Source organism: Heterodontus francisci, chromosome 22 (genome assembly GCF_036365525.1).
Source record: "Heterodontus francisci isolate sHetFra1 chromosome 22, sHetFra1.hap1, whole genome shotgun sequence".
NCBI lineage: Eukaryota > Metazoa > Chordata > Chondrichthyes > Heterodontiformes > Heterodontidae > Heterodontus > Heterodontus francisci.
Window position 1 is genome coordinate 18,372,650 of NC_090392.1, and position 288,358 is coordinate 18,661,007.

The window sequence follows — 288,358 nt, forward strand, 5'->3', positions numbered from 1 at the left end:
AGTAACAAAGACATACACTGACACCAAGTAACAAAGACATACACTTACACCAAGTAACAAAGACAGACAATTACACCAATTAACAAAGACATACACTTACACCAAGTATTTTGACATACACTGACACCAATTAACAAAGACATACACTGATACCAAGTCACAAAGACATACACTGATACCCAGTAACACAGGCACACACTTACACCAAGTAACACAGACATACACTGTCACCAAGTAACAAAGACATGCACTGATACCAAGTAACACAGACACACACTTACACCAAGTAACAAAGACAGACACTGATACCCAGTAACACAGACACACACTAACACCAAGTAACAAAGACATACACTGACACCCAGTAACAAAGACATACACTGACACCCATTAACACAGACACACACTTACACCAAGTAACATAAACATACACTGACACCCAGTAACACAGACACGCAATTACACCAAGTAACAAAGACACAGAATTACACCAAGAAACACAGACACACACTGACACCCAGTAACACAGACACACACTTACACCCAGTAACAAAGACACTCACTGACACCAAGTAACAAAGACACAGACTTGCACCAAGAAACACAGACACACACTGATACCCAGTAACACAGGCAAACACGGTCACCAAGTAACAAAGACACAGACTTACACCAAGTAACACAGAGATACACTGACACCAAGTCACAAAGAAACACACTGACACCCAGGAACAAAGACATACACTGACACCAAGTCACAAAGACATACACTGATACCCAGTAGCACAGACACACACTGATACCCAGGAACACAGACACACACTTACACCAAGTAACACAGACATACACTGACACCAAGTAACAAAGACAGACACTGATACCCAGTAACACAGACACACACTTACACCAAGTAACAAAGACAGACACTGATACCCAGTAACACAGACACACACTTACACCAAGTAACAAAGACATAAACTGACACCCAGGAACAAAGACATACACTGACACCCAGTAACACAGACACACACGGACACCAAGTAACAAAGACACACAATTACACCAAGTAACACAGACACACACTGACACCCAGTAACACAGACACACACTTACACCAAGCAACACAGACATACACTGACACCAAGTCACAAAGACATACACTGATACCCAGTAACACAGACACACACTGACACCCAGCAACGAAGACATACACTGATACCAAGTCACAAAGACATACACTGATACCCAGTAACACAGACACACGCTGACACCCAGTAACAAAGACATACTCTGATACCAAGTCACAAAGACATACACTGATACCCAGTAACACAGACACACAATGACACCAAGTAACAAAGACATACACTGACACCAAGTAACAAAGACATACACTTACACCAAGTAAGAAAGACACACACTTACACCAAGTAACACAGACATACACTGACACCAAGTAACAAAGACATCCACTGACACCAAGTAACAAAGACATACACTTACACCAAGAAAAAAAGACAGACAATTCCACCAAGTAACAAAGACATACACTTACACCAAGTATTTTGACATACACTGACACCAAGTAACAAAGACATACACTGATACCAAGTCACAAAACATACACTGATACCCAGTAACACAGGCACACACTTACACCAAGTAACACAGACATACACTGTCACCAAGTAACAAAGACATGCACTGATACCCAGTAACACAGACACACACTTACACCAAGTAACAAAGACGGACACTGATACCCAGTAACACAGACACGCACTTACACCAAGGAACAAAGACATACACTGACACCCAGTAACAAAGACACGCACTGACACCCAGCAACAATGACACACACGGACACCAAGTAACAAAGACACACACTTACACCAAGTAAGACAGACACACACTGACACACAGTAACAAAGACATACACTTACACCAAGGATTTTGACATACACTGACACCAAGTAACAAAGACATACACTGATACCCAGTAACACAGACACAAACTGACACCCAGTAACAAAGACATACATTGACACCAAGTAACACAGACACACACTGACACCCAGTAACAAAGACATACACTTACGCCAAGTAACAAAGACAGACAATTACACCAAGTAACAAATACATACACTGGCACCAAGTATTTTGACATACACTGACACCAAGTAACAAAGACATACACTGATACCCAGTAACACAGACACACACTGACACCCAGTAACAAAGACATACACTGACACCAAGTAACACAGACACACATTGACACCCAGTAACAAAGACATCGACTGACACCAAGTAACAAATACATACACTTACACCAAGTATTCTGACATACACTGACACCAAGTAACAAAGACATCCAATGATACCCAGTAACACAGACACACACTTTCACCAAGTAACAAAGACATACACTGACACCAAGTCACAAAGACACACACTGACACCCAGGAACACAGACACACACTTACACCAAGTAACAAAGACAGACACTGATACCCAGTAACACAGACACACACTTTCACCAAGTAACAAAGACATACACTGACACCAAGTCACAAAGACACACACTGACACCAAGTAACAAAGACACACACTTACACCAAGTAACACAGACACACAATGACACCCAGTAACACAGACACACACCAACACCAAATAACACAGACATACACTGACGCCCAATAACACAGACATACAATGACACCAAGTAACAAAGTCATACACTGACACCAAGTAACAAAGACATACACTTACACCAAGTAACAAAGACACACACTTACACCAAGTAACACAGACATACACTTACACCAAGAAACAAAGACATACACTGACACCCAGGAACAAAGACATACACTGACACCCAGTAACACAGACACACACGGACAACAAATAACAAAGACACACACTTGCACCAAGTAACACAGACACACACTGACACCCAGTAACAAAGACATACACTGGCACCATGTAACACAGACACACACTTACACCAAGTAACACAAACACGCACTTATACCACGGAACAAAGACATACACTGTCACCAAGTAACAAAGACACACACTTACACCAAGTAACACAGACATAGAATGACACCAAGTAACAAAGACATACACTGATACATAGTAACACAGACACACACTTACACCAAATAACAAAGACATACACTGACACCAAGTCACAAAGACACACACTGACACCCAGTAACAAAGACATGCACTGACACCAAGTCACAAAGACATACACTGATACCCAGGAACACAGACACACACTTACACCAAGTAACAAAGACAGACACTGATACCCAGTAACACAGACACTCACTTACACCAAGTAACAAAGACATACACTGACACATACTAACAAAGACATACACTGACACCCAGTAACACAGACAGACACGGACACAAAGTAACAAAGACACACACTTACACCAAGTAACACAGACACACACTGACACCAAGTAACAAAGACAAACACTGATACCCAGTAACACAGGCACACACTTACACCAAGTAACACAAACATACACTGACACCAAGTAACAAAGTCATACACTGACACCAAGTAACAAAGACATACACTTACACCAAGTAACAAAGACACACACTTACACCAAGTAACACAGACATACACTGACACCAAGTCACAAAGACATGCACTGACACCCAGGAACAAAGACATACACTTGCACCAAGTATTTTGACATACACTGACACCAAGTAACAAAGACTTACACTGATACCCAGTAACACAGACACACACTTTCACCAAGTAACAAAGACAGACAATTCCACCAAGTAACAAAGACATACACTGACACCAAGTCACAAAGACACACACTGACACCCAGGAACACAGACACACACTTACACCAAGTAACAAAGACAGACACTGATACCCAGTAACACAGACACACACTTTCACCAAGTAACAAAGACATACACTGACACCAAGTCACAAAGACACACACAGACACCAAGTAACAAATACACACACTTACACCAAGTAACACAGACACACACTGACACCCAGTAACACAGACACACACCAACACCAAATAACACAGACATACACTGACACCAATAACAAAGTCATACACTGACACCAAGTAACAAAGACATACACTTACACCAAGTAACAAAGACACACACTTACACCAAGTAACACAGACATACACTGACACCAAGTAACAAAGACATACACTGACACCCAGGAACAAAGACATACACTGATACCCAGTAACACAGGCACACACTTACAGCAAGTAACACAGACATACACTGACACCAAGTAACAAAGTCATACACTGACACCAAGTAACAAAGACATACACTTACACGAAGTAACAAAGACACACACTTACACCAAGTAACACAGACATACACTGACACCAAGTAACAAAGACATGCACTGACACCCAGGAACAAAGACATACACTGACACCCAGTAACACAGACACACACGGACACCAAGTAACAAAGACACACACTTACACCAAGTAACACAGACACACACTGACACCCAGTAACAAAGACATACACTGGCACCAAGTAACACAGACACACACTTACACCAAGTAACATAAAAAAACGCACTTATACCACGTAGCAAAGACATACACTGTCACCAATAACAAAGACACACACTTACACCAAGTAACACAGACACAGAATGACACCAAGTAACAAAGACATACACTTACACCAAGTAGCACAGACATCCACTGACACCAAGTAGCAAAGACATACACTGACACCAAGTAACAAAGACATTCACTTACACCAAGTATTTTGACATACACTTACAACAAGTAACAAAGACATACATTGACACCCAGTAACAAAGACATATAACGACACCAAGTCACAAACACATACACTGACACCAAGTAACAAAGACATACATTGACAACAAGTAACAAAGACATCCACTGATACCCAGTAACACAGACACACAATTACACCAAGTATCAAAGACATACACTGACACCAAGTAACAAAGACATACACTGACACCCAGTAACACAGACACACACGGACACCAAGTAACAAAGACATACACTGACACCCAGTAACAAAGACATACACTTACAACAAGTAACACAGACAAACACTGACACCAAGTAACAAAGACATACACTGACACCAAGCAACAAAGACACACACTTACGCCAAGTAACAAAGACAGACAATTACTCCAAGTAACAAAGACATACACTGACACCCAGTAACAAAGACATACAATGACACCAAGTCACAAACACATACACTTACACCAAGTAACAAAGACATACACTTACACCAAGTAACAAAGATACACACTGACCCCCAGTAACACAGACACACACTGACCCCCAGTAACACAGACATACACTGATACCCAGTAACACAGACACACACTTCCACCAGGTAACAAAGACATAGACTGACACCAAGTAACAAAGACAGACACTGATACCCAATAACACAGACACACACTTACACCAAGTAACAAAGAAATACACTGTCACCCAGTTAGAGACACACACTGAACCCCAGTAACTCAGACACAAACTGACCCCCAGTAACACAGACATACACTGATACCCAGTAACACAGACACACAATTACACCAAGTATCAAAGAAATACACTGACACCAAGTAACAAACACATACACCGATACCCAGTAACACAGACGCACACTTACACAAAGTAACAAGGACAGACACTGATACCCAGTAACACAGACAAACACTTACACCAAGTAACAAAGACATACACTTACACCAAGTAACACAGACATACAGTGACACCCAGTAAAAAGACATCCATTGACACCAAGTCACAAACACATACAATGACACCAAGTAACAAAGCCATCCACTTACACCAAGTAACAAAGACATACACTGACACCCAGTAACAAAGACATACACTGACACCCAGAAACACAGAGACACCCGGACACCAAGTAACAAACACACACACTTACACCAAGTAACACAGACACACAATTACACCACGTATTTTCACATACACTTGCACCAAGTAACAAATACATACACTGACACCCAGTAACAAAGACATACACTGACACGAAGTAACAAAGGCATACACTTACGCCAAGTAACAAAGACAGACAATTACACCAAGTAACAAATACATACACTGGCACCAAGTATTTTGACATACACTGACACCAAGTAACAAAGACATACACTGATACCCAGTAACACAGACACACACTGACACCCAGTAACAAAGACATACAGTGACACCAAGTAACACAGACACACACTGACACCCAGTAACAAAGACATACACTTACGCCAAGTAGCAAAGACAGACAATTACACCAAGTAACAAATACATACACTGGCACCAAGTATTTTGACATACACTGACACCAAGTAACAAAGACATACACTGATACCCAGTAACACAGACACACACTGACACCCAGTAACAAAGACATACACTGACACCAAGTAACACAGACACACATTGACACCCAGTAACAAAGACATAGACTGACACCAAGTAACAAAGACATACACTTACACCAAGTATTCTGACATACACTGACACCAAGTAACAAAGACATCCAATGATACCCAGTAACACAGACACACACTTTCACCAAGTAACAAAGACATACACTGACACCAAGTCACAAAGACACACACTGACACCCAGGAACACAGACACACAAAAACACCAAGTAACAAAGACAGGCACTGATACCCAGTAACACAGACACACACTTTCACCCAGTAACAAAGACATGCACTGACACCAAGTCACAAAGACACACACTGACACCAAGTAACAAAGACACACACTTACACCAAGTAACACAGACACACACTGACACCCAGTAACACAGACACACACCAACACCAAATAACACAGACATACACTGACGCCCAATAACACAGACATACAATGACACCAAGTAACAAAGTCATACACTGACACCAAGTAACAAAGACATACACTTACACCAAGTAACAAAGACACACACTTACACCAAGTAATACAGACAAACACTTACACCAAGAAACAAAGACATACACTGACACCCAGGAACAAAGACATACACTGACACCCAGTAACACAGACACACACGGACAACAAATAACAAAGACACACACTTGCACCAAGTAACACGGACACACACTGACACCCAGTAACAAAGACATACACTGGCACCATGTAACACAGACACACACTTACACCAAGTAACACAAACAAGCACTTATACCACGGAACAAAGACATACACTGTCACCAAGTAACAAAGACACACACTTACACCAAGTAACACAGACAGAGAATGACACCAAGTAACAAAGACATACACTGATACACAGTAACACAGACACACACTTACACCAAATAACAAAGACATACACTGACACCAAGTCACAAAGACACACACTGACATCCAGTAACAAAGACATGCACTGACACCAAGTCACAAAGACATACACTGATACCCAGGAACACAGACACACACTTACACCAAGTAACAAAGACAGACACTGATACCCATTAACACAGACACACACTTACACCAAGTAACAAAGACATACACTGACACATACTAACAAAGACATACACTGACACCCAGTAACACAGACAGACACGGACACAAAGTAACAAAGACACACACTTACACCAAGTAACACAGACACACACTGACACCAAGTAACAAAGACAAACACTGATACCCAGTAACACAGGCACACACTTACACCAAGTAACACAAACATACACTGACACCAAGCAACAAAGTCATACACTGACACCAAGTAACAAAGACATACACTTACACCAAGTAACAAAGACACACACTTACACCAAGTAACACAGACATACACTGACACCAAGTCACAAAGACATGCACTGACACCCAGGAACAAAGACGTACACTGACACCCAGTAACACAGACACACACGGACACCCAGTAACAAATACATACACTGGCACCAAGTAACACAGACACACACTTACACCAAGTAACACAAACACGCACTTATACCACGTAACAAAGACATACACTGTCACCAATAACAAAGACACACACTTACACCAAGTAACACAGACACAGAATGACACCAAGTAACAAAGACATACACTTACACCAAGTAGCACAGACATCCACTGACACCAAGTAACAAAGACATACACTGACACCAAGTAACAAAGACATACACTTACACCAAATATTTTGACATACACTTACACCAAGTAACAAAGACAGACATTGACACCCAGTAACAAAGACATATAACGACACCAAGTCACAAACACATACACTGACACCAAGCAACAAAGACATACACTGACAACAAGTAACAAAGACATCCACTGATACCCAGTAACACAGACACACAATTACACCAAGAAACAAAGACATACACTGACACCCAGGAACAAAGACATACACTGACACCCAGTAACACAGACACACACGGACAACAAATAACAAAGACACACACTTGCACCAAGTAACACAGACACACACTGACACCCAGTAACAAAGACATACACTGGCACCATGTAACACAGACACACACTTACACCAAGTAACACAAACACGCACTTATACCACGGAACAAAGACATACACTGTCACCAAGTAACAAAGACACACACTTGCACCAAGTAACACAGACATAGAATGACACCAAGTAACAAAGACATACACTGATACATAGTAACACAGACACACACTTACACCAAATAACAAAGACATACACTGACACCAAGTCACAAAGACACACACTGACACCCAGTAACAAAGACATGCACTGACACCAAGTCACAAAGACATACACTGATACCCAGGAACACAGACACACACTTACACCAAGTAACAAAGACAGACACTGATACCCAGTAACACAGACACACACTTACACCAAGTAACAAAGACATACACTGACACATACTAACAAAGACATACACTGACACCCATTAACACAGACAGACACGGACACAAAGTAACAAAGACACACACTTATACCAAGTAACACAGACACACACTGACACCAAGTAACAAAGACACACACTTACACCAAGTAACACAGACATAGAATGACACCAAGTAACACAAACATACACTGACACCAAGTAACAAAGTCATACACTGACACCAAGTAACAAAGACATACACTTACACCAAGTAACAAAGACACACACTTACACCAAGTAACACAGACATACACTGACACCAAGTCACAAAGACATGCACTGACACCCAGGAACAAAGACATACACTTGCACCAAGTATTTTGACATACACTGACACCAAGTAACAAAGACTTACACTGATACCCAGTAACACAGACACACACTTTCACCAAGTAACAAAGACAGACAATTCCACCAAGTAACAAAGACATACACTGACACCAAGTCACAAAGACACACACTGACACCCAGGAACACAGACACACACTTACACCAAGTAACAAAGACAGACACTGATACCCAGTAACACAGACACACACTTTCACCAAGTAACAAAGACATACACTGACACCAAGTCACAAAGACACACACTGACACCAAGTAACAAATACACACACTTACACCAAGTAACAAAGACACACACTGACACCCAGTAACACAGACACACACCAACACCAAATAACACAGACATACACTGACACCAATAACAAAGTCATACACTGACACCAAGTAACAAAGACATACACTTACACCAAGTAACAAAGACTCACACTTACACCAAGTAACACAGACATACACTGACACCAAGTAACAAAGACATACACTGACACCCAGGAACAAAGACATACACTGATACCCAGTAACACAGGCACACACCTACAGCAAGTAACACAGACATACACTGACACCAAGTAACAAAGTCATACACTGACACCAAGTAACAAAGACATACACTTACACGAAGTAACAAAGACACACACTTACACCAAGTAACACAGACATACACTGACACCAAGTAACAAAGACATGCACTGACACCCAGGAACAAAGACATACACTGACACCCAGTAACACAGACACACACGGACACCAAGTAACAAAGACACACACTTACACCAAGTAACACAGACACACACTGACACCCAGTAACAAAGACATACACTGGCACCAAGTAACACAGACACACACTTACACCAAGTAACATAAAAAACGCACTTATACCACGTAGCAAAGACATACACTGTCACCAATAACAAAGACACACACTTACACCAAGTAACACAGACACAGAATGACACCAAGTAACAAAGACATACACTTACACCAAGTAGCACAGACATCCACTGACACCAAGTAGCAAAGACATACACTGACACCAAGTAACAAAGACATTCACTTACACCAAGTATTTTGACATACACTTACAACAAGTAACAAAGACATACATTGACACCCAGTAACAAAGACATATAACGACACCAAGTCACAAACACATACACTGACACCAAGTAACAAAGACATACACTGACAACAAGTAACAAAGACATCCACTGATACCCAGTAACACAGACACACAATTACACCAAGTATCAAAGACATACACTGACACCAAGTAACAAAGACATACACTGACACCCAGTAACAAAGACATACACTGACACCCAGTAACACAGACACACACGGAAACCAAGTAACAAAGACATACACTGACACCCAGTAACAAAGACATACACTTACAACAAGTAACACAGACAAACACTGACACCAAGTAACAAAGACATACACTGACACCAAGCAACAAAGACACACACTTACGCCAAGTAACAAAGACAGACAATTACTCCAAGTAACAAAGACATACACTGACACCAAGTATTTTGACATACACTTACACCAAGTAACAAAGACACAAACTGACACCCAGTAACAAAGACATACAATGACACCAAGTCACAAACACATACACTTACACCAAGTAACAAAGACATACACTTACACCAAGTAACAAAGATACACACTGACCCCCAGTAACACAGACACACACTGACCCCCAGTAACACAGACATACACTGATACCCAGTAACACAGACACACACTTCCACCAGGTAACAAAGACATACACTGACACCAAGTAACAAAGACAGACACTGATACCCAATAACACAGACACACACTTACACCAAGTAACAAAGAAATACACTGACACCCAGTTAGAGACACACACTGAACCCCAGTAACACAGAGACAAACTGACCCCCAGTAACACAGACATACACTGATACCCAGTAACACAGACACACAATTACACCAAGTATCAAAGAAATACACTGACACCAAGTAACAAACACATACACCGATACCCAGTAACACAGACGCACACTTACACAAAGTAACAAGGACAGACACTGATACCCAGTAACACAGACAAACACTTACACCAAGTAACAAAGACATACACTTACACCAAGTAACACAGACATACAGTGACACCCAGTAAAAAGACATCCATTGACACCAAGTCACAAACACATACAATGACACCAAGTAACAAAGCCATCCACTTACACCAAGTAACAAAGACATACACTGACACCCAGTAACAAAGACATACACTGACACCCAGAAACACAGAGACACCCGGACACCAAGTAACAAACACACACACTTACACCAAGTAACACAGACACACAATTACACCACGTATTTTCACATACACTTGCACCAAGTAACAAATACATACACTGACACCCAGTAACAAAGACATACACTGACACGAAGTAACAAAGGCATACACTTACGCCAAGTAACAAAGACAGACAATTACACCAAGTAACAAATACATACACTGGCACCAAGTATTTTGACATACACTGACACCAAGTAACAAAGACATACACTGATACCCAGTAACACAGACACACACTGACACCCAGTAACAAAGACATACACTGACACCAAGTAACACAGACACACACTGACACCCAGTAACAAAGACATACACTTACGCCAAGTAGCAAAGACAGACAATTACACCAAGTAACAAATACATACACTGGCACCAAGTATTTTGACATACACTGACACCAAGTAACAAAGACATACACTGATACCCAGTAACACAGACACACACTTTCACCCAGTAACAAAGACATGCACTGACACCAAGTCACAAAGACACACACTGACACCAAGTAACAAAGACACACACTTACACCAAGTAACACAGACACACACTGACACCCAGTAACACAGACACACAGCAACACCAAATAACACAGACATACACTGACGCCCAATAACACAGACATACAATGACACCAAGTAACAAAGTCATACACTGACACCAAGTAACAAAGACATACACTTACACCAAGTAACAAAGACACACACTTACACCAAGTAACACAGACAAACACTTACACCAAGAAACAAAGACTTACACTGACACCCAGGAACAAAGACATACACTGACACCCAGTAACACAGACACACACGGACAACAAATAACAAAGACACACACTTGCACCAAGTAACACAGACACACACTGACACCCAGTAACAAAGACATACACTGGCACCATGTAACACAGACACACACTTACACCAAGTAACACAAACAAGCACTTATACCACGGAACAAAGACATACACTGTCACCAAGTAACAAAGACACACACTTACACCAAGTAACACAGACAGAGAATGACACCAAGTAACAAAGACATACACTGATACACAGTAACACAGACACACACTTACACCAAATAACAAAGACATACACTGACACCAAGTCACAAAGACACACACTGACACCCAGTAACAAAGACATGCACTGACACCAAGTCACAAAGACATACACTGATACCCAGGAACACAGACACACACTTACACCAAGTAACAAAGACAGACGCTGATACCCATTAACACAGACACACACTTACACCAAGTAACAAAGACATACACTGACACATACTAACAAAGACATACACTGACACCCAGTAACACAGACAGACACGGACACAAAGTAACAAAGACACACACTTACACCAAGTAACACAGACACACACTGACACCAAGTAACAAAGACAAACACTGATACCCAGTAACACAGGCACACACTTACACCAAGTAACACAAACATACACTGACACCAAGCAACAAAGTCATACACTGACACCAAGTAACAAAGACATACACTTACACCAAGTAACAAAGACACACACTTACACCAAGTAACACAGACATACACTGACACCAAGTCACAAAGACATGCACTGACACCCAGGAACAAAGACGTACACTGACACCCAGTAACACAGACACACACGGACACCCAGTAACAAATACATACACTGGCACCAAGTAACACATACACACACTTACACCAAGTAACACAAACACGCACTTATACCACGTAACAAAGACATACACTGTCACCAATAACAAAGACACACACTTACACCAAGTAACACAGACACAGAATGACACCAAGTAACAAAGACATACACTTACACCAAGTAGCACAGACATCCACTGACACCAAGTAACAAAGACATACACTGACACCAAGTAACAAAGACATACACTTACACCAAATATTTTGACATACACTTACACCAAGTAACAAAGACAGACATTGGCACCCAGTAACAAAGACATATAACGACACCAAGTCACAAACACATACACTGACACCAAGCAACAAAGACATGCACTGACAACAAGTAACAAAGACATCCACTGATACCCAGTAACACAGACACACAATTACACCAAGTATCAAAGACATACACTGACAGCAAGTAACAAAGACATACACTGACACCCAGTAACAAAGACATACACTGACACCCAGTAACACAGACACACACGGACACCAAGTAACAAAGACATACACTGACACCCAGTAACAAAGACATACACTTACAACAAGTAACACAGACAAACACTGACACCAAGTAACAAAGACATACACTGACACCAAGTAACAAAGACGCACACTTACGCCAAGTAACAAAGACAGACAATTACTCCAAGTAACAAAGACATACACTGACACCAAGTATTTTGACATGCACTTACACCAAGTAACAAAGACACACACTGACACCCAGTAACAAAGACAGACAATGACACCAAGTCACAAACACATACACTTACACCAAGTAACAAAGACATACACTTACACCAAGTAACAAAGACACACACTGACCCCCAGTAACACAGACACACACTGATACCCAGTAACACAGACACACACTTACACCAAGTAACAAAGACATACACTGACACCAACTAACAAAGACAGACACTGATACCCAATAACACAGACACACACTTACACCAAGTAACAAAGAAATACACTGACACCCAGTTAGAGACACACACTGACCCCCAGTAACACAGACACAAACTGACCCCCAGTAACACAGACATACACTAATACCCAGTAACACAGACACACAATTACACCAAGTAACTAAGACAGACACTGATACCCAGTAACACAGACACACACTTACACCAAGTAACAAAGACATACACTGACACATACTAACAAAGACATACACTGACACCCAGTAACACAGACAGACACGGACACAAAGTAACAAAGACACACACTTACACCAAGTAACACAGACACACACTGACACCAAGTAACAAAGACATACACTGATACCCAGTAACACAGGCACACACTTACACCAATTAGAATTAGAGAATTAGAATTAGAATTAGAATATTACAGCGCAGTACAGGCCCTTCGGCCCTCGATGTTGCGCCGATCATCTGACCTACACTATTCCATTTACATCCATATGTCTATCCAATGACCACTTAAATGCCCTTAAAGTTGGCGAGTCTACTACTGTTGCAGGCAGGGCGTTCCACGCCCCTACTACTCTCTGCGTAAAGAAACTACCTCTGACATCTGTCCTATATCTTTCACCCCTCAACTTAAAGCTATGTCCCCTCGTGTTTGCCATCCTCATCCGAGGAAAAAGACTCTCACTATCCACCCTATCTAACCCTCTGATTATCTTGTATGTCTCTATTAAGTCACCTCTCCTCCTCCTTCTCTCTAACGAAAACAACCCCAAGTCCCTCAGCCTTTCCTCGTAAGACCTTCCTTCCATACCAGGCAACATCCTAGTAAATCTCCTCTGCACCCTTTCCAAAGCTTCGACATCCTTCCTATAATGCGGTGACCAGAACTGCACGCAATACTCCAGGTGCGGCCTCACCAGAGTTTTGTACAGCTGCATCATGACCCCGTGGCTCTGAAACTCGATCCCCCTACTAATAAAGGCTAACACACCATATGCCTTCTTAACAGCCCTATTAACCTGGGTAGCAACTTTCAGGGATTTATGTACCTGGATACCAAGATCTCTCTGCTCATCTACACTACCAAGAATCTTCCCATTAGCCCAGTACTCTGTATTGCTGTTACTCCTTCCAAAGTGAATCACGTCACACTTCTCCGCATTAAACTCCATTTGCCATCTCTCAGCCCAGCTCTGCAGCCTATCTATGCCCTCTGTACCCTACACCACCCTTCGACACTATCCACAACTCCACCGACCTTCGTGCCATCCGCAAATTTACTAACCCACCCTTCTACACCCTCATCCAGGTCGTTTATAAAAATGACAAACAGCAGTGGCCCCAAAACAGAACCTTGCGGTACACCACTAGTAACTAAACTCCAGGATGAGCATTTGCCATCAACCACCGCCCTCTGTCTTCTTTCAGCTAGCCAATTTCTGATCCAAAGCTCTAAATCACCTTCAACCCCATACTTGCGTATTTTCTGCAATAGCCTACCGTGGGGAACCTTATCAAACGCCTTACTGAAATCCATATACACCACATCCACGGCTTTACCCTCATCCACCTGTTTGGTCACCTTCTCGAAAAACTCAATAAGGTTTGTGAGGCACGACCTACCTTTCACAAAACCGTGCTGACTATCGCAAATGAACTTATTCTTTTCAAGATGATTATAAATCCTGTCTCTTATAACCTTTTCCAACATTTTACCCACAACCGAAGTAAGGCTCACAGGTCTATAATTACCAGGGCTGTCTCTACTCCCCTTCTTGAACAAGGGGACAACATTTGCTATCCTCCAGTCCTCCGGCACTACTCCTGTCGACAATGACGACTTAAAGATCAACAACAACGGCTCTGCAATCTCCTCCCTGGCTTCCCAGAGAATCCTAGGATAAATCCCATCTGGCCCAGGGGACTTATCTATTTTCACTCTTTCCAAAATTGCTAACACCTCCTCCTTGTGAATCTCAATCCCATCTAGCCTAGTAGGCTGTATCTCAGTAATCTCCTCGGCAACATTTTCTTTCTCTACTGTAAATACTGATGAAAAATATTAATTTAACGCTTCCCCTATCTCCTCTGATTCCGCACACAACTTCCCACTACTATCCTTGATTGGCCCTGTTCTAACTCTTATCATTCGTTTATTCCTGATATACCTATAGAAAGCCTTAGGGTTTTCTTTGATCCTATCCGCCAATGACTTCTCGTGTCCTCTCCTTGCTCTTCTTAGCCCTCCCTTTAGATCCTTCCTGGCTAGCTTGTAACTCTCAAGCGCCCTAACTGAGCCTTCACGTCTCATCCTAACATAAGCCGCCCTCTTCCTCTTGACAAGCGCTTCAACTTCTTGAGTAAACCACGGCTCCCTTGCTCGACAACTTCCTCCCTGCCTGACAGGTACATACTTATCAAGGACACGCATTAGCTGCTCCTTGAATAAGCTCCACATTTCGTTTGTGCCCATCCCCTGCAGTTTCCTTCCCCATCCTACACATCCTAAATCTTGCCTAATCGCGTCATAATTTCCTTTCCCCCAGCTATAATTCTTGCCCTGCGGTATATACCTGTCCCTGCCCATCGCTAAGGTAAACCTAACCGAATTGTGATCACTATCGCCAAAGTGCTCACCTACATCTAAATCAAACACCTGGCCGGGTTCATTACCCAGTACCAAATCCAATGTGGCATCGCCCCTGGTTGGCCTGTCCACATACTGTGTCAGAAAACCCTCCTGCACACACTGGACAAAAACAGACCCATCTAAAGTACTCGAACTATAGTATTTCCAGTCAATATTTGGAAAGTTAAAGTCCCCCATAACCACTACCCTGTTCCTCTCGCTCCTGTCGAGAATCATCTTCGCTATCCTTTCCTCTACATCTCTGGAACTATTCGGAGGTCTATAGAAAACTCCCAACAGGGTGACCTCTCCTCTCCTGTTTCTAACCTCGGCCCAGACTACCTCAGTAGACGAGTCCTCAAACGTCCTTTCTGCCGCTGTAATACTTTCCTTGAGTAACAATGCCACACCCCCCCCCCCCCCCCCTCTTTTACCCTCTTCTCTGTTCTTTCTGAAACATCTAAATCCCGGAACCTGCAACATCCATTCCTGCCCCTGCTCTACCCATGTCTCCGAAATGGCCACAACATCAGGATCCCAGGTACCAACCCATGCTGCAAGCTCACCCACCTTATTCCGGATGCTCCTGGCGTTGAAGTAGACACACTTTAAACCAAGTTCTTGCTTGCCAGTGCCCTCTTGTGTCCCTGTAACCTTATCCCCTACCTCACTACTCTCAACAGCCTGTACACTGGCACTGCAATTTAGGTTCCCATTCCCCTGCTGATTTAGTTTAAACCCCCCCGAAGAGCACTAACAAATCTCCCCCCCAGGATATTGGTACCCCTCTGGTTCAGGTGAAGACCATCCTGTTTGTAGAGGTCCCACCTACCCCAGAAAGAGCCCCAATTAGCCAGGAAACCAAAACCCTCCCTCCTACACCATCCCTGCAGCCACGTGTTCAATTCCTCTCTCTCCCTATTCCTCTCTTCGCTAGCACGTGGCACAGGCAACAACCCAGAGATAACAACTCTGGTTGTTCTCGCTCTAAGCTTCCACCCTAGCTCCCTGAATTTCTGCCTTAAATCCCCATCTCTCTTCCTACCTATGTCGTTGGTGCCTATGTGGACCACGACTTGGGGGTGCTCCCCCTCCCCCTTAAGGATCCCAAAAACACGATCGGAGACATCACGTACCCTGGCACCTGGGAGGCAACACACCAACCGTGAGTCTCTCTCGTTCCCACAGAACCTCCTATCTGTTCCCCTAGTAACACAAACATACACTGACACCAAGTAACAAAGTCATACACTGACACCAAGTAACAAAGACATACACTTACACCAAGTAACAAAGACACACACTTACACCAAGTAACACAGACATACACTGACACCAAGTAACAAAGACATGCACTGACACCCAGGAACAAAGACATACACTGACACCCAGTAACACAGACACACACGGACACCCAGTAACAAAGACATACACTGGCACCAAGTAACACAGACACACACTTACACCAAGTAACACAAACACGCACTTATACCACGGAACAAAGACATACACTGTCACCAATAACAAAGACACACACTTACACCAAGTAACACAGACACAGAATGACACCAAGTAACAAAGACATACACTTACACCAAGTAGCACAGACATCCACTGACACCAATTAACAAAGACATACACTGACACCAAGTAACAAAGACATACACTTACTCCAAGTATTTTGACATACACTTACACCAAGTAACAAAGACAGACATTGACACCCAGTAACAAAGACATATAACGACACCAAGTCACAAACACATACACTGACACCAAGCAACAAAGACATACACTGACAACAAGTAACAAAGACATCCACTGATACCCAGTAACACAGACACACAATTACACCAAGTAACAAAGACATACACTGACACCCAGTAACAAAGACATACACTGACACCCAGTAACACAGACACACACGGACACCAAGTAACAAAGACATACACTGACACCCAGTAACAAAGACATACACTTACAACAAGTAACACAGACAAACACTGACACCAAGTAACAAAGACATACACTGACACCAAGTAACAAAGCCACACACTTACGCCAAGTAACAAAGACAGACAATTACTCCAAGTAACAAAGACATACACTGACACCAAGTATTTTGACATACACTTACACCAAGTAACAAAGACACACACTGACCCCCAGTAACACAGGCACACACTGACCCCCAGTAACACAGACACACACTGATACCCAGTAACACAGACACACACTTACACCAGATAACAAAGACATACACTGACACCAAGTAACAAAGACAGACACTGATACCCAATAACACAGACACACACTTACACCAAGTAACAAAGAAATACACTCACACCCAGTTAGAGACACACACTGACCCCCAGTAACACAGACACAAACTGACCCCCAGTAACACAGACATACACTGATACCCAGTAACACAGACACACAATTACACCAAGTATCAAAGACATACACTGACACCAAGTAACAAAGACATACACCGATACCCAGTAACAAGACGCACACTTGCACCAAGTAACAAGGACAGACACTGATACCCAGTAACACAGACAAACACTTACACCAAGTAACAAAGACATACACTTACACCAAGTAACACAGACACACAGTGACACCCAGTAAAAAGACATCCATTGACACCAAGTCACAAACACATACAATGACACCCAGTAACAAAGCCATACACTTACACCAAGTAACAAAGACATACACTGACACCCAGTAACAAAGACATACACTGACACCCAGTAACACAGAGACAGCCGGACACCAAGTAACAAACACACACACTTACACCAAGTAACACAGACACACAATTGCACCAGGTATTTTGACATACACTTGCACCAAGTAACAAAGACTTACACTGACACCCAGTAACAAAGACATACACTGACACGAAGTAACAAAGACATACACTTACGCCAAGTAACAAGACAGACAATAACACCAAGTAACAAAGACATACACTTACGCCAAGGATTTTGACATACACTGACACCAAGTAACACAGACACACACTGACACCCAGTAACACAGACACACACTTACACCCAGTAACAAAGACACTCACTGACACCAAGTAACAAAGACACAGACTTGCACCAAGAAACACAGACACACACTGATACCCAGTAACACAGGCAAACACGGTCACCAAGTAACAAAGACACAGACTTACACCAAGTAACACAGAGATACACTGACACCAAGTCACAAAGAAACACACTGACACCCAGGAACAAAGACATACACTGACACCAAGTCACAAAGACATACACTGATACCCAGGAACACAGACACACACTGACACCAAGTAACAAAGACATACACAGACACCAAGTCACAAAGACACACACTGACACCCAGTAACAAAGACATACACTGATACCAAGTCACAAAGACATACACTGATACCCAGTAGCACAGACACACACTGATACCCAGTAACACAGACACACACTTACACCAAGTAACACAGACATACACTGACACCAAGTAACAAAGACAGACACTGATACCCAGTAACACAGACACACACTTACACCAAGTAACAAAGACAGACACTGATACCCAGTAACACAGACACACACTTACACCAAGTAACAAAGACATAAACTGACACCCAGGAACAAAGACATACACTGACACCCAGTAACACAGACACACACGGACACCAAGTAACAAAGACACACAATTACACCAAGTAACACAGACACACACTGACACCCAGTAACACAGACACACACTTACACCAAGCAACACAGACATACACTGACACCAAGTAACAAAGACATACACTGATACCCAGTAACACAGACACACACTGACACCCAGCAACGAAGACATACACTGATACCAAGTCACAAAGACATACACTGATACCCAGTAACACAGACACACGCTGACACCCAGTAACAAAGACATACTCTGATACCAAGTCACAAAAACATACACTGATACCCAGTAACACAGACACACAATGACACCAAGTAACAAAGACTTACACTGACACCAAGTAACAAAGACATACACTTACACCAAGTAAGAAAGACACACACTTACACCAAGTAACACAGACATACACTGACACCAAGTAACAAAGACATCCACTGACACCAAGTAACAAAGACATACACTTACACCAAGAAAAAAAGACAGACAATTCCACCAAGTAACAAAGACATACACTTACACCAAGTATTTTGACATACACTGACACCAAGTAACAAAGACATACACTGATACCAAGTCACAAAACATACACTGATACCCAGTAACACAGGCACACACTTACACCAAGTAACACAGACATACACTGTCACCAAGTAACAAAGACATGCACTGATACCCAGTAACACAGACACACAATTACACCAAGTAACAAAGACGGACACTGATACCCAGTAACACAGACACGCACTTACACCAAGGAACAAAGACATACACTGACACCCAGTAACAAAGACACGCACTGACACCCAGCAACAATGACACACACGGACACCAAGTAACAAAGACACACACTTACACCAAGTAAGACAGACACACACTGACACACAGTAACAAAGACATACACTTACACCAAGGATTTTGACATACACTGACACCAAGTAACAAAGACATACAATGATACCCAGTAACACAGACACAAACTGACACCCAGTAACAAAGACATATATTGACACCAAGTAACACAGACACACACTGACACCCAGTAACAAAGACATACACTTACGCCAAGTAACAAAGACAGACAATTACACCAAGTAACAAATACATACACTGGCACCAAGTATTTTGACATACACTGACACCAAGTAACAAAGACATACACTGATACCCAGTAACACAGAGACACACTGACACCCAGTAACAAAGACATACACTGACACCAAGTAACACAGACACACATTGACACCCAGTAACAAAGACATAGACTGACACCAAGTAACAAATACATACACTTACACCAAGTATTCTGACATACACTGACACCAAGTAACAAAGACATCCAATGATACCCAGTAACACAGACACACACTTTCACCAAGTAACAAAGACATACACTGACACCAAGTCACAAAGACACACACTGACACCCAGGAACACAGACACACACTTACACCAAGTAACAAAGAAAGACACTGATACCCAGTAACACAGACACAAACTTTCACCAAGTAACAAAGACATACACTGACACCAAGTCACAAAGACACACACTGACACCAAGTAACAAAGACACACACTTACACCAAGTAACACAGACACACAATGACACCCAGTAACACAGACGCACACCAACACCAAATAACACAGACATACACTGACGCCCAATAACACAGACATACAATGACACCAAGTAACAAAGTCATACACAGACACCAAGTAACAAAGACATACACTTACACCTAGTAACAAAGACACACACTTACACCAAGTAACAAAGACACACACTTACACCAAGTAACACAGACATACACCTACACCAAGAAACAAAGACATACACTGACACCCAGTAACACAGACACACACGGACAACAAATAACAAAGACACACACTTGCACCAAGTAACACAGACACACACTGACACCCATTAACAAAGACATACACTGGCACCATGTAACACAGACACACACTTACACCAAGTAACACAAACACGCACTTATACCACGGAACAAAGACATACACTGTCACCAAGTAACAAAGACACACACTTACACCAAGTAACACAGACATAGAATGACACCAAGTAACAAAGACATACACTGATACATAGTAACACAGACACACACTTACACCAAATAACAAAGACATACACTGACACCAAGTCACAAAGACACACACTGACACCCAGTAACAAAGACATGCACTGACACCAAGTCACAAAGACATACACTGATACCCAGTAACACAGACACACACTTACACCAAGTAACAAAGACATACACTGACACATACTAACAAAGACATACACTGACACCCAGTAACACAGACAGACACGGACACAAAGTAACAAAGACACACACTTACACCAAGTAACACAGACACACACTGACACCAAGTAACAAAGACAAACACTGATACCCAGTAACACAGGCACACACTTACACCAAGTAACACAAACATACACTGACACCAAGTAACAAAGTCATACACTGACACCAAGTAACAAAGACATACACTTACACCAAGTAACAAAGACACACACTTACACCAAGTAACACAGACATACACTGACACCAAGTCACAAAGACATGCACTGACACCCAGGAACAAAGACATACACTTGCACCAAGTATTTTGACATACACTGACACCAAGTAACAAAGACATACACTGATACCCAGTAACACAGACACACACTTTCACCAAGTAACAAAGACAGACATTTCCACCAAGTAACAAAGACACACACTGACACCAAGTCACAAAGACACACACTGACACCCAGGAACACAGACACACACTTACACCAAGTAACAAAGACAGACACTGATACCCAGTAACACAGACACACACTTTCACCAAGTAACAAAGACATACACTGACACCAAGTCACAAAGACACACACTGACACCAAGTAACAAATACACACACTTACACCAAGTAACACAGACACACACTGACACCCAGTAACACAGACACACACCAACACCAAATAACACAGACATACACTGACACCAATAACAAAGTCATACACTGACACCAAGTAACAAAGACATACACTTACACCAAGTAACAAAGACACACACTTGCACCAAGTAACACAGACATACACTGACACCAAGTAACAAAGACATACTCTGACACCCAGGAACAAAGACATACACTGATACCCAGTAACACAGGCACACACTTACAGCAAGTAACACAGACATACACTGACACCAAGTAACAAAGTCATACACTGACACCAAGTAACAAAGACATACACTTACACGAAGTAACAAAGACACACACTTACACCAAGTAACACAGACATACACTGACACCAAGTAACAAAGACATGCACTGACACCCAGGAACAAAGACATACACTGACACCCAGTAACACAGACACACACGGACACCAAGTAACAAAGACACACACTTACACCAAGTAACACAGACACACACTGACACCCAGTAACAAAGACATACACTGGCACCAAGTAACACAGACACACACTTACACCAAGTAACATAAAAAAAACGCACTTATACCACGTAGCAAAGACATACACTGTCACCAATAACAAAGACACACACTTACACCAAGTAACACAGACACAGAATGACACCAAGTAACAAAGACATACACTTACACCAAGTAGCACAGACATCCACTGACACCAAGTAACAAAGACATACACTGACACCAAGTAACAAAGACATTCACTTCCACCAAGTATTTTGACATACACTTACAACAAGTAACAAAGACAGACATTGACACCCAGTAACAAAGACATATAACGACACCAAGTCACAAACACATACACTGACACCAAGTAACAAAGACATACACTGACAACAAGTAACAAAGACATCCACTGATACCCAGTAACACAGACACACAATTACACCAAGTATCAAAGACATACACTGACACCCAGTAACAAAGACATACACTGACACCCAGTAACACAGACACACACGGACACCAAGTAACAAAGACATACACTGGCACCCAGTAACAAAGACATACACTTACAACAAGTAACACAGACAAACACTGACACCAAGTAACAAAGACATACACTGACACCAAGCAACAAAGACACACACTTACGCCAAGTAACAAAGACAGACAATTACTCCAAGTAACAAAGACATACACTGACACCAAGTATTTTGACATACACTTACACCAAGTAACAAAGACACACACTGACACCCAGTAACAAAGACATACAATGACACCAAGTCACAAACACATACACTTACACCAAGTAACAAAGACATACACTTACACCAAGTAACAAAGATACACACTGACCCCCAGTAACACAGACACACACTGACCCCCAGTAACACAGACATACACTGATACCCAGTAACACAGACACACACTTCCACCAGGTAACAAAGACATACACTGACACCAAGTAACAAAGACAGACACTGATACCCAGTAACAAAGACATACAATGACACCAAGTCACAAACACATACACTTACACCAAGTAACAAAGACATACACTTACACCAAGTAACAAAGATACACACTGACCCCCAGTAACACAGACACACACTGACCCCCAGTAACACAGACATACACTGATACCCAGTAACACAGACACACACTTCCACCAGGTAACAAAGACATACACTGACACCAAGTAACAAAGACAGACACTGATACCCAATAACACAGACACACACTTACACCAAGTAACAAAGAAATACACTGACACCCAGTTAGAGACACACACTGAACCCCAGTAACACAGACACAAACTGACCCCCAGTAACACAGACATACACTGATACCCAGTAACACAGACACACAATTACACCAAGTATCAAAGAAATACACTGACACCAAGTAACAAACACATACACCGATACCCATTAACACAGACGCACACTTACACAAAGTAACAAGGACAGACACTGATACCCAGTAACACAGACAAACACTTACACCAAGTAACAAAGACATACACTTACACCAAGTAACACAGACATACAGTGACACCCAGTAAAAAGACATCCATTGACACCAAGTCACAAACACATACAATGACACCAAGTAACAAAGCCATCCACTTACACCAAGTAACAAAGACATACACTGACACCCAGTAACAAAGACATACACTGACAGCCAGAAACACAGAGACACCCGGACACCAAGTAACAAACACACACACTTACACCAAGTAACACAGACACACAATTACACCAAGTATTTTCACATACACTTGCACCAAGTAACAAATACATACACTGACACCCAGTAACAAAGACATACACTGACACGAAGTAACAAAGGCATACACTTACGCCAAGTAACAAAGACAGACAATTACACCAAGTAACAAATACATACACTGGCACCAAGTATTTTGACATACACTGACACCAAGTAACAAAGACATACACTGATACCCAGTAACACAGACACACACTGACACCCAGTAACAAAGACATACACTGACACCAAGTAACACAGACACACACTGACACCCAGTAACAAAGACATACACTTACGCCAAGTAGCAAAGACAGACAATTACACCAAGTAACAAATACATACACTGGCACCAAGTATTTTGACATACACTGACACCAAGTAACAAAGACATACACTGATACCCAGTAACACAGACACACACTGACACCCAGTAACAAAGACATACACTGACACCAAGTAACACAGACACACATTGACACCCAGTAACAAAGACATAGACTGACACCAAGTAACAAAGACATACACTTACACCAAGTATTCTGACATACACTGACACCAAGTAACAAAGACATCCAATGATACCCAGTAACACAGACACACACTTTCACCAAGTAACAAAGACATACACTGACACCAAGTCACAAAGACACACACTGACACCCAGGAACACAGACACACAAAAACACCAAGTAACAAAGACAGGCACTGATACCCAGTAACACAGACACACACTTTCACCCAGTAACAAAGACATGCACTGACACCAAGTCACAAAGACACACACTGACACCAAGTAACAAAGACACACACTTACACCAAGTAACACAGACACACACTGACACCCAGTAACACAGACACACACCAACACCAAATAACACAGACATACACTGACGCCCAATAACACAGACATACAATGACACCAAGTAACAAAGTCATACACTGACACCAAGTAACAAAGACATACACTTACACCAAGTAACAAAGACACACACTTACACCAAGTAACACAGACAAACACTTACACCAAGAAGCAAAGACATACACTGACACCCAGGAACAAAGACATACACTGACACCCAGTAACACAGACACACACGGACAACAAATAACAAAGACACACACTTGCACCAAGTAACACAGACACACACTGACACCCAGTAACAAAGACATACACTGGCACCATGTAACACAGACACACACTTACACCAAGTAACACAAACAAGCACTTATACCACGGAACAAAGACATACACTGTCACCAAGTAACAAAGACACACACTTACACCAAGGAACACAGACATAGAATGACACCAAGTAACAAAGACATACACTGATACACAGTAACACAGACACACACTTACACCAAATAACAAAGACATACACTGACACCAAGTCACAAAGACACACACTGACACCAAGTAACAAAGACATGCACTGACACCAAGTCACAAAGACATACACTGATACCCAGGAACACAGACACACACTTACACCAAGTAACAAAGACAGACACTGATACCCATTAACACAGACACACACTTACACCAAGTAACAAAGACATACACTGACACATACTAACAAAGACATACACTGACACCCAGTAACACAGACAGACACGGACACAAAGTAACAAAGACACACACTTACACCAAGTAACACAGACACACACTGACACCAAGTAACAAAGACAAACACTGATACCCAGTAACACAGGCACACACTTACACCAAGTAACACAAACATACACTGACACCAAGCAACAAAGTCATACACTGACACCAAGTAACAAAGACATACACTTACACCAAGTAACAAAGACACACACTTACACCAAGTAACACAGACATACACTGACACCAAGTCACAAAGACATGCACTGACACCCAGGAACAAAGACGTACACTGACACCCAGTAACACAGACACACACGGACACCCAGTAACAAATACATACACTGGCACCAAGTAACACAGACACACACTTACACCAAGTAACACAAACACGCACTTATACCACGTAACAAAGACATACACTGTCACCAATAACAAAGACACACACTTACACCAAGTAACACAGACACAGAATGACACCAAGTAACAAAGACATACACTTACACCAAGTAGCACAGACATCCACTGACACCAAGTAACAAAGACATACAATTACTCCAAGTAGCAAAGACATACACTTACACCAAGTATTTTGACATACACTTGCACCAAGTAACAAAGACAGACATTGACACCCAGTAACAAAGACATATAACGACACCAAGTCACAAACACATACACTGACACCAAGCAACAAAGACATACACTGACAACAAGTAACAAAGACATCCACTGATACCCAGTAACACAGACACACAATTACACCAAGTATCAAAGACATACACTGACAGCAAGTAACAAAGACATACACTGACACCCAGTAACAAAGACATACACTGACACCCAGTAACACAGACACACACGGACACCAAGTAACAAAGACATACACTGACACCCAGTAACAAAGACATACACTTACAACAAGTAACACAGACAAACACTGACACCAAGTAACAAAGACATACACTGACACCAAGTAACAAAGACACACACTTACGCCAAGTAACAAAGACAGACAATTACTCCAAGTAACAAAGACATACACTGACACCAAGTATTTTGACATGCACTTACACCAAGTAACAAAGACACACACTGACACCCTGTAACAAAGACAGACAATGACACCAAGTCACAAACACATACACTTACACCAAGTAACAAAGACATACACTTACACCAAGTAACAAAGACACACACTGACCCCCAGTAACACAGACACACACTGATACCCAGTAACACAGACACACACTTACACCAAGTAACAAAGACATACACTGACACCAAGTAACAAAGACAGACACTGATACCCAATAACACAGACACACACTTACACCAAGTAACAAAGAAATACACTGACACCCAGTTAGAGACACACACTGACCCCCAGTAACACAGACACAAACTGACCCCCAGTAACACAGACATACACTAATACCCAGTAACACAGACACACAATTACACCAAGTAACTAAGACAGACACTGATACCCAGTAACACAGACACACACTTACACCAAGTAACAAAGACATACACTGACACATACTAACAAAGACATACACTGACACCCAGTAACACAGACAGACACGGACACAAAGTAACAAAGACACACACTTACACCAAGTAACACAGACACACACTGACACCAAGTAACAAAGACATACACTGATACCCAGTAACACAGGCACACACTTACACCAATTAGAATTAGAGAATTAGAATTAGAATTAGAATATTACAGCGCAGTACAGGCCCTTCGGCCCTCTATGTTGCGCCGACCATCTGACCTACACTATTCCATTTACATCCATATGTCTATCCAATGACCACTTAAATGCCCTTAAAGTTGGCGAGTCTACTACTGTTGCAGGCAGGGCGTTCCACGCCCCTACTACTCTCTGCGTAAAGAAACTACCTCTGACATCTGTCCTATATCTTTCACCCCTCAACTTAAAGCTATGTCCCCTCGTGTTTGCCATCCTCATCCGAGGAAAAAGACTCTCACTATCCACCCTATCTAACCCTCTGATTATCTTGTATGTCTCTATTAAGTCACCTCTCCTCCTCCTTCTCTCTAACGAAAACAACCCCAAGTCCCTCAGCCTTTCCTCGTAAGACCTTCCTTCCATACCAGGCAACATCCTAGTAAATCTCCTCTGCACCCTTTCCAAAGCTTCGACATCCTTCCTATAATGCGGTGACCAGAACTGCACGCAATACTCCAGGTGCGGCCTCACCAGAGTTTTGTACAGCTGCATCATGACCCCGTGGCTCTGAAACTCGATCCCCCTACTAATAAAGGCTAACACACCATATGCCTTCTTAACAGCCCTATTAACCTGGGTAGCAACTTTCAGGGATTTATGTACCTGGATACCAAGATCTCTCTGCTCATCTACACTACCAAGAATCTTCCCATTAGCCCAGTACTCTGCATTGCTGTTACTCCTTCCAAAGTGAATCACGTCACACTTCTCCGCATTAAACTCCATTTGCCATCTCTCAGCCCAGCTCTGCAGCCTATCTATGTCCCTCTGTACCCTACACCACCCTTCGACACTATCCACAACTCCACCGACCTTCGTGCCATCCGCAAATTTACTAACCCACCCTTCTACACCCTCATCCAGGTCGTTTATAAAAATGACAAACAGCAGTGGCCCCAAAACAGAACCTTGCGGTACACCACTAGTAACTAAACTCCAGGATGAGCATTTGCCATCAACCACCACCCTCTGTCTTCTTTCAGCTAGCCAATTTCTGATCCAAAGCTCTAAATCACCTTCAACCCCATACTTGCGTATTTTCTGCAATAGCCTACCGTGGGGAACCTTATCAAACGCCTTACTGAAATCCATATACACCACATCCACGACTTTACCCTCATCCACCTGTTTGGTCACCTTCTCGAAAAACTCAATAAGGTTTGTGAGGCACGACCTACCTTTCACAAAACCGTGCTGACTATCGCAAATGAACTTATTCTTTTCAAGATGATTATAAATCCTGTCTCTTATAACCTTTTCCAACATTTTACCCACAACCGAAGTAAGGCTCACAGGTCTATAATTACCAGGGCTGTCTCTACTCCCCTTCTTGAACAAGGGGACAACATTTGCTATCCTCCAGTCCTCCGGCACTACTCCTGTCGACAATGACGACTTAAAGATCAACAACAACGGCTCTGCAATCTCCTCCCTGGCTTCCCAGAGAATCCTAGGATAAATCCCATCTGGCCAGGGGACTTATCTATTTTCACTCTTTCCAAAATTGCTAACACCTCCTCCTTGTGAATCTCAATCCCATCTAGCCTAGTAGGCTGTATCTCAGTAATCTCCTCGGCAACATTTTCTTTCTCTACTGTAAATACTGATGAAAAATATTCATTTAACGCTTCCCCTATCTCCTCTGATTCCGCACACAACTTCCCACTACTATCCTTGATTGGCCCTGTTCTAACTCTTATCATTCGTTTATTCCTGATATACCTATAGAAAGCCTTAGGGTTTTCTTTGATCCTATCCGCCAATGACTTCTCGTGTCCTCTCCTTGCTCTTCTTAGCCCTCCCTTTAGATCCTTCCTGGCTAGCTTGTAACTCACAAGCGCCCTAACTGAGCCTTCACGTCTCATCCTAACATAAGCCGCCCTCTTCCTCTTGACAAGCGCTTCAACTTCTTGAGTAAACCACGGCTCCCTTGCTCGACAACTTCCTCCCTGCCTGACAGGTACATACTTATCAAGGACACGCATTAGCTGCTCCTTGAATAAGCTCCACATTTCGTTTGTGCCCATCCCCTGCAGTTTCCTTCCCCATCCTACACATCCTAAATCTTGCCTAATCGCGTCATAATTTCCTTTCCCCCAGCTATAATTCTTGCCCTCTGGTATATACCTGTCCCTGCCCATCGCTAAGGTAAACCTAACCGAATTGTGATCACTATCGCCAAAGTGCTCACCTACATCTAAATCAAACACCTGGCCGGGTTCATTACCCAGTACCAAATCCAATGTGGCATCGCCCCTGGTTGGCCTGTCCACATACTGTGTCAGAAAACCCTCCTGCACACACTGGACAAAAACAGACCCATCTAAAGTACTCGAACTATAGTATTTCCAGTCAATATTTGGAAAGTTAAAGTCCCCCATAACCACTACCCTGTTACTCTCGCTCCTGTCGAGAATCATCTTCGCTATCCTTTCCTCTACATCTCTGGAACTATTCGGAGGTCTATAGAAAACTCCCAACAGGGTGACCTCTCCTCTCCTGTTTCTAACCTCGGCCCAGACTACCTCAGTAGACGAGTCCTCAAACGTCCTTTCTGCCGCTGTAATACTTTCCTTGATTAACAATGCCACACCCCCCCTCTTTTACCCTCTTCTCTGTTCTTTCTGAAACATCTAAATCCCGGAACCTGCAACATCCATTCCTGCCCCTGCTCTACCCATGTCTCCGAAATGGCCACAACATCAGGATCCCAGGTACCAACCCATGCTGCAAGCTCACCCACCTTATTCCGGATGCTCCTGGCGTTGAAGTAGACACACTTTAAACCAAGTTCTTGCTTGCCAGTGCCCTCTTGTGTCCCTGTAACCTTATCCCCTACCTCACTACTCTCAACAGCCTGTACACTGGCACTGCAATTTAGGTTCCCATTCCCCTGCTGATTTAGTTTAAACCCCCCCGAAGAGCACTAACAAATCTCCCCCCCAGGATATTGGTACCCCTCTGGTTCAGGTGAAGACCATCCTGTTTGTAGAGGTCCCACCTACCCCAGAAAGAGCCCCAATTATCCAGGAAACCAAAACCCTCCCTCCTACACCATCCCTGCAGCCACGTGTTCAATTCCTCTCTCTCCCTATTCCTCTCTTCGCTAGCACGTGGCACAGGCAACAACCCAGAGATAACAACTCTGGTTGTTCTCGCTCTAAGCTTCCACCCTAGCTCCCTGAATTTCTGCCTTAAATCCCCATCTCTCTTCCTACCTATGTCGTTGGTGCCTATGTGGACCACGACTTGGGGGTGCTCCCCCTCCCCCTTAAGGATCCCAAAAACACGATCGGAGACATCACGTACCCTGGCACCTGGGAGGCAACACACCAACCGTGAGTCTCTCTCGTTCCCACAGAACCTCCTATCTGTTCCCCTAGTAACACAAACATACACTGACACCAAGTAACAAAGTCATACACTGACACCAAGTAACAAAGACATACACTTACACCAAGTAACAAAGACACACACTTACACCAAGTAACACAGACATACACTGACACCAAGTAACAAAGACATGCACTGACACCCAGGAACAAAGACATACACTGACACCCAGTAACACAGACACACACGGACACCCAGTAACAAAGACATACACTGGCACCAAGTAACACAGACACACACTTACACCAAGTAACACAAACACGCACTTATACCACGGAACAAAGACATACACTGTCACCAATAACAAAGACACACACTTACACCAAGTAACACAGACACAGAATGACACCAAGTAACAAAGACATACAATTACACCAAGTAGCACAGACATCCACTGACACCAATTAACAAAGACAGACACTGACACCAAGTAACAAAGACAGACATTGACACCCAGTAACAAAGACATATAACGACACCAAGTCACAAACACATACACTGACACCAAGCAACAAAGACATACACTGACAACAAGTAACAAAGACATCCACTGATACCCAGTAACACAGACACACAATTACACCAAGTAACAAAGACATACACTGACACCCAGTAACAAAGAAATACACTGACACCCAGTAACACAGACACACACGGACACCAAGTAACAAAGACATACACTGACACCCAGTAACAAAGACATACACTTACAACAAGTAACACAGACAAACACTGACACCAAGTAACAAAGACATACACTGACACCAAGTAACAAAGACACACACTTACGCCAAGTAACAAAGACAGACAATTACTCCAAGTAACAAAGACATACACTGACACCAAGTATTTTGACATACACTTACACCAAGTAACAAAGACACACACTGACACCCAGTAACAAAGACATACAATGACACCAAGTAACAAAGACAGACAATTACTCCAAGTAACAAAGACATACAGTGACACCAAGTATTTTGACATACACTTACACCAAGTAACAAAGATACACACTGACCCCCAGTAACACAGACACACACTGACCCCCAGTAACACAGACACACACTGATACCCAGTAACACAGACACACACTTACACCAGGTAACAAAGACATACACTGACACCAAGTAACAAAGACAGACACTGATACCCAATAACACAGACACACACTTACACCAAGTAACAAAGAAATACACTCACACCCAGTTAGAGACACACACTGACCCCCAGTAACACAGACACAAACTGACCCCCAGTAACACAGACATACACTGATACCCAGTAACACAGACACACAATTACACCAAGTATCAAAGACATACACTGACACCAAGTAACAAAGACATACACCGATACCCAGTAACACTGATGCACACTTGCACCAAGTAACAAGGACAGAAACTGATACCCAGTAACACAGACAAACACTTACACCAAGTAACAAAGACATACACTTACACCAAGTAACACAGACACACAGTGACACCCAGTAAAAAGACATCCATTGACACCAAGTCACAAACACATACAATGACACCAAGTAACAAAGCCATACACTTACACCAAGTAACAAAGACATACACTGACACCCAGTAACAAAGACATACACTGACACCCAGTAACACAGAGACACCCGGACACCAAGTAACAAACACACACACTTACACCAAGTAACACAGACACACAATTGCACCAAGTATTTTGACATACACTTGCACCAAGTAACAAAGACTTACACTGACACCCAGTAACAAAGACATACACTGACACGAAGTAACAAAGACATACACTTACGCCAAGTAACAAGACAGACAATTACACGAAGTAACAAAGACATACACTTACGCCAAGGATTTTGACATACACTTACACCAAGTAACAAAGACATACACTGACACCCAGGAACAAAGACATACAATGACACCAAGTCACAAACACATACACTGACACCAGGTAACAAAGACATACACTTACACCAAGTAGCAAAGACACACACTGAACCCCAGTAACACAGACACACACTGACCCCCAGTAACACAGACATGCACTGATACCCAGTAACACAGACACACACTTACACCAAGTAACAAAGACATACACTGACACCAAGTAACAAAGACAGACACTGATACCCAGTAACACAGACATACACTTACACCAAGTAGCAAAGACACACACTGACCCCCAGTAACACAGTCACACACTGACACCCAGTAACACAGACATACACTGATACCCAGTAACACAGACACACAATTACGCCAAGTATCAAAGACATACACTGAAACCAAGTATCAAAGACATACACTGATACCCAATAGCACAGACGCACAGTTACACCAAGTAACAAAGGCAGACACTGATACCCAGTAACACAGACACACACTTACACCAAGTAACAAAGACATACACTTACACCAAGTAACACAGACATACACTTACACCAAGTATTTTGACATACACTTACACCAAGTAACAAAGACATACAATGACACCCAGTAACAAAGACATCCACTGACACCAAGTCACAAACACATACAATGACACCAAGTAACAAAGAAATACACTGACACCATGTAACAAAGTCATACACTGACACCCGGTAACAAAGACATACACTTACACCAAGTCACAAACACATACACTGACACCAAGTAACAAAGACATATACTTACACCAAGTAACAAAGACACACACTGACCCCCAGTAACACAGACACACACTGACCCCCAGTAACAGACAGACACTGATACCCAGTAACACAGACACACACTTACAGCAAGTAACAAAGACATACACTGACACCAAGTAACAAAGACAGACACTGATACCCAATACCACATACTCACACTAACACCAAGTACCAAAGGCATACACTGACTTCCAGTTAGAAACACACACTGACCGCCAGTAACAGAGACACACACTGACCCCCAGTAACACAGACATACACTGATACCCAGTAACACAGACACACAATTACACCAAGTATCAAAGACATACACTGACACCAAGTAACAAAGACATACACTGATACCCAGTAACACAGACGCACACTTACACCAAGTAACAAAGACATACACTGACTCGAAGTAACAAAGACAGACACTGATACCCAATAACACAGACAAACACTTACACCAAGTAACAAAGACATACACTGACACCCAGTCAGAAACACACACTGACCCCCAGTAACACAGACACACACTGACCCCCAGTAACACAGACATGCACTGATACCCAGGAACACAGACAGAAACTGACACCAAGTAACAAAGACATACACTGACACCCAGTATCACAAACGCACTCTTACACCAAGTAACAAGGACAGAAACTGATACCCAGTAACACAGACACACACTGGCACCCAGTAACAAAGACACACACTGGCACCAAGTAACACAAACACGCACTTATACCACGTAACAATGACAGACACTGTCACCAATAAAAAAGACTCACACTTACACCAAGTAACCCAGACACAGAATGACACCAAGTAACAAAGACATACACTGACACCAAGTAACAAAGAATTGCACTTACACCAAGTAACAAAGACAGACAATTACACCAAGTAACAAAGACATACACTTACACCAAGTATTTTGACATACACTTACACCAATTAACAAACACATACACTGAAACCAAGTAACAAAGACATACACTGACAACAAGTAACTAAGACATCCACTGATACCCAGTAACACAGACACACACTGACACCCAGTAACAAAGACATAGACTGACACCAAGTCACAAAGACATACACTGATACCAAGTCACAAAGACATACTCTGATACCCAGTAACACAGAAACACACTGACACCAAGTAACAAAGACATAAACTTACACCAAGTATTTTGACATACACTGACACCAAGTAACAAAGACATACACTGATACCCAGTAACACAGACACACACTTTCACCAAGTAACAAAGACATACACTGACACCAAGTCACAAAGACACACACTGACACCCAGGAACACAGACACACTATTACACCAAGTAACAAAGACAGACACTGATACCCAGTAACACAGACACACACTTACACCAAGTAACAAAGTCATACACTGACACACACCAACACAGACATACACGGAGACCAAGTAACAATGACACACACTTACACCAAGTAACACAGACACACACTGACACACAGTAACACAGACACACACCAACACCAAATAACACAGACATACACTGACGCCCAGTAACACAGACATACACTGACACCAAGTAACAAAGTCATACCTTGACACCAAGTAACACAGACATACACTGACACCAAGTAACAAAGACATACACTGACACCCAGGAACAAAGACATACACTGACACCCAGGAACAAAGACATACACTGACACCATGTAACACAGACACACACTTACACCAAGTAACACAAACACGCACTTATACCACGTAACAAAGACATACACTGTCACCAAGTAACAAAGACACACACTCACACCAAGTAACACAGACATAGAATGACACCAAGTAACAAAGACATACACTTACAGCAAGCAGCACAGACATAAACTGACACCAAGTAACAAAGACATACACTGACACCAAGTAACAAAGACATTTCCTTACACCAAGAAACAAAGACAGACAATTACACCAAGTAACAAAGACATACACTTACACCAAGTATTTTGACATACACTTACACCAAGTAACAAAGACACACATTGTCACCCAGTAACAAAGACATATAATGACACCAAGTCACAAACACATACACTGACACCAAGTAACAAAGACATACACTGATACCCAGGAACACAGACTCACACTGACACCCAGTTAAAAACACACACTAACCCCCAGTAACACAGACAAACACTGACCCCCAGTAACACAGACACACAATTACACCAAGTATCAAAGACATACACTGACGCCAAGTAACACAGACGCACACTTACACCAAGTAATAAAGATCTTCACTTACACCAAGTAACACAGAAATACACTTACACCAAGTAACAAAGACATACAGTGACACCCAGTAACAAAGACATCCACTGACACAAAGTCACAAACACATAGAATGACACCAAGTAACAAAGACATACACTTACAGCAAGTAACAAAGAAATACAATGACACCCAGGGACACAGACACACACTTACACCAAGTAACACAGACATACACTGACACCAAGTAACAAAGACATACACTGATACCCAGTAACACAGACACACACTTACACCAAGTTTCAAAGACAGACACTGATACCCAGTAACACAGACACACACTTACACCAAGTAACAAAGACATACACTGACACCCAGTAACACCGACACACACGGACACAAAGTAACAAAGATACACACTTCCACCAAGTAACACAGACACACACTGACACCCAGTAACACAGACACACACTTACACCAAATAACACAGACATACAATGACACCAAGTAACAAAGACATACACTGATACCCAGTAACACAGGCACACACTTACACCAAGTATCACAGACATACACTGACACCAAGTAACAAAGACATACACTGACACCTAGCAACAAAGACATACACTTACATCAAGTAACAAAGACATACACTTACACCAAGTAACACAGACATACACTGACACCAATTAACAAAGACATACACTGACACCCAGTAACAAAGACATACACTGACACCAAGTAACACAGACACACACGGACACCAAGTAACAAAAACACACACTTACACCAAGTAACAAAGACACACACTGACACCCAGTAACAAAGACATACACTGACACCAAGTAACACAGACAGACACGGACACCAAGTAACAAAGACATACACTGACACCAAGTAACAAAGACACACACTTACACCAAGTAACACAGACATAGACTGACACCAAGGAACAAAGACATACACTTACAGCAAGTAGCACTGACATGCACTGACACCAAGTAACAAAGACATACACTGACACCAAGTAACAAAGACATACACTTACACCAAGTAACAAAGACAGACAATTACACCAAGTAACAAAGACATACACTTACACCAGGAATTTTGACATACACTTACACCAAGTAACAAAGACATACATTGACACCCAGAAACAAAGACATATAATGACACCAAGTCACAAACACATACACTGACACCAAGTAACAAAGACATACACTTACACCAAGTAACAAAGACATACACTGATACCCAGTTAAAAACACACACTGACCCCCAGTAACACAGACACATACTGACCCCCAGGAACACAGACATACACTGATACCCAGTAACACAGACACACAATTACACCAAGTATCAAAGACATACACTGACACCAAGTAACAAAGACATACACTGATACCCAGTAACACAGACACACACTGACCCCCAGTAACACAGACACACACTGACCCCCAGTAACACAGACATACACTGATACCCAGTAACACAGAAATTCACTTACACCAAGTATTTTGACAATCACGGACAACAAGTAACAAAGACATACAGTGACACCCAGTAACAAAGACATCCACTGACACCAAGTCACAAACACATACAATGACACCAAGTAACAAAGACATAAACTTACACCAAGTAACAAAGACATGCACTGACACCCAGGAAAACAGACATACACTGACACGAAGTAACAAAGACACACACTTGCACCAAGTAACAAAGACATACACTGACACCAAGTAACAAAGACATACACTTACACCAAGTATTTTGACATACACTGACACCAAGTAACAAAGACATACACTGATACCCAGTAACACAGACACATACTTACACCAAGTAACAAAGACATAAACTTACACCAAGTAACAAAGACATACACTGACACCCAGTAACACAGACACACACCAACACCAAATAACACAGTCATACACTGACGCCCAGTAACACAGACATACACTGACACCAAGTAACAAAGTCATACTTTGACACCAAGTAACAAAGACATACACTTACAGCAAGTAACAAAGACACACGCTTACACCAAGTAACATAGACATACACTGACATTAAGTAACAAAGACATACACTGACACCCAGGAACAAAGACATACACTGACACCCAGTAACACAGACACACACGGACAACAAATAACAAAGACACACGCTTGCATCTAGTAACACAGACATACACTGACGTCAAGTAACAAAGACATACACTGACACCCAGGAACAAAGACATACACTGGCACCATGTAACACAGACACACTCTTACACCAAGTAAGACAAACACGCACTTATACCACGTAACAAAGACATACACTTTCACCAAGTAACAAAGACACACACTTGCACCAAGTAACACAGACATAGAATGACACCAAGTAACAAAGACATACACTTGCACCAAGTAGCAAAGACATACACTGACACCAAGTAACAAAGACATACACTGACACCAAGTAACAAAGACATACACTTGCACCAAGTATGTTGACATACACTTACACCAAGTAACAAAGACACACATTGACACCCAGTAACAAAGACATATCATGACACCAAGTCACAAACACATACACTGACACCAAGTAACAAAGACATACACTGACACCAAGTAACAAAGACACACACTGATACCCAGGAACACAGACACACACTGACACCCAGTTAAAAACACACACTGACCCCCAGTAACACAGACAAACACTGACCCCCAGTAACACAGACATACACTGATACCCAGTAACAAAGACACACAATTACACCAAGTATCAAAGACATACACTGACGCCAAGTAACACAGACATACACTGATACCCAGTAACACAGACGCACACTTACACCAAGTAACAAAGACAGACACTGATACCCAGTAACACAGACACACACTTACACCAAGTAATAAAGATATACACTTACACCAAGTAACACAGAAATACACTTACACCAAGTAAAAAAGACATACAGTGACACCCAGTAACAAAGACATCCACTGACACCAAGTCACAAACACATAGAATGACACCAAGTAACAAAGACATACACTTACAGCAAGTAACAAAGAAATACAATGACACCCAGGAACACAGACACACACTTACACCAAGTAACACAGACATACACTGACACCAAGTAACAGAGACATACACTGATACCCAGTAACACAGACAAACACTTACACAAAGTAACAAAGACAGACACTGATACCCAGTAACACAGACACACACTTACACCAAGTAACAAAGACATACACTGACACCCAGTAACAAAGACATAAACTGACACCCAGTAACACCGACACACACGGACACCAAGTAACAAAGATACACACTTCCACCAAGTAACACAGACACACACTGACACCCAGTAACACAGACACACACTTACACCAAATAACACAGACATACAATGACACCAAGTAACAAATACATACACTGATACCCAGTAACACAGGCACACACTTACACCAAGTATCACAGACATACATTGACACCAAGTAACAAAGACATACACTGACACCCAGTAACAAAGACATACACTGGCACCAAGTAACACAGACACACACCTACACCAAGTAATACAAACACGCACTTATACCAAGTAACAAAGACATACACTGACACCAAGTAACAAAGACACACACTTACACCAAGTAACACAGACATAGACTGACACCAAGAAACAAAGACATACACTTACACCAAGTAGCACTGACATGCACTGACACCAAGTAACAAAGACATACACTGACACCAAGTAACAAAGACATATACTTACACCAAGTAACAAAGACAGACAATTACAGCAAGTAACAAAGACATACACTTACACCAAGTATTTTGACATACACTTACACCAAGTAACAAAGACATACATTGACACCCTGAAACAAAGACATATAATGACACCAAGTCAAAAACACATACACTTACACCAAGTAACAAAGACATACACTTACACCAAGTAACAAAGACATACACTGATACCCAGTAACACAGACACACACTGACACCCAGATAAAAAGACACACTGACCCCCAGTAACACAGACACACACTGACCCCCAGTAACACAGAGATACACTGATATCCAGTAACACAGACACACACTGACCCCCAGTAACACAGACACACACTGACACCAAGTAACACAGACATACACTGATACCCGGTAACACAGACATACACTGACACGAAGTAACAAAGACACACACTTACACCAAGTAACAAAGACATACACTGACACCCAGTAACAAAGACATCCACTGACACCAAGTCACAAACACATACAATGACACCAAGTAACAAAGACATAAACTTACACCAAGTAACAAAGACATACACTGACACCCAGGAACACAGACATACACTGACACGAAGTAACAAAGACACACACTTACACCAAGTAACAAAGACATACACTGACACCAAGTAACAAAGACATACACTTACACCAAGTATTTTGACATACACTGACACCAAGTAACAAAGACATACACTGATACCCAGTAACACAGACACATACTTACACCAAGTAACAAAGACATAAACTTACACCAAGTAACAAAGACATACACTGACACCCAGTAACACAGACACACACCAACACCAAATAACACAGACATACACTGACGCCCAGTAACACAGACATACACTGACACCAAGTAACAAAGTCATACTTTGACACCAAGTAACAAAGACATACACTTACAGCAAGTAACACAGACATACACTGACACCAAGTAACAAAGACATACACTGACACCCAGGAACAAAGACATACACTGACACCCAGTAACACAGACACACACGGACAACAAATAACAAAGACACACGCTTACACCAAGTAACACAGACATACATTGACACCCAGAAACAAAGACATATAATGACACCAAGTCACAAACACATACACTGACACCAAGTAACAAAGACATACACTTACACCAAGTAACAAAGACATACTCTGATACCCAGTAACACAGGCACACACTGACACCCAGTTAAAAACCCACACTGATCCCCAGTAACACAGACACACACTGACTCCCAGTAACACAGACATACACTGATACACAGTAACACAGACACACAATTACACCAAGTATCAAAGACATACACTGACACCAAGTAACAAAGACATACACTGATACCCAGTAACACAGACACAAACTGACCCCCAGTAACACAGACACTCACTGATACCCAGTAACACAGACACTCACTGATACCCAGTAACACAGAAATTCACTTACACCAAGTAACAAAGACATACAGTGACACCCAGTAACAAAGACATCCACTGACACCAAGTCACAAACACATACAATGACACCAAGTAACAAAGACATAAACTTACACCAAGTAACAAAGACATACACTGACACCCAGGAACACAGACATACACTGACACGAAGTAACAAAGACACACACTTACACCAAGTAACAAAGACATACACTGACACAAAGTAACAAAGACATACACTTACACCAAGTATTTTGACATACACTGACATCAAGTAACAAAGACATACACTGATACCCAGTAACACAGACACATACTTACACCAAGTAACAAAGACATACACGGACACCAAGTCACAAAGACACACACTGACACCCAGTAACACAGACACACACTTTCACCAAGTAACACAGACATACACTGACACCATGTAACAAAGACATACACTGATACCCAGTAACACAGACACACACTTTCACCAAGTAACACAGACATACACTTGCACCAAGTAACAAAGACAGACACTGATACCGAGTAACACAGACACACACTTACACCAAGTAACACAGACATACACTTACACCAAGTATTTTGACATACACTTACACCAAGTAACAAAGACATACAGTGACACCCAGTAACAAAGACATCCACTGACACCAAGTCACAAACACATACAATGACACCAAGTAACAAAGACATACACTTACACCAAGTAACAAAGACATACTCTGACACCCAGGAACACCGGCGCACACTGATACCAATTAACAAAGACAAACACTTACACCAAGTAACAAAGACATACCCTGACAGGAAGTAACAAAGACACACACTTACACCAAGTAACAAAGACATACACTGACACCAAGTCACAAATACATGCACAGACCCCCAGTAACACAGTCACACACTGACACCCAGTAACACAGACATACACTGATACCCAGTAACACAGACACACAATTACGCCAAGTATCAAAGACATACACTGAAACCAAGTATCAAAGACATACACTGATACCCAGTAACACAGACGCACACTTACACCAAGTAACAAAGGCAGACACTGATACCCAGTAACACAGACACACACTTACACCAAGTAACAAAGACATACACTTACACCAAGAAACACAGACATACACTTACACCAAGTATTTTGACATACACTTACACCACGTAACAAAGACATACAGTGACACCAAGTCACAAACACATACAATGACACCAAATAACAAAGACATACACTTACACCAAGTAACAAAGACATAGTCTGACACCCAGGAACACCGGCACACACTGCCGCATGAGCGGCACAGTGGCGCAGTGGTTAGCACCGCAGCCTCACAGCTCCAGGGACCCGGGTTCGATTGGAGTTTGCAAGTTCTCCCTGTGTCTGCGTGGGTTTTCTCCGGGTGCTCCGGTTTCCTCCCACAAGCCAAAAGACTTGCAGGTTGGTAGGTAAATTGGCCATTATAAATTGTCACTAGTATAGGTAGGTGGTAGGGAAATATAGGGACAGGTGGGGATGTTTGGTAGGAATATGGGATTAGTGTGGGATTAGTATAAATGGGTGGTTGATGTTCGGCACAGACTCGGTGGGTCGAAGGGCCTGTTTCAGTGCTGTATCTCTAATCATAATCATAATCAAAATCATAATCATAAACCAATTAACAAAGACACACACTTACACCAAGTAACAAAGACATACCCTGACACGAAGTAACAAAGACATACACTTACACCAAGTAACAAAGACATACACTTTCACCAAGTATTTTGACATACACTGACACCAAGTAACAAACACATACACTGATACCCAGTAACACAGACACACACTTACACCAGGTAACACAAACACACACTTACACCCAGTTAGAAACATACACTGACCCCGAGTAACACAGACACACACTGACCCCCAGTAACACAGACATGCACAGATACCCAGTAACACAGAAACACAATTAAACCAAGTATCAAAGACATACACTGACACCAAGTAACAAAGACATGCGCTGACAGCCAGTAACAAAGACATACACTGACACCCAGTAACACAGACACACACGGACACCAAGTAACAAAGACATACACTGACACCCAGTAACACAGACATACACTTCCAACAAGTAACACAGACAAACACTGACACCAAGTAACAAAGACATACACTGACACCAAGTAACAAAGACACACACTTACGCCAAGTAACAATGACATACACTGACACCAAGTATTTTGACATACACTTACACCAAGTAACTAAGACATACACTGACACCCAGTAACAAAGACATACAATGACACCAAGTCACAAACACATATACTGACACCAAGTAACAAAGACATACACTTACACCAAGTCACAAACACATACACTGACACCAAGTAACAAAGACATACACTTACACCAAGTAACAAAGACACACACTGACCCCCAGTAACCCAGACACACACTGACACCCAGTAACACAGACATCCACTGATACCCAGTAACACAGACACACACTTACAGCAAGTAACAAAGACATACACTGACACCAAGTAACAAAGACATACACTTACACCAAGGATTTTGACATACACTCACACCAAGTAACAAAGACATACACTGACACCCAGGAACAAAGACATACAATGACACAAGGTCACAAACACAGACACTGACACCAGGTAACAAAGACATACACTTACACCAAGTAGCAAAGACACACACTGACCCCCAGTAACACAGACAATCACTGACCCCCAGTAACACAGACACACACTGATACCCAGTAACGCAGACACACACTTACACCAAGTAACAAAGACATACAGTGACACCAAGTAACAAAGACAGACACTGATACCCAGTAACACAGACACACACTTACACCAACTAACAAAGACATACACTTACACCCAGTAACACACACTGACCCCCAGTAACACAGTCACACACTGACACCCAGTAACACAGACATACACTGATACCCAGTAACACAGACACACAATTACGCCAAGTATCAAAGACATACACTGAAACCAAGTATCAAAGACATACACTGATACCCAGTAACACAGACGCACACTTACACCAAGTAACAAAGGTAGACACTGATACCCAGCAACACAGACACACACTTATACCAAGTAACAAAGACATACACATACACCAAGTTACACAGACATACACTGACACCAAGTAACAAAGACAGACACTGACACCAAGTAACAAAGACACACACTTATGCCAAGTAACAAAGACAGACAATTACACCAAGTAACAAAGACATACACTGACACCAAGTATTTTGACATACACTTGCACCAAGTAACTAAGACATACACTGACACCCAGTAACAAAGACATACAATGACACCAAGTCACAAACACATACACTGACACCAAGTAACAAAGACATAAACTTACACCAAGTCACAAACACATACACTGACACCAAGTAACAAAGACATACATTTACACCAAGTAACAAAGACATACACTTACACCAAGTAACAAAGACACACACTGACCCCCAGTAACACAGACACACACTGACCCCCAGTAACACAGACACACACTGATACCCAGTAACACAGACACACACTTACAGCAAGTAACAAAGACATACACTGACACCAAGTAACAAAGACATACCCTTACACCAAGGATTTTGACATACACCTACACCAAGTCACAAACACATACACTGACACCAAGTAACAAAGACATACACTGATACCCAGTAACACAGACACACACTTACACCAAGTAACACAAACACACACTTCCACCAAGTAACAAAGACATACACTGATACCCAGTAACACAGACACACACTTACACCAAGTATTTTGACATACACTGACACCAAGTAACAAAGACATACACTTACACCAAGTAATAAAGACATACACTGATACCCAGTAACACAGACACACACTTATACCAAGTAACAAAGACATACACATACACCAAGTAACACAGACATACACTGACACCAAGTAACAAAGACAGACACTGACACCAAGTAACAAAGACACACACTTATGCCAAGTAACAAAGACAGACAATTACACCAAGTAACAAAGACATACACTGACACCAAGTATTTTGACATACACTTACACCAAGTAACAAAGACACACACTGACCCCCAGTAACACAGACACACACTGACCCCCAGTAACACAGACACACACTGATACCCAGTAACACAGACACACACTTACAGCAAGTAACAAAGACATACACTGACACCAAGTAACAAAGACATACCCTTACACCAAGGATTTTGACATACACCTACACCAAGTCACAAACACATACACTGACACCAAGTAACAAAGACATACACTGATACCCAGTAACACAGACACACACTTACACCAAGTAACACAAACACACACTTACACCAAGTAACAAAGACATACACTGATACCCAGTAACACAGACACACACTTACACCAAGTATTTTGACATACACTGACACCAAGTGACAAAGACATACACTTACACCAAGTAACAAAGACATACACTGATACCCAGTAACACAGACACACACTAACACCCAGTTAGAAACATACACTGACCCCGAGTAACACAGACACACACTGACCCCCAGTAACACAGACATGCACAGATACCCAGTAACACAGAAACACAATTAAACCAAGTATCAAAGACATACATTGACACCCAGTAACAAAGACATACACTTACAACAAGTAACACAGACATACACTGACACCAAGTAACAAAGACATACACTGACACAAAGTATTTTGACATACACTTACACCAAGTAACTAAGACATACACTGACACCAAGTAACAAAGACATACAATGACACCAAGTCACAAACACATACACTGACACCAAGTAACAAAGACATACACTTACACCAAGTCACAAGCACATACACTTACACCAAGTAACAAAGACACACACTGACCCCCAGTAACACAGACACACACTGACCCCCAGTAACACAGACATACACTGATACCCAGTAACACAGACACACACTTACAGCAAGTAACAAAGACATACACTGACACCAAGTAACAAAGACATACACTTAAACCAAGGATTTTGACATACACTTACACCAAGTAACAAAGACATACACTGACACCCAGGAACAAAGACATACAATGACACCAAGTCACAAACACATACACTGACACCAGGTAACAAAGACATACACTTACACCAAGTAGCAAAGACACACACTGACCCCCAGTAACTCAGACACACACTGACCCCCAGTAACACAGACATGCACTGATACCCAGTAACGCAGACACACACTTACACCAAGTAACAAAGACATACAGTGACACCAAGTAACAAAGACAGACACTGATACCCAGTAACACAGACACACACTTACACCAAGTAACAAAGACATACACTTACACCCAGTTAGAAACACACACTGACCCCGAGTAACACAGTCACACACTGACACCCAGTAACACAGACATACACTGATACCCAGTAACTAAGAGACACACAATTACGCCAAGTATCAAAGACATACACTGAAACCAAGTATCAAAGACATACACTGATACCCAGTAACACAGACGCACACTTACACCAAGTAACAAAGGTAGACACTGATACCCAGCAACATAGACACACACTTACACCAAGTAACAAAGACATACACTTACACCAAGTAACACAGACATACACTGACACCAAGTAACAAAGACATGCACTGACACCAAGTAACAAAGACACACACTTACGCCAAGTAACAAAGACAGACAATTACACCAAGTAACAAAGACATACACTGACACCAAGTAACAAAGACATACACTTACACCAAGTCACAAACACATACACTGACACCAAGTAACAAAGACATACACTTACACCAAGTAACAAAGACACACACTGATACGCAGTAACACAGACACACACTTACAGCAAGTAACAAAGACATACACTGACACCAAGTAACAAAGACATACACTTACACCAAGGATTTTGACATACACTTACACCAAGTCACAAACACATACACTAACACCAAGTAACAAAGACATACACTGATACCCAGTGACACAGACACACACTTACACCAAGTAACACAAACACACACTTACACCAAGTAACAAAGACATACACTGATACCCAGTAACACAGACACACACTAACACACAGTTAGAAACATACACTGAGCCCGAGTAACACAGACACACACTTACACCATGTATTTTGACATACACTGACACCAAGTAACAAAGACATACACTTACACCAACTAACAAAGACATACACTGATACCCAGTAACACAGACACACACTAACACCCAGTTAGAAACATACACTGAGCCCGAGTAACACAGACACACACTGACCCCCAGTAACACAGACATGCACAGATACCCAGTAACACAGAAACACAATTAAACCAAGTCTCAAAGACATACACTGACACCCAGTAACAAAGACTTACACTTACAACAAGTAACACAGACATACACTGACACCAAGTAACAAAGACATACACTGACACCAAGTAACAAAGACACACACAGGTGGGGATGTTTGGTAGGAATATGGGATTAGTGTGGGATTAGTATAAATGGGTGGTTGATGTTCGGCACAGACTCGGTGGGCCGAAGGGCCTGTTTCAGTGCTGTATCTCTAATCATAATCAAAATCATAATCAAAAACCAATTAACAAAGACACACACTTACACCAAGTAACAAAGACATACCCTGACACGAAGTAACAAAGACATACACTGACACCAAGTAACAAAGACATACACTGATACCCAGTAACACAAACACACACTTACACCAAGTAACAAAGACATACACTTACACCAAGTAACAAAGACATACACTGATGCCCAGTAACACAGACACACACTAACACCCAGTTAGAAACATACACTGACCCCGAGTAACACAGACACACACTGACCCCCAGTAACACAGACATGCACAGATACACAGAAACATAATTAAACAAAGTATCAAAGACATACATTGACACCAAGTAACAAAGACATGCACTGACACCCAGTAACAAAGACATACACTGACACCCAGTAACACAGACACACACGGACACCAAGTAACAAAGACATACACTGACACCCAGTAACAAAGACATACACTTACAACAAGTAACACAGACATACACTGACACCAAGTAACAAAGACATACACTGACACCAAGTATTTTGACATACACCTACACCAAGTAACTAAGACATACACTGACACCCAGTAACAAACACATACACTGACACCAAGTAACAAATACATACACTTACACCAAGTCACAAGCACATACACTTACACCAAGTAACAAAGACATACACTTACACGAAGTAACAAAGACATACACTGATACCCAGCAACACAGACACACACTTACAGCAAGTAACAAAGACATGCACTGACAACAAGTAACAAAGACAGACACTGATACCCAATACCACATACACACACTATCACCAAGTACCAAAGGCATACACTGACTCCCAGTTAGAAACACACACTGACCCCCAGTAACACAGACACACACTGACCCCCAGTAACACAGACATACACTGAAACCCAGTAACAAAGACAGACACTGATACCCAATAACACAGACACACACTTACACCAAGTGACAAAGACATACACTGACACCCAGTCAGAAACACACACTGACCCCCAGTAACACAGACATACACTGATACCCAGGAACACAGACACAAAATTACACCAAGTATCAAAGACATACACTGACACCAAGTAACAAAGACATACACTGACACCCAATATCACAAACGCACACTTACACAAAGTAACAAGGACAGAAACTGATACCCAGTTACACAGACACACACCTACACCAAGTAACAAAGACATACACTTACACCAAGTAACACAGACATACACTTACACCAAGTATTTTGACAAACACTTACACCAAGAAAGAAAGACATACAGTGAATCCCAGTAACAAAAACATCCACTGACACCAAGTCACAAACAAATACAATGACACCAAGTAACAATGACATACAATTACACCAAGTAACAAAGACATACACTGACACCCAGGAACACCGGCACACACTGACACCAATTAAGAAAGACACACACTTACACCAAGTAACAAAGACATACCCTGACACGAAGTAACAAAGACACACACTTACACCAAGTAACAAAGACATCCACTGACACCAAGTAACAAAGACATACACTGACACAAAGTATTTTGACATACACTGACACCAAGTAACAAAGACATACACTTACACCAAGTAACACAGACATACACTTACACCAAGTATTTTGACAAACACTTACACCAAGTAAGAAAGACATACAGTGACACCCAGTAACAAAAACATCCACTGACACCAAGTCACAAACAAATACAATGACACCAAGTAACAATGACATACAATTACACCAAGTAACAAAGACATACACTGACACCCAGGAACACCGGCACACACTGACACCAAGTCACAAAGACATACACTGATACCCAGTAATACAGACACACACTTTCACCAAGTAACACAGACATACACTGACACCAAGTAAATAAGACATACACTGATACCCAGTAACACAGACACACACTTACACCAAGTAACAAAGACATGCACTGACACCCAGTAACAAAGACATACACTGACATCCAGGAACACAGAGACACACGGACACCAAGTAACAAAGACACACACCTTCACCAAGTAACATAGACATACAATGACACCCAGTAACACAAACAAACACACTGCAACCCAGTAACAAAGACATACACTGACACCAAGTAACAAAGACATACACTGACACCCAGTAACACAGACACACACTGGGCGGCACAGTGGCGCAGTGGTTAGCACTGCAGCCTCATAGCTCCAGGGACCCGGGATCGATTCTGGGTACTGCATGTGCGGAGAGTGCAAGTTCTCCCTGTGTCTGCGTGGGTTTCCTCCCACATGCCAAAGACTTGCAGGTTGGTAGGTTAATTGGCCATTATAAATTGCCCCGAGTACAGGTAGGTGGTAGGGAAATATATAGGGAACGGTGGGGATGTTATTGGAATATGGGATTCGTGTAGGATTAGTGTAAATGGGTGCTTGATGGTCGGCACAGACTCGGTGGGCCGAAGGACCTGTTTCATTGCTGCATCTCGAAACTAAACTAAATACTGACACCTAGTGTCACTGACACCAAGTAGCAAAGACATACACTGACACCAAGTAACAAAGACATACACTGACACCAAGTAACAAAGACACACACTTACACCAAGTAACACAGACATCGACTGACACCAACTAACAAAGATACACACTTACACCAAGTAACAAAGACATGCACTGACACCAAGTAACAAAGACATACACTGACACCCAGGAACACCGGCACACAGTGACACCAATTAAGAAAGACACACAATTACACCAAGTAACAAAGACATACCCTGACACGAAGTAACAAAGACACACACTGACACCAAGTAACAAAGACATACACTGACACCAAGTAACAAAGACATACAATTACACCAAGTAACAAAGACATACACTGACACCCAGGAACACCGGCACACACTGACACGAAGTAACAAAGACACACACTTACACCAAGTAACAAAGACATACACTGACACCAAGTAACACAGGCACACACTTACACCAAGTAACACAAACGCACACTTAGACCAAGTAACAAAGACATACACTGACACCAAGTAACAAAGACACACACTTACCCCAAGTAACACAGACATCGACTGACACCAACTAACAAAGACATACACTTACACCAAGTAACACAGGCATACACTGACACCAAGTCACAAAGACACACACTGACACCCAGTAACAAAGACAGACACTGTCACCAAGTCACAAAGACATACACTGAAAGCCAGTAACACAGACACACACTTACACCAAGTAACAAAGACATACACTGACACCAAGTAACAAAGACAGACACTGATACCCAGTAACACAGACACACACTTACACCAAGTAACAAAGACATACACTGACACCAAGTAACAAAGACATACACTGACACAAAGTAACACAGAGACACATAGACACCCAGTAACACAGACACACACTTGCACCAAGTAACAAAGACATACACTGAAACCAAGTAACAAAGACATACACTTACACCAAGTAACAAAGACATACACTGACACCAAGTAACAAAGACATACACTGATACCCAGTAACACAGACACACACTTACAGCAAGTAACAAAGACATGCACTGACACCAAGTAACAAAGACAGACACTGATACCCAATACCACATACACACACTATCACCAAGTACCAAAGGCATGCACTGACTCCCAGTTAGAAACACACACTGACCCCCAGTAACACAGACACACACTGACCCGCAGTAACACAGACATACACTGAAACCCAGTAACAAAGACAGACAATGATACCCAATAACACAGACACACACTTACACCAAGTGACAAAGACATACACTGACACCCAGTCAGAAACACACACTGACCCCCAGTAACACAGACATACACTGATACCCAGGAACACAGACACAAAATTACACCAAGTATCAAAGACATACACTGACACCAAGTAACAAAGACATACACTGACACCCAGTATCACAAACGCACACTTACACAAAGTAACAAGGACAGAAACTGATACCCAGTAACACAGACACACACCTACACCAAGTAACAAATACATACACTTACACCAAGTAACACAGACATACACTTACACCAAGTATTTTGACAAACACTTACACCAAGGAAGAAAGACATACAGTGACACCCAGTAACAAAAACATCCACTGACACCAAGTCACAAACAAATACAATGACACCAAGTCACAAACAAATACAATGACACCAAGTAACAATGACATACAATTACACCAAGTAACAAAGACATACACTGACACCCAGGAACACCGGCACACACTGACACCTATTAAGAAAGACACACACTTACACCAAGTAACAAAGACATACCCTGACACGAAGTAACAAAGACATCCACTGACACCAAGTAACAAAGACATACACTGACACAAAGTATTTTGACATACACTGACACCAAGTAACAAAGACATACACTTACACCAAGTATTTTGACAAACACTTACACCAAGTAAGAAAGACATACAGTGACACCCAGTAACAAAAACATCCACTGACACCAAGTCACAAACAAATACAATGACACCAAGTAACAATGACATACAATTACACCAAGTAACAAAGACATACACTGACACCCAGGAACACCGGCACACACTGACACCAATTAAGAAAGACACACACTTACACCAATTAACAAAGACATACCCTGACACGAAGTAACAAAGACACACTCTTACATCAAGTAACTAAGACACACACTGACACCAAGGCACAAAGACACACACTGACACCCAGTGACAAAGACATACACTGACACCAAGTCACAAAGACATACACTGATACCCAGTAATACAGACACACACTTTCACCAAGTAACACAGACATACACTGACACCAAGTAAATAAGACATACACTGATACCCAGTAACACAGACACACACTTACACCAAGTAACAAAGACATGCACTGACACCCAGTAACAAAGACATACACTGACACCCAGGAACACAGAGACACACGGACACCAAGTAACAAAGACACACACCTTCACCAAGTAACATAGACATACAATGACACCCAGTAACACAAACAAACACACTGCAACCCAGTAACAAAGACATACACTGACACCAAGTAACAAAGACATACACTGACACCCAGTAACACAGACACACACCGGGCGGCACAGTGGTGCAGTGGTTAGCACTGCAGCCTCATAGCTCCAGGGACCCGGGTTCGATTCTGGGTACTGCATGTGCGGAGTTTGCAAGTTCTCCCTGTGTCTGCGTGGGTTTCCTCCCACATGCCAAAGACTTGCAGGTTGGTAGGTTAATTGGCCATTATAAATTGCCCCTAGTACAGGTAGGTGGTAGGGAAATATATAGGGAACGGTGGGGATGTTATTGGAATATGGGATTCGTGTAGGATTAGTATAAATGGGTGCTTGATGGTCGGCACAGACTCGGTGGGCCGAAGGGCCTGTTTCAGTGCTGCATCTCGAAACTAAACTAAATACTGACACCTAGTGTCACAGACACACACTGACACCAAGTAACAAAGACATACACTGACACCAAGTAACAAAGACACACACTTACTCCAAGTAACACAGACATCGACTGACACCAACTAACAAAGACACACACTTACACCAAGTAACAAAGACATGCACTGACACCAAGTAACAAAGACATACACTGACACCCAGGAACAACGGCACACACTGACACGAAGTAACAAAGACACACAATTACACCAAGTAACAAAGACATACACTGACACCAAGTAACACAGGCACACACTTACACCAAGTAACACAAACGCACACTTACACCAAGTAACAAAGACATACACTGACACCAAGTAACAAAGACACACACTTACCCCAAGTAACACAGACATCGACTGACACCAACTAACAAAGACATACACTTACACCAAGTAACACAGGCATACACTGACACCAAGTCACAAAGACACACACTGACACCCAGTAACAAAGACAGACACTGTCACCAAGTCACAAAGACATACACTGAAAGCCAGGAACACAGACACACACTTACACCAAGTAACAAAGACATACACTGATACCCAGTAACACAGACACACACTTACACCAAGTAACAAAGACATACACTGACACCAAGTAACAAAGACATACACTGACACAAAGTAACACAGAGACACATAGACACCCAGTAACACAGACACACACTTGCACCAAGTAACAAAGACATACACTGAAACCAAGTAACAAAGACATACACTTACACCAAGTAACAAAGACATACACTGACACCAAGTAACAAAGACATACACTGATACCCAGTAACACAGACACAAATTAAAACAAGTAACAAAGACATACACTGATACCCAGTAACACAGACACACACTTACACCAAGTAACACAGATATACACTGACACCAAGTAACAAAGACATACACTGATACCCACTAACACAGTAACACACTTACACCAAGCAACAAAGACATACACTGATACCCAGTAACACAGACATACACTTACACCAAGTAACAAAGACATACACTGACACCAAGTAACAAAGACATAAACTGACACCCAGTAACACAGACACACACAGACACCCAGTAACACAGACACACACTTACACCAAGTAACAAAGACATACACTGAAACCAAGTAACAAAGACATACACTTACACCAAGTAACAAAGACATACACTGACACCAAGTAACAAAGACATACACTGATACCCAGTAACACAGACACAAATTAAAAAAAGTAACAAAGACATACACTGATACCCAGTAACACAGACACACACTTACACCAAGTAACACAGATATACACTGACACCAAGTAACAAATACATACACTGATACCCACAAACACAGTAACACTCTTGCACCAAGCAACAATGACAGACACTGATACCCAGTAACACAGACATACACTTACACCAAGTAACAAAGACATACACTTACACCAAGTAACAAAGACATAAACTGACACCCAGTAACACAGACAATTACGGACACCAAGTAACAAAGACACACACTTACACCAAGTAACACAGACACACACTGACACCCAGCAACACAGACACACACTTACACCAAGTAACAAAGACATACACTGACACCAAGTAACAAAGACATGCACTGACACCCAGTAACAAAGACATACACTGACACCATGTCACAAAGACATACACTGATACCCAGTAACACAGACACAGATTAAAACAAGTAACAAAGACATACACTGATACCCAGTAACACAGACACACACTTACACCAAGTAACACAGATATACACTGACACCAAGTAACAAAGACTTACACTGATACCCAGTAACACAGAAACACACTTACACCAAGTAACAAAGACAGACACTGATACCCAGTAACACAGACACACACTTACACCAAGTAACAAAGACATACACTGACACCAAGTCACAAAGACATAAATGACACCCAGTAACACAGACAATTACGGACACCAAGTAACAAAGACACACACTTACACCAAGTAACACAGACACACACTGACACCCAGCAACACAGACACACACTTACACCAAGTAATAAAGACATACACTGACACCAAGTAATAAAGACATACACTGACACCAAGTAACACAGACACACACTGACACCCAGTAACACAGACACACACTGACACCCAGCAACACAGACACACACTTACACCAAGTAACAAAGACATACACTTACACCAAGTAACACAGACATACACTGACACCAAGTAACAAAGACAGGCACTGATACCCAGTAACACAGACACACACTTACACCAAGTAACAAAGACAGACGCTGATACCCAGTAACACAGACACACACTTTCACCAAGTAACAAAGACATACACTGACACCAAGTAACAAAGACATAAACTGACACCCAGTAACACAGACACACACTTACACCAAGTAACAAAGACATACACTGACACCAAGTAACAAAGACATAAACAGACACCCAGTAACACAGACAATTACGGACACCAAGTAACAAAGACACACACTTACAGCAAGTAACACAGACACACACTGACACCCAGCAACACAGACACACACTTACATCAAGTAACAAAGACATACACTGACACCAAGTAACAAAGACATACACTGACACCCAGTAACAAAGACATACACTGACACCAAGTCACAAAGACACACACTGACACCCAGCAACACAGTCACACACTTACACCAAGTAACAAAGACTTACACTGATACCCAGTAACACAGAAACACACTTACACCAAGTAACAAAGACAGACACTGATACCCAGTAACACAGACACACACTTACACCAAGTAACAAAGACATACACTGACACCAAGTAACAAAGACATAAATGACACCCAGTAACACAGACAATTACGGACACCAAGTAACAAAGACACACACTTACACCAAGTAACACAGACACACACTGACACCCAGCAACACAGTCACACACTTACACCAAGTAACAAAGACATACACTGACACCAAGTAACAAAGACATAAACTGACACCCAGTAACACAGACACACACTTACACCAAGTAACACAGACATACACTGACACCAAGTAACAAAGACATACACTGATACCCAGTAACACAGACACACACTTACACCAAGTAACAAAGACAGACGCTGATACCCAGTAACACAGACACACACTTTCACCAAGTAACAAAGACATACACTGAGACCAAGTAACAAAGACATAAACTGACACCCAGTAACACAGACACACACTTACACCAAGTAACAAAGACATACACTGACACCAAGTAACAAAGACATAAACAGACACCCAGTAACACAGACAAATACGGACACCAAGTAACAAAGACACACACTTACACCAAGTAACACAGACACACACTGACACCCAGCAACACAGACACACACTTACACCAAGTAACAAAGACATACACTGACACCAAGTAACAAAGACATACACTGACACCCAGTAACAAAGACATACACTGACACCAAGTAACACAGAAACACACAGACACCCAGTAACACAGACACACACTTACACCAAGTAACAAAGACATACACTGAAACCAAGTAACAAAGACATACACTTACACCAAGTAACAAAGACATACACTGACACCAATTAACAAAGACATACACTGATACCCAGTAACACAGACACAAATTAAAACAAGTAACAAAGACATACACTGATACCCAGTAACACAGACACACACTTACACCAAGTAACACAGATATACACTGACACCAAGTAACAAAGACATACACTGATACCCACTAACACAGTAACACACTTGCACCAAGCAACAAAGACAGACACTGATACCCAGTAACACAGACATACACTTACACCAAGTAACAAAGACATACACTGACACCAAGTAACAGAGACAATTACGGACACCAAGTAACAAAGACACACACTTACACCAAGTAACACAGACACACACTGACACCCAGCAACACAGACACACACTGACACCCAGCAACACAGACACACACTTACACCAAGTAACAAAGACATACACTGACACCAAGTAACAAAGACATAAATGACACCCAGTAACACAGACAATTACGGACACCAAGTAACAAAGACACACATTTACACCAAGTAACACAGACACACACTGACACCCAGCAACACAGTCACACACTTACACCAAGTAACAAAGACATACACTGACACCAAGTAACAAAGACATAAACTGACACCCAGTAACACAGACACACGCTTACACCAAGTAACACAGACATACACTGACACCAAGTAACAAAGACATACACTTACACCAAGTAACAAAGACATACACTTACACCAAGTAACAAAGACATACACTGACACCAATTAACAAAGACATACACTGATACCCAGTAACACAGACACAAATTAAAACAAGTAACAAAGACATACACTGATACCCAGTAACACAGACACACACTTACACCAAGTAACACAGATATACACTGACACCAAGTAACAAAGACATACACTGATACCCACTAACACAGTAACACACTTGCACCAAGCAACAAAGACAGACACTGATACCCAGTAACACAGACATACACTTACACCAAGTAACAAAGACATACACTGACACCAAGTAACAGAGACAATTACGGACACCAAGTAACAAAGACACACACTTACACCAAGTAACACAGACACACACTGACACCCAGCAACACAGACACACACTGACACCCAGCAACACAGACACACACTTACACCAAGTAACAAAGACATACACTGACACCAAGTAACAAAGACATAAATGACACCCAGTAACACAGACAATTACGGACACCAAGTAACAAAGACACACACTTACACCAAGTAACACAGACACACACTGACACCCAGCAACACAGTCACACACTTACACCAAGTAACAAAGACATACACTGACACCAAGTAACAAAGACATAAACTGACACCCAGTAACACAGACACACGCTTACACCAAGTAACACAGACATACACTGACACCAAGTAACAAAGACATACACTGATACCCAGTAACACAGACACACACTTACACCAAGTAACAAAGACAGACGCTGATACCCAGTAACACAGACACACACTTTCACCAAGTAACAAAGACATACACTGAGACCAAGTAACAAAGACATAAACTGACACCCAGTAACACAGACACACACTTACACCAAGTAACAAAGACATACACTGACACCAAGTAACAAAGACATAAACAGACACCCAGTAACACAGACAAATACGGACACCAAGTAACAAAGACACACACTTACACCAAGTAACACAGACACACACTGACACCCAGCAACACAGACACACACTTACACCAAGTAACAAAGACATACACTGACACCAAGTAACAAAGACATACACTGACACCCAGTAACAAAGACATACACTGACACCAAGTAACACAGAAACACACAGACACCCAGTAACACAGACACACACTTACACCAAGTAACAAAGACATACACTGACACCAATTAACAAAGACATACACTGATACCCAGTAACACAGACACAAATTAAAACAAGTAACAAAGACATACACTGATACCCAGTAACACAGACACACACTTACACCAAGTAACACAGATATACACTGACACCAAGTAACAAAGACATACACTGATACCCACTAACACAGTAACACACTTGCACCAATCAACAAAGACAGACACTGATACCCAGTAACACAGACATACACTTACACCAAGTAACAAAGACATACACTGACACCAAGTAACAGAGACAATTACGGACACCAAGTAACAAAGACACACACTTACACCAAGTAACACAGACACACACTGACACCCAGCAACACAGACACACACTTACACCAAGTAACAAAGACATACACTGACACCAAGTAACAAAGACATACACTGACACCCAGTAACAAAGACATACACTTACACCAAGTAACAAAGACATACACTGAAACCAAGTAACAAAGACATACACTTACACCAAGTAACAAAGACATACACTGACACCAAGTAACAAAGACATACACTGATACCCAGTAACACAGACACAAATTAAAACAAGTAACAAAGACATACACTGATACCCAGTAACACAGACACACACTTACACCAAGTAACACAGATATACACTGACACCAAGTAACAAAGACATACACTGATACCCACTAACACAGTAACACACTTGCACCAAGCAACAAAGACAGACACTGATACCCAGTAACACAGACATACACTTACACCAAGTAACAAAGACATACACTGACACCAAGTAACAAAGACATAAACTGACACCCAGTAACACAGACAATTACGGACACCAAGTAACAAAGACACACACTTACACCAAGTAACACAGACACACACCGACACCCAGCAACACAGACACACACTGACACCAAGTAACAAAGACATACACCGACACCAAGTAACAAATACATGCACTGACACCCAGTAACACAGACAATTACGGACACCAAGTAACAAAGACACACACTTGCACCAAGTAACACAGACACACAGAGACACCCAGTAACACAGACACACACTTACACCAAGTAACAAAGACATACACTGAAACCAAGTAACAAAGACATACACTTACACCAAGTAACAAAGACATACACTGACACCAAGTAACAAAGACATACACTGACACCAAGTAACACAGACACACACAGACACCCAGTAACACAGACACACACTTACACCAAGTAACAAAGACATACACTGAAACCAAGTAACAAAGACATACACTTACACCAAGTAACAAAGACATACACTGACACCAATTAACAAAGACATACACTGATACCCAGTAACACAGACACAAATTAAAACAAGTAACAAAGACATACACTTATACCCAGTAACACAGACACACACTTACACCAAGTAACAAAGACATACACTGACACCAAGTAACAAAGACATAAACTGACACCCAGTAACACAGACACACACTTACACCAAGTAACACAGACATACACTGACACCAAGTAACAAAGACATACACTGATACCCAGTAACACAGACACACACTTACACCAAGTAACAAAGACAGACGCTGATACCCAGTAACACAGACACACACTTTCACCAAGTAACAAAGACATACACTGAGACCAAGTAACAAAGACATAAACTGACACCCAGTAACACAGACACACACTTACACCAAGTAACAAAGACATACACTGACACCAAGTAACAAAGACATAAACAGACACCCAGTAACACAGACAAATACGGACACCAAGTAACAAAGACACACACTTACACCAAGTAACACAGACACACACTGACACCCAGCAACACAGACACACACTTACACCAAGTAACAAAGACATACACTGACACCAAGTAACAAAGACATACACTGACACCCAGTAACAAAGACATACACTGACACCAAGTAACACAGAAACACACAGACACCCAGTAACACAGACACACACTTACACCAAGTAACAAAGACATACACTGAAACCAAGTAACAAAGACATACACTTACACCAAGTAACAAAGACATACACTGACACCAATTAACAAAGACATACACTGATACCCAGTAACACAGACACAAATTAAAACAAGTAACAAAGACATACACTGATACCCAGTAACACAGACACACACTTACACCAAGTAACACAGATATACACTGACACCAAGTAACAAAGACATACACTGATACCCACTAACACAGTAACACACTTGCACCAAGCAACAAAGACAGACACTGATACCCAGTAACACAGACATACACTTACACCAAGTAACAAAGACATACACTGACACCAAGTAACAGAGACAATTACGGACACCAAGTAACAAAGACACACACTTACACCAAGTAACACAGACACACACTGACACCCAGCAACACAGACACACACTGACACCCAGCAACACAGACACACACTTACACCAAGTAACAAAGACATACACTGACACCAAGTAACAAAGACATAAATGACACCCAGTAACACAGACAATTACGGACACCAAGTAACAAAGACACACATTTACACCAAGTAACACAGACACACACTGACACCCAGCAACACAGTCACACACTTACACCAAGTAACAAAGACATACACTGACACCAAGTAACAAAGACATAAACTGACACCCAGTAACACAGACACACGCTTACACCAAGTAACACAGACATACACTGACACCAAGTAACAAAGACATACACTTACACCAAGTAACAAAGACATACACTTACACCAAGTAACAAAGACATACACTGACACCAATTAACAAAGACATACACTGATACCCAGTAACACAGACACAAATTAAAACAAGTAACAAAGACATACACTGATACCCAGTAACACAGACACACACTTACACCAAGTAACACAGATATACACTGACACCAAGTAACAAAGACATACACTGATACCCACTAACACAGTAACACACTTGCACCAAGCAACAAAGACAGACACTGATACCCAGTAACACAGACATACACTTACACCAAGTAACAAAGACATACACTGACACCAAGTAACAGAGACAATTACGGACACCAAGTAACAAAGACACACACTTACACCAAGTAACACAGACACACACTGACACCCAGCAACACAGACACACACTGACACCCAGCAACACAGACACACACTTACACCAAGTAACAAAGACATACACTGACACCAAGTAACAAAGACATAAATGACACCCAGTAACACAGACAATTACGGACACCAAGTAACAAAGACACACACTTACACCAAGTAACACAGACACACACTGACACCCAGCAACACAGTCACACACTTACACCAAGTAACAAAGACATACACTGACACCAAGTAACAAAGACATAAACTGACACCCAGTAACACAGACACACGCTTACACCAAGTAACACAGACATACACTGACACCAAGTAACAAAGACATACACTGATACCCAGTAACACAGACACACACTTACACCAAGTAACAAAGACAGACGCTGATACCCAGTAACACAGACACACACTTTCACCAAGTAACAAAGACATACACTGAGACCAAGTAACAAAGACATAAACTGACACCCAGTAACACAGACACACACTTACACCAAGTAACAAAGACATACACTGACACCAAGTAACAAAGACATAAACAGACACCCAGTAACACAGACAAATACGGACACCAAGTAACAAAGACACACACTTACACCAAGTAACACAGACACACACTGACACCCAGCAACACAGACACACACTTACACCAAGTAACAAAGACATACACTGACACCAAGTAACAAAGACATACACTGACACCCAGTAACAAAGACATACACTGACACCAAGTAACACAGAAACACACAGACACCCAGTAACACAGACACACACTTACACCAAGTAACAAAGACATACACTGACACCAATTAACAAAGACATACACTGATACCCAGTAACACAGACACAAATTAAAACAAGTAACAAAGACATACACTGATACCCAGTAACACAGACACACACTTACACCAAGTAACACAGATATACACTGACACCAAGTAACAAAGACATACACTGATACCCACTAACACAGTAACACACTTGCACCAATCAACAAAGACAGACACTGATACCCAGTAACACAGACATACACTTACACCAAGTAACAAAGACATACACTGACACCAAGTAACAGAGACAATTACGGACACCAAGTAACAAAGACACACACTTACACCAAGTAACACAGACACACACTGACACCCAGCAACACAGACACACACTTACACCAAGTAACAAAGACATACACTGACACCAAGTAACAAAGACATACACTGACACCCAGTAACAAAGACATACACTTACACCAAGTAACAAAGACATACACTGAAACCAAGTAACAAAGACATACACTTACACCAAGTAACAAAGACATACACTGACACCAAGTAACAAAGACATACACTGATACCCAGTAACACAGACACAAATTAAAACAAGTAACAAAGACATACACTGATACCCAGTAACACAGACACACACTTACACCAAGTAACACAGATATACACTGACACCAAGTAACAAAGACATACACTGATACCCACTAACACAGTAACACACTTGCACCAAGCAACAAAGACAGACACTGATACCCAGTAACACAGACATACACTTACACCAAGTAACAAAGACATACACTGACACCAAGTAACAAAGACATAAACTGACACCCAGTAACACAGACAATTACGGACACCAAGTAACAAAGACACACACTTACACCAAGTAACACAGACACACACCGACACCCAGCAACACAGACACACACTGACACCAAGTAACAAAGACATACACCGACACCAAGTAACAAATACATGCACTGACACCCAGTAACACAGACAATTACGGACACCAAGTAACAAAGACACACACTTGCACCAAGTAACACAGACACACAGAGACACCCAGTAACACAGACACACACTTACACCAAGTAACAAAGACATACACTGAAACCAAGTAACAAAGACATACACTTACACCAAGTAACAAAGACATACACTGACACCAAGTAACAAAGACATACACTGACACCAAGTAACACAGACACACACAGACACCCAGTAACACAGACACACACTTACACCAAGTAACAAAGACATACACTGAAACCAAGTAACAAAGACATACACTTACACCAAGTAACAAAGACATACACTGACACCAATTAACAAAGACATACACTGATACCCAGTAACACAGACACAAATTAAAACAAGTAACAAAGACATACACTTATACCCAGTAACACAGACACACACTTACACCAAGTAACACTGATATACACTTACACCAAGTAACAAAGACTTACACTGATACCCAGAAACACAGAAACACACTTACACCAAGTAACAAAGACAGACACTGATACCCAGTAACACATGCACACACTTACACCAAGTAACAAAGACATACACTGACACCAAGTAACAAAGACATAAATGACACCCAGTAACACAGACAATTACGGACACCAAGTAACAAAGACACACACTTACACCAAGTAACACAGACACACACTGACACCCAGCAACACAGACACACACTTACACCAAGTAACAAAGACATACACTGACACCAAGTAACAAAGACATAAACTGACACCCAGTAACACAGACACACACTTACACCAAGTAACACAGACATACACTGACACCAAGTAACAAAGACATACACTGATACCCAGTAACACAGACAAGCACTTACACCAAGTAACAAAGACAGACGCTGATACCCAGTAACACAGACACACACTTTCACCAAGTAACAAAGACATACACTGACACCAAGTAACAAAGACATAAACTGACACCCAGTAACACAGACACACACTTACACCAAGTAACAAAGACATACACTGACACCAAGTAACAAAGACATAAACAGACACCCAGTAACACAGACAAATACGGACACCAAGTAACAAAGACACACACTTACACCAAGTAACACAGACACACACTGACACCCAGCAACACAGACACACACTTACACCAAGTAACAAAGACATACACTGACACCAAGTAACAAAGACATACACTGACACCCAGTAACAAAGACATACACTGACACCAAGTAACACAGAAACACACAGACACCCAGTAACACAGACACACACTTACACCAAGTAACAAAGACATACACTGAAACCAAGTAACAAAGACATACACTTACACCAAGTAACAAAGACATACACTGACACCAATTAACAAAGACATACACTGATACCCAGTAACACAGACACAAATTAAAACAAGTAACAAAGACATACACTGATACCCAGTAACACAGACACACACTTACACCAAGTAACACAGATATACACTGACACCAAGTAACAAAGACATACACTGATACCCACTAACACAGTAACACACTTGCACCAAGCAACAAAGACAGACACTGATACCCAGTAACACAGACATACACTTACACCAAGTAACAAAGACATACACTGACACCAAGTAAGAGACAATTACGGACACCAAGTAACAAAGACACACACTTACACCAAGTAACACAGACACACACTGACACCCAGCAACACAGACACACACTGACACCCAGCAACACAGACACACACTTACACCAAGTAACAAAGACATACACTGACACCCAGTAACAAAGACATACACTGATACCCAGTAACACAGACACACACTTACACCAAGTAACACAGATATACACTGACACCAAGTAACAAAGACATAAACTGACACCCAGTAACACAGACAATTACGGACACCAAGTAACAAAGAAACACACTTACACCAAGTAACACAGACACACACTGACACCAAGTAACAAAGACATACACTGATACCCACTAACACAGTAACACACTTGCACCAAGCAACAAAGACAGACACTGATACCCAGTAACACAGACATACACTTACACCAAGTAACAAAGACATACACTGACACCAAGTAACAAAGACATAAACTGACACCCAGTAACACAGACAATTACGGACACCAAGTAACAAAGACACACACTTACACCAAGTAACACAGACACACACTGACACCCAGCAACACAGACACACACTGACACCAAGTAACAAAGACATACACCGACACCAAGTAACAAATACATACACTGACACCCAGTAACACAGACAATTACGGACACCAAGTAACAAAGACACACACTTGCACCAAGTAACACAGACACACACTGACACCCAGCAACACAGACACACACTTACACCAAGTAACAAAGACATACACTGACACCAAGTAACAAAGACATGCACTGACACCCAGTAAGAAAGACATACACTGACACCAAGTCACAAAGACATAGACTGACACCAAGTAACACAGACACACAGAGACACCCAGTAACACAGACACACACTTACACCAAGTAACAAAGACATACACTGAAAACAAGTAACAAAGACATACACTTACACCAAGTAACAAAGACATACACTGACACCAAGTAACAAAGACATACACTGATACCCAGTAACACAGACACAAATTAAAACAAGTAACAAAGTCATACACTGATACCCAGTAACACAGACACACAGTTACACAAAGTAACACAGATATACACTGACACCAAGTAACAAATACATACACTGATACCCACTAACACAGTAACACTCTTGCACCAAGCAACAAAGACAGACACTGATACCCAGTAACACAGACATACACTTACACCAAGTAACAAAGACATACACTGAAACCAAGTAACAAAGACATACACTTACACCAAGTAACAAAGACATACACTGACACCAAGTAACACAGACACACACTTACACCAAGTAACACAGACACACACTGACACCCAGCAACACAGACACACACTGACACCAAGTAACAAAGTCATACACAGACACCCAGTAACAAAGACATACACTGACACCAAGTCACAAAGACATACACTGACACCAAGTATCACAGACACACACAGACACCCAGTAACACAGACACACACTTACACCAAGTAACAAAGACATACACTGAAACCAAGTAACAAAGACATACACTGACACCAAGTAACAAAGACATACACTGATACCCAGTAACACAGACACAAATTAAAACAAGTAACAAAGACATACACTGATACCCAGTAACACAGACACACAGTTACACCAAGTAACACAGATATACACTGACACCAAGTAACAAATACATACACTGATACCCACTAACACAGTAACACTCTTGCACCAAGCAACAAAGACAGACACTGATACCCAGTAACACAGACATACACTTACACCAAGTAACAAAGACATACACTGACACCAAGTAACAAAGACATAAACTGACACCCAGTAACACAGACAATTACGGACACCAAGTAACAAAGACACACACTTACACCAAGTAACACAGACACACACTGACACCCAGCAACACAGACACACACTTACACCAAGTAACAAAGACATACACTGACACCAAGTAACAAAGACATACACTGACACCCAGTAACAAAGACATACACTGACACCAAGTAACAAAGACTTACACTGATACCCAGTAACACAGAAACACACTTACACCAGGTAACAAAGACAGACACTGATACCCAGTAACACAGACACACACTTACACCAAGTAACAAAGACATACACTGACACCAAGTAACAAAGACATAAATGACACCCAGTAACACAGACAATTACGGACACCAAGTAACAAAGACACACACTTACACCAATTAACACAGACACACACTGAAACCAAGCAACACAGACACACACTTACACCAAGTAACAAAGACATACACTGACACCAAGTAACAAAGACATACACTTACACCAAGTAACACAGACACACACTGACACCCAGTAACACAGACACACACTTACACCCAGCAACACAGACACACACTTACACCAAGTAACAAAGACATACACTGACACCAAGTAACAAAGACATACACTGATACCCAGTAACACAGACACACACTTACACCAAGTAACAAAGACAGACGCTGATACCCATTAACACAGACACACACTTTCACCAAGTAACAAAGACATACACTGACACCAAGTAACAAAGACATAAACTGACACCCAGTAACACAGACACACACTTACACCAAGTAACACAGACATACACTGACACCAAGTAACAAAGACATACACTGATAGCCAGTAACACAGACACACACTTACACCAAGTAACAAAGACAGACGCTGATACCCAGTAACACAGACACACACTTTCACCAAGTAACAAAGACATACACTGACACCAAGTAACAAAGACATAAACTGACACCCAGTAACACAGACACACACTTACACCAAGTAACAAAGACATACACTGAAACCAAGTAACAAAGTCATAAACAGACACCCAGTAACACAGACAATTACGGACACCAAGTAACAAAGACACACACTTACACCAAGTAACACAGACACACACTGACACCCAGCACAGACACACACTTACACCAAGTAACAAAGACATACACTGACACCAAGTAACAAAGACATACACTGACACCCAGTAACAAAGACATACACTGACACCAAGACACAAAGACATACACTGACACCAAGTAACAAAGACACACACAGACACCCAGTAACACAGACACACACTTACACCAAGTAGCAAAGACATACACTGAAACCAAGTAACAAAGACATACACTTACACCAAGTAACAAAGACATACACTGACACCAAGTAACAAAGACATACACTGATACCCAGTAACAGATACACAAATTAAAACAAGTAACAAAGACATACACTGATACCCAGTAACACAGACACACACTTACACCAAGTAACACAGATATACACTGACACCAAGTAACAAAGACATACACTGATACCCACTAACACAGTAACACAATTGCACCAAGCAACAAAGACAGACACTGATACCCAGTAACACAGACATACACTTACACCAAGTAACAAAGACATACACTGACACCAAGTAACAAAGACATAAGCTGACACCCAGTAACACAGACAATTACGGACACCAAGTAACAAAGACACACACTTACACCAAGTAACACAGACACACACTGACAGCCAGCAACACAGACACACACTGACACCAAGTAACAAATACATACACTGACACCAAGTACAAAGACATACACTGACACCCAGCAACAAAGACATACACTGACACCAAGTCACAAAGACATACACTGATACCCAGTAACACAGACACAAATTAAAACAAGTAACAAAGACATACACTGATACCCAGTAGCACAGACACACACTTACACCAAGTAACACAGATATACACTGATACCCAGTAACACAGAAACACACTTACACAAAGTAACAAAGACAGACACTGATACCCAGTAACACAGACACACACCTACACCAAGTAACAAAGACATACACTGATACCAAGAATCAAAGACATAAACTGACAACCAGTAACACAGACACACACGGACACCAAGGAACAAAGACACACACTTACACCAAATAACACAGACACACACTGACACCCGGTAACACAGCCACACACTTACACCAAGTAACAAAGACATACACTGACACCAAGTAACAAAGACATACACTGATACACAGTAACACAGACACACACTTACAACAAGTAACAAAGACATTCAAAGATACCCAGTGACACAGACTCACACTTACACCAAGTAACACAGACATACACTGACACCAAGTAACAAAGACATACACTGATACCCAGTAACACAGACACACACTTACACCAAGTAACAAAGACATACACTGACAGCAAATAACAAAGACATAAACTGACACCCAGTAACACAGACACACACGGACACCAAATAACAAAGACACACACTTACACCAAGTAACACAGAAACACACTGACACCCAGTAACACGGAAACACACATACACCACGTAACAAAGACATACACTGACACCAAGTAACAAAGACATACACTGATACCCAGTAACACAGACACAAACTTACAATAAGTGACAAAGACATACACTGATACACAGTAACACGGACGCACACTTACACCAAGTAACACAGACATACACTGACACTAAGTAACAAAGACATACACTGATACCCAGTAACACAGACACACACTTACACCAAGTAACAAAGACAGACGCTGATACCCAGTAACACAAACAGACACTTGCACCAAGTAACAAAGACATCCACTGACACCAAGTAACAAAGACATAAACTGACACCCAGTAACACAGACACACACTTACACCAAGTAACAAAGACACACACTTACACCAAGTAACACGGACACACACTGACACCCAGTAACACAGACACACACTTACACCAAGTAACAAAGACAGACACTGATACCCAGTTACACAGACACACACTTACACCAAGTAACAAAGACAGACGCTGATACCCAGTAACACAGACACACACTTACACCAAGTAACAAAGACATACACTGACACCAAGTAACAAAGACATAAACTGACACCCAGTTACACAGACACACACTTACACCAAGTAACAAAGACACACACTTACACCAAGTAACAAAGACATCCACTGACACCAAGTAACAAAGACATACACTGACAAAAAGTAACACAGACACACACTGACACCCAGTAACACAGACACTCACTTACACCCAGCAACACAGACACACACTTAAACCAAGTAACAAAGACATACACTGACACCAAGTAACAAAGACATACACTTGCACCAAGTAACAAAGACATACACAGACACGAAGTAACAAAGACATAAACTGACACCCAGTAACACAGACACGCACGGACACCAAGTAACAAAGACAGACACTGATACCCAGTTACACAGACACACACTTACACCAAGTAACAAAGACATACAATGATACCCAGTAACACAGACAGACACTGACACCAAGTAACACAGACATACACTGACACCAAGTAACAAAGACACACACTGACACCCAGTAACAAAGACATACACTGACACCAAGTCACAAAGACATACACTGACACCAAGTAACACAGACACACACAGACACCCAGTAACACAGACACACACTTACACCAAGTAGCAAAGACATACACTGAAACCAAGTAACAAAGACATACACTTACACCAAGTAACAAAGACATACACTGACACCAAGTAACAAAGACATACACTGATACCCAGTAACACAGACACAAATTAAAACAAGTAACAAAGACATACACTGATACCCAGTAACACAGACACACACTTACACCAAGTAACACAGATATACACTGACACCAAGTAACAAAGACATACACTGATACCCACTAACACAGTAACACAATTGCACCAAGCAACAAAGACAGACACTGATACCCAGTAACACAGACATACACTTACACCAAGTAACAAAGACATACACTGACACCAAGTAACAAAGACATAAGCTGACACCCAGTAACACAGACAATTACGGACACCAAGTAACAAAGACACACACTTACACCAAGTAACACAGACACACACTGACACCCAGCAACACAGACACACACTGACACCAAGTAACAAATACATACACTGACACCAAGTACAAAGACATACACTGACACCCAGCAACAAAGACATACACTGACACCAAGTCACAAAGACATACACTGATACCCAGTAACACAGACACAAATTAAAACAAGTAACAAAGACATACACTGATACCCAGTAGCACAGACACACACTTACACCAAGTAACACAGATATACACTGATACCCAGTAACACAGAAACACACTTACACAAAGTAACAAAGACATACACTGATACCAAGAATCAAAGACACACACTTACACCAAATAACACAGACACACACTGACACCCGGTAACACAGACACACACTTACACCAAGTAACAAAGACATACACTGACACCAAGTAACAAAGACATACACTGACACACAGTAACATAGACACACACTTACAACAAGTAACAAAGACATTCAAAGATACCCAGTGACACAGACTCACACTTACACCAAGTAACACAGACATACACTGACACCAAGTAACAAAGACATACACTGATACCCAGTAACACAGACACACACTTACACCAAGTAACAAAGACATACACTGACAGCAAATAACAAAGAGATAAACTGACACCCAGTAACACAGACACACACGGACACCAAATAACAAAGACACACACTTACACCAAGTAACACAGAAACACACTGACACCCAGTAACACGGAAACACACTTAAACCACGTAACAAAGACATACACTGACACCAAGTAACAAAGACATACACTGATACCCAGTAACACAGACACAAACTTACAATAAGTGACAAAGACATACACTGATACACAGTAACACGGACGCACACTTACACCAAGTAACACAGACATACACTGACACTAAGTAACAAAGACATACACTGATACCCAGTAACACAGACACACACTTACACCAAGTAACAAAGACAGACGCTGATACCCAGTAACACAAACAGACACTTGCACCAAGTAACAAAGACATCCACTGACACCAAGTAACAAAGACATAAACTGACACCCAGTAACACAGACACACACTTACACCAAGTAACAAAGACACACACTTACACCAAGTAACACGGACACACACTGACACCCAGTAACACAGACACACACTTACACCAAGTAACAAAGAATGACACTGATACCCAGTTACACAGACACACACTTACACCAAGTAACAAAGACAGACGCTGATACCCAGTAACACAGACACACACTTACACCAAGTAACAAAGACATACACTGACACCAAGTAACAAAGACATAAACTGACACCCAGTTACACAGACACACACTTACACCAAGTAACAAAGACACACACTTACACCAAGTAACAAAGACATCCACTGACACCAAGTAACAAAGACATACACTGACAAAAAGTAACACAGACACACACTGACACCCAGTAACACAGACACTCACTTACACCCAGCAACACAGACACACACTTAAACCAAGTAACAAAGACATACACTGACACCAAGTAACAAAGACATACACTTGCACCAAGTAACAAAGACATACACAGACACGAAGTAACAAAGACATAAACTGACACCCAGTAACACAGACACGCACGGACACCAAGTAACAAAGACAGACACTGATACCCAGTTACACAGACACACACTTACACCAAGTAACAAAGCCATACAATGATACCCAGTAACACAGACAGACACTGACACCAAGTAACACAGACATACACTGACACCAAGTAACAAAGACACACACTGACACCCAGTAACAAAGACATACACTGATACCCAGTAACACAGACACAAACTTACAATAAGTGACAAAGACATACACTGATACACAGTAACACGGACGCACACTTACACCAAGTAACACAGACATACACTGACACCAAGTAACAAAGACATACACTGATACCCAGTAACACAGAAACACACCTACACCAAGTAACAATGACAGACGCTGATACCCAGTAACAGAAACACACACTTACACCAAGTAACAAAGACATACACTGACAGCAAGTAACAAAGACATAAACTGACACCCAGTAACACAGACACACACGGACACCAAGTAACAAAGACACACACTTACACCAAGTAACACAGAAACACTCTGACACCCAGTAACACAGAAACACACTTACACCAAGTAACAAAGGCATACACTGACACCAAGTAACAAAGACATACACTGATACCCAGCATCGCAGACACACACTTACACCAAGTAACAAAGACATACACTGACACCAAGTAACAAAGACATACACTGATAATCAGTAACACAGACACAAACTTACAATAAGTGACAAAGACATACACTGATACACAGTTACACGGACGCACACTTACACCAAGTAACACAGACATACACTGACACCAAGTAACAAAGACATACACTGATACCCAGTAACACAGAAACACACCTACACCAAGTAACAATGACAGACGCTGATACCCAGTAACAGAAACACACACTTACACCAAGTAACAAAGACATAAACTGACACCCAGTAACACAGACACACACTTACACCATGTAACAAAGGCACACACTTACACCAAAGAACACGGACACACACTGACACCCAGTAACACAGACACACACTTACACCAAGTAACAAAGACAGACGCTGATACCCAGGAACACAGACACACACTTGCACCAAGTAACAAAGACATACACTGACACCAAGTAACAAAGACATAAACTGACACCCAGTTGCACAGACACACACTTACACCAAGTAACAAAGACACACACTTCCACCAAGTAACAAAGACATCCACGGCAACCAAGTAACAAAGACATACACTGACAAAAAGAAACACAGACACACACTGACACCCAGTAACACAGACACTCACTTACACCCAGCAACACAGACACACACTTACACCAAGTAAAAAAGACATACACTGACACCAAGTAACAAAGACATACACTTGCACCAAGTAACAAAGACATACACTGATACCAAGTAACAAAGACATAAACTGACACCCAGTAACACAGACACGCACGGACACCAAGTAACAAAGACATACAATGATACCCAGTAACACAGACAGACACTTACACCAAGTAACACAGACATACACTGACACCAAGTAACAAAGACACACACTGACACCCAGTAACAAAGGCATACACTGACACCAAGTCAGAAAGACATACAGTGATACCCAGTATCACAGACACACACTTACACCAAGTAACACAGACATACACTGTCACCAAGTAACAAAGACATACACTTACACCAAGTAACAAAGACATACACTGACACCAAGTAACAAAGACATACACTGATACACAGTAACACAGACACACACTTACAACAAGTAACAAAGACATTCAATGATACCCAGTAACACAGACACACACTTACACCAAGTAACACAGACATACACTGACACCAAGTAACAAAGACATACACTGATACCCAGTAACACAGACACACACTTACACCAAGCAACAAAGACATACACTGACAGCAAGTAACAAAGACATAAACTGACACCCAGTAACAAAGACACACACGGACAGCAAGTAACAAAGACACACACTTACACCAAGTAACACAGACACACACTGAAACCCAGTAACACAGACACACACTTACACCAAGTAACAAAGGCATACACTGACACCAAGTAACACAGACATACACTGATACCCAGTAACACAATCACACACTTACACCAAGTTACAAAGACATACACTGATACCCAGTAACACAGACACACACTTACACCAAGTAACACAGACATACACTGACACCAATTAACAAAGACATACACTGATACCCAGTAACACAGACACACACTTACACCAAGTAACAAAGACATACTATTACACCAAGTAACAAAGACACACACTTACACCAAGTAACACAGACACACACTGACACTCAGTAACACAAACAAACACACTGACACCAAGTGACACAGACATACACTGACACCAAGTAACAAAGACATAAACTGACACCAAGTAACACAGGCACACACTTACACCAAGTAACAAAGACATACACTGACACCAAGTCACAAATACACACACTGACACCCAGTAACAAGACATACACTGTCACCAAGTCACAAAGACATACACTGAAAGCCAGTAACACAGACACACACTTACACCAAGTAACACAGACATACACTGACACCAAGTAACAAAGACATACACTGTCACCAAGTCACAAAGACATACACTGAAAGCCAGTAGCACAGACACACACTTACACCAAGTAACACAGACATACACTGACTTCAAGTAACAAAGACATGCACTTACACCAAGTAACACAGGCATACACTGACACCAAGTCACAAAGACACACACTGACACCCAGTAACAAAGACATACACTGTCACCAAGTCACAAAGACATACACTGAAAGCCAGTAACACAGACACACACTGACACCAAGTAACACAGACATACACTGACACACAGGAACACAGACACACACTGACACCAAGTAACAAAGACATACACTGTCACCAAGTAACAAAGACATACACTGACACCAATTAACAAAGACATACACTGATACCCAGTAACACAGACGCAAATTAAAACAAGTAACAAAGACATACACTGATACCCAGTAACACAGACACAAACTTTACACCACGTAACACAGATATACACTGACACCAAGTAACAAAGACATACACTGATACCCAGTAACACAGAAACACACTTACACCAAGTAACAAAGACAGACACTGATACCCAGTAACACAGACACACACTTACACCAAGTAACAAAGACAGACACTGACACCAAGTAACAAAAACATAAACTGACACCCAGTAACACAGACAATTACGGACACCAAGTAACAAAGACACACACTTACACCAAGGAACACAGACACACACTGTCACCCAGCAACACAGACACACACTTACAACAAGTAACAAAGACATACACTGACACCAAGTAACAAAGACATACACTGACACCCAGTAACAAAGGCATACACTGACACCAAGTCACAAAGACAGACACTGATACCCAGTAACAAAGACATACACTGACACCAAGTAACACAGACACACACTGACACCCAGTAACACAGACACACACTTACACCCAGCAACACAGACACACATTACACCAAGTAGCAAAGACATACACTGACACTAAGTAACACAGACATACACTTGCACCAAGTAACAAAGACATACACTGACACCAAGTAACAAACACATACACTGATACCCAGTAACACAGACACAAACTTACAACATGTGACAAAGACATACACTGACCCCGAGTAACACAGACACACACTGACCCCCAGTAACACAGACATGCACAGATACACAGAAACACAATTAAACCAAGTATCAAAGACATACACTGACACCAAGTAACAAAGACATGCACTGACACCCAGTAACAAAGACATACACTGACACCCAGTAACACAGACACACACGGACACCAAGTAACAAAGACATACACTGACACCCAGTAACAAAGACATACACTTACAACAAGTAACACAGACATACACTGACAGCAAGTAACAAAGACATACACTGACACCAAGTATTTTGACATACACTTACACCAAGTAACTAAGACATACACGGACACCCAGTAACAAAGACATACAATGACACCAAGTCACAAACACATACACTGACTCCAAGTAACAAAGACATACACTTACACCAAGTCACAAACACATACACTGACACCAAGTAACAAAGACATACACTTACACCAAGTAACAAAGACACACACTGACCCCCAGTAACACAGACATACACTGATACCCAGTAACACAGACACACACTTACAGCAAGTAACAAAGACATGCACTGACACCAAGTAACAAAGACAGACACTGATACCCAATACCACATACACACACTAACACCAAGTACCAAAGGCATACACTGACTCCCAGTTAGAAACACACACTGACCCCCAGTAACACAGACACACACTGACCCCCAGTAACACAGACATACACTGATACCCAGTAACAAAGACAGACACTGATACCCAATAACACAGACACACACTTACACCAAGTGACAAAGACATACACTGACACCCAGTCAGAAATACACACTGACCCCCAGTAACACAGACATACACTGATACCCAGGAACACAGACACAAAATTACACAAAGTATCAAAGACATACACTGACACCAAGTAACAAAGACATACACTGACACCCAGTATCACAAACGCACACTTACACAAAGTAACAAGGACAGAAACTGATACCCAGTAACACAGACACACACCTACACCAAGTAACAAAGACATACACTTACACCAAGTAACACAGACATACACTTACACCAAGTATTTTGACAAACACTTACACCAAGTAAGAAAGACATACAGTGACACCCAGTAACAAAAACATCCACTGACACCAAGTCACAAACAAATACAATGACACCAAGTAACAATGACATACAATTACACCAAGTAACAAAGACATACACTGACACCCAGGAACACCGGCACACACTGACACCAATTAAGAAAGGCACACACTTACACCAAGTAACAAAGACATACCCTGACACGAAGTAACAAAGACACACACTTACACCAAGTAACAAAGACATCCACTGACACCAAGTAACAAAGACATACACTGACACAAAGTATTTTGACATACACTGACACCAAGTAACAAATACATACACTTACACCAAGTAACACAGACATACACTTACACCAAGTATTTTGACAAACACTTACACCAAGTAAGAAAGACAATCAGTGACACCCAGTAACAAAAACATCCACTGACACCAAGTCACAAACAAATACAATGACACCAAGTAACAATGACATACAATTACACCAAGTAACAAAGACATACACTGACACCCAGGAGCACCGGCACACACTGACACCAATTAAGAAAGACACACACTTACACCAAGTAACAAAGACATACCCTGACACGAAGTAACACAGACACACTCTTACATCAAGTAACTAAGACACACACTGACACCAAGTCACAAAGACACACATTGACACCCAGTAACAAAGACATACACTGACACCAAGTCACAAAGACATACACTGACACCAAGTCACAAAGACATACACTGATACCCAGTAATACAGACACACACTTTCACCAAGTAACACAGACATACACTGACACCAAGTAAATACGACATACAATGATACCCAGTAACACAGACACACACTTACACCAAGTAACAAAGACATGCACTGACACCCAGTAACAAAGACATACACTGACACCCAGGACCACAGAGACACACGGACACCAAGTAACAAAGACACACACCTTCACCAAGTAACATAGACATACAATGACACCCAGTAACACAAACAGCACACTGCAACCCAGTAACAAAGACATACACTGACACCAAGTAACAAAGACACACACTGACCCCCAGTAACACAGACACACACTGACCCCCAGTAACACAGACATACACTGATACCCAGTAACAAAGACATACACTGACACCAAGTAACAAAGACATACAATTACACCAAGTAACAAAGACATACACTGACACCCAGGAACACCGGCACACACTGACACCAATTAAGAAAGACACACACTTACACCAAGTAACAAAGACATACCCTGACACGAAGTAACAAAGACACACAGTTACACCAAGTAACAAAGACATACACTGACACCAAGTAACACAGGCACACACTTACACCAAGTAACACAAACGCACACTTACACCAAGTAACAAAGACATACACTGACACCAACTAACAAAGACATACACTGATACCCAGTAACACAGACATACACTTACACCAAGTCACACAGACATACACTGACACCAAGTAACAAAGACATACACTGACACCAAGTAACACAGACACACACTGACACCCAGTAACACAGACACACACTGACACCCAGTAACACAGACACACACTTACACCAAGTAACACAGACATACACTGACCCCCAGTAACACAGACATACACTGATACCAAGTAACACAGGCACACACTTACACCAAGTAACACAAACGCACACTTACACCAAGTAACACAGGCATACACTGACACGAAGTAACAAAGACACACAGTTACACCAAGTAACAAAGACATACACTGACACCAAGTAACACAGGCACACACTTACACCAAGTAACACAAACGCACACTTACACCAAGTAACACAGGCATACACTGACACCAAGTCACAAAGACACACACTGACACCCAGTAACAAAGACAGACACTGTCACCAAGTCACAAAGACATACACTGAAAGCCAGTAACACAGACACACACTTACACCAAGTAACAAAGACATGCACTGACACCAAGTAACAAAGACAGACACTGATAACCAGTAACACAGACACACACTTACACCAAGTGACAAAGACATACACTGACACCAAGTCACAAAGACATACACTGACACCAAGTAACACAGAGACACACAGACACCAAGTAACACAGACACACACTTACACCAAGTAACAAAGACATACACTGACACCAAGTAACAAAGACATACACTGACACCAAGTAACAAAGACATACAGTGATACCCAGTAACACAGACACAAATTAAAACAAGTAACAAAGACAGACACTGATACCCAGTAACACAGACATACACTTACACCAAGTAACAAAGACATACACTGGCACCAAGTAACAAAGACATAAACTGACACCCAGTAACACAGACAATTACGGACACCAAGTAACAAAGACACACACTTGCACCAAGTAACACAGACACACACTGACACCCAGCAACACAGACACACACTTACACCAAGTAACAAAGACATACACTGACACCAAGTAACAAAGACATAAACTGACACCCAGTAACAAAGGCATACACTGACACCAAGTCACAAAGACATACACTGACACCAAGTAACACAGACACACACAGACACCCAGTAACACAGACACACACTGACACCAAGTAACAAAGACATACACTGAAACCAAGTAACAAAGACATACACTTACACCAAGTAACAAAGACATACACTGACACCAAGTAACAAAGACATACACTGATACCCAGTAACACAGACACAAATTAAAACAAGTAACAAAGACATACACTGATACCCAGTAACACAGACACACACTTACACCAAGTAACACAGATATACACTGACACCAAGTAACAAATACATACACTGATACCCACTAACACAGTAACACTCTTGCACCAAGCAACAAAGACAGACACTGATACCCAGTAACACAGACATACACTTACACCAAGTAACAAAGACATACACTGACACCAAGTAACAAAGACATAAACTGACACCCAGTAACACAGACAATTACGGACACAAAGTAACAAAGACACACACACTTCCACCAAGTAACAGACACACACTGACACCCAGCAACACAGACACACACTTACACCAAGTAACAAAGACATACACTGACACCAAGTAACAAAGACATACACTGACACCCAGTAACAAAGACAGACACTGACACCAAGTCACAAAGACATACACTGATTCCCAGTAACACAGACACAAATTAAAACAAGTAACAAAGACATACACTGATACCCAGGAACACAGACACACACTTACACCAAGTAACACAGATATACACTGACACCAAGTAACAAAGACATACACTGATACCCAGTAACACAGAAACACACTTACACCAAGTAACAAAGACAGACACTGATACCCAGTAACACAGACACACACTTACACCAAGTAACAAAGACATACACTGACACCAAGTAACAAAGACATAAATGACACCCAGTAACACAGACAATTACGGACACCAAGTAACAAAGACACACACTTCCACCAAGTAACACAGACACACACTGACACCCAGCAACACAGACACACACTTACACCAAGTAACAAAGACATACACTGACACCAAGTAACAAAGACATACACTGACACCAAGTAACACAGACACACACTGACACCCAGTAACACAGACACACACTTACACGCAGCAACACAGACACACACTTACACCAAGTAACAAAGACATACACTGACACCAAGTAACAAAGACATACACTGACACCAAGTAACAAAGACATACACTGATACCCAGTAACACAGACACACACTTACACCAAGTAACAAAGACAGACGCTGATACCCAGTAACACAGACACACACTTTCACCAAGTAACAAAGACATACACTGACACCAAGTAACAAAGACATAAACTGACACCCAGTAACACAGACACACACTTACACCAAGTAACACAGACATACACTGACACCAAGTAACAAAGACATGCACTGATACCCAGTAACACAGACACACACTTACACCAAGTAACAAAGACAGACGCTGATACCCAGTAACACAGACACACACTTTCACCAAGTAACGAAGACATACACTGACACCAAGTAACAAAGACATAAACTGACACCCAGTAACACAGACACACACTTACACCAAGTAACAAAGACATACACTGACACCAAGTAACAAAGACATAAACAGACACCCAGTAACACAGACAATTACGGACACCAAGTAACAAAGACACACACTTACACCAAGTAACACAGACACACACTGACACCCAGCAACACAGACACACACTTACACCAAGTAACAAAGACATACACTGACACCAAGTAACACAGACATACACTGACACCAAGTAACAAAGACATACACTGACACCAGGTAACACAGACACACACAGACACCCAGTAACACAGACACACACTTACACCAAGTAACAAAGACATACACTGACACCAAGTAACACAGACACACACAGGCACCCAGTAACACAGACACACACTTACACCAAGTAACAAAGACATACGCTGTAACCAAGTAACAAAGACATACACTTACACCAAGTAACAAAGACATACACTGACACCAAGTAACAAAGACATACACTGATACCCAGTAACACAGACACAAATTAAAACAAGTGACAAAGACATACACTGATACCCAGTAACACAGACACACACTTACACCAAGTAACACAGATATACACTGACACCAAGTAACAAAGACATACACTGATACCCACTAACACTGTAACACACTTGCACCAAGCAACAAAGACAGACACTGATACCCAGTAACACAGACATACACTTACACAAAGTAACAAAGACATACACTGACACCAAGTAACAAAGACATACACTGACACCCAGTAACAAAGACATACACTGACACCAAGTCACAAAGACATATACTGACACCAAGTAATACAGACACACACAGACACCCAGTAACACAGACACACACTTACACCAAGTAACAAAGACATACACTGAAACCAAGTAACAACGACATACACTTACACCAAGTAACAAAGACATACACTGACACCAAGTAACAAAGACATACACTGATACCCAGTAACACAGACACAAATTAAAACAAGTAACGAAGACATACACTGATACCCAGGAACACAGACACGCACTTACACCAAGTAACACAGATATACACTGACACCAAGTAACAAATACATACACTGATACCCACTAACACAGTAACACTCTTGCACCAAGCAACAAAGACAGACACTGATACCCAATGACACAGACATACACTTACACCAAGTAACAAAGACATACACTGACACCAAGTAACAAAGACATAAACTGACACCCAGTAACACAGACAATTACGGACACAAAGTAACAAAGACACACACTTCCACCAAGTAACACAGACACACACTGACAACCAGCAACACAGACACACACTTACACCAAGTAACAAAGACATACACTGACACCAAGTAACACAGACACACACAGACACCAAGTAACACAGACACACACAGACACCCAGTAACACAGACACACACTTACACCAAGTAACACAGACATACACTGACACCAAGTAACACAGACACACAGAGACACACAGTAACACAGACACACACTTACACCAAGTAACAAAGACATACGCTGTAACCAAGTAACAAAGAAATTCACTTACACCAAGTAACAAAGACATACACTGACACCAAGTAACAAAGACATACACTGATACCCAGTAACACAGACACAAATTAAAACAAGTAACAAAGACATACACTGATACCCAGTAACACAGACACACACTTACACCAAGTAACACAGATATACACTGACACCAAGTAACAAAGACATACACTGATACCCACTAACACAGTAACACACTTGCACCAAGCAACAAAGACAGACACCGATACCCAGTAACACAGACATACACTTACACCAAGTAACAAAGACATACACTGACACCCAGTAACAAAGACATACACTGACACCAAGTCACAGAGACATATACTGACACCAAGTAACACAGACACACACAGACACCCAGTAACACAGACACACACTTACACCAAGTAACAAAGACATAGACTGAAACCAAGTAACAAAGACATACACTTACACCAAGTAACAAAGACATACACTGACACCAAGTAACAAAGACATACACTGATACCCAGTAACACAGACACAAATTAAAACAAGTAACGAAGACATACACTGATACCCAGGAACACAGACACACACTTACACCAAGTAACACAGATATACACTGACACCAAGTAACAAATACATACACTGATACCCACTAACACAGTAACATTCTTGCACCAAGCAACGAAGACAGACTCTGATACCCAGTAACACAGACATACACTTACACCAAGTAACAAAGACATACACTGACACCAAGTAACAAAGTCATAAACTGACACCCAGTAACACAGACAATTACGGACACAAAGTAACAAAGACACACACTTCCACCAAGTAACACAGACACACACTGACACCCAGCAACACAGACACACACTTACACCAAGTAACAAAGACATACACTGACACCAAGTAACAAAGACATACACTTACACCAAGTAACAAAGACATACACTGACACCAAGTAACAAAGACATACACTGATACCCAGTAACACAGACACAAATTAAAACAAGTAACGAAGACATACACTGATACCCAGGAACACAGACACACACTTACACCAAGTAACACAGATATACACTGACACCAAGTAACAAATACATACACTGATACCCACTAACACAGTAACATTCTTGCACCAAGCAACGAAGACAGACACTGATACCCAGTAACACAGACATACACTTACACCAAGTAACAAAGACATACACTGACACCAAGTAACAAAGACATAAACTGACACCCAGTAACACAGACAATTACGGACCCAAAGTAACAAAGACACACACTTCCACCAAGTAACACAGACACACACTGACACCCAGCAACACAGACACACACTTACACCAAGTAACAAAGACATACACTGACACCAAGTAACAAAGACATACACTGACACCCAGTAACAAAGACAGACACTGACACCAAGTCACAAAGACATACACTGATACCCAGTAACACAGACACTAATTAAAACAAGTAACAAAGACATACACTGATACCCAGGAACACAGACACACACTTACACCAAGTAACACAGATATACACTGACACCAAGTAACAAAGACATACACTGATACCCAGTAACACAGAAACACACTTACACCAAGTAACAAAGACAGACACTGATACCCAGTAACACAGACACACACTTACACCAAGTAACAAAGACATACACTGACACCAAGTAACAAAGACATAAATGACACCCAGTAACACAGACAATTACGGACACCAAGTAACAAAGACACACACTTACACCAAGTAACACAGACACACACTGACACCCAGCAACACAGACACACACTTACACCAAGTAACAAAGACATACACTGACACCAAGTAACACAGACACACACAGACACCAAGTAACACAGACACACACAGACACCCAGTAACACAGACACACACTTACACCAAGTAACACAGACATACACTGACACCAAGTAACACAGACACACAGAGACACACAGTAACACAGACACACACTTACACCAAGTAACAAAGACATACGCTGTAACCAAGTAACAAAGACATTCACTTACACCAAGTAACAAAGACATACACTGACACCAAGTAACAAAGACATACACTGATACCCAGTAACACAGACACAAATTAAAACAAGTAACAAAGACATACACTGATACCCAGTAACACAGACACACACTTACACCAAGTAACACAGATATACACTGACACCAAGTAACAAAGACATACACTGATACCCACTAACACAGTAACACACTTGCACCAAGCAACAAAGACAGACACCGATACCCAGTAACACAGACATACACTTACACCAAGTAACAAAGACATACACTGACACCCAGTAACAAAGACATACACTGACACCAAGTCACAGAGACATATACTGACACCAAGTAACACAGACACACACAGACACCCAGTAACACAGACACACACTTACACCAAGTAACAAAGACATAGACTGAAACCAAGTAACAAAGACATACACTTACACCAAGTAACAAAGACATACACTGACACCAAGTAACAAAGACATACACTGATACCCAGTAACACAGACACAAATTAAAACAAGTAACGAAGACATACACTGATACCCAGGAACACAGACACACACTTACACCAAGTAACACAGATATACACTGACACCAAGTAACAAATACATACACTGATACCCACTAACACAGTAACATTCTTGCACCAAGCAACGAAGACAGACTCTGATACCCAGTAACACAGACATACACTTACACCAAGTAACAAAGACATACACTGACACCAAGTAACAAAGTCATAAACTGACACCCAGTAACACAGACAATTACGGACACAAAGTAACAAAGACACACACTTCCACCAAGTAACACAGACACACACTGACACCCAGCAACACAGACACACACTTACACCAAGTAACAAAGACATACACTGACACCAAGTAACAAAGACATACACTTACACCAAGTAACAAAGACATACACTGACACCAAGTAACAAAGACATACACTGATACCCAGTAACACAGACACAAATTAAAACAAGTAACGAAGACATACACTGATACCCAGGAACACAGACACACACTTACACCAAGTAACACAGATATACACTGACACCAAGTAACAAATACATACACTGATACCCACTAACACAGTAACATTCTTGCACCAAGCAACGAAGACAGACACTGATACCCAGTAACACAGACATACACTTACACCAAGTAACAAAGACATACACTGACACCAAGTAACAAAGACATAAACTGACACCCAGTAACACAGACAATTACGGACACAAAGTAACAAAGACACACACTTCCACCAAGTAACACAGACACACACTGACACCCAGCAACACAGACACACACTTACACCAAGTAACAAAGACATACACTGACACCAAGTAACAAAGACATACACTGACACCCAGTAACAAAGACAGACACTGACACCAAGTCACAAAGACATACACTGATACCCAGTAACACAGACACTAATTAAAACAAGTAACAAAGACATACACTGATACCCAGGAACACAGACACACACTTACACCAAGTAACACAGATATACACTGACACCAAGTAACAAAGACATACACTGATACCCAGTAACACAGAAACACACTTACACCAAGTAACAAAGACAGACACTGATACCCAGTAACACAGACACACACTTACACCAAGTAACAAAGACATACACTGACACCAAGTAACAAAGACATAAATGACACCCAGTAACACAGACAATTACGGACACCAAGTAACAAAGACACACACTTACACCAAGTAACACAGACACACACTGACACCCAGCAACACAGACACACACTTACACCAAGTAACAAAGACATACACTGACACCAAGTAACAAAGACATAAACTGACACCCAGTAACACAGACAATTACGGACACCAAGTAACAAAGACACACACTTACACCAAGTAACACAGACACACACTGACACCCAGCAACACAGACACACAATTACACCAAGTAACAAAGACATACACTGACACCAAGTAACAAAGACATACACTGACACCAAGTAACACAGACACACACTGACACCCAGTAACACAGACACACACTTACACCCAGCAACACAGACACACACTAACACCAAGTAACAAAGACATATACTGACACCAAGTAACAAAGACATACACTGATACCCAGCAACACAGACACACACTTACACCAAGTAACAAAGACATACGCTGTAACCAAGTAACAAAGACATACACTTACACCAAGTAACAAAGACATACACTGACACCAAGTAACAAAGACATACACTGATACCCAGTAACACAGACACAAATTAAAACAAGTAACAAAGACATACACTGATACCCAGTAGCACAGACACACACTTACACCAAGTAACACAGATATACACTGACACCAAGTAACAAAGACATACACTGATACCCACTAACACAGTAACACACTTGCACCAAGCAACAAAGACACACACTTACACCAAGTAACACAGACACACACTGACACCCAGTAACACAGACACACACTTACACCAAGTAACAAAGACAGACACTGATACCCAGTAACACAGACACACACTTACACCAAGTGACAAAGGCATACAATGATACCCAGTAACACAGACAGACACTTACACCAAGTAACACAGACATACACTGACACCAAGTAACAAAGACACACACTCACACCCAGTAACAAAGACATACACTGACACCAAGTCACAAAGACATACAGTGATACCCAGTATCACAGACACACACTTACACCAAGTAACACAGACATACACTGTCACCAAGTAACAAAGACATGCACTGTTACCCAGTAATACAGACACACACTTACACCAAGTAACAAAGACAGACACTGATACCCAGTAACACAGACGCACACTTACACCAAGTAACAAAGACATACACTGATACCAAGAATCAAAGACATAAACTGACAACCAGTAACACAGACACACACGGACACCAAGTAACAAAGACACACACTTACACCAAATAACACAGACACACACTGACACCCGGTAACACAGACATACACTTACACCAAGTAACAAAGACATACACTGACACCAAGTAACAAAGACATACACTGACACCAAGTAACAAAGACATACACTGATACACAGTAACACAGACACACACTTACAACAAGTAACAAAGACATTCAAAGATACCCAGTGACACAGAAACACACTTACACCAAGTAACACAGACATACACTGACACCAAGTAACAAAGACATACACTGATACCCAGTAACACAGACACACACTTACACCAAGTAACAAAGACATACACTGACAGCAAGTAACAAAGACATAAACTGACACCCAGTAACACAGACACACACGGACACCAAGTAACAAAGACACACACTTACACCAAGTAACACAGAAACACACTGACACCCAGTAACACAGAAACACTCTTACACCAAGTAACAAAGGCATACACTGACACCAAGTAACAAAGACATACACTGATACCCAGCAACACAGACACACACTTACACCAAGTAACAAAGACATACACTGACACCAAGTAACAAAGACATACACTGATACCCAGTAACACAGACACACACTTACAATAAGTGTCAAAGACATACACTGATACACAGTAACACGGACGCACACTTACACCAAGTAACACAGACATACACTGACACCAAGTAACAAAGACATACACTGATACCCAGTAACACAGACACACACTTACACCAAGGAACAAAGACAGACGCTGATACCCAGTAACACAAACACACACTTACACCAAGTAACAAAGACATACACTGACACCAAGTAACAAAGACATAAACTGACACCCAGTAACAAAGACACACACTTACACCAAGTAACAAAGACACACACTTACACCAAGTAACACGGACACACACTGACACCCAGTAACACAGACACACACTTACACCAAGTAACAAAGACAGACGCTGATACCCAGTAACACAGACACACACTTACACCAAGTAACAAAGACATCCACTGACACCAAGTAACAAAGACATAAACTGACACCCAGTTACACAGACACACACTTACACCAAGTAACAAAGACACACACTTACACCAAGTAACAAAGACATCCACTGACAAAAAGTAACACAGACACACACTGACACCCAGTAACACAGACACTCACTTACACCCAGCAACACAGAATCACACTTGCACCAAGTAACAAAGACATAAACTGACACCAAGTAACAAAGACATAAACTGATACCCAGTTACACAGACACACACTTACACCAAGTAACAAAGACATACAATGATACCCAGTAACACAGACAGACACTTACACCAAGTAACACAGACATACACTGACACCAAGTAACGAAGACACACACTGACACCCAGTAACAAAGACATATACTGACACCAAGTCAGAATGACATACAGTGATATCCAGTATCACAGACACACACTTACACCAAGTAACACAGACATACATTGTCACCAAGTAACAAAGACATGCACTGATACCCAGTAACACAGACACACACTTACACCAAGTAACAAAGACAGACACTGATACCCAGTAACACAGCCGCACACTTACACCAATTAACAAAGACATACACTGACACCAAGAATCAAAGACATAAACTGACAACCAATAACACAGACACACACGGACACCAAGTCACAAAGACACACACATACACCAAGTAACACAGACACACACTGACACCCAGTAACACAAACACACACTTACACCAAGTAACAAAGACATACACTGACACCAAGTAACAAAGACATACACTTACACCAAGTAACAAAGACATACACTGACACCAAGTAACAAAGACATGCAGTGATACACAGTAACACAGACACACACTTACAACAAGTAACAAAGACATTCAATGATACCCAGTAACACAGACACACACTTACACCAAGTAACACAGACACACACTGACACCCAGTAACACAAACACACACTTACACCAAGTAACTAAGACATACACTGACACCAAGTAACAAAGACATACACTTACACCAAGTAACAAAGACATACACTGACACCAAGTAACAAAGACATGCAGTGATACACAGTAACACAGACACACACTTACAACAAGTAACAAAGACATTAAATGATACCCAGTAACACAGACACACACTTACACCAAGTAACACAGACATACACTGACACCAAGTAACAAAGACATACACTGATACCCAGTAACACAGACACACACTTACACCAAGCAACAAAGACATACACTGACAGCAAGTAACAAAGACATAAACTGACATCCATTAACACAGACACACACGGACAGCAAGTAACAAAGACACACACTTACACCAGGTAACAAAGACATACACTGACACCAAGTAACACAGACACACACTTACACCAAGTAACAAAGGCATACACTGACACCAAGTAACACAGACATACACTGATACCCAGTAACACAATCACACACTTACAACAAATTACAAAGACATACACTGATACCCAGTAACACAGACACACACTTACACCAAGTAACACAGACATACACTGACACCAATTAACAAAGACATACACTGATACCCAGTAACACAGACACACACTTACACCAAGTAACAAAGACATACTATTACATCAAGTAACAAAGACACACACTTACACCAAGTAACACAGACACACACTGACACTCAGTAACACAAACAAACACACTGACACCAAGTGACACAGACATACACTGACACCAAGTAACAAAGACATACACTGACACCAAGTAACACAGGCACACACTTACACCAAGCAACACAAACACACACTTACACCAAGTAACAAAGACATACACTGACACCAAGTCACAAAGACACACACTGACACCCAGTAACAAAGACATACACTGTCACCAAGTCACAAAGACATACACTGAAAGCCAGTAACACAGACACACAATTACACCAAGTAACACAGACATACACTGACACCAAGTAACAAAGACACACACTGACACCCAGTAACAAAGACATACACTGTCACCCAGTCACAAAGACATACACTGGAAGCCAGAAACACAGACACACACTTACACCAAGTAACACAGACATACACTGACTTCAAGTAACAAAGACATGCACTTACACCAAGTAACACAGTCATACACTGACACCAAGTCACAAAGACACACACTGACACCCAGTAACAAAGACATACACTGTCACCAAGTCACAAAGACATACACTGAAAGCCAGTAACACAGACACACACTTACACCAAGTAACACAGACATACACTGACACCAAGTAACAAAGACATACACTGACACCAAGTAACACAGACACACACTGACACACAGGAACACAGACACACACTTCCACCAAGTAACAAAGACATACACTGACACCAAGTAACAAAGACATAAACTGACACCCAGTTACACAGACACACACTTACACCAAGTAACAAAGACACACACTTACACCAAGTAACAAAGACATCCACTGACAAAAAGTAACACAGACACACACTGACACCCAGTAACACAGACACTCACTTACACCCAGCAACACAGAATCACACTTGCACCAAGTAACAAAGACATAAACTGACACCAAGTAACAAAGACATAAACTGATACCCAGTTACACAGACACACACTTACACCAAGTAACAAAGACATACAATGATACCCAGTAACACAGACAGACACTTACACCAAGTAACACAGACATACACTGACACCAAGTAACGAAGACACACACTGACACCCAGTAACAAAGACATATACTGACACCAAGTCAGAAAGACATACAGTGATATCCAGTATCACAGACACACACTTACACCAAGTAACACAGACATACATTGTCACCAAGTAACAAAGACATGCACTGATACCCAGTAACACAGACACACACTTACACCAAGTAACAAAGACAGACACTGATACCCAGTAACACAGCCGCACACTTACACCAATTAACAAAGACATACACTGACACCAAGAATCAAAGACATAAACTGACAACCAATAACACAGACACACACGGACACCAAGTCACAAAGACACACACATACACCAAGTAACACAGACACACACTGACACCCAGTAACACAAACACACACTTACACCAAGTAACAAAGACATACACTGACACCAAGTAACAAAGACATACACTTACACCAAGTAACAAAGACATACACTGACACCAAGTAACAAAGACATGCAGTGATACACAGTAACACAGACACACACTTACAACAAGTAACAAAGACATTCAATGATACCCAGTAACACAGACACACACTTACACCAAGTAACACAGACACACACTGACACCCAGTAACACAAACACACACTTACACCAAGTAACTAAGACATACACTGACACCAAGTAACAAAGACATACACTTACACCAAGTAACAAAGACATACACTGACACCAAGTAACAAAGACATGCAGTGATACACAGTAACACAGACACACACTTACAACAAGTAACAAAGACATTAAATGATACCCAGTAACACAGACACACACTTACACCAAGTAACACAGACATACACTGACACCAAGTAACAAAGACATACACTGATACCCAGTAACACAGACACACACTTACACCAAGCAACAAAGACATACACTGACAGCAAGTAACAAAGACATAAACTGACATCCATTAACACAGACACACACGGACAGCAAGTAACAAAGACACACACTTACACCAGGTAACAAAGACATACACTGACACCAAGTAACACAGACACACACTTACACCAAGTAACAAAGGCATACACTGACACCAAGTAACACAGACATACACTGATACCCAGTAACACAATCACACACTTACAACAAATTACAAAGACATACACTGATACCCAGTAACACAGACACACACTTACACCAAGTAACACAGACATACACTGACACCAATTAACAAAGACATACACTGATACCCAGTAACACAGACACACACTTACACCAAGTAACAAAGACATACTATTACATCAAGTAACAAAGACACACACTTACACCAAGTAACACAGACACACACTGACACTCAGTAACACAAACAAACACACTGACACCAAGTGACACAGACATACACTGACACCAAGTAACAAAGACATACACTGACACCAAGTAACACAGGCACACACTTACACCAAGCAACACAAACACACACTTACAACAAGTAACAAAGACATACACTGACACCAAGTCACAAAGACACACACTGACACCCAGTAACAAAGACATACACTGTCACCAAGTCACAAAGACATACACTGAAAGCCAGTAACACAGACACACAATTACACCAAGTAACACAGACATACACTGACACCAAGTAACAAAGACACACACTGACACCCAGTAACAAAGACATACACTGTCACCCAGTCACAAAGACATACACTGGAAGCCAGAAACACAGACACACACTTACACCAAGTAACACAGACATACACTGACTTCAAGTAACAAAGACATGCACTTACACCAAGTAACACAGGCATACACTGACACCAAGTCACAAAGACACACACTGACACCCAGTAACAAAGACATACACTGTCACCAAGTCACAAAGACATACACTGAAAGCCAGTAACACAGACACACACTTACACCAAGTAACACAGACATACACTGACACCAAGTAACAAAGACATACACTGACACCAAGTAACACAGACACACACTGACACACAGGAACACAGACACACACTTCCACCAAGTAACAAAGACATACACTGACACCAAGTAACAAAGACATAAACTGACACCAAGTAACAAAGACATACACTGACACCCAGTAACACAGACGCAAATTAAAACAAGTAACAAAGACATACACTGATACCCAGTAACACAGACACAAACTTACACCACGTAACACAGATATACACTGACACCAAGTAACAAAGACATATACTGATACCCAGTAACACAGAAACACACTTACACCAAGTAACAAAGACAGACACTGATACCCAGTAACACAGACACACACTTACACCAAGTAACAAAGACAGACACTGACACCAAGTAACAAAGACATAAACTGACAACCAGTAACACAGACAATTACGGACACCAAGTAACAAAGACACACACTTACACCAAGCAACACAGACACACACTGACACCCAGCAACACAGACACACACTTACACCAAGTAACAAAGACATACACTGACACCAAGTAACAAAGACATACACTGACACCCAGTAACAAAGGCATACACTGACACCAAGTAACACAGACACACACTGACACCCAGTAACACAGACACACACTTACACCCAGCAACACAGACACACACTTACACCAAGTAACAAAGACATACACTGACACTAAGTAACACAGACATACACTTGCACCAAGAAACAAAGACATACACTGACACCAAGTAACATACACATACACTGATACCCAGTAACACAGACACAAACTTACAACATGTGACAAAGACATACACTGATACACAGTAACATAGACACACACTTACACTAAGTAACACAGACATACACTGACACCAAGTAACAAAGACATACACTGATACCCAGTAACACAGACACACACTTACACCAAGTAACAAAGACAGACGCTGATACCCAGTAACACAGACACACACTTACACCAAGTAACAAAGACATAGACTGACACCAAGTAACAAAGACATAAACTGACACCCAGTAACACAGACAGACATTTACACCAAGTAACAAAGACACACACTTACACCAAGTAACAAAGACACACACTGACACCCAGTAACAAAGAAATACACTGACACCAAGTCACAAAGACATACACTGATACCCAGTATCACAGACACACACTGACACCCAGTAACAAAGACATACACTGTCACCAAGTCACAAAGTCATACACTGAAAGCCAGTAACAAAGACACACACTTACACCAAGTAACACAGACATACTCTGACTTCAAGTAACAAAGACATGCACTTACACCAAGTAACACAGGCATACACTGACACCAAGTCACAAAGACACACACTGACACCCAGTAACAAAGACATACATTGTCACCAAGTCACAAAGACATACACTGAAAGCCAGTAACACAGACACACACTTACACCAAGTAACACAGACATACTTTGACACCAAGTAACAAAGACATACACTGACACCAAGTAACATAGACCCACACTGACACACAGGAACACAGACACACACTTGCACCAAGTAACAAAGACATACACTGACACCAAGTAACAAAGACATACACTGACACCAAGTAACAAAGACATACACTGATACCCAGTAACACAGACGCAAATTAAAACAAGTAACAAAGACATACACTGATACCCAGTAACACAGACACATACTTACACCAAGTAACACAGATATACACTGACACCAAGTAACAAAGACATACACTGATACCCAGTAACACAGAAACACACTTACACCAAGTAACAAAGACAGACACTGATACCCAGTAACACAGACACACACTTACGCCAGGTAACAAAGACAGACACTGACACCAAGTAACAAAGACATAAACTGACACCAAGTCACAAAGACACACACTGACACCCAGTCACAAAGACATACACTGTCACCAAGTCACAAAGACATACACTGAAAGCCAGTAACACAGACACACACTTACACCAAGTAACACAGACATACACTGACACCAAGTAACAAAGACACACACTGACACCCAGTAACAAAGACATACACTGTCACCAAGTCACAAAGACATACACTGAAAGCCAGTAACACAGACACACACTTACACCAAGTAACACAGACATACACTGACTTCAAGTAACAAAGACATGCACTTACACCAAGTAACACAGGCATACACTGACACCAAGTCACAAAGACACACACTGACACCCAGTAACAAAGACATACACAGTCACCAAGTCACAAAGACATACACTGAAAGCCAGTAACACAGACACACACTTACACCAAGTAACACAGACATACACTGACACCAAGTAACAAAGACATACACTGACACCAAGTAACACAGACACACACTGACACACAGGAACACAGACACACACTTCCACCAAGTAACAAAGACATACACTGACACCAAGTAACAAAGACATAAACTGACACCAAGTAACAAAGACATACACTGACACCCAGTAACACAGACGCAAATTAAAACAAGTAACAAAGACATACACTAATATCCAGTAACACAGACACACACTTACACCAAGTAACACAGACATACACTGACACCAAGTAACAAAGACATGCACTGATACCCAGTAACACAGAAACACACTTACACCAAGTAACAAAGACAGACACTGATACCCAGTAACACAGACACACACTTACACCAAGTAACAAAGACAGACACTGACACCAAGTAACAAAGACATAAACTGACAACCAGTAACACAGACAATTACGGACACCAAGTAACAAAGCCACACACTTACACCAAGCAACACAGACACACACTGACACCCAGCAACACAGACACACACTTACACCAAGTAACAAAGACATACACTGACACCAAGTAACAAAGACATACACTGACACCCAGTAACAAAGGCATACACTGACACCAAGTAACACAGACACACACTGACACCCAGTAACACAGACACACACTTACACCCAGCAACACAGACACACACTTACACCAAGTAACAAAGACATACACTGACACTAAGTAACACAGACATACACTTGCACCAAGAAACAAAGACATACACTGACACCAAGTAACATACACATACACTGATACCCAGTAACACAGACACAAACTTACAACATGTGACAAAGACATACACTGATACACAGTAACACAGACACACACTTACACTAAGTAACGCAGACATACACTGACACCAAGTAACAAAGACATACACTGATACCCAGTAACACAGACACACACTTACACCAAGTAACAGACATACACTGACACCAAGTAACAAAGACACACACTGACACCCAGTAACAAAGACATACACTGTCACCAAGTCACAAAGACATACACTGAAAGCCAGTAACACAGACACACACTTACACCAAGTAACACAGACATACACTGACTTCAAGTAACAAAGACATGCACTTACACCAAGTAACACAGGCATACACTGACACCAAGTCACAAAGACACACACTGACACCCAGTAACAAAGACATACACTGTCACCAAGTCACAAAGACATACACTGAAAGCCAGTAACACAGACACACACTTACACCAAGTAACACAGACATACACTGACACCAAGTAACAAAGACATACACTGTCACCAAGTAACACAGACACACACTGACACACAGGAACACAGACACACACTTCCACCAAGTAACAAAGACATACACTGACACCAAGTAACAAAGACATAAACTGACACCAAGTAACAAAGACATGCACTGACACCCAGTAACACAGACGCAAATTAAAACAAGTAACAAAGACATACACTGATACCCAGTAACACAGACACAAACTTACACCACGTAACACAGATATACACTGACACCAAGTAACAAAGACATACACTGATACCCAGTAACACAGAAACACACTTACACCAAGTAACAAAGACAGACACTGATACCCAGTAACACAGACACACACTTCCACCAAGTAACAAAGACACACACTGACACCAAGTAACAAAGACATAAACTGACAACCAGTAACACAGACAATTACGGACACCAAGTAACAAAGACACACACTTACACCAAGCAACACAGACACACACTGACACCCAGCAACACAGACACACACTTACACCAAGTAACAAAGACATACACTGACACCAAGTAACAAAGACATACACTGACACCCAGTAACAAAGGCATACACTGACACCAAGTAACACAGACACACACTGACACCCAGTAACACAGACACACACTTACACCCAGCAACACAGACACACACTTACAACAAGTAACAAAGACATACACTGACACGAAGTAACACAGACATACACTTGCACCAAGTAACAAAGACAGACGCTGATACCCAGTAACACAGACACACACTTACACCAAGTAACAAAGACATAGACTGACACCAAGTAACAAAGACATAAACTGACACCCAGTAACACAGACAGACATTTACACCAAGTAACAAAGACACACACTGACACCAAGTAACAAAGAAATACACTGACACCAAGTCACAAAGACATACACTGATACCCAGTATCACAGACACACACTGACACCCAGTAACAAAGACATACACTGTCACCAAGTCACAAAGACATACACTGAAAGCCAGTAACAAAGACAAACACTTACACCAAGTAACACAGACATACACTGACTTCAAGTAACAAAGACATGCACTTACACCAAGTAACACAGGCATACACTGACACCAAGTCACAAAGACACACACTGACACCCAGTAACAAAGACATACATTGTCACCAAGTCACAAAGACATACACTGAAAGCCAGTAACACAGACACACACTTACACCAAGTAACACAGACATACACTGACACCAAGTAACAAAGACATACACTGACACTAAGTAACACAGACCCACACTGACACACAGGAACACAGACACACACTTGCACCAAGTAACAAAGACATACACTGACACCAAGTAACAAAGACATACACTGACACCAAGTAACAAAGACAAACACTGATACCCAGTAACACAGACGCAAATTAAAACAAGTAACAAAGACATACACTGATACCCAGTAACACAGACACATACTTACACCAAGTAACACAGATATACACTGACACCAAGTAACAAAGACATACACTGATACCCAGTAACACAGAAACACACTTACACCAAGTAACAAAGACAGACACTGATACCCAGTAACACAGACACACACTTACACCAGGTAACAAAGACAGACACTGACACCAAGTAACAAAGACATAAACTGACACCAAGTCACAAAGACGCACACTGACACCCAGTAACAAAGAAATATACTGTCACCAAGTCACAAAGACATACACTGAAAGCCAGTAACACAGACACACACTTACACCAAGTAACACAGACATACACTGACACCAAGTAACAAAGACACACACTGACACCCAGTAACAAAGACATACACTGTCAACAAGTCACAAAGATATACACTGAAAGCCAGTAACACAGACACACACTTACACCAAGTAACACAGACATACACTGACACCAAGTCACAAAGACACACACTGACACCCAGTAACAAAGACATACACTGTCACCAAGTCACAAAGACATACACTGAAAGCCAGTAACACAGACACAAACTTACACCAAGTAACACAGACATACACTGACACCAAGTAACAAAGACATACACTGACACCAAGTAACACAGACACACACTGACACACAGGAACACAGACACACACTTCCACCAAGTAACAAAGACAGACGCTGATACCCAGTAACACAGACATAAACTGACACCAAGTAACAAAGACAGACACTGATACCCACTAACACAGACACACACTTACACCAAGTAACAAAGACAGACACTGACACCAAGTAACAAAGACATAAACTGACAACCAGTAACACAGACAATTACGGACACCAAGTAACAAAGACACACACTTACACCAAGCAACACAGACACACACTGACACCCAGCAACACAGACACACACTTACACCAAGTAACAAAGACATACACTGACATCAAGTAACAAAGACATACACTGACACCCAGTAACAAAGGCATACACTGACACCAAGTAACACAGACACACACTGACACCCAGTAACACAGACACACACTTACACCCAGCAACACAGACACACACTTACACCAAGTAACAAAGACATACACTGACACTAAGTAACACAGACATACACTTGCACCTTGAAACAAAGACATACACTGACACCAAGTAACATACACATACACTGATACCCAGTAACAAAGACACAAACTTACAACATGTGACAAAGACATACACTGATACACAGTAACACAGACACACACTTACACTAAGTAACACAGACATACACTGACACCAAGTAACAAAGACATACACTGATACCCAGTAACACAGACACACACTTACACCAAGTAACACAGACATACACTGACACCAAGTAACAAAGACACACACTGACACCCAGTAACAAAGACATACACTGTCACCAAGTCACAAAGACATACACTGAAAGCCAGTAACACAGACACACACTTACACCAAGTAACACAGACATACACTCCCTTCAAGTAACAAAGACATGCACTTACACCAAGTAACACAGGCATACACTGACACCAAGTCACAAAGACACACACTGACACCCAGTAACAAAGACATACACTGTCACCAAGTCACAAAGACATACACTGAAAGCCAGTAACACAGACACACACTTACACCAAGTAACACAGACATACACTGACACCAAGTAACAAAGACATACACTGACACCAAGTAACACAGACACACACTGACACACAGGAACACAGACACACACTTCCACCAAGTAACAAAGACATACACTGACACCAAGTAACAAAGACATATACTGACACCAAGTAACAAAGACATACACTGACACCCAGTAACACAGACGCAAATTAAAACAAGTAACAAAGACATACACTGATACCCAGTAACACAGACACAAACTTACACCACGTAACACAGATATACACTGACACCAAGTAACAAAGACATACACTGATACCCAGTAACACAGAAACACACTTACACCAAGTAACAAAGACAGACACTGATACCCAGTAACACAGACACACACTTCCACCAAGTAACAAAGACAGACACTGACACCAAGTAACAAAGACATAAACTGACAACCAGTAACACAGACAATTACGTACACCAAGTAACAAAGACACACACTTACACCAAGCAACACAGACACACACTGACACCCAGCAACACAGACACACACTTACACCAAGTAACAAAGACATACACTGACACCAAGTAACAAAGACATACACTGACACCCAGTAACAAAGGCATACACTGACACCAAGTAACACAGACACACTGACACCCAGTAACACAGACACACACTGACACCCAGTAACACAGACACACACTTACACCCAGCAACACAGACACACACTTACACCAAGTAACAAAGACATACACTGACACTAAGTAACACAGACATACACTTGCACCAAGAAACAAAGACATACACTGACACCAAGTAACATACACATACACTGATACCCAGTAACACAGACACAAACTTACAACATGTGACAAAGACATACACTGATACACAGTAACACAGACACACACTTACACTAAGTAACACAGACATACACTGACACCAAGTAACAAAGACATACACTGATACCCAGTAACACAGACACACACTTACACCAAGTAACAAAGACATAGACTGACACCAAGTAACAAAGACATAAACTGACACCCAGTAACACAGACAGACATTTACACCAAGTAACAAAGACACACACTTACACCAAGTAACACAGACACACACTGACACCCACTAACACAGACAGACACTTACACCAAGTAACACAGACATACACTGACACCAAGTAACAAAGACACACACTGACACCCAGTAACAAAGAAATACACTGACACCAAGTCACAAAGACATACACTGATACCCAGTATCACAGACACACACTGACACCCAGTAACAAAGACATACACTGTCACCAAGTCACAAAGACATACACTGAAAGCCAGTAACAAAGACACACACTTACACCAAGTAACACAGACATACACTGACTTCAAGTAACAAAGACATGCACTTACACCAAGTAACACAGGCATACACTGACACCAAGTCACAAAGACACACACTGACACCCAGTAACAAAGACATACATTGTCACCAAGTCACAAAGACATACACTGAAAGCCAGTAACACAGACACACAATTACACCAAGTAACACAGACATACACTGACACCAAGTAACAAAGACATACACTGACACCAAGTAACACAGACCCACACTGACACACAGAAACACAGACACACACTTGCACCAAGTAACAAAGACATACACTGACACCAAGTCACAAAGACACACACTGACACCCAGTAACAAAGACATACACTGATACCCAGTAACACTGACACACACTTACACCAAGTAACACAGACATACACTGACACCAAGTAACAAAGACATACACTGATTCCCAGTAACACAGAAACACACTTACACCAAGTAACAAAGACAGACACTGATACCCAGTAACACAGAGACACACTTACACCAGGTAACAAAGACAGACACTGACACCAAGTAACAAAGACATAAACTGACACCAAGTCACAAAGACACACACTGAAACCCAGTAACAAAGACATACACTGTCACCAAGTCACAAAGACATACACTGAAAGCCAGTAACACAGACACACACTTACACCAAGTAACACAGACATACACTGACACCAAGTAACAAAGACACACACTGACACCCAGTAACAAAGACATACACTGTCAACAAGTCACAAAGACATACACTGAAAGCCAGTAACACAGACACACACTTACACCAAGTAACACAGACATACACTCCCTTCAAGTAACAAAGACATGCACTTACACCAAGTAACACAGGCATACACTGACACCAAGTCACAAAGACACACACTGACACCCAGTAACAAAGACATACACTGTCACCAAGTCACAAAGACATACACTGAAAGCCAGTAACACAGACACAAACTTACACCAAGTAACACAGACATACACTGACACCAAGTAACAAAGACATACACTGACACCAAGTAACACAGACACACACTGACACACAGGAACACAGACACACACTTCCACCAAGTAACAAAGACATACACTGACACCAAGTAACAAAGACATAAACTGACACCAAGTAACAAAGACATACACTGACACCCAATAACACAGACGCAAATTAAAACAAGTAACAAAGACATACACTGATACCCAGTAACACAGACACATACTTACACCAAGTAACACAGATATACACTGACACCAAGTAACAAAGACATACACTGATACCCAGTAACACAGAAACACACTTACACCAAGTAACAAAGACAGACACTGATACCCAGTAACACAGACACACACTTACACCAGGTAACAAAGACAGACACTGACACCAAGTAACAAAGACATAAACTGACACCAAGTCACAAAGACACACACTGACACCCAGTAACAAAGACATACACTGTCACCAAGTCACAAAGACATACACTGAAAGCCAGTAACTCAGACACACACTTACACCAAGTAACACAGGCATACACTGACACCAAGTAACAAAGACACACACTGACACCCAGTAACAAAGACATACACTGTCAACAAGTCACAAAGACATACACTGAAAGCCAGTAACACAGACACACACTTACACCAAGTAACACAGACATACACTGACTTCAAGTAACAAAGACATGCACTTACACCAAGTAACACAGGCATACACTGACACCAAGTCACAAAGACACACACTGACACCCAGTAACAAAGACATACACTGTCACCAAGTCACAAAGACATACACTGAAAGCCAGTAACACAGACACAAACTTACACCAAGTAACACAGACATACACTGACACCAAGTAACAAAGACATACACTGACACCAAGTAACACAGACACACACTGACACACAGGAACACAGACACACACTTCCACCAAGTAACAAAGACATACACTGACACCAAGTAACAAAGACATAAACTGACACCAAGTAACAAAGACAAACACTGACACCCAATAACACAGACGCAAATTAAAACAAGTAACAAAGACATACACTGATACCCAGTAACACAGACACAAACTTAAACCACGTAACACAGATATACACTGACACCAAGTAACAAAGACATACACTGATACCCAGTAACACAGAAACACACTTACACCAAGTAACAAAGACAGACACTGATACCCAGTAACACAGACACACACTTACACCAAGTAACAAAGACAGACACTGACACCAAGTAACAAAGACATAAACTGACAACCAGTAACACAGACAATTACGGACACCAAGTAACAAAGACACACACTTACACCAAGCAACACAGACACACACTGACACCCAGCAACACAGACACACACTTACACCAAGTAACAAAGACATACACTGACACCAAGTAACAAAGACATACACTGACACCCAGTAACAAAGGCATACACTTACACCAAGTAACAAAGACATACACTGACACCAAGTAACAAAGACATGCACTTACACCAAGTAACAAAGACATACACTGACACCATGTAACAAAGGCATACACTGACACCAAGTCACAAAGACATACACTGATACCCAGTAACAAAGACATACACTGACACCAAGTAACACAGACACACACTGACACCCAGTAACACAGACACACACTTACAACATGTGACAAAGACAGACACTGATACACAGTAACACAGACACACACTGACACCCAGTAACACAGACACACACTTAAACCCAGCAACACAGACACACACTAACACCAAGTAACAAAGACATACACTGACACTAAGTAACAAAGACTTACATTTGCACCAAGTAACAAAGACATACACTGACACCAAGTAACAAAGACATACACTGATACCCAGTAACACAGACACACACTTACACCAAGTAACAAAGACAGACGCTGATACCCAGTAACACAGACACACACTTACACCAAGTAACAAAGACATACACTGACACCAAGTAACAAAGACATAAACTGACACCCAGTAACACAGACTGACATTTACACCAAGTAACAAAGACACACACTTACACCAAGTAACACAGACACACACTGACACCCACTAACACAGACACACACTTACACCAAGTAACAAAGACATACACTGACACCAAGTAACAAAGACATACACTGATACACAGTAACACAGACACAATCTTACACCATGTAACAAAGACATACAATGATACCCAGTAACACAGACAGACACTTACACCAAGTAACACAGACATACACTGACACCAAGTAACAAAGACACACACTGACATCCACTAACAAAGACATACACGGACACCAAGTCACAAAGACATACACTGATACCCAGTATCACAGACACACACTTACACCAAGTAACACAGACATACACTGTCACCAATTAACAAAGACATGCATTGATACCCAGTAACACAGACACACACTTACACCAAGTAACAAAGACTGACACTGATACCCAGTAACACAGACGCACACTTACACCAAGTAACAAAGACATACACTGACACCAAGTAACAAAGACATACACTTACACCAAGTAACAAAGACATACACTGACACCAAGTAACACAGACACACACTGACACCAAGTAACACAGACACACACGGACACCAATTAACAAAGACACACACTTACACCAAGTAACACAGACACACACTGACACCCAGTAACACAGACACACACTTACACCAAGTAACAAAGACATACACTGACACCAAGTAACAAAGACATACACTTACACCAAGTAACAAAGACATACACTGACACCATGTAACAAAGACATACACTGATACACAGTGACACAGACACACACTGACAACAAGTAACAAAGACATTCAATGATACCCAGGAACACAGACACGCACTTACACCAAGTAACACAGACATACACTGACACCAAGTAACAAAGACATACACTGATACCCAGTAACACAGACACACACTTACACCAAGTAACAAAGACATACACTGACAGCAAGTAACACAGAAATACAATGATACAAAGTAACAAAGACATACGATTACACCAAGTAACAAAGACACACACTTGCACCAAGTAACACAGACATTCACTGACACCATGTAACAAAGACATACACTGTTACCCTGAAACACAGAAACACACTTACACCAAGGAACAAAGACATACACTGATACCAAGTAACACAGACACAAACGTACACCAAGTAACGAAGACAGACACTGATACCCAGTAACACAGACACACACTTACAACAAGTAACAAAGACTTACACTGACATCAAGTAACAAAGACATAAACTGACATCCAGTAACACAGACACACACGGACACCAAGTAACAAAGACACACACTTACACCAAGTAACACAGACACACAATTACACCAAGTAAGAAAGACATGCACTGACACCAAGTAACAAAGACATGCACTTACACCAAGTAACAAAGACATACACTGACACGAAGTAACAAAGACATACACTGACACCCAGTAACACAGACATACACTGACACCCAGTAACACAGACACACACTTACACCAAGTAACAAAGACATAAACTGATACCCAGTAACACAGACACACACTTACACCAAGTAGCACAGACATACACTGACACCAAGTAACAAAGACATACACTGATACCCAGTAACACAGACACACACTTACACCAAGTTACAAAGACAGACACTGATACCGAGTAACACAGACACACACGCACACCAAGTAACAAAGACATACACTGACACCAAGTAACAAAGGCATAAACTGACACCCAGTAACACAGACACACACGGACACCAAGTAACAAAGACACACACTTACACCAAGTAACAAAGACATACACTGACACCAGGTAACAAAGACATACACTGACACAAAGTAACAAAGACATACACTGATACCCAGTAACACAGACACACAGATACACCAAGTAACACAGACACAGACGGACACCAAGTAATAAAGACACACACTTACACCAAGTAACACAGACACACAGTGACACCCAGTAACACAAACAAACGTAATGACACCAGGTGACACAGACAGACACTGATACCCAGTAACACAGACACACACTTCCACCAAGTAACAAAGACATACACTGACACCCAGCAACAAAGACATACACTGACACCCAGTAACAAAGACACACACTGACACCAAGTAACAAAGACATACACTGATACCCAGTAACACAGACACACAGTTACACCAAGTAACAAAGACATACACTGACACCAAGTCACAAAGACATACACAGACACCAATTAACAAAGACATACACTGATACCCAGTAACACAGACACACACTTGCACCAAGTAACAAATGCATACACTTACACCAAGTAACAAAGACATACACAGACACCAAGTAACAAAGACATACACTGATACCCACTAACAAAGACATACACTGACACCAAGTAACAAATACAGACACTTACACCAAATAACACAGACATACTGACACCAAGAAACAAGACATACACTGACACCAAGTAACAAAGACATGCACTTACACAAAGTAAGAAAGACACACACTTACACCAAGTAACACAGACCGACACTGACACCAAATAACAAAGACATACACTGATACCCAGCAACACAGACACACTCTTACGCTAAGTAACAAAGATAGACACTGATACCGAGTAACACAGACACACACATGCACCAAGTATCAAAGACATACACTGACACCAAGTAACAAAGACATTAACTTACACCAAGTCACAAAGACATGCACTGACACCAAGTAACAAAAACACACACTTACACCAAGTAACACAGACATACACTGACACCAAGTAACAAAGACATACACTGATACCCAGTAACACAGACACACACTTACACCAAGTAACAAAGACAGACACTGATACCCAGTAACACAGACACACACTTACACCAGGTCACAAAGACAGACAGTGATACCCAGTAACGCAGACACACACATACACCAAGTCACAAAGGCATACACTGACACCCAGTAACAAAGACATACACTGACACCAATTAACAAAGACATACACTGATAGCCAGTAACACAGACACACACTTACACCAAGTAACAAAGACATACAATGACACCAAGTAACAATGACATTCACTTACACCAAGTAACAAAGACAAACAATGATACCCAGTAACACAGACACACACTTACACCAAGAAAGAAAGACATACACAGATATCCAGTAACACAGAAACACACTTACAGCAAGAAACACAGACATACACTGACACCAAGGAACAAAGACATCCACTTACACCAGGTACAAAGACATACACTGACACCAAGTAACAAAGACATACAATTATATCCAGTAACACAGACACGCACTGACACCCAGTAACGCAGTGAAACACTGTCACCAAGTAACAAAGACACACACTGACATCAAGTAACACAGACATACACTGACACCAAGTAACAAAGACATCCACTTACACCAGGTACAAAGACATACACTGACACCAAGGAACAAAGACATACAATTATATCCAGTAACACAGACACGCACTGACACCCAGTAACAAAGACATACACTGACACCAAGTTAGAAAGACAGACACTGATACCCTGTAACATAGACACACACTTACACCAAGTAACAAAGACATGCACTGATACCCAATAACAAAGACACATACTTACACCAACTAACACAGACATACACTGACACAAAGTAACAAAGACATACACTGACACCCTGTAACAAAGACACACACTGAGACCAAGTAACAAAGACATACACTGACACCAAATAACAAAGACACACACTTATACCAAGTAACAAAGACATACACTGACACCAAGTAACAAAGTCATATACTTACACCAAGTAACAAAGACATACACTGATACCCAATAACACAGACACACACTTGCACCAACTAACACAGACATACACTTACAGCAAGTAACAAAGACAGACACAGATACCCAGTAACACAGACACACACTGACAACAAGTCACAAAGACATGCACTGACATCCAGTAACAAAGACGTGCACTGACACCCAGTAACAAAGACACACACTGACACCAAGTAACGAAGACATACACTGATATCAGTAACACAGAAACACACTTACACCAAGTAATAAAGACATACACTGTCACCAATTAACAAAGACATACACTGATACCCAGTAACACAGACACACACTTCCACCAAGTAGAAAAGACATACACTGACACCAAGTAACAAAGACATACACTGATACCCAGTAACACAGACACACTTACACCAAGTATCACAGACATACACAGACACCAACTAACAAAGACATACACTGATACCCAGTAACACAGACACACACTTAGACCACGTAACAAAGACATACACTGACACCAATTAACAAAGACATAAACTTACACCACATAACACAGACATGCACTGACACCAAGTAACAAAGACATACACTTACACCAACTAACAAAGACACACACTTACACCAAGTAACACAAACATACACTGACACCAAGTAACAAAGACATGCACTTACACCAAGTATCAAAGACATACACTGACACCAAGTAACAAAGACATACACTGACACCAAGTAACAAAGACATACACTTACACCAAGTAACACAGACATGCACTTACACCAAGTAACAAAGACATACACTGACACCAAGTAACAAAGACATACACTGATACCCAGTAACACAAACGCACACTTACACCAAGCAACAAAGACAGACACTGATACTCAGTAACACAGACACACACTTACACCAAGTCACAAAACACACACTGACACCCAGTAACAAAGACAGATACTGATACCCAGTAACACAGACACACACTTACACCAAGGAAATTGGGTGGTTGATTGTCGGCAATCAATCGGTGGGCCGAAGGGCCTGTTTCAGTGCTGTATCTCTAAACTAAACTAAATTCTGACACCTAGTTTCACAGACTCACACTGACACCCAGGAAGACAGATACACACTGACACCCAGTAACACAGAGAAACACTGACACCAAGTCACAAAGACATGCACTGACACCAATTAACAAAGACATACACTGATACCCAGTAACACAGACACACACTTTCACGAAGTAACAAATACATGCACTGACACCATGTAACACAGACACACTTACACCAAGTATCACAGACATACACAGACACCAACTAACAAAGACATACACTGATACCCAGTAACACAGACACACACTTACCCCAAATAACTCAGACACACACTGACACCAAGTAACAAAGACATACATTCACACCAACTAACAAAGACACACACTTACACCAAGGAACACAGACATACACTGACACCAAGTAACAAAGACATGCACTTACACCAAGTCAGAAAGACACACACTTACACCAAGTAACACAGACCTACACTGACACCAGGTAACAAAGACATACACTGATACCCAGCAGCACAGACGCACTCTTACACCAAGTAAAAAAGACAGACACTGATACCCAGTAACACATACAAACACTTACACCAAGTATCAAAGACATACACTGACACCAATTAACCAAGACAAACACTTACACCAAGTAACAAAGACTAGAAAAGATCGGATGTCCACCAAAGCTACTAAGTATCATCACCTCATTCCATGACAATATGAAAGGCACAATTCAACATGGTGGCTCCTTATCAGAGCCCTTTCCTATCCTGAGTGGTGTGAAACAGGGCTGTGTTCTCGCACCCACACTTTTTGGGATTTTCTTCTCCCTGCTGCTTTCACATGCGTTCAAATCCTCTGAAGAAGGAATTTTCCTCCACACAAGATCAGGGGGCAGGTTGTTCAACCTTGCCCGTCTAAGAGCGAAGTCCAAAGTACGGAAAGTCCTCATCAGAGAACTCCTCTTTGCTGACGATGCTGCTTTAACATCTCACACTGAAGAATGCCTGCAGAGTCTCATCGACAGGTTTGCGTCTGCCTGCAATGAATTTGGCCTAACCATCAGCCTCAAGAAAACGAACATCATGGGGCAGGATGTCAGAAATGCTCCATCCATCAATATTGGCGACCACGCTCTGGAAGTGGTTCAAGAGTTCACCTACCTAGGCTCAACTATCACCAGTAACCTGTCTCTAGATGCAGAAATCAACAAGCGCATGGGTAAGGCTTCCACTGCTATGTTCAGACTGGCCAAGAGAGTGTGGGAAAATGGCGCACTGACACGGAACACAAAAGTCCGAGTGTATCAGGCCTGTGTCCTCAGTACCTTGCTCTACGGCAGCGAGGCCTGGACAACGTATGCCAGAAAAGAGCGACGTCTCAATTCATTCCATCTTCGCTGCCTTCGGAGAATACTTGGCATCAGGTGGCAGGACTATATCTCCAACACAGAAGTCCTTGAAGCGGCCAACATCCCCAGCTTATACACACTACTGAGTCAGCGGCGCTTGAGATGGCTTGGCCATGTGAGCCGCATGGAAGATGGCAGGATCCCCAAAGACACATTGTACAGCGAGCTCGCCACTGGTATCAGACCCACCGGCCGTCCATGTCTCCGTTATAAAGACGTCTGCAAACGCGACATGAAATCGTGTGACATTGATCACAAGTCGTGGGAGTCAGTTGCCAGCATTCGCCAGAGCTGGCGGGCAGCCATAAAGACAGGGCTAAATTGTGGCGAGTCGAAGAGACTTAGTAGTTGGCAGGAAAAAAGACAGAGGCGCAAGGGGAGAGCCAACTGTGCAACAGCCCCAACAAACAAATTTCTCTGCAGCACCTGTGGAAGAGCCTGTCACTCCAGAATTGGCCTTTATAGCCACTCCAGGCGCTGCTTCACAAACCACTGACCACCTCCAGGCGCGTATCCATTGTCTCTCGAGATAAGGAGGCCCAAAAGAACACTTACACCAAGTAACAAAGACATACACTGACACCAAGTAACAAAGACATACACTTACAACAAGTAACAAAGACATACACTGAAACCAAGTAACAAAGACATACACTTACACCAAGTCACACAGACATGCACTTACACCAAGTAACAAAGACATACACTGACACCAAGTAACAAAGACATACACTGATACCCAGTAACACAAACACACACTTACACAAAGTCACAAAACACACACTGACACCCAGTAACAAAGACAGATACTGATACCCAGTAACACAGACACACACTTACACCAAGGAAATTGGGTGGTTGATGGTCGGCATACAATCTGTGGGCCGAAGGGCCTGTTTCAGTGCTGTATCTCTAAACTAAACTAACTACTGACACCTAGTGTCACAGACACACACTGACACCCAGGAACACAGATACACACTGACACCCAGAAACACAGAGAAAAACTTACACAAAGTGACAAAGACAGACACTGACACCCAGTAACACAGACACAAAGTTACACCAAGTCACAAAGACATGCACTGCCACCCAGTAACAAAGACACACAATGACAACAAGTAACAAAGACACACACTGATACCCAGTAACACAGACACACACTGACACCAAGTAACAAAGACATACACTGACACCAATTAACAACGACATACACTGATACCCAGTAACACAGACACACACTTACACCAAGTAACAAAGACATACACTGACACCAAGTAACAAAGACATACACTTACACCAAGTATAAATGACATACACTGACAGCAAGTAACAAAGACATACACTGATACCCAGTAACACAGACACAGACTTACACCAAGTAACAAAGACATACACTGATACCCAGTTACACTGACACACACTTACACCAAGTAGCACAGACACTCACAGACATCAAGTAACAAAGACATACACTGATACCCAGTAACACAGACACACACTTACACCAAGTAACAAAGACAAACACTGACACCAAGTAACAAAGACATACACTTACACCAAGTAACAAAGACATACACTTACACCAAGTAACAAAGACATACAAAGATACCCAGTAACCAAGACATACACTTACAAGTAACACAGACATCCGCTGACACCAAGTAACAAAGACATCCACTTACACCAAGTAACACAGACACGCACTGACACCCAGTAACAAAGACATACAATGACACCAAGTCACAAAGATATACAGTGACGCCAAGTAACAATGACATACACTGATACCGAGTAACAAAGACATACACAGACACCCAGTAACACAGACACACACTGACACCAAGTAACAAAGACATACACTGATAACCAGTAACACAGACACACACTTACGCCAAGTAACAAAGACATACACTGACACCAATTAACAAAGACATACACTGATACCCAGTAACACAGACACACACTTACACCAAGTAACAAAGGCATACACTGACTCCAAGTAACAAAGACATACACTTCCACCAAGTAAAAAAGACATACACTGACACCAAGTAAAAAAGACATACACTGACACCAAGTAACAACGACATACACTTACACCAAGTAAAAAAGACATACACTGACACCAAGGAACAAAGACATACACTGATACCCAGTAACACATACACACAGTTCCACCAAGTAACAAAGACATACACTGACACTAAGTAACACAGATAAACACTTACACCAAGTAACAAAGACATGCACTGACACCAAGTAACAAGGACATACAATGATACCCAGTAACACAGACACACTTACACCAAGTAACAAAGACAAACACTGACACCCAATAACACAGACACACACTTACACCAACGAACACAGACATACACTAACACCAAGTAACAAAGACATACTCTTACACCAAGTAACAAAGACATACACTGATACCCAGTAACAAAGGCATACACTGATACCCAGTAACACAGATACACACTTACACCAAGTAACAAAGACATGCACTGATACCCAGTAACAAAGACACACACTTGCACCAAGTAACACAGACATACAGTGACACCATGTAACAAAGACATAAACTTACACCCAGTAACACAGACACACACGGACACCAAGTAACAAAGACACACACTTACACCAAGTAACACAGACACACACTGACACCCAGTAACACAGACACACACTTACACCAAGTAACAAAGACATACACTGACACCAAGTAACAAAGACATACAATAACAGCAAGTAACAAAGACATACACTGACACCAAGTAACAAAGACATACAATGATACCCAGTAACACAGACACACACTTACACCAAGTAACAAAGACATACACTGATACCCAGTAACACAGAAAAACACTTACACCAAGTAACACAGACATACACTGACACCAAGTAACAAAGACACACACTGACACCCAGTAACAAAGACATACACTGACACCAAGCCACAAAGACATGCACAGATACCCAGTCACACAGACACACACTTACACCAAGTAACACAGACATACACTGACACCAAGTAACAAAGACATACACTGATAACCAGTAACACAGACACACACTTACAGAAAGTAACAAAGACAGACACTGATACCCAGTAACACTGACACACACTTACACCAAGTAACCATTACGTAAACTGACACCAAGTAACAAAGACATAAACTGACACCCAGTAACACAGACACACACGGACACCAAGTAACAAAGGCACACACTTACACCAAGTAACACAGACACACACTGACACCCAGTAACACAGACACACACTTACACCAAGTAACAAAGACAGACACTGACACCAAGTAACAAAGACATACAGGGACACCAAGTAACAAAGGCACACACTAACACCAAGTAACACAGACACACACTGACACCCAGTAACACAAGACACACACTTACACCAAGTAACAAAGGCATACACTGACACCAAGTAACAAAGACATACACTGATACCCAGTAACACAGACACACACTTGCAGCAAGTAACAAAGACATACAAAGATACCCAGTAACCAAGACATACACTTACAACAAGTAACACAGACATCCGCTGACACCAAGTAACAAAGACATCCACTTACACCAAGTAACAAAGACATACATTGAAACCCAGTAACAAAGACATACCTTGATACCCAGTAACACAGACACGCACTGACACCCAGTAACAAAGACGTGCACTGATACCCAGTAACACAGACACGCACTGACACCCAGTAACAAAGACATACACTTACACCAGGTCACAAAGACATACACTGATACCCAGTAACACAGACACACACTTACACCAAGTAACAAAGACATACACTGATACCCAGTAACACAGACACACACTGACACCCAGTAACAAAGACATACACTGACAGGAAGTCCCAAAGACATACACTGACACCAAGTAACACAGACATACTTTGATACCCAGGAACACAGACACACACTTACACCAAGTAACAAAGACAGACACTGACACCCAATAACCCAGACACATACTTACACCAACGAACACAGACATACACTCACACCAAGTAACAAAGTCATACTCTTACACCAAGTAACAAAGACATACACTGATACCCAGTAACAAAGACATACACTGATACCCAGTAACACAGATACACACTTACACCAAGTAACAAAGACATGCACTGATACCCAGTAACAAAGACACACACTTACACCAAGTAACACAGACATACACTGACACCAAGTATCAAAGACATAAACTTACACCCAGTAATACAGACACACATGGACACCAAGTAACAAAAACACACACTTACACCAAGTAACACAGACACACACTGACACCCAGGAACACAGACACACACTTACACCAAGTAACAAAGACATACACTGACACCAAGTAACAAAGACATACAATAACATCAAGTAACAAAGACATACACTGACACCAAGTAACAAAGACATACAATGATACCCAGCAACACAGACACACACTTGCACCAAGTAACAAAGACATACACTGACACCAAGTAACAAAGACACACACTGACACCAAGTAACAAAGACATACACTGACACCAAGTCACAAAGACATGCACAGATACCCAGTAACACAGACACACACTTACACCAAGTAACACAGACATACACTGATAACCAGTAACACAGATACACACTTACAGCAATAACAAAGACAGACCCTGATACCCAGTATCACCGACACTCACTTACACCAAGTAACCATTACGTACACTGACACCAAGTAACAAAGACATAAACTGACACCCAGTAACACAGACACACACGGACACCAAGTAACAAAGGCACACACATACACCAAGTAACACAGACACACACTGACACCCAGTAACACAGACACACACTTGCACCAAGTAACAAAGACATACACTGACACCAAGTAACAAAGACATAGACGGAAACCAAGTAACAAAGGCACACACTTACACCAAGTAACACAGACACACACTGACACCCAGTAACACAGACACACACTTACTGACACCCAGTAACAGAGAAACACTGATACACAGTAACAAAGACATACACTGACACCAAGTAACACAGACACACACTGACACCCAGTAACAAAGACATACACTGACACCAAGTCACAAAGACTTACACTGATACCAAGTGACAAAGACATACACTGATACCCAGTAACACAGACACGCACTGACACCAAGTAACAAAGACATACACTTCCTCCAAGTATTTTTACATACTCTGACACCAAGTAACAAAGACATACTCTGATACCCAGGAACACAGACACACACTTACACCAAGTAACAAAGACAGAAACTGATACCCAGTAACACAGACACACACTTACACCAAGTAACAAAGACAGACACTGATACCCAGTAACAAAGTCATACACTGGTACCCAGTAACACAGATACACACTTGCACCAAGTAACAAAGACATAAACTGATACCCAGTAACACAGACACACACTTACACCAAGCAACACAGACATACACTGACACCAAGTAACAAAGACATACACTGATACCCAGTAACACAGACACACTCTTACACCAAGTAACAAAGATATACACTGATACCCAGTAACACAGACACACACTTACACCAAGTAACAAAGACATACACTGACACCAAGTAACACAGACATACAATGATACCCAGTAACACAGACACACTCTGACACCAAGTATCAAAGACATACACTGACACCAAGTAACAAAGACATACACTGATACCCAGTAACACAGACACACACTTACACCAAGGAACAAATACAAACACTAACACCAAGTAACAAAGACATACACTTACACCAAGTTACAAAGACATACACTGATACCCAGTAACACAGACAAACACTTACACCAAGTAACAAAGACAGACACTGATACCCAGTAACACAGACACACACTTCCACCAAGTAACAAAGACATACACTGACACCAAGTAACAAAGACATAAACTGACACCCAGTAACACAGACACACACGGACTCCAAGTAACAAAGACACACACTTACACCAAGAAACACAGACACACACTGACACCCAGTAACAAAGACAGACACTTACACCAAGTAACAAAGACATACACTAACACCAAGTAACAAAGACATACACTTACACCAAGTTACACAGACATACACTGACACCAAGTAACAAAGACATACACTGATACCCAGTAACACAGACACATACTTGCACCAAGCAACAAAGACAGACACTGATACCCAGTAACACAGACACACACTTACACCAAGTAAAACAGACATACACTGACACCAAGTAACAAAGACATACACTGATACCCAGTAACACAGTTACACACTTACACCAAGTAACAAAGACATACACTGACACCAAGTAACACAGACACACACTGACACCCAGTAACACAAACAAACACACACTGACACCCAGTAACACAGAGAAACACTGATACACAGTAACAAAGACATACACTGACACCAAGTAACACAGACACACACTGACACCCAGTAACAAAGACATACACTGACACCAAGTCACAAAGACTTACACTGATACCAAGTGACAAAGACATACACTGATACCCAGTAACACAGACACGCACTGACACCAAGTAACAAAGACATACACTTCCTCCAAGTATTTTTACATACTCTGACACCAAGTAACAAAGACATACTCTGATACCCAGGAACACAGACACACACTTACACCAAGTAACAAAGACAGAAACTGATACCCAGTAACACAGACACACACTTACACCAAGTAACAAAGACAGACACTGATACCCAGTAACAAAGTCATACACTGGTACCCAGTAACACAGATACACACTTGCACCAAGTAACAAAGACATAAACTGATACCCAGTAACACAGACACACACTTACACCAAGCAACACAGACATGCACTGACACCAAGTAACAAAGACATACACTGATACCCAGTAACACAGACACACTCTTACACCAAGTAACAAAGATATACACTGATACCCAGTAACACAGACACACACTTACACCAAGTAACAAAGACATACACTGACACCAAGTAACACAGACATACAATGATACCCAGTAACACAGACACACTCTGACACCAAGTATCAAAGACATACACTGACACCAAGTAACAAAGACATACACTGATACCCAGTAACACAGACACACACTTACACCAAGGAACAAAGACAAACACTAACACCAAGTAACAAAGACATACACTTACACCAAGTTACAAAGACATACACTGATACCCAGTAACACAGACAAACACTTACACCAAGTAACAAAGACAGACACTGATACCCAGTAACACAGACACACACTTCCACCAAGTAACAAAGACATACACTGACACCAAGTAACAAAGACATAAACTGACACCCAGTAACACAGACACACACGGACTCCAAGTAACAAAGACACACACTTACACCAAGAAACACAGACACACACTGACACCCAGTAACAAAGACAGACACTTACACCAAGTAACAAAGACATACACTAACACCAAGTAACAAAGACATACACTTACACCAAGTTACACAGACATACACTGACACCAAGTAACAAAGACATACACTGATACCCAGTAACACAGACACATACTTGCACCAAGCAACAAAGACAGACACTGATACCCAGTAACACAGACACACACTTACACCAAGTAAAACAGACATACACTGACACCAAGTAACAAAGACATACACTGATACCCAGTAACACAGTTACACACTTACACCAAGTAACAAAGACATACACTGACACCAAGTAACACAGACACACACTGACACCCAGTAACACAAACAAACACACACTGACACCCAGTAACACAGAGAAACACTGATACACAGTAACAAAGACATACACTGACACCAAGTAACACAGACACACACTGACACCCAGTAACAAAGACATACACTGACACCAAGTCACAAAGACTTACACTGATACCAAGTGACAAAGAAATACACTGATACCCAGTAACACAGACACGCACTGACACCAAGTAACAAAGACATACACTTCCTCCAAGTATTTTTACATACTCTGACACCAAGTAACAAAGACATACTCTGATACCCAGGAACACAGACACACACTTACACCAAGTAACAAAGACAGAAACTGATACCCAGTAACACAGACACACACTTACACCAAGTAACAAAGACAGACACTGATACCCAGTAACAAAGTCATACACTGGTACCCAGTAACACAGATACACACTTGCACCAAGTAACAAAGACATAAACTGATACCCAGTAACACAGACACACACTTACACCAAGCAACACAGACATACACTGACACCAAGTAACAAAGACATACACTGATACCCAGTAACACAGACACACTCTTACACCAAGTAACAAAGATATACACTGATACCCAGTAACACAGACACACACTTACACCAAGTAACAAAGACATACACTGACACCAAGTAACACAGACATACAATGATACCCAGTAACACAGACACACTCTGACACCAAGTATCAAAGACATACACTGACACCAAGTAACAAAGACATACACTGATACCCAGTAACACAGACACACACTTACACCAAGGAACAAAGACAAACACTAACACCAAGTAACAAAGACATACACTTACACCAAGTAACAAAGACATACACTGATACCCAGTAACAAAGACATACACTGGTACCCAGTAACACAGATACACACTTACACCAAGTAACAAAGACATACACTGATACCCAGTAACACAGACACACACTTACACCAAGCAACACAGACATACACTGACACCAAGTAACAAAGGCATACACTGATAACCAGTAACACAGACACACTCTTACACCAAGTAACAAAGATATACACTGATACCCAGTAACACAGACACACACTTACACCAAGTAACAAAGACAGACACTGACACCAAGTAACGCAGACATACAATGATACCCAGTAACACAGACACACACTGACAACAAGTATCAAAGACATACACTGACACCAAGTAACAAAGACATACACTTACACCAAGTTACAAAGACATACACTGACACCAAATAACAAAGACATACATTGATACCCAGTAACACAGAGACATACTTACACCAAGCAACAAAGACATACACTGATACCCAGTAACACAGACACACACTTACACCAAGTAAAACAGACATACACTGACACCAAGTAACAAAGACATACACTGATACCCAGTAACACAGACACACACTTGCAACAAGTAACACAGACACACACTTACACCAAGCAACACAGACATACACTGACACCAAGTAACAAAGGCATACACTGATAACCAGTAACACAGACACACTCTTACACCAAGTAACAAAGATATACACTGATACCCAGTAACACAGACACACACTTACACCAAGTAACAAAGACAGACACTGACACCAAGTAACGCAGACATACAATGATACCCAGTAACACAGACACACACTGACACCAAGTATCAAAGACATACACTGACACCAAGTAACAAAGACATACACTTACACCAAGTTACAAAGACATACACTGACACCAAATAACAAAGACATACATTGATACCAAGTAACAAAGGCATACACTGATAACCAGTAACACAGACACACTCTTACACCAAGTAACAAAGGCACACACATACACCAAGTAACACAGACACACACTGACACCCAGTAACACAGACACACACTTGCACCAAGTAACAAAGACATACACTGACACCAAGTAACAAAGACATAGACGGAAACCAAGTAACAAAGGCACACACTTACACCAAGTAACACAGACACACACTGACACCCAGCAAGACCAACAAACACACACTGACACCCAGTAACACAGAGAAACACTGATACACAGTAACAAAGACATACACTGACACCAAGTAACACAGACATACAATGATACCCAGTAACACAGACACACTCTGACACCAAGTATCAAAGACATACACTGACACCAAGTAACAAAGACATACACTGATACCCAGTAACACAGACACACACTTACACCAAGGAACAAAGACAAACACTAACACCAAGTAACAAAGACATACACTTACACCAAGTAACAAAGACATACACTGATACCCAGTAACAAAGACATACACTGGTACCCAGTAACACAGATACACACTTACACCAAGTAACAAAGACATACACTGATACCCAGTAACACAGACACACACTTACACCAAGCAACACAGACATACACTGACACCAAGTAACAAAGGCATACACTGATAACCAGTAACACAGACACACTCTTACACCAAGTAACAAAGATATACACTGATACCCAGTAACACAGACACACACTTACACCAAGTAACAAAGACAGACACTGACACCAAGTAACGCAGACATACAATGATACCCAGTAACACAGACACACACTGACACCAAGTATCAAAGACATACACTGACACCAAGTAACAAAGACATACACTTACACCAAGTTACAAAGACATACACTGACACCCAGCAAGACCAACAAACACACACTGACACCCAGTAACACAGAGAAACACTGATACACAGTAACAAAGACATACACTGACACCAAATAACAAAGACATACATTGATACCCAGTAACACAGACACATACTTACACCAAGCAACAAAGACATACACTGATACCCAGTAACACAGACACACACTTACACCAAGTAAAACAGACATACACTGACACCAAGTAACAAAGACATACACTGATACCCAGTAACACAGACACACACTTGCAACAAGTAACAAAGACATACACTGACACCAGGTAACAAAGACATACAATGATACCCAGTAACACAGACACACACTGACACCAAATAACAAAGACATACACTGACACCAAGTAACACAGACACACACTGACACCCAGCAAGACCAACAAACACACACTGACACCCAGTAACACAGAGAAACACTGATACACAGTAACAAAGACATACACTGACACCAAGTAACACAGACAGACACTGACACCCAGTAACAAAGACATACACTGACACCGAGTCACAAAGACTTACACTGATACCAAGTGACAAAGACATACACTGATACCCAGTAACACAGACACGCACTGACACCAAGTAACAAAGACATACACTTACTCCAAGTATTTTGACATACTCTGACACCAAGTAACAAAGACATACTCTGATACCCAGTAACACAGACACACACTTATACCAAGTAACAATGACAGACACTGATACCCAGTAACACAGACACACATTTACACCAAGTAACAAAGACATACACTGACACCAAGTAACAAAGACATACAATAACACCAAGTAACAAAGACATACACTGACACCAAGTAACAAAGGCATACAATGATACCCAGTAACACAGACACACACTTACACCAAGTAACAAAGACATACACTGATACCCAGGAACACAGATACAAACTTACACCAAGTAACACAGACAGACACTGACATCAAGTAACAAAGACACACACTGACACCCAGTAACAAAGGCATACACTGACACCAAGTCACAAAGACATACACAGATACCCAGTAACACAGACACACACTTACACCAAGTAACACAGACACACACTGACACCCAGTAACACAGACACACACTTACACCAAGTAACAAAGACATACACTGACACCAAGTAACAAAGACATACACTGACACCAATTAACAAAGACATACACTGATACCCTGTAACACAGACACACACTTATACCAAGTAACAATGACAGACACTGATACCCAGTAACACAGACACACATTTACACCAAGTAACAAAGACATACACTGACACCAAGTAACAAAGACATACAATAACACCAAGTAACAAAGACATACACTGACACCAAGTAACAAAGGCATACAATGATACCCAGTAACACAGACACACACTTACACCAAGTAACAAAGACATACACTGATACCCAGGAACACAGATACAAACTTACACCAAGTAACACAGACAGACACTGACATCAAGTAACAAAGACACACACTGACACCCAGTAACAAAGGCATACACTGACACCAAGTCACAAAGACATACACAGATACCCAGTAACACAGACACACACTTACACCAAGTAACACAGACACACACTGACACCCAGTAACACAGACACACACTTACACCAAGTAACAAAGACATACACTGACACCAAGTAACAAAGACATACACTGACACCAATTAACAAAGACACACACTGACACCCAGTAACACAGACACACACTTACTGACACCCAGTAACAGAGAAACACTGATACACAGTAACAAAGACATACACTGACACCAAGTAACACAGACACACACTGACACCCAGTAACAAAGACATACACTGACACCAAGTCACAAAGACTTACACTGATACCAAGTGACAAAGACATACACTGATACCCAGTAACACAGACACGCACTGACACCAAGTAACAAAGACATACACTTCCTCCAAGTATTTTTACATACTCTGACACCAAGTAACAAAGACATACTCTGATACCCAGGAACACAGACACACACTTACACCAAGTAACAAAGACAGAAACTGATACCCAGTAACACAGACACACACTTACACCAAGTAACAAAGACAGACACTGATACCCAGTAACAAAGTCATACACTGGTACCCAGTAACACAGATACACACTTGCACCAAGTAACAAAGACATAAACTGATACCCAGTAACACAGACACACACTTACACCAAGCAACACAGACATACACTGACACCAAGTAACAAAGACATACACTGATACCCAGTAACACAGACACACTCTTACACCAAGTAACAAAGATATACACTGATACCCAGTAACACAGACACACACTTACACCAAGTAACAAAGACATACACTGACACCAAGTAACACAGACATACAATGATACCCAGTAACACAGACACACTCTGACACCAAGTATCAAAGACATACACTGACACCAAGTAACAAAGACATACACTGATACCCAGTAACACAGACACACACTTACACCAAGGAACAAATACAAACACTAACACCAAGTAACAAAGACATACACTTACACCAAGTTACAAAGACATACACTGATACCCAGTAACACAGACAAACACTTACACCAAGTAACAAAGACAGACACTGATACCCAGTAACACAGACACACACTTCCACCAAGTAACAAAGACATACACTGACACCAAGTAACAAAGACATAAACTGACACCCAGTAACACAGACACACACGGACTCCAAGTAACAAAGACACACACTTACACCAAGAAACACAGACACACACTGACACCCAGTAACAAAGACAGACACTTACACCAAGTAACAAAGACATACACTAACACCAAGTAACAAAGACATACACTTACACCAAGTTACACAGACATACACTGACACCAAGTAACAAAGACATACACTGATACCCAGTAACACAGACACATACTTGCACCAAGCAACAAAGACAGACACTGATACCCAGTAACACAGACACACACTTACACCAAGTAAAACAGACATACACTGACACCAAGTAACAAAGACATACACTGATACCCAGTAACACAGTTACACACTTACACCAAGTAACAAAGACATACACTGACACCAAGTAACACAGACACACACTGACACCCAGTAACACAAACAAACACACACTGACACCCAGTAACACAGAGAAACACTGATACACAGTAACAAAGACATACACTGACACCAAGTAACACAGACACACACTGACACCCAGTAACAAAGACATACACTGACACCAAGTCACAAAGACTTACACTGATACCAAGTGACAAAGACATACACTGATACCCAGTAACACAGACACGCACTGACACCAAGTAACAAAGACATACACTTCCTCCAAGTATTTTTACATACTCTGACACCAAGTAACAAAGACATACTCTGATACCCAGGAACACAGACACACACTTACACCAAGTAACAAAGACAGAAACTGATACCCAGTAACACAGACACACACTTACACCAAGTAACAAAGACAGACACTGATACCCAGTAACAAAGTCATACACTGGTACCCAGTAACACAGATACACACTTGCACCAAGTAACAAAGACATAAACTGATACCCAGTAACACAGACACACACTTACACCAAGCAACACAGACATGCACTGACACCAAGTAACAAAGACATACACTGATACCCAGTAACACAGACACACTCTTACACCAAGTAACAAAGATATACACTGATACCCAGTAACACAGACACACACTTACACCAAGTAACAAAGACATACACTGACACCAAGTAACACAGACATACAATGATACCCAGTAACACAGACACACTCTGACACCAAGTATCAAAGACATACACTGACACCAAGTAACAAAGACATACACTGATACCCAGTAACACAGACACACACTTACACCAAGGAACAAAGACAAACACTAACACCAAGTAACAAAGACATACACTTACACCAAGTTACAAAGACATACACTGATACCCAGTAACACAGACAAACACTTACACCAAGTAACAAAGACAGACACTGATACCCAGTAACACAGACACACACTTCCACCAAGTAACAAAGACATACACTGACACCAAGTAACAAAGACATAAACTGACACCCAGTAACACAGACACACACGGACTCCAAGTAACAAAGACACACACTTACACCAAGAAACACAGACACACACTGACACCCAGTAACAAAGACAGACACTTACACCAAGTAACAAAGACATACACTAACACCAAGTAACAAAGACATACACTTACACCAAGTTACACAGACATACACTGACACCAAGTAACAAAGACATACACTGATACCCAGTAACACAGACACATACTTGCACCAAGCAACAAAGACAGACACTGATACCCAGTAACACAGACACACACTTACACCAAGTAAAACAGACATACACTGACACCAAGTAACAAAGACATACACTGATACCCAGTAACACAGTTACACACTTACACCAAGTAACAAAGACATACACTGACACCAAGTAACACAGACACACACTGACACCCAGTAACACAAACAAACACACACTGACACCCAGTAACACAGAGAAACACTGATACACAGTAACAAAGACATACACTGACACCAAGTAACACAGACACACACTGACACCCAGTAACAAAGACATACACTGACACCAAGTCACAAAGACTTACACTGATACCAAGTGACAAAGAAATACACTGATACCCAGTAACACAGACACGCACTGACACCAAGTAACAAAGACATACACTTCCTCCAAGTATTTTTACATACTCTGACACCAAGTAACAAAGACATACTCTGATACCCAGGAACACAGACACACACTTACACCAAGTAACAAAGACAGAAACTGATACCCAGTAACACAGACACACACTTACACCAAGTAACAAAGACAGACACTGATACCCAGTAACAAAGTCATACACTGGTACCCAGTAACACAGATACACACTTGCACCAAGTAACAAAGACATAAACTGATACCCAGTAACACAGACACACACTTACACCAAGCAACACAGACATACACTGACACCAAGTAACAAAGACATACACTGATACCCAGTAACACAGACACACTCTTACACCAAGTAACAAAGATATACACTGATACCCAGTAACACAGACACACACTTACACCAAGTAACAAAGACATACACTGACACCAAGTAACACAGACATACAATGATACCCAGTAACACAGACACACTCTGACACCAAGTATCAAAGACATACACTGACACCAAGTAACAAAGACATACACTGATACCCAGTAACACAGACACACACTTACACCAAGGAACAAAGACAAACACTAACACCAAGTAACAAAGACATACACTTACACCAAGTAACAAAGACATACACTGATACCCAGTAACAAAGACATACACTGGTACCCAGTAACACAGATACACACTTACACCAAGTAACAAAGACATACACTGATACCCAGTAACACAGACACACACTTACACCAAGCAACACAGACATACACTGACACCAAGTAACAAAGGCATACACTGATAACCAGTAACACAGACACACTCTTACACCAAGTAACAAAGATATACACTGATACCCAGTAACACAGACACACACTTACACCAAGTAACAAAGACAGACACTGACACCAAGTAACGCAGACATACAATGATACCCAGTAACACAGACACACACTGACAACAAGTATCAAAGACATACACTGACACCAAGTAACAAAGACATACACTTACACCAAGTTACAAAGACATACACTGACACCAAATAACAAAGACATACATTGATACCCAGTAACACAGAGACATACTTACACCAAGCAACAAAGACATACACTGATACCCAGTAACACAGACACACACTTACACCAAGTAAAACAGACATACACTGACACCAAGTAACAAAGACATACACTGATACCCAGTAACACAGACACACACTTGCAACAAGTAACACAGACACACACTTACACCAAGCAACACAGACATACACTGACACCAAGTAACAAAGGCATACACTGATAACCAGTAACACAGACACACTCTTACACCAAGTAACAAAGATATACACTGATACCCAGTAACACAGACACACACTTACACCAAGTAACAAAGACAGACACTGACACCAAGTAACGCAGACATACAATGATACCCAGTAACACAGACACACACTGACACCAAGTATCAAAGACATACACTGACACCAAGTAACAAAGACATACACTTACACCAAGTTACAAAGACATACACTGACACCAAATAACAAAGACATACATTGATACCAAGTAACAAAGGCATACACTGATAACCAGTAACACAGACACACTCTTACACCAAGTAACAAAGGCACACACATACACCAAGTAACACAGACACACACTGACACCCAGTAACACAGACACACACTTGCACCAAGTAACAAAGACATACACTGACACCAAGTAACAAAGACATAGACGGAAAGCAAGTAACAAAGGCACACACTTACACCAAGTAACACAGACACACACTGACACCCAGCAAGACCAACAAACACACACTGACACCCAGTAACACAGAGAAACACTGATACACAGTAACAAAGACATACACTGACACCAAGTAAAACAGACATACAATGATACCCAGTAACACAGACACACTCTGACACCAAGTATCAAAGACATACACTGACACCAAGTAACAAAGACATACACTGATACCCAGTAACACAGACACACACTTACACCAAGGAACAAAGACAAACACTAACACCAAGTAACAAAGACATACACTTACACCAAGTAACAAAGACATACACTGATACCCAGTAACAAAGACATACACTGGTACCCAGTAACACAGATACACACTTACACCAAGTAACAAAGACATACACTGATACCCAGTAACACAGACACACACTTACACCAAGCAACACAGACATACACTGACACCAAGTAACAAAGGCATACACTGATAACCAGTAACACAGACACACTCTTACACCAAGTAACAAAGATATACACTGATACCCAGTAACACAGACACACACTTACACCAAGTAACAAAGACAGACACTGACACCAAGTAACGCAGACATACAATGATACCCAGTAACACAGACACACACTGACACCAAGTATCAAAGACATACACTGACACCAAGTAACAAAGACATACACTTACACCAAGTTACAAAGACATACACTGACACCCAGCAAGACCAACAAACACACACTGACACCCAGTAACACAGAGAAACACTGATACACAGTAACAAAGACATACACTGACACCAAATAACAAAGACATACATTGATACCCAGTAACACAGACACATACTTACACCAAGCAACAAAGACATACACTGATACCCAGTAACACAGACACACACTTACACCAAGTAAAACAGACATACACTGACACCAAGTAACAAAGACATACACTGATACCCAGTAACACAGACACACACTTGCAACAAGTAACAAAGACATACACTGACACCAGGTAACAAAGACATACAATGATACCCAGTAACACAGACACACACTGACACCAAATAACAAAGACATACACTGACACCAAGTAACACAGACACACACTGACACCCAGCAAGACCAACAAACACACACTGACACCCAGTAACACAGAGAAACACTGATACACAGTAACAAAGACATACACTGACACCAAGTAACACAGACAGACACTGACACCCAGTAACAAAGACATACACTGACACCGAGTCACAAAGACTTACACTGATACCAAGTGACAAAGACATACACTGATACCCAGTAACACAGACACGCACTGACACCAAGTAACAAAGACATACACTTACTCCAAGTATTTTGACATACTCTGACACCAAGTAACAAAGACATACTCTGATACCCAGTAACACAGACACACACTTATACCAAGTAACAATGACAGACACTGATACCCAGTAACACAGACACACATTTACACCAAGTAACAAAGACATACACTGACACCAAGTAACAAAGACATACAATAACACCAAGTAACAAAGACATACACTGACACCAAGTAACAAAGGCATACAATGATACCCAGTAACACAGACACACACTTACACCAAGTAACAAAGACATACACTGATACCCAGGAACACAGATACAAACTTACACCAAGTAACACAGACAGACACTGACATCAAGTAACAAAGACACACACTGACACCCAGTAACAAAGGCATACACTGACACCAAGTCACAAAGACATACACAGATACCCAGTAACACAGACACACACTTACACCAAGTAACACAGACACACACTGACACCCAGTAACACAGACACACACTTACACCAAGTAACAAAGACATACACTGACACCAAGTAACAAAGACATACACTGACACCAATTAACAAAGACATACACTGATACCCTGTAACACAGACATACACTTACACGAAGTAACAAAGACATACACTGATAACCAGTAACATAGACACACAATTACACCAAGTAACACAGACATACACTGACACCAAGTAACAAAGACATACACTGAACACAAGTAACAAAGACATACACTGATACCCTTTAACACAGACATACAATGACACCCAGTAACACAGACACACACTTACACCAAGTAACAAAGACATACACTGACACCAAGTAACAAAGACATACACTGACACGAAGTAACAAAGACATACACTGATAACCAGTAACATAGACACACAATTACACCAAGTAACACAGACATACACTGACACCAAGTAACAAAGACATACACTGATACCCAGTAACACAGACACACACTTGCACCAAGTAACAAAGACAGACAATGAAACCCAGTAACACAGACACACACACACCAAGTAACAAAGACATAAACTGACACCCAGTAACACAGACACACATGGAAACCAAGTAACAAATACACACACTTACACCAAGTAACACAGACACACACTAACACCCAGTAACACAGACACACACTTACACCAAGTAACAAAGACATACAATGACACCGAGTAACAAAGACATACACTTACACCAAGTAACAAAGACATACACTGACACCAAGTAAAAAAGACATACACTGACACCAAGTAACAAAGACATACACTGATACCGAGTAACACAGACACACACTTACACCAAGTAAGAAAGACATACACTGACACCAAGTAACAAAGACATACACTGACAACCAGTAACACAGACACACACTTACACCAAGTAACAGAGACACCACTGACACCAAGTAACAAAGACATACACTGATACCCAGTAACACAGACACACACTTACACCAAGTAACAAAGACAGACACTGATACCCAGTAACACAGACACACACTTACACCAAGTAACAAAGACATGCACTAACACCAAGTAACAAAGACTTACACTTACACCAAGTTACAAAGACATACACTGACACCAAGTAACAGAGACATACACTGATGCCCAGTAACACAGACACATACTTACACCAAGCAACAAAGACATACACTGATACCCAGTAACACAGACACACACTTACACCAAGTAAAACAGACATACACTGACACCAAGTAACAAAGACATACACTGACACCCAGTAACACAGACACACACTTATACCAAGTAACAAAGACAGACACTGATGCCCTGTAACACAGACACACACTTACACCAAGTAACAAAGACAGACACTGATACCCAGTAACACAGACACACACTTACACCAAGTAACCATTACATACACTGACACCAAGTAACAAAGACATAAAATGACACCCAGTAACACATACACACACGGACACCAAGTAACACAGACACACACTTACACCAAGTAACAAAGACATACACTGACACCAAGTAACAAATATATACACTGATACCCAGTAACACAGAATACACTTACACCAAGTAACATAGACATACTCTGATACCCAGATTACATAGACACACAATTACACCAAGTAACACAGACATACACTGACACCAAGTCACAAAGACTTACACTGATACCAAGTGACAAAGACATACACTGATACCCAGTAACACAGACACGCACTGACACCAAGTAACAAAGACATACACTTCCTCCAAGTATTTTTACATACTCTGACACCAAGTAACAAAGACATACTCTGATACCCAGGAACACAGACACACACTTACACCAAGTAACAAAGACAGAAACTGATACCCAGTAACACAGACACACACTTACACCAAGTAACAAAGACAGACACTGATACCCAGTAACAAAGTCATACACTGGTACCCAGTAACACAGATACACACTTGCACCAAGTAACAAAGACATAAACTGATACCCAGTAACACAGACACACACTTACACCAAGCAACACAGACATGCACTGACACCAAGTAACAAAGACATACACTGATACCCAGTAACACAGACACACTCTTACACCAAGTAACAAAGATATACACTGATACCCAGTAACACAGACACACACTTACACCAAGTAACAAAGACATACACTGACACCAAGTAACACAGACATACAATGATACCCAGTAACACAGACACACTCTGACACCAAGTATCAAAGACATACACTGACACCAAGTAACAAAGACATACACTGATACCCAGTAACACAGACACACACTTACACCAAGGAACAAAGACAAACACTAACACCAAGTAACAAAGACATACACTTACACCAAGTTACAAAGACATACACTGATACCCAGTAACACAGACAAACACTTACACCAAGTAACAAAGACAGACACTGATACCCAGTAACACAGACACACACTTCCACCAAGTAACAAAGACATACACTGACACCAAGTAACAAAGACATAAACTGACACCCAGTAACACAGACACACACGGACTCCAAGTAACAAAGACACACACTTACACCAAGAAACACAGACACACACTGACACCCAGTAACAAAGACAGACACTTACACCAAGTAACAAAGACATACACTAACACCAAGTAACAAAGACATACACTTACACCAAGTTACACAGACATACACTGACACCAAGTAACAAAGACATACACTGATACCCAGTAACACAGACACATACTTGCACCAAGCAACAAAGACAGACACTGATACCCAGTAACACAGACACACACTTACACCAAGTAAAACAGACATACACTGACACCAAGTAACAAAGACATACACTGATACCCAGTAACACAGTTACACACTTACACCAAGTAACAAAGACATACACTGACACCAAGTAACACAGACACACACTGACACCCAGTAACACAAACAAACACACACTGACACCCAGTAACACAGAGAAACACTGATACACAGTAACAAAGACATACACTGACACCAAGTAACACAGACACACACTGACACCCAGTAACAAAGACATACACTGACACCAAGTCACAAAGACTTACACTGATACCAAGTGACAAAGAAATACACTGATACCCAGTAACACAGACACGCACTGACACCAAGTAACAAAGACATACACTTCCTCCAAGTATTTTTACATACTCTGACACCAAGTAACAAAGACATACTCTGATACCCAGGAACACAGACACACACTTACACCAAGTAACAAAGACAGAAACTGATACCCAGTAACACAGACACACACTTACACCAAGTAACAAAGACAGACACTGATACCCAGTAACAAAGTCATACACTGGTACCCAGTAACACAGATACACACTTGCACCAAGTAACAAAGACATAAACTGATACCCAGTAACACAGACACACACTTACACCAAGCAACACAGACATACACTGACACCAAGTAACAAAGACATACACTGATACCCAGTAACACAGACACACTCTTACACCAAGTAACAAAGATATACACTGATACCCAGTAACACAGACACACACTTACACCAAGTAACAAAGACATACACTGACACCAAGTAACACAGACATACAATGATACCCAGTAACACAGACACACTCTGACACCAAGTATCAAAGACATACACTGACACCAAGTAACAAAGACATACACTGATACCCAGTAACACAGACACACACTTACACCAAGGAACAAAGACAAACACTAACACCAAGTAACAAAGACATACACTTACACCAAGTAACAAAGACATACACTGATACCCAGTAACAAAGACATACACTGGTACCCAGTAACACAGATACACACTTACACCAAGTAACAAAGACATACACTGATACCCAGTAACACAGACACACACTTACACCAAGCAACACAGACATACACTGACACCAAGTAACAAAGGCATACACTGATAACCAGTAACACAGACACACTCTTACACCAAGTAACAAAGATATACACTGATACCCAGTAACACAGACACACACTTACACCAAGTAACAAAGACAGACACTGACACCAAGTAACGCAGACATACAATGATACCCAGTAACACAGACACACACTGACAACAAGTATCAAAGACATACACTGACACCAAGTAACAAAGACATACACTTACACCAAGTTACAAAGACATACACTGACACCAAATAACAAAGACATACATTGATACCCAGTAACACAGAGACATACTTACACCAAGCAACAAAGACATACACTGATACCCAGTAACACAGACACACACTTACACCAAGTAAAACAGACATACACTGACACCAAGTAACAAAGACATACACTGATACCCAGTAACACAGACACACACTTGCAACAAGTAACACAGACACACACTTACACCAAGCAACACAGACATACACTGACACCAAGTAACAAAGGCATACACTGATAACCAGTAACACAGACACACTCTTACACCAAGTAACAAAGATATACACTGATACCCAGTAACACAGACACACACTTACACCAAGTAACAAAGACAGACACTGACACCAAGTAACGCAGACATACAATGATACCCAGTAACACAGACACACACTGACACCAAGTATCAAAGACATACACTGACACCAAGTAACAAAGACATACACTTACACCAAGTTACAAAGACATACACTGACACCAAATAACAAAGACATACATTGATACCAAGTAACAAAGGCATACACTGATAACCAGTAACACAGACACACTCTTACACCAAGTAACAAAGGCACACACATACACCAAGTAACACAGACACACACTGACACCCAGTAACACAGACACACACTTGCACCAAGTAACAAAGACATACACTGACACCAAGTAACAAAGACATAGACGGAAAGCAAGTAACAAAGGCACACACTTACACCAAGTAACACAGACACACACTGACACCCAGCAAGACCAACAAACACACACTGACACCCAGTAACACAGAGAAACACTGATACACAGTAACAAAGACATACACTGACACCAAGTAAAACAGACATACAATGATACCCAGTAACACAGACACACTCTGACACCAAGTATCAAAGACATACACTGACACCAAGTAACAAAGACATACACTGATACCCAGTAACACAGACACACACTTACACCAAGGAACAAAGACAAACACTAACACCAAGTAACAAAGACATACACTTACACCAAGTAACAAAGACATACACTGATACCCAGTAACAAAGACATACACTGGTACCCAGTAACACAGATACACACTTACACCAAGTAACAAAGACATACACTGATACCCAGTAACACAGACACACACTTACACCAAGCAACACAGACATACACTGACACCAAGTAACAAAGGCATACACTGATAACCAGTAACACAGACACACTCTTACACCAAGTAACAAAGATATACACTGATACCCAGTAACACAGACACACACTTACACCAAGTAACAAAGACAGACACTGACACCAAGTAACGCAGACATACAATGATACCCAGTAACACAGACACACACTGACACCAAGTATCAAAGACATACACTGACACCAAGTAACAAAGACATACACTTACACCAAGTTACAAAGACATACACTGACACCCAGCAAGACCAACAAACACACACTGACACCCAGTAACACAGAGAAACACTGATACACAGTAACAAAGACATACACTGACACCAAATAACAAAGACATACATTGATACCCAGTAACACAGACACATACTTACACCAAGCAACAAAGACATACACTGATACCCAGTAACACAGACACACACTTACACCAAGTAAAACAGACATACACTGACACCAAGTAACAAAGACATACACTGATACCCAGTAACACAGACACACACTTGCAACAAGTAACAAAGACATACACTGACACCAGGTAACAAAGACATACAATGATACCCAGTAACACAGACACACACTGACACCAAATAACAAAGACATACACTGACACCAAGTAACACAGACACACACTGACACCCAGCAAGACCAACAAACACACACTGACACCCAGTAACACAGAGAAACACTGATACACAGTAACAAAGACATACACTGACACCAAGTAACACAGACAGACACTGACACCCAGTAACAAAGACATACACTGACACCGAGTCACAAAGACTTACACTGATACCCAGTAACACAGACACGCACTGACACCAAGTAACAAAGACATACACTTACTCCAAGTATTTTGACATACTCTGACACCAAGTAACAAAGACATACTCTGATACCCAGTAACACAGACACACACTTATACCAAGTAACAATGACAGACACTGATACCCAGTAACACAGACACACATTTACACCAAGTAACAAAGACATACACTGACACCAAGTAACAAAGACATACAATAACACCAAGTAACAAAGACATACACTGACACCAAGTAACAAAGGCATACAATGATACCCAGTAACACAGACACACACTTACACCAAGTAACAAAGACATACACTGATACCCAGGAACACAGATACAAACTTACACCAAGTAACACAGACAGACACTGACATCAAGTAACAAAGACACACACTGACACCCAGTAACAAAGACATACACTGACACCAAATAACAAAGACATACATTGATACCAAGTAACAAAGGCATACACTGATAACCAGTAACACAGACACACTCTTACACCAAGTAACAAAGGCACACACATACACCAAGTAACACAGACACACACTGACACCCAGTAACACAGACACACACTTGCACCAAGTAACAAAGACATACACTGACACCAAGTAACAAAGACATAGACGGAAAGCAAGTAACAAAGGCACACACTTACACCAAGTAACACAGACACACACTGACACCCAGCAAGACCAACAAACACACACTGACACCCAGTAACACAGAGAAACACTGATACACAGTAACAAAGACATACACTGACACCAAGTAAAACAGACATACAATGATACCCAGTAACACAGACACACTCTGACACCAAGTATCAAAGACATACACTGACACCAAGTAACAAAGACATACACTGATACCCAGTAACACAGACACACACTTACACCAAGGAACAAAGACAAACACTAACACCAAGTAACAAAGACATACACTTACACCAAGTAACAAAGACATACACTGATACCCAGTAACAAAGACATACACTGGTACCCAGTAACACAGATACACACTTACACCAAGTAACAAAGACATACACTGATACCCAGTAACACAGACACACACTTACACCAAGCAACACAGACATACACTGACACCAAGTAACAAAGGCATACACTGATAACCAGTAACACAGACACACTCTTACACCAAGTAACAAAGATATACACTGATACCCAGTAACACAGACACACACTTACACCAAGTAACAAAGACAGACACTGACACCAAGTAACGCAGACATACAATGATACCCAGTAACACAGACACACACTGACACCAAGTATCAAAGACATACACTGACACCAAGTAACAAAGACATACACTTACACCAAGTTACAAAGACATACACTGACACCCAGCAAGACCAACAAACACACACTGACACCCAGTAACACAGAGAAACACTGATACACAGTAACAAAGACATACACTGACACCAAATAACAAAGACATACATTGATACCCAGTAACACAGACACATACTTACACCAAGCAACAAAGACATACACTGATACCCAGTAACACAGACACACACTTACACCAAGTAAAACAGACATACACTGACACCAAGTAACAAAGACATACACTGATACCCAGTAACACAGACACACACTTGCAACAAGTAACAAAGACATACACTGACACCAGGTAACAAAGACATACAATGATACCCAGTAACACAGACACACACTGACACCAAATAACAAAGACATACACTGACACCAAGTAACACAGACACACACTGACACCCAGCAAGACCAACAAACACACACTGACACCCAGTAACACAGAGAAACACTGATACACAGTAACAAAGACATACACTGACACCAAGTAACACAGACAGACACTGACACCCAGTAACAAAGACATACACTGACACCGAGTCACAAAGACATACACTGATACCCAGTAACACAGACACGCACTGACACCAAGTAACAAAGACATACACTTACTCCAAGTATTTTGACATACTCTGACACCAAGTAACAAAGACATACTCTGATACCCAGTAACACAGACACACACTTATACCAAGTAACAATGACAGACACTGATACCCAGTAACACAGACACACATTTACACCAAGTAACAAAGACATACACTGACACCAAGTAACAAAGACATACAATAACACCAAGTAACAAAGACATACACTGACACCAAGTAACAAAGGCATACAATGATACCCAGTAACACAGACACACACTTACACCAAGTAACAAAGACATACACTGATACCCAGGAACACAGATACAAACTTACACCAAGTAACACAGACAGACACTGACATCAAGTAACAAAGACACACACTGACACCCAGTAACAAAGGCATACACTGACACCAAGTCACAAAGACATACACAGATACCCAGTAACACAGACACACACTTACACCAAGTAACACAGACACACACTGACACCCAGTAACACAGACACACACTTACACCAAGTAACAAAGACATACACTGACACCAAGTAACAAAGACATACACTGACACCAATTAACAAAGACATACACTGATACCCTGTAACACAGACATACACTTACACGAAGTAACAAAGACATACACTGATAACCAGTAACATAGACACACAATTACACCAAGTAACACAGACATACACTGACACCAAGTAACAAAGACATACACTGAACACAAGTAACAAAGACATACACTGATACCCTTTAACACAGACATACAATGACACCCAGTAACACAGACACACACTTACACCAAGTAACAAAGACATACACTGACACCAAGTAACAAAGACATACACTGACACGAAGTAACAAAGACATACACTGATAACCAGTAACATAGACACACAATTACACCAAGTAACACAGACATACACTGACACCAAGTAACAAAGACATACACTGATACCCAGTAACACAGACACACACTTGCACCAAGTAACAAAGACAGACAATGAAACCCAGTAACACAGACACACACACACCAAGTAACAAAGACATAAACTGACACCCAGTAACACAGACACACATGGAAACCAAGTAACAAATACACACACTTACACCAAGTAACACAGACACACACTAACACCCAGTAACACAGACACACACTTACACCAAGTAACAAAGACATACAATGACACCGAGTAACAAAGACATACACTTACACCAAGTAACAAAGACATACACTGACACCAAGTAAAAAAGACATACACTGACACCAAGTAACAAAGACATACACTGATACCGAGTAACACAGACACACACTTACACCAAGTAAGAAAGACATACACTGACACCAAGTAACAAAGACATACACTGACAACCAGTAACACAGACACACACTTACACCAAGTAACAGAGACACCACTGACACCAAGTAACAAAGACATACACTGATACCCAGTAACACAGACACACACTTACACCAAGTAACAAAGACAGACACTGATACCCAGTAACACAGACACACACTTACACCAAGTAACAAAGACATGCACTAACACCAAGTAACAAAGACTTACACTTACACCAAGTTACAAAGACATACACTGACACCAAGTAACAGAGACATACACTGATGCCCAGTAACACAGACACATACTTACACCAAGCAACAAAGACATACACTGATACCCAGTAACACAGACACACACTTACACCAAGTAAAACAGACATACACTGACACCAAGTAACAAAGACATACACTGACACCCAGTAACACAGACACACACTTATACCAAGTAACAAAGACAGACACTGATGCCCTGTAACACAGACACACACTTACACCAAGTAACAAAGACAGACACTGATACCCAGTAACACAGACACACACTTACACCAAGTAACCATTACATACACTGACACCAAGTAACAAAGACATAAAATGACACCCAGTAACACATACACACACGGACACCAAGTAACACAGACACACACTTACACCAAGTAACAAAGACATACACTGACACCAAGTAACAAATATATACACTGATACCCAGTAACACAGAATACACTTACACCAAGTAACATAGACATACTCTGATACCCAGATTACATAGACACACAATTACACCAAGTAACACAGACATACACTGACACCAAGTAACAAAGACATACACTGATACCCAGTAACAAAGACATACACTGATACCCAGTAACACAGACACACACTTACACCAAGTAACAAAGACAGACAATGATACCCAGTATCACAGACACACACACACCAAGTAACAAAGACATACACTGACACCAAGTAACACAGACACACGGAAACCAAGTAACAAAGACACATACTTACACCAAGTAACACAGACACACACTGACACCAAGTAACAAAGACATACACTGACACCAAGTAACAAAGACATACACTTACACCAAGTAACAAAGACATACACTGAAACCAAGTAACAAAAGACATACACTGAAACCAAGTAACAAAAGACATACACTGATACCCAGCAACACAGACACACACTTACACCTAGTAACACAGACATACACTGACACCAAGTAACAAAGACATACACTGATACCCAGTAACACAGTCACACACTTACACCAACATACACTGATTCCCAGTAACACAAACACACACTTACACGAATTAAAACAGACATACACTGACACCAAGTAACAAAGACATACACTGATACCCAGTAACACAGACACACACTTACACCAAGTAACAAAGACATACACTGACACCAAGTAACAAAGACATACACTGATACCCAGTAACACAGACACACACTGACACCAATTAACAAAGACATACACTGACACCAAGTAACACAGGCACACACTGACACCCAGTAACAAAGACTACACTGACACCAAGTCACAAAGACTTACACTGATACCAAGTGACAAAGACATACACTGATACCCAGTAACACAGACACGCACTGACACCAAGTAACAAAGACATAAACTTCCTCCAAGTATTCTGACATACTCTGACACCAAGTAACACAGACACACACTTACACCAAGTAACAAAGACATGCACTAACACCAAGTAACAAAGACTTACACTTACACCAAGTTACAAAGACATACACTGACACCAAGTAACAGAGACATACACTGATAACCAGTAACACAGACACACACTTATACCAATTAACAAAGACAGACACTGATGCCCAGTAACACAGACACACACTTACACAAAGTAACAAAGACAGACACTGATACCCAGTAACACAGACACACACTTACACCAAGTAACCATTACATACACTGACACCAAGTAACAAAGACATAAACTGACACCCAGTACACAGACACACACGGACACCAAGTAACACAGACACACACTTACACAAAGTAACAAAGACATACACTGACACCAAGTAACAAAGACATACACTGATACCCAGTAACACAGAATACACTTACACCAAGTAACAAAGACATACACTGATACCCAGATAACATAGACACACAATTACACCAAGTAACACAGACATACACTGACACCAAGTAACAAAGACATACACTGATACCCAGTAACACAGACACACACTTACACCAAGTAACAAAGACAGACAATGATACCCAGTAACACAGACACACACACACCAAGTAACAAAGACATACACTGACACCAAGTAACACAGACACACACGGAAACCAAGTAACAAAGACACACACTTACACCAAGTAACACAGACACACACTGACACCCAGTAACACAGACACACACTGACAGCAAGTAACAAAGACATACACTGACACCAAGTAACAAAGACATACACTTACACCAAGTAACAAAGACATACACTGAAACCAAGTAACAAAAGACATACACTGATACCCAGCAACACAGACACACACTTACACCAAGTAACACAGACATACACTGACACCAAGTAACAAAGACATACACTGATACCCAGTAACACAGACACACACTTACACCAAGTAACAAAGACAGACACTGGTACCCAGTAACACAGACACACACTGACACCAAGTAACAAAGACATACACTGACACCAAGTAACAAAGACATACACTAACACCAAGTAACAAAGACATACACTGACGCCAAGTAACAAAAGACATACACTGATACCCAGCAACACAGACACACACTTACACCAAGTAACACAGACATACACTGACACCAAGTAACAAAGACATACACTGATACCCAGTAACAGACACACACTTACACCAAGTAACAAAGACAGACACTGGTACCCAGTAACACAGACACACACTTACACCAAGTAACAAAGACATACACTGACACCAAGTAACAAAGACATAAACTGACACCCAGTAACACAGACACACACGGACACCAAGTAACAAAGAAACACACTGACACCAAGTAACAAAGACATACACTTCCTCCAAGTAACAAAGACATACACTGACACCAAGTAACAAAGACATACACTGATACCCAGTAACACAGACACACACTTACACCAAGTAACAAAGACATACACTAACACCAAGTAACAAAGACACACACTTACACCCAGTAACACAGAAACACACTTACACCAAGTAACAAAGACATAAACTGACACCAAGTAACAAATACATACACTTCCTCCAAGTAACAAAGACATACACTGACACCAAGTAACAAAGACATACACTGATACCCAGTAACACAGAAACACACTTACACCAAGTAACAAAGACATAAACTGACACCAAGTAACAAATACATACACTTCCTCCAAGTAACAAAGACATACACTGACACCAAGTAACAAAGACATACACTGATACCCAGTAACACAGACACACACTTACACCAAGTAAAAAAGACATACACTGATTCCCAGTAACACAGACACACACTTACACCAAGTAAAACAGACATACACTTCCTCCAAGTATTCTGACATACCCTGACACCAAGTAACAAAGACTACACTGACACCAAGTCACAAAGACTTACACTGATACCAAGTGACAAAGACATACACTGATACCCAGTAACACAGACACGCACTGACACCAAGTAACAAAGACATACACTTCCTCCAAGTATTCTGACATACCATGACACCAAGTAACAAAGACATACTCTGATACCCAGGAACACAGACACACACTTACATCAAGTAACAAAGACAGACACTGATACCCAGTAACACAGACACACACTTACACCAAGTAACAAAGACATACACTTACACCAAGTAACAAAAACATACACTGATACCCAGTAACAAAGACATACACTGGTACCCAGTAACACAGATACACACTTACACCAAGTAACAAAGACATAAACTGATACCCAGTAACACAGACACACACTTACACCAAGCAACACAGACATACACTGACACCAAGTAACAAAGACATACACTGATACCCAGTAACACAGACACACACTTACAACAAGTAACAAAGACATACACTAACACCAAGTAACAAAGACATACACTTACACCAAGTAACAAAGATATACGCTGATACCCTGTAACAAAGACATACACTGGTACCCAGTAACACAGATACACACTTACACCAAGTAACAAAGACATACACTGATACCCAGTAACACAGACACACACTTACACCAAGCAACACAGACATACACTGACACCAAGTAACAAAGACATACACTGATACCCAGTAACACAGACACACTCTTACACCAAGTAACAAAGATATACACTGATACCCAGTAACACAGACACACACTTACACCAAGTAACAAAGACAGACACTGACACCAAGTAACGCAGACATACAATGATAACCAGTAACACAGACACACACTGACACCAGGTAACAAATACATACACTGACACCAAGTAACAAAGACATACACTTACACCAAGTTACAAAGACATACACTGGCACCAAATAACAAAGACATACACTGATACCCAGTAACACAGACACATACTTACACCAAGCAACAAAGACATACACTGATACCCAGTAACACAGACACACACTTAAACCAAGTAAAACAGACATACACTGACACCAAGTAACAAAGACATACACTGATACCCAGTAACACAGACACACACTTGCAACAAGTAACAAAGACATACACTGACACCAAGTAACAAAGACATACAATGATACCCAGTAACACAGACACACACTGACACCAAGTAACAAAGACATACACTGACACCAAGTAACACAGACACACACTGACACCCGGCAACACAAACAAACACACACTGACACCCAGTAACACAGAGAAACACTGATACACAGTAACAAAGACATACACTGACACCGAATCACAAAGACTTACACTGATACCAAGTGACAAAGACATACACTGATACCCAGTAACACAGACACGCACTGACACCAAGTGACAAAGACATACACTGATACCCAGTAACACAGACACGCACTGACACCAAGTAACAAAGACATACACTTACTCCAAGTATTTTGACATACTCTGACACCAAGTAACAAAGACATACTCTGATACCCAGTAACACAGACACACACTTATACCAAGTAACAAAGACAGACACTGACACTCAGTAACACAGACACACACTTACACCAAGTAACAAAGACATACACTGACACCAAGTAACAAAGACATACAATAACACCAAGTAACAAAGACATACACTGACACCAAGTAACAAAGACATACAATGATACCCAGTAACACGGACACACACTTACACCAAGAAACAAAGACATACACTGATACCCAGTAACACAGATACAAACTTACACCAAGTAACACAGACATACACTGACATCAAGTAACAAAGACACACACTGACACCCAGTAACAAAGGCATACACTGACACCAAGTCACAAAGACATACACAGATACCCAGTAACACAGACACACACTTTCACCAAGTAACAGACATACACTGACACCAAGTAATAAAGACAGGCACTGATACCCAGTAACACAGACACACACTTACACCAAGTAACAAAGACAGACACTGATACCCAGTAGCACAGACACACACTTACACCAAGTAACCATTAAATACACTGACACCAAGTAACAAAGACATAAACTGACACCCAGTAACACAGACACACACTTGCAACAAGTAACAAAGACATACACTGACACCAAGTAACAAAGACATACAATGATACCCAGTAACACAGACACACACTGACACCAAGTAACACAGACATACACTGACATCAAGTAACAAAGACACACACTGACACCCAGTAACAAAGGCATACACTGACACCAAGTCACAAAGATATACACTGATACCAAGTAACAACGACATACACTTACACCAAGTTACAAAGACATACACTGACACCAAATAACAAAGACATACACTGATACCCAGTAACACTGACACATACTTACACCAAGCAACAAAGACATACACTGATACCCAGTAACACAGACACACACTTACACCAAGTAAAACAGACATGCACTGACACCAAGTAACAAAGACATACACTGATACCCAGTAACACAGACACACACTTGCAACAAGTAACAAAGACATACACTGACACCAAGTAACAAAGACATACAATGATACCCAGTAACACAGACACACACTGACACCAAGTAACAAAGACATACACTGACACCCAGCAACACAAACAAACACACACTGACACCCAGTAACACAGAGAAACACTGATACACAGTAACAAAGACATACACTGACACCCAGAAACACAGACAGACACTGACACCCAGTAACAAAGACATACACTGACACCGAGTCACAAAGACTTACACTGATACCAAGTGACAAAGACATACACTGATACCCAGTAACACAGACACGCACTGACACCAAGTAACAAAGACATACACTTACTCCAAGTATTTTGACATACACTGAAACCAAGTAACAAAAGACATACACTGATACCCAGCAACACAGACACACACTTACACCTAGTAACACAGACATACACTGACACCAAGTAACAAAGACATACACTGATACCCAGTAACACAGACACACACTTACAACAACATACACTGATTCCCAGTAACACAAACACACACTTACACCAATTAAAACAGACATACACTGACACCAAGTAACAAAGACATACACTGATACCCAGTAACACAGACACACACTTACACCAAGTAACAAAGACATACACTGATACCCAGTAACACAGACACACACTGACACCAAGTAACAAAGACATACACTGACACCAAGTAACACAGGCACACACTGACACCCAGTAACAAAGACTACACTGACACCAAGTCACAAAGACTTACACTGATACCAAGTGACAAAGACATACACTAATACCCAGTAACACAGACACGCACTGACACCAAGTAACAAAGACATACACTTCCTCCAAGTATTCTGACATACTCTGACACCAAGTAACACAGACACACACTTACACCAAGTAACAAAGACATGCACTAACACCAAGTAACAAAGACTTACACTTACACCAAGTTACAAAGACATACACTGACACCAAGTAACAGAGACATACAATGATACCCAGTAACACAGACACATACTTACACCAAGCAACAAAGACATACACTGATACCCAGTAACACAGACACACACTTACACCAAGTAAAACAGACATACACTGACACCAAGTAACAAAGACATACACTGATACCCAGTAACACAGACACACACTTATACCAATTAACAAAGACAGACACTGATGCCCAGTAACACAGACACACACTTACACCAAGTAACAAAGACAGACACTGATACCCAGTAACACAGACACACACTTACACCAAGTAACCATTACATACACTGACACCAAGTAACAAAGACATAAACTGACACCCAGTACACAGACACACACGGACACCAAGTAACACAGACACACACTTACACAAAGTAACAAAGACATACACTGACACCAAGTAACAAAGACATACACTGATACCCAGTACACAGAATAAACTTACACCAAGTAACAAAGACATACACTGATACCCAGATAACATAGACACACAATTACACCAAGTAACACAGACATACACTGACACCAAGTAACAAAGACATACACTGATACCCAGTAACACAGACACACACTTACACCAAGTAACAAAGACAGACAATGATACCCAGTAACACAGACACACACACACCAAGTAACAAAGACATACACTGACACCAAGTAACACAGACACACACGGAAACCAAGTAACAAAGACACACACTTACACCAAGTAACACAGACACACACTGACACCCAGTAACACAGACACACACTGACACCAAGTAACAAAGACATACACTGACACCAAGTAACAAAGACATACACTGATACCCAGTAACAGACACACACTTACACCAAGTAACAAAGACAGACACTGGTACCCAGTAACACAGACACACACTTACACCAAGTAACAAAGACATACACTGACACCAAGTAACAAAGACATAAACTGACACCCAGTAACACAGACACACACGGACACCAAGTAACAAAGACACACACTTACACCAAGTAACACAGACACACACTTACACCAAGTAACACAGACACATACTTACACCAAGTAACAAAGACATAAACTGACACCAAGTAACAAAGACATACACTTCCTCCAAGTAACAAAGACATACACTGACACCAAGTAACAAAGACATACACTGATACCCAGTAACACAGACACACACTTACACCAAGTAACAAAGACATACACTAACACCAAGTAACAAAGACACACACTTACACCCAGTAACACAGAAACACACTTACACCAAGTAACAAAGACATAAACTGACACCAAGTAACAAATACATAAACTTCCTCCAAGTAACAAAGACATACACTGACACCAAGTAACAAAGACATACACTGATACCCAGTAACACAGACAAACACTTACACCAACATACACTGATTCCCAGTAACACAAACACACACTTACACCAATTAAGACAGACATACACTGACACCAAGTAACAAAGACATACACTGATACCCAGTAACACAGACACACACTTACACCAAGTAACAAAGACATACACTGATACCCAGTAACACAGACACACACTTACACCAAGTAACAAAGACATACACTGACACCAAGTAACACAGGCACACACTGACACCCAGTAACAAAGACTACACTGACACCAAGTCACAAAGACTTACACTGATACCAAGTGACAAAGACATACACTGATACCCAGTAACACAGACACGCACTGACACCAAGTAACAAAGACATACACTTCCTCCAAGTATTCTGACATACTCTGACACCAAGTAACACAGACACACACTTACACCAAGTAACAAAGACATGCACTAACACCAAGTAACAAAGACTTACACTTACACCAAGTTACAAAGACATACACTGACACCAAGTAACAGAGACATACACTGATACCCAGTAACACAGACACATACTTACACCAAGCAACAAAGACATACACTGATACCCAGTAACACAGACACACACTTACACCAAGTAAAACAGACATACACTGACACCAAGTAACAAAGACATACACTGATACCCAGTAACACAGACACACACTTATACCAATTAACAAAGACAGACACTGATGCCCAGTAACACAGACACACACTTACACCAAGTAACCATTACATACACTGACACCAAGTAACAAAGACATAAACTGACACCCAGTACACAGACACACACGGACACCAAGTAACACAGACACACACTTACACAAAGTAACAAAGACATACACTGACACCAAGTAACAAAGACATACACTGATACCCAGTACACAGAATAAACTTACACCAAGTAACAAAGACATACACTGATACCCAGATAACATAGACACACAATTACACCAAGTAACACAGACATACACTGACACCAAGTAACAAAGACATACACTGATACCCAGTAACACAGACACACACTTACACCAAGTAACAAAGACAGACAATGATACCCAGTAACACAGACACACACACACCAAGTAACAAAGACATACACTGACACCAAGTAACACAGACACGCACGGAAACCAAGTAACAAAGACACACACTTACACCAAGTAACACAGACACACACTGACACCCAGTAACACAGACACACACTGACACCAAGTAACAAAGACATACACTGACACCAAGTAACAAAGACATACACTGATACCCAGTAACAGACACACACTTACACCAAGTAACAAAGACAGACACTGGTACCCAGTAACACAGACACACACTTACACCAAGTAACAAAGACATACACTGACACCAAGTAACAAAGACATAAACTGACACCCAGTAACACAGACACACACGGACACCAAGTAACAAAGACACACACTTACACCAAGTAACACAGACACACACTTACACCAAGTAACACAGACACACACTTACACCAAGTAACAAAGACATAAACTGACACCAAGTAACAAAGACATACACTTCCTCCAAGTAACAAAGACATACACTGACACCAAGTAACAAAGACATACACTGATACCCAGTAACACAGACACACACTTACACCAAGTAACAAAGACATACACTAACACCAAGTAACAAAGACACACACTTACACCCAGTAACACAGAAACACACTTACACCAAGTAACAAAGACATAAACTGACACCAAGTAACAAATACATAAACTTCCTCCAAGTAACAAAGACATACACTGACACCAAGTAACAAAGACATACACTGATACCCAGTAACACAGACACACACTTACACCAAGTAAAAAAGACATACACTGATTCCCAGTAACACAGACACACACTTACACCAAGTAAAACAGACATACACTGCCACCAAGTAACAAAGACATACACTGATACCCAGTAACACAGACAAACACTGACACCAAGTAAAAAAGACATACACTGATTCCCAGTAACACAGACACACACTTACACCAAGTAAAACAGACATACACTGCCACCAAGTAACAAAGACATACACTGACACCAAGTAACAAAGACATACAATAACACCAAGTAACAAAGACATACAATGACACCAAGTAACAAAGACATACAATGATACCCAGTAACACGGACACACACTTACACCAAGTAACAAAGACATACACTGATACCCAGTAACACAGATACAAACTTACACCAAGTAACACAGACATACACTGACATCAAGTAACAAAGACACACACTGACACCCAGTAACAAAGGCATACACTGACACCAAGTCACAAAGACATACACAGATACCCAGTAACACAGACACACACTTTCACCAAGTAACAGACATACACTGACACCAAGTAATAAAGACAGGCACTGATACCCAGTAACACAGACACACACTTACACCAAGTAACAAAGACAGACACTGATACCCAGTAGCACAGACACACACTTACACCATGTAACCATTAAATACACTGACACCAAGTAACAAAGACATAAACTGACACCCAGTAACACAGACACACACTTGCAACAAGTAACAAAGACATACACTGACACCAAGTAACAAAGACATACAATGATACCCAGTAACACAGACACACACTGACACCAAGTAACACAGACATACACTGACATCAAGTAACAAAGACACACACTGACACCCAGTAACAAAAACATACACTGACACCAAGTCACAAAGATATACACTGATACCAAGTAACAACGACATACACTTACACCAAGTTACAAAGACATACACTGACACCAAATAACAAAGACATACACTGATACCCAGTAACACTGACACATACTTACACCAAGCAACAAAGACATACACTGATACCCAGTAACACAGACACACACTTACACCAAGTAAAACAGACATGCACTGACACCAAGTAACAAAGACATACACTGATACCCAGTAACACAGACACACACTTGCAACAAGTAACAAAGACATACACTGACACCAAGTAACAAAGACATACAATGATACCCAGTAACACAGACACACACTGACACCAAGTAACAAAGACATACACTGACACCCAGCAACACAAACAAACACACACTGACACCCAGTAACACAGAGAAACACTGATACACAGTAACAAAGACATACACTGACACCAAGTAACACAGACAGACACTGACACCCAGTAACAAAGACATACACTGACACCGAGTCACAAAGACTTACACTGATACCAAGTGACAAAGACATACACTGATACCCAGTAACACAGACACGCACTGACACCAAGTAACAAAGACATACACTTACTCCAAGTATTTTGACATACACTGAAACCAAGTAACAAAAGACATACACTGATACCCAGCAACACAGACACAGACTTACACCTAGTAACACAGACATACACTGACACCAAGTAACAAAGACATACACTGATACCCAGTAACACAGACACACACTTACACCAACATACACTGATTCCCAGTAACACAAACACACACTTACACCAATTAAAACAGACATACACTGACACCAAGTAACAAAGACATACACTGATACCCAGTAACACAGACACACACTTACACCAAGTAACAAAGACATACACTGATACCCAGTAACACAGACACACACTGACACCAAGTAACAAAGACATACACTGACACCAAGTAACACAGGCACACACTGACACCCAGTAACAAAGACTACACTGACACCAAGTCACAAAGACTTACACTGATACCAAGTGACAAAGACATACACTGATATCCAGTAACACAGACACACACTTACACCAAGTAACAAAGACATGCACTAACACCAAGTAACAAAGACTTACACTTACACCAAGTTACAAAGACATACACTGACACCAAGTAACAGAGACATACACTGATACCCAGTAACACAGACACATACTTACACCAAGCAACAAAGACATACACTGATACCCAGTAACACAGACACACACTTACACCAAGTAAAACAGACATACACTGACACCAAGTAACAAAGACATACACTGATACCCAGTAACACAGACACACACTTATACCAATTAACAAAGACAGACACTGATGCCCAGTAACACAGACACACACTTACACCAAGTAACAAAGACAGACACTGATACCCAGTAACACAGACACACACTTACACCAAGTAACCATTACATACACTGACACCAAGTAACAAAGACATAAACTGACACCCAGTACACAGACACACACGGACACCAAGTAACACAGACACACACTTACACAAAGTAACAAAGACATACACTGACACCAAGTAACAAAGACATACACTGATACCCAGTAACACAGAATAAACTTACACCAAGTAACAAAGACATACACTGATACCCAGATAACATAGACACACAATTACACCAAGTAACACAGACATACACTGACACCAAGTAACAAAGACATACACTGATACCCAGTAACACAGACACACACTTACACCAAGTAACAAAGACAGACAATGATACCCAGTAACACAGACACACACACACCAAGTAACAAAGACATACACTGACACCAAGTAACACAGACACACACGGAAACCAAGTAACAAAGACACACACTTACACCAAGTAACACAGACACACACTGACACCCAGTAACACAGACACACACTGACACCAAGTAACAAAGACATACACTGACACCAAGTAACAAAGACATACACTGATACCCAGTAACAGACACACACTTACACCAAGTAACAAAGACAGACACTGGTACCCAGTAACACAGACACACACTTACACCAAGTAACAAAGACATACACTGACACCAAGTAACAAAGACATAAACTGACACCCAGTAACACAGACACACACGGACACCAAGTAAAAAAGACACACACTTACACCAAGTAACACAGACACACACTTACACCAAGTAACACAGACACACACTTACACCAAGTAACAAAGACATAAACTGACACCAAGTAACAAAGACATACACTTCCTCCAAGTAACAAAGACATACACTGACACCAAGTAACAAAGACATACACTGATACCCAGTAACACAGACACACACTTACACCAAGTAACAAAGACATACACTAACACCAAGTAACAAAGACGCACACTTACACCCAGTAACACAGAAACACACTTACACCAAGTAACAAAGACATAAACTGACACCAAGTAACAAATACATAAACTTCCTCCAAGTAACAAAGACATACACTGACACCAAGTAACAAAGACATACACTGATACCCAGTAACACAGACACACACTTACACCAAGTAAAAAAGACATACACTGATTCCCAGTAACACAGACACACACTTACACCAAGTAAACCAGACATACACTGCCACCAAGTAACAAAGACATACACTGATACCCAGTAACACAGACAAACACTGACACCAAGTAACAAAGACATACACTGACACCAAGTAACACAGACACACACTGACACCCAGTAACACAAACAAACACACACTGACACCCAGTAACACAGAGAAACACTGATACACAGTAACAAAGACATACACTGACACCAAGTAACACAGACACACACTGACACCCAGTAACAAAGACTACACTGACACCAAGTCACAAAGACTTACACTGATACCAAGTGACAAAGACATACACTGATACCCAGTAACACAGACACGCACTGACACCAAGTAACAAAGACATACACTTCCTCCAAGTATTCTGACATACTCTGACACCAAGTAACAAAGACATACTCTGATACCCAGGAACACAGACACACACTTACACCAAGTAACAAAGACATACACTAACACCAAGTAACAAAGACATACACTTACACCAAGTAACAAAGACATACACTGATACCCAGTAACAAAGACATACACTGGTACCCAGTAACACAGATACACACTTACACCAAGTAACAAAGACATAAACTGATACCCAGTAACACAGACACACACTTACACCAAGCAACACAGACATACACTGACAACAAGTAACAAAGACATACACTGATACCCAGTAACACAGACACACTCTTACACCAAGTAACAAAGATATACACTGATACCCAGTGACACAGACACACACTTACACCAAGTAACAAAGACATACACTGACACCAAGTAACAAAGACATACACTGATACCCAGTAACACAGACACACACTTACAACAAGTAACAAAGACATACACTAACACCAAGTAACAAAGACATACACTTACACCAAGTAACAAAGATATACGCTGATACCCTGTAACAAAGACATACACTGGTACCCAGTAACACAGATACACACTTACACCAAGTAACAAAGACATACACTGATACCCAGTAACACAGACACACACTTACACCAAGCAACACAGACATACACTGACACCAAGTAACAAAGACATACACTGATACCCAGTAACACAGACACACTCTTACACCAAGTAACAAAGATATACACTGATACCCAGTAACACAGACACACACTTACACCAAGTAACAAAGACAGACACTGACACCAAGTAACGCAGACATACAATGATACCCAGTAACACAGACACACACTGACACCAGGTAACAAATACATACACTGACACCAAGTAACAAAGACATACACTTACACCAAGTTACAAAGACATACACTGGCACCAAATAACAAAGACATACACTGATACACAGTAACACAGACACATACTTACAGCAAGCAACAAAGACATACACTGATACCCAGTAACACAGACACACACTTAAACCAAGTAAAACAGACATACACTGACACCAAGTAACAAAGACATACACTGATACCCTGTAACACAGACACACACTTGCAACAAGTAACAAAGACATACACTGACACCAAGTAACAAAGACATACAATGATACCCAGTAACACAGACACACACTGACACCAAGTAACAAAGACATACACTGACACCAAGTAACACAGACACACACTGACACCCAGCAACACAAACAAACAAACACTGACACCCAGTAACACAGAGAAACACTGATACACAGTAACAAAGACATACACTGACACCAAGTAACACAGACAGACACTGACACCCAGTAACAAAGACATACACTGACACCGAATCACAAAGACTTACACTGATACCAAGTGACAAAGACATACACTGATACCCAGTAACACAGACACGCACTGACACCAACAAAGACATACACTTACTCCAAGTATTTTGACATACTCTGACACCAAGTAACAAAGACATACTCTGATACCCAGTAACACAGACACACACTTATACCAAGTAACAAAGACAGACACTGACACCCAGTAACACAGACACACACTTACACCAAGTAACAAAGACATACACTGACACCAAGTAACAAAGACATACAATAACACCAAGTAACAAAGACATACACTGACACCAAGTAACAAAGACATACAATGATACCCAGTAACACGGACACACACTTACACCAAGTAACAAAGACATACACTGATACCCAGTAACACAGATACAAACTTACACCAAGTAACACAGACATACACTGACATCAAGTAACAAAGACACACACTGACACCCAGTAACAAAGGCATACACTGACACCAAGTCACAAAGACATACACAGATACCCAGTAACACAGACACACACTTACACCAAGTAACAGACATACACTGACACCAAGTAATAAAGACAGGCACTGATACCCAGTAACACAGACACACACTTACACCAAGTAACAAAGACAGACACTGATACCCAGTAACACAGACACACACTTACACCAAGTAACCATTAAATACACTGACACCAAGTAACAAAGACATAAACTGACACCCAGTAACACAGACACACACTTGCAACAAGTAACAAAGACATACACTGACACCAAGTAACAAAGACATACAATGATACCCAGTAACACAGACACACACTTACACCAAGTAACACAGACATACACTGACACCAAGTCACAAAGATATACACTGATACCAAGTAACAACGACATACACTTACACCAAGTTACAAAGACATACACTGACACCAAATAACAAAGACATACACTGATACCCAGTAACACTGACACATACTTACACCAAGCAACAAAGACATACACTGATACCCAGTAACACAGACACACACTTACACCAAGTAAAACAGACATGCACTGACACCAAGTAACAAAGACATACACTGATACCCAGTAACACAGACACACACTTGCAACAAGTAACAAAGACATACACTGACACCAAGTAACAAAGACATACAATGATACCCAGGAACACAGACACACACTGACACCAAGTAACAAAGACATACACTGACACCCAGCAACACAAACAAACACACACTGACACCCAGTAACACAGAGAAACACTGATACACAGTAACAAAGACATACACTGACACCAAGCAACACAGACAGACACTGACACCCAGTAACAAAGACATACACTGACACCGAGTCACAAAGACTTACACTGATACCAAGTGACAAAGACATACACTGATACCCAGTAACACAGACACGCACTGACACCAAGTAACAAAGACATACACTTACTCCAAGTATTTTGACATACTCTGACACCAAGTAACAAAGACATACTCTGATACCCAGTAACACAGACACACACTTATACCAAGTAACAAAGACAGACACTGACACCCAGTAACACAGACACACACTTACACCAAGTAACAAAGACATACACTGACACCAAGTAACAAAGACATACAATAACACCAAGTAACAAAGACATACACTGACACCAAGTAACAAAGACATACAATGATACCCAGTAACACGGACACACACTTACACCAAGTAACAAAGACATACACTGATACCCAGTAACACAGATACAAACTTACACCAAGTAACACAGACATACACTGACATCAAGTAACAAAGACACACACTGACACCCAGTAACAAAGGCATACACTGACACCAAGTCACAAAGACATACACAGATACCCAGTAACACAGACACACACTTACACCAAGTAACAGACATACACTGACACCAAGTAACAAAGACAGACACTGATACCCAGTAACACAGACACACACTTACACCAAGTAACAAAGACAGACACTGATACCCAGTAACACAGACACACACTTACACCAAGTGACAAAGACATACACTGATACCCAGTAACACAGACATGCACTGACACCAATTAACAAAGACATACACTTACTCCAAGTATTTTGACATACTCTGACACCAAGTAACAAAGACATACTCTGATACCCAGTAACACAGACACACACTTATACCAAGTAACAAAGACAGACACTGATACCCAGTAACACAGACACACACTTACACCAAGTAACCATTAAATACACTGACACCAAGTAACAAAGACATAAACTGACACCCAGTAACACAGACACACACTTGCAACAAGTAACAAAGACATACACTGACACCAAGTAACAAAGACATACAATGATACCCAGTAACACAGACACACACTGACACCAAGTAACACAGACATACACTGACATCAAGTAACAAAGACACACACTGACACCCAGTAACAAAGGCATACACTGACACCAAGTCACAAAGATATACACTGACACCAAGTAACAAAGACATACACTTACACCAAGTTACAAAGACATACACTGACACCAAATAACAAAGACATACACTGATACCCAGTAACACAGACACATACTTACACCAAGCAACAAAGACATACACTGATACCCAGTAACACAGACACACACTTAAACCAAGTAAAACAGACATACACTGACACCAAGTAACAAAGACATACTCTGATACCCAGTAACACAGACACACACTTGCAACAAGTAACAAAGACATACACTGACACCAAGTAACAAAGACATACAATGATACCCAGTAACACAGACACATACTGACACCAAGTAACAAAGACATACACTGACACCCAGCAACACAAACAAACACACACTGACACCCAGTAACACAGAGAAACACTGATACACAGTAACAAAGACAAACACTGACACCAAGTAACACAGACAGACACTGACACCCAGTAACAAAGACATACACTGACACCGAGTCACAAAGACTTACACTGATACCAAGTGACAAAGACATACACTGATACCCAGTAACACAGACATGCACTGACACCAAGTAACAAAGACATACACTTACTCCAAGTATTTTGACATACTCTGACACCAAGTAACAAAGACATACTCTGATACCCAGTAACACAGACACACACTTATACCAGGTAACAAAGACAGACACTGATACCCAGTAACACAGACACACACTTACACCAAGTAACAAAGACATACACTGACACCAAGTAACAAAGACATACAATAACACCAAGTAACAAAGACATACACTGACACCAAGTATCAAAGACATACAATGATAACCAGTAACACGGACACACACTTACAACAAGTAACAAAGACATACACTGATACCCAGTAACACAGATACAAACTTACACCAAGTAACACAGACATACACTGACATCAAGTAACAAAGACACACACTGACACCCAGTAACAAAGGCATACACTGACACCAAGTCACAAAGACATACACAGATACCCAGTAACACAGACACACACTTACACCAAGTAACACAGACATACACTGACACCAAGTAATAAAGACAGGCACTGATACCCAGTAACACAGACACACACTTACACCAAGTAACCATTACATACACTGACACCAAGTAACAAAGACATACACTGACACCCACTAACACAGACACACACTTACACCAAGTAACAAAGACATACACTGACACCAAGTAACAAAGACATACACTGACACCAAGTAACACAGGCACACACACACCAAGTAACAAAGACATACACTGATACCCAGTAACACAGTAACACAGACACACACTTACACCAAGTAACAAAGACAGACAGTGATACCCAGTAACACAGACACACACTTACACCAAGTAACAAAGACGTACACTGACACCAGCTAACAAAGACATAAACTGACACCCAGTAACACAGACACACATGGAAACCAAGTAACAAATACACACACTTACACCAAGTAACACAGACACACACTGAAACCCAGTAACACAGACACACACTTACACCAAGTAACAAAGACATACAATGACACCAAGTAACAAAGACATACACTTACACCAAGTAACAAAGACATACACTGATACCCAGTAACACAGACACAATCTTACACCAAGTAAGAAAGACAGACACTGACACCAAGTAACAAAGACATACACTGACAACCAGTAACACAGACACACACTTACACCAAGTAACAGAGACACCACTGACACCAAGTAACAAAGACATACACTTACACCAAGTTACAAAGACATACACTGACACCAAATAACAAAGACATACACTGATACCCAGTAACACAGACACATACTTACACCAAGCAACAAAGACATACACTGATACCCAGTAACACAGACACACACTTAAACCAAGTAAAACAGACATACACTGACACCAAGTAACAAAGACATACTCTGATACCCAGTAACACAGACACACACTTGCAACAAGTAACAAAGACATACACTGACACCAAGTAACAAAGACATACAATGATACCCAGTAACACAGACACACACTGACACCAAGTAACAAAGACATACACTGACACCCAGCAACACAAACAAACACACACTGACACCCAGTAACACAGAGAAACACTGATACACAGTAACAAAGACAAACACTGACACCAAGTAACACAGACAGACACTGACACCCAGTAACAAAGACATACACTGACACCGAGTCACAAAGACTTACACTGATACCAAGTGACAAAGACATACACTGATACCCAGTAACACAGACATGCACTGACACCAAGTAACAAAGACAAACACTTACTCCAAGTATTTTGACATACTCTGACACCAAGTAACAAAGACATACTCTGATACCCAGTAACACAGACACACACTTATACCAGGTAACAAAGACAGACACTGATACCCAGTAACACAGACACACACTTACACCAAGTAACAAAGACATACACTGACACCAAGTAACAAAGACATACAATAACACCAAGTAACAAAGACATACACTGACACCAAGTATCAAAGACATACAATGATAACCAGTAACACGGACACACACTTACACCAAGTAACAAAGACATACACTGATACCCAGTAACACAGATACAAACTTACACCAAGTAACACAGACATACACTGACATCAAGTAACAAAGACACACACTGACACCCAGTAACAAAGGCATACACTGACACCAAGTCACAAAGACATACATAGATACCCAGTAACACAGACACACACTTACACCAAGTAACACAGACATACACTGACACCAAGTAATAAAGACAGGCACTGATACCCAGTAACACAGACACACACTTACACCAAGTAACCATTACATACACTGACACCAAGTAACAAAGACATACACTGACACCCACTAACACAGACACACACTTACACCAAGTAACAAAGACATACACTGACACCAAGTAACAAAGACATACACTGACACCAAGTAACACAGGCACACACACACCAAGTAACAAAGACATACACTGATACCCAGTAACACAGTAACACAGACACACACTTACACCAAGTAACAAAGACAGACAGTGATACCCAGTAACACAGACACACACTTACACCAAGTAACAAAGACGTACACTGACACCAGCTAACAAAGACACAAACTGACACCCAGTAACACAGACACACATGGAAACCAAGTAACAAATACACACACTTACACCAAGTAACAAAGACATACAATGACACCAAGTAACAAAGACATACACTTACACCAAGTTACAAAGACATACACTGATACCCAGTAACACAGACACAATCTTACACCAAGTAAGAAAGACAGACACTGACACCAAGTAACAAAGACATACACTGACAACCAGTAACACAGACACACACTTACACCAAGTAACAGAGACACCACTGACACCAAGTAACAAAGACATACACTGATACCCAGTAACACCGACACACACTTACACCAAGTAACAAAGACAGACACTGATACCCAGTAACACAGACACACACTTACACCAAGTAACAAAGACATACACTGACACCAAGTAACAAAGACAAAAACTGACACCCAGTAACACAGACACACACGGACACCAGGTAACACAGACACATTTACACCAAGTAACAAAGACATGCACTAACACCAAGTAACAAAGACTTACACTTACACCAAGTTACAAAGACATACACTGACACCAAGTAAAACAGACATGCACTGACACCAAGTAACAAAGACATACACTGACACCCAGTAACACAGACACACACTGACACCAAGTAACAAAGACAGACACTGATGCCCAGTAACACAGACACACACTTACACCAAGTAACAAAGACAGACACTGATACCCAGTAACACAGACACACACTTACACCAAGTAAGCATTACATACACTGACACCAAGTAACAAAGACATAAACTGACACCCAGTAACACAGACACACACGGACACCAAGTAACACAGACACACACTTACACCAAGTAACAAAGACATACACTGACACCAAGTAACAAAGACATACACTGATACCCAGTAACACAGACATACACTTACACCAAGTAACAAAGACATACACTGATAGACACACAATTACACCAAGTTACACAGACATACACTGACACCAAGTAACAAAGACATACACTGATACCCAGTAACACAGACACACACTTAATCCAAGTAACAAAGACAGACAATGATACCCAGTAACACAGACACACACACACCATGTAACAAAGACATACACTGACACCAAGTAACACAGACACACACGGATACCAAGTAACAAAGACACACACTGACACCCAGTAACACAGACACACACTGACACCAATTAACAAAGACATACACTGACACCAAGTAACAAAGACATACACTGACACCAAGTAACAAAGACATACACTTACACCAAGTAACAAAGACATACACTTACACCAAGTAACAAAGACATACACTGACACCAAGTAACAAAAGACATACACTGATAGACACACAATTACACCAAGTTACACAGACATACACTGACACCAAGTAACAAAGACATACACTGATACCCAGTAACACAGACACACACTTAATCCAAGTAACAAAGACAGACAATGATACCCAGTAACACAGACACACACACACCAAGTAACAAAGACATACACTGACACCAAGTAACACAGACACACACGGAAACCAGGTAACAAAGACACACACTTACACCAAGTAACAAAGACATACACTGATACCCAGTAACACAGGCACACACTGCGGAGGGGGAGGGGAGGGGGGGGCACATTGGCGCAATGGTTAGCACCGCAGCCTCACAGCTCCAGGGACCCGGGTTCGATTCTGGGTACAGCCTGTGCGGAGTTTGCAAGTGCTCCCTGTATCTGCGTGGGTTTCCTCCCGGTGCTCCGGTTTCTTCCCACATGCCAAAGACTTGCAGGTTGATAGGTTAACTGGCCATCATAAATTGCCCCTAGTATAGGTAGGTGGTAGGGAAATATATAGGGATAGGTGGGGATGTGATAGGAATACGGGATTAGTGTCGGATTCGTGTAAATGGGTGGTTGATGGTCAGCACAGACTCGGTGGGCCGAAGGGCCTGTTTAAGTGATGTGTCTCCAAAACTAAACTAAATACTGACAACTAGTGTCACAGACACACACTGACACCCAGTACCACAAACAAAGACACACTGACACCCAGTGACACAGAGAAATACTGAAACACAGTAACAAAGACATACACTGACACCAAGTAACAAAGACATACACTGACACCAAGTAACAAAGACATCCACTTACACCAAATAACACAGACATACACTTACACCAAGTAACACAGACATACGCTTACACCAAGTAACACAGACACACACTTACACCAAGTAAAAAAGACAGACACTGATACCCAGTAACACAGACACACACTTACACCAAGTAACAAAGACATACACTGACACCCAGTAACACAGACACACACTGACACCCAGTAACACAAACAAACACACTGACACCAAGTAACAAAGACACACACTGACACCCAGTAACACAGCCACACACTTACAACAAGTAACACATGCAATCACTGACACCAAGCAACGAAGACATACACTGACACCCAGTAACACAGGAACACACTTACACCAAGTAACAAAGACATAAACTGACACCAAGTAACAAAGACATACTCTGACACCAAGTAACAAAGACATACACTGACACCAAGTAACAAAGACATACACTGATACCCAGTAACACAGACACACACTTACACCAAGTAACAAAGACATACACTGATTCCCAGTAACACAGACACACACTTACACCAAGTAACACAGACATACACTGACACCAAGTAACAAAGACATAAACTGACACCCAGTAACACAGACACACACGGACACCAAGTAACAAAGACACACACTTACACCAAGTAACACAGACACACACTGACACCCAGTAACACAGACACACACTTACACCAAGTAACAAAGACATACAATGACACCAAGTAAAACAGACATACACTGACACCAAGTAACAAAGACATACACTGATACCCAGTAACACAGACACACACGGACACCAAGTAACAAAGACATGCACTGACACCAAGTAACAAAGACTGAAACTGACACCCAGTATCACAGACACACACTGACACCCAGTAACACAGACACACACTTGCACTAAGTAACAAATACATACACTGACACCAAGTAACAAAGATATACACTTACACCGAGTAACAAAGACATACACTGACACCAAGTAACAAAGACATACACTGATACCCAGTAACACAGGCACACACTGGGGGGCGGCACATTGGCGCAGTGGTTCGCGCGCAGTGGTTAGCACCGCAGCCTCACAGCTCCAGGGACACGGGTTCGATTCTGGGTACTGCCTGTGCGGAGTTTGCAAGTGCTCCCTGTATCTGCGTGGGTTTCCTCCCGGTGCTCCGGTTTCCTCCCACATGCCAAAGACTTGCAGGTTGATAGGTTAATTGGCCATCATAAATTGCCCCTAGTATAGGTAGGTGGTAGGGAAATATATAGGGATAGGTGGGGATGTGATAGGAATACGGGATTAGTGTCGGATTCGTGTAAATGGGTGGTTGATGGTCAGCACAGACTCGGTGGGCCGAAGGGCCTGTTTAAGTGCTGTGTCTCCAAAACTAAACTAAATACTGACAACTAGTGTCACAGACACACACTGACACCCAGTACCACAAACAAAGACACACTGACACCCAGTGACACAGAGAAACACTGACACACAGTAACAAAGACATACACTGACACGAAGTAACAAAGACGTACACTGACACCAAGTAACAAAGACATCCACTTACACCAAGTAACACAGACATACACTTACACCAAGTAACACAGACATACACTTACACCAAGTAACAAAGACAAGCACTGATACCCAGTAACACAGACACACACTTACACCAAGTAAAAAAGACAGACACTGATACCCAGTAACACAGACACACACTTACACCAAGTAACAAAGACATACACTGACACCCAGTAACAAACACATACTCTGACACCCAGTAACACAGACACACACGGACACCAAGTAACAAAGACACACACTTACATCAAGTAACACAGACACACACTGACACCAAGTAACACAAACAAACACACTGACACCAAGTAACACAGACATAAACTGACACCAAGTAACAAAGACATACACTGACACCCAGTAACAAAGACACACACGGACACCAAGTAACAAAGACACACACTGACACCCAGTAACACAGACACACACTTACACCAAGAAACACATGCAATCACTGACACCAAGCAACGAAGACATACACTGATACCCAGTAACACAGGCACACACTGCGGAGGGGAACGGGGGGTGGCACATTGGCGCAATGGTTAGCACCGCAGCCTCACAGCTCCAGGTACCCGGGTTCGATTCTGGGTACTGCCTGTGCGGAGTTTGCAAGTGCTCCCAGTATCTGCGTGGGTTTCCTCCCGGTGCTCCGGTTTCCTCCCACATGCCAAAGACTAGCAGGTTGATAGGTTAATTGGCCATCATAAATTGCCCCTAGTATAGGTAGGTGGTAGGGAAATATATAGGGATAGGTGGGGATGTGATAGGAATACGGGATTAGTGTCGGATTCGTGTAAATGGGTGGTTGATGGTCAGCACAGACTCGGTGGGCCGACGGGCCTGTTTAAGTGATGTGTCTCCAAAACTAAACTAAATACTGACAACTAGTGTCACAGACACACACTGACACCCAGTACCACAAACAAAGACACACTGACACCCAGTGACACAGAGAAACACTGAAACACAGTAACAAAGACATACACTGACACCAAGTAACAAAGACATACACTGACACCAAGTAACAAAGACATCCACTTACACCAAGTAACACAGACATACACTTACACCAAGTAACACAGACATACAATGACATCAAGTAACAAAGACAAGCACTGATACCCAGTAACACAGACACACACTTACACCAAGTAAAAAAGACAGACACTGATACCCAGTAACACAGACACACACTTACACCAAGTAACAAAGACATACACTGACACCCAGTAACAAACACATAATCTGACACCCAGTAACACAGACACACACGGACACCAAGTAACAAAGACACACATTTACACCAAGTAACACAGACACACACTGACACCCAGTAACACAAACAAACACACTGACGCCAAGTAACAAAGACACACACTGACACCCAGTAACTCAGCCACACACTTACAACAAGTAACACATGCAATCACTGACACCAAGCAACCAAGACATACACTGACACCCAGTAACACAGGAACACACTTACACCAAGTAACAAAGACACAAAACTGACACCAAGTAACAAAGACATACACTTCCACCAATTAACAAAGACATACACTGACACCAAGTAACAAAGACATACACTGATACCCAGTAACACAGACACACACTTACACCAAGTAACAAAGACATACACTGATTCCCAGTAACACAGACACACACTTACACCAAGTAACAAAGACATACACTGATTCCCAGTAACACAGACACACACTTACACCAAGTAACACAGACATACACTGACACAAAGTAACAAAGACATAAACTGACACCCAGTAGCACAGACACACACGGACACCAAGTAACAAAGACACACACTTACACCAAGTAACACAGACACACACTGACACCCAGTAACACAGACACACACTTACACCAAGTAACAAAGACATACAATGACACCAAGTAACAAAGACATACACTGACACCAAGTAACAAAGACATACACTGATACCCAGTAACAAAGACATACACTGACACCAAGTAACAAAGACATAAACTGACACCCAGTAACACAGACACACAAGGACACCAAGTCACAAAGACACACACTTACACCAAGTAACACAGACACACACTGACACCCAGTAACACAGACACACACTTACACCAAGTAACAAAGACATACAATGACACCAAGTAACAAAGACATACACTGACACCAAGTAACAAAGACATACACTGATACCCAGTAACACAGACACACACGGACACCAAGTAACAAAGACATACACTGACACCAAGTAACAAATACTTAAACTGACACCTAGTATCACAGACACACACTGACACCCAGTAACACAGACACACACTTGCACTAAGTAACAAATACATACACTGACACCAAGTAACAAAGACATACACTTACACCGAGTAACAAAGACATACGCTGACACCAAGTAACAAAGACATACACTGATACCCAGTAACACAGGCACACACTGCGGAGGGGGGGGGGGGGGGCGGGGGTGGCACATTGGCGCAATGGTTAGCACCGCAGCCTCACAGCTCCAGGGACCCGTGTTCGATTCTGGGTACTGCCTGTGCAGAGTTTGCAAGTGCTCCCTGTATCTGCGTGGGTTTCCTCCCGGTGCTCCGGTTTCCTCCCACATGCCAAAGACTTGCAGGTTGATAGGTTAATTGGCCATCATAAATTGCCCCTAGTATAGGTAGGTGGTAGGGAAATATATAGGGATAGGTGGGGATGTGATAGGAATACGGGATTAGTGTCGGATTCGTGTAAATGGGTGGTTGATGGTCAGCACAGACTCGGTGGGCCGAAGGGCCTGTTTAAGTGATGTGTCTCCAAAACTAAACTAAATACTGACAACTAGTGTCACAGACACACACTGACACCCAGTACCACAAACAAAGACACACTGACACCCAGTGACACAGAGAAACACTGAAACACAGTAACAAAGACATACACTGACACCAAGTAACAAAGACATACACTGACACCAAGTAACAAAGACATCCACTTACACCAAGTAACACAGACATACACTTACACCAAGTAACACAGACATACAATGACATCAAGTAACAAAGACAAGCACTGATACCCAGTAACACAGACACACACTTACACCAAGTAAAAAAGACAGACACTGATACCCAGTAACACAGACACACACTTACACCAAGTAACAAAGACATACAGTGACACCCAGTAACAAACACATAATCTGACACCCAGTAACACAGACACACACGGACACCAAGTAACAAAGACACAGACTTACACCAAGTAACACAGACACACACTGACACCCAGTAACACAAACAAACACACTGACGCCAAGTAACAAAGACACACACTGACACCCAGTAACTCAGCCACACACTTACAACAAGTAACACATGCAATCACTGACACCAAGCAACCAAGACATACACTGACACCCAGTAACACAGGAACACACTTACACCAAGTAACAAAGACACAAAACTGACACCAAGTAACAAAGACATACACTTCCACCAATTAACAAAGACATACACTGACACCAAGTAACAAAGACATACACTGATACCCAGTAACACAGACACACACTTACACCAAGTAACAAAGACATACACTGATTCCCAGTAACACAGACACACACTTACACCAAGTAACAAAGACATACACTGATTCCCAGTAACACAGACACACACTTACACCAAGTAACACAGACATACACTGACACAAAGTAACAAAGACATAAACTGACACCCAGTAGCACAGACACACACGGACACCAAGTAACAAAGACACACACTTACACCAAGTAACACAGACACACACTGACACCCAGTAACACAGACACACACTTACACCAAGTAACAAAGACATACAATGACACCAAGTAACAAAGACATACACTGACACCAAGTAACAAAGACATACACTGATACCCAGTAACAAAGACATACACTGACACCAAGTAACAAAGACATAAACTGACACCCAGTAACACAGACACACACGGACACCAAGTCACAAAGACACACACTTACACCAAGTAACACAGACACACACTGACACCCAGTAACACAGACACACACTTACACCAAGTAACAAAGACATACAATGACACCAAGTAACAAAGACATACACTGACACCAAGTAACAAAGACATACACTGATACCCAGTAACACAGACACACACGGACACCAAGTAACAAAGACATACACTGACACCAAGTAACAAATACTTAAACTGACACCTAGTATCACAGACACACACTGACACCCAGTAACACAGACACACACTTGCACTAAGTAACAAATACATACACTGACACCAAGTAACAAAGACATACACTTACACCGAGTAACAAAGACATACACTGACACCAAGTAACAAAGACATACACTGATACCCAGTAACACAGGCACACACTGGGGGGCGGCACATTGGCGCAGTGGTTAGCGCGCAGTGGTTAGCACCGCAGCCTCACAGCTCCAGGGACACGGGTTCGATTCTGGGTACTGCCTGTGCGGAGTTTGCAAGTGCTCCCTGCATCTGCGTGGGTTTCCTCCCGGTGCTCCGGTTTCCTCCCACTTGCCAAAGACTTGCAGGTTGATAGGTTAATTGGCCATCATAAATTGCCCCTAGTATAGGTAGGTGGTAGGGAAATATATAGGGATAGGTGGGGATGTGATTGGAATACGGGATTAGTGTCGGATTCGTGGAAATGGGTGGTTGATGGTCAGCACAGACTCGGTGGGCCGAAGGGCCTGTTTAAGTGCTGTGTCTCCAAAACTAAACTAAATACTGACAACTAGTGTCACAGACACACACTGACACCAAGTACCACAAACAAAGACACACTGACACCCAGTGACACAGAGAAACACTGATGCACTGTAACAAAGACATACACTGACACCAAGTAACAAAGACATACACTGACACCAAGTAACAAAGACATGCACTTACACCAAGTAACACAGACATACACTTACACCAAGTAACACAGACATACAATGACACCAAGTAACAAAGACAAGCAGTGATACCCAGTAACACAGACACACACTTACACCAAGTAAAAAAGACAGACACTGATACCCAGTAACACAGACACACACTTACACCAAGTAACAAAGACATATACTGACACCCAGTAACAAACACATACTCTGACACCCAGTAACACAGACACACACGGACACCAAGTAACAAAGACACACACTTACACCAAGTAACAAAGACACACACTGACACCAAGTAACAAAGACACACACTGACACCCAGTAACACAGCCACACACTTACACCAAGTAACACATGCAATCACTGACACCAAGTAACACAAACAAACACACTGACACCAAGTAACAGACATAAACTGACACCAAGTAACAAAGACATACACTGACACCCAGTAACAAAGACACACACTTACACCAAGTAACACAGACACACACTGACACCAAGTAACACAAACAAACACACTGACACCAAGTAACACAGACATAAACTGACACCAGGTAACAGAGACATACACGGACACCAAGTAACAAAGACACACACTGATACCCAGTAACACAGGCACACACTGCGGAGGGGGAGGGGGGGTGGCACATTGGCGCAATTGTTAGCACCGCAGCCTCACAGCTCCAGGGACCCGGGTTCGATCCTGGGTACTGCCTGTGCGGAGTTTGCAAGTGCTCCCTGTGTCTGCGTGGGTTTCCTCCCGGTGCTCCGGTTTCCTCCCACATGCCAAAGACTTGCAGGTTGATAGGTTAATTGGCCATCATAAATTGCCCCTAGTATAGGTAGGTGGTAGGGAAATATATAGGGATAGGTGGGGATGTGATAGGAATACGGGATTAGTGTCGGATTAGTGTAAATGGGTGGTTGATGGTCGGCACAGACTCGGTGGGCCGAAGGGCCTGTTGAAGTGCTGGATCTCGAAACTAAACTAAATACTGACACCTAGTGTCACAGACACACACTGACACCCAGTACCACAAACAAACACACACTGACACCCAGGAACACAGAGAAACACTGATACACAGTTACAAAGACATACACTGACACCAAGTAACACAGACACACACTGACACCCTGTAAAAAAGACATACACTGACACCAAGTCAAAAAGACATACACTGATAACAAGTAACAAAGACATACACTGATACCCAGTAAAACAGACAAAGACTTACACCAAGAAACACAGACATACATTGACACCAAGTAACAAAGACATGCACTGATACCCAGTAACACAGACACACACTTACACCAAGTAAAAAAGACAGAGACTGATACCCAAAAAACAGACACACACTTACACCAAGTAACAAAGACATACACTGACACCAAGTAACAAAGACACACACTTATGCCAAGTAACACAGACAAACACTGACACCCAGTAACACAAACAAAAACACTGACACCAAGTGACACAGACATACACTGGCACCAAGGAACAAAGACATACACTGATACCCAGTAACACAGGCACACACTTACACCAAGTAACACAGACAGACACTGACACCAAGTAACAAAGACAGACAATTACACCAAGTAACAAAGACATACACCTACACCAAGTATTTTGACAGACACTGACACAAAGTAACAAAGACATACACTGATACCCAGTAACGCAGACACACACTGACACCCAGTAACACAGGCACACACTGACAACAAGTAACAAAGACATACACTGACACCAGGTAACAAAGACATACACTCACACCAAGTCACAAAGACACACGCTGATACCCAGTAACGCAGACACACACTTACACCCAGTAAAAATGACATACACTGAAACCAAGTCACAAAGGCATACACTGATACCAAGTCACAAAGACATACACTGATGACCAGTAACACAGACACACGCTGACACCAAGTAACAAAGGCATACACTGACACCATGTAACAAAGACGTACACTTACACCAAGTAGCAAAGACACACACTGACACCCAGTAACACAGAGAAACACTGATACACAGTAACAATGACATACACTGACACCACGTAACACAGACACACAATGACACCCTGTAAAAAGACATACACTGACACCAGGTCACAAAGACATACACTGATGCCCAGTAACAAAGACATACACTGATGCCCAGTAATAAAGACACACACTTAAACCAAGTAACACAGACATACAATGACACCAAGTAGCAAAGACAGACAATTACACCAAGTAACAAAGACATACACTGACACCAAGTATTTTGACATAAACTGACACCAAGTAACAAAGACATACACTGATACCCAGTAACACAGGCACACACTGGGGGGGTGCACATTGACGCAGTGGTTAGCACCGCAGCCTCACAGCTCCAGGGATCCGGGTTCGATTCTGGGTACTGCCTGTGCGGTGTTTGCAAGTTCTCCCTGTGTCTGCGTGGGTTTCCTCCCGGTGTTCCGGTTTCCACCCACATGCCAAAGACTTGCAGGTTGATAGGTTAATTGACCATCATAAATTGCCCCTAGTATAGGTAGGTGGTAGGGAAATATATAGTGATAGGTGGGGATGTGATAGGAATACGGGATTAGTGTAGGATTAGTATAAATGGGTGGTTGATGGTCGCCACAGACTCGCTGGGCCGAAGGGCCTGTTTAAGTGCTGTATCTCGAAACTAAACTATATATTGACACCAAGTGTCACAGACACACACTGACACCCAGTACCACAAACAAACACACACTGACACCCAGTAACACAGAGAAGCACTGATCGACAGTCACAAAGACATACACTGACACCAAGTAACACAGACACACACTGACACCCAGTAAACAAGACATACACTGACACCAAGTCACAAAGAAATACACTGACACCAAGTAACAAAGACATGCACTGACACCAAGTAACAAAGACATACACTGACACCAAGTAACAAAGACAGACAATGACACCAAGTAACAAAGACATACACTTGCACCAAGTATTTTGACATACACTGACACCAAGTAACAAAGACATACACTGATACCCAGTAACACAGACACACACTTACACCAAGTAACACAGACATACAATGACACCAAGTAACAAAGACATGCACTGATACCCAGTAACACAGACACACACTTACACCAAGTAACTCAGACCTACACTGACACCAAGTTACAAAGACACACACTGATACCCAGTAACACAGACACACACTTACACCAAGTAACACAGACATACACTGACACCAAGTAACAAATACATTCACTGATACCCAGGAACAGAGACACACACTTACACCAAGTAACAGAGACAAACACTTACACCAAGTAACAAAGACATACACTGACTCCAAGTAACAAAGACATACACTGATACCCAGTAACAGAGTCACATACTTACACCAAGTAACAAAGACAAACAGTGACACCAAGTAACAAAGACATACACTGATACCCAGTAACGCAGACACACACTTACACCAAGTAACAGAGACATACACTGACACCAAGTAACAAAGACATACACTTACACCAAGTAACAAAGACATGCACTGACACCCAGTAACAAAGACATACACTAACACCCAGTAACAAAGACATACGCTGACACCAAGTAACAAAGACATACACTTACACCAAGTAACACAGACATACACTGACACCAAGTAACAAAGACATGCACTGACACCAAGTAACTAAGACATACACTTACACCAAGTAACACAGACAGACACTGACACCAAGTAACAAAGACATACACTTACACCAAGTAACAAAGACATACACTGACTCCAAGTAACAAAGACATACACTGACACCAAGTAACAAAGACATACACTTACACCAAGTAACAAAGACATGCACTGACACCCAGTAACAAAGACATACACTAACACCCAGTAACAAAGACATACGCTGACACCAAGTAACAAAGACATACACTTACACCAAGTAACACAGACAAACACTGACACCAAGTAACAAAGACACACACTTACCCCAAGTACACAGACTTACACTGACACCAAGGAACAAAGACATACACTGATACCCAGTAAAACAGACACACACTTACTCCAAGTAACAAAGACAGACACTGATACCCAGTACCACAGACACACACTAACACCAAGTCACAAAGACATACACTGACACCCAGTAACAAAGACAAACACTGACACCTAGTAACAAAGACACACACTGACACGAAGTAACAAAGACACATACTGACACCAAGTAACAAAGACATACACAGTCACCAAGTAACAACGACATACACTGATACCCAATAACACAGACACACACTTACACCAAGTAACAAAGACATACACTGATACCCAGCAACACAGACACACACTTACACCAAGTATCACAGACATACACAGACACCAAGTAACAAAGACATACACTGATACCCAGTAACGCAGACACACACTTACACCATGTAAAAAAGACATACAATGACACCAAGTAACAAAGACAAACACTGACACCAAGTAACAAATACATACACAGTCACCAAGTAACAACGACATACACTGATACCCAATAACACAGACACACACTTACACCAAGTAACAAAGACATCCACTGATACCCAGCAACACAGACACACACTTACACCAAGTATCACAGACATACAGAGACACCAAGTAACAAAGACACACACTTACACCAAGTACCACAGACATACACTGACACCAAGTAAAAAAGATATACACTGATACCCAGTAAAACAGACACACACTTACAACAAGTATCAATGACAGACACTGATACACAGTAACTCATACACACACTTACAGCAAGTCACAAAGACATACAATGAGACCCAGTAACAAAGGCATACACTGACACCCTGTAACAAAGACACACAATGACACCAAGTAACAAAGGCACACACTGACACCAAATAACAAAGACATACACTGATACCCAGTAACACAGACACACACTTACACCAAGTAACAAGGACATACACTGACACCAAGTAACAAAGAAATTCACTGATACCCAGTAACACAGACATACACTTACACCAAGTAACAAAGACATACACTGACACCAAGTAACAAAGACATACGCTGATACCCAGTACCACAGACACACACTTACACCAAGTAACAAAGACATAAACTGATACTCAGTTACACAGACACACACGGATACCAAGTAATAAAGGCAAAGACTGATACACAGTAACAAAGACATACACTGACACCCAGTAACACAGACACACACGGATACCAATTAACAAAGACATACACTGACACCCATTAACAAAAACGTACACTGACACCCAGTAACAAAGACATGCACTGACACCAAGTAACAAAGACATTCACTCATACCTAGTAACACAGACACACACTTACACCAAGTAACAAAGACAAACACTGACACCAAGTAACAAAGACATACACTGACAGCAAGTAACAAAGACATACACTGATACCCAGTAACACAGACACACACGTACACCAAGGAACAAAGACATACACTGATACTCAGTAACACAGACACACACGTACACCAAGTAACAAAGACATCCACTGACACCAAGTAACAAAGACATACACTGACACCAAGTAACAAAGACATACACTGACACCAAGTAACAAAGACATACACTGATACCCAGTAACACAGACACACACTTACACCAAGTAACAAAGACAGACAAAGACACCAAGTAACAAAGACATACACTTACACCAACTAACACAGACATACACTGAACCAAGTAACAAAGACACACACATACACCAAGTACACAGACATACACTGACACCAAGTAACAAAGACATACACTGACACCCAGTAACAAAGACAAACACAGATACCCAGTAACAAAGACACACACTGACACCAAGTAACAAAGACACACACTGACACCAAGTAACAAAGACATACACTGACACCAAGTAACGAAGACATACACTGATACCCAGTAACACAGACACACACTTACACCAAGGAACAAAGACATACACTGATACCCAGTAACACTGACACACACTTACACCAAGTCTCACAGACATACACAGACACCAAGTAACAAAGACATACACAGATACCCAGTAACACAGACACACACTTACACCAAGTAACAAAGACATAAACTGACACCAAGTAACAAATACTTCCACTGACACCAAGTAACAAAGACACAAACTTACACCAAGTAACACAGACATACACTGACACCAAGTATAAAAGTCATACACTGACACCAAGTAACAAAAACATACACTTACACCAAGTAACAAAGACATACACTGATACCCAGTAACACAGACGCACACTTACACCAAGTCACAAAGACATACACTGGCACCCAGTAACGAAGACATACACTGACACACAGTAACAAAGACACACACTGACACCAAGTAACAAAGAAACACACTGACACCAAGTAACAAAGACATCCACTGACACAAATTAACAAAGACATACACTGATACCCAGTAACAAAGACACACACTTACACCAAGTAACAAATACATACACTGACACCAAGTAACAAAGACAGACACTTACACCAAGTAACAAAGACATACACTGACACCAAGTAACAAAGACTCACACTGATACCCAGTAACACAGACACACACTTACACGAAGTAACAAAGACATACACTGATACCCGGTAACACAGACACACACTTACACCAAGTATCACAGACATACACAGACACCAACCAACAAAGACATACACTGATACTCAGTAACACAGACAAACATTGACACCAAGTAACAAATACATACACTTACACCAAATAACACAGACATGCACTGACATCAAGTAACAAAGATATACACTTACACCAACTAACAAAGACACACACTTACACCAGGTTACACAGACATACACTGACACCAAGTAACAAAGACATGCACTTACACCAAGTAAGAAAGACACACACTAACACCAAGTAACATAGACCTGCACGGACACCAGGTAACAAAGACATACACTGATACCCAGCAACACAGACACACTCTTACACCAAGTAACAAAGACACACACTGATACGAAGTAACAAAGACATGCACTGACACCCAGTAACAAAGACACACTGGCACCAAGTAACAAAGACATATACTTACACCAAGTAACAAAGACATACACTGACACCCAGTAACAAAGACATGCACTGACACCCAGGAACAAAGACACACACTGACACCAAGTAACAAAGACATACACTGATACCCAGTAACACAGACACACACTTACACCAAGTAACAAACACATACACTGACACAAATTAACAAAGACATACACTGATACCCAGTAACACAGACACACACTTACATCAAGTAACAAAGACATACACTGACACCAAGTAACAAAGACATACACTTACACCAAGTAAAAAAGACATACACTGACACCAAGTAACAAAGACATAAACTGATATCCAGTTACACAGACACACACTTACACCAATTAACACAGACATACACTGACACCAAGTAACAAAGACATACACTGACACCAAGTAACAAAGACATAAACTGATATCCAGTTACACAGACACACACTTACACCAATTAACACAGACATACACTGACACCAAGTAACAAAGACATACACTGATACCCAGTAACACAGACACACACTTACACCAAGTAACAATGACTGACAATGATAGCCAGTAACACATACAAACACTTACACCAAGTCTCAAAGACATACACTGACACCAAGTAACAAAGACATTCACTGATACCCAGTAACACAGACACACACTTACACCAAGTAACAAAGACATACACTGACACCAAGTAACAAAGACATGCACAGACACCAAGTAACAAAGACATACACTGATACCCAGTAACTCAGACACACACTTGCACCAAGGAGCAAAGACATACACTGATACTCAGTAACACAGACACACACTTACACCAAGTAACAAAGACATACACTGACACCAAGTAACAAAGACATACACTTACAACAAGTAACAAAGACATACACTGATACCCACTAACACAGACACACACTTACACCAAGTAACACAGACACACACTGACACCAAGTAACAAAGACATACACAGACACCAAGTAACAAAGACATACACTGATACCCAGTAACACAGACACACACTTACACCAAGTAACAAAGACAGACAATGACACCAAGTAACAAAGACATACACTTACACCAAGGAACACAGACATACACTGACACCATGTAACAAAGACACATACTTACACCAAGTACACAGACATACACTGACACCAAGTCACAAAGACATACACTGATACCCAGTAACACAGACACACACTTACACCAAGTAACAAAGAGAGAAACTGATACCCAGCAACACAGACAAACACTTTCACCAAGTCACAAAGACATACACTGACACCCAGTAACAAAGACAAACACTGATACCCAGTAACAAAGACACACACTGACACCAAGTAACAAAGACACACACTGACACCAAGTAACAAAGACATACACTGACACCAAGTAACGAAGACATACACTGATACCCAGTAACACAGACACACACTTACACCAAGGAACAAAGACATACGCTTACACCAAGTAAAAAAGACATACACTGACACCAAGTAACAAAGACATAAACTGATATCCGGTAACACAGACACACACTCACACCAAGTAACAAAGACATACACTGATACCCAGTTACACAGACACACACTTACACCAATTAACACAGACACACACTGACACCAAGTAACAAAGACATACACTGATACCCAGTAACACAGACACACACTTACACCAAGTAACAATGACTGACAATGATACCCAGTAACACATACAAACACTTACACCAAGTCTCAAAGACGTACACTGACACCAAGTAACAAAGACATTCACTGATACCCAGTAACACAGACACACACTTACACCAAGTAACAAAGACATACACTGACACCAAGTAACAAAGACATGCACAGACAACAAGTAACAAAGACATACACTGATACCCAGTAACTCAGACACACACTTACACCAAGGAGCAAAGACATACACTGATACTCAGTAACACAGACACACACTTACACCAAGTAACAAAGACATACACTGACACCAAGTAACAAAGACATACACTTACAGCAAGTAACAAAGACATACACTGATACCCACTAACACAGACACACACTTACACCAAGTAACACAGACACACACTGACACCAAGTAACAAAGACATACACAGACACCAAGTAACAAAGACATACACTGATACCCAGTAACACAGACACACACTTACACCAAGTAACAAAGACAGACAATGACACCAAGTAACAAAGACATACACTGACACCAAGTAACACAGACATACACTGACACCAAGTAACAAAGACACATACTTACACCAAGTACACAGACATACACTGACACCAAGTCACAAAGACATACACTGATACCCAGTAACACAGACACACACTTACACCAAGTAACAAAGACATACACTGACACCAAGTAACAAAGACATACACTTACACCAAGTAAAAAAGACATACACTGACACCAAGTAACAAAGACATACACTGATATCCGGTAACACAGACACACACTCACACCAAGTAACAAAGACATACACTGATACCCAGTTACACAGACACACACTTACACCAATTAACACAGACATACACTGACACCAAGTAACAAAGACATACACTGATACCCAGTAACACAGACACACACTTACACCAAGTAACAATGACTGACAATGATAGCCAGTAACACATACAAACACTTACACCAAGTCTCAAAGACATACACTGACACCAAGTAACAAAGACATTCACTGATACCCAGTAACACAGACACACACTTACACCAAGTAACAAAGACATACACTGACACCAAGTAACAAAGACATGCACAGACACCAAGTAACAAAGACATACACTGATACCCAGTAACTCAGACACACACTTGCACCAAGGAGCAAAGACATACACTGATACTCAGTAACACAGACACACACTTACACCAAGTAACAAAGACATACACTGACACCAAGTAACAAAGACATACACTTACAACAAGTAACAAAGACATACACTGATACCCACTAACACAGACACACACTTACACCAAGTAACACAGACACACACTGACACCAAGTAACAAAGACATACACAGACACCAAGTAACAAAGACATACACTGATACCCAGTAACACAGACACACACTTAAACCAAGTAACAAAGACAGACAATGACACCAAGTAACAAAGACATACACTTACACCAAGGAACACAGACATACACTGACACCAAGTAACAAAGACACATACTTACACCAAGTACACAGACATACACTGACACCAAGTCACAAAGACATACACTGATACCCAGTAACACAGACACACACTTACACCAAGTAACAAAGACACACACTGACACCAAGTAACAAAGACATACACTGACACCAAGTAACGAAGACATACACTGATACCCAGTAACACAGACACACACTTACACCAAGGAACAAAGACATACACTGATACCCAGTAACACTGACACACACTTACACCAAGTCTCACAGACAGACACAGACACCAAGTAACAAAGACATACACTTACACCAAGTAACAAAGACACACACTTACACCAAGTAACAAAGACATAAACTGACACCAAGTAACAAATACATCCACTGACACCAAGTAACAAAGATACAAACTTACACCAAGTAACACAGACATACACTGACACCAAGTATAAAAGACATACACTGACACCAAGTAACAAAGACATACACTTACACCAAGTAACAAAGACATACACTGATACCCAGTAACACAGACGCACACTTACACCAAGTCACAAAGACATACACTGGCACCCAGTAACGAAGACATACACTGACACCCAGTAACAAAGACACACACTGACACCAAGTAACAAAGACACACACTGACACCAAGTAACAAAGACATCCACTGACACAAATTAACAAAGACATACACTGATACCCAGTAACAAAGACACACACTTACACCAAGTAACAAATACATACACTGACACCAAGTAACAAAGACAGACACTTACACCAAGTAACAAAGACATACACTGACACCAAGTAACAAAGACTCACACTGATACCCAGTAACACAGACACACACTTACACGAAGTAACAAAGACATACACTGATACCCGGTAACACAGACACACACTTACACCAAGTATCACAGACATACACAGACACCAACCAACAAAGACATACACTGATACCCAGTAACACAGACAAACATTGACACCAAGTAACAAAGACTACACCGACACCAAGTAACAAATACATACACTTACACCAAATAACACAGACATGCACTGACATCAAGTAACAAAGATATACACTTACACCAACTAACAAAGACACACACTTACACCAGGTTACACAGACATACACTGACACCAAGTAACAAAGACATGCACGGACACCAAGTAACAAAGACATACACTGATACCCAGCAACACAGACACACTCTTACACCAAGTAACAAAGACAGACACTGATACCAAGTAATAAAGACATGCACTGACACCCAGTAACAAAGACACACTGGCACCAAGTAACAAAGACATACACTGATACCCAGTAACACAGACACACACTTACACCAAGTAACAAAGACATACACTGACACCAATTAACAAAGACATACACTGATACTCAGTTACACAGACACACACTTACACCAAGTAACACAGACATACACTGACACCAAGTAACAAAGACATACACTTATACCCAGTAACACAGACACACACTTACAACAAGTAACAATGACTGACACTGATACCTAGTAACACATACAAACACTTACACCAAGTCACAAAGACATACACTGACACCCAGTAACAAAGACAGACACTGATACCCAGTAACACAGACACACACTTACACCAAGTAACAAACACATACACTGACACCAATTAACAAAGACATACACTGATACCCAGTAACACAGACACACACTTACATCAAGTAACAAAGACATACACTGATATCCGGTAACACAGACACACACTCACACCAAGTAACAAAGACATACACTGATACCCAGTTACACAGACACACACTTACACCAAGTAACACAGACACACACAGACACCAAGTAACAAAGACATACACTGACAACAAGTAACAAAGACAAACACTTACACCAAGTAAAAAAGACAAACACTGGCACCTAGTAACAAAGACATACACTGATACCCAGTAACACAGACACACACCTACACCAAGTAACAAAGACAGACACTGATACCCAGTAACACAAACATACACGTACACCAAGTATCAAAGACATACGCTGACAGCAAGTAGCAAAGACATACACTGACTCCAAGCAACAAAGACTTACACTGAAACCAGGCAACAAAGACATACACTTACACCAAGTAACACAGACATACATTGACACCAAGTAACAAAGACACACACTTACCCCAAGTAAACATACATACACTGACACCAAGTAACAAAGACATACACTGATACCCAGTAACACAGACACACACTGACTCCAAGTAACAAAGACAGACACTGATACCCAGTACCACAGACACACACTAACACCAAGTCACAAAGACATACACTGACACCCAGTAACAAAGACAAACACTGACACCAAGTAACAAAGACATACACTGATACCCAGTAACACAGACACACACTTACACCAAGTAACAAAGACATAAACAGATACTCAGTTACACAGACACACACGGATACAAAGTAACAAAGGCATACACTGACACACAGTAACAAAGACATACACTGACACCCAGTAACACAGACACACACAGATACCAAGTAACAAAGACATACACTGACACCCATTAACAACAACGTACACTGACACCCAGTAACAAAGACATACATTGACACCAAGTAACTAAGACATTTACTGATACCCAGTAACACAGACACACACTTACACCAAGTAACAAAGACATGCACTGACACCAAGTAACAAAGACATACATTGACAGCAAGTAACAAAGACATACACTGATACCCAGTAACACAGACACACACTTACACCAAGGAACAAAGACATACACTGATACTCAGTAACACAGACACACACTTACACCAAGTAACAAAGACAGACAAAGACACCAAGTAACAAAGACATACACTTACACCAAGTAACACAGACATACACTGAACCAAGACACAAAGGCACACAATTAAACCAAGTACACAGACATACACTGACACCAAGTAACAAAGACATACACTGACACCCAGTAACACAGACACACACTTGCACCAAGTAACAAAGACATACACTGATACTCAGTTACACAGACACACACTTACACCAAGTAACACAGACATACACTGACACCAAGTAACAAAGACATACACTGATACCCAGTAACACAGACACACACTTACAACAAGTAACAATGACTGACACTGATACCCAGTAACACATACAAACACTTACACCAAGTCACAAAGACATACACTGACACCCAGTAACAAAGACAGACACTGATACCCAGTAACAAAGACACACAATGACACCAAGTAACGAAGGCACACTCTGACACCAAGTAACAAATACATACACTGATACCCAGTAACACAGACAGACACTTACACCAAGTAACAAAGGCATACACTGACACCAGGTAACAAAGACATACACTGATACACAGTAACACAGACACACACTGACTCCAAGTAACAAAGACATACACTGACACCAAGTAACAAAGGCATACAATGACACCCAGTAACAAAGACATACACTGACACCCAGTAACACAGGCGCACACGGACACCAAGTTACAAAGACATACACTGACACCCATTAACAAAAACATACACTGACACCCAGTAACACAGACACACGCTTACACCAAGTAACAAAGACATACACTCACACCAAGTAACAAAGACATACACTGATACCCAGTAACACAGACACACACTTACACCAAGTAACAAAGACATACACTGAAACTCAGTAACACAGACACACACTTACACCAAGTAACAAAGACATACACTGACACCAAGTAACAAAGACATACATTTACACCAAGTAACAAAGACATACACTGACACCAAGTAACAAAGACATACACTGATACCCAGTAACACAGACACACAATTACACCAAGTAACACAGACATACACTGACACCAAGTAACACAGACATACACTGATACCCAGTAACACAGGCACACACTTACACCAAGTAACAAAGACAGACAATGACACCAAGTAACAAAGACATACACTGATACCCAGTAACACAGACACACACTTACACCAAGTCACAGAGACATACACTGACACCAAATCACAAAGACATACACTTACACCAAGTAACAAAGACATGCACTGACACCAAGTAACAAAGACATACACTTACACCAAGTAACACAAACATATACTTACACCAAGTAACAAAGACACACAGTTGCACCAAGTACACAGACATACACTGACACCAAGTAACACAGACATACACTGATACCCAGTAACACAGGCACACACTTACACCAAGTAACAAAGACAGACAATGACACCAAGTAACAAAGACATACACTGATACCCAGTAACACAGACACACACTTACACCAAGTAACAGAGACATACACTGACACCAAGTAACAAAGACATACACTGATACCCAGCAACACAGACACACAATTACACCAAGTAACACAGACATACACTGACACCAAGTAACAAAGACATACACTGACACCAAGTAACAAAGACATACACTTACACCAAGTAACAAAGACATAAACTGATACCCACTAACACAGACACACACTTACACCAAGTAACACAGACATACACTGACACCAAGTAACAAAGACATACACAGACACCAAGTAACAAAGACATACACTGATACCCAGTAACACGGACACACACTTACACCAAGCAACAAAGACAGACAATGACACCAAGTAACAAAGACATACACTTACACCAAGTAACACAGACATACACTGACACCAAGTAACAAAGACACACACTTACATCAAGTACACAGACATACACGGACACCAAGTCACAAAGACATACACTGACACCCAGTAACACAGACACACACTTGCACCAAGTAACAAAGAGAGAAGCTGATACCCAGCAACACAGACAAACACTTACACTAAGTCACAAAGACATACACTGACACCCAGTAACAAAGACAAACACTGAAACCCAGTAACAAAGACACACACTGACACCAAGTAACACAGACACACACTGACACCAAGTAACAAAGACACACACTGACACCAAGTAACGAAGACATACACTGATACCCAGTAACACAGACACACAGGTACACCAAGGAACAAAGACATACACTGATACCCAGTAACACAGACACACACTTACACCAAGTATCACAGACATACACAGACACCAAGTAACAAAGACATACACAGATACCCAGTAACACAGACACACACTTACACCAAGTAACAAAGACATACACTGACACAAAGTAACAAAGAAATACACTTACACCAAGTAACACAGACATACGCTGACACCAAGTAACAAAGACATACACTTTCACCAACTAACAAAGAAACACACTTACACCAAGTAACAAAGACATACACTTACACCAAGTAACAAAGACATACACTTACACCAAGTAACAAAGACACACACTTACACCAAGTAGCAAAGACATAAACTGACACCAAGTAACAAATACATCCACTGACACCAAGTGACAAAGACACAAACTTGCACCAAGTAACACAGACATACACTGATACCCAGTAACACAGACGCACACTTACACCAAGTAACAAAAACAGACACTGATACCCAGTAACAGAGACACACACTTACACCAAGTCACAAAGACATACATTGGCACCCAGTAACAAAGACATACACTGACACCCAGTAACAAAGACACACGCTGACACCAAGTAACAAAGACATCCACTGACACAAATTAACAAAGACATACACTGATACCCAGTAACAAAGACACACACTTACACAAAGCAACAAATACATACACTGACACCAAGTAACAAAGACATACACTTACACCAAGTAACAAAGACATACACTGACACCAAGTAACAAAGACATACACTTACACCAAGTAACAAAGACATACACTGACACCAAGTAACAAAGACACACACTGATACCCAGTAACACAGACACACACTTACACGAAGGAACAAAGACATACACTGATACCCGGTAACACAGACACACACTTACACCAAGTATCACAGACATACACAGACACCAACTAACAAAGACATACACTGATACCCAGTAACACAGACAAACACTTACACCAAGTAACACAGACATACACTGACACCAAGTAACAAATATATACACTTACACCAACTAACAAAGACACACACTTACACCAAGTTACACAGACATACACTGACACCAAGTAACAAAGACATGCACTTACACCAAGTAAGAAAGACACACACTTACACCAAGTAACATAGATCTGCACTGACACCAAGTAACAAAGACATACACTGATACCCAGCAACACAGACACACTCTTACACCAAGTAACAAAGACAGACACAGATACCAAGTAACAAAGACATGCACTGACACCCAGTAACAAAGATACACTGGCACCAAGTAACAAAGACATATACTTACACCAAGTAACAAAGACATACACTGACACCCAGTAACAAAGACATGCACTGACACCCAGTAACAAAGACACATACTGACACCAAGTAACAAAGACATACACTGATACCCAGTAACACAGACACACACTTACACCAAGTAACAAAGACATACACTGACACCAATTAACAAAGACATACACTGATACCCAGTAACACAGACACACACTTACACCAAGTAACAAAGACATACACTGACACCAAGTAACAAAGACATACACTTACACAAAGTAAAAAAGACATACACTGACACCAAGTAACAAAGACATGCACTGATACCCAGTAACACAGACACACACTCACACCAAGTAACAAACACATACACTGATACCCAGTTACACAGACACACACTTACACCAAGTAACACAGATACACACAGACACCAAGTAACAAAGGCATACACTGATACCCAGTAACACAGACACACACTTACACCAAGTAACAAAGACATACACTGACAACAAGTAACAAAGACATACACTTACACCAAGTAAAAAAGACGTACACTGACACCTAGTAACAAAGACATACACTGATACCCAGTAACACAGACACACACTTACACCAAGTAACAAAGACAGACACTGATACCCAGTAACACAGACATACACTGATACCCAGTAACACAGACACACACTTACACCAAGTAACAAAGACAGACACTGATACCCAGTAACACAGACATACACTTACTCCAAGTATCAAAGACATACACTGACACCAAGTAACAAAGACATACACTGACTACAAGCAACAAAGACATACACTGACACCAAGTTACAAAGACATACAATGACACCAAGTAACAAAGACATACACAGATACCCAGTAACACAGACACACACTTACTCCAAGTAACAAAGACATACACTTACACCAAGTAACAAAGACATGCACTGATACCCAGTAACACAGACACACACTTACACCAAGTAACAAAGACATACAATGACAGCAAGTAACAAAGACATACACTGATACCCAGTAACACAGACACACACTTACACCAAGTAACAAAGACACACACTGACACCAAGTAACAAAGGCATACAATGACACCCAGTAACAAAGACATACACTGACACCCAGTAACACAGGCGCACACGGACACCAAGTTACAAAGACATACACTGACACCCATTAACAAAAACATACACTGACACCCAGTAACACAGACACACGCTTACACCAAGTAACAAAGACATACACTGACACCAAGTAACAAAGACATACACTGATACCCAGTAACACAGACACACACTTACACCAAGTAACAAAGACATACACTGATACTCAGTAACACAGACACACACTTACACCAAGTAACAAAGACATACACTGACACCAAGTAACAAAGACATACACTTACACCAAGTAACAAAGACATACACTGACACCAAGTAACAAAGACATACACTGATACCCAGTAACACAGACACACAATTACACCAAGTAACACAGACATACACTGACACCAAGTAACACAGACATACACTGATACCCAGTAACACAGGCACACACTTACACCAAGTAACAAAGACAGACAATGACACCAAGTAACAAAGACATACACTGATACCCAGTAACACAGACGCACACTTACACCAAGTCACAGAGACATACACTGACACCAAGTCACAAAGACATACACTTACACCAAGTAACAAAGACATGCACTGACACCAAGTAACAAAGACATACACTTACACCAAGTAACACAAACATACACTGACACCAAGTCACAAAGACACACAGTTGCACCAAGTACACAGACATACACTGACACCAAGTAACACAGACATACACTGATACCCTGTAACACAGGCACACACTTACACCAAGTAACAAAGACAGACAATGACACCAAGTAACAAAGACATACACTGATACCCAGTAACACAGACACACACTTACACCAAGTAACAGAGACATACACTGACACCAAGTAACAAAGACATACACTGATACCCAGTAACACAGACACACAATTACACCAAGTAACACAGACATACACTGACACCAAGTAACAAAGACATACACTTACACCAAGTAACAAAGACATACACTGATACCAACTAACACAGACACACACTTACACCAAGTAACACAGACATACACTGACACCAAGTAACAAAGACATACACAGACACCAAGTAACAAAGACATACACTGATACCCAGTAACACAGACACACACTTACACCAAGTAACAAAGACAGACAATGACACCAAGTAACAAAGACATACACTTACACCAAGTAACACAGACATACACTGACACCAAGTAACAAAGACACACACTTACATCAAGTACACAGACATACACGGACACCAAGTCACAAAGACATACACTGACACCCAGTAACACAGACACACACTTGCACCAAGTAACAAAGAGAGAAACTGATACCCAGCAACACAGACAAACACTTACACTAAGTCACAAAGACATACACTGACACCCAGTAAAAAAGACAAACACTGACACCCAGTAACAAAGGCACACACTGACACCAAGTAACAAAGACTCACACTGACACCAAGTAACAAAGACACACACTGACACCAAGTAACGAAGACATACACTGATACCCAGTAGCGCAGACACACACCTACACCAAGGAACAAAGACATACACTGATACCCAGTAAAACAGACACACACTTACACCAAGTATCACAGACATACACAGACACCAAGTAACAAAGACATACACAGATACCCAGTAACAAAGAAATACACTTACACCAAGTAACACAGACATACACTGACACCAAGTAACAAAGACATACACTTACACCAACTAACAAAGAAACACACTTCCACCAAGTAACACAGACATACACTTACACCAAGTAACAAAGACACACACTTACACCAAGTAGCAAAGACATAAACTGACACCAAGTAACAAATACATCCACTGACACCAAGTGACAAAGACACAAACTTGCACCAAGTAACACAGACATACACTGACACCAAGTATCAAAGACAGACACTGACACCAAGTAACAAAGACATACACTTACACCAAGTAACAAAGACGTACACTGATACCCAGTAACACAGACGCACACTTACACCAAGTAACAAAAACAGACACTGATACCCAGTAACAGAGACACACACTTACACCAAGTCACAAAGACATACATTGGCACCCAGTAACAAAGACATACACTGACACCCAGTAACAAAGACACACGCTGACACCAAGTAACAAAGACATCCACTGACACAAATTAACAAAGACATACACTGATACCCAGTAACAAAGACACACACTTACACAAAGCAACAAATACATACACTGACACCAAGTAACAAAGACATACACTTACACCAAGTAACAAAGACATACACTGACACCAAGTAACAAAGACACACACTGATACCCAGTAACACAGACACACACTTACACGAAGGAACAAAGACATACACTGATACCCGGTAACACAGACACACACTTACACCAAGTATCACAGACATACACAGACACCAACTAACAAAGACATACACTGATACCCAGTAACACAGACAAACACTTACACCAAGTAACACAGACATACACTGACACCAAGTAACAAATATATACACTTACACCAACTAACAAAGACACACACTTACACCAAGTTACACAGACATACACTGACACCAAGTAACAAAGACATGCACTTACACCAAGTAAGAAAGACACACACTTACACCAAGTAACATAGACCTGCACTTACACCAAGTAACAAAGACATACACTGATACCCAGCAACACAGACACACTCTTACACCAAGTAACAAAGACAGACGCAGATACCAAGTAACAAAGACATGCACTGACACCCAGTAACAAAGATACACTGGCACCAAGTAACAAAGACATATACTTACACCAAGTAACAAAGACATACACTGACACCCAGTAACAAAGACATGCACTGACACCCAGTAACAAAGACACATACTGACACCAAGTAACAAAGACATACACTGATACCCAGTAACAAAGACAAACACTGACACCCAGTAACAAAGACACACACTGACACCAAGTAACAAAGACACACACTGACACCAAGTAACAAAGACACACACTGACACCAAGTAACGAAGACATACACTGATACCCAGTAACACAGACACACACTTACACCAAGGAACAAAGACATACACTGATACCCAGTAACACAGACACACACTTACACCAAGTATCACAGACATACACAGACACCAAGTAACAAAGACATACACAGATACCCAGTAACACAGACACACACTTACACCAAGTAACAAAGACATACACTGACACAAAGTAACAAAGAAATACACTTACACCAAGTAACACAGACATACACTGACACCAAGTAACAAAGACATACACTTACACCAACTAACAAAGAAACACACTTACACCAAGTAACACAGACATACACTTACACCAAGTAACAAAGACATACACTTACACCAAGTAACAAAGACACACACTTACACCAAGTAGCAAAGACATAAACTGACACCAAGTAACAAATACATCCACTGACACCAAGTGACAAAGACACAAACTTGCACCAAGTAACACAGACATACACTGACACCAAGTATCAAAGACAGACACTGACACCAAGTAACAAAGACATACACTTACACCAAGTAACAAAGACATACACTGATACCCAGTAACACAGACGCACACTTACACCAAGTAACAAAAACAGACACTGATACCCAGTAACAGAGACACACACTTACACCAAGTCACAAAGACATACATTGGCACCCAGTAACAAAGACATACACTGACACCCAGTAACAAAGACACACGCTGACACCAAGTAACAAAGACATCCACTGACACAAATTAACAAAGACATACACTGATACCCAGTAACAAAGACACACACTTACACAAAGCAACAAATACATACACTGACACCAAGTAACAAAGACATACACTTACACCAAGTAACAAAGACATACACTGACACCAAGTAACAAAGACACACACTGATACCCAGTAACACAGACACACACTTACACGAAGGAACAAAGACATACACTGATACCCGGTAACACAGACACACACTTACACCAAGTATCACAGACATACACAGACACCAACTAACAAAGACATACACTGATACCCAGTAACACAGACAAACACTTGCACCAAGTAACACAGACATACACTGACACCAAGTAACAAATATATACACTTACACCAACAAACAAAGACACACACTTACACCAAGTTACACAGACATACACTGACACCAAGTAACAAAGACACATACTTCCACCAAGTAAGAAAGACACACACTTACACCAAGTAACATAGACCTGCACTGACACCAAGTAACAAAGACATACACTGATACCCAGCACCACAGACACACTCTTACACCAAGTAACAAAGACAGACGCAGATACCAAGTAACAAAGACATGCACTGACACCCAGTAACAAAGAAACACTGGCACCAAGTAACAAAGACATATACTTACACCAAGTAACAAAGACATACACTGACACCCAGTAACAAAGACATGCACTGACACCCAGTAACAAAGACACATACTGACACCAAGTAACAAAGACATACACTGATACCCAGTAACACAGACACACACTTACACCAAGTAACAAAGACATACACTGACACCAATTAACAAAGACATACACTGATACCCAGTAACACAGACACACACTTACACCAAGTAACAAAGACATACACTGACACCAAGTAACAAAGACATACACTTACACCAAGTAACAAAGACATGCACTGATACCCAGTAACACAGACACACACTCACACCAAGTAACAAACACATACACTGATACCCACTTACACAGACACACACTTACACCAAGTAACACAGACACACACAGACACCAAGTAACAAAGGCATACACTGATACCCAGTAACACAGACACACACTTACACCAAGTAACAAAGACATACACTGACAACAAGTAACAAAGACATACACTTACACCAAGTAAAAAAGACATACACTGACACCTAGTAACAAAGACATACACTGATACCCAGTAACACAGACACACACTTACACCAAGTAACAAAGACAGACACTGATACCCAGTAACACAGACATACACTTACTCCAAGTATCAAAGACATACACTGACACCAAGTAACAAAGACATACACTGACTACAAGCAACAAAGACATACACTGACACCAGGCAGCAAAGACATACACTTACACCAAGTAACACAGACATACACTGACACCAAGTAACAAAGACATACACTTACACCAAGTAACAAAGACATACAATGACACCAAGTAACAAAGACATACACAGATACCCAGTAACACAGACACACTCTTACACCAAGTAACAAAGACATACACTGACACCAAGTAACAAAGACATACACTTACACCAAGTCACAAAGACATACACTGATACCCACTAACACAGACACACACTTACACCAAGTAACACAGACATACACTGACACCAAGTAACAGAGATATACACAGACACCAAGTAACAAAGACATACACTGATACCCAGTAACACAGACACACACTTACACCAAGTAACAAAGACAGACAATGACACCAAGTAACAAAGACATACACTTACACCAAGTAACACAGACATACACTGACACCAAGTAACAAAGACACACACTTACACCAAGTACACAGACATACACGGACTCCAAGTCACAAAGACATACACTGACACCCAGTAACACATACACACACTTGCACCAAGTAACAAAGAGAGAAACTGATACCCAGCAACACAGACCAACACTGACACCAAGTAACAAAGACACACACTGACACCAAGTAACGAAGACATACACTGATACCCAGTAACACAGACACACACTTACACCAAGAAACAAAGACATACACTGATACCCAGTAACACAGACACACACTTACACCAAGTATCACAGACATACACAGACACCAAGTAACAAAGACATACACAGATACCCAGTAACAAAGACACACAATTACACCAAGTAACAAAGTCATACACTGACACAAAGTAACAAAGAAATACACTTACACCAAGTAACACAGACATACACAGACACCAAGTAACAAAGACATACACTTACACCAACTAACAAAGAAACACACTTCCACCAAGTAACACAGACATACACTTACACCAAGTAACAAAGACATACACTTACACCAAGTAACAAAGACACACACTTACACCAAGTAACAAAGACATAAACTGACACCAAGTAACAAATACATCCACTGACACCAAGTAACAAAGACACAAACTTGCACCAAGTAACACAGACAGACACTGACACCAAGTATCAAAGACATACACTGACACCAAGTATCAAAGACAGACACTGACACCAAGTAACAAAGACATACACTTACACCAAGTAACAAAGACATACACTGATACCCAGTAACACAGACGCACACTTACACCAAGTAACAAAAACAGACACTGATACCCAGTAACAGAGACACACACTTACACCAAGTCACAAAGACATACATTGGCACCCAGTAACAAAGACATACACTGACACCCAGTAACAAAGACACACGCTGACACCAAGTAACAAAGACATCCACTGACACAAATTAACAAAGACATACACTGATACCCAGTAACAAAGACACACACTTACACAAAGCAACAAATACATACACTGACACCAAGTAACAAAGACATACACTTACACCAAGTAACAAAGACATACACTGACACCAAGTAACAAAGACACACACTGATACCCAGTAACACAGACACACACTTACACGAAGGAACAAAGACATACACTGATACCCGGTAACACAGACACACACTTACACCAAGTATCACAGACATACACAGACACCAACTAACAAAGACATACACTGATACCCAGTAACACAGACAAAAACTTACACCAAGTAACACAGACATACACTGACACCAAGTAACACATATATACACTTACACCAACTAACAAAGACACACACTTACACCAAGTTACACAGACATACACTGACACCAAGTAACAAAGACACATACTTACACCAAGTAAGAAAGACACACACTTACACCAAGTAACATAGACCTGCACTGACACCAAGTAACAAAGACATACACTGATACCCAGCAACACAGACACACTCTTACACCAAGTAACAAAGACAGACGCAGATACCAAGTAACAAAGACATGCACTGACACCCAGTAACAAAGATACACTGGCACCAAGTAACAAAGACATATACTTACACCAAGTAACAAAGACATACACTGACACCCAGTAACAAAGACATGCACTGACACCCAGTAACAAAGACACATACTGACACCAAGTAACAAAGACATACACTGATACCCAGTAACACAGACACACACTTACACCAAGTAACAAAGACATACACTGACACCAATTAACAAAGACATACACTGATACCCAGTAACACAGACACACACTTACACCAAGTAACAAAGACATACACTGACACCAAGTAACAAAGACATACACTTACACCAAGTAAAAAAGACATACACTGACACCAAGTAACAAAGACATGCACTGATACCCAGTAACACAGACACACACTCACACCAAGTAACAAACACATACACTGATACCCACTTACACAGACACACACTTACACCAAGTAACACAGACACACACAGACACCAAGTAACAAAGGCATACACTGATACCCAGTAACACAGACACACACTTACACCAAGTAACAAAGACATACACTGACAACAAGTAACAAAGACATACACTTACACCAAGTAAAAAAGACATACACTGACACCTAGTAACAAAGACATACACTGATACCCAGTAACACAGACACACACTTACACCAAGTAACAAAGACAGACACTGATACCCAGTAACACAGACATACACTTACTCCAAGTATCAAAGACATACACTGACACCAAGTAACAAAGACATACACTGACTACAAGCAACAAAGACATACACTGACACCAGGCAGCAAAGACATACACTTACACCAAGTAACACAGACATACACTGACACCAAGTAACAAAGACATACACTTACACCAAGTAACAAAGACATACAATGACACCAAGTAACAAAGACATACACAGATACCCAGTAACACAGACACACTCTTACACCAAGTAACAAAGACATACACTGACACCAAGTAACGAAGACATACACTGATACCCAGTAACACAGACACACACTTACACCAAGGAACAAAGACATACACTGATACCCAGTAACACAGACACACACTTACACCAAGTATCACAGACATACACAGACACCAAGTAACAAAGACATACACAGATACCCAGTAACACAGACACACACTTACACCAAGTAACAAAGACATACACTGACACAAAGTAACAAAGAAATACACTTACACCAAGTAACACAGACATACACAGACACCAAGTAACAAAGACATACACTTACACCAAGTAACAAAGACACACACTTCCACCAAGTAACACAGACATACACTTACACCAAGTAACAAAGACATACACTTACACCAAGTAACAAAGACACACACTTACACCAAGTAACAAAGACATAAACTGACACCAAGTAACAAATACATCCACTGACACCAAGTAACAAAGACACAAACTTGCACCAAGTAACACAGACAGACATGACACCAAGTATCAAAGACATACACTGACACCAAGTATCAAAGACAGACACTGACACCAAGTAACAAAGACATACACTTACACCAAGTAACAAAGACATACACTGATACCCAGTAACACAGACGCACACTTACACCAAGTAACAAAAACAGACACTGATACCCAGTAACAGAGACACACACTTACACCAAGTCACAAAGACATACATTGGCACCCAGTAACAAAGACATACACTGACACCCAGTAACAAAGACACACGCTGACACCAAGTAACAAAGACATCCACTGACACAAATTAACAAAGACATACACTGATACCCAGTAACAAAGACACACACTTACACAAAGCAACAAATACATACACTGACACCAAGTAACAAAGACATACACTTACACCAAGTAACAAAGACATACACTGACACCAAGTAACAAAGACACACACTGATACCCAGTAACACAGACACACACTTACACGAAGGAACAAAGACATACACTGATACCCGGTAACACAGACACACACTTACACCAAGTATCACAGACATACACAGACACCAACTAACAAAGACATACACTGATACCCAGTAACACAGACAAAAACTTACACCAAGTAACACAGACATACACTGACACCAAGTAACAAATATATACACTTACACCAACTAACAAAGACACACACTTACACCAAGTTACACAGACATACACTGACACCAAGTAACAAAGACACATACTTACACTAAGTAAGAAAGACTCACACTTACACCAAGTAACATAGACATGCACTGACACCAAGTAACAAAGACATACACTGATACCCAGCAACACAGACACACTCTTACACCAAGTAACAAAGACAGACACAGATACCAAGTAACAAAGACATGCACTGACACCCAGTAACAAAGATACACTGGCACCAAGTAACAAAGACATATACTTACACCAAGTAACAAAGACATACACTGACACCCAGTAACAAAGACATGCACTGACACCCAGTAACAAAGACACACACTGACACCAAGTAACAAAGACATACACTGATACCCAGTAACACAGACACACACTTACACCAATTAACAAAGACATACACTGACACCAATTAACAAAGACATACACTGATACCCAGTTACACAGACACACACTTACACCAAGTAACAAAGACATACACTTACACCAAGTAACAAAGACATACACTTACACCAAGTACAAAAGACATACACTGACACCAAGTAACAAAGACATGCACTGATACCCAGTAACACAGACACACACTCACACCAAGTAACAAACACATACACTGATACCCACTTACACAGACACACACTTACACCAAGTAACACAGACACACACAGACACCAAGTAACAAAGGCATACACTGATACCCAGTAACACAGACACACACTTACACCAAGTAACAAAGACATACACTGACAACAAGTAACAAAGACATACACTTACACCAAGTAAAAAAGACATACACTGACACCTAGTAACAAACATACACTGATACCCAGTAACACAGACACACACTTACACCAAGTAACAAAGACAGACACTGATACCCAGTAACACAGACATACACTTACTCCAAGTATCAAAGACATACACTGACACCAAGTAACAAAGACATACACTGACTACAAGCAACAAAGACATACACTGACACCAGGCAGCAAAGACATACACTTACACCAAGTAACACAGACATACACTGACACCAAGTAACAAAGACATACACTTACACCAAGTAACAAAGACATACAATGACACCAAGTAACAAAGACATACACAGATACCCAGTAACACAGACACACTCTTACACCAAGTAACAAAGACATACACTGACACCAAGTAACAAAGACATACACTTACACCAAGACACAAAGACATACACTGATACCCACTAACACAGACACACACTTACACCAAGTAACACAGACATACACTGACACCAAGTAACAGAGACATACACAGACACCAAGTAACAAAGACATACACTGATACCCAGTAACACAGACACACACTTACACCAAGTAACAAAGAAAGACAATGACACCAAGTAACAAAGACATACACTTACACCAAGTAACACAGACATACACTGACACCAAGTAACAAAGACACACACTTACACCAAGTACACAGACATACAGTGACACCAAGTAACACAGACATACACTGATACCCTGTAACACAGGCACACACTTACACCAAGTAACAAAGACAGACAATGACACCAAGTAACAAAGACATACACTGATACCCAGTAACACAGACACACACTTACACCAAGTAACAGAGACATACACTGACACCAAGTAACAAAGACATACACTGATACCCAGTAACACAGACACACAATTACACCAAGTAACACAGACATACACTGACACCAAGTAACAAAGACATACACTTACACCAAGTAACAAAGACATACACTGATACCAACTAACACAGACACACACTTACACCAAGTAACACAGACATACACTGACACCAAGTAACAAAGACATACACAGACACCAAGTAACAAAGACATACACTGATACCCAGTAACACAGACACACACTTACACCAAGTAACAAAGACAGACAATGACACCAAGTAACAAAGACATACACTTACACCAAGTAACACAGACATACACTGACACCAAGTAACAAAGACACACACTTACATCAAGTACACAGACATACACGGACACCAAGTCACAAAGACATACACTGACACCCAGTAACACAGACACACACTTGCACCAAGTAACAAAGAGAGAAACTGATACCCAGCAACACAGACAAACACTTACACTAAGTCACAAAGACATACACTGACACCCAGTAAAAAAGACAAACACTGACACCCAGTAACAAAGGCACACACTGACACCAAGTAACAAAGACTCACACTGACACCAAGTAACAAAGACACACACTGACACCAAGTAACGAAGACATACACTGATACCCAGTAGCGCAGACACACACCTACACCAAGGAACAAAGACATACACTGATACCCAGTAAAACAGACACACACTTACACCAAGTATCACAGACATACACAGACACCAAGTAACAAAGACATACACAGATACCCAGTAACAAAGAAATACACTTACACCAAGTAACACAGACATACACTGACACCAAGTAACAAAGACATACACTTACACCAACTAACAAAGAAACACACTTACACCAAGTAACACAGACATACACTTACACCAAGTAACAAAGACACACACTTACACCAAGTAGCAAAGACATAAACTGACACCAAGTAACAAATACATCCACTGACACCAAGTGACAAAGACACAAACTTGCACCAAGTAACACAGACATACACTGACACCAAGTATCAAAGACAGACACTGACACCAAGTAACAAAGACATACACTTACACCAAGTAACAAAGACATACACTGATACCCAGTAACACAGACGCACACTTACACCAAGTAACAAAAACAGACACTGATACCCAGTAACAGAGACACACACTTACACCAAGTCACAAAGACATACATTGGCACCCAGTAACAAAGACATACACTGACACCCAGTAACAAAGACACACGCTGACACCAAGTAACAAAGACATCCACTGACACAAATTAACAAAGACATACACTGATACCCAGTAACAAAGACACACACTTACACAAAGCAACAAATACATACACTGACACCAAGTAACAAAGACATACACTTACACCAAGTAACAAAGACATACACTGACACCAAGTAACAAAGACACACACTGATACCCAGTAACACAGACACACACTTACACGAAGGAACAAAGACATACACTGATACCCGGTAACACAGACACACACTTACACCAAGTATCACAGACATACACAGACACCAACTAACAAAGACATACACTGATACCCAGTAACACAGACAAACACTTACACCAAGTAACACAGACATACACTGACACCAAGTAACAAATATATACACTTACACCAACTAACAAAGACACACACTTACACCAAGTTACACAGACATACACTGACACCAAGTAACAAAGACATGCACTTACACCAAGTAAGAAAGACACACACTTACACCAAGTAACATAGACCTGCACTTACACCAAGTAACAAAGACATACACTGATACCCAGCAACACAGACACACTCTTACACCAAGTAACAAAGACAGACGCAGATACCAAGTAACAAAGACATGCACTGACACCCAGTAACAAAGATACACTGGCACCAAGTAACAAAGACATATACTTACACCAAGTAACAAAGACATACACTGACACCCAGTAACAAAGACATGCACTGACACCCAGTAACAAAGACACATACTGACACCAAGTAACAAAGACATACACTGATACCCAGTAACAAAGACAAACACTGACACCCAGTAACAAAGACACACACTGACACCAAGTAACAAAGACACACACTGACACCAAGTAACAAAGACACACACTGACACCAAGTAACGAAGACATACACTGATACCCAGTAACACAGACACACACTTACACCAAGGAACAAAGACATACACTGATACCCAGTAACACAGACACACACTTACACCAAGTATCACAGACATACACAGACACCAAGTAACAAAGACATACACAGATACCCAGTAACACAGACACACACTTACACCAAGTAACAAAGACATACACTGACACAAAGTAACAAAGAAATACACTTACACCAAGTAACACAGACATACACTGACACCAAGTAACAAAGACATACACTTACACCAACTAACAAAGAAACACACTTACACCAAGTAACACAGACATACACTTACACCAAGTAACAAAGACATACACTTACACCAAGTAACAAAGACACACACTTACACCAAGTAGCAAAGACATAAACTGACGCCAAGTAACAAATACATCCACTGACACCAAGTGACAAAGACACAAACTTGCACCAAGTAACACAGACATACACTGACACCAAGTATCAAAGACAGACACTGACACCAAGTAACAAAGACATACACTTACACCAAGTAACAAAGACATACACTGATACCCAGTAACACAGACGCACACTTACACCAAGTAACAAAAACAGACACTGATACCCAGTAACAGAGACACACACTTACACCAAGTCACAAAGACATACATTGGCACCCAGTAACAAAGACATACACTGACACCCAGTAACAAAGACACACGCTGACACCAAGTAACAAAGACATCCACTGACACAAATTAACAAAGACATACACTGATACCCAGTAACAAAGACACACACTTACACAAAGCAACAAATACATACACTGACACCAAGTAACAAAGACATACACTTACACCAAGTAACAAAGACATACACTGACACCAAGTAACAAAGACACACACTGATACCCAGTAACACAGACACACACTTACACGAAGGAACAAAGACATACACTGATACCCGGTAACACAGACACACACTTACACCAAGTATCACAGACATACACAGACACCAACTAACAAAGACATACACTGATACCCAGTAACACAGACAAACACTTGCACCAAGTAACACAGACATACACTGACACCAAGTAACAAATATATACACTTACACCAACAAACAAAGACACACACATACACCAAGTTACACAGACATACACTGACACCAAGTAACAAAGACACATACTTCCACCAAGTAAGAAAGACACACACTTACACCAAGTAACATAGACCTGCACTGACACCAAGTAACAAAGACATACACTGATACCCAGCAACACAGACACACTCTAACACCAAGTAACAAAGACAGACGCAGATACCAAGTAACAAAGACATGCACTGACACCCAGTAACAAAGATACACTGGCACCAAGTAACAAAGACATATACTTACACCAAGTAACAAAGACATACACTGACACCCAGTAACAAAGACATGCACTGACACCCAGTAACAAAGACACATACTGACACCAAGTAACAAAGACATACACTGATACCCAGTAACACAGACACACACTTACACCAAGTAACAAAGACATACACTGACACCAATTAACAAAGACATACACTGATACCCAGTAACACAGACACACACTTACACCAAGTAACAAAGACATACACTGACACCAAGTAACAAAGACATACACTTACACCAAGTAACAAAGACATGCACTGATACCCAGTAACACAGACACACACTCACACCAAGTAACAAACACATACACTGATACCCACTTACACAGACACACACTTACACCAAGTAACACAGACACACACAGACACCAAGTAACAAAGGCATACACTGATACCCAGTAACACAGACACACACTTACACCAAGTAACAAAGACATACACTGACAACAAGTAACAAAGACATACACTTACACCAAGTAAAAAAGACATACACTGACACCTAGTAACAAAGACATACACTGATACCCAGTAACACAGACACACACTTACACCAAGTAACAAAGACAGACACTGATACCCAGTAACACAGACATACACTTACTCCAAGTATCAAAGACATACACTGACACCAAGTAACAAAGACATACACTGACTACAAGTAACAAAGACATACACAGATACCCAGTAACACAGACACACTCTTACACCAAGTAACAAAGACATACACTGACACCAAGTAACAAAGACATACACTTACACCAAGTCACAAAGACATACACTGATACCCACTAACACAGACACACACTTACACCAAGTAACACAGACATACACTGACACCAAGTAACAGAGATATACACAGACACCAAGTAACAAAGACATACACTGATACCCAGTAACACAGACACACACTTACACCAAGTAACAAAGACAGACAATGACACCAAGTAACAAAGACATACACTTACACCAAGTAACACAGACATACACTGACACCAAGTAACAAAGACACACACTTACACCAAGTACACAGACATACACGGACTCCAAGTCACAAAGACATACACTGACACCCAGTAACACATACACACACTTGCACCAAGTAACAAAGAGAGAAACTGATACCCAGCAACACAGACCAACACTGACACCAAGTAACAAAGACACACACTGACACCAAGTAACGAAGACATACACTGATACCCAGTAACACAGACACACACTTACACCAAGAAACAAAGACATACACTGATACCCAGTAACACAGACACACACTTACACCAAGTATCACAGACATACACAGACACCAAGTAACAAAGACATACACAGATACCCAGTAACAAAGACACACAATTACACCAAGTAACAAAGTCATACACTGACACAAAGTAACAAAGAAATACACTTACACCAAGTAACACAGACATACACAGACACCAAGTAACAAAGACATACACTTACACCAACTAACAAAGAAACACACTTCCACCAAGTAACACAGACATACACTTACACCAAGTAACAAAGACATACACTTACACCAAGTAACAAAGACACACACTTACACCAAGTAACAAAGACATAAACTGACACCAAGTAACAAATACATCCACTGACACCAAGTAACAAAGACACAAACTTGCACCAAGTAACACAGACAGACACTGACACCAAGTATCAAAGACATACACTGACACCAAGTATCAAAGACAGACACTGACACCAAGTAACAAAGACATACACTTACACCAAGTAACAAAGACATACACTGATACCCAGTAACACAGACGCACACATACACCAAGTAACAAAAACAGACACTGATACCCAGTAACAGAGACACACACTTACACCAAGTCACAAAGACATACATTGGCACCCAGTAACAAAGACATACACTGACACCCAGTAACAAAGACACACGCTGACACCAAGTAACAAAGACATCCACTGACACAAATTAACAAAGACATACACTGATACCCAGTAACAAAGACACAAACTTACACAAAGCAACAAATACATACACTGACACCAAGTAACAAAGACATACACTTACACCAAGTAACAAAGACATACACTGACACCAAGTAACAAAGACACACACTGATACCCAGTAACACAGACACACACTTACACGAAGGAACAAAGACATACACTGATACCCGGTAACACAGACACACACTTACACCAAGTATCACAGACATACACAGACACCAACTAACAAAGACATACACTGATACCCAGTAACACAGACAAAAACTTACACCAAGTAACACAGACATACACTGACACCAAGTAACACATATATACACTTACACCAACTAACAAAGACACACACTTACACCAAGTTACACAGACATACACTGACACCAAGTAACAAAGACACATACTTACACCAAGTAAGAAAGACACACACTTACACCAAGTAACATAGACCTGCACTGACACCCAGTAACAAAGACATACACTGATACCCAGCAACACAGACACACTCTTACACCAAGTAACAAAGACAGACGCAGATACCAAGTAACAAAGACATGCACTGACACCCAGTAACAAAGATACACTGGCACCAAGTAACAAAGACATATACTTACACCAAGTAACAAAGACATACACTGACACCCAGTAACAAAGACATGCACTGACACCCAGTAACAAAGACACATACTGACACCAAGTAACAAAGACATACACTGATACCCAGTAACACAGACACACACTTACACCAAGTAACAAAGACATACACTGACACCAATTAACAAAGACATACACTGATACCCAGTAACACAGACACACACTTACACCAAGTAACAAAGACATACACTGACACCAAGTAACAAAGACATACACTTACACCAAGTAAAAAAGACATACACTGACACCAAGTAACAAAGACATGCACTGATACCCAGTAACACAGACACACACTCACACCAAGTAACAAACACATACACTGATACCCACTTACACAGACACACACTTACACCAAGTAACACAGACACACACAGACACCAAGTAACAAAGGCATACACTGATACCCAGTAACACAGACACACACTTACACCAAGTAACAAAGACATACACTGACAACAAGTAACAAAGACATACACTTACACCAAGTAAAAAAGACATACACTGACACCTAGTAACAAAGACATACACTGATACCCAGTAACACAGACACACACTTACACCAAGTAACAAAGACAGACACTGATACCCAGTAACACAGACATACACTTACTCCAAGTATCAAAGACATACACTGACACCAAGTAACAAAGACATACACTGACTACAAGCAACAAAGACATACACTGACACCAGGCAGCAAAGACATACACTTACACCAAGTAACACAGACATACACTGACACCAAGTAACAAAGACATACACTTACACCAAGTAACAAAGACATACAATGACACCAAGTAACAAAGACATACACAGATACCCAGTAACACAGACACACTCTTACACCAAGTAACAAAGACATACACTGACACCAAGTAACGAAGACATACACTGATACCCAGTAACACAGACACACACTTACACCAAGGAACAAAGACATACACTGATACCCAGTAACACAGACACACACTTACACCAAGTATCACAGACATACACAGACACCAAGTAACAAAGACATACACAGATACCCAGTAACACAGACACACACTTACACCAAGTAACAAAGACATACACTGACACAAAGTAACAAAGAAATACACTTACACCAAGTAACACAGACATACACAGACACCAAGTAACAAAGACATACACTTACACCAAGTAACAAAGACACACACTTCCACCAAGTAACACAGACATACACTTACACCAAGTAACAAAGACATACACTTACACCAAGTAACAAAGACACACACTTACACCAAGTAACAAAGACATAAACTGACACCAAGTAACAAATACATCCACTGACACCAAGTAACAAAGACACAAACTTGCACCAAGTAACACAGACAGACACTGACACCAAGTATCAAAGACATACACTGACACCAAGTATCAAAGACAGACACTGACACCAAGTAACAAAGACATACACTTACACCAAGTAACAAAGACATACACTGATACCCAGTAACACAGACGCACACTTACACCAAGTAACAAAAACAGACACTGATACCCAGTAACAGAGACACACACTTACACCAAGTCACAAAGACATACATTGGCACCCAGTAACAAAGACATACACTGACACCCAGTAACAAAGACACACGCTGACACCAAGTAACAAAGACATCCACTGACACAAATTAACAAAGACATACACTGATACCCAGTAACAAAGACACACACTTACACAAAGCAACAAATACATACACTGACACCAAGTAACAAAGACATACACTTACACCAAGTAACAAAGACATACACTGACACCAAGTAACAAAGACACACACTGATACCCAGTAACACAGACACACACTTACACGAAGGAACAAAGACATACACTGATACCCGGTAACACAGACACACACTTACACCAAGTATCACAGACATACACAGACACCAACTAACAAAGACATACACTGATACCCAGTAACACAGACAAAAACTTACACCAAGTAACACAGACATACACTGACACCAAGTAACAAATATATACACTTACACCAACTAACAAAGACACACACTTACACCAAGTTACACAGACATACACTGACACCAAGTAACAAAGACACATACTTACACTAAGTAAGAAAGACTCACACTTACACCAAGTAACATAGACATGCACTGACACCAAGTAACAAAGACATACACTGATACCCAGCAACACAGACACACTCTTACACCAAGTAACAAAGACAGACACAGATACCAAGTAACAAAGACATGCACTGACACCCAGTAACAAAGATACACTGGCACCAAGTAACAAAGACATATACTTACACCAAGTAACAAAGACATACACTGACACCCAGTAACAAAGACATGCACTGACACCCAGTAACAAAGACACACACTGACACCAAGTAACAAAGACATACACTGATACCCAGTAACACAGACACACACTTACACCAATTAACAAAGACATACACTGACACCAATTAACAAAGACATACACTGATACCCAGTAACACAGACACACACTTACACCAAGTAACAAAGACATACACTGACACCAAGTAACAAAGACATACACTTACACCAAGTACAAAAGACATACACTGACACCAAGTAACAAAGACATGCACTGATACCCAGTAACACAGACACACACTCACACCAAGTAACAAACACATACACTGATACCCACTTACACAGACACACACTTACACCAAGTAACACAGACACACACAGACACCAAGTAACAAAGGCATACACTGATACCCAGTAACACAGACACACACTTACACCAAGTAACAAAGACATACACTGACAACAAGTAACAAAGACATACACTTACACCAAGTAAAAAAGACATACACTGACACCTAGTAACAAAGACATACACTGATACCCAGTAACACAGACACACACTTACACCAAGTAACAAAGACAGACACTGATACCCAGTAACACAGACATACACTTACTCCAAGTATCAAAGACATACACTGACACCAAGTAACAAAGACATACACTGACTACAAGCAACAAAGACATACACTGACACCAGGCAGCAAAGACATACACTTACACCAAGTAACACAGACATACACTGACACCAAGTAACAAAGACATACACTTACACCAAGTAACAAAGACATACAATGACACCAAGTAACAAAGACATACACAGATACCCAGTAACACAGACACACTCTTACACCAAGTAACAAAGACATACACTGACACCAAGTAACAAAGACATACACTTACACCAAGACACAAAGACATACACTGATACCCACTAACACAGACACACACTTACACCAAGTAACACAGACATACACTGACACCAAGTAACAGAGACATACACAGACACCAAGTAACAAAGACATACACTGATACCCAGTAACACAGACACACACTTACACCAAGTAACAAAGAAAGACAATGACACCAAGTAACAAAGACATACACTTACACCAAGTAACACAGACATACACTGACACCAAGTAACAAAGACACACACTTACACCAAGTACACAGACATACACGGACTCCAAGTCACAAAGACATTAACTGACACCCAGTAACACATACACACACTTGCACCAAGTAACAAAGAGAGAAACTGATACCCAGCAACACAGACAAACACTGACACCAAGTAACAAAGACACACACTGACACCAAGTAACGAAGACATACACTGATACCCAGTAACACAGACACACACTTACACCAAGGAACAAAGACATACACTGATACCCAGTAACACAGACACACACTTGCACCAAGTATCACAGACATACACAGACACCAAGTAACAAAGACATACACAGATACCCAGTAACACAGACACACACTTACACCAAGTAACAAAGACATACACTGACACAAAGTAACAAAGAAATACACTTACACCAAGTAACACAGACATACACAGACACCAAGTCACAAAGACATACACTTACACCAACTAACAAAGAAACACACTTCCACCAAGTAACACAGACATACACTTACACCAAGTAACAAAGACATACAATTACACCAAGTAACAAAGACATAAACTGACACCAAGTAACAAATACATCCACTGACACCAAGTAACAAAGACACAAACTTGCACCAAGTAACACAGACAGACACTGACACCAAGTATCAAAGACATACACTGACACCAAGTAACAAAGACATACACTGATACCCAGTAACACAGACGCACACTTACACCAAGTAACAAAAACAGACACTGATACCCAGTAACAGAGACACACACTTACACCAAGTCACAAAGACATACATTGGCACCCAGTAACAAAGACATACACTGACACCCAGTAACAAAGACACACACTTACACCAAGCAACAAATACATACACTGACACCAAGTAACAAAGACATACACTTACACCAAGTAACAAAGACATACACTGACACCAAGTAACAAAGACACACAAACTGATACCCAGTAACACAGACTCACACTTACACGAAGTAACAAAGACATACACTGATACCCGGTAACACAGACACACACTTACACCAAGTATCACAGACATACACAGACACCAACTAACAAAGACATACACTGATACCCAGTAACACAGACAAACACTTACACCAAGTAAGACAGACATACACTGACACCAAGTAACAAATATATACACTTACACCAACTAACAAAGACACACACTTGCACCAAGTTACACAGACATAGACTGACACCAAGTAACAAAGACATGCACTTACACTAAGTAAGAAAGACTCACACTTACACCAAGTAACATAGACATGCACTGACACCAAGTAACAAAGACATACACTGATACCCAGCAACACAGACACACTCTTACACCAAGTAACAAAGACAGACACAGATACCAAGTAACAAAGACATGCACTGACACCCAGTAACAAAGATACACTGGCACCAAGTAACAAAGACATATACTTACACCAAGTAACAAAGACATACACTGACACCCAGTAACAAAGACATGCACTGACACCCAGTAACAAAGACACACACTGACACCAAGTAACAAAGACATACACTGATACCCAGTAACACAGACACACACTTACACCAATTAACAAAGACATACATTGACAGCAATTAACAAAGACATACACTGATACCCAGTAACACAGACACATACTTACACCAAGTAACAAAGACATACACTGACACCAAGTAACAAAGACATACACTTACACTAAGTACAAAAGACATACACTGACACCAAGTAACAAAGACATGCACTGATACCCAGTAACACAGACACACACTCACACCAAGTAACAAACACATACACTGATACCCACTTGCACAGACACACACTTACACCAAGTAACACAGACACACACAGACACCAAGTAACAAAGGCATACACTGATACCCAGTAACACAGACACACACTTACACCAAGTAACAAAGACATACACTGACACCAATTAACAAAGACATACACTGATACCCAGTAACACAGACACACACTTACACCAAGTAACACAGACACACACAGACACCAAGTAACAAAGGCACACACTGATACCCAGTAACACAGACACACACTTACACCAAGTAACAAAGACATACACTGACAACAAGTAACAAAGACATACACTTACACCAAGTAAAAAAGACATACACTGACACCTAGTAACAAAGACATACACTGATACCCAGTAACACAGACACACACATACACCAAGTAACAAAGACAGACACTGATACCCAGTAACACAGACATACACTTACTCCAAGTATCAAAGACATACACTGACACCAAGTAGCAAAGACATACACTGACTACAAGCAACAAAGACATACACTGACACCGGGCAACAAAGACATACACTTACACCAAGTAACACAGACATACACTGACACCAATTAACAAAGACATACACTGATACCCAGTAACACAGACACACACTTACACCAAGTAACAAAGACATACACTGACACCAAGTAACAAAGACATACACTTACACCAAGTACAAAAGACATACACTGACACCAAGTAACAAAGACATGCACTGATACCCAGTAACACAGACACACACTCACACCAAGTAACAAACACATACACTGATACCCACTTACACAGACACACACTTACACCAAGTAACACAGACACACACAGACACCAAGTAACAAAGGCATACACTGATACCCAGTAACACAGACACACACTTACACCAAGTAACAAAGACATACACTGACAACAAGTAACAAAGACATACACTTCCAGCAAGTAAAAAAGACATACACTGACACCTAGTAACAAAGACATACACTGATACCCAGTAACACAGACACACTCTTACACCAAGTAACAAAGACAGACACTGATACCCAGTAACACAGACATACACTTACTCCAAGTATCAAAGACATACACTGACACCAAGTAGCAAAGACATACACTGACTACAAGCAACAAAGACATACACTGACACCAGGCAACAAAGACATACACTTACACCAAGTAACACAGACATACACTGACACCAAGTAACAAAGACATACACTTACACCAAGTAACAAAGACATACAATGACACCAAGTAACAAAGACATACACAGATACCCAGTAACACAGACACACACTTACTCCAAGTAACACAGACATACACTTACACCAAGTAACAAAGACATGCACTGATACCCAGTAACACAGACACACACTTACACCAAGTAACAAAGACAGACAATGACAGCAAGTAACTAAGACATACACTGATACCCAGTAACACAGACACCACTTACACCAAGTAACAGAGACATACACTGACACCAAGTAACAAAGGCATACACTTCCACCAAGTAACAAAGACATGCACTGACACCAAGTAACAAAGACATACACATAAACCAAGTAACACAGAAATATACTGACACCAAAAAACAAAGAAACACACTTACACCAAGTACACAGACATACACTGACACCAAGTAACAAAGACATACACTGATACCCAGTTATACAGACACACACTTACACCAAGTAACAAAGACAGACACTGGTACCCAGTAACAAAGACATACACTGATTACCAGTCACACAGACACACACTAACACCAAGTCACAAGGACACACACTGACACCCAGTAACAAAGACAAACACTGACACACAGTTACAAAAAAAAACACTGACACCAAGTAACAAAGACACACACGGACACCAAGTATACAAAGACATACACAGACACCAAGTAACAAAGACATACACTGATACCCAGTAACACAGACACACACTTACACCAAGTAACAAAGACATACACTGACACCAAGTAACAAAGACAGACAATTACACCAAGTAACAAAGACATGCACTTACACCAAGTATTTTGACATACACTGACAACAAGTCACAAAGACATACACTGATACCAAGTCACAAAGACATACACTGATGCCCAGTAACACAGACACACACTGACACCAAGTAACAAAGACATATACTGACACCAAGTAACAAAGACATACACTTAGACCAAGTAACAAAGACACACACTTACACCAAGTAACACAGACATACACTGACACCAAGTAACAAAGACAGACAATTACACCAAGTAACAAAGACATACACTTACACCAAGTATTTTGACATACACTGACACCAAGTAACAAAGACATACACTGATACCCAGTAACACAGACACACACTTACACCCAGTAAAAAAGACATACACTGACACCAAGTCACAAAGACAAACACTGATACCAAGTCACAAAGACACACTCTGACACCGAGTAACAAAGACATACACTGACACCAAGTAACAAAGACATACACTTGCACCAAGTAACAAAGACACACACTTACACCAAGTAACACAGACATAAACTGACACCAAGTAACAAAGACATACACTTACACCAAGTATTTTGACATACACTGACACCAAGTAACAAAGACATACACTGATACCCAGTAACACACACACACACTTACACCAAGTAACACAGTCATACAATGACACCAAGTAACAAAGACATGCACTGATACCCAGTAACACAGACACACACTTACACCAAGTAAAAAAGACAACCTCTGACACCCAGTAACACAGAGACACACGGACACCAAGTAACAAAGACACACACTTACACCAAGTAACACAGACACAGACTGACACCCAGTAGCACAAACAAACACACTGACACCAAGTAACACAGACGTAAACTGACACCAAGTAACAAAGACATACACTTACACCAAGTATTTTGACATACACTGACACCAAGTAACAAAGACATACACTGATACCCAGTAACACACACACACTTACACCAAGTAACACAGACATACAATGACACCAAGTAACAAAGACATGCACTGATACCCAGTAACACAGACACACACTTACACCAAGTAAAAAAGACAACCTCTGACACCCAGGAACACAGACACACACGGACACCAAGTAACAAAGGCATACACTTACACCAGGTAACACAGACACACACTGACGCCCAGTAACACAGACACACACTTACACCAAGTAACACAGACATACACTGACACCAAGCAACAAAGACATACACTGACACCTAGTACCACAAACAAACACACACTGACACCCAGTGACACAGAGAAACACTGATACACACTAACAAAGACATACACTGACACCAAGTAACACAGAGACACACTGACACCCAGTAACACAGACACACACTGACACCAAGTAACAAAGTCATACACTGGCACCAAGTAACAATGACATACACTTACACCAAGTAACGCAGACATACACTGAAATCAAGTAACAAAGACAGACAATTACACCAAGTAACAAAGACATGCACTTACACCAAGTATTTTGACATACACTGACACCAAGTAACAAAGACATACACTGATACCCAGTAACACAGACACACACTTACAGCAAGTAACACAGACATACAATGACACCAAGTAACAAGGACAAGCACTGATAACCAGTAACACAGACACACTTTTACACCAAGTAACAAAGACAGAAACTGATACCCAGTAAAACAGACACAAACTTACACCAAGTAACAAAGACATACACTGATACTCAGTTACTCAGACACACACCAACACCAAGTAACAAAGACATACACCGACACCAACTAACAAAGGCATTCACTGACACCCAGTAACAAAGACATACACTGACACCCAGTAACATAGACACGCACCGACACCAAGTAACAAAGACATATACTGACACCCATTAACAAAAACATACACTGACATCCAGTATCAAAGACATACACTGACACCAAGTAACAAAGACATTTACTGATTCCCAGTAACATAGACACACACTTACACCAAGTAACAAAGACATACACTGACACCAAACAACAAATACATGCACAGACACCAAGTAACAAAGACATACACTGATACCCAGTAACACAGACACACACTTACACCAAGGAACAAAGACATACACTGATACTCAGTAACACAGACACACACTTACACCAAGTAACAAAGACATACACTGACACCAAGTAACAAAGACATACACTTACACCAAGTAACAAAGACATACACTGATACCCACTAACACAGGCACACACGTACACCAAGTAACACAGACATACACTGACACCAAGTAACAAAGACATACAAAGACACCAAGTAACAAAGACATACACTGATACCGTGTAACACAGACACACACTTACACCAAGTAACAAAGACAGACAATGACACCAAGTAACAAAGACATACACTTACACCAAGTAACACAGACAAACACTGACACCAAGTAACAAAGACACACACTGACACCAAGTAACGAAGACATACACTGATACCCAGTAACACAGAAACACACTTACACCAAGGAACAAAGACATACACTGATACCCAGTAACACAGACACACACTTACACCAAGTATCACAGACATACACAGACACCAAGTAACAAAGACATACACAGATACCCAGTAACACAGACACACACTTACACCAAGTAACAAAGACATACACTGACACAAAGTAACAAAGAAATACACTTACACCAAGTAACACAGACATACACTGACACCAAGTAACAAAGACATACACTTACACCAACTAACAAAGAAACACACTTACACCAAGTAACACAGACATACACTTACACCAAGTAACAAAGACATACACTTACACCAAGTAACAAAGACACACACTTACACGAAGTAACAAAGACATAAACTGACACCAAGTAACAAATACATCCACTGACACCAAGTAACAAAGACACAAACTTGCACCAAGTAACACAGGCATACACTATCACCAAGTATCAAAGACATACACTGACACCAAGTAACAAAGACATACACTGACACCAAGTAACAAAGACATACACTGATACCCACTAACACAGACGCACACTTACACCAAGTAACAAAAACAGACACTGATACCCAGTAACAGAGACACACACTTACACCAAGTCACAAAGACATACATTGGCACCCAGTAACAAAGACATACACTGACACCCAGTAACAAAGACACACGCTGACACCAAGTAACAAAGACATCCACTGACACAAATTAACAAAGACATACACTGATACCCAGTAACAAAGACACACACTTACACCAAGCAACAAATACATACACTGACACCAAGTAACAAAGACATACACTTACACCAAGTAACAAAGACATACACTGACACCAAGTAACAAAGACACACACTGATACCCAGTAACACAGACACACACTTACACGAAGTAACAAAGACCTACACTGATACCCGGTAACACAGACACACACTTACACCAAGTATCACAGACATACACAGACACCAACTAACAAAGACATACACTGATACCCAGTAACACAGACAAACACTTACACCAAGTAACACAGACATACACTGACACCAAGTAACAAATATATACACTTACACCAACTAACAAAGACACACACTTACACCAAGTTACACAGACATACACAGACACCAAGTAACAGAGACATGCACTTACACCAAGTAAGAAAGACACACACTTACACCAAGTAACATAGACCTGCACTGACACCAAGTAACAAAGACATACACTGATACCCAGCAGCACAGACACACTCTGACACCAAGTAAGAAAGACAGACACAGATACCAAGTAACAAAGACATGCACTGACACCCAATAACAAAGATACACTGGCACCAAGTAACAAAGACATATACTTACACCAAGTAACAAAGACATACACTGACACCCAGTAACAAAGACATGCACTGACACCCAGTAACAAAGACACACACTGACACCAAGTAACAAAGACATACACTGATACCCAGTAACACAGACACACACTTACACCAAGTAACAAAGACATACACTGACACCAATTAACAAAGACATACACTGATACCCAGTAACACAGACACACACTTACACCAAGTAACAAAGACATACACTGACACCAAGTAACAAAGACATACACTTACACCAAGTAAAAAAGACATACACTGACACCAAGTAACAAAGACATGCACTGATACCCAGTAACACAGACACACACTCACACCAAGTAACAAACACATACACTGATACCCAGTTACACAGACACACACTTACACCAAGTAACACAGACACACACAGACACCAAGTAACAAAGGCATACACTGATACCCAGTAACACAGACACACACTTACACCAAGTAACAAAGACATACACTGACAACAAGAAACAAAGACATACACTTACACCAAGTAAAAAAGACATACACTGACACCTAGTAACAAAGACATACACTGATACCCAGTAACACAGACGCACACTTACACCAAGTAACAAATACAGACACTGATACCAAGTAGCAAAGACATACACTGACTACAAGCAACAAAGACATACACTGGCACCAGGCAACAAAGACATACACTTACACCAAGTAACACAGACATACACTGACACCAAGTAACAAAGACATACACTTACACCAAGTAACAAAGACATACAATGACACCAAGTAACAAAGACATACACAGATACCCAGTAACACAGACACACACTTACTCCAAGTAACACAGACATACACTTACACCAAGTAACAAAGACATGCACTGATACCCAGTAACACAGACACACACTTACACCAAGTAACAAAGACAGACAATGACAGCAAGTAACAAAGACATACACTGATACCCAGTAACACAGACACACACTTACACCAAGTAACAGAGACATACACTGACACCAAGTAACAAAGGCATACACTTCCACCAAGTAACAAAGACATGCACTGACACCAAGTAACAAAGACATACACATACACCAAGTAACACAGAAATATACTGACACCAAAAACAAAGAAACACACTTACACCAAGTACACAGACATACACTGACACCAAGTAACAAAGACATACACTGATACCCAGTTACACAGACACACACTTACACCAAGTAACAAAGACAGACACTGGTACCCAGTAACAAAGACATACACTGATTACCAGTCACACAGACACACACTAACACCAAGTCACAAAGACACACACTGACACCCAGTAACAAAGACAAACAGTGACACACAGTTACAAAGAAACACACTGACACCAAGTAACAAAGACACACACGGACACCAAGTATACAAAGACATACACAGACACCAAGTAACAAAGACATACACTGATACCCAGTAACACAGACACACACTTACACCAACTAACAAAGACACACACTTACACCAAGTTACACAGACATACACTGACACCAAGTAACAAAGACATGCACTTGCACCAAGTAAGAAAGGCACACACTTACACCAAGTAACATAGACCTGCACTGACACCAAGTAACAAAGACATACACTGATACCCAGCAACACAGACACACTCTTACACCAAGTAACAAAGACAGACACTGATACCAAGTAACAAAGACATGCACTGACACCCAATAACAAAGATACACTGGCACCAAGTAACAAAGACATATACTTACACCAAGTAACAAAGACATACACTGACACCCAGTAACAAAGACACACACTGACACCAAGTAACAAAGACATACACTGATACCCATTAACACAGACACACACTTACACCAAGTAACAAAGACATACACTGACTCCAATTAACAAAGACATACACTGATACCCAGTAACACAGACACACACTTACACCAAGTAACAAAGACATACACTGACACCAAGTAACAAAGACATACACTTACACCAAGTAAAAAAGACATACACTGACACCAAGTAACAAAGACATGCACTGATACCCAGTAACACAGACACACACTCACACCAAGTAACAAACACATACACTGATACCCAGTTACACAGACACACACTTACATCAAGTAACACAGACACACACAGACACCAAGTAACAAAGGCATACACTGATACCCAGTAACACAGACACACACTTACACCAAGTAAAAAAGACATACACTGACACCTAGTAACAAAGACATACACTGATACCCAGTAACACAGACACACACTTACACCAAGTAACAAAGACAGACACTGATACCCAGTAACACACACATACACTAACTCCAAGTATCAAAGACATACACTGACACCAAGTAGCAAAGACATACACCCACTACAAGCAACAAAGGCATACACTGACACCAGGCAACAAAGACATACACTTACACCAAGTAACACAGTCATACACTGACACCAAGTAACAAAGACATACACTTACACCAAGTAACAAAGACATACAATGACACCAAGTAACAAAGACATACACAGATACCCAGTAACACAGACACACACGGAAACCAAGTATACAAAGACATACACAGACACCAAGTAACAAAGACATACACTGATACCCAGTAACACAGACACACACTTACACCAAGTAACAAAGACATACACTGACACCAAGTAACAAAGACAGACAATTACACCAAGTAACAAAGACATGCACTTACACCAAGTATTTTGACATACACTGACACCAAGTCACAAAGACATACACTGATACCAAGTCACAAAGACATACACTGATGCCCAGTAACACAGACACACACTGACACCAAGTAACAAAGACATATACTGACACCAAGTAACAAAGACATACACTTAGACCAAGTAACAAAGACACACACTTACACCAAGTAACAAAGACACACACTTACACCAAGTAACACAGACATAAACTGACACCAAGTAACAAAGACATACACTTACACCAAGTATTTTGACATACACTGACACCAAGTAACAAAGACATACACTGATACCCAGTAACACACACACACACTTACACCAAGTAACACAGACATACAATGACACCAAGTAACAAAGACGTGCACTGATACCCAGTAACACAGACACACACTTACACCAAGTAAAAAAGACAAACTCTGACACCCAGTAACACAGACACACACGGACACCAAGTAACAAAGACACACACTTACACCAAGTAACACAGACACAGACTGACACCCAGTAGCACAAACAAACACACTGACACCAAGTAACACAGACGTAAACTGACACCAAGTAACAAAGACATACACTGACACCCAGGAACACAGACACACACGGACACCAAGTAACAAAGGCATACACTTACACCAGGTAACACAGACACACACTGACACCCAGTAACACAGACACACACTTACACCAAGTAACATAGACATACACTGACACCAAGCAACAAAGACATACACTGACACCCAGTACCACAAACAAACACACACTGACACCCAGTGACACAGAGAAACACTGATACACACTAACAAAGACATACACTGACACCAAGTAACACAGAGACACACTGACACCCAGTAACACAGACACACACTGACACCAAGTAACAAAGACATACACTGACACCAAGTAACAGAGACATACACTGACACCAAGTAACAAAGGCATACACTTCCAACAAGTAACAAAGACATGCACTGACAAAAAGTAACAAAGACATACACATACACCAAGTAACACAGAAATATACTGACACCAAAAAACAAAGAAACACACTTACACCAAGTACACAGACATACACTGACACCAAGTAACAAAGACATACACTGATACCCAGTTACACAGACCCACACTTACACCAAGTAACAGAGACATACACTGACACCAAGTAACAAAGGCATACACTTCCACCAAGTAACAAAGACATGCACTTACACCAAGTAACAAAGACATACACATACACCAAGTAACACAGAAATATACTGACACCAAAAAACAAAGAAACACACTTACACCAAGTACACAGACATACACTGACACCAAGTAACAAAGACATACACTGATACCCAGTTACACAGACACACACTTACACCAAGTAACAAAGACAGACACTGGTACCCAGTAACAAAGACATACACTGATTACAAGTCACACAGACACACACTAACACCAAGTCACAAAGACACACACTGTCACCCAGTAACAAAGACAAACACTGACACACAGTTACAAAGAAACACACTGACACCAAGTAACAAAGACACACACGGACACCAAGTATACAAAGACATACACAGACACCAAGTAACAAAGACATACACTGATACCCAGTAACACAGACACACACTTACACCAAGTAACAAAGACTTACACTGACACCAAGTAACAAAGACAGACAATTACACCAAGTAACAAAGACATGCACTTACACCAAGTATTTTGACATACACTGACACCAAGTCACAAAGACATACACTGATACCAAGTCACAAAGACATACACTGATGCCCAGTAACACAGACACACACTGACACCAAGTAACAAAGACATATACTGACACCAAGTAACAAAGACATACACTTAGTCCAAGTAACAAAGACACACACTTACACCAAGTAACAAAGACACACACTTACACCAAGTAACACAGACATAAACTGACACCAAGTAACAAAGACATACACTTACACCAAGTATTTTGACATACACTGACACCAAGTAACAAAGACATACACTGATACCCAGTAACACACACACACACTTACACCAAGTAACACAGACATACAATGACACCAAGTAACAAAGACATGCACTGATACCCGGTAACACAGACACACACTTACACCAAGTAAAAAAGACAAACTCTGACACCCAGTAACACAGACACACACGGACACCAAGTAACAAAGACACACACTTACACCAAGTACACAGACATACACTGACACCAAGTAACAAAGACATACACTGATACCCAGTTACACAGACACACACTTACACCAAGTAACAAAGACAGACACTGGTACCCAGTAACAAAGACATACACTGATTACAAGTAACACAGACACAGACTGACACCCAGTAGCACAAACAAACACACTGACACCAAGTAACACAGACGTAAACTGACACCAAGTAACAAAGACATACACTGACACCCAGGAATACAGACACACACGGACACCAAGTAACAAAGGCATACACTTACACCAGGTAACACAGACACACACTGACACCCAGTAACACAGACACACACTTACACCAAGTAACATAGACATACACTGATACCAAGCAACAAAAACATACACTGACACCCAGTACCACAAACAAACACACACTGACACCCAGTGACACAGAGAAACACTGATACAGACTAACAAAGACATACACTGACACCAAGTAACACAGAGACACACTGACACCCAGTAACACAGACACACACTGACACCAAGTAACAAAGACATACAATGACACCAAGTAACAATGACATACACTTACACCAAGTAACGCAGACATACACTGAAATCAAGTAACAAAGACAGACAATTACACCAAGTAATAAAGACATGCACTTACACCAAGTATTTTGACATACACTGACACCAAGTAACAAAGACATACACTGATACCCAGTAACACAGACACACACTTACAGCAAGTAACACAGACATACAATGACACCAAGTAACAAAGACAAGCACTGATAACCAGTAACACAGACACACACTTCCACCAAGTAAAAAAGACAGACACTGATACCCAGTAACACAGACACACACTTACACCAAGTAACAAAGACACACACTGACACCCAGTAACAAACACATACTCTGACACCAAGTAAAACTGACACACACGGACACCAAGTAACAAAGACACACACTTTCACCAAGTTACACAGACACACACTGACACCCAGTAACACAAACAAACACACTGACACCAAGTAACAAAGACATACACTGACACCAAGTAACAAAGACAGACAATTACACCAAGTAACAAAGACATGCACTGATACCAAGTCACAAAGACATACACTGATACCAAGTCACAAAGACATACACTGATGCCCAGTAACACAGACACACACTGACACCATGTAACAAAGACATATACTGACACCAAGTAACAAAGACATACACTTAGACCAAGTAACAAAGACACACACTTACACCAAGTAACAAAGACACACACTTACACCAAGTAACACAGACATAAACTGACACCAAGTAACAAAGACATACACTTACACCAAGTATTTTGACATACACTGACACCAAGTAACAAAGACATACACTGATACCCAGTAACACACACACACACTTACACCAAGTAACACAGACATACAATGACACCAAGTAACAAAGACATGCACTGATACCCAGTAACACAGACACATACTTACACCAAGTAAAAAAGACAAACTCTGACACCCAGTAACACAGACACACACGGACACCAAGTAACAAAGACACACACTTACACCAAGTAACACAGACACAGACTGACACCCAGTAGCACAAACAAACACACTGACACCAAGTAACACAGACGTAAACTGACACCAAGTAACAAAGACATACACTGACACCCAGGAACACAGACACACACGGACACCAAGTAACAAAGGCATACACTTACACCAGGTAACACAGACACACACTGACACCCAGTAACACAGACACACACTTACACCAAGTAACATAGACATACACTGACACCAAGCAACAAAGACATACACTGACACCCAGTACCACAAACAAACATACACTGACACCCAGTGACACAGAGAAACACTGATACACACTAACAAAGACATACACTGACACCAAGTAACACAGAGACACACTGACACCCAGTAACACAGACACACACTGACACCAAGTAACAAAGACATACACTGACACCAAGTAACAGAGACATACACTGACACCAAGTAACAAAGGCATACACTTCCACCAAGTAACAAAGACATGCACTGACACCAAGTAACAAAGACATACACATACACCAAGTAACACAGAAATATACTGACACCAAAAAACAAAGAAACACACTTACACCAAGTACACAGACATACACTGACACCAAGTAACAAAGACATACACTGATACCCAGTTACACAGACCCACACTTACACCAAGTAACAGAGACATACACTGACACCAAGTAACAAAGGCATACACTTCCACCAAGTAACAAAGACATGCACTGACACCAAGTAACAAAGACATACACATACACCAAGTAACACAGAAATATACTGACACCAAAAAACAAAGAAACACACTTACACCAAGTACACAGACATACACTGACACCAAGTAACAAAGACATACACTGATACCCAGTTACACAGACACACACTTACACCAAGTAACAAAGACAGACACTGGTACCCAGTAACAAAGACATACACTGATTACAAGTCACACAGACACACACTAACACCAAGTCACAAAGACACACACTGACACCCAGTAACAAAGACAAACACTGACACACAGTTACAAAGAAACACACTGACACCAAGTAACAAAGACACACACGGACACCAAGTATACAAAGACATACACAGACACCAAGTAACAAAGACATACACTGACACCAAGTAACAAAGACAGACAATTACACCAAGTAACAAAGACATGCACTTACACCAAGTATTTTGACATACACTGACACCAAGTCACAAAGACATACACTGATACCAAGTCACAAAGACATACACTGATGCCCAGTAACACAGACACACACTGACACCAAGTAACAAAGACAAAGACTGACACCAAGTAACAAAGACATACACTTAGACCAAGTAACAAAGACACACACTTACACCAAGTAACAAAGACACACACTTACACCAAGTAACACAGACATAAACTGACACCAAGTAACAAAGACATACACTTACACCAAGTATTTTGACATACACTGACACCAAGTAACAAAGACATACACTGATACCCAGTAACACACACACACACTTACACCAAGTAACACAGACATACAATGACACCAAGTAACAAAGACATGCACTGATACCCAGTATCACAGACACACACTTACACCAAGTAAAAAAGACAAACTCTGACACCCAGTAACACAGACACACACGGACACCAAGTAACAAAGACACACACTTACACCAAGTAACACAGACACAGACTGACACCCAGTAGCACAAACAAACACACTGACACCAAGTAACACAGACGTAAACTGACACCAAGTAACAAAGACATACACTGACACCCAGGAACACAGACACACACGGACACCAAGTAACAAAGGCATACACTTACACCAGGTAACACAGACACACACTGACACCCAGTAACACAGACACACACTTACACCAAGTAACATAGACATACACTGACACCAAGCAACAAAGACATACACTGACACCCAGTACCACAAACAAACACACACTGACACCCAGTGACACAGAGAAACACTGATACACACTAACAAAGACATACACAGACACCAAGTAACACAGAGACACACTGACACCCAGTAACACAGTCACAAACTGACACCAAGTAACAAAGACATACACTGACACCAAGTAACAGAGACATACACTGACACCAAGTAACAAAGGCATACACTTCCACCAAGTAACAAAGACATGCACTGACACCAAGTAACAAAGACATACACATACACCAAGTAACACAGAAATATACTGACACCAAAAAACAAAGAAACACACTTACACCAAGTACACAGACATACACTGACACCAAGTAACAAAGACATACACTGATACCCAGTTACACAGACCCACACTTACACCAAGTAACAGAGACATACACTGACACCAAGTAACAAAGGCATACACTTCCACCAAGTAACAAAGACATGCACTGACACCAAGTAACAAAGATATAAACATACACCAAGTAACACAGAAATATACTGACACCAAAAAACAAAGAAACACACTTACACCAAGTACACAGACATACACTGACACCAAGTAACAAAGACATACACTGATACCCAGTTACACAGACACACACTTACACCAAGTAACAAAGACAGACACTGGTACCCAGTAACAAAGACATACACTGATTACAAGTCACACAGACACACACTAACACCAAGTCACAAAGACACACACTGACACCCAGTAACAAAGACAAACACTGACACACAGTTACAAAGAAACACACTGACACCAAGTAACAAAGACACACACGGACACCAAGTATACAAAGACATACACAGGCACCAAGTAACAAAGACATACACTGATACCCAGTAACACAGACACACACTTACACCAAGTAACAATGACTTACACTGACACCAAGTAACAAAGACAGACAATTACACCAAGTAACAAAGACATGCACTTACACCAAGTATTTTGACATACACTGACACCAAGTCACAAAGACATACACTGATACCAAGTCACAAAGACATACACTGATGCCCAGTAACACAGACACACACTGACACCATGTAACAAAGACATATACTGACACCAAGTAACAAAGACATACACTTAGACCAAGTAACAAAGACACACACTTACACCAAGTAACAAAGACACACACTTACACCAAGTAACACAGCCATAAACTGACACCAAGTAACAAAGACATACACTTACACCAAGTATTTTGACATACACTGACACCAAGTAACAAAGACATACACTGATACCCAGTAACACTCACACACACTTACACCAAGTAACACTTACATACAATGACACCAAGTAACGAAGACATGCACTGATACCCTGTAACACAGACACACACTTACACCAAGTAAAAAAGACAAACTCTGACACCCAGTAACACAGACACACACGGACACCAAGTAACAAAGACACACACTTACACCAAGTAACACAGACACAGACTGACACCCAGTAGCACAAACAAACACACTGACACCAAGTAATACAGACGTAAACTGACACCAAGTAACAAAGACATACACTGACACCCAGGAACACAGACACACACGGACACCAAGTAACAAAGGCATACACTTACACCAGGTAACACAGACACACACTGACACCCAGTAACACAGACACACACTTACACCAAGTAACATAGACATACACTGACACCAAGCAACAAAAACATACACTGACACCCAGTACCACAAACAAACACACACTGACACCCAGTGACACAGAGAAACACTGATACACACTAACAAAGACATACACTGACACCAAGTAACACAGAGACACACTGACACCCAGTAACACAGACACACACTGACACCAAGTAACAAAGACATACACTGACACCAAGTAACAATGACATACACTTACACCAAGTAACGCAGACATACACTGAAATCAAGTAACAAAGACAGACAATTACACCAAGTAACAAAGACATGCACTTACACCAAGTATTTTGACATACACTGACACCAAGTAACAAAGACATACACTGATACCCAGTAACACAGACACACACTTACAGCAAGTAACACAGACACACACTTCCACCAAGTAAAAAAGACAGACACTGATACCCAGTAACACAGACACACACTTTCACCAAGTAACAAAGACACACACTGACACCCAGTAACAAACACATACTCTGACACCCAGTAAAACTGACACACACGGACACCAAGTAACAAAGACACACACTTTCACCAAGTTACACAGACACACACTGACACCCAGTAACACAAACAAACACACTGACACCAAGTAACAAAGACAAACACTGACACCAAGTAACAAAGACATACACTGACACCCAGAAACAGAGACACACACTGGGTGGCACAGTGGCGCAGTGGTTAGCACTGCAGCCTCACAGCTCCAGGGACCTCGGTTCGACTCTATGTACTGCCTGTGCGGAGTTTGCAAGTTCTCCCTGTGTCTGCGTGGGTTTCCTCCGGGTGCTCCGGTTTCCTCCCACATGCCAAAGACTTGCATGTTGATAGGTTAACTGGCCATTATAAATTGCCCCTCGGATAGGTAGGTGGTAGGGAAATATATAGGGACAGGTGGGGATGTGATAGAAATACGGGATTAGTGTCGGATTAGTATAAATTGGTGTTTTGATGGTCGGCACAGACTCGGTGGGCCGAAGGGCCTGTGTCAGTGCTGTATCTCTGAACTAAACTAAATACTGACACCTAGTGTCACAGACATGCAGTAACACAAACAAAAAAAAAAACCAATTATTTCGACATACACTGACACCAAGTAACAAAGACATACACTGATACCCAGTAACACAGACACACAATTACAGCAAGTAACAAAGACATACACGGACACCAAGTCACAAATACACACACTGACACCCAATAACATAGACATACACTGACACCAAGTCACAAAGACATACACTGATACCCAGTAACACAGACGAACACTTACACCAAGTTATACAGACATACACTGACACCAAGTAACAAAGACATCCACTGATACCCAGTAACACAGACACACACTTACACCAAGTAACAAAGACATACACTGACACCAAGTCACAAAGACACACACTGACACCCAGTAACAAAGACATACACTGACACCAAGTCACAAAGACATGCACTGATACCCAGTAACACAGACGAACACTTACACCAAGTTACATAGACAAACACTTACACAAAGTAACAAAGACAGACACTGATACCCAGTAACACAGACAAACACTTGCACCAATTAACAAAGACAGACACTGATACCCAGTAACACAGACAGACACTTACACCAAGTAACACAGACATACACTTACACCAAGTAACAAAGACATGCACTGACACCAAGTAACAAAGACATACAATTACTCCAAGTAACAAAGACACACACTTTCACCAAGTTACAAAGACATACACTGGCACCAAGTAACAAAGACATACACTTACACCAAGTAACACAGACATACACTGACACCAAGTAACAAAGACTTTCAATTACTCCAAGTAACAAAGACACACACTTACACCGAGTAACACAGACATACACTGAAACCAAGTAGCAAAGATATACACTTTTACCCAGTAACACAGACACACACTTACACCAAGTAACAAAGACATACACTGATACCAAGTAACACAGACATTCACTGATACCAAGTAACACAAACACATACTTACACCAAGTAACAAAGACATACAATTACTCCAAGTAACAAAGACACACACTTTCACCAAGTTACAAAGACATACACTGGCACCAAGTAACAAAGACATACACTTACACCAAGTAACACAGACATACACTGACACCAAGTAACAAAGACATACAATTACACCAAGTAACAAAGACACACACTTACACCAAGTAACACTGGCATGCACTGACACCAAGTAACAAAGACATAAAATGTTACCCAGTAACACAGATACACACTTACACCAAGTAACAAAGACATACACTGATACCAAGTAACACAGACACACACCTACACAAAGTAACACAGACACACACTTACACCAAGTAACAAAGACATACACTTACACCAAGTAACAAAGACATACAATTACACCAAGTAACAAAGACACACACTTACACCAAGTAACACAGACATACACTGACACCATGTAACAAAGACATGCACTGAATCCCAGTAACACAGACACACACTGACACCAAGCAACAAAGACACCCACTGATACCCTGTAACACAGACACACACTTACACCAAGTAACAAAGACATACACTGACACCAAGTCACAAAGACACACACTGACACCCAGTAACAAAGACATACACCGACACCAAGTCACAAAGACATACACTGATACCAAGTAACAAAGACATACAGTGACACCAAGTAACAAAGACACACACTTACACCAAGTAACACAGACATACACTGACGCCAAGAAACAAAGACATACACTGTTACCCAGTAACACAGACACACACTGACACCAAGTAACACAGACACACACTTACACCAAGTATCAAAGACATACACTGACACCAAGTAACAAAGACATACACTTACACCACGTAACTCAGACATACACTGACACCAAGTAACAAAGACATACAATTACACCAAGTGACAGAGACACACACTTACACCAAGTAACAAAGTCATACACTTACACCATGTAACAAAGACATGCACTGATACCCAGTAACACAGACACATACTTACACCAAGTAACAAAGACTTACACTGACACCCAGTAACAAAGACATACACTGACACCAAGTCACAAAGCCATACACTGATACCCAGTAACAAAGACACACACTTACACCAAGTAACAAATACAAACACTGATACCAGGAAACAAAGACATACAATTACACCAAGTGACAAAGACACACACTTACACCAAGTAGCACAGTCATACACTGACACCATGTAACAAAGACGTCCACAGACACCAAGTAACAAAGACATACACTGATACCCAGTAACAAAGACATACACTTACACCAAGTAACAAAGACATACACTGATATCCAGTAACACAGACACACACTTACACCAAGTAACAAAGACATACACTGACACCAAGTAACAAAGGCGTACACTTACACCAAGTAACAAAGACATACATTGATACCCAGTAACACAGACACACACTTGGAGAAAGTAACAAAGACATACACTGATATCCAGTAACACAGACACACACTTACACCAAGTAACACAGACATACACTGACACCAAGTAACAAAGACATACACTGACACCAAGTAACAAAGACATACAACTACACCAAGTAACAATGACATACACTTACACCAATTATTTTGACATACACTGACACCAAGTAACAAAGACATACACTGCTACCCAGTAACACAGACACACAATTACAGCAAAAACAAAGACATACACTGACACCAAGTCACAAAGACACACACTGACACCCAATAACAAAGACAGACACTGACACCAAGTCACAAAGACATGCACTGATACCCAGTAACACAGACGCACACTTACATCAAGTTACACAGACATACACTGACACCAAGTAACAAAGACCTACAATTACACCAAGTAACAAAGACACACACTTACACCAAGTACTACTGACATACACTGACACCAAGTAACAAAGACATACAATGTTACCCAGTCACACAGACACACACTTACACCAAGTAACAAAGACATACACTGATACCAAGTAACACAGACACACACTTACACAAAGTAACACAGACACACACTTACACCAAGTAACAAAGACATACAATTACACCAAGTAACAAAGACATACACTTACACCAAGTAACACAGACATACACTGACAAAAAGCAACAAAGACATACAATTACACCAAGTAACAAAGACACACACTTACACCATGTAACAAAGACATGCACTGAAACCCAGTAACACAGACACACACTTACACCAAGTAACAAAGACATACACTGATACCCAGTAACACAGACACACACTTACACCAAGTAACAAAGACATACACTGACACCTAGTCACAAAGACATACACTGACACCCATTAACAAAGACATACACTGACACCAAGTCACAAAGTCATACACTGATACCTAGTAACACAGACACACATTTCCACAAAGTAACAAAGACAAACACTGACACCAAGTAACAAAGACATACACTGACACCAACTAACAAAGACATGCACTGAAACCCAGAAACAAATACACACACTTACACCAAGTAACAAAGACATACACTTACACCAATTATTTCGACATACACTGACACCAAGTAACAAAGACATACACTGATACCCAGTAACACAGACACACAATTACAGCAAGTAACAAGGACATACACGGACACCAAGTCACAAATACACACACTGACACCCAATAACATAGACATACACTGACACCAAGTCACAAAGACATACACTGATACCCAGTAACACAGACGAACACTTACACCAAGTTATACAGACATACACTGACACCAAGTAACAAAGACATCCACTGATACCCAGTAACACAGACACACACTTACACCAAGTAACAAAGACATACACTGACACCAAGTCACAAAGACACACACTGACACCCAGTAACAAAGACATACACTGACACCAAGTCACAAAGACATGCACTGATACCCAGTAACACAGACGAACACTTACACCAAGTTACATAGACAAACACTTACACAAAGTAACAAAGACAGACACTGATACCCAGTAACACAGACAAGCACTTGCACCAATTAACAAAGACAGACACTGATACCCAGTAACACAGACAGACACTTACACCAAGTAACACAGACATACACTTACACCAAGTAACAAAGACATGCACTGACACCAAGTAACAAAGACATACAATTACTCCAAGTAACAAAGACACACACTTTCACCAAGTTACAAAGACATACACTGGCACCAAGTAACAAAGACATACACTTACACCAAGTCACACAGACATACACTGACACCAAGTAACAAAGACTTTCAATTACTCCAAGTAACAAAGACACACACTTACACCGAGTAACACAGACATACACTGAAACCAAGTAGCAAAGATATACACTTTTACCCAGTAACACAGACACACATTTACACCAAGTAACAAAGACATACACTGATACCAAGTAACACAGACACACACTTACACCAAGTAACACAAACACTCACTTACACCAAGTAACAAAGACATTCACTGATACCAAGTAACACAAACACATACTTACACCAAGTAACAAAGACATACAATTACTCCAAGTAACAAAGACACACACTTTCACCAAATTACAAAGACATACACTGGCACCAAGTAACAAAGACATACACTTACACCAAGTAACACAGACATACACTGACACCAAGTAACAAAGACATACAATTACACCAAGTAACAAAGACACACACTTACACCAAGTAACACTGGCATGCACTGACACCAAGTAACAAAGACATAAAATGTTACCCAGTAACACAGATACACACTTACACCAAGTAACAAAGACATACACTGATACCAAGTAACACAGACACACACCTACACAAAGTAACTCAGACACACACTTACACCAAGTAACAAAGACATACAATTACACCAAGTAACAAAGACACACACTTACACCAAGTAACACAGACATACACTGACACCATGTAACAAAGACATGCACTGAATCCCAGTAACACAGACACACACTTACACCAAGTAACAAAGACATCCACTGATACCCTGTAACACAGACACACACTTACACCAATTAACAAAGACATACACTGACACCAAGTCACAAAGACACACACTGACACCCAGTAACAAAGACATACACTGACACCAAGTCACAAAGACATACACTGATACCAAGTAACAAAGACATACAGTGACACCAAGTAACAAAAACACACACTTACACCAAGTAACACAGACATACACTGACGCCAAGAAACAAAGACATACACTGTTACCCAGTAACACAGACACACACTTACACCAAGTAACACAGACACACACTTACACCAAGTATCAAAGACATACACTGACACCAAGTAACAAAGACATACACTTACACCACGTAACTCAGACATACACTGACACCAAGTAACAAAGACATACAATTACACCAAGTGACAGAGACACACACTTACACCAAGTAACAAAGTCATACACTTACACCATGTAACAAAGACATGCACTGATACCCAGTAACACAGACACATACTTACACCAAGTAACAAAGACTTACACTGACACCCAGTAACAAAGACATACACTGACACCAAGTCACAAAGCCATACACTGATACCCAGTAACAAAGACACACACTTACACCAAGTAACAAATACAAACACTGATACCAAGAAACAAAGACATACAATTACACCAAGTGACAAAGACACACACTTACACCAAGTAGCACAGTCATACACTGACACCATGTAACAAAGACGTCCACAGACACCAAGTAACAAAGACATAAACTGATACCCAGTAACAAAGACATGCACTTACACCAAGTAACAAAGACATACACTGATATCCAGTAACACAGACACACACTTACACCAAGTAACAAAGACATACACAGACACCAAGTAACAAAGGCGTACACTTACACCAAGTAACAAAGACATACACTGATACCCAGTAACACAGACACACACTTGGAGAATGTAACAAAGACATACACTGATATCCAGTAACACAGACACACACTTACACCAAGTAACACAGACATACACTGACACCAAGTAACAAAGACTTACACTGACACCAAGTAACAAAGACATACAACTACACCAAGTAACAAAGACATACACTTACACCAATTATTTTGACATACACTGACACCAAGTAACAAAGACATACACTGCTACCCAGTAACACAGACACACAATTACAGCAAAAACAAAGACATACACTGACACCAAGTCACAAAGACACACACTGACACCCAATAACAAAGACAGACACTGACACCAAGTCACAAAGACATGCACTGATACCCAGTAACACAGACGCACACTTACATCAAGTTACACAGACATACACTGACACCAAGTAACAAAGACATACACTGATACCCAGTAACACAGACGCACACTTGCACCAAGTAACAAAGACAGACACTGATACCATGTAACAAAGACATAAACTTCCACAAAGTAACACAAACACATACTTACACCAAGTAACAAAGACATACACTGACACCAAGTAACAAAGACCTACAATTACACCAAGTAACAAAGACACACACTTACACCAAGTAATACTGACATACACTGACACCAAGTAACAAAGACATACAATGTTACCCAGTCACACAGACACACACTTACACCAAGTAACAAAGACATACACTGATACCAAGTAACACAGACACACACTTACACAAAGTAACACAGACACACACTTACACCAAGTAACAAAGACATACAATTACACCAAGTAACAAAGACATACACTTACACCAAGTAGCACAGACATACACTGACAAAAAGTAACAAAGACATACAATTACACCAAGTAACAAAGACACACACTTACACCATGTAACAAAGACATGCACTGAAACCCAGTAACACAGACACACACTTACACCAAGTAACAAAGACATTCACTGATACCCAGTAACACAGACACACACTTACACCAAGTAACAAAGACATACACTGACACCTAGTCACAAAGACATACACTGACACCCAGTAACAAAGACATACACTGACACCAAGTCACAAAGTCATACACTGATACCTAGTAACACAGACACACATTTCCACAAAGTAACAAAGACAAACACTGACACCAAGTAACAAAGACATACACTGACACCAACTAACAAAGACATGCACTGAAACCCAGAAACAAAGACACACACTTACACCAAGTAACAAAGACATACACTTACACCAATTATTTTGACATACACTGACACCAAGTAACAAAGACATACACTGATACCCAGTAACACAGACACACAATTACAGCAAGTAACAAAGACATACACGGACACCAAGTCACAAATACACACACTGACACCCAATAACATAGACATACACTGACACCAAGTCACAAAGACATACACTGATACCCAGTAACACAGACACACACTTACACCAAGTAACAAAGACATACACTGACACCAAGTCACAAAGACACACACTGACACCCAGTAACAAAGACATACACTGACACCAAGTCACAAAGACATACACTGATACCAAGTAACAAAGACATACAGTGACACCAAGTAACAAAGACACACACTTACACCAAGTAACACAGACATACACTGACGCCAAGAAACAAAGACATACACTGTTACCCAGTAACACAGACACACACTTACACCAAGTAACACAGACACACACTTACACCAAGTATCAAAGACATACACTGACACCAAGTAACAAAGACATACACTTACACCACGTAACACAGACATACACTGACACCAAGTAACAAAGACATACAATTACACCAAGTGACAGAGACACACACTTACACCAAGTAACAAAGTAATACACTTACACCATGTAACAAAGACATGCACTGATACCCAGTAACACAGACACACACTTACACCAAGTAACAAAGACTTACACTGACACCCAGTAACAAAGACATACACTGACACCAAGTCACAAAGCCATACACTGATACCCAGTAACAAAGACACACACTTACACCAAGTAACAAATACAAACACTGATACCAAGAAACAAAGACATACAATTACACCAAGTGACAAAGACACACACTTACACCAAGTAGTACAGTCATACACTGACACCATGTAACAAAGACGTCCACAGACACCAAGTAACAAAGACATACACTGATACCCAGTAACAAAGACATACACTAACACCAAGTAACAAAGACATACACTGATATCCAGTAACACAGACACACACTTACACCAAGTAACAAAGACATACACAGACACCAAGTAACAAAGGCGTACACTTACACCAAGTAACAAAGACATACACTGATACCCAGTAACACAGACACACACTTGGAGAAAGTAACAAAGACATACACTGATATCCAGTAACACAGACACACACTTACACCAAGCAACACAGACATACACTGACACCAAGTAACAAAGACATACACTGACACCAAGTCACAAAGCCATACACTGATACCCAGTAACAAAGACACACACTTTCACCAAGTAACAAATACAAACACAGATACCAAGAAACAAAGACATACAGTTACACCAAGTGACAAAGACACACACTTACACCAAGTAGCACAGTCATACACTGACACCATGTAACAAAGACGTCCACAGACACCAAGGAACAAAGACATACACTGATACCCAGTAACAAAGACATACACTAACACCAAGTAACAAAGACATACACTGATATCCAGTAACACAGACACACACTTACACCAAGTAACAAAGACATACACAGACACCAAGTAACAAAGGCGTACACTTACACCAAGTAACAAAGACATACACTGATACCCAGTAACACAGACACACACTTGGAGAAAGTAACAAAGACATACACTGATATCCAGTAACACAGACACACACTTACACCAAGTAACACAGACATACACTGACACCAAGTAACAAAGACTTACACTGACACCAAGTAACAAAGACATACAACTACACCAAGTAACAAAGACATACACTTAAACCAATTATTTTGACATACACTGACACCAAGTAACAAAGACATACACTGCTACCCAGTAACACAGACACACAATTACAGAAAAACAAAGACATACACTAACACCAAGTCACAAAGACACACACTGACACCCAATAACAAAGACAGACACTGACACCAAGTCACAAAGACATGCACTGATAACCAGTAACACAGACGCACACTTACATCAAGTTACACAGACATACACTGACACCAAGTAACAAAGACATACACTGATACCCAGTAACACAGACACACACTTGCACCAAGTAACAAAGACAGACACTGATACCCAGTAACACAGACACACACTTATACCATGTAACAAAGACATAAACTTCCACAAAGTAACACAAACACATACTTACACCAAGTTACAAAGACATACACTGACACCAAGTAACAAAGACATACAATTACACCAAGTAACAAAGATACACACTTACACCAAGTAACACTGACATACACTGACACCAAGTAACAAAGACATACAATGTTACCCAGTCACACAGACACACACTTACACCAAGTAACAAAGACATACACTGATACCAAGTAACACAGACACACAGTTACACACAGTAACACAGACACACACTTACACCAAGTAACAAAGACATACAATTACACCAAGTAACAAAGACATACACTTACACAAAGTAACACAGACATACACTGACAAAAAGTAACAAAGACATACAATTACACCAAGTAACAAAGACACACACTTACACCATGTAGCAAAGACATGCGCTGAAACCCAGTAACACAGACACACACTTACACCAAGTAACAAAGACATACACTGATACCCAGTAACACAGACACACACTTACACCAAGTAACAAAGACATACACTGACACCTAGTCACAAAGACATACACTGACACCCAGTAACAAAGACATACACTGACACCAAGTCACAAAGTCATACACTGATACCTAGTAACACAGACACACACTTCCACAAAGTAACAAAGACAAACACTGGCAACAAGTAACAAAGACATACACTGACACCAACTAACAAAGACATGCACTGAAACCCAGAAACAAAGACACACACTTACACCAAGTAACAAAGACATACACTTACACCAATTATTTTGACATACACTGACACCAAGTAACAAAGACATACACTGATACCCAGTAACACAGACACACAATTACAGCAAGTAACACAGACATACACGGACACCAAGTCACAAATACACACACTGACACCCAATAACATAGACATACACTGACACCAAGTCACAAAGACATACACTGACACCCAGTAACACAGACGAACACTTACACCAAGTTATACAGACATACACTGACACCAAGTAACAAAGACATACACTGATACCCAGTAACACAGACAAACACTTACACAAAGTAACAAAGACAGACACTGATACCCAGTAACACAGACAAACACTTACACCAAGTAACAAAGACAGACACTGATACCCAGTAACACAGACACACACTTACACCAAGTAACAAAGACATACACTTACACCAAGTAACACAGACACACACTTACACCAAGTAACACAGACACACACTTACACCAAGTATCAAAGACATACACTTACACCACGTAACACAAACATACACTGACACCAAGCAACAACGACATGCACTGACACCAAGTAACAAAGACAGACACAGATACCCAGTAACACAGACATACACTGACACCAAGTAACAAAGACATCCACGGACACCAAGAAACAAAGACATACACTGATACCCAGTAACACAGACACACACTTACACCAAGTAACAAAGACGTACACTGACACCCAATAACAAAGATATACACTGACACCAAGTCACAAAGACATACACTGATACCCAGAAACACAGACACACACTTACACAAAGTAACAAAAACAAACGCTGACACCAAGTAACAAAGACATCCACTGACACAAAGAAACAAAGACATACACTTACACCAAGTAACACAGACACACACTGACACCCAGTAGCACAAACAAACACACACTGACACCCAGTAACATGGAGAAACTCTGACACACAGCAACAAAGATACACAGAAAGACACTGACACCAAGTAACAAAGACTAACAGAGACACACACTGACACCAAGTCACAAAGACATAAACTGACACCCAGTAACAAAGACATACACTGACACCAAGTCACAAAGTCATACACTGATACCCAGTAACACAGACACACACATCCACAAAGTAACAAAGACAAACACTGACACCAAGTAACAAAGACATACACTTACACAAAGTAACACAGACGTACACTGACACAAAGTAACAAAGACATACACTTACTCCAAGTAACAAAGACACACACTTACACCAAGTAACACAGACATACACTGACACCAAGTAGCAAAGACATACACTGACACCCAGTAACACAGACACACACTTATACCAAGTAACATAGACATACACTGATACCAAGTAACACAGACACACACTTCCACCAAGTAACACAAACACTCACTTACACCAAGTAACAAAAAGAAACACTGACACCAAGTAACAAAGACATCCACTGACACCAAGAAACAAAGACATACACTTACACCAAGTAACACAGACACACACTGACACCCAGTAGCACAAACAAACACACACTGACACCCAGTAACATGGAGAAACTCTGACACACAGCAACAAAGATACACAGAAAGACACTGACACCAAGTAACAAAGACTAACAGAGACACACACTGACACCAAGTCACAAAGGCATAAACTGACACCCAGTAACAAAGACATACACTGACACCAAGTCACAAAGTCATAAACTGATACCCAGTAACACCGACACACACTTCCACAAAGTAACAAAGACAAACACTGACACCAAGTCACAAAGACATACACTTACACAAAGTAACACAGACGTACACTGACACCAAGTAACAAAGACATACACTTCCTCCAAGTAACACAGACACACACTTATACCAAGTAACATAGACATACACTGATACCAAGTAACACAGACACACACTTACACCAAGTAACACAAACACTCACTTACACCAAGTAACAAAGACATACACTGACACCAAGTAACAAAGACATACAATGACACCAAGTAACAAAGACACACACTTACACCTAGTAACACAGACATACACTGACAACAAGTAACAAAGACATACACTGTTACCCATTAACACAAACACACACTTACACCAAGTAACAAAGACATACACTGATACCCAGTAACACAGACACACACTTCCACAAAGTAACAAAGAAAAACACTGACACCAAGTCACAAAGACATACACTTACACAAAGTAACACAGACGTACACTGACACCAAGTAACAAAGACATACACTTACTCCAAGTAACAAAGACACACACTTACACCAAGTAACACAGACATACACTGACACCAAGTAGCAAAGACATACACTGACACCCAGTAACACAGACACACACTTTTACCAAGTAACATAGACATACACTGATACCAGGTAACACAGACACACACTTACACCAAGTAACACAAACACTCACTTACACCAAGTAACAAAGACATACACTGACACCAAGTAACAAAGACATACAATGACACCAAGTAACAAAGACACACACTTACACCTAGTAACACAGACATACACTGACACCAAGTAACAAAGACATACACTGTTACCCAGTAACACAAACACACACTTACACCAAGTAACAAAGACATACACTGACACCAAGTAACAAAGACCTACACTTACACCAAGTAACACAGATGTACACTGACACCAAGTAACAAAGACATACAATTACACCAAGTAACAAATACACACGCTTACACCAAGTAACACAGACATGCACTGTCACCATGTAGCAAAGAATTTCACTGATACCCAGTAACACCGACACACACTTACACCAAGTAACAAAGATATACACTGATACCCAGTAACACAGACAGACACTTGCACCAATTAACAGACAAACACTGACACCAAGTAACAAAGACATACACTGACACCAAGTCTCAAAGACAGACACTGACACACGGTAACAAAGACAAACACTGACACCAAGTAACGAAGACAGACACTGACACCCAGTAACAAAGACAGTCACTGAAAACAAGTCAAAAGACATACACTGACACCAAGTAACAAAGACATACACTTACACCAAGTTGCACAGATATACAATGACACCAAGTAACAAACACAAACCATTACAGCAAGTCACAAAGACACACACTTACACCAAGTAACACAGACATACACTGAAATCAAGTAACAAAGACATACACTGTTACCCAGTAACACAGACACACACTGACACCAAGTAACAAAGACATACACTGATACCAAGTAACGCAGATATACACTTACAACAAGCAACAACGACATGCACTGACACCAAGTAACAAAGACATACAATGACACCAAGTAACAAAGACACACACTTACACCTAGTAACACAGACATACACTGGCACCAAGTAACAAAGACAAACACTGTTACCCAGTAACACAAACACACACTTACACCAAGTAACAAAGACATACACTGATACCCAGTAAGACAGACACACACTTCCACAAAGTAACAAAGACAAACACTGACACCAAGTCACAAAGACATACACTTACACAAAGTAACACAGACGTACAGTGACACCAAGTAGCAAAGACATACACTGACACCCAGTAACACAGACACACACTTATACCAAGTAACATAGACATACACTGATACCAAGTAACACAGACACACACTTACACCAAGTAACACAAACACTCACTTACACCAAGTAACAAAGACATACACTGACACCAAGTAACAAAGACATACAATGACACCAAGTAACAAAGACACACACTTACACCTAGTAACACAGACATACACTGACACCAAGTAACAAAGACTTACACTGTTTCCCAGTAACACAAACACACACTTACACCAAGTAACAAAGACATACACTGACACCAAGTAACAAAGACCTACACTTACACCAAGTAACACAGATATACACTGACATCAAGTAACAAAGACATACAATTACACCAAGTAACAAATACACACGCTTACACCAAGTAACACAGACATGCACTGTCACCATGTAGCAAAGACATTCACTGATACCCAGTAACACAAACACACACTTACACCAAGTAATAAAGATATACACTGATACCCAGTAACACAGACAGACACTTGCACCAATTAACAGACAAACACTGACACCAAGTAACAAAGACATACACTGACACCAAGTCTCAAAGACAGACACTGACACACGGTAACAAAGACAAACACTGACACCAAGTAACGAAGACAGACACTGACACCCAGTAACAAAGACAGTCACTGAAAACAAGTCACAAAGACATACACTGACACCAAGTAACAAAGACATACACTTACACCAAGTTGCACAGACAGACAATGACACCAAGTAACAAAGACAAACCATTACAGCAAGTCACAAAGACACACACTTACACCAAGTAACACAGACATACACTGAAACCAAGTAACAAAGACATACACTGTTACCCAGTAACACAGACACACACTTACACCAAGTAACAAAGACATACACTGATACCAAGTAACGCAGATATACACTTACACCAAGCAACAACGACATGCATTGACTCCAAGTAACAAAGACAGACACAGATACCCAATAACACAGACACACACTTACACCAAGTAACAAAGACATCCAATGACACCAAGAAACAAAGACATACACTTACACCAAGTAACACAGACACACACTGACACCCAGTAGCACAAACAAACACACACTGACACCCAGTAACATGGAGAAACTCTGACACACAGCAACAAAGATACACAGAAAGACACTGACACCAAGTAACAAAGACTAACAGAGACACACACTGACACCAAGTCACAAAGACATAAAGTGACACCCAGGAACAAAGACATACACTGATACCAAGTAACACAGACACACAGTTACACACAGTAACACAGACACACACTTACACCAAGTAACAAAGACATACAATTACACCAAGTAACAAAGACATACACTTACACAAAGTAACACAGACATACACTGACAAAAAGTAACAAAGACATACAATTACACCAAGTAACAAAGACACACACTTACACCATGTAGCAAAGACATGCGCTGAAACCCAGTAACACAGACACACACTTACACCAAGTAACAAAGACATACACTGATACCCAGTAACACAGACACACACTTACACCAAGTAACAAAGACATACACTGACACCTAGTCACAAAGACATACACTGACACCCAGTAACAAAGACATACACTGACACCAAGTCACAAAGTCATACACTGATACCTAGTAACACAGACACACACTTCCACAAAGTAACAAAGACAAACACTGGCAACAAGTAACAAAGACATACACTGACACCAACTAACAAAGACATGCACTGAAACCCAGAAACAAAGACACACACTTACACCAAGTAACAAAGACATACACTTACACCAATTATTTTGACATACACTGACACCAAGTAACAAAGACATACACTGATACCCAGTAACACAGACACACAATTACAGCAAGTAACACAGACATACACGGACACCAAGTCACAAATACACACACTGACACCCAATAACATAGACATACACTGACACCAAGTCACAAAGACATACACTGACACCCAGTAACACAGACGAACACTTACACCAAGTTATACAGACATACACTGACACCAAGTAACAAAGACATACACTGATACCCAGTAACACAGACAAACACTTACACAAAGTAACAAAGACAGACACTGATACCCAGTAACACAGACAAACACTTACACCAAGTAACAAAGACAGACACTGATACCCAGTAACACAGACACACACTTACACCAAGTAACAAAGACATACACTTACACCAAGTAACACAGACACACACTTACACCAAGTAACACAGACACACACTTACACCAAGTATCAAAGACATACACTTACACCACGTAACACAAACATACACTGACACCAAGCAACAACGACATGCACTGACACCAAGTAACAAAGACAGACACAGATACCCAGTAACACAGACATACACTGACACCAAGTAACAAAGACATCCACGGACACCAAGAAACAAAGACATACACTGATACCCAGTAACACAGACACACACTTACACCAAGTAACAAAGACGTACACTGACACCCAATAACAAAGATATACACTGACACCAAGTCACAAAGACATACACTGATACCCAGAAACACAGACACACACTTACACAAAGTAACAAAAACAAACGCTGACACCAAGTAACAAAGACATCCACTGACACAAAGAAACAAAGACATACACTTACACCAAGTAACACAGACACACACTGACACCCAGTAGCACAAACAAACACACACTGACACCCAGTAACATGGAGAAACTCTGACACACAGCAACAAAGATACACAGAAAGACACTGACACCAAGTAACAAAGACTAACAGAGACACACACTGACACCAAGTCACAAAGTCATAAACTGACACCCAGTAACAAAGACATACACTGACACCAAGTCACAAAGTCATACACTGATACCCAGTAACACAGACACACACATCCACAAAGTAACAAAGACAAACACTGACACCAAGTAACAAAGACATACACTTACACAAAGTAACACAGACGTACACTGACACAAAGTAACAAAGACATACACTTACTCCAAGTAACAAAGACACACACTTACACCAAGTAACACAGACATACACTGACACCAAGTAGCAAAGACATACACTGACACCCAGTAACACAGACACACACTTATACCAAGTAACATAGACATACACTGATACCAAGCAACACAGACACACACTTCCACCAAGTAACACAAACACTCACTTACACCAAGTAACAAAAAGAAACACTGACACCAAGTAACAAAGACATCCACTGACACCAAGAAACAAAGACATACACTTACACCAAGTAACACAGACACACACTGACACCCAGTAGCACAAACAAACACACACTGACACCCAGTAACATGGAGAAACTCTGACACACAGCAACAAAGATACACAGAAAGACACTGACACCAAGTAACAAAGACTAACAGAGACACACACTGACACCAAGTCACAAAGGCATAAACTGACACCCAGTAACAAAGACATACACTGACACCAAGTCACAAAGTCATAAACTGATACCCAGTAACACAGACACACACTTCCACAAAGTAACAAAGACAAACACTGACACCAAGTCACAAAGACATACACTTACACAAAGTAACACAGACGTACACTGACACCAAGTAACAAAGACATACACTTACTCCAAGTAACACAGACACACACTTATACCAAGTAACATAGACATACACTGATACCAAGTAACACAGACACACACTTACACCAAGTAACACAAACACTCACTTACACCAAGTAACAAAGACATACACTGACACCAAGTAACAAAGACATACAATGACACCAAGTAACAAAGACACACACTTACACCTAGTAACACAGACATACACTGACAACAAGTAACAAAGACATACACTGTTACCCATTAACACAAACACACACTTACACCAAGTAACAAAGACATACACTGATACCCAGTAACACAGACACACACTTCCACAAAGTAACAAAGAAAAACACTGACACCAAGTCACAAAGACATACACTTACACAAAGTAACACAGACGTACACTGACACCAAGTAACAAAGACATACACTTACTCCAAGTAACAAAGACACACACTTACACCAAGTAACACAGACATACACTGACACCAAGTAGCAAAGACATACACTGACACCCAGTAACACAGACACACACTTTTACCAAGTAACATAGACATACACTGATACCAGGTAACACAGACACACACTTACACCAAGTAACACAAACACTCACTTACACCAAGTAACAAAGACATACACTGACACCAAGTAACAAAGACATACAATGACACCAAGTAACAAAGACACACACTTACACCTAGTAACACAGACATACACTGACACCAAGTAACAAAGACATACACTGTTACCCAGTAACACAAACACACACTTACACCAAGTAACAAAGACATACACTGACACCAAGTAACAAAGACCTACACTTACACCAAGTAACACAGATGTACACTGACACCAAGTAACAAAGACATACAATTACACCAAGTAACAAATACACACGCTTACACCAAGTAACACAGACATGCACTGTCACCATGTAGCAAAGAATTTCACTGATACCCAGTAACACAGACAGACACTTGCACCAATTAACAGACAAACACTGACACCAAGTAACAAAGACATACACTGACACCAAGTCTCAAAGACAGACACTGACACACGGTAACAAAGACAAACACTGACACCAAGTAACGAAGACAGACACTGACACCCAGTAACAAAGACAGTCACTGAAAACAAGTCAAAAGACATACACTGACACCAAGTAACAAAGACATACACTTACACCAAGTTGCACAGATATACAATGACACCAAGTAACAAAGACAAACCATTACAGCAAGTCACAAAGACACACACTTACACCAAGTAACACAGACATACACTGAAATCAAGTAACAAAGACATACACTGTTACCCAGTAACACAGACACACACTGACACCAAGTAACAAAGACATACACTGATACCAAGTAACGCAGATATACACTTACAACAAGCAACAACGACATGCACTGACAACAAGTAACAAAGACATACAATGACACCAAGTAACAAAGACACACACTTACACCTAGTAACACAGACATACACTGACACCAAGTAACAAAGACAAACACTGTTACCCAGTAACACAAACACACACTTACACCAAGTAACAAAGACATACACTGATACCCAGTAAGACAGACACACACTTCCACAAAGTAACAAAGACAAACACTGACACCAAGTCACAAAGACATACACTTACACAAAGTAACACAGACGTACAGTGACACCAAGTAGCAAAGACATACACTGACACCCAGTAACACAGACACACACTTATACCAAGTAACATAGACATACACTGATACCAAGTAACACAGACACACACTTACACCAAGTAACACAAACACTCACTTACACCAAGTAACAAAGACATACACTGACACCAAGTAACAAAGACATACAATGACACCAAGTAACAAAGACACACACTTACACCTAGTAACACAGACATACACTGACACCAAGTAACAAAGACTTACACTGTTTCCCAGTAACACAAACACACACTTACACCAAGTAACAAAGACATACACTGACACCAAGTAACAAAGACCTACACTTACACCAAGTAACACAGATATACACTGACATCAAGTAACAAAGACATACAATTACACCAAGTAACAAATACACACGCTTACACCAAGTAACACAGACATGCACTGTCACCATGTAGCAAAGACATTCACTGATACCCAGTAACACAGACACACACTTACACCAAGTAATAAAGATATACACTGATACCCAGTAACACAGACAGACACTTGCACCAATTAACAGACAAACACTGACACCAAGTAACAAAGACATACACTGACACCAAGTCTCAAAGACAGACACTGACACACGGTAACAAAGACAAACACTGACACCAAGTAACGAAGACAGACACTGACACCCAGTAACAAAGACAGTCACTGAAAACAAGTCACAAAGACATACACTGACACCAAGTAACAAAGACATACACTTACACCAAGTTGCACAGACAGACAATGACACCAAGTAACAAAGACAAACCATTACAGCAAGTCACAAAGACACACACTTACACCAAGTAACACAGACATACACTGAAACCAAGTAACAAAGACATACACTGTTACCCAGTAACACAGACACACACCTACACCAAGTAACAAAGACATACACTGATACCAAGTAACGCAGATATACACTTACACCAAGCAACAACGACATGCATTGACTCCAAGTAACAAAGACAGACACAGATACCCAATAACACAGACACACACTTACACCAAGTAACAAAGACATCCAATGACACCAAGAAACAAAGACATACACTTACACCAAGTAACACAGACACACACTGACACCCAGTAGCACAAACAAACACACACTGACACCCAGTAACATGGAGAAACTCTGACACACAGCAACAAAGATACACAGAAAGACACTGACACCAAGTAACAAAGACTAACAGAGACACACACTGACACCAAGTCACAAAGACATAAAGTGACACCCAGGAACAAAGACATACACTGAGACCAAGTCACAAAGTCATACACTGATACCCAATAACACAGACACACACTTCCACAAAGTAACAAAGACAAACACTGACACCAAGTAACAAAGACATACACTTACACAAAGTAACACAGACGTACACTGACACCAAGTAACAAAGACATACACTTACTCCAAGCAACAAAGACACACACTTACACCAAGTAACACAGACATACACTGACACCAAGTAGCAAAGACATACACTGACACCCAGTAACACAGACACACACTTATACCAAGTAACATAGACATACACTGATACCAAGTAACACAAACACTCACTTACACCAAGTAACAAAGACATACACTGACACCAAGTAACAAAGACATACAATTACACGAAGTCACAAAGACAGACACTTACACCAAGTAACGCAGACATAAACTGACACCAAGTAACAAAGACATACACTGTTACCCAGTAACACAGACACACACTTACACCAAGTAACAAAGATATACACTGATACCCAGTAACACAGACACACACTTGCACCAATTAACAGACAAACACTGACACCAAGTAACAAAGACATACACTGACACCAAGTCACAAAGACAGACACTGACACACGGTAACAAAGACAAACACTGACACCAAGTAACGAAGACAGACACTGACACCCAGTAACAAAGACAGTCACTGACAACAAGTCACAAAGACATACACTGACACCAAGTAACAAAGACATACACTGACACCAGGTTACACAGACATACAATGACACCAAGTAGCAAAGACAAACCATTACAGCAAGTCACAAAGACACACACTTACACCAAGTAACACAGACATACACTGACACCAAGTAACAAAGACATACAATGTTACCCAGTAACACAGACACACACTTACACCAAGTAACAAAGACATACACTGATACCAAGTAACAAAGACAGACACAGATACCCAATAACACAGACACACACTTACACCAAGTAACACAGACATACACTGACACCAAGTAACACAGACATACACTGACACCAAGGAGCAAAGACATACACTGACACCCAGTAACACAGACACACACTTATACCAAGTAACATAGACATACACTGATACCAAGTAACACAGACACACACTTATACCAAGTAACACAAACACTCACTTACACCAAGTAACAAAGACAGACACGGACACCAAGTAACACAGACATACACTGACACCAAGTAACAAAGACATACACTGTTACCCAGGATCACAAACAGACACTTACACCAAGTAACAAAGACATACACTGATACCAAGTAACACAGCCACACACTTACACCAAGTAACACAGACACACGCTTACACCAAGTAACAAAGACATACACTGACTCCAAGTAACAAAGACCTACAATTACACCAAGTAACACAGATATACACTGACACCAAGTAACAAAGACATACAATTACACCAAGTAACAAATACACACGCTTACACCAAGTAACACAGACATACACTGTCACCATGTAGCAAAGACATTCACTGATACCCATTAACACAGACACACACTTACACCAAGTAAAAAAGATATACACTGATACCCAGTAACACAGACACACACTCGCACCAATTAACAGACAAACACTGACACCAAGTAACAAAGACATACACTGACACCAAATCACAAGGACAGACACTGACACACGGTAACAAAGACAAACACTGACAACAAGTCACAAAGACATACACTGACACCAAGTAACAAAGACATACACTTACACCAAGTTACACAGACATACAATGACACCAAGTAACAAAGACAAACCATTACAGCAAGTCACAAAGACACACACTTACACCAACTAACACAGACATACACTGACACCAAGTAACAAAGACATACACTGATACCAAGTAACGCAGATATACACTTACACCAAGCAACAACGACATGCACTGACACCAAGTAACAAAGACAGACATAGATACCCAATAACACAGACACACACTTACACCAAGTAACAAAGACACACACTTACACCAAGTAACACAGACATACACTGACACCAAGTAGCAAAGACATACACTGACACCCAGTAACACAGACACACACTTATACCAAGTAACATAGACATACACTGAGACCAAGTAACACAGACACACACTTACACCAAGTAACACAAATACTCACTTACACCAAGTAACAAAGACAGGCACTGACACCAAGTAACACAGACATACACTGACACCAAGTAACAAAGACATACACTGTTACCCAGGAACACAAACAGACACTTACACCAAGTAACAAAGACATACACTGATACCAAGTAACACAGCCACACACTTACACCAAGTAACACAGACACACGCTTACACCAAGTAACAAAGACATACACTGACTCCAAGTAACAAAGACCTACACTTACACCAAGTAACACAGATATACACTGACACCAAGTAACAAAGACATACAATTACACCAAGTAACAAATACACACGCTTACACCAAGTAACACAGACATACACTGTCACCATGTAGCAAAGACATTCACTGATACCCAGTAACACAGACACACACTTACACCAAGTAACAAAGATATACACTGATACCCAGTAACACAGACACACACTTGCACCAATTAACAGACAAACACTGACACCAAGTAACAAAGACATACACTGACAACAAGTCACAAAGACAGACACTGACACACGGTAACAAAGACAAACACTGACACCAAGTAACGAAGACAGACACTGACACCCAGTAACAAAGACAGACACTGACAACAAGTCACAAAGACATACACTGACACCAAGTAACAAAGACAGACACTTACACCAAGTTACACAGACTTACAATGACACCAAGTAACAAAGACAAACCATAACAGCAAGTCACAAAGACACACACTTACACCAAGTAACAAAGACATACACTGACACCAAGTAACAAAGACATACACTGTTACCCAGTAACACAGACACACACTTACACCAAGTAACAAAGACATACACTGATACCAAGTAACACAGACATGCACTTACACCAAGCAACAACGACATGCACTGACACCAAGTAACAAAAACAGACACAGATACCCAATAACACAGACACACACTTACACCAAGTAACAAAGACACACACTTACACCAAGTAACACAGACATACACTGACACCAAGTAACAAAGACATAAAATGACACACAGTAACAAAGACATACACTGACACAAAGTCACAAAGACATACAGTGACACCCAGTAACAAAGACATAGACTGACACCAAGTCACAAAGACATACACTGACACCAAGTAACAAACACATACTCTGATACCCAGTAATACAGACATACACTTACACCAAGTAACAAAGACATACACTGACACCAAGTAACAAAGACATACACTTACACCAAGTAACACAGACATACACTCACACCAAGTAACAAAGACATACAATTAGACCAAGTAACAAAGACACACACTGACACCAAGTAACACAGACACACACTTACACCAAGTAACACAGACACACACTTACACCAAGTATCAAAGACATACACTTACACCACGTAACACAGACATACACAGACACCAAGTAACAAAGACATACAATTACACCAAGTAACAAAGACACACACTTACACCAAGTAACACAGACATAGACTGACACCAAGTCACAAAGACATACACTGACACCAAGTAACAAACACATACTCTGATACCCAGTAACACAGACATACACTTACACCAAGTAACAAAGACATGCACTGACACCAAGTAACAAAGACATACACGTACACCAAGTAACACAGACATACACTGACACCAAGTAACAAAGACATACACTGATACCAAGTAACACAGACACACACTTACACCAAATAACACAGACACACACTTACACCAAGTATCAAAGACATACACTTACACCAGGTAACACAGACATACACTGACTCCAAGTAACAAAGACGTACAATTACACCAATTAACAAAGACACACACTTACACCAAGTAACACAGACATACACTGACACCATGTAACAAAGACATGCACTGATTCCCAGTAACACAGACATACACTGACACCAAGTAACAAAGACATACACGGACACCAAGAAACAAAGACATACACTGATACCCAGTAACACAGACACACACTTACACCAAGTAACAAAGACGTACTCTGACACCCAATAACAAAGACATACACTGACACCAAGTCACAAAGACATACACTGATACCCAGAAACACAGACACACACTTACGCAAAGTAACAAAAACAAACTCTGACACAAAGTAACAAAGACATCCAATGACACCAAGAAACAAAGACATACACTTACACCAAGTAACACAGACACACACTGACACCCAGTAGCACAAACAAACACACACTGACACCCAGTAACATGGAGAAACTCTGACACACAGCAACAAAGATACACAGAAAGACACTGACACCAAGTAACAAAGACTAACAGAGACACACACTGACACCAAGTCACAAAGGCATAAACTGACACCCAGTAACAAAGACATACACTGACACCAAGTCACAAAGTCATACACTGATACCCAGTAACACAGACGTACACTGACACCAAGTAACAAAGACATGCAATTACTCCAAGTAACAAAGACACACACTTACACCAAGTAACACAGACATACACTGACACCAAGTAGCAAAGACATACACTGACACCCAGTAACACAGACACACATTTATACCAAGTAACATAGTCATACACTGATACCAAGTAACACAGACACACACTTACACCAAGTAACACAAACACTCACTTACACCAAGTAACAAAGACATACACTGACACCAAGTAACAAAGACATACAATTACACCAAGTAACAAAGACACACACTTACACCAAGTAACAAAGACATATACTGATACCAAGTAACACAGACACACACTTACACCAAGTAACACAAACACTCACTTACACCAAGTAACAAAGACATGCACTGACATCAAGTAGCAAAGACATACACTGACACCCAGTAACACAGACACACACTTATACCAAGTAACATAGACATACACTGATACCAAGTAACTCAGACACAAACTTACACCAAGTAACACAAACACTCACTTACACCAAGTAACAAAGACAGACACTGACACCAAGTAACACAGACATACACTGACACCAAGTAACAAAGACATACACTGTTACCCAGGAACACAAACAGACACTTACACCAAGTAACAAAGACATACACTGATACCAAGTAACACAGCCACACACTTACACCAAGTAACACAGACACACGCTTACACCAAGTAACAAAGACATACAATTACACCAAGTAACAAATACACACGCTTACACCAAGTAACACAGACATACACTGACACCAAGTCACAAAGACAGACACTGACACACGGTAACAAAGACAAACACTGACACCAAGTAACGAAGACAGAGCCTGACACCCAGTAACAAAGACAGACACTGACAACAAGTCACAAAGACATACACTGACACCAAGTAACAAAGACATACACTTACACCAAGTTACACAGACATACAATGACACCAAGTAACAAAGACAAACCATAACAGCAAGTCACAAAGACACATACTTACACCAAGTAACAAAGACATACACTGACACCAAGTAACAAAGACATACACTGTTACCCAGTAACACAGACACACACTTACACCAAGTAACAAAGACATACACTGATACCAAGTAACACAGACATGCACTTACACCAAGCAACAACGACATGCACTGACACCAAGTAACAAAGACAGACACAGATACCCAATAACACAGACACACACTTACACCAAGTAACAAAGACACACACTTACACCAAGTAACACAAACACTCACTTACACCAAGTAACAAAGACATACACTGACACCAAGTAACAAAGACATACAATTACACCAAGTAACAAAGACACACACTTACACCAAGTAACACAAACACTCACTTACACCAAGTAACACAGACACACACTTACACCAAGTAACACAAACACTCACTTACACCAAGTAACACAAACACTCACTTACACCAAGTAACAAAGACATGCACTGACACCAAGTAGCAAAGACATACACTGACACCCAGTAACACAGACACACACTTATACCAAGTAACATAGACATACACTGATACCAAGTAACACAGACACACACTTACACCAAGTAACACAAACACTCACTTACACCAAGTAACAAAGACAGACACTGACACCAAGTAACACAGACATACACTGACACCAGGTAACAAAGACATACACTGTTACCCAGGAACACAAACAGACACTTACACCAAGTAACAAAGTCATACACTGATACCAAGTAACACAGCCACACACTTACACCAAGTAACACAGACACACGCTTACACCAAGTAACAAAGACATACACTGACTCCAAGTAACAAAGACCTGCACTTACACCAAGTAACACAGATATACACTGACACCAAGTAACAAAGACATACAATTACACCAAGTAACAAATACACACGCTTACACCAAGTAACACAGACATACACTGTCACCATGTAGCAAAGACATTCACTGATACCCAGTAACACAGACACACACTTACACCAAGTAACAAAGATATACACTGATACCCAGTAACACAGACACACACTTGCACCAATTAACAGACAAACACTGACACCAAGTAACAAAGACATACACTGACACCAAGTCACGAAGACAGACACTGACACACGGTAACAAAGACAAACACTGACACCAAGTAACGAAGACAGAGCCTGACACCCAGTAACAAAGACAGACACTGACAACAAGTCATAAAGACAGACACTGACACCAAGTAACAAAGACATACACTTACACCAAGTTACACAGACATACAATGACACCAAGTAACAAAGACAAACCATAACGGCAAGTCACAAAGACACACACTTACACCAAGTAACAAAGACATACACTGACACCAAGTAACAAAGACATACACTGTTACCCAGTAACACAGACACACACTTACACCAAGTAACAAAGCCATACACTGATACCAAGTAACACAGACATGCACTTACACCAAGCAACAACGACATGCACTGACACCAAGTAACAAAGACAGACACAGATACCCAATAACACAGACACACACTTACACCAAGTAACAAAGACACACACTTACACCAAGTAACACAAACACTCACTTACACCAAGTAACAAAGACATACACTGACACCAAGTAACAAAGACATACAATTACACCAAGTAACAAAGACACACACTTACACCAAGTAACAAAGACATACACTGATACCAAGTAACACAGACACACACTTACACCAAGTAACACAAACACTCACTTACACCAAGTAACAAAGACATGCACTGACACCAAGTAGCAAAGACATACACTGACACCCAGTAACACAGACACACACTTATACCAAGTAACATAGACATACACTGATACCAAGTAACACAGACACACACTTACACCAAGTAACACAAACACTCACTTACACCAAGTAACAAAGACAGACACTGACACCAAGTAACACAGACATACACTGACACCAAGTAACAAAGACATACACTGTTACCCAGGAACACAAACAGACACTTACACCAAGTAACAAAGACATACACTGATACCAAGTAACACAGCCACACACTTACACCAAGTAACACAGACACACGCTTACACCAAGTAACAAAGACATACACTGACTCCAAGTAACAAAGACCTACACTTACACCAAGTAACACAGATATACACTGACACCAAGTAACAAAGACATACAATTACACCAAGTAACAAATACACACGCTTACACCAAGTAACACAGACATACACTGTCACCATGTAGCAAAGACATTCACTGATACCCAGTAACACAGACACACACTTACACCAAGTAACAAATTTATACACTGATACCCAGTAACACAGACACACACTTGCACCAATTAACAGACAAACACTGACACCAAGTAACAAAGACATACACTGACACCAAGTCACAAAGACAGACACTGACACACGGTAACAAAGACAAACACTGACACCATGTAACGAAGACAGAGCCTGACACCCAGTAACAAAGACAGACACTGACAACAAGTCACAAAGACATACACTGACACCAAGTAACAAAGACATACACTTACACCAAGTTACACAGACATACAATGACACCAAGTAACAAAGACAAACCATAACAGCAAGTCACAAAGACACACATTTACAACAAGTAACAAAGACATACACTGACACCAAGTAACAAAGACATACACTGTTACCCAGTAACACAGACACACACTTACACCAAGTAACAAAGACATACACTGATACCAAGTAACACAGACATGCACTTACACCAAGCAACAACGACATGCACTGACACCAAGTAACAAAGACAGACACAGATACCCAATAACACAGACACACACTTACACCAAGTAACAAAGACACACACTTACACCAAGTAACACAGACATACACTGACACCAAGTAACAAAGACATACACTGACACCAAGTAACAAAGACATAAAATGACACACAGTAACAAAGACATACACTGACACAAAGTCACAAAGACATACAGTGACACCCAGTAACAAAGACATAGACTGACACCAAGTCACAAAGACATACACTGACACCAAGTAACAAACACATACTCTGATACCCAGTAATACAGACATACACTTACACCAAGTAACAAAGACATACACTGACACCAAGTAACAAAGACATACACTTACACCAAGTAACACAGACATACACTCACACCAAGTAACAAAGACAAACAAATGGACCAAGTAACAAAGACACACACTTACACCAAGTAACACAGACACACACTTACACCAAGTAACACAGACACACACTTACACCAAGTATCAAAGACATACACTTACACCAAGTAAAACAGACATACACAGACACCAAGTAACAAAGACATACAATTACACAAAGTAAGAAAGACACACACTTACACCAAGTAACACAGACATAGACTGACACCAAGTCACAAAGACATACACTGACACCAAGTAACAAACACATACTCTGATACCCAGTAACACAGACATACACTTACACCAAGTAACAAAGACATGCACTGACACCAAGTAACAAAGACATACACTTACACCAAGTAACACAGACATACACTCACACCAAGTAACAAAGACATACACTGACACCAAGTAACAAAGACATACACTGATACCAAGTAACACAGACACACACTTACACCAAGTAACACAGACACACACTTACACCAAGTATCAAAGACATACACTTACACCAGGTAACACAGACATACACTGACTCCAAGTAACAAAGACATACAATTACACCAATTAACAAAGACACACACTTACACCAAGTAACACAGACATACACTGACACCATGTAACAAAGACATGCACTGATACCCAGTAACACAGACATACACTGACACCAAGTAACAAAGACATACACGGACACCAAGAAACAAAGACATACACTGATACCCAGTAACACAGACAAACACTTACACCAAGTAACAAAGACGTACACTGACACCCAATAACAAAGACATACACTTGCACCAAGTCACAAAGACATACACTGATACCCAGAAACACAGACACACACTTACGCAAAGTAACAAAAACAAACTCTGACACCAAGTAACAAAGACATCCACTGACACCAAGAAACAAAGACATACACTTACACCAAGTAACACAGACACACACTGACACCCAGTCGCACAAACAAACACACACTGACACCCAGTAACATGGAGAAACTCTGACACACAGCAACAAAGATACACAGAAAGACACTGACACCAAGTAACAAAGACTAACAGAGACACACACTGACACCAAGTCACAAAGGCATAAACTGACACCCAGTAACAAAGACATACACTGACACAAAGTCACAAAGTCATACACTGATACCCAGTAACACAGACACACACTTCGATAAAGTAACAAAGACAAACACTGACACCAAGTAACAAAGACATACACTTACACAAAGTAACACAGACGTACACTGACACCAAGTAACAAAGACATACACTTACTCCAAGTAACAAAGACACACACTTACACCAAGTAACACAGACATACACCTACACCAAGTAGCAAAGACATACACTGACACCCAGTAACACAGACACACACTTATACCAAGTAACAAAGCCATACACTGATACCAAGTAACACAGACACACACTTACACCAAGTAACACAAACACTCACTTACACCAAGTAACAAAGACATGCACTGACACCAAATAACAAAGACATACAATTACACCAAGTAACAAAGACACACACTTACACCAAGTAACACAGACATACACTGACAAGAAGTCACAAAGACATACACTGTTACCCAGTAACACAGACACACATTTACACCAAGTAACAAAGACATACACTGATACCAAGTAACACAGACACACACTTACACCAAGTAACACAGACACACGCTTACACCAAGTAACAAAGACATACACTTACACCAAGTAACACAGATATACACTGACACTGAGTAACAAAGACATACAATTACACCAAGTAACAAAGACACACAATTACACCAAGTAACACAGACATACACTTACACCAAGTAACAAAGACATACACTGATACCAAGTAACACAGACACACACTTACACCAAGTAACAACGACATACACTGACACCAAGTAACAAAGACATACACAAATACCCAATAACACAGACTCACACTTACGCCAAGTAACAAAGACACACACTTACACCAAGTAACACAGACATACACTGACACCAAGAAACAAAGACATACACTGACACCAAGTAACAAAGACATAAAATGACACACAGTAACAAAGACATACACTGACACAAAGTCACAAAGACATACAGTGACACAAAGTAACAAAGACATTCAATTACTCCGAAGAAGGGTCACTGACCCGAAACGTTAACTCTGCTTCTCTTTCTACAGATGCTGCCAGACCTGCTGAGTGAATCCAGCATTTCTTGTTTTTGACTCAATTCAATTACCGGGTGAGGTCCCGGAGGACTGGATAATTGCTAATGTTGTCCCCTTGTTTAAGAAGGGTAGCAGGGGTAATCCAGGTAATTATAGACCGGTGAGCCTGACGTCAGTGGCAGGGAAGATGCTGGAGAAGATACTGAGGGATAGGATCTATTCCCATTCGGAAGAAAATGGGCTCATCAGTGATAGGCAACATGGTTTTGTGCAGGGAAGGTCATGTCTTACCAACTTAATAGAATTCTTTGAGGAAGTGACAAAGTTGATTGATGAGGGAAGGGCTGTCGATGTCATATACATGGACTTCAGTAAGGCGTTTGATAAGGTTCCCCATGGCAGGCTGATGGAGAAAGTGAAGGCGCTTGGGGTCCAAGGTGTATTAGCTAGATGGATAAAGAACTGGCTGGGCAACAGGAGACAGAGAGTAGCAGTGGAAGGGAGTTTCTCAAAATGGAGACGTGTGACCAGTGGTGTTCCACAGGGATCCGTGCTGGGACCACTGTTGTTTGTGATATACATTAATGATTTGGAGGAAAGTATAGGTGGACTGATTAGCAAATTTGCAGACGACACTAAGATTGGTGGAGTAGCAGATAGTGAAGGGGACTGTCAGAGAATACAGCAGAATATAGATAGATTGGAGAGTTGGGCAGAGAAATGGCAGATGGAGATCAATCAGGGCAAATGCGAGGTGATGCATTTTGGAAGATCCAATTCAAGAGTGAACTATACAGTAAATGGAAAAGTCCTGGGGAAAATTGATGTCCACAGAGATTTGGGTGTTCAGGTCCACTGTTCCCTGAAGGTGGCAACGCAGGTAAATAGAGTGGTCAAGAAGGCATACGGCATGCTTTCCTTCATCGGACGGGGCATTGAGTACAAGAGTTGGCAGGTCATGTTACAGTTGTATAGGACTTTGGTTCGGCCACATTTGGAATACTGCGTACAGTTCTGGTCGCCACATTATCAAAAGGATGTGGATGCTTTGGAGAGGGTGCAGAGGAGGTTCACCAGGATGTTGCCTGGTATGGAGGGCGCTAGCTATGAAGAGAGGTTGAGCAGATTAGGATTATTTTCATTAGAAAGACGGAGGTTGAGGGGGGACCTGATTGAGGTGTACAAAATCATGAGAGGTACAGACAGGGTGGATAGCAAGAGGCTTTTTCCCAGAGTTGGGGTTTCAGTTAATAGTGGACTCGAGTTCAAGGTGAAAGAGGAAAAGTTTAGGGGGGATATGCGTGGAAATTTCTTTCCGCAGAGGGTGGTGGGCACCTGGAACGCATTGCCAGCGGAGGTGGTAGATGCGGGCACGATGGAGTCGTTTAAGATGTATCTAGACAGATACATGAATGGGCAGGAAGAAAAGAGATACAGAACCTTAGAAAATAGGCGACATGTTTAGAGAGAGGATCTGGATCGGCGCAGGCTGGGAGGTCCGAAGGGCCTGTTCCTGTGCTGTAATTATCTTTGTTCTTTGTACTCCAAGTAACAAAGACACACACTTACACCGAGTAACACAGACATACACTGACACCAAGTAGCAAAGACATACACTGACACCAAGTAACAAAGACATAAAATGACACACAGTAACAAAGACATACGCTGACACAATGTCACAAAGACATACAGTGACACACAGTAACAAAGACATTCAATTACTCCAAGTAACAAAGACACACACTTACACCGAGTAACACAGACATACACTGACACCAAGTAGCAAAGATATACACTGTTACCCAGTAACACAGACACACACTTACACCAAGTAACAAAGACATACACTGATACCAAGTAACACAGACACACACTTACACCAAGTAACACAAACACTCACTGACACCAAGTAACAAAGACATACAATTACACCAAGTAACACAGACATACACTGACACCAAGTAACAAAGACATACATTGTTACCCAGTAACACAGACACACACTTACACCAAGTAACAAAGACATACACTGATACCAAGTAACACAGACACACACTTACACCAAGTAACACAGACACACGCTTACACCAAGTAACAAAGACATACACTGACACCAAGTCACAAAGACAGACACTGACACACGGTAACAAAGACAAACACTGACACCAAGTAACGAAGACAGACACTGACACCCAGTAACAAAGACAGACACTGACACCAAGTCACAAAGACATACACTGACACAAAGTAACAAAGACATACACTTACACCAAGTAACACAGACATACAATGACACCAAGTAACAAAGACGTACAATTACACCAAGTCACAAAGACACACACTTACTCCAAGTAACAAAGACATGCACTGATACCAAGTAACACAGACACACACTTACACGAAGTAACAACGACATACACTGACACGAAGTAACAAAGACATACACAAATACCCAATAACACAGACTCACACTTACGCCAAGTAACAAAGACACACACTTACACCAAGTAGCAAAGACATACACTGACACCAAGTAACAAAGACATAAAATGACACACAGTAACAAAGACATACACTGACACAAAGTCACAAAGACATACAGTGACACACAGTAACAAAGACATTCAACTACTCCAAGTAACAAAGACACACACTTACACCGAGTAACACAGACATACACTGACACCAAGTAGCAAAGATATACACTGTTACCCAGTAACACAGACACACACTTACACCAAGTAACAAAGACATACACTGATACCAAGTAACACAGACACACACTTACACCAAGTAACACAAACACTATCTTACACCAAGTAACAAAGACATACAATTACACCAAGTAACAAAGACACACACTTACACCAAGTAACACAGACATACACTGACACCAAGTAACAAAGACATACACTGTAACCCAGTAACACAGACACACACTTATACCAAGTAACAAAGACATACACTGATACCAAGTAACACAGACACACACTTACACCAAGTAACACAGACACACGCTTACACCAAGTAACAAAGACATACACTGACACCAAGTCACAAAGACAGACAATGACACACGGTAACAAAGACAAACACTGACACCAAGTAACGAAGACAGACACTGACACCCAGTAACAAAGACAGACACTGACACCAAGTCACAAAGACATAAACTGACACCAAGTAACAAAGACATACACTTACACCAAGTAACACAGACATACAATGACACCAAGTAACAAAGACGTACAATTACACCAAGTCACAAAGACACACACTTACACCAAGTAACAAAGACATACACTGATACCAAGTAACACAGACACACACTTACACGAAGTAACAACGACATACACTGACACGAAGTAACAAAGACATACACAAATACCCAATAACACAGACTCACACTTACGCCAAGTAACAAAGACACACACTTACACCAAGTAACACAGACATACACTGACACCAAGAAACAAAGACATACACTGACACCAAGTAACAAAGACATAAAATGACACACAGTAACAAAGACATACACTGACACAAATTCACAAAGACATACAGTGACACACAGTAACAAAGACATTCAATTACTCCAAGTAACAAAGACACACACTTACACGGAGTAACACAGACATACACTGACACCAAGTAGCAAAGATATACACTGTTACCCAGTAACACAGACACACACTTACACCAAGTAACAAAGACATATACTGATACCAAGTAACAAAGACGTACAATTACACCAAGTAACAAAGACACACACTTACACCAAGTAACGCAGACATACACTGACACCAAGTAACAAAGACATACACTGTTACCCAGTAACACAGACACACACTTACACCAAGTAACAAAGACATACACTGATACCAAGTAACACAGACACACACTTACACCAAGTAACACAGACACACGCTTACACCAAGTAACAAAGACATACACTGACACCAAGTAACAAAGACATACACTTACACCAAGTAACACAGATATGCAATGACACTAAGTAACAAAGACATACAATTACACCAAGTAACAAAGACACACACTTACACCAAGTAACACAGACATACACTGTCACCATGTAGCAAAGACATTCACTGATACCCAGTAACACAGACACACACTTACACCAAGTAACAAAGATATACACTGATACCCAGTAACACAGACACACACTAACACCAATTAACAAAGACAAACACTGACACCAAGTAACAAAGACATACACTGACACAAAGTCACAAAGACAGACACTGACACACGGTAACAAAGACAAACACTGACACCAAGTCACAAAGACACACAAATACCCAATAACACAGACTGACAGTTCCGCCAAGTAACAAAGACACACACTTACACCAAGTAACACAGACATACACTGACACCAAGTAACAAAGACATACAATAACACCAAGTAACAAAGACATTCACTGACACCAAGTAACAAAGACATACACTGACACAAAGTCACAAAGACAGACACTGACACACGGTAACAAAGACAAACACTGACACCAAGTCACAAAGACACACAAATACCCAATAACACAGACTGACAGTTCCGCCAAGTAACAAAGACACACACTTACACCAAGTAACACAGACATACACTGACACCAAGTAACAAAGACATACAATAACACCAAGTAACAAAGACATTCACTGACACCAAGTAACAAAGACATACACTGATACCCAGTAACACAGACATACACTGACACCAAGTAACAAAGACAGACACTGATACCCAGTAACACAGACACACACACACACCAAGTAACAAAGACATACACTGACACCAAGTAACAAAGACATAAACTGACACCCAGTAACAGACACACACGGAAACCAAGTAACAAAGACACACACTTACACCAAGTAACACAGACACACACTGACACCCAGTAACACAGACACACACTTACACCAAGTAACAAAGACATACAATGACACCAAGTAACAAAGACATACACTGATACCCAGTAACACAGACAAACACTTCCACCAAGTAGCACAGACATACACTGACACCAAGTAACAAAGACATACACTGATACCCAGTAACACAGACACACACTTACACCAAGTAACAAAGACATACACTGTTACCCAGGAACACAGACACACACTTCCACCAAGTAACACAAACACTCACTTCAACCAAGTAACAAAGACATACACTGACACTAAGTAACAAAGACATACAATTACACCAAGTAACAAAGACACACATTTACACCCAGTAACACAGACATACAATGACACCAAGTAACAAAGACATACACTGTTACCCAGTAACACAGACACACACTTACACCAAGTAACAAAGACATGCAAAGATACCAAGTAACACAGATACACAATTACACCAAGTAACACAGACACACACTTACGCCAAGTAACAAAGACATACACTGACACCAAGTAACAAAGACATACAATAACACCAAGTAACAAAGACATTCACTGACACCAAGTAACAAAGACATACACTGATACCCAGTAACACAGACATACACTTACACCAAGTAACAAAGACATACACTGATACCCAGTAACATAGACACACAATTACACCAAGTAACACAGACATACACTGACACCAAGTAACAAAGACAGACACTGATACCCAGTAACACAGACACACACACACACCAAGTAACAAAGACATACACTGACACCAAGTAACAAAGACATAAACTGACACCCAGTAACAGACACACACGGAAACCAAGTAACAAAGACACACACTTACACCAAGTAACACAGACACACACTGACACCCAGTAACACAGACACACACTTACACCAAGTAACAAAGACATACAATGACACCAAGTAACAAAGACATACACTGATACCCAGTAACACAGACAAACACTTACACCACGTAGCACAGACATACACTGACACCAAGTAACAAAGACATACACTGATACCCAGTAACACAGACACACACTTACACCAAGTAACAAAGACAGACACTGATACCCAGTAACACAGACACACACTTCCACCTAGTAACAAAGACATACACTGACACCAAGTAACAAAGACATAAACTGACACCCAGTAACACAGACACACACGGACACGAAGTAACAAAGACACACACTTACACCAAGTAGCACAGACACACACTGACACCGAGTAACACAGACACACACTTACACCAAGTAACAAAGACATACACTGACACCAAGTAACAAAGACATACACTTACACCAAGTAACAAAGACATACACTGACACCAAGTAACAAAGACATACACTGATACCCAGTAACACAGACACACACTTACACCAAGTAACAAAGACATACACTGATACCCAGTAACACAGACACACACTTACACCAAGTAACAAAGACATGCACTAACACCAAGTAACAAAGACATACACAAACACCAAGTTACAAAGACATACACTGACACCAAGTAACAAAGACATACACTGATACCCAGTAACACAGACACATACTTACAGAAAGCAACAAAGACATACACTGATACCCAGTAACACAGACACACACTTACACCAAGTAAAACAGACATACACTGACACCAAGTAACAAAGACATACACTGATACCCAGTAACACAGACACACACTTACACCAAGTAACAAAGACAGACACTGATACCCAGTAACACAGACACACACTTACATCAAGTAACAGAGACATACACTGACACCAAGTAACAAAGACATAAACTGACACTCAGTAACACAGAAACACACGGACACCAAGTAACAAAGACACACACTTACACCAAGTAACACAGACACACACTGACACCCAGTAACACAGACACACACTTACACCATGTAACACAGCCATACACTCACACCAAGTAACAAAGACATACAATTAGACCAAGTAACAAAGACACACACTTACACCAAGTAACACAGACATCCACTGACACCAAGTAACAAAGACATACACTGTTACCCAGGAACACAGATACACACTTACACCAAGTAACAGAGACATACAACGATACCACGTAACACAGACACACACTTACACCAAGTAACACAAACACTCACTTCAACCAAGTAACAAAGACATACACTGACACTAAGTAACAAAGACATACTATTACACCAAGTAACAAAGACACACACTTACACCAAGTAACACAGACATAAAATGACACCAAGTAACAAAGACATACACTGTTTCCCAGTAACACAGACACACAATTACACCAAGAAACAAAGACATACAATGATACCAAGTAACACAGAAACACAATTACACCAAGTAACACAGACACACACTTACACCAAGTAACAAAGACATACACTGACACCAAGTAACAAAGACATACAATAACACCAAGTAACAAAGACATTCACTGACACCAAGTAACAAAGACATACACTGATACCCAGTAACACAGACATACACTTACACCAAGTAACAAAGACATACACTGATACCCAGTAACATAGACACACAATTACACCAAGTAACAAAGACATACACTGACACCAAGTAACAAAGACAGACACTGATACCCAGTAACACAGACACACAAACACACCAAGTAACAAAGACATACACTGACACCAAGTAACAAAGACATAAACTGACACCCAGTAACAGACAAACACGGAAACCAAGTAACAAAGACACACACTTACACCAAGTAACACAGACACCCACTGACACCCAGTAACACAGACACACACTTACACCAAGTAACAAAGACATACAATGACACCAAGTAACAAAGTCATACACTGATACCCAGTAACACAGACACACACTTACACCAAGTAACAAAGACATACACTGACACCAAGTAACAAAGACATAAACGGATACCCAGTAACACAGACACACACTTACACCAAGTAGCACAGACATACACTGACACCAAGTAACAAAGACATACACTGATACCCAGTAACACAGACACACACTTACACCAAGTAACAAAGACAGACACTGATACCCAGTCACACAGACACACACTTACACCTAGTAACAAAGACATACACTGACACCAAGTAACAAAGACTTAAACTGACACCCAGTAACACAGACACACACGGACACCAAGAAACAAAGACACACACTTACACCAAGTAACACAGACACACACTGACACCGAGTAACACAGACACACACTTACACCAAGTAAGAGAGACATACACTGACACCAAGTAACAAAGACATACACTGACACCAAGTAAAAAAGACATAAACTTACACCCAGTAACACAGACACACAGGGACACCAAGTAACAAAGACACACACTTACACCAAGTAACACAGACACACACTGACACCAAGTAACACAGACACACACTGACACCCAGTAACACAGACATTCACTTACACCAAGTAACAAAGACATACACTGACACCAAGTAACAAAGACAAACAATAACACCAAGTAACAAAGACATAAACTGACACCAAGTAACAAAGACATACAATGATACCCAGTAACACAGACACACACTTACACCAAGTAACACAGACATACACTGACACCAAGTCACAAAGACAGACACTGACACACGGTAACAAATACAAACACTGACACCAAGTAACACAGACACACACTGACACCCAGTAACACAGACATTCACTTACACCAAGTAACAAAGACATACACTGACACCAAGTATTAAAGACAAACAATAACACCAAGTAACAAAGACATACACTGACACCAAGTAACAAAGACATACAATGATACCCAGTAACACAGACACACACTTACACCAAGTAACACAGACATACACTGACACCAAGTCACAAAGACAGACACTGACACCCAGTAACAAAGACAGACACTGACACCAAGTGACAAATACATACACTGACACCAAGTAACAAAGACATACACTTACACCAAGTAACACAGACATACAATGACACCAAGTAACAAAGACGGACAATTACACCAAGTCACAAAGACACACAATTACACCAAGTAACAAAGACATACACTGATACCAAGTTACACAGACACACACTTACACCAAGTAACAACGACATACACTGACACCAAGTAACAAAGACATACACAAATACCCAATAACACAGACTGACAGTTCCGCCAAGTAACAAAGGCACACACTTACACCAAGTAACACAGACAGACACTGACACCAAGAAACAAAGACATACACTGACACCAAGTAACAAAGACATACACTGATACCCAGTAACATAGACACACAATTACACCAAGTAACAAAGACATACACTGACACCAAGTAACAAAGACAGACACTGATACCCAGTAACACAGACACACAAACACACCAAGTAACAAAGACATACACTGACACCAAGTAACAAAGACATAAACTGACACCCAGTAACAGAAACACACGGAAACCAAGTAACAAAGACACACACTTACACCAAGTAACACAGACACACACTGACACCCAGTAACACAGACACACACTTACACCAAGTAACAAAGACATACAATGACACCAAGTAACAAAGTCATACACTGATACCCAGTAACACAGACACACACTTACACCAAGTAACAAAGACATACACTGACACCAAGTAACAAAGACATAAACTGATACCCAGTAACACAGACACACACTTACACCAAGTAGCACAGACATACACTGACACCAAGTAACAAAGACATACACTGATACCCAGTAACACAGACACACACTTACACCAAGTAACAAAGACAGACACTGATACCCAGTCACACAGACACACACTTACACCTAGTAACAAAGACATACACTGACACCAGGTAACAAAGACATAAACTGACACCCAGTAACACAGACACACACGGACACCAAGAAACAAAGACACACACTTACACCAAGTAACACAGACACACACTGACACCGAGTAACACAGACACACACTTACACCAAGTAACAAAGACATACACTGACACCAAGTAACACAGACATACACTGACACCAAGTAAAAAAGACATAAACTTACACCCAGTAACACAGACACACAGGGACACCAAGTAACAAAGACACACACTTACACCAAGTAACACAGACATACACTAACACCAAGTAACAAAGACATACACTGACACCAAGTAACAAAGACAAACAATAACACCAAGTAACAAAGACATAAACTGACACCAAGTAACAAAGACATACAATGATACCCAGTAACACAGACACACACTTACACCAAGTAACACAGACATACACTGACACCAAGTCACAAAGACAGTCACTGACACACGGTAACAAAGACAAACACTGACACCAAGTAACACAGACACACACTGACACCCAGTAACACAGACATTCACTTACACCAAGTAACAAAGACATACACTGACACCAAGTAACAAAGACAAACAATAACACCAAGTAACAAAGACATACACTGACACCAAGTAACAAAGACATACAATGATACCCAGTAACACAGACACACACTTACACCAAGTAACACAGACATACACTGACACCAAGTCACAAAGACAGACACTGACACCCAGTAACAAAGACAGACACTGACACCAAGTCACAAATACATACACTGACACCAAGTAACAAAGACATACACTTACACCAAGTAACACAGACATACAATGACACCAAGTAACAAAGACGTACAATTACACCAAGTCACAAAGACACACACTTACACCAAGTAACAAAGACATACACTGATACCAAGTAACACAGACACACACTTACACCAAGTAACAACGACATACACTGACACCAAGTAACAAAGACATACACAAAAACCCAATAACACAGACTGACAGTTCCGCCAAGTAACAAAGGCACACACTTACACCAAGTAACACAGACATACACTGACACCAAGAAACAAAGACATACACTGACACCAAGTAACAAAGACATAAAATGACACACAGTAACAAAGACATACACTGACACAAAGTCACAAAGACATGCAGTGACACACAGTAACAAAGACATACACTGACACCAAGTCACAAAGACATACACTGACACCAAGTAACAAAGACATACACTTACACCAAGTAACACAGACATACACTCACACCAAGTAACAAAGACATACAATTAGACCAAGTAACAAAGACACACACTTACACCAAGTAACACAGACATCCAATGACACCAAGTAACAAAGACATACACTGTTACCCAGGAACACAGATGCACACTTACACCAAGTATCAAAGACATACAATGATACCACGTAACACAGACACACACTTACACCAAGTAACACAAACACTCACTTCAACCAAGCAACAAAGACATACATTGACACTAAGTAACAAAGACATACAATTACACCAAGTAACAAAGACACACACTTACACCAAGTAACACAGACATACAATGACACCAAGTAACAAAGACATACACTGTTACCCAGTAACACAGACACACACTTACACCAAGTAACAAAGACATACAATGATACCAAGTAACACAGATACACAATTACACCAAGTAACACAGACACACACTTACACCAAGTAACAAAGACATACACTGACACCAAGTAACAAAGACATACAATAACACCAAGTAACAAAGACATTCACTGACACCAAGTAACAAAGACATACACTGATACCCAGTAACACAGACATACACTTACACCAAGTAACAAAGACATACACTGATACCCAGTAACATAGACACACAATTACACCAAGTAACACAGACATACACTGACACCAAGTAACAAAGACAGACAGTGATACCCAGTAACACAGCCACACACACACACCAAGTAACAAAGACATACACTGACACCAAGTAACAAAGACATAAACTGACACCCAGTAACAGACACACACGGAAACCAAGTAACAAAGACACACACTTACACCAAGTAACACAGACACACACTGACACCCAGTAACACAGACACACACTTACACCAAGTAACAAAGACATACAATGATACCAAGTAACACAGATACACAATTACACCAAGTAACACAGACACACACTTACACCAAGTAACAAAGACATACACTGACACCAAGTAACAAAGACATACAATAACACCAAGTAACAAAGACATTCACTGACACCAAGTAACAAAGACATACACTGATACCCAGTATCACAGACATACACTTACACCAAGTAACAAAGACATACACTGATACCCAGTAACATAGACACACAATTACACCAAGTAACACAGACATACACTGACACCAAGTAACAAAGACCGACAGTGATACCCAGTCACACAGACACACACACACACCAAGTAACAAAGACATACACTGACACCAAGTAACAAAGACATAAACTGACACCCAGTAAAAGACACACACGGAAACCAAGTAACAAAGACACACACTTACACCAAGTAACACAGCCACACACTGACACCCAGTAACACAGACACACACTTACACCAAGTAACAAAGACTTACAATGACACCAAGTAACAAAGACATACACTGATACCCAGTAACACAGACACACACTTACACCAAGTAACAAAGACATACACTGACACCAAGTAACAAAGACATACGCTGATACCCAATAACACAGACACAAAGTTCCACCAAGTCACAAAGACAGACACTGATACACAGTAACACAGACACACACTTACACCTAGTAACAAAGACATAAACTGACACCCAGTAACACAGACACACACGGACACCAAGTAACAAAGACACACACTTACACCAAGTAACACAGACACACACTGACACCGAGTAACACAGACACACACTTACACCAAGTAACAAAGACATACACTGATACCCAGTAACACACACACACACTGACACCAAGGAACAAAGACATACACTGACACCAAGTCACAAAGACAGACACTGACACACGGTAACAAAGACAAACACTGACACCAAGTAACGAAGACAGACACTGACACCCAGTAACAAAGACAGACACTGACACCAAGTCACACAGACATACACTGACACCAAGTAACAAAGACATAAACTTACACCAAGTAACACAGACATACAATGACACCAAGTAACAAAGACGTACAATTACACCAAGTCACAAAGACACACACTTACACCAAGTAACAAAGACATACACTGATACCAAGTAACACAGACACACACTTACACCAAGTATCAACGACATACACTGACACCAAGTAACAAAGACATACACAAATACCCAATAACACAGACTGACAGTTCAGCCAAGTAACAAAGACACACACTTACACCAAGTAACACAGACATACACTGACACCAATAAACAAAGACATACACTGACAAATGTAACAAAGACATAAAATGACACACAGTAACAAAGACATACACTGATACCCAGTAACATAGACACACAATTACAACAAGTAACACAGACATACACTGACACCAAGTAACAAAGACAGACAGTGATACCCAGTAACACAGACACACACACACACCAAGTAACAAAGACATACACTGACACCAAGTAACACAGACATACAATGATACCCAGTAACACAGACACACTCTGACACCAAGTATCAAAGACATACACTGACACCAAGTAACAAAGACATAAACTGACACCCAGTAACAGACACACACGGAAACCAAGTAACAAAGACACACACTTACACCAAGTAACACAGACACACACTGACACCCAGTAACACAGACACACACTTACACCAAGTAACAAAGACTTACAGTGACACCAAGTAACAAAGACATACACTGATACCCAGTAACACAGCCACACACTTACACCAAGTAACAAAGACATACACTGACACCAAGTAACAAAAACATAAACTGATACCCAGTAACACAGACACACACTTACACCAAGTAGCACAGACATACACTGACACCAAGTAACAAAGACATAAGCTGATACCCAGTAACACAGACACACACTTCCACCAAGTAACAAAGACAGACACTGATACCCAGTAACACAGACACACACTTACACCTAGTAACAAAGACATAAACTGACACCCAGTAACACAGACACACACGGACACCAAGTAACAAAGACACACACTTACACCAAGTAACACAGACACACACTGACACCGAGTAACACAGACACACACTTACACCAAGTAACAAAGACATACACTGATACCCAGTAACACAGACACACACTGACACCAAGTAACAAAGACATACACTGACACCAAGTAACACAGACATACACTGACACCAAGTAAAAAAGACATAAACTTACACCCAGTAACACAGACACACAGGGACACCAAGTAACAAAGACACACACTTACACCAAGTAACACAGACACACACTGACACCAAGTAACACAGACACACACTGACACCCAGTAACACAGACACACTTACACCAAGTAACAAAGACATAAACTGACACCAAGTAACAAAGACAAACAATAACTCCAAGTAACAAAGACATTCACTGACACCAAGTAACAAAGACATACAATGACACCAAGTCACAAAGACAGACACTTACACACGGTAACAAAGACAAACACTGACACCAAGTAACGAAGACAGACACTGACACCCAGTAACAAAGACAGACACTGACACCAAGTAGAACAGACATACAATGACACCAAGTAACAAAGACGTACAATTACACCAAGTCACAAAGACACACACTTACACCAAGTAACAAAGACATAAACTGATACCCAGTAACACAGACACACACTTACACCAAGTAGCACAGACATACACTGACACCAAGTAACAAAGACATACACTGATACCCAGTAACACAGACACACACTTCCACCAAGTAACAAAGACAGACACTGATACCCAGTAACACAGACACACACTTACACCTAGTAACAAAGACATAAACTGACACCCAGTAACACAGACACACACGGACACCAAGTAACAAAGACACACACTTACACCAAGTAACAAAGACATACACTGATACCCAGTAACACAGACACACACTTACACCAAGTAACAAAGACATACACTGACACCAAGTAACAAAGACATAAACTGATACCCAGTAACACAGACACACACTTACACCAAGTAGCACAGACATACACTGACACCAAGTAACAAAGACATACACTGATACGCAGTAACACAGACACACACTTCCACCAAGTAACAAAGACAGACACTGATACCCAGTAACACAGACACACACTTACACCTAGTAACAAAGACATAAACTGACACCCAGTAACACAGACACACACGGACACCAAGTAACAAAGACACACACTTACACCAAGTAACACAGACACACACTGACACCGAGTAACACAGACACATACTTACACCAAGTAACAAAGACATACACTGATACCCAGTAACTCAGACACACACTGACACCAAGTAACAAAGACATACACTGACACTAAGTCACACAGACATACTCTGACACCAAGTAAAAAAGACATAAACTTACACCCAGTAACACAGACACACAGGGACACCAAGTAACAAAGAAACACACTTACACCAAGTAACACAGACACACACTGACACCAAGTAACACAGACACACACTGACACCCAGTAACACAGACACACTTACACCAAGTAACAAAGACATACACTGACACCAAGTAACAAAGACAAACAATAACTCCAAGTAACAAAGACATACAGTGACACCAAGTAACAAAGACATCCAATGACACCAAGTCACAAAGACAGACACTGACACACGGTAACAAAGACAAACACTGACACCAAGTAACGAAGACAGACACTGACACCCAGTAACAAAGACAGACACTGACACCAAGTCACAAAGACATACACTGACACCAAGTAACAAAGACATACACTTACACCAAGTAACACAGACATACAATGACACCAAGTAACAAAGACGTACAATTACACCAAGTCACAAAGACACACACTTACACCAGGTAACAAAGACATACACTGATACCAAGTAACAGAGACACACACTTACACCAAGTAACAACGACATACACTGACACCAAGTAACAAAGACATACACAAAAACCCAATAACACAGACTGACAGTTCAGCCAAGTAACAAAGACACACACTTACACCAAGTAACACAGACATACACTGACACCAAGAAACAAAGACATACACTGACAAAAAGTAACAAAGAAATAAAATGACACACAGTAACAAAGACATACACTGATACCCAGTAACATAGACACACAATTACACCAAGTAACACAGACATACACTGACACCAAGTAACAAAGACAGACAGTGATACCCAGTAACACAGACACACACACACCAAGTAACAAAGACAGACACTGACACCAAGTAAAAAAGACATAAACTGACACCCAGTAACAGACACACACGGAAACCAAGTAACAAAGACACACACTTACACCAAGTAACACAGACACACACTGACACCCAGTAACACAGACACACACTTACACCAAGTAACAAAGACATACAATGACAGCAAGTAACAAAGACTTACACTGATACCCAGTAACACAGACACACACTTACACCAAGTAACAAAGACATACACTGACACCAAGTAACAAAGACATAAACTGATACCCAGTAACACAGACACACACTTACACCAAGTAGCACAGACATACACTGACACCAAGTAACAAAGACATACACTGATACCCTGTAACAAAGACACACACTTCCACCAAGTAACAAAGACAGACACTGATACCCAGTAACACAGACACACACTTACACCTAGTAACAAAGACAGACACTGACACCAAGGAACAAAGACATAAACTGACACCCAGTAACACAGACACACACGGACACCAAGTAACAAAGACACACACTTACACCAAGTAACACAGACACACACTGACACCGAGTAACACAGACACACACTTACACCAAGTAACAAAGACATACACTGATACCCAGTAACACAGACACACACTGACACCAAGTAACAAAGACATACACTGACACCAAGTAACACAGACATACACTGACACCAAGTAAAAAAGACATAAACTTACACCCAGTAACACAGACACACAGGGACACCAAGTAACAAAGACACACACTTACACCAAGTAACACAGACACACACTGACACCAAGTAACACAGACACACACTGACACCCAGTAACACAGACACACTTACACCAAGTAACAAAGACATACACTGACACCAAGTAACAAAGACAAACAATAACTCCAAGTAACAAAGACATACACTGACACCAAGTAACAAAGACATACAATGACACCAAGTCACAAAGACAGACACTGACACACGGTAACAAAGACAAACACTGACACCAAGTAACGAAGACAGACACTGACACCAAGTCACAAAGACATAGACTGATACCAAGTAACAAAGACATACACTTACACCAAGTAACACAGACATACAATGACACCAAGTAACAAAGACGTACAATTACACCAAGTCACAAAGACACACACTTACACCAAGTAACAAAGACATACACTGATACCAAGTAACACAGACACACACTTACACCAAGTAACAACGACATACACTGACACCAAGTAACAAAGACATACATAAATACCCAAAAACACAGACTGACAGTTCCGCCAAGTAACAAAGACACACACTTACACCAAGTAACACAGACATACAATGACACCAAGAAACAAATACATACACTGCCACCAAGTAACAAAGACATAAAATGACACACAGTAACAAAGACATACACTGACACAAAGTCACAAAGACATGCAGTGACACACAGTAACAAAGACATACACTGACACCAAGTCACAAAGACATACACTGACACCAAGTAACAAAGACATACACTGATACCCAGTAACACAGACACACACTTACACCAAGTAACAAAGACATACACTGACACCAAGTAACACAGACATACACTCACACCAAGTAACAAAGACATACAATTAGGCCAAGTAACAAAGACACACACTTACACCAAGTAACACAGACATCCACTGACACCAAGTAATAAAGACATACACTGTTACCCAGTAACACAGATACACACTTACACCAAGTAACAAAGACATGCAATGATACCACGTAACACAGACACACACTTACACCAAGTAACACAAACACTCACTTCAACCAAGTAACAAAGACATACACTGACACTAAGTAACAAAGACATACAATTACACCAAGTAACAAAGACACACACTTACACCAAGTAACACAGACATACAAAGACACCAAGTAACAAAGACATACACTGTTACCCAGTAACACAGACACACACTTACACCAAGTAACAAAGACATACACTGACACCAAATAACAAAGACATACAATAACACCAAGTAACAAAGACATTCACTGACACCAAATAACAAAGACATACACTGATACCCAGCAACACAGACATACACTTACACCAAGTAACAAAGACATACACTGATACCCAGTAACATAGACACACAATTACACCAAGTAACACAGACATACACTGACACCAAGTAACAAAGACAGACACTGATACCCAGTAACACAGACACACACACACACACACCAAGTAACAAAGACATACACCGACACCAAGTAACAAAGACATAAACTGACACCCAGTAACAGACACACACGGAAACCAAGTAACAAAGTCACACACTTACACCAAGTAACACAGACACACACTGACACCCAGTAACACAGACACACACTTACACCAAGTAACAAAGACATACAATGACACCAAGTAACAAAGACATACACTGATACCCAGTAACACAGACACACACTTACACCAAGTAACAAAGACATACACTGACACCAAGTAACAAAGACATAAACTGATACCCAGTAACACAGACACACACTTACACCAAGTAGCACAGACATACACTGACACCAAGTAACAAAGACATACACAGATACCCAGTAACACAGACACACACTTACACCAAGTAACAAAGACAGACACTGATACCCAGTAACACAGACACACACTTACACCTATTAACAAAGACATACACTGACACCAAGTAACAAAGACATAAACTGACACCCAGTAACACAGACACACACGGACACCAAGTAACAAAGACACACACTTACACCAAGTAACACAGACACACACTGACACCGAGTAACACAGACACACACTTACACCAAGTAACAAAGACATACACTGACACCCAGTAACAAAGACATACACTGATACCCAGTAACACAGACACACACTTACACAAAAAACAAAGACATACACTGATACCCAGTAACACAGACACACACTTACACCAAGTAACAAAGACATGCACTAAAACCAAGTAACAAAGACATACACTTACACCAAGTTACAAAGACATACACTGACACCAAGTAACAAAGACATACACTGATACCCAGTAACACAGACACATACTTACAGCAAGCAACAAAGACATACACTAATACCCAGTAACACAGACACACACTTACACCAAGTAAAACAGACATACACTGACACCAAGTAACAAAGACATACACTGATACCCAGTAACACAGACACACACTTACACCAAGTAACAAAGACAGACACTGATACCCAGTAACACAGACACACACTTTCACCAAGTAACAAAGACATACACTAACACCAAGTAACAAAGAAGTAGACTTACACCAAGTAACAAAGACAAACACTGATACCCAGTAACAAAGACATACACTGATACCCAGTAACACAGATACACACTTACACCAAGTAACAAAGACATACACTGATACCCAGTAATACAGACACACACTTACACCAAGTAACACAGACATACACTGACACCAAGTAAAAAAGACATAAACTTACACCCAGGAACACAGACACACAGGGACACAAAGTAACAAAGACACAAACTTACACCAAGTAACACAGACACACACTGACACCCAGTAACACAGACACATACTTACAGCAAGCAACAAAGACATACACTGATACCCAGTAACACAGACACACACTTACACCAAGTAAAACAGACATACACTGACACCAAGTAACAAAGACATACACTGATACCCAGTAACACAGACACACACTTACACAAAGAAAAAAACAGACATACACTGACACCAAGTAACAAAGACATACACTGATACCCAGTAACACAGACACACACTAACACCAAGTAACAAAGACATACACTGACACCAAGTAACACAGACATACACTGACACCAAGTAAAAAAGGCATCAACCTACACCCAGTAACACAGACACACAGGGACACCAAGTAAAAAAGACACACACTTACACCCAGTAACACAGACACACAGGGACACCAAGTAACAAAGACACACACTTACACCAAGTAACACAGACACACACTGATACCCAGTAACACAGACACATACTTACAGCAAGCAACAAAGACATACACTGATACCCAGTAACACAGACACACACTTACACCAAGTAAAACAGACATACACTGACACCAAGTAACAAAGACATACACTGATACCCAGTAACACAGACACACACTTACACCAAATAACAAAGACAGACACTGATACCCAGTAACACAGACACACACTTACACCAAGTAACAAAGACATACACTGACACAAAGTAACAAAGACATAAACTGACACACAGTAACACAGAAACACTCGGACACCAAGTAACAAAGACACACACTGACACCAAGTAACACAGACACACACTGACACCCAGTAACACAGACACACACTTACACCAAGTAACAAAGACATACACTAACACCAATTAACAAAGACATACACTTACACCAAGTTACAAAGACATACACTGATACCAAGTAACAAAGACATACACTGATACCCAGTAACACAGACACACACTTACACCAAGTAAAACAGACATACATTGACACCAAGTAAAAAAGACATACACTGATACCCAGTAACACAGACACACACTTACACCAAGTAACAAAGACATACACTGACACCAAGTAACAAAGACATACACTGACACCCAGTAACACAGACACACACTGACACCAAGTAACAAAGACATACACTGACACCAATAACACAGACACACACTGACACCCAGTAAAACAAACAAACACACACTGACACCCAGTAACACAGAGAAACACTGACACGCAGTAACAAAGACATACACTTACACCAAGTAACAAAGACATACACTGATACCCAGTAACACAGACACACACTTACACCAAGTAACAAAGACATACACTGACACCAAGTAACAAAGACATAAACTGATACCCAGTAACACAGACACACACTTACACCAAGTAGCACAGACATACACTGACACCAAGTAACAAAGACATACACTGATACCCAGTAGCACAGACACACACTTCCACCAAGTAACAAAGACAGACACTGATACCCAGTAACACAGACACACACTTACACCTAGTAACAAAGACATAAACTGACACCCAGTAACACAGACACACACGGACACCAAGTAACAAAGACACACACTTACACCAAGTAACACAGACACACACTGACACCGAGTAACACAGACACACACTTACACCAAGTAACAAAGACATACACTGATACCCAGTAACACAGACACACACTGACACCAAGTAACAAAGACATACACTGACACCAAGTAACACAGACATACACTGACACCAAGTAAAAAAGACATAAACTTACACCCAGTAACACAGACACACAGGGACACCAAGTAACAAAGACACACACTTACACCAAGTAACACAGACACACACTGACACCAAGTAACACAGACACACACTGACACCAAGTAACAAAGACATAAACTGATACCCAGTAACACAGACACACACTTACACCAAGTAGCACAGACATACACTGACACCAAGTAACAAAGACATACACTGATACCCATTAACACAGACACACACTTCCACCAAGTAACAAAGACAGACACTGATACCCAGTAACACAGACACACACTTACACCTAGTAACAAAGACATAAACTGACACCCAGTAACACAGACACACACGGACACCGAGTAACACAGACACATACTTACACCAAGTAACAAAGACATACACTGATACCCAGTAACACAGACACACACTGACAGCAAGTAACAAAGACATACACTGACACTAAGTAACACAGACATACTCTGACACCAAGTCAAAAAGACATAAACTTACACCCAGTAACACAGACACACAGGGACACCAAGTAACAAAGACACACACTTACACCAAGTAACACAGACACACACTGACACCAAGTAACACAGACACACACTGACACCCAGTAACACAGACACACTTACACCAAGTAAGAAAGACATACACTGACACCAAGTAACAAAGACATACACTGATACCCAGTAACACAGACACACACTTACACCAAGTAACAAAGACATACACTGACACCAAGTAACAAAGACATAAACTGATACCCAGTAACACAGACACACACGGACACCGAGTAACACAGACACATACTTACACCAAGTAACAAAGACATACACTGATACCCAGTAACACAGACACACACTTACACCTAGTAACAAAGACATAAACTGACACACAGTAACACAGACACACACGGACACCAAGTAACAAAGACACACTTACACCAAGTAACACAGACACACACTGACACCGAGTAACACAGACACATACTTACACCAAGTAACAAAGACATACACTGATACCCAGTAACACAGACACACACTGACACCAAGTAACAAAGACATACACTGACACTAAGTAACACAGACATACTCTGACACCAAGTAAAAAAGACATAAACTTACACCCAGTAACACAGACACACAGGGACACCAAGTAACAAAGACACACACTTACACCAAGTAACACAGACACACACTGACACCAAGTAACACAGACACACACTGACACCCAGTAACACAGACACACTTACACCAAGTAACAAAGACATACACTGACACCAAGTAACAAAGACAAACAATAACTCCAAGTAACAAAGACATACACTGACACCAAGTAACAAAGACATACAATGACACCAAGTCACAAAGACAGACACTGACACACGGTAACAAAGACAAACACTGACACCAAGTAACGAAGACAGACACTGACACCCAGTAACAAAGACACACTCTTACACCAAATAACAAAGACAGACACTGATACCCAGTAACACAGACACACACTTACAGCAAGAAAAAAACAGACATACAGTGACACCAAGTAACAAAGACATACACTGATACCCAGTAACACAGACACACACTTACACCAAGTAACAAAGACATACAGTGACACCAAGTAACAAAGACATACATTGATACCCAGTAACACAGACACAAACTAACACCAAGAAACAAAGACATACACTGACACCAAGTAACAAAGACGTACACTTACACCAAGTTAAAAAGACATCAACCTACACCCAGTAACACAGACACACAGGGACAGCAACTAACAAAGACACACACTTACACCAAGTAACACAGACACACACTGACACCAAGTAACACAGACACACACTGACACCCAGTAACACAGACACACACTTACACCAAGTAACAAAGACACACACTTCCACCAAGTAACAAAGACATACACTGACACCCAGTAACACAGACACACACTTACACCAAGTAACAAAGACATACACTAACACCAAGTAACAAAGACATTCACTTACACCAAGTTACAAAGACATACACTGACACCCAGTAACAAAGACATACACTGATACCCAGTAACACAGACAGATACTTACACCAAGCAACAAAGACATACAATGATACCCAGTAACACAGACACACACTTACACCAAGTAAAACAGACGTACACTGACACCAAGTAAAAAAGACATACACTGATACCCAGTAACACAGACACACTCTTACACCAAGTAACAAAGACATACACTGACACAAAGTAACAAAGACATACACTGACACCCAGTAACACAGACACACACTGACACCAAGTAACAAAGACACACACTGACACCAATAACACAGACACACACTGACACCCAGTAAAACAAACAAACACACACTGACACCCAGTAACACAGAGAAACACTGACACACAGTAACAAAGACATACACTGACACCAAGTAACACAGACACACACTGACACCCAGTAACAAAGACATACACTGACACCAAGTCACAAAGTCTTACACTGATACCAAGTGACAAAGACAGACACTGATACCCAGTAACACAGACACGCACTGACACCAAGTAACAAAGACATACACTGATAACCAGTAACACAGACACACACTTACACCAAGTAACACAGACATACACTGACACCAAGTAACAAAGACATAAACTTACACCCAGGAACACAGACACACAGGGACACAAAGTAACAAAGACACACACTTACACCAAGTAACACAGACACACACTGACACCCAGTAACACAGACACACTCTTACACCAAATAACAAAGACAGACACTGATAACCAGTAACACAGACACACACTTACACCAAGAAAAAAACAGACATACACTGACACCAAGTAACAAAGACATACACTGATACCCAGTAACACAGACACACACTTACACCAAGTAACAAAGACATACAGTGACACCAAGTAACAAAGACATACACTGATACCCAGTAACACAGACACACACTAACACCAAGTAACAAAGACATACACTGACACCAAGTAACACAGACATACACTGACACCAAGTAAAAAAGACATCAACCTACACCCAGTAACACAGACACACAGGGACACCAAGTAAAAAAGACACACACTTACACCAAGTAACACAGACACACACTGACACCAAGTAACACAGACACACACTGACACCCAGTAACACAGACACACACTTACACCAAGTAACAAAGACATACACTGACACCAAGTAACAAAGACAAACAATAACACCAAGTAACAAAGACATACACTGACACCAAGTAACAAAGACATACAATGATACCCAGTAACACAGACACACACTTACACCAAGTAACACAGACACACACTGACATCAAGTAACAAAGACACACACTGACACGCAGTAACAAAGACATACACTGACATCAAGTCACAAAGACATTCACTGATACCCAGTAACACAGACACACACTTACACCAAGTAACACAGACATACACTGACAGCAAGTAACAAAGACATAAACTGACACCCAGAAACACAGACACACACGGACACCAAGTAACAAAGGCACACACTTTCACCAAGTATCACAGACACACACTGACACCCAGTAACACAGACACATACTTACACCAAGTAACAAAGACATACACTGATACACAGTAACACAGACATACACTAACACCAAGTAACAAAGACATACACTGATACCCAGTAACATAGACACACAATTACACCAAGTAACACAGACATACACTGACACCAAGTAACAAAGACATACACTGATACCCAGTAACACAGACAGACAATTACACCAAGTAACAAAGACAGACAATGATACCCAGTAACACAGACACACACACACCAAGTAACAAAGACATACACTGACACCAAGTAACAAAGACATAAACTGACACCCAGTAACACAGACACACACAGAAACCAAGTAACAAAGACACACACTTACACCAAGTCACACAGACACACACTGACACCCAGTAACACAGACACACAATTACACCAAGTAACAAAGACATACACTGATACCCCGTAAAACAGACACACGCTTACACCAAGTAACAAAGACATACACTGACACCAAGTAACAAAGACATACACTTACACCAAGTAACAAAGACATACACTGACACCAAGTAACAAAGACATACACTGATACCCAGTAACACAGACACACACTTACACCAAGTAACAAAGACAGACACTGATACCCAGTAACACAGACACACACTTCCACCAAGTAACAAAGACATACACTGACACCAAGTAACAAAGACATAAACTGACACCCAGTAACACAGACACACACGGACACCAAGTAACAAAGACACACACTTACACCAAGTAACACAGACACACACAGACACCGAGTAACACAGACACACACTTACACCAAATAGCAAAGACATACACTTACACCAAGTAACAAAGACATACACTGACACCAAGTAACAAAGACATACACTGATACCCAGTAACACAGACACACACTTACACCAAGTAACAAAGACATACACTGATAACCAGTAACACAGACACACACTTACACCAAGTAACAAAGACATACACTTACACCAAGTTACAAAGACATACACAGACACCAAGTAACAAAGACATACACTGATACCCAGTAACACAGGCACATACTTACACCAAGCAACAAAGACATACACTGATACCCAGTAACACAGACACACAATTACACCAAGTAAAACAGACATACACTGACACCAAGTAACAAAGACATACACTGATACCCATTAACACAGACACACACTTACACCAAGTAACAAAGACATACACTGACACCAAGTAACAAAGACATAAACTGACACCCAGTAACACAGAAACACACGGACACCAAGTAACAAAGACACACACTTACACCAAGTAACACAGACACACACTGACACCCAGTAACACAGACACACACTTACACCAAGTAACAAAGACATACACTAACACCAAGTAACAAAGACATACACTTACACCAAGTTACAAAGACATACACTGACACCAAGTAACAAAGACATACACTGATACCCAGTAACACAGACAGATACTTACACCAAGCAACAAGGACATACACTGATACCGTGTAACACAGACACACACTTACACCAAGTAAAACAGACATACACTGACACCAAGTAACAAAGACATACACTGATACCCAGTAACACAGACACACACTTACACCAAGTAACAAAGACATACACTGACACCAAGTAAAAGAGACATAAACTGACAATCAGTAACACAGACACACACGGACACCAAGAAACAAAGACACACACTTACACCAAGTAACTTAGACACACACTGACACCGAGTAACACAGAGACACACTTACACCAAGTAACAAAGACTTACTCTGACACCAAGTAACAAAGACATTCACTTTCACCAAGTAACAAAGACAAACACTGACACCAAGTAACAAAGACATACACTGATACCCAGTAACACAGACACATTCTTACACCAAGTAACAAAGATATACAATGATACCCAGTAACACAGACACACACGTACACCAAGTAACACAGACATACACTGACACCAAGTAACAAAGAAATACACTGATACCCAGTAACACAGACACACACTTACTCCAAGTAACACAGACATACACTGACACCAAGTAACAAAGACATACACTGATACCCAGTAACACAGACACACACTTACTCCAAGTAACACAGACATACACTGACACCAAGTAACAAAGACATACACTGATACCCAGTAACACAGACACACAGTTACACCAAGTAACAAAGACATACACTGATACCAAGTAACTAAGACATGAACTGACACCAAGTAACGCAGACACACACGGACACCAAGTAACAAAGACACACACTTACACCACGTAACACAGACACACACTGACACCCAGTAACACAGACACACACTTACACCAAGTAACAAAGACATACACTAACACCAAGTAACAAAGACATACACTTACACCAAGTTACAAAGACATACACTGACACCAAGTAACAAAGACATACACTGATACCCAGTAACGCAGACTCATACTTACACCAAGTAACAAAGACATACACTGATACCCAGTAACGCAGACACACACTTACACCAAGTAACAAAGACATACACTGACACCAAGTATCAAAGACATACACTGATACCCAGTAACACAGACACACACTTCCACCAAGTAACAAAGACATACACTGACACCAAGTAACAAAGACATAAACTGACACCCAGTAACACAGACACACACGGACACCAAGTAACAAAGTCACACACTTACACCAAGTAACACAGACACACACAGACACCGAGTAACACAGACACACACTTACACCAAATAACAAAGACATACACTGACACCAAGTAACAGAGACATACACTTACACCAAGTAACAAAGACATACACTGACACCAAGTAACAAAGACATACACTGATACCCAGTAACAAAGACACACACTTACACCAAGTAACAAAGACATACACTGATAACCAGTAACACAGACACACACTTACACCAAGTAACAAAGACATACACTTACACCAAGTTACAAAGACATACACAGACACCAAGTAACAAAGACATACACTGATACCCAGTAACACAGGCACATACTTACACCAAGCAACAAAGACATACACTGATACCCAGTAACACAGACACACAATTACACCTATTAAAACAGACATACACTGACACCAAGTAACAAAGACATACACTGATACCCAGGAACACAGACACACACTTACACCAAGTAACAAAGACATACACTGACACCAAGTAACAAAGACATAAACTGACACCCAGTAACACAGAAACACACGGACACCAAGTAACAAAGACACACACTTACACCAAGTAACACAGACACACACTGACACCCAGTAACACAGACACACACTTACACCAAGTAACAAAGACATACACTAACACCAAGTAACAAAGACATACACTTACACCAAGTTACAAAGACATACACTGACACCAAGCAACAAAGACATACACTGATACCCAGTAACACAGACAGATACTTACACCAAGCAACAAGGACATACACTGATACCGTGTAACACAGACACACACTTACACCAAGTAAAACAGACATACACTGACACCAAGTAACAAAGACATACACTGATACCCAGTAACACAGACACACACTTACACCAAGTAACAAAGACATACACTGACACCAAGTAACAGAGACAT